This window comes from Macaca fascicularis, chromosome 17 (assembly GCF_037993035.2).
Source record: "Macaca fascicularis isolate 582-1 chromosome 17, T2T-MFA8v1.1".
Taxonomy (NCBI): domain Eukaryota; kingdom Metazoa; phylum Chordata; class Mammalia; order Primates; family Cercopithecidae; genus Macaca; species Macaca fascicularis.
The window spans coordinates 40,875,557-41,163,914 of NC_088391.1; the positions used below are offsets into that span (position 1 = coordinate 40,875,557).

A 288,358-nucleotide genomic window follows, 5' to 3' on the forward strand; every position below is an offset into this window, starting at 1 on the left:
TTTTTTTTTTTTAAGGCAGGGTCGTGCTCTGTCACCCATGCTTAAATGCAGTGAAATAATAATCTTGACCATCATGAGATTTCCAGATGAGAAGGATAAACTTGTCATAGGAATTAAAAAAAAAAAAGTCCAAGTGTCTATAAAATGCAGAATTTGAATAAATAGAGCATACTGAGTATATATAGGCCTTTAATGTAAAACACTATCAACTTTATGGAATTTTTTAATGTAATATAAATATCAGTTTGGTGAAAGAATGAGCAAATAAATTGATAAAACAACCTCCCATGGCACACCATTTAGTTACGATAGCAATAATTAAGCTAATATTTGTGGAACGTGGTCTGCGCAAAATATTTTTCATGAATTATCTCATTTAATTTTCATTTACACCATGAAAGAGACAGTAAGTTCATAATTTACACATAGATGAGTCTTAGGAGGGGAAATTAGACTTTTCTAGAAGCTGGGACTGTATATAATATTGTTTTTACATCTGCTAAATGTTTATCTAGGCTGAGTTTGAAAATTCTACCATTTGGTATTGGTTCTTATTAAATTCTTTAAATAAAACAACATAATACTTGAAGCATAAGACGTGCTAAGTGACTTCAATGGGTTTTAAAATGATGTTAAATGTTTAAAATAGTGATGTTAAACCTCAAGACCTGCATACTTCTTGGCTCTAACTAGCCATTTCACCTGGTCATATTTCCCAGATCTTGTTAAGAGTTGCCTACAACCAACATATCTTCTTTCTTGGTATTCACATAACACTTGAAGTTATATTTACACCTTAAATTATCCACTTGACATTTTATCGTCTTAAGTTTTCAACAGGAAGGACTCTTCTACATGTGCCTATTTTTAGTACAACCACAAGTAAAATACTGCAAATGGCTTAGATGAAATGTTCTTTATGAGATCAACCTCATATTGGAATATCTGTCACATGGGCACAGAGTAATGTTTGTTAAATTGAAGAGGATTGACAGTCACAAAGATGAAATAAACTGGGTAAATTAGTGCCTTTATAATTCCATCTGTGTCATAAAATCCAACATTGGAGAAGGGGGTTATGGCTCCAACACTTTCATTGCTGACTTAATGTTTAGTAAATGAGTTCTGTATCTTTTTCAAATTTTTACAAAAGCTCAAAATCAAATTATGAAAACTATTTACTTTCTGGTCATGCCATGCAGATTATCTCCTATAGCATCAATAAACTTGTAAACAGCTATACATTATTTATATCCTATATTACCTTCTATAATAAATCTCTTTTATATTCTCTGGTTTAAGTCCCCATTTTTCCTTAAATTGTCACTAAATCTTATAACTAGCGTCCAGAATTTTCTTCATCATAAGCTCTACACGTGGTCAAAAGTGATCTTTTAAAAACATAAACTCTCTGGTCTAAATGCTTACAAGTCCCATTACCTTTCAGATAAAATTGTAACCTCCAAGTATGGCACATAAGTTTATTCATTATTTGCTGTACACTTGTGTCTCCCAGCTCATTGTTAATCATCCTTTTTTAAAATTCTCTTCATCTCTTTAGCCAAGGAAAACTGCAATATCTGTGACTCTTCAACCATGACATTCTCACTCCCACATGTGCTTTGCCTACTGCTCCCCACTCAAATGCCCTTCCTTCCTCGCTGCCATTTTCTCTTGGCTAACTTTTCCTTTATTCAAGCTCATAACTTCCTCTGAGAAGGGTTCAAAATAGACCTCACCTCCTTTAGGGAACCTTCTCTGACTTTCCAAAATTGGGTTAGGTCCTGCTCACATAGTATCCAAAGAATAGGCATTTATCACATATGTTTTGAAACTGGTTTTCTTTTTTCTTTTTTTTTTCTTTTTTTTTTTTGAGATGGAGTCTGGCTCTGTCGCCCAGGCTGGAGTGCAGTGGCCAGATCTCAGCTCACTGCAAGCTCCGCCTTCCGGGTTTACCCCATTCTCCTGCCTCAGCCTCCCGAGTAGCTGGGACTACAGGCGCCCGCCACCTCGCCCGGCTAGTTTATTTTTTTGTATTTTTTAGTAGAGACGGGGTTTCACCGTGTTCGCCAGGATGGTCTCGATCTGCTGACCTCGTGATCCACCCGTCTCGGTCTCCCAAAGTGCTGGGATTACAGGCTTGAGCCACCGCGCCTGGCCGAAACTGGTTTTCTTATTGGCTTTTCACAGGATGATGTAAGTTCATTAAAAGACTTGTAATATCAGTACTAAAATATGTATGGGATAAATGACTGTATGACTGATTTTTAAAAAATCACCACGGTATTCTTACTTCTTGGCATCAGCGAGTTAAGTTTTAAAGTTCACTCAATTTTGTTTTATATCCTCAAAGGAAGACGTTCCTAGTTTAGGAGTCTATTTTACAAATGCTATTATATAAGGACAATTATATACAAAAAATGACATTTAAAAATGATTATAGGCTATGTATTTATGTATGTATTATCTGAAAATATACCTGATTTGTTATTAGAAGTAGAAATAACTTAAAAAAATACTGTGCTGGAACTTTTTAGCTCAGGAATCCAAACTGTTTTAATTGATTTTTTTTTCTGCTTTGAGTCTTCTTGCAGGCCCATCAATTCTTTACAATAAATATTTATTGACTACTTGCACATAAAGGTACAGTGCTAGGCAGAGAATGCCTAGATCAGCGATATGGCATTTTGTGGCAATTTTGACTGCTTTTTCTCAGTGAGCAAATTTACCATAGAGGGATGAAAATGCTCAGGTATTTCTGTCCCTGGCCTCCATGAACTGAGGCTGCCCAAGGATTTGAAGAACACCAGGTGGTTGATGCTGCCCTTTCATTACATTCTCCATTGTCTGCCAGGGATCAGGACCTCACAGGGTCCTCACCTCGGGAGGAGAGATTGGACCCTGAACCTGCAAAGGAGAGAGGCTTGCTTAATTTCCCCCTTTATAGTTGTCAATTTAGACATTTTCTGGGAGCACAAATTAGAATCCTTGTGAGAGATGTTACTGCAATCAAATCAACTTCATATACCACTCCTAAAAATTGCTTGTAGTGATGTTATTTCACAATAAAGTCATGCCTGGTGTTTTCCTAAAATACATGTAGAAAATCCAAAACACTACAAATTTACATTTTTTTGAATGCTTCAATACTACAAAACTGTTTTAAAGAATTTATTTTTTTCCTCTTCCAACCACCATTGATGAAAGCCTAACTGCCAGGAGAGCTTCTTTTTTTTTCTTTTTTTTTTTTTTAACAGGGTCAGGAAATCTACCCTAAGTAGTCAAATAACGTAAATTGTTTTTTCCCCTGTAGCTGAAATTGCTATGTTGGTTTTAAATTTCCCAATTCAAATTAATGAACAATTTTCTCTGTGGTGTAAGAGTGAATTTGGCAGTGCAAAGATCACAGCAATCTCTTCTTCATTAAATTGGGCAAAGAGAACTCACTGGTTCACAAACTGTTAAATGGATATTAGGGGTTTTAATGAATGGAACATTTATTTTTGTGCCAGCTCAACTAACAACATTGACATGATTAGCATACATTTTGGCAACTATTCTAGCACAAGGTGTCAGTAAAAAGGAGCTTTTATCTTTGAGTTTAATTTACTTTAGCTTTCCTTGTTATTAATGTTTTTAATGTGAATGAGATGTTTTTGTAAAGGAAATCCTGCCACAAGAAGTTATTCAGAAATACATATTTTTATTAATGTTACAGGCATTTCTCATGCCGGAGATAAAGTCCATTCCCCAAAACACATGAACCTTCTTCAGATTTGGAAATGAATCGAAAATTGTGCTATTTGTACTGATGATGAAATTATTGCACTTATGGAGGATTCTTAAAAAATAAATAGTGTTATTTTTATCTCATGAAGTTCCTTTCTTTACAAAAAAGAAATAAGAAATAAAATATGACTCTTAAGAGATGTTTCCTCCATTGCTCCATATCAGTTATAAATGAAAAGTTTTGGGGGTTAAATGATCTTAGTCTCTTAGCTCAGATGCCTCTCATACAAAAGGAATTTCTGATAAAAATATATTTAGTTTTTGTAACAAATGTTGCTGCCTCATATACTTATTATTTTATTTACCGAAATTCTCAAACTGAAGAAAAATAAGATAAATGAGTTAACTAATACAAATCTAAAAGAACTTGATTGTTTGCATTCAATTTCTTTTTTTGCAGAGTATTTTTGTTTTAAAAATTATCGCAAGTTATTGCAACACTGCTAACAGAGGATTTGTTATAAATATGTGGTAAAATGAAAATGCGTAATGATATTAAATCTATAATCAATTAATATGAATGTGCACATACATGGGTGCAAATTTTCATATGAACTTACATCAAATATTTAGGCATACTCTCTTTCTACTACATATATGTCTATAACTACACACGCATTTAATAATTTACCCAATGTTTAATTGAGTAATGAATTAGTTTAATATAAACTTTAATATAGCAGAATACTACAGTTTACTCACATTTAACCCTAAAAACAAACAAATGACAGGCACTTCAGTGAAATAACAAGCCCATGTTCAAATATAAAATGCTAAAAATGATAAAGAAATTATGAAAATATACCTTTAATTTGCAGACATATAAACACTTTTGGTACACAGTACAGATGCATGATGCCAAAAAGTAAAATGATCCAGTTTAAGCTAACACATTCCTTGTTTATACAGATTATTTTGCTATAGCTCTCATATAAAATAATATTTCCAGTTCACACAATGAATTGAAAGTGATAAATCACTGATGAAATAGCTTTCTTCATTGCAAGAGATTCAGTAAAAGCTAAATTATCAAAGAAATCTGCTGCAGGGCTTACAAATAAACTGTTGGACTTAATCCAAAACCAAAGAAAGGAAGGCAGAAATGGTAGCCAACAAACCTAAACAACAACAAAAAGATAAGTACAGTATAACTTTCATATAAAAGGCCCAACTAAAACAACCAGTAGTGCACACAAGCCTCTAGAAGAATTCACTTTTAATATGATTTCTATTTTCTTATGTGATGGAAGATTTTAAGCCTATAAAAGTCTAATATATAACCCAAGTATAAAGTACAACCAACAAGTTGTGAAAGCACTAAAATGTCATGAATGCCTATGAAGCAACTAAGGATTGAAGCATTTCTTTGCTTCTGGCTGTTTTTCTTGGGCATAAGATCTAGTTACATTTTCTGTAACGAAGAATGTATGTGTGTATATATATATATATATATATTTCCCCTGTAATAACAGCAAGTGCAGTGGTAAAGCAAACAGAAAGCAATTCGAGTACACAGAAAGTGGAATACTCTTCAGCAGATCGAATTTGTAACACAAGGCAATGTTTTTATCCTTGCTAAAAAGGAATTGCACTTCTTTTTAATGCCTTCTCTTTCAAACTATATATGCACTTTTGAGGTAATAAACATTCTGTTTACAAGTGCATTTCTTTTTTTTTCTTATATATTTAAATAGGGTGAAATTTAATTTACTTTAATTTCATATTTGTTTAATGTTAAAAACAATATATTTAAAATATACTCTTTCATTAATTTCATGTACAACTGTCAAGTACAATACCTCAGTTCCCTGCAAAGGAGCAGCTGATGCCCTCTTGTGGTGACAGGAATTTTTAGATAAAAATTTGTTCCTTTTTCTTACCTTACTCCCAGGTTTTATCAATCATCTGCTTGGTGTATGAAAGCTGCAAACCATGTCCAAGCTTTCTTTTTTTTTTTTTTTTTTTTTTAATAACAGTCCTATGGCTGTTAGTACTAATTTTCACTTAAAAATGCTGTACACATTTTATAACCTCTGAATTTAAATTTAAAAACCTGTAAACAGCTATTTACAATATAGAACAAGTTATAAATTAGTCGTCCTTCATTGTAACTGCCATCAACACGCTCCTTTTTTAGGCGATGAAGATCCAAAGTCAGTTAAAACATTTCTCCGTGTTATTCCACCATGAAATATCAAATATTAGAAATATCCATTGGCTTTCTCTCTCGCATGTGCAAGTCAATTTTTCCTTTCAGTGGAATCTGTACTTCCAAATTTTCATCTTCCCTGGGATGCTTTTTCCCTTTCCTTAAACAGATGTATATGCCCATCCCTGTGACCAGTGTGATGGAACCCAAGCTTATTACAGACAGAGCTACTAAGGTGGGCATACAGGACACAGATTCTACCTTCCTATGAGTCGGTTCTATTGAGATTTGTGGTTCTTTCTCCTCTATATTAATCTCTGGTTCTTTTCTTAAAAGACTCTCAATGTAACTCTCATTACTGACAGTGTCATTGACAAATAGGTTCACCATGACCGTGGAGTGAAGAGGCTCAGGATAACCATGATCACTCACTTTCACCAGTAAGCGATGGAGCCCATAATCTGTCTGCAGCAATGCCTCTTCCAAAGTAATGTTGCCAGTTTTGGGGTCAATCCTGAAGGACTCAGGCCTAGGGCCTCTTCTCCCTATGATGCTGTAAGCTATGACAGCATTCATGCCTGTGTCTTTGTCGACAGCATAGACTTCTGTAACTGGGGAGCCTGGGAGAGTAGAAGGCAGTACTAACAGATAAGACATATTAGACTGAGGAAATAAAACAAGAGGAGGGTTGTCATTGATATCTAGAAGGAGAATTGTGATTTTGGCTGTAGAGGAGAGGGCGGGTTCACCCCCATCAACAGCCTCAACCCACAAAGTATAGGAGCTTTGCTGTTCTCGGTCCAAAGAGACTTTAGCCCTCAGCATACCCTTTCCTGTATCTATGACAAAAATATCACTCTGGTTCACCACAGAGAGGGCGACCCAGCCATTCCGCCCAGCATCAGCATCTGTTACACTAATTACTCCAATCTCACCATAGCCTGGAAAGTTTTCAGGCACAAAAAAGCTGAAGTCCTTGTTGATAAACCGAGGACTGTTGTCATTTTTATCCAACACCGTGAGGGCCACAGTGGCTACTGATTCTCTGGGTGGCTTCCCACCGTCAACAGCTCTGACGGTGTATCTGTACCTTTCTTTCTCTTCTCGGTCCAGCTGAGTAGAAACTGTCAGAATTCCTGTGACACTGTCTAAGGAAAAATATGATGGAGCATCAGGTCCCAGAAAATATGAAACTTGGCCTCTTTCCCCACTGTCGGCATCTGTAGCATACAGCTTAGTCAAAAAGGCATTGGGTGAGTTGTTTTCTTCAATGGTTAGTTCTATTAAGGGTTGAAGGAAAATTGGAGCATTATCATTGTCATCTAAAAGTTGCACTTTAATTACTCTTTTGACATGAAATCCTTCAGAGTTCCAAGCCACCACAGCTACTTCATAGAACTGCTGTAGCTCATAGTCCATAGGTTTTGTGGTCTCTAGTAAATATTCATTATTGTATGGTTTGTAAGGTGATAACCTAAACGGGCCTTCACCATCCAGGTAGCAGTTAACCTTGTATTTACCTTCTGGATCTCTTATGGTGAAAAACGCAATGGGAGTGTTCACGGGTTCCAGTTCTTTCAGATAAACAACACCATCTATCTCGTTTGCTATGTAACGAGGGACAATCTCAGGGGGTCTGAAAATAACTTTGATAACGGACACAAGAGCAGTGATTACAGCAGGGATGCAGCCTGGTCCATTAGCAAGGATGGTGAGCTTGTGAGACTGCAGAACACTTCCCCCAATCTTATTGAAAAGTTTAATGACTCCAGTGTTTTCATCCAGGTGAAATAAATCCTTAGATGCTTGTGGAACTTTCTGACTGTAAGAATAAGTAATTTGAGCATTGGTCCCCAAGTCTTTATCCACAGCCTGGACAGCTGCAATTGGGGTGCCCACTGTAGCATTCCCATACACAGTGACATTGATTTGTGAGTCTGTGAAGAGAGGGCAATTGTCATTAATGTCACTTATGCCAATGGTGAGGGTGGCACTGCCCAAAAGTGGTGGAGATCCACCATCCTCAGCTATGATGATGCTCACATATTGGTCCTGGGTTTCCCTGTCCAAAGCACCCATGACAATTAGGTAGGGGGTGCGCTCCCCGTTCTCATTTTCCTCCACGTCCAGGGTGAACATACCATGGTAGTCCAGTAAGCGATAGGTCTGTACCCCATTAATGCCTACATCTGGGTCCACAGCAGGATGCTCTATGGCCAATCGGGTGTTTACAGGTGCATTTTCCGGGACCCACACCGAGATTTGGGAAACAGGGAACTGTGGGGCATTGTCATTGATGTCTCTTATGGCGATCTTCACCTTCACAAACCTGAAATATTCCTGAGGCAGGACAAGCACATCCAGCAGTAAAAGACAAGAGTCAGAAGAAGGAGAGGAGGAGATGGAAACGCTGCCGCCCCACGCGGTCCCTCCGCCCCCTTCAAGACACAGGGCCTCCCTGTCGATCTCCTGAGCTGAAGTGTGCAGCTCCCCAGAGCGGTTGTCTAGGGTCACGTACTGGCCACTCAGTCCCCGGGAGGCCAGGCTGAAAGAGAGAGGGGGGTTCCACTCAGCACCGGTGCGCTCTGGCAGCTGCGAATGCGGGTCCAGCCTCCCTGCAGACCGGGGCAGCAGCCGCAGGTCCTCGGCCAGGCTGCCGATGAGCACCCCCGCGGGCAGTCCCTCGTTCAGGCTGTACAGAAGCTCGGTGGCCCGGCTGTGACTCGCGAGGCAGCTGAAGGGTTCCACGAAGAGGAAAAACAGAAACAGATGCTGGCGTGGGGGGAGGGAAGAAAGCTCATTACACACACGGGGAAATAGGGGTCTGAGAGAGAAACTAGTGCCCCTGTGATCCTTGCTGTCCCCATCCCCGTTCCCAGAAGCAAAAACTCTAGTTAGAACCGGGGCGGAGAAGAACCCCGCTGCAAAGGGAGATCTGTGGGGCAATGTCGTCTCCAAAACTTAATTTTGCTGTTCACTTTCTGTCCCCTCCGCCCCCGCCTTCCCCCCCCCCTCAGTTTCCCCATCACCACCCTCATCCAGCTAACTTCAGAATCCCAAACCATAAAACATCCCCGGAAACACGCCAGAGTGGAGAGGATTCCGACCCAGAGACTGCGCAACGCGACAGGGAAACCCAGGGTAGGTGATGAGGAGGGAGGGGGCTGGTAGTAGAGAGCACTGAAAGGTGGGCAATTTATTTCTCCTTGAAGAGTCTGCCATTAGAGTGCTGGAACACGCAGTGTGTTACACTAGGAGAACCGTAAAAACAACCACAATCGCAATGATAATAATACGGAGAAACTACTAACACTCCTCCACCTCCAACACTTTAGGTCTTAGATCGGAAAGAGTGATTTGTATTTTAGCACACATCTGAAATCAAACCGAAAGGATCTGGATTTCCACCTCTTACCAAGCCGTCACTAATCCCCCCTCCCTTAGGGGGAAGCAAAGTAAACGCGGAAAACGGTTATGCAAAAACAATCTGTCAATTGCAGTAGGCATTCATAGTCAGACGCCAGCAGCAGGAAACGATCCCGAACCCCTGTATCTAAAGCAGATTGAGCGCACCCCTGATCCCTTCCACCTTATCTGGATACATTTCTTGCTTCAGAAACTTCCTCTCATGACCCAAGGACTTCCCTATTCCTTGTTAAAAGGAAGACACATTATCCCAAACTCCCTTCCCTCCCCGTGCCATCCTTCCTGTGAAGTTTACATGAAGGTAGAGGGTTTGAAAAACCATCCGAGTGGAAATTGCTTCATAATACTGCAACTTGTCGGGGTCGCGGGGCTCCTTGAGCTCCTAACCCTTACCGGCAGGTTCCTGTGGCTGGTGCTGCTCCTGGGACGATGTAGACGCCCCATATCCAGGCGCGGGTGCCAGGTCGCCGGGTACCAGCTCACTCCCAAGGCCCGCGAGCTGCGCGCATTCCCTCGGCCGCGCATTCCCTGGGAGGCTGCAGTCAGAGCGCTCTTGAAGGGAGGGCGACAGAAGACACTCCCTCTGGGTTCATGCAAATCGCTGGGGGAACTTCAGCCAATAGTCACTGGCTCTTCAATTAAGGACGGGGACTCAAAGAGGGCAGAAAGGCAAGGGGACAGAAGGGCACATTCATGGTCTCCTGTCCCGGTCGCAGGTAACTCCAGACCCTGCCAGAGGAGCTGGAATGGGGGAGCTGCTCCTGAAGACTGCGAAGAGGCACCCCCGGGTTGGGCACAGTAACGCTTGCCCACTAGCCTCCTTCCTTGCTGCACCAGTCAGATGCTAAGTCCACAGGTTGCTAGCAGGAGAAGGAGAATTAAAATAAATAAATAAGCTTGTATTTGTATATGGATGTAACAGAGAGAGGAAGTCACAGAGCAATCACAGGCGCCGTCCCAAAACGCCCGCTTTGCCACCACTTCCTCCTGGAGCCTCGGATCCAGCAGTGTTTGCACAGAGAAAGAAAACGCACTTTTCTCAGCGGAGGGAAGGAATCTCAACTTCTGTGTAACGAAGGGTGAACCAGAAAAGTAATATGAATTCAGTGAAGGTTTCGACATACCCCAATTTTGAATCTTTGCTGTGGGCAGTGGTAGAGCTTTTGCTAGTTTACTAGTTGGAGGCTCAAATGTCTCTGGGTGTCTGCCTTGTGATCTTATTTTAGAGACAGTAGTGGCTTCTGGATGCAGGGAAGAGCCAAGAGGAAAGTAGAAACAATTGTGCTGTAACACAAGTAGTTCTGCCTGCAAGTAATTTTTAACACATTTATCTAAGTGGTAAATTGGTGTGGGGAGGGGGAGGGATTCACTGAAGCCTAGGTAAAAAATTGGTTATTTTTCAAATTAGTCCTTCCTTCTTTCCCTCCCCTCTTCCCCTCTTCCTTCCTTCCTTCCTTCCTTCCTTCCTTCCTTCCTTCCTTCCTTCCTTCCTTCCTTCCTTCCTCCCTTCCTTCCTTCCTCCCTCCCTCCATCCCTCCCGCCCTCTCTCCCTCCCTCCCTGCCTCTCCCTTTCTCTCTCTCTTTCTTTATCCTAGATTGCCTACTGGAAAACTGGTCCTTGGTAAAGGAATTGTGGAACAATGTGTTGCCAAATGCTTGCATATCCCCTATGGCTTTGACACTGAATAGCTATGTAACATGGAATAATCCCATAACGCCTGGGCTTCTGTTTCCTCATTTATAAAATCAAGGCTAGTGGGTTACTCCAGTACATTAAGCCTCTGAAACACTTTTTGATCTGCAGGTTGCCATATAAGTAATGGAAAAGCCCATGATTCATCCTTTCCTTGAGAAGACATTTCTCTTCATCGCTAGGCTTCCAGATATCCTCTGCACGGTCCTAAACATAAAACCTCACATACTGATGACCAGTGACTGAGCCTAGAATGGAAAAAGATCTTTGATACCTGATTTCTATATGCTTTCTGTAGGAACTACTTCAATTTTCCTCTTCCACCAAATGCTACCTAGAATATAAATTACTTGGCTGAGTTAACTGTTTTGTTTCTGATCCTTCTTATTTTCTCCTCATTTCTACTAATCCTAAAGACAGAGTCCTAAATATGGACAACACACAACATCAAAACACCTGGTGGGTAACAGCTTGTTATTGTGCAAATGGGGCTGTACATGGAGTTCACAAGTCTCTCTATATACAAATTTGGCATATAATTGTTCAAATTATATTGGTCGGATTCACTGGCTGGTAAAATCAGTTCCTTCAAACTCTTTACAGTGAAAATGGAGCACTGATGACGTGGTTGAAGTGGTAAGCCTCAGCCCCCAACCACTGCCACCGCCCCCCCACCCCCGGCCCCCACTACATACACACACACTCTCAGAGGAACATGCACATCTGAGTTGAAGGTTGGTAAACAAACTGCAGTCAGGGAAGCATGATCCCTCTCCTTGTGCTTTTTAGCTGCTGGTTCTGCCCTACAGCTGAACTTTTGCCATAATTGGTAAATATTTACTTTGAGGTCTGTAGTTGAAACATACTTGACTCCCCAAATCAGTACCAAGCTGCTTCTGAAATGTGTTTAACTTACATCTTTACACAATACCCACAGCTTCCCGAAGTTGGAGGCCCACGGCCAGAGTTAGGCAATCTGTCAGCAGTCAGAGGACCTGCAATCTGAAACAATTCTCCATCTAGACAGAGCAGCAGAGTGGGCTGTTTATCCGCTCACAGGTCATGCCCTCTCCAACAAGTTAAGATCATCCACCGTGGAAACATAGGGAGCCATTTTCTTTATTTTTCCTTTGTTATAAGGACATTGCACAGGAGCCATTGTTTATGATTATAGTCCAAGTGAAGTGACATTTTCTCTTTGTAATTATATCTCAAGTCTTTCATTTTCCCTGGCCCCTTACTCTCCCTTTCCCTGCTTTGCAGTGGATGCTTGTAGTACAGATGCACTTCCTTTTAAAATGTTCCCCCAGCCCACACCAGCAGAATCTTCGTCTTCTGACCCTATCACCCAGCTGGTCTCTATGGAAAGGGTTATTACCATACCTCCCTTTATTAAGTTGAAAAGAAATTAAATATACCCATTTGGCCATAATTATTCTCTAGAGTGTTTCTAAAAAGCATAAACATGAGTTATAACAAAAGTTCTTCATGTAAGTGGAAACACAAGAATTGAACACATCTTGAAAAATAATGTTTGGAATGACACTAACAACCACATTTGCTTTAAGTGACTATGGTGATTGCAAAGTCCCTGCATGGAAGTTTGTCCTCAAGACTGGGAGATCTTGTCATAATATTGAACAATACCTTACACGCCACATTTCAAACCATTCACTGACCTACTTGTTATTATCTTTCCTCTCTGAAAATCTGAACAACGTTTTACACATGTTTACACCTGAATTGGGCTTAAATAAAATAAAAAGGACTAAATAGGCTTCGTTCTTCCCATGTATCCTTTCTCTGGGCATTGTGAAAGCATTTCCAAACTCTTATTCCTTATGATGCCAACCTGTGACCTACCTTCTGGTGTCACATATTTCTAACGATGACTCAGAAAGCTTCTATGCTATTAGTCCCTTGAAAATAATACTTAAGAACTTCTTAGACGTCTCAATTGCTCTGGGCCTGCTTCCCAGGTGTTTTGTAAAAATCGATCTAGAAGAACAGTTAGATTATATGCCTCGCAAGCCTATTTTTCCTATAGACAAGGAAAACAACAGGATAGATGGTGTACTGAGTTGAGCCAGAGGAGTGGATGACATTCTCTGGGTTGTTGCTAAGTTCTGTGTGACTTTAGACAAGTCATCAAACTTCTCTCTTTCAATTTCATAAAAAAAGACCCTGACACACTTCATGCACGTATATGCATGAAATGGCTTACCTCATATCTGGCATTAACAGACACTGCATGCTGATACACAGGTTATCTTGATTATTACTTATTGCATTCTATCACTAAAAGATACTATTTTTCATTTACTGCAAGCCTTCTGTTTGTAATTTTATTATCTCCACTATAAAGATATAAGCATGATTATAAGTATATATCAAGATACCATCTTTGCCTGGGCGTGGTGGCTCACACCTGTAATCCTAGCACTTTGGGAGGCTGAGGCGGGCGGATCGTCTGAGCTCAGGAGTTCGAGACCAGCCTGGGCAACATGGTAAAACCCCGTCTCTACTAAAAAATAAAAAAATAAAAAATTAGCCAGGCGTGGTGGTGGGCGCCTATAGTCCCAGCTACTTGGGAAACTGAGGCAGGAGAATGGTGTGAACCCGGGAGGTGGAGCTTGCAGTGAGCTGAGATCGCGCCACTACACTCCAGCCTGGGCTACAGAGCAAGACTCCGTCTCAAAAAAAAAAAAAAAAAGGTAAGAATAAAAGATACCATTGTTAAACTTTTTACGTTTTAAATCTTTTTAAAAATTTTTTTGAAGCACTATGCTTTACAGGTAATTTTATTTGTATTTCTCAATTAATTCTGCTTCCACTATTTAGATTAGTTTAACAGTATTGTGGTATACACAAAGTTTCATGTACTCTCTATATACACAGATATTTAAGCCATAACCATATACATGTTCTGGTTAATTCATAATTGCAAATAAATATAAGTTTAGAATATTACCTTTTTTTAAGGCCATTTCTTTTTTTTTTGTCTTGTTAATAGAATACTTAAAATTAGAAGTTCCTTTTGATGAATTAAAATATATGTATGTGTGTACACAAAATATGTCATTAATATATTGGTACCTATGTAAAAGTGTAAAATATACCACATCTAAATGTAACATATAATAAATATATATATACACAATGAAATATTATATCTCTATTCTGTTTTGATTCAATCATCAAGTTTAAGAGGATGATTACATCTGAAAAACCAATACAACATTTGAGAAATGATAGATTGGTTATCTAGTGTCAATTATGTTTCAAACATGCTACTAGGTGCTTGACATATGTAATTTAGTTAATACTCATAGCAGTTTTATAATATGGTTATTATTATACCAGCTTTATAGGCATACATAACATGCTTGTCCAGAGCCTGATCTGTGACCTTCAAAATATGTGATCTTTCTACTCTGGTATGCCTTTCTCATCTGAATGAGAAAATAAAGGGCCCACACACTTTTAAATGTATTTCTATTCAACAAACATTTATCACTCATTTAAAATTAAAAAACAAAACAAAACTGGAGGCACAGATGTGTTATATGATGCCTTTTTGAAGGAAAGGATTCTTTAGTCCATTACTACTTCCTAAATAGATACATACATGTGGACACAACTTGTCTAAGCTGTGTGGCTAACTTAAATCTTCTCCCAATGTATACATGTAAAATATATAATGTGTGCATAGCTGTGTGTATACTTGAAAGTACTGAAAAGCCTTGGGTGATTTTAGGGATCACCTAGTTAGCCCTCATTTTGCATGTTAGTTGACAGTAAGAAAGATGACTTATACCTGACTCAAATTATGAAAATATTCCCATTTCTTATAATAGTACTAGAATTTAACCTCACGATTACTCTGATATTAGAGGATAACTTATAAAACCAGTATATTTTTTAAACCATCTATGTTTAAGATCAAAAGCCTTGATCTTAAGAGTTACTCTAGGCCGGGCGCGGTGGCTCACGCCTGTAATCCCAGCACTTTGGGAGGCCGAGGCGGGCGGATCACAAGGTCAGGAGATCGAGACCACGGTGAAACCCCGTCTCTACTAAAAATACAAAAAAAAATTAGCCGGGCGCGGTTGTGGGCGCCTGTAGTCCCAGCTACTCGGGAGGCTGAGGCAGGAGAATGGCGTGAACCCGGGAGGCGGAGCTTGCAGTGAGCCGAGATCGCGCCACTGCACTCCAGCCTGGGCGACAGAGCGAGACTCCGTCTCAAAAAAAAAAAAAAAAAAAAAAAAAAAAGAGTTACTCTAAACTTTATTTTATTTTATTCCTTTGTTCAAATTTGCAAATATTTACAAATATTTTTAAGTAACTACTGAAGTACTAATTACTTTTTAAGTATATCACACAAAATTAAAAACTCCTACTTCATTTCCCTACACTATTCAGAAATTAATAGTGACACTAATAGGGTATCAACAGTGAGGCCTCTTGCTAAGAAAGCCGGACAGTTAGTAAATAAACATACATTTACACACTTGCATGAAGAGGGTGCAAATGAGTTAATTCACTATAAAACTTGTATTCTGAAACATTTAGTGCTGTACTGTGCAACTCATAAATAGGACCTTTGTAAGCATTATTCTGTCCTAATGACTACTTTATGCTTTAGAAAACTTTGTGTAAATAGATTTGACATTTCTCCTCTTTCCTTATATATTCCAATAGGAAAGAATAAGATAGGGTGGAAGGGTCCTTTCATTTCAGAACTCAATTAGCATCACTTTAACAGGGATAAAAATAACTGTATGAAGTCATTAGAAAACCCCAGGCCTAATTTTAGCTAACATTTTCAACTTTTCCTCCTTATCCTGAAAATAAATTTTAAAAGTCATTTTCAACTCATTTTAATTCCACATTCTTTCTTCTCACTTCTGGTAGAGGTGATAATGAGCAGTGAAATCATCAAAAGAAAGGTGGTGGGATTGAGGAGGGAAAGAAATGAATGGCATAGAAAATCCACAAAGTGGATCAGGAGTTGCCGAATAAAGAACAGTTAACTAAATGCGGTTTATTGATGATGCATATGACTTACTTCCTGGAGTCAGTCCCTGGGAGATTTGAAAGAAGGAAAAAATACAGGCTGTGCAAAGAATAAAGCAATCGTAAACCCTATGAATTAGCATAGAAATTAGGTCAGCGCCAAAACAAATCTATTGAAGGAGACAAAGAATTTTAAATTTTGTTTTAGGAGACCGATCATCTATTTCTTCAGATACCTATTTTTCATTCTCACAAATTTAAGTGTTACATTTGGGAAAGTTTAATGAAAATTTATGCTTAAGTAATGTTTTTATACAGATCAACAGATCTTTTGACTGGCTTGATAAAATCTCTTTTTATCTGACTCTGTGAGTCTAAAGTGCGATTGTTAGAAAACTGCATGACTGTTCTAATCTCAGCATGTGTGGCATATATCAAAGCATTGAGTGAGTATCATAGGGTCAGTAAAAGACTTTGTCAATGATGTACATAGTCAATATTTTCATGGTGAAAATAGGAAAAGCTACGATCACTAGCTACTTCTTTCTTGATATCTTTTTAGAAGGAGAGCAGAGTTTGCTGACCTCAATTTCATTTACTGCTAACAGCCAGCAATATTCAGCACCTAACTTTCACCAAGTGCATGGTGGACGTTACATTGAACATTCACAAAGTCTCTGCAAGTTAATGATGACCGCATTTTACAGATGAGGAATAGAAGGCTTTTAGAGGTTAAGTAGGTTGCTTGTGGTCACACAGCTTTGGAAGTGGCTAAGTTAGGAGGAACAAGGAAAATCTGAGTTAGTTTATTATAATGCTGGTGAGCCTTTTAAAAACAAATATAGGGGATAGTCTAACGTTAACTGAAACAAGAACATATGTTGAATAATGAATATGTACACATTATAAATAATGCATATAATCTGATAGTAACAGAACCATTTCAAAACTACCAAACATCTGGAAAAATTAAACAATTATAAACTTCAATAAAAATGTACATAAACTATATTTCTGAAACAATGAGTACTCTGTTTTTTTCCAAATTATTTGAATTATCAAGAAAAGAATGTGGGTTTTGTAACAGAATTTGTATAAGCAATTTAGAATTATATGGCAATAAAACATTTACTTGGAGAAAAGAATGCGCTTCTTGATAATGAAATTGTAAATATCCTAAAGGCCCACCATTTCTTAATTGTAGATAATATTAAAATTTGGTCCAGTTGATATCAAGTTTATTTAGAATACAGTAACAGCAGTTTTTTTTTGTGGATTGCTTCTCTTTATGAATACATTCTGCATTAACTAGATTTAAATGAAATATGAATAATAATTGGTTTTTAATGATAAAATTTTATTAAAACTTGTTTTAAATATTCATATGTTCTTTTAGAATTCAAATGTCAAACAAACATAGATAAGAATTTAGATTTTGTGCAATTTAACAGTCACGTAGGCAAAGGACAAAAAAAGCTAGAAGGAAAAAAGAGATTGGCAAATTTCCATGGAAAACAATATATTTTATGGTATTTTTCTTTAAATAAAAAGAATTAAAACTTTTAAAAATGTGCCATAAGCATGGCATATACTCCTGGCCAACATGGCATATATTCTATATAGGAGTAACTATTCTTATTCTAAATGTGGATATACATGGTGTGCTTTCTTAAAAAAAAATAATAATAAAGCACAATTACTGCCACTTTGTATTTCAATACCTCTCCAAAAAAAAATCCACATTTATTAGAGTCCTGCCAGAGCTTGTTAAACTATTCAGCAATGATTATAAAAGGCATTTTGCACATAATATACACCAGTCCTAAAGCTGAGAGACCTCAAGTATCCTTACTAGCTGTGAGTGTGACTATTTAAGCATTTCTGTAGGATTTCTGGATCCTGGTTGACTCAAGATGCCATCTCCACACAGCCATATAATATTTAAGAAAACCTCAATTAGGCTAGCCATGGATCCTTCAAATCTGCATCACTGCCACAGGCTCTCTAAGGTACTACACACAGTCTACAATAAACCTCCTTAATATCATAATCAAAGTATCAGTGAGCTTTTCAGCAAAAAAAGACAGGTTTTCACTTATCACTTAAAACCATTTATCACAAAATAGTAGAAATCTTGACTCAACATTATATTTTCCCTCCAATAGATTTTGGCAAATGAATGCCATATTTCTCAGAAGTTACCAGACACTAAAAAAGGGTTGTAACAACAGAGAAGGTGCCACGCTCTTCTTGTTATTGCTTTTCTTACAAGTCCTTTGCACATTCATCGTCCACTTTCCCTGACTTCAGTGACACTACACTTGATAGTGTTTTGTACCTTACATCTCTGTCCTATTTTTGTCTTTGCCGGGTTTTCTCGCTCCTTTTATCACTTTTTAACTATAGGTTTCTCCAAAGGTCTTTTCTGTTTTTTTCTATAATCACTCACTGGGGAGTCCTTTTATTGGAATTCTAGTCATCCAGGCCTTCCAATTGCACTCCCAATGCCTTCAAATTTTATGCATCCTCAAAATTTCCTGTAATTAGGAAACATCATCTACAGTTGAAAAGTTATTTTTCCCTAGGTGAAATCTCATCCCTAAGGATTTTTATTCCCTCTTCCACAAATGGCCTGTTCCCAGTCAGACAATCTACATATGACAATGCTTCTAGCATAAAACAGAAACATCCATACTTACAAACATTTTATCTACTTAAAGGTAGTTCACAAGTATATTTAGTTATACATCCAAATTATTATGAAACCAACTACTATTGCCAACTGTTGGTGGAAGGCAGAACTGAGGTACATGGCTTTGTTCTCACCATATTAATACATAGAGGACTGACTGTTCTTGGAACATAGCAGATGTAGAAGTTTGAAAAAAGCACACAGTGGAACAGTGCACTGTTGCCTGAGAAAAGTCAACTGCCTGAATCACAAGTGGCCTCAGAGAGTGGCATTAAAGTCATGAGATCTAATAACAGCTACCAGTTTTTGAGTATTCACTAGACTAACATATTTATGTGTATGTGTATGTATACGTATGTAAATATGTGTGTGTGTGTTGTATATAAATTCTTACAGATAGGTATCATTATTTGCAATTGAAAACTGGGGAAATTATAGCTTAAAGCATTATGTACCTTATCCAGGATCACACAGCCATCATTAACATCATATCAAGCATTACCTTAATTCAAGAACAATTACCCTGCATATATTAGGCTATACAGTCTATATGTTGAAAAACTGAATTTGGGAAAGGAGTGAGGATAGAGAGAATATTTTAAAATCTCAGGCATTAAGTCATATTGACCTAGCCTGACAATAAGCCCCAAATTTCCCATGAGAGTTTGTTTTCAGGCTGTTTTCCCATGGCATTGATTGGGCTCTTTTTTACTCTTAAAGTACTGTGGTTTAAACAATAAAATATGCGGTCAACTTCAATTATTCATATTAACAAGATTGGTTCAGAAAATCAATGAGCATGAAAATATAATGAAAATGTGTTACAAAGACTTCCATATTCATGTGGCATGGTCACTGCACTTTTTTCTGAAGATAGATCGTCGTGAGAAGCCAAAGAAGAACCAGGTGAATCAAACTGTGGAATGAATGAAATGTTTTTTCACAGCAGGCTGAAGCCTCGAAGGATTCAGCCAATGAAGATGGGATACATACAGCCATTTGGCTTTGATTCCCTCTGTGCTTCTCGGTGCTTCCATGCATACTTTCTCTGGGATGCTCTTCTTTTGGTTTCAGAAGCTGGTAAGTCTTTGCTGATTAACACATGATTTCTTTACAAACACAGAACCTTTCTCAGGGTGTGGGAAGCCTGAGGTCTCAAAACCATTCTCTTCTTCAAAGAGCTCTTTCGTGCTTCTGTTCTGATTGTGTATCAAATGAGAGGAAAAGACATTTTCCCTTATTTCCAAGGTACGAGAAGGCATTTCAGTGTAGCCTGTGGGTATGAACCAAGGAGACAGCATGGTACTTATGAGCCCAGGCTTTGTGATCACACAGATCTGGCTTCAAGTCCCCATTCTGCAATTTATTTACTAGTAGTGTTACCTTGAGCATTACTTAAAATTTTTAAGAATCAATTTATATCCCAATTACCCTGTTTTGATAGTTACACATTACATGCCTGTATAAAAACATCACATATACTGCATAAATATATGTACCTATTATGTACCTGTAATAATTATATACAAAAATTTTTTTAAAAAATTAAAATTTTATAGCATTTACCATTTACTAGAGAGTATCATAACATTATATGTGTTAAGTTACTTAATTTTTATAGCAGTTGTTGAGCTAGGTACTGTTATTGTCATTATTTTAATATGAGTCATACAGCAGCTATGTAACTTGATAAGCTTTCACAGCCAATAGTAGAGGAGCTGAGATGGGAAAGAAGGCAAGTTGCCTCCAGAACTCTCAGTCAACCATTTCCCTGCACTTTGTCCTGTTAAATAGGGTTAGAAGTACTTACCTACCTCAATGAATAGTGGTAGGTATTTAAATAAGTAAGTGTATTTAAAGTGTTTACCACAATTCTTGCCGCATAGTAAGGTTCAATAAATGCTAGCTGTAATAATCTTAATTATATTCTCCCCTTTCCTTCTCCTTCCAATCATTCATTTTCATTCAAAGTAAACCATGATTCTTTTTATTTTATGTACACTATATAATTATTGCTATTTCTGTACCTTTTCCAGTGAATTTTTCTTCAATTAAAAATTCTTGTATTGTGTGGATAGCTTTTCCAAAACATGATTTTTCTTCATAGTCTAGTGTATGTGACTTTATTCATTCCACTTTTTTGGTGCCTTTATCCACACTGAGTTTGATTTCTCTGGGTTTTTACTGAATTATTTTAAAAATCATCTCAGTTATGTTTTATTATAAGTTATAATAATTTTGCATGTCTTTACACATTGTTCTGTATCATTTTTAGACAGAACAGAATTTCCTCGTATCAGTTTATAATGTGGATATGAACATTTTACTTGTTTCATTATTTTATATAAATATATTTTCAGTGAGGCTTATTTTATCCACATCTTTGGAAATATTTATGATAATTTAGCATGAATTACTAAATATCGAATATATGTTTTAACTGGAATGCAAAATTTTAAGATTTTCTAGTATATGTAAAACAATAGTTCCAGAAATTCTAGTTATTTATAATAGCACTGTAAGTATATGAGGATACTCATTTCTTCAAAGATATCATTATTGGATAAAGGGTATTTTATTTATTTCCAATAAGATAGTTCCAAATAGCATTTATTTGATGGGAATATTAATAATTTTGAAAATGGGAAATTGCTTCCATGTTTTTGGAGGTGGATATTAATAGTTTTTCTTAGTGTTTTATGAATAATACTATAAATACACCATAAAATATGGGTGCCATGATTTTTATTCAAATATTTGATAAGTTTCTTGGATATTTACTGTATCTTGACTTGGATTTCCCCAATTAAATAACAAGCTCTTAATGGATAATGGTAAACACGGACCAAGCCTGTAGTCAATGTTCAATTAATAATTTTTAAATGGCTGAAAGCAATAATCTCTTAAATTTTAGTTAATTAAATACTATTAAAATATCCTTAACTCTCTCTAGCAGTATAGATGATAAATTTCCAGATATGGGAGACTCTGCCTGTTTAAGTAGTATTTGCCACAACACTATTTATTTCCTTTTAGTGCTTGTAATAATGAATATAAACATAAATGTTATTTGACTATGATATGTTATATTGTTCTCTAATGTGAACATAATCAATTTAATTAATATTCTTTTACCAGAAGTAAAATGTAATGTGATTAACTTTGTTTATTGAAAGAACATGAAAATGTTTTTCTCCAAATTAAATACATCAGAAACATTGTATTCTCATTTTTATTTCTGCTAAATGGATCTCCTACCATCCAGAGACTGTCGGTCCATGAGATCTGCTAATCCACTTTTTCTTCTTTCTTTGGTCAAATTGTTCCCTAAAGTTTAGCAAAATGAAAATAATGTAAAAATTCTTTGCTCCTCCAGAGAAAATGTTTTCTTTTTGTCTGCCTTGAAAATCTGTTCTTTTCATATTTGTCTCTTGCTTACAATGTGAGAGTTAGCAATAAATGAACAACTGAATGGAAACGAAGACCTCAGAGTTGTTTTCCCCGCGGAGTCAATGCCTTTGGGTAAACAGTGACTCTTTATTCTTCCTGTGGTTTGTGGTATATTTTCATTATCTGTAAAGTATAGAAAATAATACCTTTCTCTGATGTCATGCAGATTAAGTAAAAAGTGTGTCCGCAAAGAGCTTAAAATTTCAGAAACAAAAAATGTTCTTATTTCACTACCAGGGTTGTAGATGAATTCACATGGTCTTCAATGCCAAAGCTTGATAAGATAAAGCTGCTGTAATCAGCTTCATAGAACAATCCTGCAGTAATCTTTTGTACTCCAGTGTCGACCAGTCTTCACTATTGTCTCTTTCTACCTTTTCTCATTTCTTCCTGTTACCTAGTTTGCATTTCCTTATATATAATAGAAAAAAAAAGGTTCTAAAGGTCAAAGATATTATCAATAAATCAGCCACTGGGATATTGCTGTCAATATACAATATTTTATATGACAAAAATATTATATGCCTTATTCGAGCCATTTTATATTAAGGCAATATTTGAGACTTTTTTTTTTTAACTTGAGATGGTAGGCATTGCAGAAAGTGTGAACTCAGTGTATATTGTTGGACTTTATGACACATGAAATGTTTTAGAATTTAAAATCAATTAAGTAAAGGATATATAAACCAGTTTTATTAATAGGAATTACAAAGTTATGCTAATCTCTTAGTTCAATAAAATTTTGCTGACTACCATCCAACTAACTAGGTACTGTTATTATCCTAGTTATAGATGGGAAAATCAAGGCACAGATCTTATATTATTTTTATTATCTTAAAGGAATATCCGAGACTGGGTAACTTATAAAGAAAAGAGGTATATTTGGCCCATGTTTCTGTAGATTGTACAAGAAGCGTGGCACCAGCCTCAGCTTCTAGTGAAGGCTTCAGGCTGCTTCCATCTATGGTGGAAGGTGAAGGGGAGCCAGTGTGTGCAGCGATCACATGGCAAGAGAAGAAGCAAGAGAAAGCAAGAGGTACCAAGCTCTTTTTAACAATTAACTCTTGTGAGCAAGAGCAAGAACTCACTCATTACCCTGGGAAGTGACTCATGAGGAATCTTCCCTTAGGACCTAGAAATCTCCCCTTAGGCTCCACCTCCAACATGGGGATCAAATTTCAACAGGCAATTTGGGCGACCAACACCCAAACTATAGTACACAATGAGTACATTAGGCAAAGTTATAAATTAGTTCCAAACTCTCAGCAGTTTAACACAATCAAGATTTATTTCATACTCAGATGTTTATTGTTATTCTCCATATATTTTCACTCAAGGATCAGGCTGATCTCTTTCACCGCGTAATCTCTGCATGTTCTGGCACCCCTTCACCTTCCACCGGGAGTGGAAGGAACCTGAAACCCTCACGAATTGGATGCTGGTGTCATGCTTTTTATACAGCCTGCAGAACAATAAGCCATATGCACCCCTTTTCTTCATAAATTAAGAAAGACCATTGCTTGTGACTCCTCTTATCCAATTCTTAGCTTTCAGTGTCACTGTGGAAGGAAGGAGTAAACATGGAGAGCTCATAGCAGCTATGAAATGGCTTACCCAAACTGGGCACACATTGCTTCCACTCACAGCTTACTGGCCAGAACCCATCACATCCCTCCCATTCCTACTGTCTGTAAGAGATTAAAACATGTAGACCTCTCTTATACCCAGAAAGAAATACCGAATTAGATCTGAACACTTAGAATAATTTTAGAAGAAAGTTTAAGTAGCTCATCCAAAACCCAACAGCTGGTAAATGGTGGAACTGAGATTTAAATCCAGATAAACTGACTGCAGAGCCAGCATTGCAAACCATCTTTATATCATTAATATTCATTTAGAAAACATCTGATGTCATTTTATGGCCTCCATTTCTTGTTTCAAATTCTAAGCTTATGATTTTATTTTAGAGTCATTTATTCCAAATATCTATTGCGTTAAAATCCAATAAACACATGGCTTCTTGAGAAACAGTTTCACCCTTTTCTAATACACATCCATAAGTGAGTGCAGCTATTGAGCATGTTCTCAGGAAATATATATTTGTGTACAAATATATACACACATATTATAAATTGCATATGCATGTATTTTATGATATGTATTACACATATATCATATTATATATGTATTTACACAAACATATAGACATATTAACAACAAACAGCACTGACAGTGCTGTTTTTAAAATAATCATTTTAATTGCTCATTCTCTTCAGATTTTTAAATGTTACCTTACAAGGCTGCTAGCCAAAAAAAGGACAAAGTATTTTGGATGTTTTACCCATATTCTGAGATGATAAAAATTCTATTTCCTCAATCTGCCAAGCAAGCTTCATATTTTAGTAACTCTAAACATTAAAGAACTCTTTGTATAGGGTCTCACATAAATAGCAGATGGATTTCAGGTTGTCTACATTAAAATGCACATCTGCTCTGAACAAGATATAAATGTAAAATTTTGAGCTTTCTATTTATAGCTTTAGCCTAGTGAGGAAAAACAAACAAACAAACAAAAAAACCTAAAGCACGCATTAGATTTCAGAATAGCTTCTTGTTATTGTCTGCTCAATAGCAAATAATATGAGGATCATAAAGTCTTGAAGAAGACGTTGAATTTCTTCTGGGAATGGATAGAAGTGCTCTCTGGTGTGTTAAAATCATTTCAAAGGGTGCTTGCTGGAAAGAAAAACATTTTATTGCCAAAGAAATTTTAGTTATATGTGGATTTACAAACTTCTATGGACCTGCTAGAAATAGTAGATGCGACAGTGAAGTAAAGAAATCAAGACACTGAAGGTCTTGTGTTTTGTGCTTAGGTATTGGTGTCTGTCTTTTGATTTCGATTAGATTTTAGCTCATTTCAACAATTATTACACTATCAGCAAAATGTTGAAATATGTAATAACATATTACCTTTAATCTCTTATTGAATTACCATTCTGATAAATTTTCAATTTAAGATATTTTGAGGTTTTTATAACTAAATATGAAGATGTATGTTATACATGCTTTAAAGTTTAGTGAATAAGCAACAACAGAATTGAAGCAATGCAAAAATAAGGTCACAAAGGCATTTATTAATTCGATATTATGACAAATTTAGTTGTGACTTTAGAGAGCTTAATTTGCTTCTCACTGTGTTATTCCACAGGTTACAATATCGTTTAGTCATCTCAAAAAAGAAATACTTTTTTCTTGTGGAATTGGCCGGGCGCGGTGGCTCAAGCCTGTAATCCCAGCACTTTGGGAGGCCGAGACGGGCGAATCACGAGGTCAGGAGATGGAGACCATCCTGGCTAACATGGTGAAACCCCGTCTCTACTAAAAAATACAAAAAACTAGCCAGGCGAGGTGGCAGGCGCCTGTAGTCCCAGCTACTCGGGAGGCTGAGGCAGGAGAATGGCGTAAACCCGGGAGGCGGAGCTTGCAGTGAGCTGAGATCTGGCCACTGCACTCCAGCCTGGACGACAGAGCCAGACTCCTTCTCAAAAAAAAAAAAAAAAAAAAAAAAGACTATGACACTTGGACAATTACATACAATAGCCTTTCATTGCAAGAATACATTATAATTACAATGTTATACTTCTTTTTTTTGTAACAAAGCATTTTTAAGAGATTTAGAGCTCTGCAATCTTGATATTATTCCAGTATCTGCTACTACTGTATTTCTTCAGAGAAATAATTAGTAAAATATTGTGGCAAAACAATGTACTACAGTAGAAAGCCTTTCTACTTATAAGTCAACAATTAATGTATCACAATAGCTAGAAATAGATCTAAAATATTAATTTCATATTGAAATGTACCTCTACCTGATCACAGATTTCTATTTTTTTTTGAGTCTGTAGTAAGCTACTGTCATGTTCTATAGAATAATATTGGATTCTGAACTAATAGGAACAAGATAACAACAGAGAAGAAAACCAAGTTGTCAGGAGTGTGTTTCCTCTTGGCATGTTTGGATGATAGTAGGTAAGGAACTGGAAAATTTCTGGACGACTATGGTTCCTATTTTGTCTATTTTTTGAAAATTGGGAGAATATTTTTTAATGGGGAAAAGGTGACAAGGCATATATTTCTTGTTGAATTTCATGTCTTATTTGAGAAATAATTGTAAAAGGGCTTAGAGATACCCAGGAGAGAGGTTATAATTAGAGATGTGATAATTCTATACACACAGAAGTGGCAGGTGAAACCATGGACTTAGTAAAATCATCTAAGGAAAATGGCCAGAGGGATGAAAGAAAAAGTCAAAGGCAAAAATATGGATTATAATAACAAAGAAGAATCAGCCACAAAGGGCTAAGAGGCTGAGAAAGAGTAATCAGAGAGTTGGAATTTTAAAACCAAACTAGAGAAGACAAACGAAGTAAACATTTCAGTAGAGGGAGTAAAGTATAAATTAATAGTTCTTATATGTTAGACAATGTACTGAGTTCTTTACATACTTTATCTCGTGTCAAGTTCCCAATAATCTTTTGAAGTGATGTCATGTTCCAAATTTACAAATGAGGTAAATAAAGCAGAGAACAGCTAAATTTGCTTCCTGCTGCACATGTCCCTTAAGTACTAGAGATGAAGTTCAAACTCCGGTATGTCCGACTGCAGCTCACACTCTTAAATTCCCCTCTCTACCAGAACAGAAAAAGAGTTGATGATTTCTAATTGATTTTTATTTGACTACTTTTGACTTTGGACATTATCATTGAAAAAGAGATTATTAGATTTAGCAGCTAGTAACAATACATTTGGTATATTAGAATAAGAAATTCATTGAGTCTTGGGGAATTTATGAAAAAATATTTTATAAAACATAATGTGAAGGAAAGAAGGTTACAAATTTATAAACAATAATGATACCCAGCAATGATCTATATAATTACATAAACTGTGAACAATAATGAATATACTACTTAATATTTCAACATCAGTTTTTCCTTTGATAAAATGAACATAGTGCTTGAATTATTTTAGGTGAATAAATTAAGTGATATACACAAAATATCTTGTTACTATGAGTAGTGCATAATACAAGTTCCAATAAAAATAATATTTGCTATCTCTCAATCAAAATACGTGATTTGGCTGAGTTCTACTTTTGAAGAGTGAGACTAATAGAAACCAGATTGCAATATGCTAATGAATAGATGAGTTATCTGCTAATGGAAACCATGATTGTAGATTTTTAAAAAAATGTTTGACAATGAAAAGAATTGCATTAGGGATGCAGTTGAATGGGATGATGAAAGTTAAAGAAGCAAAATGTTTACAGACTAGAGAGAGAAAAAAACTAAAGATGAAAAAGTTGATAGAACAATACCTTTGAAGAGGCCTGATAAAATAAAATTGAAATACTTTAAAATCATTGAATTTGCATAATTCCCATGATAATTTGTTTATTTCCCCCTTCTTTTCAACTCTTTTTAATAACAGGTACTGGAGATCTTGATATAAAAGATCAGGTTAACTTTCAGAATATCTGAAACCAGGTCCACTCTCTCTGCTGCTGACTCATGATGCGACTATGGGCAAGTCATTCGGAGTCCCAGGGTTTAGTTTATTCATTTGGATAATAGGGCAGTTGGATTAGAGAATTCCTGAAATCCTTTGCTGTTGTTCAGACTAGTTTCGACTGACTAAAACAGGTTGTTTTTGAATTTGATACTTGTCATCTTTTTCTTTGTTCTTAACCCAACACTAGTCTCCAAATGTTTGGAGGAAAAAAACACACAAAACAACACAAGAAAACCTTTACACATCCTAAGGGTGGGTGAAATTGGATAGGGAGGAAAACTTTCAGTCTTTTGCCTAGGTGATTTCAGATGTTTATGGCCTAATTCTGTATATATATAATTATTTATAATATTTATGCAGAAATAGATATAAATATAATATAGTATAAATATAAATGTCAGAGCTTTTTCCTCCCTCCCGCTTTCTCTCCCTTTTTCTTTCTTTCTCCTTCCTTCCCTGCCTCCCTCTCTCTTCTTTCTCATTCTCTTTTCTTCTTTCTCTCTCACTTCCTTCCTTTTTTACACCCTTCCTTCATTTTTTTTCTTCCGTCTTTCCTTTCTTCCAAACCAGCAAGGCAAGTTATTTCCTTTACAGTGGTCTTGCTATTTCTGTTACTCATGGCTTAAGTGAGAAGTTCATTTAGACTAAAATAAAAGAAATATTTTCATATAGTAAATAATGAAAATATGCAATGTAAACCATATTAAATGAAGTTTGTTTAATAAATGCAAAGTATTAAACACTATAAAATCATCTACTTTTATGTTTCAATAATTTACAAACCTAAGATTTCCTTCTGCAGAAGATAGGAAAGTGAGTGTAAATTATCTTAATATTTCACCTTTTAAAATCAAATATTTATCCTTTAAAACCCAACATTAAACTCAGAATTATTTTATTTTAAAATCTACTAAACATCTTACCAATCTATGTGTATAAACATTTCTGGGAAAACTGGGTAAAGTTTAAACTTATTTAGGTTTCAGTTTCAAGAGACTATCATTCAGTTCAGTTTTTGATGATCAGCCACTGATTAAACATTTTCTGTGCCCGCTATATCTGCTACTAGCAAGGTTGCAAGATTTAAACTAAAAAAACACAAAAATGATGTCAAAATATGCCCTAAATCTAGCCAGGAAGCAGACAAAACCTAATGGAGACCACTAACTTCTATAATCTTTACTAAGGCAGTCATTAAGCAATTAAATGAAGTCAATGTCTTTCTGTATGAAGAAGACATTATCTAAAATTTCACTTACATCTGTAAATTCTGAGTAAATATAATTTATTTTCTTCGAAACTGCAATAAGTAAATAGATAAATTACTTTTATTCTGTATGTTCAAATGAGGTAGCTGAAGTGTTTTTTAGATGAAACACTTTAGGCAACTTCACGTATAGACATTAAATATCAATTTAATAATTTTACTTTAAAATTTGTCCATTTTTTTAAAGAACAGAATAGGTATTCTACAATAAATACATTGAAATATGTATTTCTTCTCAACTAATTCAGAAAACTTGAAGATCAACATCTTACATGATTTTACAGATCATTCCAGATCTAATTCTATGATTACTGCCTGTTGTATAAGCACATGTACTTATACCTCCATACTCACAGTCTGTACACACCTTTACACATATACACAGTAATATTCATATACATACATACACACACACACACACACACACAACAAATGCATCCACATGCGCATATACCCACATTTCTGGTTTACATTGTGAAAGCAAAATAAATGTCGGGACCTCAAACTCTCTAAGGCAGAGGTAGAATTCAATATGGGAACTACATCATACAAACCTGCCTCCCTCACAATTCATGTACTAGCAAATTCCTTGTGGGCCCCAAGATATTTACGCCAACACAGTCTGTTGAATTTCACCCTGACGATGTAAACTGATAACTTTTCTTCACAGGTATGGGGCAAAGGAGAGAACTGAAGTCATCCCTCTGCTCACCTGAGACAGATGTATATCTGATTGCTTCTTCTGCCTTATGTTTATTTTATCTTTCGTAAAAATGCAGATTCACTGAGCTAGATGAATGCATAAGTGACTATTCCTCTATTCCACTCTCACATGGGACTCAAAATAATGCAACCAATGGCTTGCCTCTTATCTACCCACACCTTTGTAAAATTTCTTCCTCTTTCCCCAATATCTGCCATTTCCCCTCTAAATATGGAAGCCCACAAAATCGTCTTTGGAGAAAGGTACAGACCTGTTTCCTGAGTATGCGTCCTCATCCTCGGCAAATAAAATTCTAAATTGATTGAGATTTGTCTCAGATACTTTTTGGTTTATGAGGTAATCATTTGTGGAAGAATAAGAAACAATACAAATTTTCCACAAAATTACTTTAGTGCATTTCCAGAAGACATTGTAAACCAAAAGTTTTCAGACATATGCTGATTTGGGAAAGACTTTTAAAGATACATTGCTTTTTAAATAAAAAAGTGGAAATCACAGTGCATTTTAGATCTCCTATCCCATCTGTTCCTTTATCAATTATTCCTTAGGAGAAAAGTCTTAACATAATAGTGATTTCTGTATTGTGCTGAGGAAAAGTAAGGTCTGTGGTATGGTGCTAATATGATACAGGTGAAATGTTTAATACCATAAGACTTTCATATCATTTCTTATCGCATTAACACAGGAACAGCATTCCTCTCTTGGCCACCTTAGTTTTCCCATTGCCTGCAACTGTTGGGGATTCATGAATATTTAAAAGTTGTGAAAATAAGCTCTTGTTGACTCTGAGTTATGGTTCAAGAGCTCAGGTTGAGGTGACTTTTTTTTTTTTTCTTACCGAAGTTAGATTCTCTCAAGGAAGATTCTATCACTTGCAATGGAGCACAATACCTGAGAGAAAATGGTTAGGCCTTTCCAGATACGTCTCAGAACACTGGAGCAGGGATCTATGATATTGTGCTGTTTCCTCCAGTTGACTACAGAGGGCCCATGAGCTGCAAGCAGAAACGTCACCATGTTAACGGCAAAAGAAGAGGCATATATATTCAGAGAGTTTTCTGTTTCTTCATTGCCAAGCTTCCTGCTGATTTTCTTGCAATTGAGGATGTAGCAATTTAACAGTTTACTATTGATCCCTCTGAAGCTGACAGATTTGCATAAATATTGTGCATAGGCACTAGTTCATTTCATGTGTTTGTCTATGTGATTTTGTATTATTTCTTGATTCCTTTTTGTTGAAGAAAAAAATAGCAGTAAATGAGTGTGGATTCCATTATGACTTCTAATTTGTAATTTTTTTCTTTTTGTGAAGCAGACAGAAAACATATCCATTCAATACATATAGAATGGGGCTGATAGTCCTCTAAAAGTAGAGATATAATATCTTACAAAGATATATTTTACTTTTGAATGGTTTGTTTAATTTAAATATGGCTTAGGTAAAATTATTATATATTATGTGGATTCAGCATAGCAATGGTTATTCAATCAGTTTTCATTTGTTCAATGAAATTTGTTCAATGATCACAAGCTTTTCACATTGTCCTAAACACACTAAGCACAATAAAATCAAGGTATTTGAACTTTATTAACTTGCATCCTTTCATCTTGGATAAATGTAAAGACTCATATTTGCTACTTTTACTATGAAAACAATTAAAGTGTTAATATGTTTTTTCTCCTGTAACTTACAGAGATTTAATCTTTTTTTTTTTTTTTTTTTTTGGATGGAGTCTTGCTCTGTCGCCTAGGCTGGAGTGCAGTGGTGAGATCTTGGCTCACTCCAAGGTCCACCTCTTGGGTTCATGCCATTCTCCTGCCTCAGCCTCTGGAGTAGCTGGGACTACAGGTGTCCACCACCATGCCCAGTTAATTTTTTGTATTTGTAGTAGAGCTGAGGTTTCACTGTGTTAGCCAGGATGGTCTCGATCTCCTGACCTCGTAATCCACCCACCTCAGCCTCCCAAAGTGCTGGGATTATAGGCCACTGCACCTGGCCAATTAGAGATTTAATTTTTAGCCAATTTAAATTTAATATTTAAGAAGTAAAAAATACTTCAACTTCTAATTATAGTCATTGTGTATCACGGGTCAATGGTAATTTAGTACTTATAATCTTAAAATACAAGATTATCATGAATTAATATGTTGTGTCCCTAACAAAACCTTCAATCAAGCTGACTTAAACATTTATAACACTTATCCCAAATAATAGAAAGCCTAGAGATAAGGTGGATTCTAGACATGACATGACTGGGGCCTCTGGTTCAACTTCTCCTTGATTTTCTTATCTGTATCCCCCCGCTTACATCAGCATTTTTAACTCCATTCTGATGTTGTTCCTGGTTATGTCAAAGCAAAAGCCTACACTAGACAAAGTTAAGCAGGCAAGAAAGACTTTATTTAAAGCTATTGCAGTAGGAAAGAGAGATCAGATCTGAGTTCAAACTTAACTGTGGTAAAACACAAGGGAGGAGGATTTTCAAAAACTAGGATATGGTATATCCAAGGTCATCTGTGTTTGCTAACTGACTTTGTCCAAAGTAGAACAAAGTTTCCTGTATCTTCATGACAGAAGATAGTTTTGCAACTCAGAGCAAGAAAACAACAGGAGTTAGCCTCCTCCTCTCCCATGGATATTGGGAGAGAGGGACTCAATCTCCCTTGTTGACTATATTTCCAAGAGATGGTTCATAGTCCTGTAGAAAGACAGTCCTGCTAGCAAAACTGGCAAAAGTCTTTTAAAAAGGTTTATATCTCAAAAGGGCTGAGAAAGGATTTATAATGACAAGTTTTCTAAAATAAGTGTTCTGAGAAAAGGGAGGTCAGGGCCTAGAGCACGGAGATCAGGGCTTAGAGCAGGAGCATGTCTAAAGTTAGGTCCAGCTGAAGGGAACACTAAGGCTGTCTTGATCACTTTTATCATGATTTCCAGTAGCAATTAGGCAGCTTGCTTTATTCGTTAACTCTCATAGGAGAGAGGGAAAAAAAACTATCTTTAATCCATTGATTATAAATTCTTCCTTATAGTCTATTTAGCAGACTCAGTCCACATGCTCACTTCTCAATGCCCATAAAGATTAACAGGACAATATCATGTGATAATTGGCTTATGCCTGGGTTGCTGAGTCAATCATTGGAAATAGGAATTTCATTATTGGTTTGTATTTACTCTGGAGTTGACAATGGCAAGAGTATTTGAATTACATTTGGGGTCCCTTTTGAAAAACAGAAGAGAGAAATGGATTCTGGGTAGGCAAGAATCATTGTCACTACATCTTCTTTTAAAGATGTTTTTCATTTATTTATCAATTTTAGTAGATCATGTGCTCTATTTTAAAGCACTAGGGTAGCACTTTAAAAACCATCTATTGCTAGTCACAAAAATCTATCTACTGCATGATTCTAATTCCACTTATAAGAGGTATGTAGAGTAACCAAATTCACAGAAACAGAAACTAGGGGCTGTGGGAGGGAGAAATGGGTAGTTGTTTAATGACTAGTAAGTTTCAGTTTCGCAAATGGAAAAGTTGTGAAATTTGTTGCACGCCACAATGTAAATATACTTAACAATAATGAACTGTGTACTTAGAAATTGTTAAGATGATAAATTTGTTATGCATTTTTCCTCAGTAAAAAAAAAAATAAAATCTATATAAAAATACCGAAGTAATTTGCAATGAATTAGTTTAACAGTTTCTATTATTGTCATCGTTCTATTTGTGAGGTTGTCTTTTAAATTCGTATGTTTATATTTTGCTCATAAGGAGATTTTAATTTTAATTTTTGTATCATAATAATATAAATTATAGTAAACCTTACTACACTGAATATGTTTTACACTTCTCTGGAAATAATATTGGAGTTACTTAGTTTATCTTCATTCTAAAATGCAGAAAATAGATGCAGATTATAGAAAATAGTGCACATTAAGGCACTACAGTGACACCCTTTAAACACACAAACTAAAAAGCAGAAAACTTATTCCCTTTACACTTCTAAAACACCTTTCCACACCTCTTACCCCACAATCATTCACATATATCTTATGCTACAATAGTAACTGCCTTTTGCTTCTGAATATTATAACATGGAAAAAAACCAAGGTTGTGATAAGAAAGTGATCAAAATTGGGCATGATATAAAGAGAGATACAATTTTACTATACAGCAATATTTTATGTACATATGATACCACAAGACAAAGTTTCAGAGGTTAATGTCCATGAGAAAGCTATTTTAGAACAAAGTATGCAACTTTTCTAATCATAATATATCTTCTAAGATAAATATGAAATGTTTCTTCATCAAGATAAGATTTATGAGTTCTGGCTTATGAGTTATTAGCACATTAATTTACTTTTTGAATTAAGAAGGACATATGCCAAATGGTTAAGAATTAGTAAAATTAGGTAATTATCATATTTTTTAACTTTTCTTTTTCTAGTATACAAACTTTTGAGTTACTTCAAGACTACTCAGAATATTCAGACATAGCCTATATAACTTCATTCAAATATGAAAAGCATACTTTTACCAGTAACGAATTAGTGCTTGACAATATAATTGGATTGTTTATTTCATATACTTAATATTTTTCTAAATATTAAATTAGAATTTTAAAAAGTGAAAGTTTAGTTAGATATTATTAATCCCACTTAATTACTAACATCGCTCAAATAGTTATATACTTTTGAATATCTGAAACTCAAGGAATAGACAAGGTGGGGGCCATGGAGAGAACTCAATGCCACTGGGATGTAACATTTTAACTTCATTTAGTATATTGATCAAGTTATCTAGGTCTTAATCCTTTTTATTTTTTTTTTAGGGAAAACAATTACTGATTTTAAGAAAGATGTTATACATCTATGGATATTACAGTTTTTTATAGGGGTGGGGCCAAGATGGCCAACTAGAAGCAATGGCAATCAGAACCAAAGACAAAAACCACATGATTATCTCAGGAGATGCAGAAAACGCCTTTGATAAAATTCAACATCCCTTCATGTTAAAAACTCTTAATAAACTAGGTATTGATGGAACAGATCTCAAAATAATAAGAGCTATTTATGACAGAGTCACAGCCAATATCATATTGAATGGGCAAAAGCTGGAAGCATTACCTTGGAGAACCAGTACAAGACAAGGAAGCCTTCTCTCACCACTCCTATTCAACATAATATTTGAAGTTCTGGCCAGGGCAATGAGGTAAGAGAAAGAAATAAAGGGTATTCAAATAGGAAGATAGGAAGTCAAATTGTCTCTGTTTGCAGATGACATGATTCTATATTTAGAAAACCCCATCATCTCAGCCCCAAAACTCTGTAAGCTGATAAGCAACTTTAGCAAAGTCTCAGGATACAAAATCAATGTGTAAAAATCACAAGCATTTCTTTAAAGCAAAAATAGATAAGCAGAGAGCCAAATAATGAATGAACTCCCACTCAGAATTGCTACAAAGAGAATAAACTACTAAGAATAAAGCTAACAAGGGATGTGAAAGACCTCTTCAAGGAGAACTACAATCCACTGCTTAAGGAAATAAGAGAGGATACAGAAAAATGCAAAAACATTCCATCCTCATGGATAGGAAGTCAATATTGTGAAAATGGCCATACTGCCCAAAGTAATTTATAGATTCAGTGCTATTCTAATCCAACTACTATTGACATTCTTCACAGAATTAGAAAAAAACTACTTTAAATTTCATATGGAATCAAAGAAGAACTCATATAGCCAAGACAATCCTAAGCAAAAACAACAAAGCTGGAGGCATCACATTATCTGATTTCAAACTATACTACAAGGTTATAGTAACCAGAACAGCATGGTACTGGTATCAAAACAGACCTATAGATCAAGGAACAGAATAGAGACCTCAGAAATAACACCACATATCTACAACCATGGGAAAACTGGTTAGCCATATGCAGAAGACTGAAACTGAATCCCTTCCTTACACCTTATACAAAAATCAACTCAAGATGGATTAAAGACTTAATTGTTTTTTATGGCTGCATAGTATTCCATGGTGTATATGTGCCACATTTTCTTAATCCAGTCTGTCACTGATGGACATTTGGGTTGATTCCAAGTCTTTGCTATTGTGCATAGTGCCGCAATAAACATACGTGTGCATGTGTCTTTATAGCAGCATGATTTATAATCCTTTGGGTATATACCCAGTAATGGGATGGCTGGGTCATATGGTACCTCTAGTTCCAGATCCTTGAGGAATCGCCATACTGTTTTCCATAATGGTTGAACTAGTTTACAATCCCACCAACAGTGTAAAAGTGTTCCTATTTCTCCACATCCTCTCCAGCACCTGTTGTTTCCTGACTTTTTAATGATCGCCATTCTAACTGGTGTGAGATGGTATCTCATTGTGGTTTTGATTTGCATTTCTCTGATGGCCAGTGATGATGAGCATTTTTTCATGTGACTGTTGGCTCTATGAATGTCTTCTTTGTGTCCTTTGTAGGGACATGGATGCAGCTGGAAACCATCATTCTTAGCAAACTATCACAAGAACAGAAAACCAAACACCGCATGTTCTCACTCATAGGTGGGAACTGAACAATGAGATCACTTGGACTCAGGAAGGGGAACATCACACACCGGGGCCTATCATGGGGAGGGGGAAGGGGGGAGGGATTGCATTGGGAGTTATACCTGATGTAAATGACGAGTTGATGGGTGCTGACGAGTTGATGGGTGCAGCACAGCAACATGGCACAAGTATACATATGTAACAAACCTGCATGTTATGCACATGTACCCTAGAACTTAAAGTATAATAATAATAAAAAATAAATAAATAAAAAAAGACTTAATTGTAAAACCCAAAACCATAAAAATCCTAGAATAAAACCTAGGCAATACCATTCACGACATATGCATGGGCAAAATCTTCATGATGAAAATGCCAAAAAAATTGCAACAAAAGCCAAAATTGACAAATGTGATCTAATTTAATTAAAGAGCTTCTGCACAGTAAAAGAAACTATCATCAGAGTGAACAGACAATCTACAGAATGAGGGAAAATCTTTGCAATCTAATCATCTGACAAAGGTCTAATATCCAGAATTTATAAGGAACTTAAACAAATTTACAATAAAAAACCAAACAACCCCATCAAAAAGTAAGCAAAGGATATGAACAGACACTTTTTAAAAGATGACATTTACGGGGCAACAAACATGAAAAAAAGTTCAACAGCGCTGATCATTAGAGAAATGCAAATTGAAACCACAATGAGATATTTCTCATGCCAGTCAAAATGATGATCATTAAAAATTCAAGAAACAATAGATGCTGGTGAGGTCGCAGAGAAATAGGAGTGCTTTTACACTGTTGGTGGGAGTATAAATTAGTTCAACAATTGTGGAAGACAATATGGGATTTAGAACCAGAAATACCATTTGACCTAGCAATCCCATTACTGGGTATATACCCAAAGGAAAATAAATCATTATACTATAAAGACACATCCACTTGGATGCTTATTGCAGCAATATTTACAAAAGCAAAGACATGGAACCAAACAAATTTCCATCAATAATGGACTGGATAAAGAAAATATGGTACATATACACCATGGAATACTAGGCAGCCATAAAAATGAATGAGACCATGTCCTTTGCAGGGACAGGAATGAAGCTGGGAACCATTATCCTCAGTAAACTAACACAGGAACAGAAAAAATAAACACTGCATATTCTCAATCATTAGTGGAAGCTGAACAAAGAGAACACATGGACACAGGGAGGGGAACAACACAAATGAGACCATGTCCTTTGCAGGGATCTGAATGAAGCTGGAAACCATCATCCTCAGCAAACTAACACAGGAACAGAAAACCAAACACAGCATGTTCTCACTCATTAGTGGGAGCTGAAGAATGAGAACACATGGACACAGGGAGGGGAACATCACACATCAGAGCCTGTTGGAGGGTGTGGGGTTGAGGAGAGGGAACTTAGATGATGGGTCAATAGTTGAATCAAACCACCATGACACATGTATACCTATGTAACAAACATGCACTTTCTGCACATGTATCCTGGAACATAAAGTAAAATCTTTAGAAGAATTACAAAAATAATATTTGCTATGTAAAAAAAGTTTAAGTATGATTTTATTATATAGTCTCTGGTAGAATTATTAACAATCAAGTTGTGAATTAGTTTACTTTCATAATTTGTAGAACTGAATTGAATTAGACTAATAGTAATTGTCCTTTAGGGATTGTCTTTTCTATGTATAAAATAAGTAAAGATTTTATAAATATATCTATCTTCCCATTGACATATTCTTGTTTTACCTTAATAAAGCAACAGCAATATAGTTTCATCCAACAAGAACTACCAGAGAACTGTTATATTTTTAAAAAGTTACATAAAATCAATATTTTTATTTCTTTTTATATAAAAATTCTGTATGTTATATAACCATTATTTTAAAAAGAAAACTTAAAAGCAACAGAAATGCTAAAAACTTTTAGATTGAATCTGTCCAAGTTTTAGGAATGATGAGAACCCAAATATTCAAAACCAACACTACTAGTGCCTTTGCTCTATGGGAATTTGCCTATCTAAAGCAAACAGCTGTGAAACTGAGCTATGATTTTGGCAGCTTCAAGCCAAAAAGAGGTAAGAGCCAAAAACCCAGGATTTGCATAAGGTAAAGAGTTTGATGACTTTCCCCACTTTAAGTTGGAACCCTGATCAGCTACAGCTTCATGGTAAAGGTAGATTGGAATTGTCAGGACCTCATCAATAAGATAAGTCCTGGTTTCTGGCACCTGAGCGGTCCAGCTACCTTAATATGTTATGATTGGACTAAAACGTTTCCTGGAATTGTAGTGCCCATAAGATCTCAAATAAAGCTAACAAAATTCCTCTCTGGAAAAATTTTCTGCTAGCCTAGACCCCAAATTATCCCATAAGTAAATTTTCACTCAGTGTTCAAGTATCCAAGCTATAGCTCCCAATAACTAGGAATACAAGAAAATAAAACACAATGAATGAAAACCAATAACACAATAGGTAAAAGAAATAGCAGTGTAGAAATGTGAGATGTTGATATTATAGACATGGATTATGAAATTAGCAGACTTAATATTTTCAAAGAGATAGGGAAAATCATGAAAATGTTTTCAGGCAGCAAGAAACTATAAAAAGTGAAATTCCAATTTGGAAACCAATCAAACTGATTTCCTAGAAGTGGAAAATACATTAACTAAAATGGCCAACTGCAGATCAGATACAACTAAATAAAATTCATTCAGAAACATTATTAAAGAATACAAGGAGAGAACTAAGGAAAACATAGAAGAAAAAATGGAGAAAGATATTATGAAAAGTCATATCTATTAGAGAAGACAGTAGAATTGGGTCTTCAATTAAAAAAAATAACTTGGAATACTTTGCCCAGTGAAGTATATATTTTAAATCAGAGCAAAAATCCCTTTTTAAACAAACAGAAACATAGAGTTTACCACCCAGAGAACTAAGCTAAAGGGAGCTATAAAAGATGCATGTCAAGCTAAAGCAAAATGATCCCTATTTGAAGGCTTGAAGGGTAAGAAGTAATGAAGAATAAAAACAACAGGATAAGTATATGGGAAGAAACACAACAAATTAACATTAACTATATGAAACTACTCAACAAACAAATAAACAATCGTTTTTTATTATACAATAGACGTTTACGTGCAGAAATAGTGACTAAATTGAGAGGAAATAAACTTTCAGTAGTTTGAAGTAATTATTTTGATGAGTAGGAGACCAAAGATTTTTATTAAAGTTAGATTTTGTGAAGTAGTGGATGCATGATGAAATCCAGTTGAGCGAATCCAAAAGATCTGATAGCATGCACCTTATCCAATATGCTTTGGCAATACAGGGAGATGTCTGGGCAGAGAGGTCGCTACACAAGTGTTTTCTTCTCTTATGGCCCAGTCTCTGGCTCGGAGTGCAAAAGTTCTATAATTGTGGTGTATGAATTGTTACCTCACACAGCTGGGAGTATTCATTGTATGAAAAATATCCATTCATTTTCCTCGCTTATGTTTTCTTAGAGGACAATTCTTTATAAATCTATAGATTCTAAAAGTTTATTATTATAAGTAAACCTTTAGACTGGGATTCCTGTTTAACATTACATAAATAAAGACTTACTCCTTGCAAATATCATTCTTACTTAGAGCTTCAGTTACCATGTTAATCAGGAAGTTAAACCAGTCACCTACCTTGTTTTCTTTTCCCCAAGAGCATCCTTTTAGTAATCTGGAAGAGCATGAATTAAAGGTTAGCTGTTTAACTCCTTCCATTTCATTATGGTAATCAAGGAAAAAATAGAAAGCAAGATAAATAAATTTGATATTGGTAGAAAGGACAAAATGAGATAATAAAAAATATTCAGTCAATCTTACAGAAGACAAGAATAGGGAAAGGCATAGAGCGGACAAAATATACAAAATAATATGGTAGAGTTAAATAGTTGTATTAAATATGCTGTAATTATATTTAATGTTAATATATAGCATACTCCAATTAAAAGATAATAATTATTTGGTTCAAAAATAAAATCCAGTCATGTGCTGTTTGCGAAATCTGTAATATACTAATGTAAAAAGCTTTAATTTAGTATTTACAATCAGAGAAACATGGAAATATTAACAGAAAACAGTTTTAATTACATTGATGACATTCAAAATACTCTTTATTATAAAAAGCATTACTAAAAATAAAAAGACTTCATCGTGATGAAAAGATTTGATTCACAAGGAAAGTTTAGTATTTTAATCTCAATAATGTTCTTAAATTACATTAAGAAACAAAAATAATTAAGTCCACAATCATAGTAGTTGATTTTAACGCCTCTCTATTAATAATTAGTGGAAAGAGTTAACAAAAATGTATAGCAGATCTGAGAAACATTTTAACAATTTTGACTCAATGGCCTATGTGGAACATTTCACCCAACAACTGCATAACATCCATTATGTGGAAGATAGAACACAATTACAAATATTAACCATGTATTAGTCTGTAAATGAAGTCTCAATAAACTTTAAACAATTCAAATCATACAGGGACATTCTTTGACCATAGTACATTAGTACTGAAATTAATAGCAAAAGATAACATCTTTGTGTGTGGGAGCTAAGATACTGTAAACCAAAAAGTGACTGAGGCAGACCTCAATGGATTACAGATTTATTTTGCCAAGATTGAGGACATACCCGGGAAAAAGATACACACATCGCAGTAGGATTTGTGGCCTGTACTTTTTCCAAAAGCGGGAAGAATTATAAAAAAAGGATGATGGGTAGGCAATAAGGCAAGTGATGACATTCTTGTGAATCTCTAATTAGAGCTCAATGGATCTACATTTTACCTGTGAAAAGAAGGGAGTGGGAGAAAGTCAATTATGCATTCATCTCACACCAATTTACACACAGTAAATCTACATTTTATATAAAATGAATTGAGCATGTGAAATTACAGCTGTTTGGGAACAAAAGGAAGGCAGTTTTGCATAACCCAGCTCCCAAGCTTAACTTTCTTTTTGGCATAGTGAGTTTGGGGTCCCGAGATTCTATTTTTCTTTCATGATCTGTAAATCTAAATGATTCATCTAAAACCTAGCCACTGAATTCTAAACGATCCTGCTGGGTAGAGGGTTGGAGGTAAGTTGGGTTGAAAAACAAAAAAGAAAAGAAAGAAGATTCAGTTTCATATGAGGCAAGAAAGCATAGACTGATCTTCAACTTATAAATTTATTTCCATCAAGACTCTGAAGGGAATGTAAAGATAGAGGAAAGAATTTTTAACCATGAAAAAGTTCATAAAATTAACCTTCCATGCACTCTTTCTTACTAAGGTACTGAAGAATGTACTACACAAAAATATGTTAAGAAACTAGTTAAGGTACAAAGCTGAGGTTCAAGAAATGATATAGTTGACTGAATAGAATAGAAACAAAGAATCCCAGAAATGAGAACGAATTGGAGCTAGAAGACTCCAGGAAAAATCCAAGAAAACAAACAAAGTAAGTGAATAAATACATGAATAAATGTGTGAATTAATGAATAAATTACAATTTAGACAATAACCATATTATACCAGATCAATGGTTATCAACCATGACCTCCAACCATATTACTACAGCCTGGGGAACTCAACGCTGGGGCATAACTAAAGAGCATTCGATTTAATTAATATGAGTGGGCTTGGTGGTGGACACAGTAGATTTGAAGAGAGGGTGTGCTTCAGGGGCAGAGGGCTGAGTTCATCATACTCCTCATTTTAGGGCCATCATTGTCATTCTTCCTTGCAAGATCTGGCTTCTAATTTTTAAATTTCCTTTGACCTTTTTGCCACACTTCCGATCCCACCAGAGGAAGCCAATTAATATGTTTGTTAGGTTTTGTGTCTGCAATGATTATGCAAAAATAGATATTATTTTGTATACATGTATTTTATTAATGGAAATGCCAATGGATGATATATCTTACTCTGATTCTTATTTCTTTTCCATGGAGTACTATGTTATAAGGTCACTCTATGTCTCTTTGTGTACACAGTTTATATGAAGCAGCTATGAATTATTATTTCTCATGATTTGGGGGCACTTCTGTTGATTTTCCATGATCACTTATATCTTTGCTTTTAAACATAAAAAGCAAAGGTTGTCTGGACCTCTCTCCTTGTGGTCTTCATCTGGGTTCTTCACATCGTGTCATCTCATGGTTCTCAGAGAACAAAAACAAAATCTGTAATGACTCTGAAGGAGTTAGCTAGGAAGTAAAACAATATAGTTTCTTTTCATGTTCTATTGTCAAAACAAGTGGAAATCCAGCCAGATTAATGAGGTAGGGAAACTGATTGAGCTTTTTTAATGGGAGAAGTAGTCAAGTAAGTCACATGGCAAAGGGGATGGACAAAGAGAGGCATGCTGCCATTGGGACCATCACTGTAACCGTCAGTCACAAAAGTAAAACAAACAAAAACCAAAACAGTGAATGGAGGAAAAATAAGAAAGTATTAAAATAGAGAATAATCATAGACCACTACACGGCTCTAAATGATATTTACACCATCATGATAATGTAAATACTATTTGTCAATAGGCATACAGAGAGTGTGGTAACCCTAGGAAGGTTACATACTTGACATGTAAATTATCAACAGATAGTTTAATAAAATCATCATTGTTGTCATCAATAAAATAAGGAAAAGTAGCATATATATTATATCCTAAAACTTGACATAAATACTCAAAGGATAACTTGAAGAGTTGAAAGTTGTTGCCTGTGGACAGTAGTTTGTTGGCTTGGAAATATGTGAGTCAGGAACTCCTGCTTTTCATTATGCACCTTTTGCCAGTGTTTAAAAGTGACCACAGAGTTATTATATTTGTAAGAGAAATCTGAACCAAATGAAACCCAACTGAATAAACAAACAAAAAATAACTGATTGTTTTCTCCTTAAAATGTCTCTGAATTGGCCTCACTAGAACAAATTTTTCAAACATCTAACTAAAGTAGTTAAGGAGATACAGAATAATACTAAAACGCTTAACATTCCATAAAGTAGGATTTGAAATCATTCTGTTACCAAACTCCAGGAAGAAACTATAATTACAAGGCTGAGGAATCTGCTTTCAAAAAAGCACAGTTTAAATAACTTATTTTAGTGAATGTCTGCTCCCTGGTTCAGAATTTGAGAGCACTCAGAAATTCAATCTGAAAGCTGGGCAGTTATATCTTCTGAGATGATGTCTACATTTGATAGCAGAACAGCCAGAGACTTAACAATCTTCCTGAATCTATTCCTAGACTGCAAGCACAACAATTTGACAGGAAATCTTTGTGGTTGTGGGTGAAGTGTGGGTTGGGGAAAGTGCGGATCATCAGTGGTGCTTTGCATCTTTCCAGAGTCCCAATAGACAAAGTGCTATAGTCAGGTTCAAGCCAGCAAAAAGCCCTAGTAACAGTTTATATTGTTTTGCATTTGTTTATATAGTATTTTGCATTTAGTTTGTATAAACTTATGTATTATAATTTTATCTTTTATGGATCGTTTCTCTTTTGAATTTCAGAGAACTAAGCATGCAGAAAAGGAATATCCTATTTCAATTCAGGAAAGCAATAGTGAAAGAGAGCCTTCATAATATGGGGGTTTGAGATGGAAGCTACACATATGAGCATGTTTTCAAGCCAAAAAATAAAGAGGGAATTTGTGTAGAAACTATTTTTGCATAGAGTGAAGTCAACAAAAGATATATTCAATTGTATATACTAGTTTTATCACATTTCTAGCAAATATACATAGGTAAAAATAATATAAGAATATGCCGCATCATGTTAACTTATGATTGTATCTTGGCTGTGGAGTTCTGGATTTCCTTCCCTACCCCTCTAATTATTTATATTTTCCATAGTGACCAAACTAATTTTTAGGACAAGAAAGAAAGATCTATATTATTTTTTTTAAAAAAAGGTTAAATAGAATGGTTAATATTTTGAAAAAATAGGGAAAGAAGCTCTAAGAAAAAATATTTGTACACAACTAGCTTATTAGAAAGATTCCATTTGGTAGCAAAAATAACAAAAGAAAACTCAGTATCTGCACAAAGTAGGCAACTAGCAAATGATTCCTTTTTCGGCTCCCTCCTCTTTTCATCCTCATGGCATTCTTGAGTACTATGATTATAACTCTATTTTTCATGTTTTTATTTCTGGCTTACATAGTTGGGTGTCTCCTTCTTTCTTTCTTTCTTTCTTTTTTTTTTTTTTTTTCTGTGTACACGTGCTTTTATTTCCATGAACCAAAATTTTGGGAATAGAATTTGCTGGGTCAAAGACTACACACACACAGTTTTTACTGAATAATAAGCAGATATAAATAATATTCATCACACTTATAGACAAAATAACAAAACAAATATCTATCTACTTCATCTAGTTTAAGAAATAAAACTTCACCTGCGCATTGAGGCCTCCTGGGTATCCCTTATATAATCCCTTTTCCTGTTTAGAAAGGAAACTTCTAAGTTGTTAAATTTGTAATTTTTTTTGTAGGCCCTTCACTTCCTAATAGTATTCTGACTAAACAAAACCTTGAAGACTGGGTGGCTTAACCTCTTTGGAGAGTGTGCAATTATTTGTTTAATATAACTTAAATATCATAGGTACCAAATACTGTGTAACTCATAATAATAAGGAATACTTTAAAAGTAAACGATAATAAGTTATTGCCATTTTAAGCCACTAAGTTTGGAGATGCATTACTATAGTGATATAGATATTAAATAAGTGGGATACTGCTAATAATTATATGCAAAATATGTATGATACTATATATTATAGGATGAGCTAGCTGATCACCCTACAAAATTTTTTAAAAATTAAATTTCGGGGAAAGTTGTTGCCTGCAATAACATGAAATATAGTAAATGTACCTAAAGATTTTTGTCCCACTTGTGCTTTAAAAGGATGGATAGGGCCCCATGTGGTGGCTCACGCCTGTAATCCCAGCACTTTGGGAGGCGGAGGCGAGTGGATCACCTGAGGTCAGGAGATCGAGACCAGCCTGACCAAAACGGAGAAACCCCGTCTCTACCAAGGATACAAAAATTACCCTGGCATGGTGGCATATGCCTGTAATCCCAGCTACTCGGGAGGCTGAGGCAGGAGAATCGCTTGAACCCCAGAGGTGGAGGTTGCGGTGAGCTGAGACTGCGCCATTGCATTCCAGCCTGGTCAACCGGAGCGAGTGAAACTCTGTCTCAAAAAAAAAATAAAAATAAAAATAAAAATAAAAAAGAAAGAAAGAAAAAGAAAAAAAGAAAAGGAAAGAAAAAAAAAGGATGGATAATCAGGTGGATATTGAAATCATGAGCTTGACACTGGCTGCATATACAGTTCTGCAGCACAAGAAAAAGGAGCCTAGGAAAGAATTAGCCAGTTTGTCAGGAGGATTGTTAGACTGGAAATAAATCTTTTTTTCTCATCTTTAGTCAAGCCAGAAAAATTTCAAAACCAGAGTACTGACAATAGCATAACTTCGAGGTAAAGATGAAGTCAAGGATACGGCTCCAACAACACGTTTGTTAAGTTCTTTAGAAGTGATAAGGTAATTTATAATGGAGGCTGTTGGGAAGGCAATAGGTCTCTTTGGAAAAAATATCATAAATCTGAACTAAAAGGTATTGATGCTGTTTTAAATAGTAAAATCAAACAAACAAACAAATGACTTCTAGGTCCCTGAATTTCTACACAGAGAAAGCAGGTTAGGAGGGCTTCCCTGTTGCTAAAGGGGTTCATTTTACAGTGCCCTATTCAGACATGACCAAGGAGGATGAGAAAAATGTGGAGCAGCCCTGGACCCGTTGAGCTCTAGTTTGAAGCAAAGCTCTTCCTGCCTATTCATAGATTCTTGAGAATAAATATTTGTTGTTCCCAGCCACTTAGAGTTGAGTGATTTGTTTTAGTCAGTAATAGCTGACTGACACAAAGGTCGTTGCATATGCTCAGAAATTGATGCAAGGTTCCATCACCACTTTGAAGGAGATTTAAAGTTAATGAAAGTTTCAGACACTAGCTTCCAGGCATTGCATATTTTCCTCTTCTAATTGAAAAATGAGTACTTAATAATATCATTGACTTAATATACAGCCTACGGGTGTCAAAATTTTAGAATGTGTAGTAAACATACCCAAGTTTTAGTGTCATTGAAACATTTAGAGAGCATGGTTCATTCTTTGTATGGCCTATGCTAAAAAGTAAAGGGGGGAATTTGGAAATACAAAAGCACATGTGATGCAAATAAAAATATTCTGCTATGGCTTATCACATAACGTAATAGTTCTCAGAATCTTGATATGATATTAAGCTTTATTTCCACAGTGGAAAGAATGCCTTAAAAATGTATGAAGCTCTATGTATTATGAAAAATGTCAATGTTAGAAATAAACATGAAATAAAAAAATAGAAAAATTAGAGTATTAATTGAAAAGCTATTTATAAAAGTAAATAGATAATTGAACAAAATAACTTTATTTTGAAAAATCTGTATTTTGAAAAATATTTTGAAAAATAACTGTATTTTGAAAAATCAGTGATACATGAGAGTTTGTGTTGGTAGAGCAATACTAATTATTAATAATATATGAATTATTAGCTATTTAAGGTAAGTTAGTATAAATTAGAAGTAGATTGTTATAAATTTAGAATGTTATATATGACCTCCAGGGTAATCATGAAGAAAATATCTAAAAAGTATGCATGAAAGAAAATGAGAAGAAATACAAAATGGCTCATTGTAAAAAATCAACTAAACAAAATCAAAGGTTGTAAAAGAGCATATAAAGGACAATAGGTCTTAAGACAACGAAAAACCCCAACAGAAAAATGACAAGAGTAAGTCGTTCCTTATTAGTCATTTCTGTAAATGCAAATGGATTAAATTCTCACATTGAAAGAAAGGGATTGGCATAATGCATACAAAAACCAAGATCCAACTGTAGGTGGTTTACAATAGACCAAGTTAAGGTTGAAAGACAGAAATAAATTGAAAGTGAAAGGATGAAAAAAAACTCTATGCATATAGTAACCAAAAGAAAGCATGGGTGGCTATATTATTCTTAGACAAAATAGACTTGAAGTTAAAAACTATTATGAGATAAAATATAAATTAAATAATAATTATATTAATAAATAATATACAATGTTTATGGTTTATATTATTTTAGCATCTTTATAATAAACTTTCTGTTTTATGTATCAAAAATTACATCTCTTCAGTTTTCATAGAAAAGTTATTGAACCAAGAGTAAGAGACGAAACTTAGTTTATATGCCAAAAATGAATGAAATTCAATTTTTCTCCTCAGCAAGAAAACAAATTCCCACTTTTTTACTATTATAATAAACATTGGACAGTCAAATTACTGAATGCCCATTTAAGGCAAAGTATTGTGAGAATATGTGAATGTTTTCATATCTTTTTAAATGTCATTTAAAAGAAGCTGAGAGAAAAGCGAGTAGATATTGAAATACCAAATATTATAAATATATTCTACAAATATAAATCCTGTTCATAAAAATTCACTAAAAGATTAAATGGAGTGGATAGAATTCAAGGAAACTTCCTGAGGTTCTCAGAAAATAGCATTGGTTTGTCAAAAGTAAATATATTGCTGATTTATGGTATTCATTTTTTCCCCAATGCCTAACATAATCACTTTTATTTCTAGGAAGTAAGTTTTAACTTCAGTCTCTAAAATCAGAATTATGTGTTCATTGTGCAATTGTGTGTTCCAATAAAACAAAACAAAACAAAACAAAACAAAAAAAAACCAAAAAAAACTACCTTTTTACCAACCTTCTTATCAATTCAGTTCTGTATCACAATCTGGGAAGCCATAGCTTCTCTGAAGTTCATCCTTGTCTCAGAATAGTGAGAAATTTGTTGTGAGAAACAAAGGCTTGATGTTCCACAGCATATTTCTACAACATTTCTACAACTTATTCACCTTGCATAACTGAAACTTTATACCCGTTGAGTATCTACTCTCAATTTCCCACACCCTCAGCCTCTGGCAACCACCATTCTACTCTCTGCTTCTCTGAGTTTTACTATTTAGATACCTCATATACGAACAATCATGCAGTATTTGTCCTTTTTGATTGGCTTATTTCACTTAGTATAATGTCCTCCAGGTTAATCTATGTAATCACATGTGGCAGAATTTCTTTATATTTAAAATAATATTCTATTACTAATGTACCATATTTAATTATTTATTCATTCACCGATCAATGGACATTTATATTGTTTCCATACATTGGCTATTGTGAAGGATACTGCACTGAATGTGAGACTGGGATCCTGATTTCATCTCTTTTGGATATATAACCAGAAGGGGATAATACTGCTCTTTTTCTTAGCAGCTTCAACATTTTACTTTCCCACAAACAGTGTTCGAGAGTTTCAATTTCTCCACATCTTTGCCAACACTTATCTTTTATAGTAGCCATCCTAGCAAGTGTGAGGTGATATTCCATTGTAGTTCTATTGTGCATTTTCCAGAGAAGTGATATTGAACATCTTTTTATATATCTGTTGGCCATTTGTATTCTTTGGATAAATGTATATTCAAGTACTTCTTACATTTTTTAAATGGGTTATTTTGCTATTGAGTTTTTTCTGTTCCTTGTGTATTTTGGATATTAACCTCTCATCAGATATGTAATTTGTAAATATCTTCTCCCATTCCCTAGGCTGCCTTCTCATTCTCTTGACTGTTTCCTTTTACTGTGCAAAAGGTTTTTAGTTTGATATGGTACCGCTTGCCTGTTTTTGCTTTTGTTGCCATGTTGAAATAGCCTGTATTGTTGTTTTGGATATGCAGGTGTCATATCTAAGAAACAATCATCAGGACCGATGACATGAAGTGTTTTCCCTCTGGTTTCTTCTAGGTGTTTTACAGTTTTTGGTCTTACATTTAAGTGTTTAATCCATTTTGAGGTGATTTTTGCGTATGGTATAAAAGGCTGGATTTCATTGCTTTGAATGAGGATATCAATTTCCCAATACTATTTGATGAAGAGACTATTATTTCCCCCTTGTGTATTCTTGAGCATATATGCATGATTTATTTCTGGACTATTTTGTTGTATTGGCCTGTGTGTCTATCTTTATGTTAGTACCCTACTGTATTAATTACTGTAGCTTTGTAATACATTTATAAATCAGGAAGTGTGATGTGGCCAACGTTATTTTCTTTCTCAAGACTGATTTCACTTTTTAACATCCTTTGAGCTCTATATGAATTTTAAGATTTCCTAAAAAATGCCTTTGGGATTTTGATATGGATTGCATTGAATCTATAGATAGCTTTGGGTAGTATGGGCATTTTAATAATATTAAGTCTTCCAATCCAGGAACTCAGGATATCTTTTCACTTACTTGTATCTTTGTTAATTTATTTTATCAATGTCTCGTAGCTTTCAGTACATAAGTATTTTCCCTCCTAAGTTTATTTCTAAGTATTTTATTCCTTTTGATGCTATTATATCTGGTTGTGTTTATTAATTTCCTTTTTAGATTATTTGTTGTTAGTGTATAAAAGCACAACTGAATGCATGGGCAAAGACTTCATGTCTAAAACACCAAAAGCAACGGCAGCAAAAGCCAAAATTGACAAATGGGATCTCATTAAACTAAAGAGCTTCTGCACAGCAAAAGAAACTACCATCAGAGTGAACAGGCAACCTACAGAATGGGAGAAAATTTTTGCAATCTACTCATCTGACAAAGGGCTAATATCCAGAACCTACAAAGAACTCAAACAAATTTACAAGAAAAAAACAAACAACCCCATCAAAAAGTGGGCAAAGGATATGAACAGACATTTCTCAAAAGAAGACATTCATACAGCCAACAGACACATGAAAAAATGCTCATCGTCACTGGCCATCAGAGAAATGCAAATCAAAACCACAATGAGATGCCATCTCACACCAGTTAGAATGGCAATCATTAAAAAGTCAGGAAACAACAGGTGCTGGAGAGGATGTGGAGAAATAGGAACACTTTTACACTGTTGGTGGGATTGTAAACTAGTTCAACCATTATGGAAAACAGTATGGCGATTCCTCAAGGATCTAGAACTAGATGTACCATATGACCCAGCCATCCCATTACTGGGTATATACCCAAAGGATTATAAATTATGCTGCTATAAAGACACATGCACACGTATGTTTATTGCAGCACTATTCACAATAGCAAAGACTTGGAATCAACCCAAATGTCCATCAGTGACAGATTGGATTAAGAAAATGTGGCACATATACACCATGGAATACTATGCAGCCATAAAAAAGGATGAGTTTGAGTCCTTTGTAGGGACTTGGATGCAGCTGGAATCCATCATTCTTAGCAAACTATCACAAGAATAGAAAACCAAACACCGTATGTTCTCACTCATAGGTGGGAACTGAACAATGAGATCACTCGGACTCAGGAAGGGGAACATCACACACCGGGGCCTATCATGGGGAGGGGGGAGGGGGGAGGGATTGCATTGGGAGTTATACCTGATGTAAATGACGAGTTGATGGGTGCAGCACAGCAACATGGCACAAGTATACATATGTAACAAACCTGCACGTTATGCACATGTACCCTACAACTTAAAGTATAATAATAATAAATAAATTTAAAAAAAAAGCACAACTGATTTTCATATGTTGATTTTTTTATCCTGAAATTAACTGAATTTGTTTATTAGTTATAATAGTGTGCACGCATGTGTGCGTGTGTGTGTATGTGACTTTAAGGGTTTTCTACAAGAGATCACATTATCTTCAAACAGAGATAATTTTGCTTCTTTCATTTTGATTTGGATGTCTTTCATTTCTTTTGCTTGCCTAATTGCTCTGGATAGGACTTTCAGTAACATGTTGAATAAAAATAGCAATAGTGGGCATCCTTGCTTTGTTCTAGATCTTACAGGAGAAGCTTTTAGTTTTTCATGATTGAATATAATGTTGATGGTGGACTTTTTAGATATAGCTTTTACTATGTTGAAGTATTTTTCTTTTATTTATATCTTATTGAGAATTCTTTATCATAAAAAAGTGAATTTTTCAAACACTGTTTCTGTATTATTGAGATCATCGTGTGGTTTGTATGCTTCATTTTGTTAATGCAGCGCATCACATTCGTGATTTAAGAATGTTGAACCACATTTTTATTCCAGGGATAAATCTCACTTAGTAATGGCTTATGGTCCTTTCAATATGCTGTTGAATTCGGTTTGCCAATATTTTTCTGAGGATCTTTGCACCTCTGTACATCAGAGATATGGACCTGTAGTTTTATTTCAGTCTGTGTTTTTGTTTGGCTTTGGTATTCAGGTAATGCTGGCCTTATAAGTTTGAAAATGTCCCCTCATCAGTTTTAGGAAGAGTTTGGTAAGGATTCCTATTGATTCTTTAAATATTTGGTAGAATTCACTAATGAAGCCATCTGATCCTGCATTTTTCCTTCTTGGAAAGTTTTTGATTACTGTTTCAATCTCTTTACTCAAAATGATTTTGTTCAGGTTTTCTATTCTTTCATGTACAGTCTTGTCAGGTTGTATATTTCTGAAAATGTATCCATTTCTCCTAGCTTATTTAATTTGTTGTCATGTAATTATTCACATTAGTATGATCCTTTTTTTCCTATGGCATCAGTTAAGTGAAATATTAATAATACTATTAATAAAAGTAATTCTCTTTCATTTCAGATTGTGGGTATTGCATTTCTATTTTTCCTTAAGTTAGCTAAATGTTTGTCAATATTGTTCATCTTTGAAAAAACCAACCATCGGTTTAGCTGATTTTTTTCTGTTGTTTTCCAATTCTCTGTTTTGTTTAAGTCTGCTCTAATATTTATTTCCTTCGTACTACTTACTTTGCCCTTAGTTTGTTTTTCTTTCTCCAGTTCTATTTAGTGTAAAGTTATATTTTTTATTCCTCTTTTTAAAAGTGTTTATCACTTCATAAACTGATTTCTAACTACCACTTTTACTGCCTGTCGTAGGTTTTGGTATGTTTTTGTTTTCATTTGTCTCAAGACATTTTCTAATTTCCCTTTTGATTTCTTCTGTTGTTTAAATGTGTGTGGTTTTTATTTTTATTTTATCACATATTTGTAGATTTTTCCATTTTCCTTCTGCCATTTATTTCTAGTTTTACTCCATTGGGATCAGAAAAGACTGTTCTGCATATGTCTATATATTTATCTGTTAGGTCCATTTGGTCTATATATTTTTTTTCAAGTCCACTGTTCTCTTTTTGATTTTCTGTCTGGATATTCTATCCATTATTGAAAGTGGGGTATTGAAGTCTCCCATTAATTTATTTCTGTTTATTTCCCCATACAGTTCTGTCAGCGTTAGCTTTATATATTTTGGTTCTCTGATGTTGAATGCATTTATGTTTATGATTGTTATATGAATCAGTCCTTTTAAGAGTATATAATGGCCCTTCTCCCTTGTGATAGTTTTTGACTTAAATTCTATTTGGTGCGATTTAGGTATAGCCTCCCCTGCTCTCTTTTGGTTACCATTTGGATGGAATATCTTTTTCTATCCTTTCATTTTCTTCAGCCTGTATATGTCCTTAACTCACTTAAATCTAATGTGAGTCTCTTATAGAAAGTATATAGTTGGATCTTATTTTAAAAATTTATTCAGTTACTTTATAACTGTAGATTGAGGAGTTTTGTTCTTTATATTTAAAGTAATAATTGGTAGAGAATAACTCATTATTGCCATTTTGTCAGTTTCTTTTTCTTTGTTTTGTCACTCTTGTAGTTCTTTCGACCTCTTTTCCTTTTGTTGTCTTCATTTGAGTTTTGCTGATTTCTTTGTATTGATATACTTTTATTCCTTGCTCTTTGTATTCTTCTTTTCTAAATTAACCATTTTATTTTCTATTATTATCATAAAAGGACAAGATCTCACTCTGTAACCTAGAGTGTAGTGACATGATCATAGAATACTGCAGCCTCAAATTCCTCACCTCAAGTGGTCCTCCCACCTCGACCTCCCAAATTGCTGGGATTCCACATGTAATAGCTCATGCCTTTATTTTCTTTCGTGTATTTTCTGTGGCTATTTTTCTTTGTGGTTACCATGGAGTTTATATAAAATGTTTTATAATTACAACAGTTTGTTTTAAGCTGATAACTTCAATCCTATATAAATCTTTACACTTTCCCCCTCTATCTTGTATATTATTGATGTCACAATTTATTTCTTTCATATTGTGAATCTATTAACATATTTTTATTGTTATAATTACTTTTTATACTTTTGCCTTTTCACTTTATACTGGATTCAAAATAGACAGACACACTTTTATTACAGCATTAGAGTATCCTGTATTCTTGCATATATTTACCATTTCCAGTAAGTTTATATATATGGTTTGTTTTTGTTTTTGTTTTTGTTTTGAGACGGAGTCTTGCCCTGTCGCCCAGGCTGGAGTGTAGCGGTGCGATCTCAGCTCACTGCAAGCTCCGCCTCCCGGATTCACGCCATTCTCCTGCCTCAACCTCCCAAGTAGCTGGGACTACAGGTGCCCGCCAACATGCCTGGCTAATTTTTTTGTATTTTTAGTAAAGACGGGGTTTCATCATGTTAAACAGGATGGTCTCGATCTCCTGACCTTGTGATCCGCCCGCCTCAGCCTCCCAAAGTACTGGGATTATAGGCCTGAGCCACCACGCCCGCCAAGTTTTATATTTTTGTATGCTTTCATAGTGCTGTTTAGTATCTTTTTGGTTAAAGTTGAAGAACTTTTGTTAACAATTCTGGTATGGCAGTGCTAGTGGTAATAAAACCCTTCATCTTTTGTTTGTCCAGAAAGTTTTCATCTCCTTCGTTTTCGAAGGACAGTTTTTGCTAGGCATAGTATTATTGGTTGGCAGTTTTTGTGGGGAGAAGGAAGGTCCAGGATTTTTAGTTTCACCATCTTGCTGATCTCACTCAGGTAATACATGTTTAGAAAGCGATTACAAATCAAAATGTATGGCATTGAAAACAAATGAAACCAATGAGAATAGAGAAGTTTCTTGATAGTGTAAGGATTAGTAGAAGGAATTGAAGAGATTTGGTCAGCTGAGAGGTGGAAGATGATAACTACCCTCAAATATAGTCATGTAGAAGAGGTTATAAATGCATTGTGTGTCATTTTACAGAGGAAATAGTAGCAAATGTAGAAAGTAGAACAATACTTGATGATTGGCCTTTTCTACCTCTCTAGTTTCCTCTGTAACATTTTCCCTCTTGTGCAATTTTCTTCAGTCACTTTGTCCCTCTTTTGGGTTTTTGAACGGAATTATCTGCCTCCCTTCTCAAAATTTATGCATTCCATTTTGCTCACTCTGACCTCTGAAGTAAAACAGTCTCTTCTTTTACTCCCTCTTCTTGGCATAACCTATTCCTATTCCTCCATCCTCTATTTAACTCCACTTCTCTCAGCTTATTCTCATATTTTGTTTAGACATGTTTTTGTTAGCTCTGGAGAGCATCACATTTCCCAGCTAAATATTAATAGCAACTTCTGCATTTACCTCAACTTATAATAATGTATTTGCATTATTACTTGGGTTTTTATATGTCTTCTTTATTAGACTGCAATTGTGGTAATTTCAATGTCTCTTCTCTATCAGACATTAAATAAAAACCTATAGCAGCAATGCATGGATATAGGGAAATCGTTTAACAGAAGTAAAATGTATTAAAGTATCCTGCTGTCCAGATGCAAAATGGGCTACTTTTAAATTACTGAGCTTGCAATCACTTGACATTTTTAACCAAAGGATGAATGGCCATCTGTTTGTAATAGGAATGTTCCAGAAGTGTTTATACAAATATTGAATAGGGATGTTGAAGGCCCCAAAGGTTCTTTTTGACCTTTTTATTCTATGACTTACCAATGAACTTTATAAAACAACTTTCTTGTAAGTTAGAACTGCCAGTATTCTACAAACAAACTCAGTAATTCTCTAATACCATAGGATGAGATCCACTGATTACTACCCATTAAATTCATGATCAATGTTTGGGTAGAACAGTGAGGTTGAAGCACTATTTTTTATTATTATTTTTTCTAGAAAAACTTATTTAAAGGCCTGCGTTACATCAATGAGGTATCAAATGGTAAGTCTGAGACAGATTAAAATTTATAACTCAAGAATCAAGAGGACTAGTGAGTTTATCAACTCTTCATTTTCTTAGAAGATGAGAAGAGTAAGTATATTACTTGGTATTCTGAATGATTGGAATTAAAATAATGTATTTATTTATTAATTGGAATTAAAATACGGGTCACCAACCCCCAGCCATGGACCAGTACCATCCCAGGGCCTATTAGGAACCAGGCCACACAACAGGAGGTGAGCAGTGGGTGAGCATTACTGCCTAAGGTCCACCTCCTGTCAGATCAGCTGTAGCTGTAGTGTCAGATTCTCATAGGAGCTCAAACCCTATTGTGAACCACACAAGGGAGAGATCTAGGTTGCCTGCTCTTTTTGAGAATCTAACTAAAGCCTGATGATCTGAGAGGCAACACTTTCATCCCCAAACCATCCCTCCACACCCTCATGGAAAAATTGTTTTCCACGAAACCAGTCACTGGTGCCAAAAAGTTTGGGACCACTGATGTAAAAGACTTAGCATTTTCCTAGTGAAATTGAAACTACTACGTTCAGAAAATTCTGCAATTTTTGGCCTAGGTACAGTGGCTCATGCCTGTGAGTCCAGCACTTTGGGAGGCGAAGGCAATTGGAATGATTGAGTCCTAGAGTTCGAGATCAGCCTGGGCAACATGTTGAAATCCTGTGTCTGTAAAAAACACAAGAATTATCTGGGTATGGTGACACATGTCTGTGGTCCCAGGCACTTGGGAGACTGAAGTGGGATCACTTGAGCCTGGGAGGCCAAGGCTGCAGTGAGCCATAATTGCGTCACTGCCCATCAGCCTGGGCAACAGAGTGAGACTCGAAAGACAGAGAGCCAGGAAGGAAGGAAGGAAGGAAGGAAGGAAGGAAGGAAGGAAGGAAGGAAGGAAGGAAGGAAGGGAGGGAGGGAGGGAGGGAGGGAGGGAGGGAGGGAGGGAGGGAGGGAGGAAGAAAGGGAGGGATTTTGTAATTTTGATTCACTTTGACTTCTGATATCAAATATTACATTTTATATGATGCCAGATGTGAGCATATGTAGTATTTTCTTCTCGTGAAGTAGACTCTTTAAGAATCTACATTTATTTATTTCAAATAACTTACAACTTACACACACAAAAAACTCTGTAAAGTTAGAGTGTTGTCATGCATCAGATACAATCATAAAAATACATTCAATTTCTAATGTCAGGGATGTGGTTATACTAGCATCTATAAACTAATGTTATTTTGAAATCTAACTTATGTTTAATTATGATATGCATTTGCCAGTATACCTACACATGATATATATAATTTTTTACAATTTAACATTTTTCATAGTGCTTACTAAGGGGAGGCACTGTTTAACCCCTTTTTAAATTATTAACTTAAGTCTTGATTTTTAAAAATGCCCTATAATAGAAGTAATTTTAATTTTCCATTTTACAGAAGAGGACATTAAGATAAAGAGATGTTTAGCCAATTGACTATGGCCACAGGTTGTAAGTAGTGTACCTGAGGTTTGAACCCAGGCAATCTGAGTGCAGATCCATGCATTTAACTATTATATGATAGTACATAAAATATCAACAGTACAGTGGGATCAAAAATGAAAAATAAAAGTCTCTTACTCACTTCCATCCTCATCTCTTTTACCACTTCTTAGAGGTATGCATAATTAGCTTTTAATGTCCATAACTGCTTTTGTTAGATATTACCCTAACTTTAAGTAAGGGGCATATCATTTATTGACAGATTTAAACAAACTCATGAGAAAATTTGAAAATATTACTTCTAATTCTCTTTTAGCTTCCATACCCATACTTCCTTTAGTTGTGTTTTGGTTATTTTAGTTCTTACCTTTGATCTTTTAAAAATACACTTAAATATTTAATTTTGATTCATCCACTTGAAATAATTTTCATCTAGATAACCCTCTTCTTACTTCATATTCTGTGAGACAAGATATTTTTGTATTATCAAATTTTATATTATTTATATTTTCATGGAGAAATGTACTTTTTTAAAAGTCAAAAACCAGTAAACGATTTTGTTAAATTTTGCTCATATATTATTATTTAACTTAGAACCAAGTATTGTGAAGGACATGTGACTTGATGCCATTAAAATCTGAGATCATTTTACCTTTTTTACTTGTAATTGCTCAGAATCATGCAATGATTTTTTTTGTTTTGCTTAAACGAAGACTGTGCTTTTGTCTTGCAGCTTTAAGTTTTACCATGTATTCTGTATTTTTATGTACTTTATTAAAAATGTGTATAATAGTCATCTAATTAATTATCCATACATGCCCTATAAGCATCAGATTTAATGTTTTATGTAAGCATTGAAACACAGTTTACAACATAGCTGATTCATTTAGCAATATCTGTATATATGTGCATAAATATATACAAATGAGCAGATCTTGATACTTAAAGGTTTTTATAGGTAAGCATAAGAATTTTTGTGTACACGATAATTAGCACTTACATAGTGTTATTTTATGTGTAGTAAATTTTTGAAGCATACTAGTTTGAAATGTATCAAAATTATTTAGGAAATATTTTTGGTTCTTTAGTTAATAAAGTCATTTTTGTGTCAACATTGATTTTTTAGCTTCCAAGAAATCTGAAATAATTTTACTGAGTAGCCCATTAGAAAACAAATGTAACAGTAAGTAATTTTAACATCTCCAAGTAATCCATATATATTTTCTCCATATATATTTTACTGTCAATAAAACCAGTAATTCTGAGACTTTTAAATAAACATGGTTCACTTAGCCTAGAATTTTAAGATATTATGGTTGCTAACTGTGGTTACCATTTAAATTTTCAGGAACTATTTTTAATGTATTTTTATATAGGATGCGATTATCTTATCTCCTTCTTATGTTGATGTTGAATGAGGTACTAAATATTATGACTAGTTGCTGAAAAGTTTTTCTTAATAGACGAGAACATAGACATTACTTGCTTGCAAAATTGTTCCTTTCCTACCCCACTTAAGGAATGGAACCAGAAGAAAAGGAGGAAGGGTGGGACATATAATTGCTAGGATGAAAACAACCTAAGGAAAAAACAACAGAAAAAGAAAAAGATATCTGCTGCACTAGCTTAAAGCTATTAACAACATGCACATTTTATTCATACGAAAGATTATATTTTCTCTGTAGTTTTTCTACAGTATAATGATGTTACCCAATATTTACATTTTAACATTGCTTTTATTGAATTTGACAAATTAAGATTTAAAATTTAAAAGTGACTGATACCGCAGTACAAAATATAGGATTGCATGATATAATGAAGCATTCTAGCAAAGGTTTTAAACTAATAAAGTGGTAAATTTTGCCTCAGAATTCACATGAAGGCATTTTTATATAATATTTTACTGTGACAATAATGTAACTATGCATTTAAATGTCATTAATGTATTAATTATTGTCTTAAATATATTAATTGTAATTAATGTATTTAAGTGTAATTAGCGAATTTTCACAAAAGAAAAAGTGTCAGCATTCACTGAATAATCAGAATGCCTTCACACTCATAATTTTTTTGGGGGTGAGGAATAACCTAAATGAACACTTACATCGTATACAGAATAACTCATACAATATCTAATATTTTACTGATCAATATGCCAACTCATATGTCTAATATTTTATTGGTTACATACTAATCACTGCAGAGCTGCCATTGCTTACACATGTTAAGTACTTTAATATAATTTATGCAGTCATGTAAAGTTTATGCAAAAATAACCTCTTTCATCAAGACTTGAATAAATATTTCTAAAAATGGATATGTTAATATACTAAATATCATCAGTTTTAAAATTCAAATCTCCTATATATCTATAACTTCATCCTAATCTGATGGTGCTTAGCATGGTGGATGTTTTTGGGTTTTGTTAAAGTTTTAAGTCAATATATGGGGTAGAAATAGAAAATATTAAGATTTTAAACTGTGTAAATCAGTTATTTTTTGTTAAAAAAATACATTTAGACTTTCTGTTCTATGCTCTCTGAGGTGATGGCCGCAGTTTCTCCAGAGCTTACAGTGTAGGACAAAAGTTCTTTCTAAAATAAGGCAGAAAGAGCTCAGATTAGCCAAGGCTCAGAGTACTACAGTATTAATATTTCCAGTATGAACCAGGAATTCTGTTTTATAGTTAATATAGCAACGATTAAATCTTAAATAAATTCTTCATGTTTTCATGGAAAGATGCAAATGGCTTTAATACCTTTTTTCGAAAAAGGCAAGGATACGCAAGTAATTATATGAGAACAAATGCGAACAGCTAAGTTTCATGTATGTTTACTTTGATAGCAAATACAGAAAATGCATATATTCCCAGTTTAGATGGAGATCATTATTTTCAATACTGGAAGTAAAAGTAATGTTTTCCATTGATTTTTAGCCTTTTTCCTAAAAACATTGTCTTGTTTGACAATAGTCAAACATTTATTGCCAGAGGGATAGCATGAAGATGAAGCACCCTGCATCCATCATAGAGTAACTCTGGTTTAGATAACATTAAAGCTCCCCGTAAAAAAGGAAGTCTAAATCTCTTATATATCGCACTTTCTTTGCTCTAATTTGAGTTTTATCATAAAGAAACTAGAGAGTTTAAGAACAAGAGAAGAAGAAAAGATGTTACCCATAAAAGAAATAAACACAATTAAATATAATCTTTTTAAAAAGCAGACAAAAGTATTTAGGTAGTTTATTTAAAATACAAATAGTTTTATTTATTGGAGTAAGATGGAAATCTTGATTTTCCTGATTTGGGGAAAACATTTGTTGGATTGGGGACAATTTCACAGGAACAGTCTTAAGCAAAGAGTAAAGAAAACCATACTTTGATATATATTTTTAATGTTAACATGAGTCTCACCGAGGGGGTGGATAATCAAACAAATTAAAGCTGAAGTGTTTTATTTTGCTCTTTGTCTTTCCCTGCTAGCATCTTTTGTCAGAGGAAAGTTAATATGTTATTTATGCCTGATGATACAATCGTCCCACTTAAAAGGCTTCAGTGGTTCCTCAATGCTTACAGAATAAGTAACTATGAAACTACAGAGCAAGACATTTCTAAATGTGACTCCAGTTTTCTTTTCAATATTATGCTCTTTGTATCACCAGTAAAACCGTATTCAGGGCACCAGATCACTCACGTCCTCTGAACTAAGCACCATTTGCCTGACTGAGCAGCATTTATTTGCCTGTCAGCTTTCAAGGCCCAGAACAAATACACCTGATTCCTACCCAGGTGAATTAATCACTCTCTGCTCTGTGAGGCCAAACCACATTACTGAAATCACCAGTATAACAAATTTGTACTCATTTAGAGGTATTTTTGTATTTGTTAGCACTACTAGTATGTAAGTTCCTAGATTGTTTATATACTGTTTTATTCATCTTCACAACTATGTTTCTTGGGAACAGTAGAAACTCTACGAACTCTCTTTTGAATAAATAGTGATGTTACAAATTATTTCCTTATTGTTCTCTATTCAAACAGACCATTAGTGTGTGGAGGTTTCTTTTTAACGGTGTGCTTAAATTTTTATGAGGACATTAATAAAAATCTACTAATGTGTAACATTAATAGCAAAAAAAAAATATAGGTTGCATATCCAACTCAATATTCTTTTTAAAGGAATACCTGTCAAATTTTGAAATTTAAGGTTAATTAAGGTATCAGAGAAATAAGAGATCTGATATACCCATTTTTCTTTTGTCTTTTGTTTGTTTCAATACATTTATTTGCTATAATACATGTTAGAGGTGTTTGTATAATCACTCTAGTTATGCTGCTACTACATGCATAAGTTAGAACAAGCTACTATATTGATTGCAAAAATATCAAATAACATATTAAAACAAAAATTGTAACACTTTTTTAATTCTTCTACAAGTATTTGCTTTAATTAGAAACACGAGAGACTTCATTCTTTTATAAAATCACTAGAGATATTCTGTAATGTAAAATAACATGAAAATTTATTTCCAATTAAATAGACATTTACAAAAATTAAAAATGTTTATAAATATGAGACTGAAGGTTTTATAAGCTCACATAGATGCATGTGGGTAAATCAAGAAAGAGCCTAGACACACACATGTGAACACGTACACACATATTGCATATTTATTTTTAAATTGTTAGCATAGAGGCAACCCCAAACACCAACAATGTACAAACTTTAACAGGTTTAAAGACGAGCACTTAGAAATTTTTAGTTATAGAAATGATTCATACAGTTTATATTTTATCTTCTAGAAAATTTATTTTCTTCTTTTACTTTTTTATAATTTGTAATAGGTATCCATGTTCCTATAAATTGTTTTTGTGTGTGTGTGTGTGTGTGTGTGTGTGTGTGTGTGTGTACATTTTAAGACAGAGTCTTAGTCTGTCACCAGACTGGAGTGCAGTGGCATGATCTCAGCTCACTGTAACCTCTGCCTCCCGGGACCAAGTGATTCTCCTGCCTCAGCCTCCTGCCTCAGCCTCCTAAGTAGCTGGGACTACAGGCACTCTCCACCACACCCAGTTAATTTTTGTATATTTAGTAGAGACGGGATTTCACCATGTTGGCCAGGATGGTCTCGATCTCTTGACCTCGTGATCCCCCCACCTTGGCCTCCCAAAGAAATTGTAAGTACATATTATTAATCAGCATGCAAATACTCATGACCAATATGTCGGACATTTTATGAAATACAATTTTTCCATTACCTAGTAATATTTTAATAAAAACTTTTATATTTAGGGAATTACTTATAACCACAGATACTATATTGCTTATGCCCATATTTTTAAAGCAATGATTTTGTGGCAATGCCTATCTGTCATGTCATTTTGCATGTAGTTTGCAGTTTTTAACTAGGGTTATACAAATACATTTTATTTAACCTTAAAACAATGTAGTTCTTGAAGAGTTATCAGCAAGAACAGAGCTCAGTACAGATACTTATTCAAAAGAAAAGCTTTTTTCCCTTATTTTACTCTTTTCTGTCTTTTAAAATATTAGTATTCTTTGGGAGTCCCTACCATTGTTTATAATTTTCTTTTTTCACATTCTTTTCCATGTAGAACTACCAGTCTCTGCATGTTGTCACATTTTATTGCAATCTATTTTTTTTCAAACACAAATCAAACCACGTCACTCCACTGTTCAGAATCTTTCAGTGTTTCCTCAAGGCCTACAGGATACCAACTCTATTTCTTTGCATGGGATGAAGGGCTCTTTTCAATCTGATCGCACCTGTCTTTCTAGCCTTATCGCCAAAAGTTTGTTCAGCATGTACTTTGTACTTCAGTTACACTGGGCTACTTGTGGGTCCCCATCAAGCCATGCAATTTCAAGTTTCTATGCTTGCCTGTTGTAATCTTAGAACACTCTATACTCTTCAAGATTCAATTCAAAATTCTACTTTTTTTTTTTTCTATGCTCTTTTAAGTCCCTGTGTGTATAGGTCAGTTGGCATCTACCTACCTTTATTTTATTAATAGTGATATATCTGATTTAGACTTAACTGAGAATTCCTATGCATCTTTGCAGCTGCTGCTCCTTAGACCAACGCTGCACTCAGTCAGTGTAGAAAGATAAAATGGCTGAGGTAAGCATTATCATGATTACCACGGGCAAGTTTGAGCATGATCATTTTAGAATATATGATGTTTGTTCACACTGCTTTTAAATCCCTTAGTTGTAATAAGATGATCTTTATACTGCCCCTAGAGCTTTGCATTTATGTTTGCAAGTTTACACATTTTTAACTGCTAAATCATCATGATTTTCTAACAATTGTGTTTTTGGGCTCAAATTCACTGTCAGGAGCAACAGAATGATATGGTATGTGTGTGTATATATATATATATTAAAAAAACACATATAATTACAAATATATATGTGTATGTGTATTATATAGGTATATATTCATATATATATACACATATGTCTTTCCAATAAACCTATGAGGGCTAGCTATATTCAGATAAATAAGCTACAAAAAATAATATTCAGAGTATAATAATACAGAGTCTGTAAATGTAGAAATTGACCAGCTGATTTAACCATAATGGAGGCAGTGCCAAGCAGATTTTAAAGATAGAAACAGATATAAATGAATATAACACATAGAGAATTGTTCACTTTTTCATACTTTTCACATATTAAAATTAACTGTATTATTGAAATGATACAGTCTCTTTAGATATTTTAATCCAAATGTTCCTCTTCAATATCTAGGGATTTCTCTTAGATTCATATTTTGAAAGTCAATATAAGTAGTATCTGTCTTGATAGATAGTAGTTAAGTAGTTAAGTTGCTCGGAGACAATTATGTAAAACACCCCCGATTTTATTTAAATTAGTAATTTTCAAATGGAGATGGTTTCATCTTCAAGGGGTCATTTGATAATGTCTGGCTGTTTTGGTTGTCACAGCTGGGAAGTGAGTGCTACTGACATCTAGTGGGTAGAGGTCAAGGGTGCTGTTAAATATCCAACAGTGCAGCTCCCACAACAAATTATTTGACCCAAAATGCTCATAGTATCGAGGTAAAGAACTCTTGCTTTAAGCAAATTGTTCTACTTATGTTCAGTCCCCATATGTAGAGAGCATTTAAGAGCATTCAAAGAAATTGCCCAAATTCCCATGTGACAATTAGGAAGACTCAAACTTTGTCATCATTTTATACATCAAAATCATTGAAAGGAACTTTCAGAGCATCCATGTAGGTAACAGTATTTTCCATTTCTTTCTAAACTTATTGACTTTTGGTATCTAATGATATTTTAATAATTATTTACATTTAATGATTCTTTACATTACATTAAACCCTTTCATGGGTACAATGACAGATGCAACAAATTAGGTATGCCTGGGTTCAGCAGGACAGATTTCCACAGAGGACCCAGAGCCTGTGCACTATGAACTTTTTCACTCTTTCCTGAAATTCATATTGTAAAAAGAGAAGAATAGAACTTGAACAGATAATCTAGCTTTCATGTTCTCTCTAGGCAACATTCTGACTAAATTATGCCACACAGGCAAAAAGAATATAAAGATATGCTTGGAAAAAGCATTTTCAACCTTCTTCAGTATCCAGTTCAACTTGATTGAAATAATTGAGTGCCTAAGTGCAAAGAAAGCCAGGATGGCTGACACCCTTAATTTGTTCTCAAAATAAGATATGGGATGAAAGGTATAAACTAAATGTTTTGTCACCATGAGACCAGACTATTCTGAGTAAACTCAGAAAAAGTTGCTCTACCAAAGTTGAGAACTTAAAAGTTGTTCTAACAAAATACGGTATTCAAAATATCTTTTGTGTCTTACTCTCAGTACATTTATCTTTAACTTCTTAACTAATTTATTAAATGGGCACTAGCCACAATTTTAAATCCCTTTGAGATAGATTCTGATTTACATATGTGTGCATATTTGTATGTGTATCAAAGACCATATATATAGATACAGTACATATATATTGGATATATATGTTTTACATATGTGTGTACATATACATCCACCTAAAATGACCACAAATACTTAGAAACTTTAATCTATGTAAAGAATAAGAATACAATAGGTGATGCTGAGCACTTTTGTTATAGTCATTAATTCCTTCAAGTGAAGCTATGATCTGAATAAGCATAGAGGTAAGCCTTGTGGTGTATATTGAGATAAATTTTCATTTGTTGATATATACTTTTTAACTAAAACTATAGAGATTATCTTATGACACTACACTAGAGATTTAATTAAAATATAGAGATTAACTTGTGACACTACTATAATAATTTAGTCTTCATTAAACAGGAGACTGTTGTATTTCAGTGAAAACAAATATTTTTAATCCCTAGTAGCTGTCTTCCAGGACAACATCATCTGTTATGATATATTGTCAACAAAATTATTTTAATATGAAGCTGAATAAGGTAGGCCTTATAATTGAGTTAGAAGTAAAATACAGTAAGAAAATGAAGTGATTATATCTTACTGGATTTCAAAGCAGACATGGTTAAAGAGACAGTTTTTCAGCTAGGTTTAGAAGGATTAGACAGATTTCCAAAAATAAAGTTATCAGGATACAGTTTAAGGCAACTTACTTTTTCTTATAATCAATTAATTTGATCTGTTGATAATATATTTTGTTTTCAACAACTTTTAATAAAAGTATATGATCCCAGTTTGTCATAAAGATTCTAATCTTATTACATGGGAGTAAATTTAGATAAAATATCATAGCTCCTATACTTTAGTTTTTAGAATATGCACCATTTATGTATCTAAATAAGTTGTTTATAGTAAAGTAATGATATAATAATTTCTAAAACAGACATTTTTAATTTTCATTTTGCATATTATAAGCATATATTTTACACTTTAGTGTTGTTAGTAAATTTATTTTTCTTGGCTTCTGCATGATCTCTGAGCACAATAAACATAGTCTTCCAAGGTTTTTTGTATATATGTATAGGTGGCAGTGCAAATGTAAGTGTAGAGTAGTCAATAAAGGTCAGGTCATGTAGGGTTGTATAATTAAATTTAAGAACCTAGATTTAACACTGAGAGAAGGTGGATCATGTCTAGAGCAGGGAGACAAAATGGGATGGTGCTATTAGGTAAGAGAAGGGGGAGTAATAGAAAGTAAGACAGAGATACTTGGACAGAGTATGCATAGGAAGTACAGCAAACCAAAGTTGTGATTGTGAGAGTGTAGAGAAATAGAAAACCAAAAGTGAAGGATGACGCCTGGTTTTAAGTTTTGAAAACTGGAGATTGAAGTTGGGCCCCTTCCAAAGATAATGGAAAAGAGCAGGGAAGAGGCAGAGGAATACTGAGTTCTACTTTTGACATGTTGAGGGTGAGATCTCTCTCTAGACAGTTAGTAAACACATAATTATTCAAGTTCATGAAAAATATCTGGGCTTGGAATATACAGGTACACATAATGAGCACACAGGTGACATTTGATGCAGCCGGAATAGATGTGAATGCAGGGGGAAAATGTCTGGTAGGAGAAGAGGAGAGCCTGGTGGAGAATCCTAAATACTACAAATCTTCAGAATATTTTCTTGCCAATCTGTTTTTGTTATTCCTTCCCAGGCATATATTCTCTACCAGGATGCTCAAGGTCAACACTATATTGCGTTTCTGGCACTAACTGATTCACCTCCTGTCTTCCATTCACAAGTACATACTTCCCATGTCCCCCAAAGTCACAGCAGATAATATGGGGCTTCTTTTACTAGTCTTTACTAAATTGTGTGCTGCTTTATGTGACCCTTCCCAAATAACAAAAATGCTTTCCTGAAATTATTATTCACCAAAGAAGTCCTAGGTGTGGAGATTTTATTCCCTGGAGAATGGTCACAGAAGGAATAATTCTGCTGGTGGCTCCTATTAACAACTCTCAAATTATACTATGATGGAATCTGGCCCTTGAGCTAGGCAACATAACCTGTTCTGCTAAGTGTCAAGAAATATTCTTTACCAGTTGCAAAATTGTGACAGAGAAAGTGAATACTGTTAAAATAGACAGATGCTTGCTACTCTACTCTCATTCATTGTTCCTTTTATTCCACTCACTGCATCACCTGCTTCTAGAGTCCCTCTGATCGATCTCATGGGATGCACTATCTCAGTAACATTGTCTGATGTCCACTTCACACTCTCAGATGGACACTCCTATTCTGTGTCTTCTTCCTTTCCATCTGTACTCTCTTGATTTGCAATATTCAGTATACCCCTAGTTTTAAATAGGCACTGTATGGTAATGACTTCCAAATATATAGCCCAAGCCTGCACCACCACCCTTCAACATACTCTACTCCTCCAAGTTCCTGACTCCCATATCCAACTGCTTTCTTTATACCACTAATTAATTATCTAGTAGGCATCTCAAACTGAGAATATCCAATACATTTTGTTCTGCCCCGCACTTATCTTCCCAGTATCAATAATGGCCCCACTATTTACCTTGTAGGTCAAACCATTATACTGACAGCATCCTTGACTTAGCTCTTTCCCTCTCAGGCCACATGGAACTGATCTGCCTTTACTGTTGCCTCAGGTTTCAAACTATACTCTAAATCTAACTAATTATTATCATTTCCACTGCTGCGATGCTAACCCAATTCTCCTTCGTCTCTTGCAAAAAATTGTTAACAGCCTTTAAATGGGTATAACCTCATCTCTCCACTATTTGCTTCCTAGCAACACAACTCAGTGCATTTCTTCTTCAGGGTCTTTGAATTCACCGTTCTATCTTCATGCATTATTTTCTCTCGCATCTTTGCATGGCTCATGCCCTTATTTAATTCAGGCTTCTGCTCAAATGACACCACCTCAGAACAGGCTTGAGTATTACCCTTTGTGAATTATCCTCACAATAATCATGTTTTTCTGCCCTACTTTTTATCACAGCATTGACATTTTAGTATGCATTTATATTTTTATTTGTTTATCATCTGCCTCCCTCACTAGTATTTAAGAGAACAGAGAGTTTTCCTTCTCTATTTCTGTATTCTAAGAACTTAAGCTACTAGTTAACTATAAATGCTCAGAATTATTAGTTGAACAAATATATGAATGAATGAATACGTAGAATGTTCAAAAAATTTAGAAATTCAAGTCTTTTGTATTTTACATGACTCTACTTTAAACCTATAAATTCTTTTGGGAGAAAGGTAGACAAAATATTTATAAATAAAAAGGAACAAAATCTAACAGCATTCTCTGATTAATTCTACTAATGAGCTCTCACATTTGCCTGTGAAAAGCCTGTTTCTCCTAACTGAGCATTCATGTTTTATCTCTTGCCCTTATGTTTTTTCTTAAGAGTCTTTAAAGAATGCAGCCAGACTGCTGTCTTCCAAACGGTTTTGTTTCCTCATGCTGAAAGTAGGACTTTTATATTTAGAAGCACAAACTCTCTCCTAATTATATACAACCTACTGTTCTAAATTTTGCATGCCACTTTGCAGTTTAGTGCTATGCGATTTACTTGGTACCAATTTTGGTGTCAAAATTTGACATTTAGATTGCTTTGGAAAATAATGGCAAAGTGGAGTTTGTATTGAATGAAGCTTAGCATCTGCTTTCTTGGCTTCTTTTTAACTGTTCTTTTATTTATGTGTAATGACCTACCTATAATATTATGGTGATGGGTCAAATATTCATCATGACTTATACATTCAAATATTTTTAATCCTTAGTAAGGTAATTTTGCTTTTTTTTCCCTCTGAACATCAAAGGACTGGAATGCAATATTCACAGCGTGCTAAACACCTATCATGAATTCAAATTTATTAAAAATATTTTAATACATGGAGAAAAACTGGTTGAAATGTAGGTATACTATGTTGATATCTTCTAGTGATCTGATGTTAGCCGGATTATTACAGTTTTGAATTTTAATTAACAAGGACATTTTCCTTAACTATAAAATGTACTTGCATTTTGTGGTCTTGTGTTAGGAGTCTCTCCTCTCTCTCTCTCTCTCGCTCTCTCTCTCTGTGTCTCTCTGTTTCTGTCTCTGCATGTCTCTCTCACTCTCTTTCACATCTAGATATATAGATGTGTATACCATGTATGTATATACAAATACATAATTGCATGCACATAATTATGTGTATAAATATTCAATAAATAACATTAAAAGCTCTTAGCAGGCTAAATTTAAAAGGAACAGAAATTTAAATTCTCTCTGCTTTGGTTAGTGCTTCTTCTATTTAATATTTCACAAAACTGAGTTTGTGGGTGCTAATGTTTGAATGCATCCCCCAAATCTCATTTGCTGGAAACTTAATTCCAATGCAAAAGTGCTGAAAGGTGTAATGTTTGAGAGACTATTTAAGGATGATTTAACATCCTTATTATGACAATGGGTTAGTTATTGCGAGAGTGGGTTTGTTATAAAAGTAAGTTCAGCCCCATCCTGCTCTCTTACTCTCACATACTCTTGCTCCAAAAATGTAAGATTTTTTGTTTTCTTTATAAATTAACTAGTGTGTGGTATTCTGTTATAATACCACAAAACATACTAAAACCATGGCTATATTTTAAACATCCTACATAACTTCTAAGGTAAAGCATTGTAATATGTTTTAATAAGACAAAAATAATAGTGTCGTTCAAAATTTCCCTTAGGGAGTTGCCAAATTTTGGCTACACTGCAAGCCAGTACGAAAAAGTGCAAACACATCAAATGATTTTATTGTGAATATTTTTGAAATTACTGTATTTACATTTTGCCTTTGAGCTATTTTTTCCCTTTATTATAAAATGAGAACAGTTGGTAGCATTTCCAAATGTTAGCCTAAGTGTAAAGATTCTCCCACTCCCTTTGGCTGTTTGACATTATCTTTAACTAGATATCACAAATGCATAATGGGAACTGCCCTTGGTACTTGACAAATAATACCACACATCTACAGCCATTTGATCTTTGACAAACCTGAGAGAAACAAGAAATGGGGAAAGGATTCCCTATTTAATAAATGGTGCGGGGAAAATTGGCTAGCCATAAGTAGAAAGCTGAAACTGGATCCTTTCCTTACTCCTTATACGAAAATTAATTCAAGATGGATTAGAGACTTAAATGTTAGACCTAATACCATAAAAATCCTAGAGGAAAACCTAGGTAGTATCATTCAGGACATAGGCATGGGCAAAGACTTCATGTCTAAAACACCAAAAGCAACGGCAGCAAAAGCCAAAATTGACAAATGGGATCTCATTAAACTAAAGAGCTTCTGCACAGCAAAAGACACTACCATCAGAGTGAACAGACAACCTACAGAATGGGAGAAAATTTTTGCAATCTACTCATCTGACAAAGGGCTAATATCCAGAACCTACAAAGAACTCAAACAAATTTACAAGAAAAAAACAACCCCATCAAAATTGGGCAAAGGATATGAACAGACATTTCTCAAAAGAAGACATTCATACAGCCAACAGACACATGAAAAAATGCTCATCATCACTGGCCATCAGAGAAATGCAAATCAAAACCACAATGAGATACCATCTCACACCAGTTAGAATGGCAATCATTAAAAAGTCAGGAAACAACAGGTGCTGGAGAGGATGTGGAGAAATAGGAACACTTTTACACTGTTGGTGGGATTGTAAACTAGTTCAACCATTATGGAAAACAGTATGGCGATTCCTCAAGGATCTAGAACTAGATGTACCATATGACCCAGCCATCCCATTTCTGGGTATATACCCAAAAGATTATAAATTATGCTGCTATAAAGACACATGCACACGTATGTTTATTGCAGCACTATTCACAATAGCAAAGACTTGGAATCAACCCAAATGTCCATCAGTGACAGACTGGATTAAGAAAATGTGGCACATATACACCATGGAATACTATGCAGCCATAAAAAAGGATGAGTTTGAGTCCTTTGTAGGGACTTGGATGCAGCTGGAATCCATCATTCTTAGCAAACTATCACAAGAACAGAAAACCAAACACCGCATGTTCTCACTCATAGGTGGGAACTGAACAATGAGATCACTCGGACTCAGGAAGGGGAACATCACACACCGGGGCCTATCATGGGGAGAGGGGAGGGGGGAGGGATGGCATTGGGAGTTATACCTGATGTAAATGACGAGTTGATGGGTGCAGCACAGCAACATGGCACAAGTATACATATGTAACAAACCTGCACGTTATGCACATGTACCCTACAACTTAAAGTATAATAATAATAAATAAATTAAAAAAAAAAAAAAAAAAAGAAAGATAAGAAAGGCCAAAACACTTGTACGTTTCAGAATACAGGCAAATACAATTTCTCTTGCCAAAAGTATTTGAATTTTATTTGATATTAAACTTATTTTCTGTTAATCTTCATTGTTTTTAACCTAAACCTTGTTTTTTCTGTTCATAGACTAAAAGTCAGAATTACAAATAACCATTGTCAATTTCACATTTTGTTTAAAGGATAATCTATTTTTCTATTTCAATAAAATATGTCAGTTTTTTTAACAGAAAAAAATATGATTACCTGATTATTTCTTAATGATTTAATTATTTGGCATATGTTCTCATCATATTCAAATATCTCTAAATTTTGTGCCATTTTATTTTGGAGAGAAGTGATTCTTAGGATAAATTATTTCCTTTTCTTATAAAAGCTTATTGATATAATTTGTCTAATGATAATTGGTAATGTTCATTTAGAAGAGCAAAACATAGCCACTGAAATTTCTCAAATTTTATGTTATGTGGGTGTTTTAAAACATGGGTAAATCCTATAAAAGCTAAAATGTATTTTTTTTTTTACACATGCCACACTTACCATACATTTTTTTAAAAATCTCACCTGTAATAGAGAACCCTAATTCTTTAGTTTGCTATTTTCATTGCAAAATTGTTATAAAACTATATTCTATATACTCTAAATCTTATTCTATAATTTTTTTCCATAATATATAAAGAAACCATTAAGTGAGCAAATGTAAACAAATTCCTCATGGCAAAATATGTTCATAGCTTGATTTAGTTTATTATTTTGTCTAATGATAAATCATACAATGTTCCACAGTATTTCTTAATTTTTTGACCATTTTGCTGCTCTATTCCAGTACAATGTTGCTCTATACCTCACTTATCCTTGGCCAACTTTTATTTTATATAAACTGCTGATCATTATTTTCAATTTAAACAAGAAAGCTGAAAAAGGAAGAATAAATGTCGCATCAGTCAATATATTTTGTTTTTGTTATTTTCTAGCAAAACCAGCTTAATCAATATTTTTACTGTGTTTCTATTTAAAATGGAGACTATATAAACTATAATGTTCTTATTCCATTGTTGAGAGCTTTTTCCTTTTCTTGTTTTTGGTTTTGTTTTATTTTGTAAGTACCAGAAATTCACTTGAAAGAATAAACAATCAAGAAATTATTCTATAAAACTATAAAGTCACATGGTTTATATCGCTTCAGACAAAACTTGGTCCAGTGGATAAAATCATTTCATCAGAGCTGTTTGTCTTTCCGATCTCCAGAATCAGAAGATTTATCTTGGTCTTCATCTGTGATGGCTTCATTCTGAGGCACACTGCCTATGAAGTGGGAAAAACGGCTTATGTGGTCCTTATTGTAACCCTCTGTACACAGCAGACCTTTGTACATGGTCCTTACCACTTAAAGTTTAGAAAAAAAAATTCAAAAAATATTTTTCACAATACCAGCACAAAAAATGTTTAGAAATGAATAATTCAGAAGCTATTATGTTAGAGAAATTTGTATTGGTAAATAAGCCATTGATCTGGAATGAAAAGCCTTTATGGTTCAAGCCTAAACTCAAATAATGAACTCCCAAACTTGCATGAAGAACTGCAAAGACCATGTAGCCAGAAGAATTCATGTTCCACAACACCTACTTCAGATATTACATTGAGGATATGGATAAAGAAAATCCTCCAAGATTTTGGAAGTAAAGGCCACATAAATGACCAAAGCCTACACAAGGATGCTTTTCCTAGAAAGCAGAATCAGTGTTCTCTCACGTTTATATGGCCGTTGGTTTTTATTTCATCCTCCCAGCAGGGTTCCAGCATTGCTGTGAGTGTGTGTGTCTCCAGTCTTTCCTCTACCAAGTGGAAGTGTCTGTTACTGTTATCTTGTCCCTAGCACACCATTAAACAGGTGATATGTAACTTCTTGTTTAGATCATAGATCATGAGAAAATGAGAAGTCACTATAAATCTGATGGAAAAGACTGCCTTTCACCCAGAGACTACAAATATTAAGCTGGATTTAGTGACTGGATGAAATTTTAGATTTTTTTTCCCTTGGAGAAAGATAAATATGATCTATGTGTGAGAAGACAGAAAAGTGATACTGGTAACTACACAAACAGACTTATCATTCATGGCTAGGACAAGGTAGGTGGGAACAGGCATTGAGTTTTCTGGTGTTCTCCTTCCCCCGCCTCAATGTTAACAGGCCTCAGAGTGCCCTGAAAACCTGGAAGATGACAGTGTCACTAAAAGAAAAGAGCCAGGATGCCTGAATGGCTGCTCAGTGTAGAGCCCTACCAACACACATCACACTGTGAGGTATGCAGGAAACAAACTTGTATGGTGTTAGGCCACTGAGATTTGGTACAGTTTGTTTGCTTGCTGTTTGTTTGTTTGTTTTACTAATTATCTAGAAACTCAAGGAAAATGGAAAGAGGAGATGCAACTAGGCGAATAAGTTCAAGAAAACATAATAAAAGAGTAGGTTTGCAACAATAAACCACACTTATTTCTTTGAAAAAGCTTATGAAATAGAGCCCATCTGGCATGATTGATTATTAAAGAAAGGAAAAGAACAAAGCATCAATACATAATATGACAAACAAATGGGTAATAGGGTGCACATTTGAAAAATTTTAAATATGATATAAATTTTTAGTTCAATCTATTGAAAACCTAGACAAAATGCAAGATTTTCTAGAAACTTTAAATAGCAAAATATTTAAAAAGAAAGACCTATCATAATAAAGACATTGAATCACTAATAACAAATCTGCCTACAAAAATGCAACAGGTTCAGATCATTTTAAAGCTAATGCTTAACAATTTCAAATTTTCTAGGATAGGAAATTTAAATCTCTAAATGATTCCTGGTAATATCGAAATATGCAGACTTCTCCAAAAACATTTTATCAGGCCACTGATGCTTTGAAACTGGAGTTGAATAATTTGTAAAGAAATTACAATTATAGAAGCTTGAATTATAAATTAACTATTAAGATATAAATGAACACATACTTATAAATTATCATATGTTTAATAATGTTTTAATGGTAATAAGTCTATAAATTTGATTTATCCCATTAACAGATTAAATAATTAAAATGTGAATATCTCAATATATGCATACAAGATTAATAAAATACAGCATATATTCCTGACAAAACACTTCTCATAAAACCAGGAATAGATGGAAGCTTTCTCACTTTGATAAAGTTGTAAAAATAAATAATTTGAAATATTTGAAACTAGATATCTAAGTTTGTGATTGAGTGCTATGGAAATATTTGTTAAAGCAGTGACAAAATAATAAGAGAAAAGAAAAGATTGAGATAACAAAAGATTAAAGTAACTTTATTATGCTGGTTATATGCATATAGTAAAAATATAAATATTTCATTTAGGTAAAACAAATCAATTTCAGCACTAAGAATAGGAGGACAGTCTGGAAAGGAATGAAAATCTTCAACTATACCTTTAACATCTTATTATTTAAAATTATGTCCACAATATGAAATCAAGTTGATGAGTTTATAACTGTCCATCTATCATCATTTTTATTTTCCATATTTTAAAACTTCACAATTAAAATTTTATGATTAAAATTTTAAAATGAGAAACTCATGCACATAGACTTTAAAAAAATTCTGTTACTCCTGTATTTGGATAATCAAAAAATATAGTCATGAACTACAAAAAAAAGTTAATGGGATTGTCGTATGGCATACTTACATTCTTTAAGTTTGTATTAATGAGTAATTGACTTTAATCTCACAAAGAGTGATAAAGATAGATTTATCCAGCTAACACACACTTGATGTTTGAGTAGGAGGGCTATTTGCTTTTGCCATATTACCTGATTGTTCTTCCAAAAACCTCTGTTCTGACATCTGAATCCTATGGAAAGGGAACCTGTGGGCTGCTTGAAAAATTAAATGACACATTTTAGTAAAAACTGTGGAGAGATTATGGTTTAAGTGTCGCTATTTTGGCACTTATGTAGGGAAGTCTACATATATATCTTTGAAAATGTAAGTACATTTAGACCAAAATAAAGATCTTCAGTTATTTAAAAATATACTAATACAAGGGAGTTTCTGTTGTAGCACTCGCAAGGAGATAAGACACCTCAGATAAACTTTGGACCTAGTTCCCCTACTCTCAATAAAAAGAAAACCCCCGAACAGTAACCTGTCCAAAGGCAGTGAAGAACAACCCAAAGCAGGCATAAACTGAAGGCCTGACTTTTTAAAAAGGGAACTTCACTGGGTGAGATCCACATGTGTGTGGCTCTAATACTCAAGAGTATTTTACCGCCTGTAGGATGCTGAGTGCTAGAAGGCAAGTAGTCAGTTATGGGTTTATTAAACTGAAGTGTCAGATGATGATGGTTACAGATGCCAAGCTAGAAACTGAGGTAGCAAAATCCTAGAAAGGAGGAAGCTATAAATAACAAAACTAAAACACCTGCACTAAAACATACCCATTACTAACATACCCCAAAATAAAAGGAAAAACAAAAACCTATTTCTTATAAGTCAAAGACAAAATCTACAGTAAAATTATACATAATAAATAAAAAAATTATGCAACAAACAATATTATATTAAATATGCAAAATATACTGCTGTATGATTGAGAAGAAACAAGTGTTCATAATGGTTAAAGACATTAGACACATTTTTGCAGAGTTTTATTTAACAAGTAGACAAAGTAAAAATAACTATAATATGTTACATAAGGTTCCTTTAGTGGATCTATTTTAGATGCTACACATTATATAGAGAGTATAAACATTTCCTAATTATCCTATCAATCTTTCCATTTCCATGTAGTAGGTCGAAAATCTGATAGAAAATCTGGTAGAAAGTGAAAGCGTGTAGGACACATTATTTTGTAATAATAGTGAAATTAGAAAATTACATCAAAAGAGAAACACAGCAAACAACCTCAAATTTAGAAGTAAAAATAAATGTGTTTAGAATAAAACAACTACAAAAAAGTAACAAACTTGCTTTTCAAGTTGGACTTCCCCAGAAACAGACTGAAACCAAAAACCAACACCATATAAACCATGTGACTTTATTCCCTCTTGAAGGGAATAAAAGGAAGGAGAAAAGAAAGGCTTGGTAGAAGGAGAATTTGGGCCTCGATGCAGTCTGGGAGTTAGGGTTCAGTAATATGTGTTTTAATAACTATCAGGTTATTCTGATGCACACTGAAATTTGAGAAAGGTTGCCCTAAGAAGCTGTCAAAGAATGTATACCACTGAGAATTTTTTATTGTTTCTACTTTTTGGCTCCGAAGAATGATTATGCTACAAGCATTCTTTTATCTGAAGTACACACATGTATGCATTTCTACTGGGTACCTACCCCAGGGGTAGAATGCTGAGTCATAGGTTATGAATATAATCAAGTTTACTAGATGAAAACAAAGAAGTTCCTAAAAGAGTCATGCTAATATATAGATCCATCAATAGCGTATGAGGGTTCTAGTAGTTGCATATTTTTGTCAATACTTTGCAGTATCAGTTTTAATTTAAGCCATTTTGAAGAATATATTGAGTATTTCATTGTGGTTTTAATTTAATTTCCCTGGTGACCAATTATTCTGAAATCATTTTCATATTTATTGGCAATTTCGATAGTTTCTTTGTGAAATACCAATTCAAGTTTCTTGCCCAACTGTCTATTGGATTGTTTAAATATTTCTTATTAATTAGTATGAGTTATTTCTATGCTCAGAATTGTAGTCTTATTGTGGAAATATATAATACAATTATGTGTTACAACTGTATGCCTTGCTGTTTCCCCTTCTTAATAGTAGCTTTTTGATTAAAAAATTTGTAATATACTATTACAGTGACAATACAGGTATGGAGCCAGCTGATTTTAATTTTCTTTTTGTTTATATTTTATTTTTTCTACAATGAACATATAAAACTTGTAAAATGGAAATTATATAAAAGCGAAATTTGCAGCATATGAAAAATGCACACCTTGACTTTATTTTTTATTTTAATTTTTATTTTAGGTTCAGGGTTACATACATGTACAGGTTTGTTATATAGGTAAATTCAGGTCATGGAAGTTTGATGTACAGATTGTTTCATCACCCAGGTACTAGGAATAGTACCTGATAGGTATTTGTTCTGTTCCTCTCCTTTCTCCCACCCTTGACCCTCAAGTAGGCCCTTGTGTCTGTTGTTCCCCTCCTTGTGTCCATGTGTTCTCGTTATTTTGCTCCCACTTATACATGGGAAGATGCAGTATTTGGTTTTCTGTTCCTGCATTAGTTTGCTAAGGATAATGGTCTCTAGCTCCATCTACATTGCTGCAAAGGACATGATCTTGTTCTTTTTTGTGGCTTCATACTATTCCATAGTGTGTATTTACCACGTTTTATTTATCCAGTGTACCATTTATGGGCATTTAGGTTAATTCCTTGTCCTTGCTATTGTGAATAGTGCTGAAATGAACATATGTGTGTGTCTTTATGTTAGAAAGATACTTATATTCCCTTAAGTATATACCTAATAATGGTATTGTTGTGTTGAATGGTAATTCTGTTTTAAGTTCTTTGAGGAATTGCCACACTGCTTTCCACACTAGCTGAACTAATTTACACTCCCATCAGCAGTGTATAAGTGTTTCCTTTTCTCTGCATCCTTGCCAGCATCTGGTATTTATTTTTTAATTTTTTTAGTAATAGCCATTTGGACTGGTGTGAGATGATACCTCATCATGGTTCTGATTTGCATTTCTCTAATGATTAGTGTCATTGAGCATTTTTTCATAGGCTTGTTGGCTGCATGTAGGTCTTCTTTTGAGAAGTGTCTGTTCATGTCCTTTGCACATTTTTTCATGGTTTTTTTTTTTTTTTTGGCTCGTAAATTTGTTTAAGTTCTTTAGAGATTCTGAATATTAATTAGACCCTTGTCAGAACTATAGTTTGTAAATATTTTCTCTCATTCTGTAGATGTCTATTTACTCTCTTGATAGTTTCTTTTACTGTGAACAAAATCCCATTTGTCAATATTTGCTTTTGTTGCAATTGCTTTTGGCATCTTTATCATGAAATCTTTGCACATTCCTATGTCCAGAATGACATTTCATAGGTTATCTTCCAGAATTTTTATAGTTTTAGGCTTTTCATTTAAGTCTTTAATTCATCTTGAGTTGATTTTTGATTATGGTGTAACGAAGGGGTCTAGTTTTAATCTTCAATAAATGGCTAGCAGGTTATCCCAGCACCACTTATTGAATGGGAATTCCTTTTCCCATTGCTTGTTTTTTGTCAGCTTTGTGAAAGATAAAATGGTTCTAGGTGTGCAGCATTATTCCTGGGCTCTTTATTCTGCTCCACTGGTGTTCATGTTTGTTTTAGTAGAAATATCATGCTGTTTTGTTTACTGTAGCCCTGTGGTATAGTTTGAAGTTGGTATAATTTGTAGTATAAGTTTGAAGTAGGGATGAAGCCTACTTGATTGTGGTGGATTAACTCTTCGATGTGCTACTAGATTTAGTTTTCTAGTATTTTGTTCAGAATTTTTTGCATCTATGTTCATCAAGAATATTGGCCGGAAGTAGTTGTTGTTATCTCCGGCAGGTTTGGTATCAGGATGTTACTAGCCTCATAGAATAGATTGGGAGGAGTCCCTCCTCCTCAACTTTTTGAAATAGTTTAAGTAGAAATGGTACCAGGTCTTTTTTTTTGTACAACTGGTAAAATTCAGCTTAGAATCTGTCTTGTCCTGCTCATTTTTTGGTTGGTACGCTATTTATTATGGATTCAATTTTGGAGCTCATTATTGATCTGTTCAGGGATTACATTTCTTCCTGGTTCAGTCTTGGTAGAATGCATGGGTCCAGGAATTTATTCATTTCTTCTGGCTTTTCTGTGTATAGAGGTGTTCATTGTTGTCTCTGGGGGTTATTTGTATTTCTGTAGGGTCAGTGGTAATATTCCCTTTTTCACTTCTAATTGTATTTATTTGAATCTTCTCTCTTTTTTCGACTTAAGGAACTTCTTGATTTCTGCCTTAATTTCATGATTTACCCAATAGTTATTCAAGAGCAGGTTGTTTAATCTTCATGTGATTTGTATGATTTTGAGAAATTTCCTTGTATTAAATTTTATTTTTATTCCACTGTAGTCAAGTGTGGTTGGTATGATTTCAGTTTTTTCTTTTATTTGATGCACATTGTTTTATGTTTGGTGATGTGGTTGAAATAATGTGGTTGATTTTACAGTATGTACCATGTAACAATGAGAATAATGTATATTCTATTGTTTTTGAAAGGCAAGTTCTATAGAAGTCTATTACGTTCATATGCTCCAGCGCTGAGTTCAGGTCTTGAATATCTTTGTAAATTTTCTGTCTTGATCATCTGTCTAATACTATCAGAGGGAGTGCCGAAGTCTCCCCCTATTATTGTTTGGGAATCTAAGTCTCTTTTTAGGTCTCTAAGATCTTGATTTATGATTATAGGTGCTCCTGTGTTGGGTTCATATATATTCAAGATAGTTAGGTCTTCTTGTTGAATTGAACCCTCTATCATTATGTAATTACCTTTGTCTCTTTTTATTTATTGGTTTAGTCTGTTTTGTCTAAAATTAGGATTGCAACCCTGCCTTTTTATGTTCTCTATTTGCTTGTAGATTTTTGTCTATCCCTTTATTTTGAGCCTATGGGTGTCATTGCATGTGACATGGGTGTCTTGAAGACACCATACAATTGGATGTTGCTTCTTTATTCAGCTTGCCACTCCATGCCTTTTAATTGGAGGCATTTACCCATTTACATTCAAAGTTAATATTGATAAGTGTGAATTTGTCCTGCCATCATGATATGAGCTGGTTATTATGCAGATTTTTTTTGGTGTGGCTACTTTATAGGGTCACTGGTCTGTGTACTTGAGTGTGTTTGACTGGTAATGTTCCATCCTTTCCATATGTAATACTCCTTTCAGGAACTCTTGTAAGGCAAGTCTCATAGTAACAAATTCCCTCAGCAGAAAAATGAATATTAAAAAAACGTGATACTTACTCTATACCGAATGTCCGAAATTCAGTACACAGACAACACAAATGCTGGCAAGGATGCAGAACAAAAGGAACTTTCATTCATTGATGGTGGGAATGCAACATGGTATAGCTATTTTGGAAGACAACTTAGCAGATTTTTACAAAGATAAACATATTCTTACTATATGATCCAGAAATCACTCTAGCTGATATTTACTCAAAGGAATTGAAAACGTGTTTACACAAAATCCTGCACATAATTGGTTATAACAGCTTTATTCATAATTGCTAAAACTTGGAAGCAACCAAGGTGCTCTGAAGCAGGTGAATAAACAAATAAACTGTGGTACATCTAGATAATAGAATATTATTTAGCACTAAAATTCTGGCTATTAAACCATAAAAAAATAGAGGAAAGTTAAATGTATATTATTAAGTGAAAGAAGCCAATTTGAAAATATTACACTCTATAGGTTTCCAAATATATAACAATTTGGGAATGTTAAAACTATGGAGACAGTAAAAAGATCAATCGTTTTCAGAGGTTGAGGAGAGGGAGGAGTGAATAGGCAGAGCACTGAGGATTTTTAGGGCAGTGAAAGTACTCAAACTACTCTGTATGATACCATAATGGCGGATCTGTGTGATTATAAATTTGCCCATTAACATAGAATGTACAACATCAATAAACTATAGAGAAATGTAAACTATAGATTCTGGGTAAGAAACTGGATTCTGGGTAAGAACAATATGTCTTTGTAGGTTCAGCCATTTTGAAAAATGTACCACTCTGGTGTGAGATATTGCTAAGTGAGGAGTCATGCATATGTAGGGGAGAATCTCTCTTCATTCAATTTTTATGTTAACCTAAAAGTGATTTAAATAATAACATCTATTAAAAATAAGTATTTTCATTGTGTGAAATAGTTGACCTATGTTGGGCATAAGTGATCAGCTTTGGCCTCATTCAAGAATGTGTCCAAGTAGCAAATACAGAAAATACGGTTGTTCTGAAGGACATAACACAAATATAAACTCCTGTATTTGTCGTTAAGGAAAGTTGACCTATTTAAGAGCCTTTTTAAATTGCAGTAATGTTTCAAACATCTTATCTAATGGTGCCATGTGATAGAAGCTATCATTATGAAGCTTATTTTCTAATAGATAAAGCTTAATGAGGACCATCTGTCCCTGAAAACAGTTACAGCTTTATGCCAGTCAACAGATAAGACCACCCTTCTGTTGTTTTTGTGATGTTCTTAATTTCTCATGCAGACCAAAGAACTAACCACCATTTTCATTATTATTTTGATGTTTTAATATACTTATGTTTTAGTACAACTGCTTTCTAAATATGAGAAAAGGAGCAATGCCAACCAGGAACCAGATAATATACAAGATTTAAAGAAAATATCTTGAATCATGAATTTTATTTCCAGTGACAATACAATACCAATTGTCATAATATTAGCTGATGGTGTCTTTTATTTGCAAGTGAAAAATGCCATAAACAGTTCTCATTTTCTCAGCTGAAAGTATTTTTATGGTTTTGGAAGATGTTCTATCATAGCAAAGATATTTTTCTAAAGCAGACATTTGGAAGAATAAAATTTAAAATTTTACCAATAGGAAGCAGATGTTTAGTGAATGAATAGACATATTTCTTCATCACTGCCCTTGAATGAGTATGTTATATCAATCAAAAGTATATTGAGCCTACAGGATAAACCTGATGTGTTGTAGAAAAGAGAAATAGAAGGTTTTATTACTTCTATGCATGTCACAATTCAAAATAAATATAAAAGTAAATTACGTATTATTTCTGTTGTGTTTGCCTTTATTTTTTCAGAACTATTTACTGGGTATCTATTACATTTCAGGCACTCTGCTACCCATCAGGACATGTTATCCAGATATCTCCTAAGCTAGATGAATGCAATTATTCAATTATATGAATTGTGATTTTATGATTTTGTACTTACACCCTACCTCTTTGATTTGACATGTAAATAGTAGTCTAGAATCTGTTCTTTCATTTCTGCCCTAGATTATTAACTTAGAATTTCTAAGGTACCATGTTTTATTGATTATACTTAATCTCTTCTGTAAGTTTATCCCCTGCGTATGACTTCTCTTATACACTATTTCAGATCCTCTAGATCTCAACCGTCTCCAGGCTTTTTGCCCTTTTGTTCCAAGTCAAGTGCATATCATGTTAATCAATTCTGTTTGAATTCTCATCAACTTCTATGGGTACAACCATTCTTGAGAAGGTACATGTCTTACATCATGCCCAGGACTTCCTACTGATGCTAAAGCTTTGGTTATCAGAGGTATCATTTGTGCACTACCTAGAAGTCCAATATATGGGGCAAACTTTTAACCAGTGGGACCAGTGGAACACTTTTGCTTTCGTTGCTTAGGAGATTTGGTCTTAGGCGATATCTGGAACTGCATTGGGATTTGTTTGCAATAGATATCTGGAACTGCACTGGAGTTTATTTGCATAGTTCTCAGAATGACTCCCTGAGATGCACTAGGTTGGACCCTTGAGTGTGAGCAACCAATCATGCTTCATATTAAGCAGTAGTCAGTTCAGCAATGGATACTTTATTGATATTTCTTCCTCCTCTGGTTCACTTCCCTTTTCTATCCTTTTGCTTCCCTGGTACTTTACTCCCTAGTAAAGCAATGGCATATTACTTTTGCCTCAGGGTCTGCTTTCTAGGAAACCCAGGTATAGATTTTCTTTCTTTCTGTAGATTCTGGCAAACAGATTTAAATATCTGGAATCTAATAAATTCCTCCTCTGTTCTTTGTCTCATGTAACCATCACCACAGGCCGAATTTCCATGAAGTCATTAAGTTCAGGGCCTTCACATGCACAGGCTCCTTATAAAGCCTCCTGCCTAATTTTATATTTGAATGTCCATGTTTTGTTAAAATATATCCATATCAAGCTGACCAATTGAATAACCTTAAGCCATGACAGAAACTGGCTCTCCACCCAGCTATCATGCTGTCACGTGACTTTCCACACCTTCCAGCTTCTGGAAAATTACCTGTCTGTGTCCTATGTAGGTTGTTAATGTCCTCAGTGTCACAGGCTTTTGGAATCCTGCTAGTCTCATTTTCCTCACAATGGGGAGACTTCATGGAGAGGTCCAAGTTGGTGTCAGGTCTGACAACACTTACAAACTGCTGCAGCAACACTTGGTTCCAGGGGCAGGTGCTCAGAGCAATGTGGGGCCAGAGTTTCAGATTCAGAGTTTCACAAACCCACGTGGTCCCTGGGCCTTGGGGTGCAGATGCACTCTCTGTTTCACGATTGCATGTGGGTTGCCCACAGAGTCAGGATCTGTGACTCTGAGGCAATGAAGCAGCTCCAAGAAGCTTGAACCCAGGGCCCTGAGTTGTAGCTGTGATTCTACGCCTGGGTGGCAGGGCACAGCATTGGCCCAAATCCAGGGAAGAGGAGGTGCTCTGCAGGTTTGGGCACAGGGTATAAGACATGACTGTAATTCAGGAAACAGAGCTCATAGAGCTCAGTGGCAAATTGGGTCCCATGAAATGACAGTCCATGTAGTCATGACTCTAGACCCTGCATGGGTTAGACTCAGCAGTGTCCTAGAGTCTGTAACGCCAGATGCTACAGCAGGCAGTAGCCCAGACGTCAGAACACAGCTGTTCTTTGAGCCTTTGGGGGCAGAAAACTGCACAGCCATTACCCTACTTCCCAGGAAAGTGTGTCTCAACAGCTTAGAATCTAGGGTGCTAGTACAGTTCCAGGAAAACAGGATAATAGACTTGTTTGGCCACGGAGCGGGGTGTCAGCTCAGTTACTGTGGGTAGCTCGACAGAGGGTACCTCATCAGCTCAGCCCTGGGATATGCAGCTGCTCAGCTAGACTAGGGTACCAATTCCCCAGGCAATGTGCTGCTTCAGCTCAGATCTGGGGGGCATGGCTATTCTGGGGAGTCTAGGTGCCTTTTCCTTGGGATGCAAGACACTGCTTCAGCTTAGGTGTAGGGGTGTGTTACCACTCCGGGCGGCCAAGATGTGTTTCCTGAGATGCAAGACAGGGCTTCAAGTTAGGTGCCATGAGGCATGGCCGCTATGACAGACAAGGTACTGTTTTTCCAGGAGGCAGAGAACTGCTTCAGCTTTAGCCCAAGGAGGCAATGGGAAGGGGTAGGAGGAACAGCTCCACCCACGTTTGGCCCCATGGGAATGGTGTAACAGCTTAGCTTGGGGATGTTGAGCCTCTGGGCTGGGGTGCTTCAGCAGGGCTTAGACTCAGGGATGAAGAGGAGCCATGGTTAATCAACCCCAGAGCAAGACACACTCCAGTGGTATTTCCACTTCCAAAATGGCATAGTGCAGTAGCAGCTCTGGCCACAGGGGTGGCAGGACCCAGTGTTGGCTCCTTCTCTGAGGAGCACAGCTGTGTGGACTCCAGGCAGCAACCTCAGCTGGGCTTAATGTCTGTGAGGACTGCAGGGGACCCCAGTGGAGAGACCTGTATTTGTCCAAGGTGTCAATGGGGGCTGCTGGGACCCTTTGCTCATCTCACTATGGGAAGAAGGACCTTCTGGTTCCTAGCTAATCCTGGTTTGGGGTGAGGGGTGGAGGCCCAGTGATTCCTTGCATTCTCTACGTGGCCATCCTGAGTTTCTGGGCTCACCAGGTTGTCTGTTACTCCTCTTATGAACTCCAGCACTTTATATCAGTTACTTTTTAAAAAAATGTAGGTTTTAAAATTGTCTTGGCTGTCTTTGTAAGGGTGATGAGTGCTCTGGACTTCTAGTCGGCCAATACTGGAAGTAATGTCTCAAATATTAACCTTGTCTTTTCTTTCCCTCTCACAGTTGACTATAACATTTATTCTTATCTCCAAGGGAGACAATCGTATGTCTATTCAGTTACTGAATAAGACTCAAGAATAGAGTTGATGTTTATTCTTCTCATTTCTATGGAGCTACTACATTCATATGCTGAATCTTGTAAATAAAATGATAAATGTAACAACCACCAAATAACCTACAGACCTGGTAGATAAATGAAAAAACAGTTACAAATACAAATAAGACATAGCATTCAATAAGTCAAGAAATACTGGAAGAAACTACAGTTATATTTTCTCTAATGGTCATCAGTGCAGAGCTAGGGTTTATAGCTCATTCCTCTGCCATACATATTCTTACATCTTTAATATTTGGTCATATCTAACATATCATTAGTATATTCCTTTTCCAAGTAGGGTGACATCAAACTTTTACCTTTAATTCTTGTCATCAGAGTCTTTTGGACTAATTTTAATTTTGTATATTTTTATTGGAGCAATCCTAATGAGTATAAGAATTGATATGTTGTGGTTTTTATCATTTATTAGAAGTCTTCCAAAAAACAAAGAAGAAATTTAAAATAGTTTTCAATTTTATCATCCTAGAACTCATTTCAGTATCGCTTACCAGTTATTTATCCATGCTAAAAATGACTGAAATAATAAGAAAGTAGACAAAGAATGGAATCAGCAGAGGGATCATAGAGAAGCAAAATAAAGCATTAAAATCTTTAAATTTTTTTTATTTTATTAAACCATTAAAATTCAGATTTTTAATTTTTCTGCTCATAACATCAATGAGAAAAATCATGACAAAAGGAGAAATTTCATAACCATTAGATGAGTACAAAGAGACTCATAGAAGTGTCCAGATTCTAATAACAATGGTGATATTAATTATATTTTACTAGTCCTCATATAATGCTATCTTAAAATAATTTTCTCAAATGGGTAAAAGACTGAGGGTTTTTTCTTTCTTCTAAGTCATTTTTCCTGAGAAATAAGAATGGGGAATAATGGGAGAAGAGTTTTCAGTATAATGTGAAATATTTTAACTATCCATTGCAATGATTCGAGAGGAAGATAAGCCAAAAACACACAGGATTTTTCAGTTGTGATCAGTGATTATAAAATCATTGCTATACTTCTTACCCTTTCACATGCCCTTTCCCCCCACAAAAATACTATTACACTGAATGGTTTTATGATTTTTTTTTAATGCTGAGGCTCTAGGGTGCAGAAAAACTCAGTCAAGTCTCCCTTCCCCAGTCCTCCTTTCTTTCTTGTCACTAGAGGGGAAAGAGGCATTTGTCTTGTTTCTAAGAAGAAAAACTTGTTTAATTCCAATATGAAAGCTTGCTTCTAGATTTAAAAGATTTCTCAACCCATGAAAAACAGCTGTGAAATAACTTTTAAAAACTTTTCTAAGTTTTCAAATACTGAAAGTTCTTGTTGTTTCTGTTTTTGTGATACAGAAAACTGTATTTGCTAAACATGGAGGATACAGCTTTTCCTTTCTCTGCTGAGAAGAATATGAGGAATTAGCATACATCTATTTCTTAAATTATTAATTTCTTTCCATGTCTTATAATTTTTGATATCTAGAAATGAAATGTGGTGATCTTATCTATAGACTGTACCTCATGTCCTGATATAATTATTAATAGAGTTCACTCTCATCATCAAAAGATATATAGTTTAATCAATAAATTGTGTGATCATCCTAATGTTAAAATGCTAGAATTTTCTAAAATGGGCATAGAAGTGCTAGTCTATCACCAGGCAGACTATCCTTATGATCACTTTAAGTAAAAGTAAATGTAAATCAGGCAAACTATTATGCTTATACAATCAGGATTACTGATACCTTCCTCGAGAAGTAGTATAATTACTTTCTTGCGTTCAGATATTTCTACACATGGTTGTAATAAAGAGCTAAAGATGTTTATTGTCTAAGTTGAGAGCAGCTGAATGGATTAAATTAGATAATTACCAGCTGTTACTCACTTCAGAAATTGGCTGGAACTCAGAAAAGAGCCACTTATAAGGCCTAAGAGAGTTGTAATGACATGGTTTGATACCCAGGTATCACAAAGTTGCAAGAAAAGCGAGATTTATCAAGTTAAGGAATTTGAATCTTAGAATAATATCCAACTTTTATGAGGTTTTGCATACCCCATCCCCAATATTCATACTCAGAATCATGAGATTTGGAGAACAATCATGATTTTGTGGGTTTAATAGTTGTTTGTAAATCGGATGGCCGGCCTTTCGAACCTTTATATAGACTTAAATATGTATCTATTTAAACACTCCATTAAAGACTTACATGATTGTTCCAAACTTCTGCTGCTGATAATATTTTCATATATCTGTCACTTAGAATTATATTTCTGTATTTCTACCACTGTTGAACTAGAAGTTCTGGTTATTTTTTAGTACTGCTGATTACAGAGATATGGGCAATTTTAATTTTTCCCATATAATTGGTTTATTCCTTTGATTTTTTTTCACTGTTTTTTTTTTTGCTGTCTTCACTTGTATAATGTGACATTTGTTGACTTTTTTGAGATGTAAGTGAACATATTGCTATTGATAAGGAAATGCTCAAGTGGTTCCATTTATAATGTCAGTAAGTTGTCTGTAATAAAGGATTTGTGGTTTATCACCGTGATTTATTAAAACAGTACACCACATATAACTACACTGAAAAACTGTGATTTGTAAATATGATATATTTTGAAAGAAAGTTTTAAAGTCTACCATTCCAGTATGGTTTAAATAGTGACTTTGTTCTCAATACATGATAAAAGAAATGTTCCAAGTGTGGAAGGCAGTACTATGTCACTCATATGTTCCCTCTGTTTAGTCTAGACCTGAAATTAATAAAGGCTTTAAATGTGGGAAATTTCAAAGAGTTCTTTTTAACTTTACAAATTGTGTTCTGTTTTCCAGAACCACAATTATTTGATTAAAATGACTTCAATTTAAGTCTGTATCAGGGCCAAATAATAAAATGTGAGATTTTGTCATTTACAAATGAAGACTTGACACAATGCTATTTTTGTTCACTGGGACATCCGTAAGCTGTTAAATAATGGGGTCAGTTCTCCTTTTAAAGGGCATGAAAGTTCAACTTTATGTGATGATCAGCTTCACATTTTTCTGTATTTAGTGTCTTGATTTTCCTTCAAGTAATTCACATTATTTCTCATATGACATCTTTTCATATAAAAGCATAATAATCTATACATTAGTACCAATTAATAGATAAAAGGACTTAGAGTAAACTAGTAAAGCACAGACTATGTCCAGCATAGTTGAGTTGAGGCTTTCTTACAATAAAAGCATTTTTATTTATATTGAGCCCCACATGTTATTTCTTCATGATAGCATATCATTTTGGCTTTGGTACCAATGTAACTACATATATTAAATCATTAACAAAAACAGCTGCTATCATCAGCGATTTCAATGTCAACATGCAAAATATAAACTAGATCTCTCCTTCCACATTTATTTTACAGACCAAACTGTCTCTCCTAAAACAAAAGCCGTAACCCAGGGCACATTAAGATTTGTCTCTAAATGTTGCTCCCCCTTTAGCTCTTCAAGGGAAGATAAACACAATTTGTAATGTTATAAAGAAGCAATTTATGGATTTTATGTTATGAATCTAATATTATATAATCCAAAGCTTCTCATGATTCAATAAAAACTTCTCTGTCCTAAGCAATCATTTCACAATATGTCCTCCTCCATTCAGACTTGTGCTTTGCATGTCAAGCATGTTGACTCAAGTGTTTGTTCATCATATACACTTCTTTATATCACAGTCCAGCTGGTATTGTACTTCCGCCACAAGGCATCCCTTCCTGACCATGCAGGTCTCATTACGCTGGCTATATTCTCCAGTTTTTGCCAGTATGTTCATGAAGCTCTTTTCAATTACCCAGCCTTCAAGAACCTCAGGAAGTATCCACATAATCTTGGAATTAATCTTAAAAAAACGGACACATAATCTTAATCATTGGATCAAGAGATCATATTTTTAATATGAAAATCCTCTTCCACTATTCTTGATCTTTACTTTTCTCCATAATGCTTAACATCAACCACCACATAATATATGTACTTGTTTACTCTTCTTCCCCTTCTACTAGAATGTGAACTCCACAAATGAGGAGACTTTTATTTATTGCTGCTTCCCTTGAGCCTATCATGGTGCCTGAAACAACTCCATAAACATTTGCTGATTTATTGAGTGAAGCACAATAGAATGTACTACAGTATTAGATGAAAGAAACACAGTTTAAAAATCAACAAAAAATAGATCACAAAGCATTTTATCTTCTGTTTTTTGTCATTCGTGATGTTTGTATCAATGTTGATAGAAAATTTTAATTGTTTTATTCACATATGTAAATTTAGAACCTACATTCCCTCTTTATACATAGGTTCTACATTATATGACTACAATCATATTTCAGCAGTTCTTCAAAAAATGATTTGCTATTCTCATCTTGTACCCTTTTGACTATTTAGTGAGATTATGTAAGCGAGAATAAATTGTTTAAATATTAATAAAATTGGTACTCAAATTTTATCATTTACTAAACATAAGTTGCTTTTGAGGGGCAGCTCTATTATTCTTAATTTTGTTTTGTTACGTGAGCTTCTGATCCTATGTTAATTTATGTACCAGTTCCTAGGGAATTATGACATAATTATGTTAATGTAATTGTTTTTAACTTTATTTAGGAACTCATGTGAAATATCCTCAATTTCATTTTATTGGCAAACTCCTAACACTCCTTTTAATAATTTATTGTTACTGTTTTTAGTATAAGAACATTTAAAAAAGGAAGTTCACAAACCTTAAGAAATATTATTTGAAGTGAACTTTAGAATTGACATACATCTTTCCTTTAAAAATGGAATATGCTGGTTGGGCACAGTGGCTCACACCTGTAATCCAGGCACTTTGGGAGGCTAAGGTGGGCAGATCAGCTGAGGTCGGGAGTTCGAGACCAGCCTCACCAACATGGAGAAACCCTGTCTCTACTAAAAATACAAAACTGGGCATGGTGGTGCATGCCTGTAATCTTAGCTACTTGGGAGGCTGAGGCGGTAGAATTGCTTGAACCCAGGAGGTGGAAGTTGCAGTGAGCCGAGCTCATGCCATTGAACTGCAGCCTGGGCAACAAGAATAAAACTCCGTCTCAAAAAAAGAAAAAAAAAAAATGAAATCTGCTAATCTTTACGTCAAGCAACTTCCAAATAACTTCACACAGTAATTAAAATTCTAGTTTCTTTCCTGTATTAATGTAGTCTATGAAACAAATACAGTTTAATCTTAGTCACATTACCATTAAGAGTTTCTTTAAAATGTTTCTTATTGTGATCCTTCCTATTAGATTTTGATCTGAAGATTATAAAATTAAAGAATGAGTAACTGGTTGTCTTTATGCATTTAAGAGAAAATTATGGTCATCCAACAGGCACATGCACAAACACACACACTCAGGGAAGTCAAATGCACTCAGAAACAAAACTGCAAAGTGTAATGTTAGTAATACTTAGATTACAGAATTATTTGAAATAAATAAAAACCAACAAGGTAAACAAGATGTTTTTGATTGCCACACTCTCCAACAAAATGGGAAAGTATGGTCTTGATCTTGTCAATTAATTTTGTGATTTAAGTATGTATTAATTGTGAGATAGGTAGTGAGTACTTCATTTTCATTTTTGATTCAATAAGAAAAACTCAAGTAAGCACATTTACTCACTTTACCAAGCACACCTAAGCAGTATCTGTGAAACAGTAGTCATCAATATTTGACTCAAAGGGAACCTCATTGGGTCAAATTTCAGGAGCAAGCATCACATGATTAGGAAAAACAGACTACTATGGTGAAATTTTATATCCATATTACAGTGCTTATTTCCATTTTCTTAGCATTAACATACAAAAAATCTCAAATGTCTGAAGCCAGAATGGAATAGTTGAAATATCTGTGAAATTTGAGAGAAACTATATAGTTTATATGTAATTTTATACATATATACTTTTTGGGGAGAATGTGAAAAAGATTAAGAAAACGAGAGAAAGAAGAGAATGAGTAAGACAGAATACAATAATAGAGAAAGAGAATATTCAGATTCAAGAAAATATTTTCAGTATTTTTGAGACTAGAAGATAAGAGAAAAGTCTAGGGGTACTGAATAGAGGTTATAACATTCTTAGAAAAAGAAGAAAAATTGGACCTAACAGATAACAGTAAAACATTTTGTTACTCCGCATTAGAATATAAGCTGCTTTAGAGAAGTCTTTTGTTCATTAACGTGTCCTGATTTGCAATAAATTATTGCTTTGCAATAAATATTTCTTTCTTTCTTTTAATTATTTTTATTTTATTTTTTCTTTTTTTTTGAGACAAAGTCTCGCTCTGTCGCCCAGGCTGGCGTGCAGTGGTGCGATCTCGGCTCACTGCAAGCTCCACCTCCTGGGTTCACGCCAGTCTCCTGCTTCAGCCTCGCCAGTAGCTGGGACTACAGGTGACTGCCAACACACCCGACTAATTTTTTGTAGTTTTAGCAGAGATAGGGTTTCACCGTGTTGCCCAGGATGGTCTCGATCTCCTGACCTCATGATCTGCCCACCTCGTGGGCATTACAGGAGTGCTGGGATTACAGGAGTAAGCCACCCGCGACCGGCCAATAAATATTTCTTGAATAAATTTATTGAATAAGTTCAAATAATAAATGAGGTTTTTAATAGATCCATTGAAATTAACTGCTAACTTAATTATGTAGATTGAATGATTTCACAGAAAAGAGAAATTATCTTGAGTTAATTTGGTATTTGAAATGAATTGGTAGATTTTAGGTTAGTAGATTTTCAGATAACTAGAAATATACAGTAAGGCATAGCTCTTTAATTTTTTTTTTTTTTTTTTTTTTTGAGACGGAGTCTCGCTCTGTCGCCCAGGCTGGAGTGCAGTGGCTGGATCTCAGCTCACTGCAAGCTCTGCCTCCCGGGTTCACGCCATTCTCCGGCCTCAGCCTCCCGAGTAGCTGGGACTACAGGCGCCCGCCACCGCGCCCGGCCAGTTTTTTGTATTTTTTAGTAGAGACGGGGTTTCACCGTGTTAGCCAGGATGGTCTCGATCTCCTGACCTTGTGATCCGCCCGTCTCGGCCTCCCAAAGTGCTGGGATTACAGGCTTGAGCCACCGCGCCCGGCCAGCTCTTTAATTTTTTAACACTATGTTAGTTTGTTAGGATTGCCATAACAAACTAACACAGACTAGGGTAGCTTAACTAACATAAATTATTTTTTTCACAGTTCTTGAAGTTAGAAGTCCAAGGTCCAAATGTTGGCAGGTTTGGTTTCTTCTGAGGCCTCTTTCCTTGGTTGACAGATGGCTATCTTCTCTTTGTTCCCTCACATGGTCTTTCCTTTGCATTTGTGAATTACTGGAGTCTTTGCGTTTCCAGATTTCCTCTTCTTATAGAAGCATTTGTCAGATTTATTAGGGCACATCCACATGACCGGATTTAACCTTCATTACTTCTTTAAAGGCTCTATCTCCAAATTCAGTTAAATTTTGAGGTATTAGGGGTTGGGACTTCAAAATATGAATTTTGGAGGAACACAATTCAGCCCATAACAAAGATATTTATGAAAGGATTGTCGTGTGCCACTCACTGTCCTAGGTTCTACAGACACACAAATAAAATATGCACTCTCTGACTCCACATAGCATACATCTCAAGAAAAATAAGAAGAAAAGAAAAACAGTCAAGACACACAAACAGTCATTTGCAATACAGGGAAAATGATATGCTAGAGAGTCAGCTATTCACAGGCCATGGGTGTCTAGTGAACCCTGAAGAGATACAGAGAAATGCCTGGAAGAGTGGTAACTTGGCTGAGCCTGAATGACAAATAAGAGCTAATCATAGGAAGAGAGAGAAATGCTTTCTAGTCACCAGTTACGACATTCACCAATATCTTGTTGTTTGAGACAGCCTAGTGTTCCTGTGGGGTAGTGGCACAGCCTTGCATGCTGAACTATAGAGATTCGATTTAATGACATTGGTAATTGGAGTCATGGAACGAGTCCATGCTGGAGTTATGTGAAGATATTTTATTGAGAAAGGTCATAGAAAGAAGCAAGAATTGGATGAGACCTCTCAAACTATGGAATGGTTTGCATAAGATTGATCTAAGAGACAGTGAAATATAGTTCTTTAATTCATATAAGACATAGTGAGTGTTTAACACAGTGCTACTGGTATGAAGTGAAGAGAATATACATCAAGAAGTAAATTAATAATATAATAATAATGGCTGAGATTTAATGAAGACTTTTAGTATTTTGAGTGTTTTGCATTTATTAATGCCTTTAATTTGCACAAACCTATATGACATATATTATTATTATTAATATATATTATTATTGCCATATTTATTTTATAGATAAAGAAAATGAGGCCCAGGGAGATTAAATTATTCACTGAAGGTCACAGCTAGTATACAACTTATCAATAGCCAAGACAAAATTAAACTTGGGAAATTTACCTCAGGTATCCATATATTAAACCACAATAATGCCTCTGGGCAGATAAGTTACATTAATAAGATAGACTCAACATTATTTGCTGACTGAAAAGATAAATATTTAAGAAGAAAGAAATTTAAGATAATTTCTAAGTTGCTGACTTGGGTGGAGGTTAGAGAGAAGACTGATTTCACTTAGAACAGATTAACTGTAAAATACCCATGAACCACCAACGTGAAGTTTCCAGGAAAGAATATACTCTGTTGCTAAGTATCTAGCAGATAAATCGAGCTAGAGACCTGGAAACCACAATTCTGAAGGCAGTAGCTGAAGCTAGGGCTTTGTCTGTTCCTCCACCCATGATAGTTTATGGTCTGAGAATGACAGGTGGTGAATGAGGCGTTCTGGTGTACATAGCCATTCTCTTGGTAGGATGCATTGGGCTGTAAATCTTAAATTGAATTGGCTTAAACAAGAAGAAAAAGAATTGCTCCAAATAAGAAGACCTTGACAATATTGGCAGTTTTCTAGATTGTTTCATTTTATGGCTCAACACTGTCATCAAGGACACTGGTTTTTTTTTTTTTTTTTTCTTTTTTATCTCTATGCTCTACCATCCTTAATTTGGCTCTGCCCTTAGGTTGGCTCTACTATTGTTACAAAATACTGCACCAGTTACAGATACCATTTTAAAATAAGGCAAAATAAGACAGAAAGATGTTCATATTTATGACCTATTTTTATTAATAAGATAATTTTCCCCAGAAGTATCCTAAGAGATGTGTTTTAAAGTCTCACTGAACAGAACCATAACCCATAGACACTCTTAAATCTATGGCAACCAGATAATGAAGCTACTGTGATTGGCTCAGCTCACTCAGGATCTACCTCCGTGTCAGTGGAGTGTGTGTGTGTGTGTGTGTGTGTGTGTGTGTGTGTGTGTGTGTGTGTTTGTATATATATATCCTGAATAGTGAAGGAGGCTGTGAATAGCTCAATTTTGGTAGCAGCTATACAGAATGGAATGAATGTTGCATAAGCAACAAATGTCTTTGCTACTGCTAAAAGGCAGACAAAACACAAAAAACAGACAAGGAAGACAGGAAAAGTGAAAAGAAAATGATAGAGAAGGGTACTCTCAGGCAATTCCTGAAAAAAAAAAACATTGCATTTTAATTTACATTGAAAAGATGAGACATTTTTTCTTCCTCTTCCCTCTTCCATCCTTTCCCCTCCCCTCTGCTCCCCACCATTCCTCTCCTCTCCTCTCCAGTGTTCTTTCTTTTCTTTTTCTTTTCCTTTCTTTGAAACTTTATGGTGAGGTAAAGTACAAAGAATGATATGATTAGGCTTTGTGTCTCCACCCAAATCTCATCTTAAATTGTAATCCCCAGGTGTTGAGGGGGATCCCTGTTGGGAAGTGATTGGATTATGGGGGCAGTTTCCCCCATGCTGCTCTTGTGATAGAGAGTTCTCACGAGATCTGATGGTTTTTTAAGGGGCTCTTTGCCCTTCTCATTTTTAGCTCACTCCCTCCTGCTGCCTTGTGAAGAAGGTACCTGTTTCACCTTCGACCATGATTGTTAAGTTTCTTGAGGCCTCCCTAGTCACGTGGAACTGTGAGCCAATTAAACCTTTGTTTATAAATTACCCAGTTTGGGGTAGCATCTTTATAGCAGTGTGAAAATGGATCAATGCAAAGAGAAAGCATGGTTTGTGCAAAGAATAGGAGATAAGGAGCCAAACATAAGTAAAGAATGTTCCTTTAAATATATTTCACTATGAAGGAAAATAAAATCAGATAACTCCTAGAAAAGACCTTGAAGTATTTAGGGAAATCAGTGAATATCTTAATAGTTCTCTAAACGCCAAAGTAGAATTTGTATGGTTAAAAATTCTGATTACAAAAATATATCTTTGATATTTGATATTCCCTCAAATTACAACAAAAAAGTACAATTAAAGAGTTGATACAAATGTTCTAGTTGTGTTTATGGATATGCTTATTAATAAGTATAACCATAATATTTCTTGGAAAATGTTTTTTTCTCTTATTAATACATGTTGGATACCATTTTATACCAGTGCATATAGATTTCTCTAGTTCCTTTTAATGAATGAATAATGTGCCTTCATTTAGCTATAGTGTTTGTTATATAATCAGATATTACATATGGATACTATTTTTAAATGCTTTAATAATATGCTCAATAGGGCAATCGTGCATTCATGAATACGTCTTCCCTAAGGGTTAATTTCTAAATATGGAATTATTACTCCAAAAATAACTTTTAACATTTTTAAAGATATTGTCAAATCTTTCTCCTTGACTGTATTTAATGTTGAGACTTAAACATTTTTCAGTGTCAAGGAGCAATAACATCTCCTTAATAAAATATTCCTTACTATCATCAGAAAGTATTAATCTTTATTTTCTCTTCCACAAAGTGCTATTTATGCCTTACAATAACATATTCTTCACTCAGCATTATAACAAAATCAGGTTAAACACAGGAATGTTTCTAATTGTATGAGGCATTATGTCTGGTCAATCATTTTTGTCTCTTTCAGCATCTCTCGTATTAGGAAGTATAAATATCCATTGAATTCACTTCAATAGGGAGCAAAAGTTAATAAAAACAAAATAATGGCAGAAAAAAGGAAACACATTGAGGAAGAATACATAGCATAATTTTGTTCTAATTTGATCATCTGAAGATGTTTTTAAAACACTTGAATATTGTACATTATATTTAAAATTTTCTTAATTTCTGAATAATCTTGTGATCCATCAGAAAATTCATGTTATAAAAATACCAAAATGTCCTGAATTATGCAAGTATAATCTTTGATCTTTTGATCATAATATGCTTAAAAGGAAAATAAATTAAGACCATAATTAGACACAAAGATATCCTTTTACAGAAAATGTATATGGATATTAAGCATTTGCACTATGAAGTATTTGTTAAAAATTGCTTCTTGTAAATATGTTCCACTTAAAGTTGGCATTCTCCTTTCATCCCCGTGACTGTGGGTTTGATTGCAACATGTCTTGATGAAGCCAATTTAAGGTTTAATAAAATCAACTCAGTTGAAAAGTGTAATCCAGAGAAATTACGTTTGTTTTCTATTCTTAGAGCAGGTTGACCAATGTCTACTTTCTTTCAGCCTGGGATGAGATCAGTATGGACCTTTCAAAATGCTTCACAGTGAAGCTTTTTGCTTTATGCTAATAAGTATACATCTTATAATTTAAAAGGGGAATTGTATCATTTCACAAAAATTTAATTGTCATACTAAAGTCAAAGTCAGCTTTGTTCAATTTTCTAAAATAAATCTTGAGTCATTGAGTCAAAGCTTCAGTTGGGACACCGAACTGCTGTTGCTGCATGGTTCAATTACACCATTGTAGCAAATGTACATGAATAAAACTTACTATGCAGGTACCCAGAACATGTATAGACTATACAAGTATCTCTTCTATTTGACATATTTCTGTATATTGCTTAGAATTCAAGTAACATGAGTAGGAACTGAAGAGGAAAGTGGCATACTATGTTTTTATATGACTCATTAACATATACCTTTAAATTTCTGTTCAAACTATGAGTTTATGTGAGTCTACCAGTCTTTTGCATTAATTACATATTGCCATTTACTCTTCTACAGGGTCTTTTTATACAATACTTCATAGTTGAAATTTGTTACCTAGGCTTCCGTAATGCAGCCTTTATGATCTTTAGCTTAATAAATATAAAATTAACAATTTATAATGAATTGGACCACGTGTCCATCTATGCACCAGTCTCTGTAGCTATGCAGTGATAAACCAGCTTGAGGTTACAAGCTCACCTCTGTGAAGTAAGTCCGCAAAAATCTGCATAGCAAAAGGTTGTTCTATTCAGGTATTATTGCTGAAAAAGGAGAAATAGATATTATGTCAAAAGAACAAATGCTTATATTATACTTTTTGAAACACAGTAATACTTTTTTTCCAAGATTATTTATTTTGTTCCTATTTGAAAGTTCAATTAAAAAATTAAATCTATTTCGTATATTTACATGGATAGGGAATAAATATTTCCTCAAATATGAAACTTTTGCTGTATATACACATATATTTATATAACATATGTATCTATCTACTTTTTGACCTTTCCTAGCAATTAATTCATATGTTTATGATTGAATCAGTCATGCATTACATCATTACATTATCAGTTATCTATAATATCCATTTATGGTATTGTCTGATAAAGGACCTTTGATTCTTTTGAGTGGAAAAGAACAAAACAAGATATAATCTAGAATTTAAGTAGCACTTGATATTCAACTGCAACTTACAATCTTTAGTTAGGTATTTTCTTCTTAACACCATTCGATCCAAAAGCACAATTTTGAAGACTAAAATTGTAGGCATTTTATTATCTTTATGAAATAATATTAAATATATTATTAAGACCTCATATTACATTAAGTAAATTAATTAATGAAAAGCAATTTATAAAGAATTTTCTCATTTTTTTCTCACTTAGTACTTATAATTACCCTAAGGGAATGCAAATGCATTTCTAAATGCAGTTTTTTAAAAACTGTATCTAAGATGAGTACAAGTGTGGTTGAAGAAACAAACTAAATAAAGCATAAGCTTCTGTCTGAATTAACAAAGAATTTTGGAATTCCAGGTATTTTTAACACTAGTTTCAATTATAGAATACCAAACCATATAAGCACTAGAAGACTATATCACAAGCCTTACTTATAGAAAGTAATTCAAAATCTACTTTGAGAACTTCATGATTTGTCTTAACTTTGAATTGATGACATTTCGTTAAAAATAACTTATTCACCCTATAGGTAATGCATAAATAACCCTATGTTTATAAAATTGCATTAGCATTTTCCCCCAAACTCCAGTACATTTCGAATGTGTATCAAGCGTGCTACCCTCTCCCCATATGATCCCCAGACCATATGGCCTTATTTAAGACTGAGATCATTTTTAGAACGCTATCAAATGCTCTTAAACATAGAAACCTATACTAGTTATTTTCAACTTGGGTCAGGGTGCCTTCAATATGAAAAATACACACTTCTTCCTGTGTGATGACATACAGGTAGAGTTTGGAGAAAAATAAATACATTTAATTTTTTTAGTTATTAATAAAGAAAACAGATACAGATGCCATCATCTCTCCATTTCTCATTAGACCGATATCCTGTCTTCCATTTCTTGTTTTCAACGATTTCTGGGCAAAGAAGCCTCTCCACTAGCATTGGGTTAGCACTAAAGCTACCAGAGTTAGAGAGAAGGTTAAGCCCTTCATCAAGTGAGGAAGCATGGGATTAACCTCTGGTAGAGATGTATTCTTAGAACTGGGTAGTGGGAGGAAGATGACAGACACTGGGGAGGTGGAAGATTAGAGCAAGAAAGCTGCCACCAGGGCACACTATAAAGGCCAGCACAGAATAGCATCCTTCCCACCATCCTCCTACCTCTCACAGAGACACATATTAAAATACAGTAATAACAGATGGAATTGAAATTTAAAATAGCAGTATTTCTTTCTTTCTGAGTCCTTAGCAAAGATACTTGAGGAAAACATGTTATGTCTATCAATACTCAATATTAGCAATTTGCTTTATTAAAAAAAAAAATCCCTCAATATTAGGGTTCTACAGTTGTAAAAAGCTTCTATTTTGTATCCAAACTATCAGTTGATATGGACTATTAAGCTCTTAAAAATATCATTCTATTATATGGCCACCACGGAAAATAAACATTTTCTTGCCCAACATCCTTTATCATTTCCTGGAGTCTCTAAATTCTGGATGACTTTACATATTAGTGGACAGGCAACATAGGAATTCTGAAAAGTGTCTGTTAAAAAGACAGGACAAGATCTTCTTCCCAACACCCTGCTGCTTGGAATTATATGTGATACTGAAGGCGTGGCAGCCATTTTGAACCACAACAAGGAAAAGGGTCATGCCTCAAATGACAGAGCAGAGAGGTGAAAGTAGCTTGTACATGTAATGACTTTGGAATAGCCTTATATCGGTCATAGACTGTCCAACCTCCAGACATTTTAAATGAGAGAACTTAACAAGCCTCTCTCTTGTTTAAGCCAATTATTTGGGTTTTCTCTTATATGCAGCCAAATCAAATCTTAATTAATAAACATCTAGAAATAGAGAACTACCTTTTTCTAAAAAAGCATGGCTGTGTAGAGGTCCTGTGCAAATTAAAGTTAATGAAGTATTAGTAACATATTTATTATGTTTCAAATTACATGTGTCTCTAAAACTTGAGAGGGTTGTAAAAAGGTTATTTTAACTCTGTTTCATTTTAAGTAACAATTATTTGAATTGCGAACTCATTTACACTATAAATTAGTTCTGTAAATAAAAGAGTAACTTAAATAGATGTAAACTTCAAGACATGGGGTAAGCCAACTGTCACCAAATTTGAATGAGCAAAAATTGGATATCATTAAGATTTTCTGAAACAATTATTTCCAAGCCGATTTTCTAAAAAAATTCATGATGAAATATAGAGTATGCAATTATTTTCCTGTGTCACCAAATGTGGTGTTCATAAGAATTATCACTCAAGTTCTTGGTGTGATTGCAAAACCTACTGCTTCTTCTATGATATTTTACAATAAATATATGAGTGGAATATATGTTTTCATGAGGATCCCTATTGTTGAGATTCTAACAGTTGGGTCAACAACTAAGGGAGAGAAACTGACTTTACATCAACAACATAACACTGAAATTCTTTTGAGAAATTGTATATATGACACTCATAGCAATTATAAATTTTAGTTTCTAAAAGGACTTAAAACATTTAACAGGAAGTTATACCATTGTGGGGAGGAGTAAAGTAGCTTCTATCCATTCATTTTTCAGAAATAGAAAATTTCTGAATGTATGTAGTTCATTCTAGAAAAGTAAATATTAAAATCATCTGAAATAATTGAGAAAATTATTTATGTTTCTTAACACTTAACTACACAACTCTAGATTAATATATGCATAGTTATATACCAAAGCTTCCATAAAAAGTTAATGAGAAAAGCAGTTTTGAACCTTATATGTAATGTGTTATGCTAAGGCAATTCTGAAAGTCAATAAGGTAAAATTAATAACACCATATTTAATATTTTTGTTATAATAACTTATGTTGAAATAGCATACACTTGAAGAAGGGGGTCTGTTTCCATAGTTTACTAGCTTTCACAAAGGAAGAAAATAGAAAAAGAAAGCAAAGCCAAAAAATAATATCTATTTATATAATGTATAGTAAATGTCCGCAGATACATGAGATTTTATTTTGAAAAGGACATCTCATATGAAATAGGTTTTAAAAATTTCCCAATATTATTATTAAATTTGTTTACAAACATTATTTTCTAATAAATATAAATGGATTAGTAATAAAGCTTCGGCTTTATTAATTCATACTAATAGGACAAATAGAACCACATACAATTGTAACAACAGAAGCAAAACATTTTGAGTAAACAAATGATTAACATAATACTTCTTTCAAGTCTTCCCTCTATAGTTCAAAAATAATATATGTATATTTAATCCTAATTAGCATGGAACTCAGAGATTTGTTTCTTTAATTATCTTACATTTTTATACTTTAGATGAAGAAATTGAAGATCTCATGATTATATAGGTTTCTTTCGTTGTACAAGAATGTTTCTCAATTTTTTTCACTAAATAAAATGTGTGACATGTAAGACAAGCATAACATGAGTTTTAAAAACTGCCATATAATATCATGGAGTTGATAATGGCTATATTTTTTAATGTTTATCAGGTTTTAGTTTTTATGGATAAAGCTCAAATGAACAGTCTTAGCGATTATTAGGATCCACTTATTGTAGATGCAAACCTATATTTTAAAGCAAAATATGTAACATAAAAGATGTTATGTTTTTAAATGCCTCTTTTTCTTTTAAAACATCTATGTATAACACTTTAGGAGAGAGATGCTCCTTAAAAGTAAATAGGAAAATACAAGATTTGAGTCTCTTAATGACATAAATAGATAAAAACACTTGAAACTTCAGGATAAGATTGCATTGTAGGGTCAGCTTTAAATTTTAACCACTTGTCTTAACATGTAGAAATAGAAAATTACATAATGCGAATAGATATAAACCTACAACTACATGCACAGGCTAGAGTTGGGAGCCTACAGGACCGAAAGAAACACGCTCTAGATTTGTTCAGGATAAAGGAGGTCAAAAAATTCACATGTGTGGGAGATGCCTGAAATAACTACATAAAACTAGGGACTGGGATGAGACTGTACCACCTGTGAAAGGAGATTCAACACAGCAGTTACTGAAAACTCTAAGGCCATACCGTAGATGCAATGTGTCTGTAAGTTAACGGTGGTGAAAAAAATAGAGACAGCTGAGGTCTAAGCCTCCATGACTGCTCTATATTGAAATTTATGGATCTGCTCTGTATCGAAATTTAGTCTGGGGCAAGAGCCCTGAACCACCACTTTAAGAAGAATTTCTAGATTAGTATTTCAAGAATCTAGGTTGAATTTCTACAGGACCACTAGGAAAGAAAGAGGAAAAACAGGCAGTGGAAAAAACAAAAATATTAATAACTGGTATCAAAGTGAGCCTACAAATGTCTAAGCTAAGGAGCATAGGCCTGGCATGGTGGCTTACACCTGTAATCTCAGTACTTCGGGATGCCAAGGTGGGCAGTTTGCTTGAGCCCAGGAATTGAAGAGCAGCCCAGGCAACATAGCAAAAACTCACCTCTACAAAAAATAGAAAACTTAGCCAGGCATGGTGGTGCGCGTCTGTAGTCCCAGCTACTCAGGAGGCTGAGGTGGGAGAATCACCTGACCCTGGGGATGTCAAGGCTGCAGTGAGTTGTGCTGCTCCAGCCAGGGCAACAGAGTGAAGCTCTGTCTCAGAGAGAGAAAAAAAAAAAAAAAAGCATAAAGAAAATTATTATTAAGAATTTTTGAAAAACAATCGGGAATTAAATGCATTCCCATTAAAACTAAAACAACTACATAATGATAATATATTGTATGCATAAAACATTTAGTATATAAAGAAGAATATGATATATAAAAATTATGAAAAAGTCCTTATGTATCAAGAACATATAGACATTCAAAACTAACCCATTAGAAATTGTGTTTGTATACTTTCATAGCTATACATATATATATGGCCTGTTCTGGGATTGCTGGATCATAAGGTAGTTCTATTAGTTTTTTTGAAGAACCTCCATATTGTTTATATCATTATATGTGTGTGTGTGTGTATATATATTTATATGCCTAATGACTTAAGTGGTATATACTCTAGACTGAACAGAATAAATAAAAGAATTAGAGGCTTAGAAGTTAGTATTAAAAATTGATTAAAAAGTGGCATAGAGGTAAACATATAAAGAATGCAAAAATAGAAAAAGTGATAATAAAATGTATAATCATCGTGAACTTTCTAGTATTAAGGAAATATGATACTTATAGTGAAAGCACTCCAAGTGTCATGCAGCATTAAGAAATGGTCTACTCTGAGAAACATCTAAATTAAATAACAGGACAATGCAAGAGAAAGCAAAATAAAATAAAACAAATTTAACATTCATTCTCGGCATGATGAGGACCTTAACTAACATAAAACTTCTGCAGTCTTGGTCATACAAAAAAATTAGCTAGCTAGCTAACTGTCTGTCTATCTCTATCTATCTATCTGTATTTGACAAAATATAACAATTTTTAAAATGAATCTCGGCTAAATAAAAAGAAAAGAGAAAGAGATAGTATCCCTACTCCTCAAAAGCAAACTGCAAGAGCTAGTACTATGAAATTTGGAGGAATTTTCAGACTCATAAATGGCTAAGAATTGAGGATTTGGTATTAAAAAAAAACAAAACTCATTTAGGATCAGATGAAGCTTAAGATGACAAGAGGAAGGAAGTAGGAATGGAGACTCCTCCTGCATGAAACCAGGATGTCACAACTGCACATTCAGTAAAAATGTGAGTCTAGTGAAACACCTCTCAGCTTCCACAGATGCAGGGAAATGTCAGGAAAGACACTTGTCTTCCAAGACACTGGGTTAAAAAAGTCTCACCTGAGACATTGAAATTGGGTGCACAGGTTAAAAACAGAATACATACTGTCCATGCAATGCAAAAACCTTCAATTGTTTCTGATATATTGGATAGAATAAAACACAAAATAATGCCTGAGGGACAATCTTACAATGACATTACACAATATTCCCACAAAATGCCTCCTCCCTTAAACAGAAAGATAAGCTCTTAAAGAAAAAAAAAAAAAAAGGCCTGCGGGAATAATCTTCACAAACATGATTGGCCAAATACAACAAATAATAAGCACTAAAATATAAAAACTAATTTAGTTTAGATTTATGGCAATCTATAAACAAAGATAATATTTAAATAATCTAAAATTTATCAAAAAGATTTAAAATGAATAAACACATAAACACTGATGGAACTGGAATATGTGGCAGAATGGAAATACAGCAAACAGTTTTTCAAAAGAACTTTGTAAGGTCTGACATCAGCAGGATGGCCAACTAGAAGTCCCTAGCTCTTTTCTCCCTCTCAAAGACAGCTAAAACAACAAGCAAATGACTACACCCTCTTCAATAAATGGTGCTAGGACAACTGGATAATCATATGCAGAATAATGAAAATGGACCCCTATCTCTCACTCTATAAAAAATCAACTCAAATGGATGAAATATTTAAATGTAAAACCTGAAGCTATAAAGCTACTAGAAAAGCTAGAGAAAATATTTCAGGTCATTGTTCTGGGCAAAGATTTTATAGAGAAAAATTCAAAAGATGAGGTTACAAAAGCAAAAATAGACAAATGGGATTATATCAAATTACAAAGCTTCTGCACAGCAAAGGCAACAATCAACAGAGTGAAGAGACAACTGAGACAACTAGAAGAATGGGAGATGTTTTCAAACTACTCATTTGACAAGTGATTAATATCCAGATTCTAAAAGGAACTCAAATAGCTCAACAGCAAAAAATAATAATTTGATTTAAAAATAAGAAAATGAGCTGAATAGATATCTCTCAAAAGAAAACATACAAATGGCTAATGGGTATATGAAAAAATGCTCAATTCACTAATCAGGGAAATGCAAATTAAGATCACAATGAAAAATCATCTTATTACAGTTGGAATGACTATTATCAAAAAGATGGAAAATACAAAATTCTGACAAGGATGTGGAGAAAGAAAAACTCTCATACACTGTTAGTGGGAATGTAAATTAGTATAGCTATTATGGAAAACAATATGGATGTTCCTCAAAAAACTAAAAACAGAACTTCCATATGATCCAGCAATCCCAGTACTGGGTACATATCCAAAGGAAAAGAAGTCAATGTGTCAAGAAGATACCTGTAATCCCATGTTCATTGCATCAGTGTTTACAATAGCCAAGAAATAGAAGCAACCTAAGTGTCCATCAAGAGACAAATGGATAAAGAAAATGTAGTACATATACACAATGTGATACTCTTCATTCATCAAATAGAATGAAATCCTGTAATTTACAGCAACATAAATGAGTTTGGAAGGCGTTATATTAAGTGAAATAAGCCAAGCACAAGAGGATAAACACAACAGGTTCTCACTCATATATGAAAGCTAAGAAAGTTGATCTCACAGAAGCAGAGAATAGAATAGTGGTTATTAGAGGCTGGGAAGAGTGGGAAAGAGGAGGAATAGTGAGAAATTGGTTAATTGATACAAAATTACAGCTAGAGAGAAGGAATAAATTCTAGCGTTCTATAGTATTGCACAGTGACTATAATTAACACTAATTTATTGTATATTTTCTAATAGCTAAGAGTGGATTTTGAATGTTTCCACCACAAAGAAACAATACATATTTGAGGTGATGAGTATGCTTACTACCTGATTTGATCATTATAAATTGTATACATATAATTATTATATATCTATTTAAAATAATGAAAGCATAAAATAAATAGAAATTCTATTGAAAAAATAAATTCAAGGAAAATAAAATTCAATGAATGGTTTGAGTTTAAATAGCAGGTGAGACGTAGTTAAAAAAAGTACTAATGAAGTGGAAGTTAGCACTAAGAGAGTTCCAGAATGCAGCATGCAGAGAGAAAGAAACACAGCATGTAAAAGAGGAGCGAAACATTGTGAAAGAAAGAATGAGAACAGCAGAGTTCCATTTAATTCAAATTATCAGAGAAAGGAATAGAAGAATTAAAAAAATTGAGACGATAATAACTAGGACTTCTAAAATTAAAGGAAGACACACATACTTAGATTGAATTGCTGAGTGGAAAAAAACAAATAAACAACAAGTATACAACTAGGCACACTGTACTGAAACTACAAAAACCCAATCTGACAGGGAGATAATCTTAAAAGCAACCAGAGAAAGAAGACAGCTCATCCAAAAAAAGGACAGATGGTATTTGATAGCAAGATTCTAATCAGCAACAAAAGCTTAAAAGACAATGGAGTGGTGACTTTCAGAAAAAATTAAGTGTCAAGTAATGTTTTTGTTTCTGGTTAACTATTACTCTGGAATAAGGGTTAAGTAAAAGTATTTTCACAACAAAAACTGAGAGAGGGTACCCAATGCCTCTTAATATAGGTGAGCTAATTATTCACTATTGCTACACCTCCAAGTCAGTCCTCCTGTAGACTTGACACAGAAGGTATATTTTGGTCTTTCTTTCTACCCGGTCTTCTCCTCCACTTTGCCGACACCGTGTTAAAACATGAATTTGACCACACGGTGCCACTACTTAAATTCATTAAACAGGTCTCAGCTGACTTCTGAGTAAATACAAACTCACAGCCGCAAAGACTTTCATAATTTGACAGCATACCTTTCTAATCTCCTATCCCATTCTGCCAGGATGTCCTGTGTACTACTTGTCAGTCTGGTGAAGTACAATTCAGACAATACTTTCTTTTGCCTTATTGTTTTTATACTTGTCATAGGCTCAGAAACGTCTTTCTTTAGGTAAAAAATTCTTTATTACTCCAGATGCAATTTAAACATCAGTTCCTGTGAGAGGCTTTCCTTCTTTCACAATCTTCTTACTCCCACACGGTTTATTTAGATTACATGGCTTTTCTGAAGTGCTCCAGGAACCTGTGTATTCCTTGGTTGACATGGGTCAAACCTGTAACATAACAGTTGGCCGACACTGTATGTCACAGTGCGTGACTGAGGGAGTAAAGGGGAAATTGGAACGGTCTCAGTGACACATTGGTCTCAGTTTGAACCAAAGCTCTGTTCATAACTGGGATTCTGACAAGAGGCGTGCCTGATGGTGCTTTGTTTGCTTGCAGAGCTAAGGAGCCTTCTGAAAGAATGCTTATCTTAAGTGAAAAAATTAGCAAATAAAATTGCTTAAGCATATAAACAGAAAGGCAAAAGCAAGAGGAGTATGATACCAGTAATTCATGTAGTTTTTAGTCTGGTGTTCTTGGCGGCCTATCTTTTACTAAGGACTCATCTTAACAGTGTCCTTGGAAGAAATAAGGAGCTGAAAGAAGGGTATTTGCTGAGTGAAAGAAGGGTATTTGCTGAGATTTCCACGAGAAACAATGAGGAAAGTGAAGTATTGCCTGACCACTTACTGACTGGAACAAACACGCGAGAGGGGAAATGGGAGAGAGGCAGTATTTCTGCTGAAGCCTAAAGTGAAGAGTGGATTTGTAGTGATGAAAATTTCAGGACGATATTATTTTGCTTAGAGTAGTAAGTTAACTACCAATGTGGCAACCATGATGGATCTAGCAATGGATCTAAACCATTGTTATCCAGGGGTTCTATGGAAAAGTATACAGACAAAGAGCAGGAGACACGGTGGTGACTTTAGGAGCTTCAGAAGATAGCATCTTTGCTTGTCACTAGTTGGCACTTGCTTTAAGGTTACGGTGGCTTCGGAGGACTCAGAAACAAAGTAATTGCTGCAGCCACTGTCACTGGAAAGTTCACAGCAAAAGCAAAAGAAGATGGCTCCTGTCACACTGCATCCGAGATGATTTATTTATTCTATTTAAAAACCACCAGAACTAAATGTGGATGATTTGATATCTGTCAATATCAAGGGGGGCCTGGGGTAAAAGCTGAAAATATGTAGTTACATTGTGTCTTCAACTACTTCTTTTTGGCTTTCTATTCTCAGTAAACTGTGTGGTCCAACCAAGGGGTGCATTAAACATTTTGGGTATAATTAAATCAGATTTAATGCATTTTTCTTAATTAGTAAAGCAACAGAGATTATTATTAAATTACTGCTGTATATTTCACTCATGATATTTTTCCTATTAAATATATTATAGGTATGTTTCTACAAAATAAATTTTAACAAATTATTTAGCATATTATGTCATTTATTTTACCGGTTATATGCTTTTAGACATTATGTTTGTTTAATTTTATTATTATTAAATATGCTGGGTAAACAGCTTCAAAATTAAATATCATCACATAGTTGTGATGATTTAATAATAAATTCATGGAGGAATGATAAATAATGATTTGTGAATAATTAAAAGCTAAGAAGAACATGGGAAGATAAATTGGGATTTATGATAAAATCTCACCATGCCAGGTGCCTGAAGATGTTATCTTCTGACGCTCCTAAAGTCACCACCGTGTCTCCTGCTCTTTGTCGCAGCACTTTAGGATGCCAAGGTCGGGGGGATCACTTGAAGTCAGGAGTTCGAGACCAGCCTGTCCAACATGGTAAAACCCTATCTCTACTAGAAATACAAAAAAAAAAAAAAAAAAAAAAAAAAAAGCCAGGTGTGGTGGCACCTGCCTGTATTCCCAGATACTCTAGAGGCTGAGTTGAGGGGACCTCTTGAACTCAGGAGGTGGAGATTGCAGTGAGCTGAGATCACACCATTGCACTTCAGTCTAGGTTGCAGAGCAGAGATTCCATCTCAAACAAACAAGCAAAGAAAAAACCTGATGATGATAATAAGCTATTTCAAGCCAAATAAAGAAAAGGATATGCCTCTGAGAAGTGATAATCAAGAATGGAAAGGGCTGGAACCAGGAAGCACTAATTCCTTTATAGACCTTTCCACCATTTGCCTTTTTAACTTTATGTTTTAATTTGATAAAACTAAAATTAAATAAAAGTGGAACAATGTGTAAGTGAACCATATATTCTAGAATTTTCCACTTTCTTATGGCACATATGAAGTATTTTACAAAATAAAATGAGATATGGTCTTGCCATGCCAGAGAGGAGTGGAACTAATGTCGCTATATTAGTGTTTTTGTGTCTGTTGAATTCTAGAACAAGATTGCAAATTATATTTAAGTTTTATAGCTTTGTTTTTGCTTTAAATTTACTGATGATAAGTTAAAAATCTTACTTCGTAAATGTGGTTATGAGAAATATAATTATTTCATTACATCATAAACAATAAAATTTTACATAGGCGAATCAAAATCTTTTCAATTGTATTTTTATATATTTGTATTTCTCCCTCCTCCCTGTCTCACTCTCACACATACCATCCATGTAGCTACTGGTTTGTTTGCTTATATATTTTCTGTGGTACTTTACTATGAAACAGAATATTGTGCACTGAGATTCAACTAGATGACAAAATAGAACAATACTGGTATTAATTCTACTGATTTAAAATCATTCAAAAATTTCTGAATGTTCTTTTTAAAAAAAATCAACAAAATATTATGCATGGGTGTATTCAAAACTATGACAAAAGATATTAAAATATTAAAAACTGACTGTTGCCTTAAAACCACCTAGACTACAATGCTCAAGCATGTAAGATTTTATATTTCCTATTGCTCCTTGTCCCCAAGCCCCTATTTCAATATTTCAAAGAAACCAGTGGGTTTTCTGTGGTGCTATAACACCTGATTATTATTCAATATAGGTTCCTAAAGAAATATGTTTTAAGGCTGGATGTGGTGGCTCACTCCTGTAATCCTAGCACTTTGGGAAGCCAAGGTGGGCGGATCATGAGGTCAGGAGTTGGAGGCCTGATCAACATGGTGAAACCCCGTCTCTACTAAAAATACAAAAATTAGCCAGGTGTGGTGGCAGGCGCCTGTAATCCCAGCTACTCGGGAGGCTGAGGCAGGAGAATTGCTTGAACCCGGGAGGTAGAGGTTGCAGTGAGCCGAGATCGTGCCATTGCACTCCAGCCTGGGTGACAGAGCAAGACTCTGTCTCAGGGGGAAAAAAAAAAAAAAAAAAATATATATATATATATATATATATATATATATATATATATATATACACACACACACACACACACACACATGTTTTAAAATACATTTTTTTTTGAAATTTGCATGTAAGCATCTTATGTTTACATTATTAGACCAATCTCTATTTCAAGTAAGAAAACAACCACAGCTGGGCATGGTGACTCATGCCTGTAATCCCAGCACTTTGGAAGGCCAAGGCAGGAGGATCACAAAGTCAGGAGTTCAAGACAAGCCTGGCCAACATGGTGAAACCTCATCTATACTAAGAATATAAAAATTAGCCAGGCATACTGGCGCATGCCTGTAGTCCCAGCTACTCAGGAGGCTGAGGCAGGAGAATCACTTGAACCTGGGGGGCGGGGTTGCAGTGAACTGAGCTTGGGCCACTGCACTCCAGCCTGGTGACAGAGCCAGACTTAGTCTCAAAAAAAAAAAAGAAAAAAAAAGAAAAAAAAAAGAAATAAAAGAAAGGAAAAGGAAAGAAAACAAAACAACCACAACCTTCAAAAGTGAAAAATACTTCAGGAAAACTCTTGATTATATTCCTGTCATTCAGTTGAATTTCTGTTTAAAAGATGCAACATTAGAAGTCTATGATTTATTCAAATATATAAAAAAAGTTAGTCAAGTTCTATTCTATACATATGGCTAGACATTACCCTGAATAATTACCCCAAAGGAATTTTTTAAAATAGTCTGTCAATAGTGAGTGATCAAAAAAACATCATTTCCAGGAGAGGTATATTAATCACATTATAAAGTATTTTTCACTGTCATCAAGATATTCTCACTGTCATCAAATATATTTTTTGATACATCGTTATTCTTGGATAAAAACAAAATAAAATCTGTATGGGGTGAACTATCTACTATACTTGTTTTACTAGTAAGTATTCTGAATGAGAAAAAAGATCTTCATAATTATTTATAATTTATTGTTAATTAATATAAAACAAAAGCTCACTTTGTTCCCTGTCCAGTGACTTCATTCCATGTTCATCTTATCTCACCATTGAGTAGTATTTAATCCTTCTGACCACACAGGGTGCTGAAAATTATTGCCTTTGCTTATTTCCAGAGACTATTCTCACTTAATTTCATTTGTCTCTCTGAAAATGATTTATATAGATAATTTTAAAATCTTAAATTTTCCATATAAAATTTCTCTATATAAAAATATTGCCTCACAAGGTATTTCTTGAGCAATTTCAATACCATTCAATATTATCTATGTTAGTAGAAAAAATTAAGAGCCTACCAGCAACACAAAATTAGAGAAAACAGATTTAAATCAACTTGAATGAATTTTTCCACTGCATGACTTCTCAGAAACATGGCAAAGGAACATTTTTAAGTGAAATAATAATCTGAGAGAAGTTAACTACATTTCAAATCATGAGTGAGCATGTTAATTTTATAAAGTCATCTTATAAACTTACAGACTAGTAAAAAATGTTAAAAGTAAACAAATTTTTAAAATCAAATAGAACATTTAAAAATATTCTACTGCTTTAGTAATCAACATAATTATTAAACTGACGGTATTAGATATCAACATCTGTCTATTAGATTAAAAAAAGAAACCATTCTAATAGAGGACAGGATTGCTTCCATACACTCATGCTTTCATGCAAGGCCGTAGAGTCTAACTAAATTGGTAGTTCTTTTTGGTTCAGTAATTTTCGAGTTTTAGTGTCTTAAACCATGCACTCTAATTGGGCAAATTACTCCTTTCTTAATTTATTATTATGAAGTTATCATGGTTATATAACAAAATTTAATTCTGAGGCTACTTACCAATTTTTTATTATTCTTAATTATAATACAAATTAAACAAATCTAGTGTTCAAAAACAAGTCTGGTTAAGTAAAATAGGACATAATATGACATAATACATTGTATGGAATACAATATATTAACGGCGATTATTTCGTAGAAGAAATATTTATAATCCATTGCAAGATTTAAAAAAAGCTATTTAAAGGAAAAAACACAGCACTGTCTAAATTTAACAGTATCTACATGTACACAAGTATGGAGAGAACAAAACACCCACATACATGCGATCACTAACAGTGATCTTCTTTGGGTGGAGAATTAATGGGTGATTTGCACTTTCTTCTTTGTGCATATTTGTGTATCTCAAACTCTCTATAATGGACATTAATTATTTGGTAATTCAGTAAAATGTATCCATAAATATTATACATTGTCATTGCCATGGTTTTCTTCTCAAATACTTTAAAAGGAAGTTTAAAAGGATTTGATTACCTTATACATATCTGGCACTCTACTAAGCACTGATGGTAAAATAATGAATGACACGATTTGCTGTATATACAATAAATATGTCTTGGTAGATGCTAAGTGAAAACTAATTGCAGGTGCTACTAGAACACAAATAAGTAGGCCTAAATCTAGCCAAAGAGCTCAGAAAAAATATTTCTGGGCAAAACATCTCTGTAATAAAATTAAAGGTTCAATCATAGTTCACAGTAATACAATACAGATAAATCATTCCAGGCTAAGTGAAAAACAAGGACAGACAAGGAGCCATGGATGGAGGTCGTGTAGAAATATGGGATGTTCCTTATTAAAAATTGAAAACAGAGAGACAGTGACTAATGGGGAATTAGACTGGAGAAATTCCTAAAATCAGAGTAATAGCGACTCATTTAACCTACACAAGAAATTTGAATTATAGTTATCGGTTATGGAAAACAACATTGTAGAGGCAGGAATTCTCATTTTAATGCTTTCTCAGCACCTGTGCCCTCTATTTATCCAACCTTATTTTATGGAGAAGGCTAAAATTTTAATCTACAGTTTATACTTCTCCCCTGAACTTTAGAACCATGTTTTTCAACTATCTAGCTAGCTAAAATATTGACACAAGTATGCTTCAAACATGTAAATTTATAAATTTGCAAAAGAATTGCCAATAGTTTTTTACCTGCCATCCTCCCATGACTGATCTCCATCTCAGTTAATGACATCTCTGTCCACCACATTCTTCAACTTAGGAATCCTTAGATTTCATTGTGACTCAAGCTATTCACCCGCTCTGTCTCCTCTGATTCCTCATCACTATTATTTATGCCTTCCTTAATTCTTGCCTAGGTACTACAAATGACATGTTAACTGGTCTCCATAACTCCAGTGTGTTCAATTCTATTTTATTTTCCAAATCAATACCCCATTACCTCTACAGTTCCAAGACTATTCCTGTCTTCAAATTGACTTTCAATAGGACACATTACTAGTGTTATTAATATTTGTATTATGCTTTTGCTTCTTTTTTTCTATCTTCATGCTAGTGTACTGCCTTTACATTTCCTAATTAGTTTTTACTTATCTCATTAGGTGTACCTGTGTCTTCTAGTAACATATAGAAAATGTAACATATATCAGTAACAATTTTTCTGGACCTTCTATTGCAATCATGCTCAAATCATATCTACATTTATGTTCTTTCTGAAATTAGACTTTATTTGATTTTCACATTTCTTGCCATAAGGTAATGTTTCATAAAGCACTTATTTCTGTTTCAGATTCATAACAGCAGGACAGGCATGGTGGCCCATGCCTGTAATCCCAGCACTTTGGGAGGCCAAGGCAGGTGGATCAGTTGAGGTTAGGTGCTCAAGACCAGCCTGGCCAACATGGCCAAACTCCGTCTCTACTGAAAATACAAATACAAAAATTAGCCAGGTCTGGTGGTGTGCCTGTAATACCAGCTACTCGGGAGGCTGAAGCGGAAGAATCACTTGAACCTGGGAGGCAGAGATTGCAGTGAGTCAAGGTACCTAGCACCACTGCACTCCAGCCTGGGTGATAGAGTAAGACTCCATCTCAAAAAAAAAAAAAAAAAAAAAAAAAAAAAAAAATTCATGAGAGCAGAGAACATGTATTCCCTGCTCACTTTTGTTTCTTAAATTCGTAACACTGTGGACTCCATCTCAAAAAAAAAAAAAAAATTCATGAGAGCAGAGAACATGTATTCCCTGCTCACTTTGCAGAGAACATGTATTCCCTGCTCACTTTTGTTTCTTAAATTCGTAACACTGTGGACTCCATCTCAAAGAAAAAAAGAAAAAAAAGAAAAAAAAATTCATGAGAGCAGAGAACATGTATTCCTTGCTCACTTTTGTTTTTTAAATTCGTAACACTGTGTCTGGTACATAGTAGATGCTAAATAACTATTTCTTGTATAACAAAACTATATTAGTTTTTTTTTTTTTAAATCACTCTTGATTAAAGAGCAAAATCTCCAAACCTAGTTGGTTTCATCAAGAGGCAGAACATGTGGGTTGATTTTGGTACCAATTTCTGTGAAGGCAATTTCATATTCACTACTACAATATAAAATAACTTAGGTCTAAAATTTCTCACCAATTATTCAGGTTTCACAAAATTTGCTTATTGCTAAGCTCCATCAATGTTTTATGTTTTTACACGAAGCCTAGTTTTCTAACAATCTGATGAGTTAGAAGGTACAAAAAAATTTATCTGTATTCTATCTCTCCTAAAAATGTGGGCCTCCTCTTCTTGTCCATTTGCTTAGTGATTCTTAGGCTCACAACATCGGAAGAGCAGTACCGCTGAGAGTAAAGATGGGAGCAGAATAACGGCAACAATATTTGTCTCAAAATAGACAAACATTGTAAATGAAAGTAATGAATAGGCAATGTTTTGTTTGCTTATAAAAACAGTTTATAGACTAAAGAAGAGAAAGATTATAGCTGGGGAAGGGATCAGTAATCATTCCAACTAGCTTCAGAAAAGTAAGTTTGATTTGTTTATTTGTATAGCACACTTTATCTATGAGTTTTTATGTCAGTTTTACCAACCTAGAATTTAGTGTAAATTGGTCTTAGTTTCTAACAGAATATTAATTCTATCATTTATTTATTCATTTTTCACTGATCACATATTTAGCAGCATACAGAAGCCAATATATGCAAGCCACTGAATAGAATATATTAGAGTGGTGAAACAAACAGACACGTTTCCTGTCTTCCAAGGAAATCGTGGTAACACAAACAATAAATGGATAAGCCAACGTTGAGAAGGACAAGTCCTCATCCAGGCCAAGAGGTCACAGATGAGTAAAGTCAATAATTTTAGAGGTATACAAAAGGATGGTGGGTCTATTATTGATTGAAAAGCACCTGCTTTTTTGCAGGTATGGCTGCTACTCTCTCTCTCTGTATATGTGTGTATATGCAGGATAGAGTGGCATATATATATATATACACATACACACATATATATATGAGAGTAGTATATGTATATATATACACATATATCTATATATCTATCAATTTATTCTTTGAAAAGTTACAGACCAGTGATGTGAGATTTTCTGTGTTTTAAGAAAAGCCGGAAGTAGAACTACTATATGGAATTTTCTATTTTTCAAATATCACCAGCAAATTTGAGTTTTTATAATGAGTGCTGTGCTAGCTAACATTGCTTGTGGCCTAAGAAACCTCATCCTATGGCCATATTTGTCACAAAGGTCTGCAACACTGGAAAAAAACTGCGGAAGCATAGAACACCATTGCAAATCAAGATACACATCTTTCGATAGAGAAACAGAATGCAGTACCAAGCGTACCTAATTAGAACAGGGTGGTTATTGCATGCCTCTTGAGAAGCTGTCTGTTATTCTGAGACCAGAAATGCAAACAAACAAACAATAAAACATCCAAACACATAAAGGAATGAGAAAGCAGTCTCAGAGAGGAAGCACTGGGAAAGAGTTTATGAACTGGTGAATGAAGGGGAGAGTTTTATGAGGAAAGGATCAAGCATAGAATGGGGACCAGATTTTAAATAAGATTGTGAGCCCTATTTGAAGCTGTGTGTTATTCTGAGTAGAGTGGGAAGTCATTGGAAGGCTAATGGTTATTACATACGTTTAAGGGGATGGTGGGAGAGGCTATAAGAAAAATTTATAACCAAATGTATTTAAAATGGAAACTCCCAAACACTTAAATTGAGCACTTATTCTTGAGCAATAAATGAAATTGTATAGAATTAGGGGTTATTACATCTCCCTTTGTGGTACACAAAATGTAGCTTCGGTCTCTTTTGCAGTCCTTCCAATATATATGATATTCACTGTCTCCAAGTGATGCATTGTCTTTTGTTTTCTTGTTTCTTCCACTTTGTCTAAGACAATCAGAGACTCTGAGAAGGTTGGGATCGAACCTTCTCAGGTTCAATCTTGCACTGGGATCAAAAGAAATAATGTGGGTAATTGGAGAATTTCATGTACTGTCAGAATATTGTCTTAGTACATGATGAAAAAATGCATGCTTAGTAAAAAAAATTAATGATTTTTAAGCTTAGTAAATAATAATGTTTTTTATGCTTGGTAAAAAATATTGATGTATCTTACAAAAAATGCTGTCTGCTTATAAGTGGGGCTGTTTATGTTTCTGAAGTTGTGATAGAGTTAAACTGAAATTGCCTAAAACATGCTTAGATAAGTTCTTTTGCAAGTATTAATAATATATATCACAGTAAAAGCCAGGATCAAAGGAAAATTTATAGACAAAAAATGTCACTGATACTTTAAAAAATTACAGAAAGAGATGTGTGTAAGCCTATTATACTAAAGGTTACTTATATTCTGCCTTTGACTCTTAATCTCTTCCATTTCCATTACTTCACCTATTTAGATGAAATGTTACAGATAATAAAGAAAATGCCTTTTTGTGTTAAATGCCAATATCTTTATTAACATATTTTCGTTCTACTTCTCAATGTAATCATTATACAGACATTTATTTAATTTGATTTTAGATACTTTGTATTTTCCATTAGCCTATATGTATTACTATTTCTAATGTTAGATCATGCTTTCTAATTCAGTATTCATTTAAAGTTTTATGTGCATTTTATTTTAGTCAGTTTTGTTGTCCCCTTGATCATATTCAAAGCATTAAATGTGTCACCACGAACACAAGATGACTTTATTTGTGAGATCTTTCAATGGTGCCCATTCAGAAATATTTACACATCACAGTGAAAGAAATGTTTTGATTGAAGTGGCAAATTACATTTTTCTGCAACACTTTGTAAGTGAAAGCACAGCTATAATGCCATTATATTACTATCAAGAGAGTTTAATATTTTAAAAATTCTCAAAAAGTTCTTGAAGATAAAATAACCTTTATGATACAATTTGAATATCACTAACCCTTTTGAAACATACTTGATGTCTCCCAATTACATATTTTTTAAAACATGAGAGAAATATTAAAGGTACCTATATTTCCATATAATAAATATTTCAATTGGTATGATGGCACCTGTAAAGAAAATTCTTAGATGGGCCTAAGCCTAATACCAATCACCTTCTTATCCTCTGGCTTTCTATACTCTGTAAAATTAAGACAGCTCCAGAAATTGCAAAGATACTAACTTTCCATTTGACCTACTCTGGGCTGAAAGATAGTGTGTGTTGTGAATTATCTTTTGAAACCACATAGGAAACGGCTCAGGAACTTCTCACAAAGTGGCTTACTCAACTTCAGCCAGAGCAGGGTTTCGGCCTCCATGTACTTAAAGAGAGGTTTCCCACAGCACACACACACACACACACACACACACACACACACACACAAACACTGCTCTAAAATATATTTTGGCAATACAGGAAATTTAAGTGCCAAATAGTCATATAAGACAGGAAATTACAAATTCTATTTAATCTCCACTTCTTTTTTTAAAGCTTAGTTTATATTTAGTATCTCTTAAAGTCAACTGCTTTCAGGAGGTTACAAGTTTTATAATTATTAAAAGTAAAACATGATTTTTATATACATATTAAATAAAAACTTGTCAAAAATTTTATGAAACCCATTTTGTATGTGTGTGTGTATGTGAGGGAAACATTAAGGAGTTAAAAACGATTTGAATGAGAATATGACATTCCAAAGTTTGTTTTCTCTACTAAACAAAATTCATTTGCATTGCTACAGATGAAACATTTGCATTGCTGTAAATTAATTTCTTATTCTACAGAATGGTAAAATAGCCTAATGAATCAGAATCAAAGGTACACACCTCCATAGTATTTAAAAATGCCCAAAATATCCAATGACCAGTCCCCAGAAGCTACTTAATAGATGCAGTAATCTTCGCTGCCCATTTACAATTCTTTGACATTAATTTTTCTTAATGGGAAGTATAAGTGAATCTCCCTTCCTGTCATGTAAAGTAAATACCTAAACATATATCAAATTAATATCTATTTTTCTATTTTGATATAATCTGTTGAAGACAGATAAATTATAAACATGTAATTTACAGGTTGATTGTATTTATGTTCATGTATCCTTTTTTCTAATATTATGAAGTTGAAAAACATTATCTTCTGATTTCTTTTAGGAGTTTTGCTTATTGTTTTAACAATTATGATTATGCCTTTTTAGTTTGTTTAAAAATGAATTAGAAATAACAAACTTTTTTATAACCTTTGTTTTTCTATGATTTCATATTCCTACTCTTCCTGCTATATTGAACACTCCAAGAGAAAAGGAAGCAAAGAATAGGTAGAAAAGATTCAGAGAACTGAGGGAGACATATCAGAGAACAGATAAACTGTTAAAGATTATTCTTCTTAAATATTCAATATACATATTTAGTGTTTTCTAACTTTAATGAAACCAAAGAAATAATATGTGCAAAAGATTAAATATAATGAAATAAGAATAACATTGTAAATGTTTTCAAAATGAGGAATTTCATGAATTAAGATATTTAAAAGATAGGGAAAACAAATTCAGAGGCTGGAACAACAAAACCTCGAGGTGGAGACTATAGTATTATTTATTCTAGGCCATCCTCTTCTGTATTTCTTTCATTCAGTGGACGAGTTATTCATCATGGTAATATTGCAGAACAGTGAAACCGAGACCTTTAACTCTTCAAGTGGGAAATGAAAATCAAAGGAAAAAACAAATAAAAATTTTAGACATAGTTTTCTAAGATATAACCTGAACTTTGGAGTAAAATATTTGTTCAAGTGAAATAAATTATTTCATTTTGCTATATAATATGAGATCCTAAGGCCCTGAAATGTATGTAACATTTACACAGCAATTGAGAATAGTTTACTTGCTATGGAATCTGGTGCTTGTTTTAAGAATGTGAATTATTTGTATAGGATAACACAGAGAATTAGTGCACTTAGACTATAAGGAGATTTCTTAAACAGGATTATTCACACTCCCGTTATTCATAATTTATGTATGCAAGATTGTTTCCGTATATTAAAGTGTACAGATGAAATACTTTTTGATTGGTTGACATTACAAAACTTAGTTCCTAAAAAAATTGGTGAAGCCCATTATATTTAATTTAAGCATATCTCAATAGATTATCATGACACTTCAAAAAGAGCTTCATGCCATCTTCATAAAGAGTAAGTTACAACTCAAATGATGAAACGTAACTGTATCTATCCTAGGAAAACTTTATGAGGTTAGAAATACAACATGGTCCTCAAAGTATAGTGCCATTAAAAGAAAAAAATGAAATAATTTTACTTTGTTATATAAATGAGAAAATCTGTTGTTGCCAAGTAATATTCAGTGTATGGACACTTAATAACTTCCAAAAAAGGAACATTTTCCTGAAAGTTATTTTTTAACTATTAAGTTTAAAAAAATGCATCTGATTTTTTCATATAACCATTATAATACATAGCAGTGTAGTATTCAGGTTAAATAAAGCTTATATATATAAAATATATATAACCAAAGTACATATGTACACATATATACACACATATAGACACATATGTACACAAACATATATACACACATATATATGTACTTTGGTTATATATATATATCATATATCAAACTCTTTTTAGTCCTATACTTTGGTTATATTATATATATAACCATATATATACTATATATATATACACACACTATATACTATATATGGTTATATATAAATAATCATATATACATTATATATAGTATTAACCGTATATATGATTATACAGATATATAACCAAAGTACTGGACTGAAAATGGTTTCAACTATAAGTAGATAACATATGCAACATTTCGATTCATATGAAGCAAATATGGACCACCAGTTAAAAATTTAAAATATCAGTCATCCAGCTGTCATTCTGGGTAAAGTAACTTCAAGATATCCTTAAGGACAAAGATTACTTTTTAAACAACCATGATTATTGTAAAATTTTTTATCTTTCCTGTTACAGAGTCTACTCATTTCTCAAGTTAGTAAATAAGAATCTCCCCTGAATGAACTCTTTTAAAAATAGTTTAGTGATTTCTGGAGTAGACCCAAAGAAATAAATAGACATACATTTTTATGTTTCTATTACTAGGCACTGGAAAATCAAAATACCTTGAGTACTTTGATTAATTAGTTTAAACTTCATGAATATCATGAGAAATTGCCATTTACTTCCCAATTCCAGATAAACAAACAGACAAAAAGTTGACAGACAAACCTTTCTCTTTAATTAATTTTCAGGTATATTGTGAAAGAATATGAAAGACTTGAAATGCTGATGCCCAGAATTCTTGCCTCAGTCATCCTACCTAGCTTTTGCCCTTTCGATATTTCCATGTAGTGAAAATCATCAGGAAATCTCCTAAACGATACTGGATGGAGTCAATATACAGCTTTGTTGCACAAGTTAAGACTCTGAATGTATTTCCACAAAGAAATAAGATAAAAAAACATAGTGAAATATTTTGAAAATAACCTTATAAATGTACTCTTTTATCAGTACAGAAAACATCAAAATTGAAACGTTAGAAATAATTATTAGTCTAACTTCAAACCAATTAGATTACAAAGCATAAATACATGTATAATTGTATTTTGTGTAGACTGTGCAGATTTTTTAAGCTAGCATGGAAATGAAATCTCTACTTTGGAAACAGGAGAGTTCTCTGATTCTCCTCACAGGATGTGGGATACGAATGAGGCTCACCTGTTCGGTTGCCCCACTGCTCAAACCCCTTCAGAGAGGGGGAGCATGCAGATGGGCAGGTGCAGCGGCCAGAGCAAGTGCTTTGAACACTCAGTGCTCAGCCCTGCTGTAGTGTCTGGGGATGGATGCCTGCAAACCCAGAGTTACGAAGCTCTTTTAGCTTTGCCATCTGAAGTGTTAATCAGCTCAATGGACCCTTTGCCTTATCACAAGAGCAGAGGGCCAGTGTGACAGCTTTCTGTATCCCGAGCTCTTGCCCAGTGTCCAGGAAGAAACAGATCACACGTGAGCCTGAAGGATGAGTGCTAGGTTTTATTAAGTGGTGGAGGTAGCTCTCAGCAAGGTGGATGGGGAACCAGAAGGTGGAGGGATGGGGCAGATAGTCTTCCTTTGAACTCCTGTCAACGTTCAGACACCTCTTTCCTCCTTCTCTGCTGAGCCGTCCTGCTTCTCTCTATACTCTGCTCCCCTGTAACTCTCAATGTTCAACCACTTGTCGGTGTGACCACTAAGGTCTTGGGTTTATATGGACACAGGACATGGGTTCTGGCAGGCAGGCCAGAGTGGTCTTGGAAAATTCAACATTCGGGCATGAAAACAGGAGTGCCTGTTCTCAGGTCTGCAGGCACAGGCCCAAGGAGGGAGGCCTTGACAGGGATCCTGCCTTTTTCTACCCAGTACTTCCCTGCCCTTTCTCATATCATTTCCCCCTGCTGAAGATGCACATCTAACTGCCATTAGAATATGAATGATGACCAGTCTTAGCTACTTCCTGCTGACAGGCGGCATTGTTTTCGGAGAAAATGGCAGTCAGATTCCTCCCAGAGGTCTACCTAAGGGTTCCTGGCAAAGGGGAGCCATCATCTGAGGCTTCAGTTGCCTGCCTGTTTGGAGTTTGATGGCCTTTAGTGTGAGAGAAGAAAACAAGTTTTATAACGTTAAGTATGCATGGGTTAAATGTGTATATTATACGTGGAAAGAATTTAGTACCAAAGATTACAGAAATAAGAAGTAAAGTATATTAATTATTCCCAAAACACTTTTGTGTCCCAAGGTATAGAACAGAACAAAGACAAGAACAGCAAGCAGAGACAAGACTGTAAAGAGGATATCCATCAAAGCTTATTAACATTTATCTTTTGTGATTTTTAGCTTGAGATCCCTGATCTCTTCACGTTGGTACTTTGGGTGCTCTTCTGGATTGACGGAGGTGACTCCATCAGCTTCCCAGGCCTTTGCTTGGGTATAATGAATCCAAGACTCTATTCCAGTGACGTACTGTAAAAGACCAAGGTGGCCACTTTAAGGATGTTCTGTAAAGTATTGTCTGGGCCTGTTTCTGCAGCTTCCTTGTGATATCAGGGCCTGCCTGAGTAATAAATTTATCCTTTAGGATTAGTTATTCCTCAACTGATTCAGGGGATAGAGGGGTGTACTTTACCAAGGCCTCTCTCAGCCTTTCCAAGAAGGCAGTGGGATTTTCATCAAATCCCTGGTCGACTGTGGATAATTTAGTACAATGAGAGGCTTGATCTTGGTCCTATGTAAGCTCTCCATATGTACATCTGAAAGTGTCATCTCTTTTGATCTCCCATCGTGTCATTGGGATCCCATTTAAAGTCATTCACTGGTACTGCTTCTCGTCCAGTTGGATAATATTTGTGCCCTTCCCTGACACTATATGTGATACAAAGCTCATCCCCAAATCTCTCTGCTGCTTGTAGAGCGGCATGTTTCTCAGTGTCCATCAGGATCTGATTCAAAAGTAACATAATGTCTCTCCAGGAGAGTTCAAATATTTGGGTGAAATTCTGGAAAGCCTCTGTAAATCTGTCAGGGTCATCTGAAAACTTGCTAAGATCCCCCTTAATTTGCTTTAAGTCCTGTGGAGTGAAGGGAACCTGGAACTCACTGGGCCCAAATTCACCAGGCATTTGTTGGAGAGGCAAGAGTGATACCCGGGCTTGTCTATGGCAAGGATTTCTAGGAGGGGGCAAGTGAGAGGCTGAAGCTGGATAGAGAAGTCGGGGTGGATCCTGAGAAGCAGAGCTGGATGGAGCTGGGTCCTCTGCTAGGGTGCCTCTGGGACTCATATCTTTAGTTCCCTGGGCTTGCCTCTTGCAGCCTTCCCTGAGATAATAAGCAGGATTGCTGGATCAATCTTACCCTGTTGGCCAAGTTCTGGATTGCCTCGAAAGGTATAGAAAGCCTGTACATATGGAGCCGCAGTCCATCTGTCCTCATATCCACAGAAAATTTCCAACTGCCAGATGTTATCAAAATGAACGGTTCCTTCCTGAGGCCAACCAAGTCCTTCATAATTTAGCCAAACCTTTGTGCAGACAGCTATAAGGCATTTTTCCTTCAGATTCTGAGGGTAAAAGCAGTCCCCATGGTTCAGGATATGCTCCAGAGGAGTATAAGCTGGGGATGGTGAAAAGAATTAGTTGCTTATTCTAAAAGACAGGAAATTTCCCTTCCCTCTTTCAGTGAAAACTTGGAGTGTTATGGAGGGAGAAAGCAAGCCTTCTCCCTTTCTTTTCCATCTTTTTATCCCTGAGTCCTGGCAACCTTGGCAGGCACCAACCATGAGTGCCAATGTCGCATCTACCCACGAAGCAGAGAAGGCTTAGAGAATGGGAGTTATCCGCACTCACCTACGCCTCCATCCTCCCCTGCCTTTGAGTTCCCTGGGTCTGATTCATACCAGGGAGCATGACCTTCTTCAATGGGGTTGGGGCTTTAGTCGGCAGGAATTTGTCCTGCACATTTACACTGTGCCCGTTGCCTGGCTTTGGATCTCTCAGATCTGGTTTTCCTTTTTAGGGCCTCAGCCTAAAGCTTGGAATTGAGTTTAGGAATTAAACGTATTTCAAGGGGCTGTTTGTATTTGTTTAGATTGTCTCAAATGGGACCTGCCAAATTTGCAGTTATCAACCAGCAGCGGCCGCTCCTCCATGACCTTCCCTATCAAGCCTGAGTGCTGGGGAGCGAAACCCTCTCACTTAGAAAGGGAAAAACGGAGAGAAAACAGTTTAATGGTGAAAGGGAAAGGTTCTGGGGGAAGGACCCCTTGCTCACTGTAAATGGGTCCCTTATATCCTTGTATTCTTCCCTCCACCCCCCAACCCCGCCCCGTTCGGGCTGCGCTGAACTCCTTGGCCAGAGGAGGTGGAGTTTCACTGTCTTGGTGGGCGGGAAGCGCCACCCATCTGACCCATCTGTGGTTCCTGGCAGTAGCGATGGTTTTTTCCTGCCCCTCATGGCTGTTGAGCGTTGCCTGCTCAGGTGCCCAAGCTGAGAGGGGAAGGGGTGGGGGCAGGGGGGCGTGTGCTGCTAGGTAGCGCCTGCATCTGTTGGGGTGGAGGTGGGGATGGCACCTCTGAGAAAAAACAGAAACCACATTGTTCTGATTTATACCTTTGATAGCTGAGCCAAAGCCATCCTTCTGTTTAATATTATAGCCACAGCCTGTAGCAAAACTCTTAGCAATGTAAAGGTAGAGATAGGAGCCATTTCAAACCCTGAGAGAAGACAAGACATCAAGTGAAGTCTGGGAGTCTCGACCAGTGCCCCTTACGGAAGTCCGGGATGGGGTTCAGTCTTGGGGCCTTCCAGCAAGAGATGCCTTTGGTTTCCCCAGGTTTTCACTCTGGTCCCATGCGGTGGTTAGACCCCCGTGAAGGGAAACAGAGTCTTTTTACCCATAGGAAAGAGAGAGCGGTGGAAGGGTCTTGGAAAAGAGGCAGATCCTACAGTTTCACATCTATACTCACCTTCTGAGGAACATCCTTAACAAGGCCCCAGCTGAAACAGGAGAGTTCCGTGATTCCCCTTGCAGGATATACGACAGGAGTGTGGCTTGCTTGGTTGGGTCACCCCACTTCTCAAACACATTGACGGAGGGGGAGCATGCAAATGGACAGGTGCAGAGGATGGGGCAAGTGCTGTGGACCCTCAGCCCCGTGGTAGTGTCTAGGGGAGGGTGCCTGCAACCCCAGTGCTACCAAGCTCTTTCAGCTTTGCCGTCTGCAGATGGCTTGAGTGTTAGCCAAGTCAATGGACCTTCTGCCTTATTTCAAGGGCAGAGGGCCAGTGTGACAGCTTTCTGCGTCCCGAGGTCTTGCTCAGTGTGCCGGAAGAATAAGATCACACGCGGACTTGAAGGCTGAGTGCAAGGTTTTATTGAGTGGTGGAGATGGCTCTCAGTGAGAAGGACAGGGAGCCAGAAGTTGGAGGGGCGGGGGAGATAATCTTCCCCTGAACTCCTCTGGACGTTCAGATGCCTCTTTCCTCCTTGTCTGGTGTACCACTCGGTTGCTCTCCGCGGCTCTCTGCCACTCTGTTCCTCTGCTCCTCTGGACGTTCAGCCACTTGTGTGTGTGTGACCTCTTGTGTTTATATGGGTACAGGATAGGGGTGTGGAGGGCCAGAGTGGTCTTGGAAAATGCAACATTTGGGTGTGGAAAAAGGGGTGCCTGTTCTCATTTACGTATGCAGGCATAGGTTTGAGAGTGGAGCACTCACTGCCAGAGACCCTGCGCTTCTCTATCCAGCACTTCCCTGCACCGCTCCCATGTCACTTTTAATAGAATTCTACAGAGAATATGTTGAAAAAGCTGCTCAATTAACATGTAACTTCACTTTTGACCCTAAACCTCTTAATAAAATGCAGTGTCCCATTTGGGATGTTCCTATTTTAAAAATAACTTCTGACAGCTAAGTTTTCATTATAGTAACTTTTTCATTATTGAAGAAAAGCAGTAGCAGCAAAAAACAAAACAAAACAAAAAAACAATCATGTTGGCAGCATAATGACATCTGGTAATAAATACATAACCAGACCACACTTCTTTGCTCCTTATTTTACTTTATTTAGAAGAAAACTCTGCCTCTTTGACTCTTTGTCTTTCCGGTCAATATAACATTATCCAAACGGGGAAACTGGTAGTTATTGTTAAAAGAAGACACTGTTTTAACTAACAATGAAAGACTATCATTTCTCACTTCAAGTTTACTCAGGATTAGGGAAAAGAGATCTGTAATATGGAATCATTGCTGATGGAAGATAGCATCCTTTTGCCTTCTTAACTTTGGGATATTCGATTTATGTATTTCTGATTAAACAGATGCATCATGAATTATGTCCAAGGACAATCCATGGATATTTTCAGCAATGAAAATACAAGGTTAATTTTTAAAATGATTTTATTGTTTTTGTTACAATTTCTGAATCCACTTTCCAAGTTAATTTTTGGAAAAGATGACTCTGGTATTTATTGTGAAATTCATTTCAGGTTTATTGATAATAAAAATTGCCTCACAGCTTTATGACCTCATTTTTGCATAAGTAGACATTTATTTCCTGGATACTCTCTGATAAGATTTGAGAGTGTATCTGAAGATTTGACAGTGTATCATTTAGGATAGGCTGAGTTATGCTGCAGTGACAAACAAACCTTAAATCTCAGTGGTTTTTTAGAATATAAGTTGATTTCTCAGTATGTGTCCTATGGAAGATGTCAGGTGGGCTCAGTTCATTGCCATCATTTGGTACCCAGACCAATACAATCTTCACCTTCATCTTGAAACATGTTTCTATGATCACAGCAGACAGAAGGGAAGGTTGCTAATTGCACACTGGCTGTTAATGTTTCCACAAAGAAATTTTATGTCATTTCTGCTTCCATTTTATATAAGCTCAAGGGAGCATATAAGTACATTTTCATCACATTTCCACATCAGACATCAGGAAATAAAAGTTTTATGGCAGATCAATGTCTACTAACAAGAGTGATCAGATATGTCACATCTTGGAAGAAAGAGAATGGTGAGGAACAATAGTGAAAACACTGTTCTCTTAACTTAATAAAGCTAATTTTTGAGTTTTCCAAAATTTATGAGTCCCCTTAAAAAATGGAATATACGTATAAGCTATATTACGAAATTCCATACCTAAATCTTTTCCACTTGAAATTTTCCTTCTCTATCTCCTATGCCACATTTTCCCAGTGGGAGTGATTCCTGACTTTTGACAAAGAGAACAGATGAATTAATTTATGTTGATTGTAAAACAACTGTACAGGTGCAAAAATCTCTGTTAAGAGGCAGTATTTGCAGTAATTGCAAATTTGGTCCCTTGGGTTAGACTTTCTAAATTCTCCTGAATGCCACTTACTTGCAATCTGACTTTTGACAAGGTATTAAAACTTTTGTTGGCTTGGTATTCTTTCTGCAAAATAAGCAATAAGACTCACTACAAATTAATACAGATAAACTCCTTGGAACAATTCATAACACGCCCTCAATTAATGACAGCCTTGTTGGTCTATTAAACCTTATGATTTAGAAACAACTCAGACTCCCACTTTTATCTGATATATACTTTTATTGGACTAAATATTAAAATCACTGTATTCTAAGTTTTGATGTATTTATTTCAGTATTTATCCCACATTTATTTCAGTATTTATCATTTATCATATACATTTCCCCCAAATAACTCATATGATACAAAAGATGCAGATTTTACAATTACTTTGTAAGCTTCAGTGTAAATAATTTCATATACTGAAAAGATGGACCACTTTTGCAAACTGTTGAATATGATGTGTCATCATTGAATTGAGTGAATAAAAATCAGAAAAATATACACAAAATAACATGCTTTATTCCATAAGTTAAGACTCTTACCAGGTATACTTTTCATTAAAAAAAATCTTATTTTATTTCCTGAATAACTGCAAAGAATCAAAATTTTGCATGTATCCTTTAGTTAAAACATTACTACGAATATTAAATAAATTATGGATACCTTAAAGGAGACAATAAACTTGCATTTTGTGACTTTTGACAACTATAATATTTTAGAAAATTCAAGATTATTCAATTAACAGTTCAACTTAATATATATATTAATTTTTAAGAAGATTTTTAGTATTTCCCAATAGTTAAAATGATATTGAGTATTAAAAAATAAATGGAAGTACTCATCCATCTTTTGAGGATAAATAACACTTCAGCAAATAATTGGGATGTAAATTGTCTACAGAAATAGAAACCATTGATGTTATTTATATATAATGAATATGCATTTCATTGCATCATATCCAGCACAAAAGAAGGCTTTTGTACTTTCACTTATGATCATTTGTTTTGTGAGCTACATATCGCTAATCTAAGTTTTCAGAGTTAAAAATATTAAACTCTAATAGTTACTCAATTTGAAAATCAAAATAAAAGGCTATTTATTAAAATATGTATTTAAATGCATTAAATTAGAACACTACTAAGAATGGGCCATAATTAGGTTCTTTAATTGCAAATAATTATGTTCATGAATGAGACAAAAAACAGTTGAATGACTAAATTTTAAGTGAAAGAGATGCTGTTGCTTGAAAAGTAACTTTAACACGAAACTGGGTAATTTTCAAAGTAAATAATGATACATTATATATTTTATAAAAATTCACATTGGAACTCTTTCACAAATTTATTATCATATATTAGTATGTAGCAATATGTTTAATGAAAATCATGTCTATTGACATTGATTTTCAATTATGTGCTCTAATTTGATTCCTTCATCACTTAAATTTATCATTATATGTATATAGAATGATTATAATTGTTAAAAAGGATGGTGAATTTCATTACATAAAATAAAATAATATCAATAATGCTTCTACAGATGTGCTTTTATATTTATTCTTCTTTTTGAGTCAGAGTCTCATTCTGTAGCCCAAGCTAGAGTACAGTGGAGGATCTTGGTTCACTGCAACCTTTGCCTCCTGGGTTCAAGTAATTCTCCTGCCTCAGCCACCGAGTAACTGGGACCACCAAGTAGTAGGTGTGCACCACGACACTCAGCTAATTTTTGTAGTTTTAGTAGTGACAGGGTTTCACCATGCTGCCCAGGCTGGTCTCGAACTTGTGGTCTCAAGTGATTGACCCATGTAGGCCTCCCAAAGTTCTGGGATTACAGGTGTGAACCACCACACTTGGACAGATGTGCTATTTTTATATTGTTTGTAATTGTTATTTTTGTTCCAGGCTATTATAATTTGATATTTAGGTATTTAAAAGTAAAGGAAGCCAAAAACAAAAAGCAAGAAGCAAATCAACCATACTACAATTTCTGAAAATTTTTATTTCAATTTTGTTAGGAATACTTCAAATCTTCTTTTCTGAATATTTTGAAATATACAATAAGTTATTGTTATCTGTAGTCACCTTACTGTGCTAAATATCCTGATTTGATCAATACATACTGTGTGCATGTGTTGAAATATCACATGTACCCCATACATATATACTATTATGTATCAGTAAAAAATACATTTTTTTAATTATACACAGAAAGAACAATTATCTGTCACAAACAATGCAAATGTATGGATCTTAACAACTACTTGTTGCATTTTAATGAAAATCTGGTTTAGAAAACGAAACTCAGTTTTATATTCCACTGAATAATTCAAAATTATAATAGTTTATTAAATATATGTGTGTACAAGCATTGTATATGTGTGTGTATATGTGTATATATGTGTACAATATTGGTAGTAATATGAAAACAGATTGATTTTCTTTTTTTTTAATTTTTGTGGAAAATGATAGAATGTTTCTTTAGTTCCATCTTAAATGTTCACTTTCAAATACTGTCTTTTATAGATACGTTGTTCTATTCTATTTTTGGTGATTTGATAAATTTTTTCCTGCAGATTTGAAAACTAAACTCTGTGATTTATAGTGTCTGAGAGATAGCTAAGATTTAGAATAATGTTTCAGAATTTAAATGTGAACTTGCATTTATTTAAAAAACATGAAACTAAAAAGTGCAATTTCTTTCTTTCTGTTTCCACAAAGAACTGTGGCAGAACAAAGTACTTATACTTCTAATAGTAGTTTTAAAAATATTAATGTGGCTGGGCACGGTGGCTCACACTTGTAATCCCAGCACTTTGGGAGGCCAAGGGGGGCGGATCACGAGGTCAGGAATTCGAGACCAGCCTGAGCAACGTGGTGAAACCCTGTCTCTACTACAGATACAAAAATTAGCCAAGCGTGGTGGTGGAGGCCTGTAATCCCAGCTACTCAGGAGGCTGAGGCAGGAGAATTGCTTAAACCCATGCGGCAGAGGTTGCAGTGAGTTGAGATCATGCCATTGCACTCCAACCTGGGCGACAGAGCGAGACTCCTTTTTAAATAAATAAATAAATAAAGTATGAATATGCCAATTTGATGTTGGCATTCCCTTTGTTATTTTTTTCTCCATGCTTTTAAAAAGGAAAGATAAAGTTCACAACTTACAATTTTGGATATGGGGACTTTTGTGGAAGTGCTCTGAAACCGTGATTTTTCATTGCTAAATCCAATACACTTAATAATGTGGAAACATTCTAAGAAATGTGTCAGGTGATTTTGTTGTGTAAACAGCATGGAATGTACTTCCACAAACCTAGACGGTGTGCCTTACGACACACCTTGGCTATATGGTGTAACCTATTGCTCATAGGCTATAAACCTGCACAACCTGCTACTGTATTGAATACTTTCAGTAATTGTAATACAGTGACAAGTATTTGTGTATCTAAGCATATATAAAAGTAAAAAAGGCACAGTAAAAATACAGCATTATAATCTTATGGGACCACTGTCCTACATGTGCCCATACGTGATATGACTGACACACATAAACGTGATCATTTATTGGTGCAAAACTAGCTGAGTTTGTTTATCTAAACGAATCACTATCATGGTCTTTGACCATGCAAAGGCATTTATACTGACTTCCATGCACGTAAAAGAGAAAAATTACTTTGTAACATAATGTAAAATTTAAGTTGGAATGTAATTCTTTATCCTTTATCAGCACTGTCCAATAAAAATTTCTGTGATGATGAAAATGTATGTCTCTGTTGAATACATGAAATATATCAAGTTCAATTGAAGAATTGATTTTTAAATCTTATTTGCTTTTAATTAATTTAGATTTTATAGCTAAACAGACACATGTGACTAATGCTTACCATATTAGATAATACAACTTTGGAGTTGTTACTCTGACTTTCATTAATTTTTATCTAAAATTTAAAAGAATGTTGTTTAGTATATGATCTTCTTATTAAATTAGCATGGTCAACAATTTGCTTTATAGTAACATAATTTTTACACAATTTAATTGACCTTACAGCAACAGTATAAGCAAGTGAGAATTTCTCCTTTTTTATTTTTATTTATTATTATTATTATTTTAAGTTTTTTTCTGGCCCTGTTCCTTTAATCATGAGAATTTCTAACTGAGATATTTCAGTTCATCATTTTTTTGGTGTCTCCAGACTTCTGTGACAATGAGCCATAGCAACAGTTAGCTACTCTGTTTCAGGCATTAAATTAGACACTTCTTGTTCAGGCCATTGACGATGACCTGGTCCAAGCTCAGAGAAAAATAACCTTGTTATCTTCTGTATAGAGAATTCTCTGGTTCCAATTGAATATCTGAAATAACTTGGGAATTGTGGGGAAGATGAAGTCTCAAAATTCAGTCGTTAGAGTATGAAAAATTCATCCCACAGTCTGTGTGTGGGAAGACAGGTGCAAACATTTGTTGCTCACACGTAAACAGTTTGATATAGAGATAATATTGCAAACATGAGTATTGGTACTCTATTTATTTCAATTACTGCGGAAGGAAATATGTTATATGGCCGTGTGTGACGACCTAACGATGCTCAAAAAGTTCTTTAGTATAGTTTTGAGTTAAAATATTGGTGCAGATATAGTGGAAACATAAGGTGCAATTAAAGAGTTGCAATTTTGCACGTCCTGAGAAATAAAGAAATCAGACAGATATAGTGTACAAAGGGGCAATGGCTGTATTAGAAATGAAGGTAAGACTTAAAACTATATTGAAGTGAATGGGGAAAACTAGAGCATAAATAAAATACTGAGAAATTACCATTAACTCAGTTGCACTTCCTACCAAGGTGGGAAAATTACTCCCAGAACAGCACGTTAAGAAAAGATTGAACTTCAAACTTGACCTTTTCATCTTCAAGTGGCTGCAAGACAGTTAAGAAGGGGCATAAAATTAAACACAATTATTACTTAGTGTGGATAATTTAATGTTTTTCTTGTTAAATGATTTTGTTTTAAGTGTAAAATGGACTTATCTAAAAATAGAAGAAAATTAGAAGAGGAAAGTAGAATCATGTGTTTAAGGTGGTCATGTTTGTGGAAACGAAACTCAGGCAAAAATACTTCAATTTTAGAAAGTTAAAAGTTATTTTTTTGGTATAATCAGGGCAAGGTTATTTTTAAATAAAGGTTAACATTTCAATTAATTGAAAAATTAAAAAAATGGATAAATAGCTAATTAAATATATATTTACCTTAAAAGCATGGATTTGAATTTGAAAACAGGCAGTTATAGTGAAAAACTGAGTATAAAAATAAAGAGTAAGCAGCAATTATTTAAATGAAAGTAAACCAAGAGCTCAGACAGATTCCAGACATGGAGGATTAATGGTTGGAAATATCATGGAATAAGTAGAAAGACTTATAATATACCGAAAAAGTAATTTTGATACCTTATCACTGATTGACCCAACTATAATTCTCTTTATTAGCAGATATGTAAAATAATTGAACGGTAGTTATATTTTGAAGTCAAGTACTCAAAACTCCTTGTATATGTGAACATTAGACAAAGAGTGAGTGGGAAATTCAAAATATGAATTTTGTTCCAAATTCAAGATTCTAAACATTTACAGGGTTTTGATAATTTAAAGCTCTGTGGAGATGAGCTTGAGAGAAATGAGCAGGGTGTTGAAACTGCCTAGCAATTAGATCTTCAAAGAAAATAGGGTTTGAGCTTGAGAGAAACAAGCAGGGTGTTGAAACTGTGTAGCAATTAGATCTTCAAAGAAAATAGGGTTTGCATAAGGCTATACACATTGTCTCAGGGAGTCTAAAACTGGTGTTCATAATACACTTTAGGAAATGTACAAATAATGTGGAAGGCTGATGCAAAAATGTTGCATGTATATTTTCCTTGGGCAAAACTCCAAAAAGTCTCAGAGGAGTTTTTGATTTAAAAATGAAGAACCACAATTTTACGCCACAGCTTGGGCCAACCCCTCAATTTGCCAGAGTGATAAAGATGAGTAGGATAGTCTTCAAATTTAAATGATAACATTGTTATAATAATTACTTTGGTAATAATTTTAGATTGTTCATGCAGTTTTCCAGTGGATTATAAAAAAGATTATTTTCCAGGATATATGATGGTCTTAAATTAACCAGGTGGGAGACGTGGGATCAGTGAACTAGAAAAATAATTGAAAAAACATGCCTATACATTTTTTGCGTATTTTCATGTGACTTGTCATTTTTCGTAGGTCTCTTTTTTCTTTATTTTTGAAAATAAAGTCTTATTGATGTTTTGCTTCTTTATTGAACATTGATAGCTGTCAGAGCAAAAGAAAAAACAGTTTAATTAAATCAATATTTTATATAACTTTCCTGTACTGTATAAATAAGTAATGGAGTTTGTATTTCTGACTACATATTGGGCATTTCTCAGATACAAAATGGTGATAAGGTCGGGATTGGCGGGATTCAATTTTCCTGTTGTGACCCTTCTGGCTGGAACAGAATCAAGTTAAAAGAGGATGCAGTGTTGAAGCCCGGCAAACCCAGCAGATGGCAATGAAAGTGACCTCCACTGAGGAACAACACACACTGGGGCCTACCATAGGTTTGTGGGGCAGGAGGAGAGAGAGAATCCAAAAAATAATGAATGGATACTAAGATTAATAATTGGGTATTGAAAAAATCGGCACAACAAACCCCTATGACACAAGTTTACCTATGTAACAAACACATGTAACCCTAAACTTACAATAAAAGTTAAAAAAAAAAAAGAAAGTGACCTCTAGTTGCTCTAATTGCTTATTAGCATAAAGACACTCTCACCAGTGCCATGACCATTTCCAAATGCCATGGCAGCACACCATAGTAATGGCCCAGAAATTACCTTTTATGGTTCCAGAAACTTCCTACCTTTTTTCCAAAAAGTTCTGAATAACTGACCACTTAATTAGCATATCATTAAAAGTGGGTATAAATCCAGCTAGCTAGCAGCCCACAGCACCAACTCTGAGCACACCTCTTATGCGTTAGCCCTGCTCTGCATGAAGCAGCTCTGGTTCAATAAAAGTTGCTTTCTCTCACCACTAACTCACCCTTGAATTATTTCCAGGGAAGAGCCAAGAATATTTCCAGACTAATCTCCAGTCTGGAGGTTACCTGCTCTGCATCAGTGAGATAATACTTACATTTAAAGCAACTTATTATATTTTATAATAATAATATTTAATCTTGTCTGCTTTGTTATAATTAATAACATCATCATTCTCCTAGTATTATAAGTCCTGTATCTATCTTATTGATTTCTTTTCCTTACTTGTTTTTTTCTTGGCCAAAATGTCCTCAGAACTCTCTCTCCTATTCATGTTTGTTTCATAAATAACTGTGTTTCTACATACCATCTTTGCCTTCCCATTCTCCCTGTTTCAATCAATCCTATGTCCCAGTACAAACTTATTTTGTAAACAAGAAAAGAATCAAGTGGTATAGCTCTTTGATGCCAGTTGATAACTTTGATTGCTACTGAAAATTAATGCCAATTGTTTGAATTTAAAATATTATATAATTTGGCTCTAACCTAGTCTTTTTAATTTAGCAATTCCTCTATACATCAGAATTCTAGTCATTATTGTATCATGTTCTAAAATATCAACTCCTCTACTTAATTATTTTTTACTTTGTCTTTGGAAGTCTGTGCTAAATAGGTTGAATATGATTAACCGCTATGTTATTATAACATACAGTTACAAAATTAAATATTTTCTAATTCTAGAGGGATTGCATGGCCTGGTTTAAGAGAATTGAATGATGTTGCCCTCAGCAAACATGAAAGAACAGATTCCTTTCCCCAGTACCACCAAAGGTGTTGCAATTTGATAATAACAAATCCAGTCAAACCAAAGTAAAACAAAAATTCTGCCTTGGCTAAAGAAAATTTATTAGCAGGGATGGAATTGGCTTGCAGAAGCAGTATAAAGCTCTTTCAAGAATACTTGATAGATCTTTGCTTTTGAAAACCAGCTTTCATGGCATGCCTTTACTTGTTTTCAAATTGCTGTGATGTTTATATGGTGCTTGTCAACGGTATGTTTTGCCCTTAAGAATGAGAAAATGTACAGATTTTGGAAAGCAGTATGTAACTGCTGCAGTGTCTCTTATTAGTTTCAGAAATGTCAATGCACAATGTAAGACAATATACCATATATTTAAATAAGGAAGCATGCTGATGAACTGTTATAAAAATTATATTTTAAAGATAGCTTGAAAACTGATTCTTATAAATGTGTACTTGTTGTTTATGTGTTTACTTTCTTCCCACAGATATATGTACAATATACTAATGCACATTAACTGCTTTTGAGTGACATATTTTCTCTGTTTCATGAACACTTTGGATTGGTGAATATGTTTTCTTTCCACTATATATTGCATACACTAAAATACATAAGCATACATTTTCATAGCAATTATTGCAATTTTAGTTTATTTATATTGAAGGCTGACATACTGACTTCATTATTTCCTAAGAAATTTTTTGTTGTGTTTTGTTTTGTTTTCTGTGCCTTGTAAAGCTGAGTGAACTATATGTTTTCTATTAAAGTTTTAACTCATACTGATGACTATCTTCTAATATCCTGAACAGCAAAAGTTACAAGTACTGAATTCTCATTCCAGCTCCATCACTTACCGGTATTTTGCTTTGAACTAATGACTGAGAACCTGTGCCAAATATTATACCAAATATTTTCCTTTTTCTATATTAAACAATACTAGGACACTTCTGCTCCCATGTTAAACAATACACAAGGCATAAAAATGCTTAGTTGCTTGCTCCAATAAATGCTTTCTCCTGAAAAATATCAATGAACCTTCTAAAGCAGCTTGCTTAATAAAAAATCTAAAAGCATTAAGTTCGACCTTGCATAGAAAAATATTAAGAACTATCCAAGTTTCAGTCATCTGAATTTACAAAGAATCAATATAGTAGGAAAGTATATACACAGGGTCAATATAGTAGGAAAGTAGCTTAAATATAAGTAAATTAAAAGATAATGGAAGTAGCACATTTAACCTACTTATAAATATCAATAACTTTAATCAAGTTTGCCAAGATACTTTAAAGAGTCCTGTTTAAGAGTCCTTGTTTTGTGAGATGAGGAAAAAGAGTAGATGTCAGTGTTTGCATTTTTCCGAAAATTTTATATCTGCAATTTCTTTTTACCGTGAAAAGGGGATAATCAAGTATATCTTATTGAAGAATTTTATTATATGTTCAGAAGTTAGATATAATTATTTTCTGGATAATGAGACTGCACATAAATAATATTTTTATTTCAAATATTTTTTCTCTTTAAGATAAATATTCAACCAATACTAATTAAGTATCTCTTTCCATGAACTAGTTTTAGGCTCACAGACAAGTAGCAAGTAGCAAATAAGTAGCAGAAAGCTCAAATTTAGGCAAAGCAGTAGAAGAATTGGGCTTTGACCTCACACACAGTAACAAGGCAGTCAAACGTCTTTCTAAAACCACCAAGCTCCTGCTGGTGATGGAACTGCTTTTCTGATCAACTGACTTCTTCAAGTATTGTACTGAGCTCTAACTCTACTTCATTACTTAACTCTTTAATCTGGTTTGGGAGTGTGGCATTTTCTTGGGTATTTCAGTGCAATTCCGAAAGAAATTTCTTGCAAAAACTCAATATTTTACACATCACTTACAAATTCCTTTCTAAATGAAAAGCAAACATTTTGACCCTTAAATGAATGAATGCTTTCCAAGACCAAAAGCCAAGCCTGTGTATTACCCCTGGGCTTAAGATTGAACTAGATTTCTTCTTCACTGCACGTTTAATCTAGAGTCATTTTTGTGAGAATAAGCTAAATTACAAACTTGTTATTCTCTCCATAGTAATTTTTGTTATTTTCCTGGGTAAATTACTGCCAAATCATTATGACTCATTGAAGAGCCCCAAGGTACGCATGGTACAGTATTTCACCAATTATTTCTGGATTTATCCCTGTAACAAAGATCAAAAATTGGAAAATAATACAAATTATTCTGCCTGACCTGACAGGTGCTCATTTAGGAATTCAGAATTTGATTCTGTTACACAAAGAGAAAAGCACAGTCTGTATAATTTTTTTTTAGTTGAAAACCTAATGCAATGAAATAAAACTGACTAATATTCATTATTATCAAACTTCTGGAAGGGTGGTTCTACATTAAAAATAAAAATAATTCAAATGTGTAATTCAGAGCAATATAAATCACAGTAGGGTGATTTTTATTTTATTTAGAAACTTACACTGAAGATTTCATCTAAATTCTAAAAGAATTTTGATATATTGATTTTAGAATTAAATAATCTTGGGCATTCCATGATAGAAGTTCTCCCAAAAGCTAAAATCTTCTAATACATAATCTTCGCTACTATACATAATGTGTTATCTTTCTCATTTTGATGTTATAAAAGTGTTATCCTGTGTTAGCTTTCTCATTTGGTATTAGAATAGCTATTATAATATAAAAAATATAAAAGTGTACATATTTTCAAGAAATTTCAAGATATTTTTCTATCTTTTGTCCAAATAGAAATGAAAATATTTAATGTTTATGCATTCCATCCTATATAATTTTCAGGTTTTGGAAGGAAGTTTGGGAGAAAAAAACAAGAGATTTTGAAGGATCTTGAAGGCATAAACTATGCTATCAATCAATTTCACATGATCCTAGTATTGTCACTCGGAAGATTTTATAGATCCACATTTTCATAAAATAAGAGTCAAGCTAGTCTGAATATAGCCCATTTTGTCTCTGTAAACACACATTTTTTAGCAATTGGTGATATTCTTTAAAACATCATTAAGTGGCATGAAAACAAAATTTAAATTTCTGAAGTTGATTTTACCTTGCAGAAATCTCCTGGGCTCAGAATCTTATCCAGTAAGAAGTATCAGATAAGAAGTATAAACCTAGGCAAGGCTTGGGGGCTCACACCTGTAATTGCAGCACTTTGGGGAGGCCAAGGCAGACGGATCACCTGAGGTTGAGAGTTTGAGACCTGCCTGACCAACATGGAGAAACCTTGTCTCTACTAAAAATACAAAAAAATTAGCCAGGCGTGGTGGCATGAGCCTGTAATCCCAGCTACTCCAGGAGGCTGAGGCAGGAGAATCACTTGAACCTGGGAGGAGGAGGTTGCAGTGAGCCAAGATCGCACCATTGCACTCCAGCCTGGGCAACAATAGCAAAACTCCATCTTAAAACAAAAAACAAAAAACAAACAAACAAAAAAAAAACGGTCTGTACCTAGAAAGACAAAATATGTTGCCACATTTAACATATCATTTTTTAAAATATTTTGAGGCATCTACAGTAGAGGTATTTTTGTTTTGTTTTTTAAGCTTTTCAGAAGAGACATAGAAATTACTAAGATTACTGTGTAGAAATATGAAAATAAAAATAGATGAATGTTAAATTGGAAACCAAAATATAATTCATTGCATACGTAAAAATCTGTTTTAACATTGTATATTCTGCTTCACAGATGTCCTTTTGAAATTTTAATGCTAATGGAGTTCACATTTCTGCCCACTGCAGCCCACATTTTAGTAACTGAGAGGGATGAAGGAACCTATAGAGCACCAAGAATGGAGGATTATTTGGGGTAACAATGAGAGAGTGCAAGGCTTTAGAGGCAGTGAGCATCTAGAAATTAAAAGATTGATGGGGATTGTTTAAGATTTGTAGGTGTCTCTGTTATACGATCTCCTTAAATGTTCAGGAAATAATTAGGCTTCAATATTTGATATATCTGCTGGGAACAGTGGTTCACATCTCTAATCCCAGCACTTTGGGAGGCTGAGGCAGGCGGATCACTTGAGGTCAGTAGTATGAGACCAACCTGGCCAACAGTGTGAAACCCCATCTCTATTAAAAATACAAAAATTAGCTGGGTGTGGTGGCATACACCTGTAGTCCCAGCTACTCCTGGGACTGAGGCCGGAGAATCTCTTGAACCTTGGTGGCAGAGATTGCAGCGAGCCGAGATAGCGCCACTGCACTCCCACATGGGTGACGGAGTGAGACTCCATCTCAAAAAAATGGATATCTCTTTTTTACTTGGGATTCTGTAAAAGCAACTCTCATCTGGGATTGAACTACATGGACATCATTTCATCCTTTTTTGAAAAATGTTCACCATAAAAGGTGTCCACATTATTGTCTTGTTAAGGCAGTAGTCTGTCCAGAAATAACAGGCCATTCTAGAGCTAAAAGTTTGTCAAGGTGTATTTGAATGTTGAGGTAAATGGGTAAAGTTTTAAGTGTACTATTTGTCTATATCCTTAGATTTTTCTGTATTAATTTGACTAACAGCTACTATAATAAATATTCCTACAATTTTAGAATCTTCAAACAGTTAATGTTTGTTATTTCTGTAATAGTCCAATATAGATGTTCCTAGCCAGTTTGTAATCCTATTACATGAATCAAAGCAGGAGATCTTCATTTTGTTTGTTTCATCATCCTTTACAATCTTGGATTCTTCTGCTTCTACCCAACTAACAGGGCAGGAGGCAGTAGAGAAGGATATCTGCTTTTTTTAAAAAAAAGCCCAACCTAGAAATGACACATCATTTCCATTCATGTTTTAATAATAACTCATCATGTAATCCTACTTGGATATAAGGAATACTAGGATGTATATACTTCTAGTTTTAGGCATTTTACATCAACAAATGCTCACCATGGCAAGGGTCAGCAATTTGTTGAAGGCAGTTGTCTATATCTGAAACAGTGCCATTTTCTACTTTTTATGAGACTTTTAAATGTAAATTTATTATAATGACCTAAGTTCAGTTGTTTTAATACACTTTCATGAAACTAGTATCAGAGTTTTGAAGAAAACATTTGATTTAATTCTTAGCTGTGGACCTAAATAATTTTGAACCTGTTGCACCAAATCACAGTGTCTGCTGGGGGTTCCCTTGTACAAGCTCTCGAAGCTCCTGGCAATTTGGCCAGAAGCCCTTCTTCAACCCCATTTTCTGAACTTGTCTACATAGAAACTGTATTTCATTTATTTAATTTTGCCTGTTCTTCAAACCATAATTTAATAAAGTAGAAACAATTTTATTAGAGAGACTTCTAATAACATATTTTATTGAAGTTTAAAATGCCCCATGTTTCAAATGTTCCCCAAGACCACCCTCAGGTTCAATGATTCACCAGATGGACTTGCAGCTGAGGCTTATTACAGAGAAGGAATTTATGACAGGATTAGCAAGGGAAAAAGACACGGGACAGGCAGTGTCTGTGGAAATCCATTCACAGGTTTCATTTGGCTTTCTTCTTCCCTCAGTGGGGCAAATTGAGCATGATCCTTTTTTTGGCAATCAAAAATGCAATAAAATGTGTGCAATGGTTCTTCCTAGGGAACCCGGTAGAGACTCAGCACCTGAGATTTTCTTAAGCTGGTCACACAGGCACTCTCTATCAGGATGTTCAAAATTACAAATTCTAAGAAGGAAAACAGTTATTTACCATGAATCTCATCATTGGTACAAACAGTCTACACACAGTGATTTACCCTTGATCAGTTAGGTAGCAGATGAAAGGCTAAGTTCCCAGAAGTCAGCCAAAGGCTGATCTCACAAGCAGACTCCTCTGAACATAACATTTTCAGATCTGCTACATTAACTCTTTTCTGCCCAACATCCAAAACATTAATATATTTTATCTTATTAAAAGGTTCATGATGACCCTCTAAAATTAAGATAATCTGCATAAACTTTAGGGAATTTGAAGTAAAAGAAACCTATATGTTCTGAGTTCCAAATACATATCAGACTCTTTACTAGGTACTTTAAATATATGAACTCAAAAAGTTAAGAAATGTGTTTATGGCCACATGCCTAATAAAGGATTAGAAGCTGAAACTGAAAACTTATATTGAACAATTCTGGACTACACTTTTGTGCTTTTTTAAAAAAGTACTTAGAAATGACTCTATTCTGTGCTGACAATGTAATAGACATTGGTAACATGTGGTTATTGAGCACTTGAAGTATGTCTAGTCCCAATTGAGATGTTCTATAAATGTGTAATACTTGCTTGATTTAGAAGATTTAATGTGGAAATAAAGAATGTAATAGGCCCCACTAAGATTTCTTAATTTTAGATATAATTTGAAATAATATTTTGGCTATTGTGATGGTCAATATTGAGTGTCAACTTGATTGGACTGAAGGATGCAAAGTATTGTTCCTGGGTATGTCTGTGAGGTTGTTGCCAAGGAGATTAACATTTGAGTCAGTGGACTGGGAGAGGCAGACCCCCCCTCAGTCTAGGTGGGCACCATCTAATCAACTGCCATCATGGCTAGGATAAAAGCCGGCAGAGGAACATGGAAGCACTAGACTGGCTTAGTCTTCCGGCCTCCATCTTTCTCCCATACGGGATGCATCCTGCCTCAAACATCGAATTCCACGTTCCTCAACTTTGGGACTCTTGGACCTTCAACCACAGACTGAAGGCTTCACTGTTGGCTTTCCTAATTTTGGGGTTTTGCAACTCAGACTGGCTTCCTTGTTCCTCAGTTTGCAGATGGTCTACTGTGGGACTTCACCTTGTGATCCTGTGAGTCAACACTCTACCCCACTTTATACATACATTTTTCCTGTTACTTCTATCCCTCTAGAGAACCGTAACTAATACAGCTATACTGGTTCAAATAAACTATGTTATTAAAATTAATTTTTATCTGTTTCTTTTTACTTTTTTTCAATATGACTATTATAAAGTTTAAAATTATATCAGTGGCTCACATTACATTTCTTTTGGACAGCACTGGTCTATACAGGACCTTGAGGACCAAAATCCTACATGTGATCTTTAAGGCTCAACCATAAGCAGTCTACGCAGAGTGTAGACATTGCCTGTCAGGCCTCATGGGAAAAAGTTATCCTCTGCACCCTAAATTTGGTGCACAGCCAGTGCATTTCAGTCTTTGGAGGATGCTGCAGCAAGGGCTCAGGCTCCCATGGCTGGTCACGCTCCTACATATATCATGCAAATATCAGCATTAAAAGTCTAGGCACCTCATTTGGAGGTTTCTAATTGGAGGTAAAGGAGAGGGCTTTACTAAGGTACTTGTAAGTCCCCTCTACAAGGATCTCCATATTTAGGGATGTTGACTAAGATGGCATGGTACTTTTCCCCTCCTAGCCCTTGCTTTTTTTTCCCCCCTTAGTCTCCTAGGTCCATAAATCATCCAGAGCCTTTTGTCCAGGGCTCCTCAGCATTGAGATGACGTCTCTCATCATCTGTAAGTCACCTGACTCTCACCTAATGCTAGGTCTGTTGGGAGAGAAAGGAGCAGGGGGAAGCTGGCACTCCATTTGTGTGTGCCTGTGTGTCATATATATATATATATATATATATATGACACACACATATACACATACCACTGCAGTTAGTGAATAAAGGCTTGATTGCTACTTTCATGTTGGCACATCATCCTAATTGACCATCCAGACCCCTAGCAGCACTAAGAGACCTCAATAACATTGGTCCCCTTCTGTCTTAGTCTGTTTCGGTTGCTAGAGCAAACTGTTACAGACTGGGTGGCTTATAAGCATCAGAAGTTTATTTTTCACAGTTCTGGAAGCTGGGAATTCCAAGATCAAGGTGGCAGTAGATAAAGTATCTGCTGAGGGCCTGCTTTGTGGTTCACACATGGTTGTCTTCTTGCTATGTCTTCACCTGGTGAAGGTTGTGTGATAGCTCTTTGGGGTCTCCTTTATAAAGACACTAATCCCACTCGTGAACCACTCATGAAGGCTTTTCTCATGACCTAATCAGCTCCCCAAGTCCCCACTTTTTAGTACTATCGTCTTAGGGGTTGGATTTCAACATATGCATTTTAGGGAGACACAAACATTCAGACCATTACCTTTCTTGTGGCAACTATAATTTGTTTTCTTTTATATATAAAACATTGGAACTGGGAAAGTTGAGTTGAAACTCTCTTCCTCTGGGCTTCTATATCACAATTCTGCACATCAGTATTTAGGTCAATTCATACTATTAATGTGTTTTGATTTCCTACCCTGTCACCAATATTAAAGCCACTTAAAGATAGCAGCTACATCTGATTTGATTTTTCCATCATGACACAAAGAATATTCATTTTAAATAGAAAAGTTCTCAAATAATTGTTAATTAAATGAAGAAATAAAGTTGTCTAAAGTAATACAGATGGTAAGTGGTAGATAGATATTTCACATGCTGGTTTTCTGATATCATGTTCAGGGCTTTTGCTGCTAAGATGGCCATCTAAATTTTGGATTTATGGTGTGTGAAGCATCAGGAAAAAACAGATAAGAACATGTAATTCTAAGTGATAAAATTTTTAAATATCCGTATTATTTTTCTACTTTTGCTGTAACAAATTACCATAAATCTAGTGGAATAAAAATGTGCAAATTTGTGATCATACAGTCCTGTAGGTCAGAAATTCAACAGAAGTCTCACTAGGCTAAAATCAAGGTGTTGGCATGGCTGTGTTTTTTTTCTAAAGACCCCATGTGAGAACCTGCTTACTTATTTTTTCCCCCAGCTTTCAGAGATCACCTATATTCTTAGGATGATGGCACCCTTCTTCCATTTTGCAATGATGTTTCACTTCTCTGACTGTTGTTTTTCATCACATGCTCTTCCCTCTGATACAACTGAGAAGGTTACCCACTTCTAAGGACCAATCTGATAATGTTAGTCCACTTTCTTAGCCTACATTAACCTCCCCTCCTTATCCTTAATCACCTAAATGTCTTTTGCCATTTACAGTAACATACTAACAGTTCAAGGAATTAGGATGTGCGTATCTTTGGGGGGCATTATGTTGCCTACCACAATACCTAAATGAGTAGTTCTCAAAATAAATTTGTTAATGTCCAAATTAATATTTCTCAAGATGTAGTACCCAGACCACCTTGGTTTACACCACCTTGGAACTTAATGAAACAGGAAATCTGAAAGTGGGTTCCCCAAAACTACTAGTTTACAAGTCCTCCAGATGTTTCTCATGAATAATAAAGTTTGAGAACTTTCTGAAACTATTCTTACACATAGCAAGCTTCTAGGAAGCAGCTCCATCTGGGTTTATGACAATCCAATTACCCTTCAATGGGAAGCATTACAGCTAGGCAGCAATTCTAGGAATCAGAGAAGGTCAATGCACAAGTGCTTATTAAGGCTGAATGCCTAAACAACCCTGTTATCATTAAATTTTCTGAGACATTTGAAAGCAATTTAAAAAGTCACCATCTTCAATAGCAGCTTAGAGAGTTCTTGTGGGTAGGCCTTCAAAGAAAAGAGAGATATAAATAACATATTTCATAAATTGCATTTCGAATCTAGTTCAAAATGATTTTCTAAAGTCACTGGGCTCAGGAATTATCACAGTTTGAAGAAGTCATTTTTCCTTTTAATTCAGCTTCATTTTCCACCCTATAACTAAGTCCTTAAATATTTATTATCATCCACACTAATACTAACCATAAGTAAATGGTGTATAGTGGATAGAAAGAAGTATATGACACAGTAACTGACATTGAACAATTGAAAATATCAAGTGGAAAACGTGACTAATACACAATAAATCCATTAACTAATAATATTGTACAGTATAAAATTATGTATGCCTTAGACAAAATGTTCACTTAGTAATATAATTAAAGTGGTTGTTATAACCTGAGCAGGTCTCAGAAGTATTTCCAGAATTCAATAACACTTGTATTTTTTGTTAGATATATGCTCAAGTTAAAAAGGTAAATAGTTCAAGATAATCTAGCTGATGTGTTAGATTTAGAACTCAATCAACTGACATCTTTAGTTTTTCATCTACTGTCATGATTTTTTAGATAAGTTTTGCAGGCCTACTTTTCCATAGAAAATCAACCCCTCACAGATAGGAGTTGGCCTGGTGTTATCAGCTTAGCCTTGGAGTTATTAGCGTCTGGTTTGCTTCTAACGGCTGGGCCATCATAGTCTCCTGTTGAACATAAACGATTTCATAATACACTAATATCAAACAAGGCAACTCTCTGACTGCACTGGATCAAGACAAAAACAGAAGTGCTTTATAATCATGTTTGAATACAGGGAGAAGAGCAATATCTAATACAAACCACAACAAAGACCAACCATCTTCCTATGCTCTATGGCTCTGAGTGGCATAATTTATAGAGTCTAAATTATTTTCATTTAGAAAAAGGGAAATAGTTTTACTTTGAATAAATTGAAAATTTCCTTAACTACGTATTCCTTAACATATGATATCTTTGTGAGTCAAAAATCTAAAATACCTTACTGAATTGTCACTGGTTATTTGGAGCCAAAACAGAGTTAGTCATAAAATGACAGTGTTTTCAAAGACTGTATTTCATAGTCGTTATTTTGTGAATAAGGCCTCTATGAAACAGCTCTTTAATCAATAGGTGGCATGGTCAGGTCACAGTCTAAAGACCATTTCTCAACTCAGTTGAAGCATGGCAATGTGAACCCATTGCTATGCTCAACACAAGTTTTAATATGCAGTACATTTTATTACACTGTCAAAGTAGATTTATGTTAAAATGTGCACACTCATTTCTTTAACAATTACTTATTAAAATACTGCAAATACAAAATATTTAAATAATGTTTTCCCATGTGTATGTATATATGTATATATGTAAATATTTATGTGCATACACACATATTTAACATCAGTTTACAAATCTATCTATTCTGCCTTTTAATACTGCAGAGAAATTTCCCAACTTAGTTATGAAGATAACTTAATCAGGTAATGTACAATAAGCACAGATGGCTTTTGAGACCATTTCAAATTTGGATCATTTATTTTGCTCAGTGATTTAAATGATTTTCCTTAGTTAATTGAATATAACTGAGGTAACACATTTTTACATCTTTATTAAAGTATTTTGATGCATTTTCTTGACACAAGATTGTTTTTCTTATACGATTTAACTAAATACAACTACCTATCAATCTATCCGCATGCATGCATATATATACATACATAACCATGTTCATATATTTGTATAAATGTATACACCTGTGCATAACATTCAACTTATAGTTCCTGTTGTGTAATGTTTCCATGAGCATAAATCATTTCCTTATTTATTCAATCTTAAAATGTTTTTCAGTGTTGTATATAAAATTCACAGATAATTGAACACAATAGCTCTCTCTTATTAGTAGTACTTGTCTGTTGCTTTGTCTATATATAATTCCTCTGTATTGCTTTGTCTATATATAATTCCTCTCTATTGAACAGTGGATCTCACCTTTGAGAGAACATTTCTCTCAATTTTATGCCAATAATATATTCCAGGAATTGGCTACCAATTTTATTATCTTGTTCACTTCATCCTGTTTATCCTCTGCTCTCTAGTGATAAAAGGGCAAATATGTGAGTCTAATATATTCTTTTTTTTTTCTTTTTTCTTTTTGAGATGGAGTCTCACTCTGCTCACTCTGGCTGGAGGTGCAGTGGCACAATCTTGGTTCACTACAACCTCCACCTTCTGTATTCAAGCAAGTCTACCGACTCAGCCTCCCCAGTAGCTGGAACTACAGGCGCATGCTACCACGCCCGGCTAATTTTTTGTATTTTCAGTAGAGGTGGGGTTTCATCATGTTTTGATCTCCTGAACTCGTGATCCACCCGCCTTGGCCTCCCAAAGTTCTGGGATTACAGGCGTGAGCCACCTCACCCGACCAAGTCTAATATATTCTGATTGTCACAGTGATGAACAAAGTTGAGAAAAGTAATCTGGGAAAATTAACCTGACATACTGAGAGGAATGAAAACAAACAATGCAGACAAAATTCTGGATTACAGAATAACATATAGCTCCCAATACACCAAAGGTGAGGTTGTACTGCTGCCATTTCTACAGTTCAGTTACAGAGGCAACTGTCTCCTTTATTCTTAGCTATATTGAGCCAGTTTTCTATCACAAGTAATTTTTGGGAAGAATTGATTTAAATTTCAAAGTCATCTATTAATTTTGAGGGGATTTAAATTGAAGCATATTAAGGAGACTATACCATGTGGAGAGTACTCTTCTAGGCATAACAGCACATAATTTTAATGCAAATTCCTCAGCATATCTGTATGATTGTGTGTGTTTGCATGTACAGGTGTACACACATTTATTTTTCATGGTTCGTAATAGGCAGGTACACATAAAATAGGCAGGAAGGCATAATAAATTTAGGGCTAAAAGACAGACTTTGCAAACAGGCTGTAGGGATTCAAAGAGGTGGCACAAATTAATGAAAAAACAGTAAGCCTGCATATCATACTGCACAGCAGGGACAAGGCAGTGACCAGAACATTCTGACTCTCAGAAGTCTTTGAGGTTGGCTAGCTAATAATATGTCCTAATAAGTGATTTAGATAGTGGAATGCTTATTGTTTGATTTGTATAACCTGAAAATCTCTAGATCTGATGAACAGAAGTCTGACTTGAATCATCACAATAGTTAAAACAGCTCCACAGTTACAGACTTGAGCTAGTTCACAGCTCAAGAGTACCTTGGATTAAGGATATACTCAGGCCCCTTGAGGAGGGCTCCTGCTATACAGCCAAAAGCTTATCTCTGTGTATCTCCCAAGCCTTCTACAAAGGGTTATATGACCATTTATTTACCAGGGTGACTAAGCATTTGAGAAAAGGACATGATCAGCATTTCGGGGTATTACTGGATTTATTACTTCAATTCAATAATTCCTGGAGACCCCAAACACAGCTGAGGTCCATAGTCTACTAGGGGCTTTTACAGGTTATGATATAAATGAAATTTTGGCTTGAGCCATTCTCACAGTGGACCCAATGGACTGAATTTTCTCTCTGAGTAGATCCTCGGTACAGAATGCTGATAGAAGTAGACTTATTCAGTAACATGCAGAATGGCCACATGGACTCCCTGACCTGTAAAGTGGGAAACTTGGTGTTGGAGTAAGTCAAATAGAACCACCAAAACTATCTCTCAAGTATAATAATGTTATAATAAAATAGATACCACATAGTACATTACTGGAGGAATTGCAGGGATTAGTGCCACCATTAGAAACTTGAAAGATGCAGGGGTAATGAATACTACTACATAGCCTTTCAACTTATAATTTGGTCTGTGCAGAAAACAGATGAATTTTAGATATTAGCAGTGCACTCTTGTAAACTTAATTGGGTCTTTATTCTAATTGCAATAGCTTTTTCAGCTGTGATTTCATTGCCAGAACCAATGAACACATCCAGTGGGACCTGGTATATGGCTATTAATCTGGAGAACATATTTTTTTTTTCTCAATACTTACTACTCAAAGATTATCAGTTGGGAGGCTAAGGCGGGTGGATCATCTGAGGTCAGGAGTTCAAGACCAGCCTGACCAATATGGTGAAAATCATCTCTACCAAAAATATAAAAATTATCTGGGCATGGTGGCATGTGCCTGTAGTCCCAGGTACTAGAGGCTGAGACAGGAGAATTGCTTGAACCTGGGAGGCGGAGGTTGCGATGAGCAGAGATAGTGCCAGCCTTGGCAACAGAAAGAGACTCCATCTCAAAAATACATAAATAAATAAATAAATAAATAAATAAATAAATAAATAAAAATAAAGATTATCAGAACTCATTTTCTTTAAGCAGCCAGGGCCAACCATACCACTTCTCTGACCCCTCAGGACTATTTTAAGTTTCCAACCTTGTTTCTCTATTCTAAAGGACATCGTGCTGCTCCATTGGTTTGATGATAACATGTTGTCTTGATATGGTGAGCAGAAAGTAGCACATATTCTAAAATCCTTTGTAAGACTCATGTACTCCAGAGAATGGGAAATAAATCCCACAGAAGTTTAGGGGATTGTTACCTACATGAAATCTTTCAGGGTCCCATTGTCCAGGACATGAGGATATATCTTTCAGTGTGGAAAGATAGGTTTTTGCATCTGGCACCTCTTACCACTAGGAAAAAAGACACAATGCTTACGGACACTTTTGCATATTGGTAGCTCCATATACCCCATTTTAGTGACCCATTTATCAAGTTACTTTCAAAGTTGCTAGTTTTGAACAGGACACCAAACAATAAAAATCTCTGCAAAAGACACTATGTTCCACAAAAGCTTCCTGCCACTTAGCCACATGGCCCAGAATATTCCATTTTTCATGAATTGTCTTTGGCAGAACAAGGATGCTGCTTAGAGCCTTGGGTTTGTTCTTAGAAGTGTATGGTAAAGTGGTGCCTAAACCAGCTTCTGGCTTTCTATAAGGGCCTAGGAAAGACAGCACACTTGACCATACAGCATGCGATTACCATGCAACCTGAGCTTCCTATAATGAGTCAGGTGTTCTATGACCTTCCAAACTTTAAAGGTGGATGTGCACAGCAATACTCCCTCATTGAATGGAAGTGATTACAAACAAGGTTGGGCTTGGGGAAGTCCTAAAGTTATGAGTAGGTTACATAACCTAGCTGGCCGATCTCAGTGCAGTTCAGTTGACTATTGAGGGCTAAATCTCCATGGCTCTTTCACATTTCTACATGGTCTCTAAATAAAAACAATAACTAGTTTTGTTCCACTCAATCTTTTAAAGAATGTTTGTGTAGCAAACAGCCTTAGAAGATATGGTGTCTCCCTATGGAGAAAATTAAAGGTCTAAGTGCAATCCAAAAGAGTAGAGATAATGTCTTTCTCCAGAGCAAAGAGCAGGCAGACTTACTGGCCATTATAAAGGATTTAGGTTTTCCAAACTTAGGATTTCTCAACTATAATACAACCTGTAACACGTACAGGCATAATGTAGCCCCCTTTGAATTACTCTGCGATAATTGGGGCTCAGGTAACAAGATACAGAAACGGATACTCTGGCTTCTGTTATCTGTGTGAGTAATAACTCTTCATCCTGGTCTAGTCATTTCATGTATCTCTCTAGCATCCATTAAATAGTGTAATAATAACTTGGTAATTTGCAAGTAGAGTAATACTTTAGATTCTTTTTTTTTTTTTTTTTTTTTTGAGGCAGTTTTGCTTTGGTCGACCAGGCAGGAGGGCAATGGTGTGATCTTGGTTCATCACAACCTCCGCCTCCTGGGTTCAAGTGATTCTCCTGCCTCAGCCTCCTGAGTGGCTGAGATTACAGGTGTCTGCCACCACACCCGACTAATTTTTGTGTTTTTAGTAGAGACGGGATTTCTCCATGTTGGTCAGGCTGATCTTGAACTCCTGACCTCAGGTAATCCACCTGCCGTGGCCTCCCAAAGTGCTGGTATTACAGGCGTGAGCCACCATGCCCGGCCATATTTTAGATTCTTTATAGTTATTGAAAGTTTCAGAAATGAGGACAAAGTGCTGATAGGTATATGGTTTTCTGGAAGAGAAAGAATGTGGTACTTGTGAGATGTTGTGGGGAATGTTAACATTCTCATCCAGAACTGTTAGCAAATGCTCTCATCCAAATGGTGAGTGGGAGGGGGTGCTAAAGATCCTTCACTCCCCTACCTATTAATGAATGTTTAGAGAATAAACGGTGAGAGTTAGAATTAAAACAAGCTGCCCCAGTGGTGCTTTGACTCTCCTTGAGACAGGAGGAGGGAGGTGTGTTATGATGACAACAGGGCAGCAAGTCCTTGCAGGCCTGGACTAAAGCCAACATGCCTGTAGTTAGCAAGTCAGGAAGTTCCCAAGGTTAGCAACAAGGATGTAGAACTCTAGGTGGATGTAAAACATTACAGGTGTGTCTGGTTGAGCAGTGCAGGTAGCTGTTCAAAACTAAAATGAAATGCAATACCTGGCTTATTAACAGAGAGCAGTTCTCTCCTTCCATACTCCTTTCCTCCCACTCCACCTTGATATCTGCTACTTTAAGGAGAAAGATCATTAGGGGTAAGTCTCAGGTTGACAGTTATTGAAATGTTTTCAGTTACACTAGCTATAATGATACCATGCCATGCAGAAGCATGTTTTTACTATTGTTTTTATTTGGAAATTATTTGTCGATAATGGTGTATACATGGATGTCAAGTTAGGTTTGTTATGTGTCAATATAGCTCAGCTGGAATTATTTTTTCCAAAATTCTCTTTCTCATGTGCTGCTTGCCTGGGATTGTCATGAGAGAAATATGTGCAATATTTGGAAGGTGAAAAATGAAACAGCCACCATGTTTATAGTGGGAAGTCAGTACAGGGCTAGACACTCTTGGAGCTCATGCAGGTTGTTATCTATCAACTGGCTCACGTTGTTGGTCTGTGGTAGCAGGTCCTCCAGCTTCTTCTGGGTCACTGTCTCCTGCTCCTTTGACTACTGGGACAGTTGAAAACGTACCATCTTCTCCTACAGGTTACTCATATATAGAAATTGGAAGCTTAGATATGGCAAGAGACTAACTTGGTTTCAATTTATTTTTGTTGGTTCTAGCTTGTCTTCATGGACTCCAGTTTTTCCTGAGTCTTCTCTGCCTTTTGATCATCTTCCTTCCTAACTGCCTGCACTCTGGATGCAGGTGCTTCCCAGTGCTGTACCAGACTCTGACTCAACAGAATTAATAAACTCCCTAACTACCACAATTATGTAAGATCAAAGCCACATAATAATTCTTTTATTTGACATCACTTCTGGTGGTTCTGATTCTCCGATAACATCACGTCTGATACAAATGGAGCCCCAGATGCAGTCCATGACTAAGATCTACCGTGGACCCCTGGACCAGCCTGCTAGCCCATGCTCCAATGTTAATGACATCGAAGGCACCCCTCCTGAGGAAATCTCAACTGCACGACCCCTACTACACCCCAGTTCAGCAGGAAGTAGTTAGAGTGGTTGTCGGCCAACCTTCCCAACAGCACTTGGGTTTTCCTGTTGAGAGGGAGCACTGAGAGACAGGACTAGCTGGATTTCCTAGGCCAACTAAAAATCCCCAAGCCTAGCTGGGAAGGTGACCGCTCTCATCTTTAAACACGGGGCTTGCAAATTAGCTCACACCCTGCCAGTCAGAGAACTCACTAAAATGCTAATTAGGCAAAAACAGGAGGTAAAGAAATAACCAATTATCTATTGCCTGAGAGCACAGCAGGAGGGACAAGGATCAGGATAGAAACCCAGGATTTCAAGCCAGCAATGGCTACCCTCTTTGGGTCCCCTCCCTTTGTGTGGGAGCTCTGTTTTCACTCTATTTCACTCTATTAAATCTTGTAACTGCAAAAAATAAAATAAAATAAAATATGTGATACTCAGGAGATACATTTTATTACTTGATAAATACATTAAAAGCCTCTTAGTAAGCTAGAAATGGAAAATGACTTTCTTAATTTGCTGAAGAGTGTTTCTATATTACCTCCACTATACATCGTATTTAACAATGAAAAGTTGAAAATGTTCATTGTGAGATCAAAAATAAAACAAGCATGCTTACTATTACCAGCTTTATTAATCATATTATTAGAAATCCTATCTGGTACAATAAAAAAGAAAATTTAAATTTTAAGAATTGAAAAAGATAAAAACTGATTCTTTTGAGATTACTTAATGTTTACATAGAAAATCTGAGATAATCTAGAGAGAAACTATTTTAGTTTAAAAGATAAATTTGTCAGGGAACTATATACAGAAACAATTAAAATACAATTATATTTTTATATGTTGAAAATGAAAATTAAAAAGTAAAATTTAAAGACTGTTAGCATTTATAGTAGTTTGAGAAAACTTCAATTACCTGGGAATAAGACTGATGAAAAATGTGCAAAATTTCTACCTTAAGTGAATACAAGGATTTTGTGGTATTTATGTATGGCAATGCATTAGCTTGCTTGTGCTGATATGATAAAATCCCACAGACTGAGCGGCTTAAACAATGAAATCTTTATTGTCTCACAGTTGTGGAGGCTAGAAGTTTAAGTTCAAGATTCATGGCTGGTTTCTGGTGAGGCTTCTCTTTCTGGCATGTGGATAACCACCCTCTCATTGTGCATCACATAATCTGTCCTCTGCTTTTCTAGAGAAAGAGAAAGAGAGAGAGAAGCCGAGAGAGAGAGAGAGAGAGAGAGAGAGAGAGAGAGAGAGAGAGAGATCTATCTGGTGTCTCTTCTTATAAGGCCACAAATACTATCTAACTAAGGCCCCACCTCAATGACCTCATTTAACCTTAACTACCTCACTAAAGGTCCCACCTTTAAATACAGTGACATTGAGGGTTAGGGCTTTAACATACAAATTTGAGGAAGGCTGTGGAAGAGTTCAGTTTATAACAGTGAGGGTTCATTCCTACACTATTCATAGTAGCCAAAAACATGAGATAACATAAAAAATCAGTAGTAAAATGAATACTTATATTGTGATTATTTTCTTAATATAGACTATGGGATACTATATGGCAATAAGAAAGTAAGAAGTTTTGCTACATATAATGCATGTGTGAACGAATGCTACCAGCCTCCTGTTAAAGAAGCCAGACACTAAATAGTAAATTTACATGTATGATTTCTTTTATATCATGTTCATAAACAGACAAACATACTCTAATATGATGATAGAAGTCAGTATATCAATAAACTTTGTAGGAGACACGGTAACTAAAATGAAATGAGATTACTGGGTATTACTGATGTTCTATTTCTTCATCTGTACTGTGATTACACAGGTGTGCTCACTAGGTAAACATTCATTTAGTTACACTATTAGTTATTTATTTTTTTATACCCATATTTGAAATGTATTTCAACAAAAAAGTCACTTTAAAATGAACAGGCTGGGCGTGGTGGCTCATGCCTTTAGTCCCAGCACCTTGGGAGGCTGAGGCAGGTGGATCACCTGCGGTCAGGAGTTCAAGACTAGCCTGGACTACATGACGAAACCCCATCTCTATGAAAAATACAAAAAATTAGCTGGGCACGGTGGCACTTGTAATTCCAACTACAAGGGAAGTTGACACAGGAGAATTGCTTGAGACAGAGGTTGCAGTGAGCCGAGATTGCGCCATTGCACTCCAGCCTGGGTGACACAGCGAGACTCTGTCTAAATAAATAAATAAATAAATAAATAAATAAATAAATAAATAACAGTAAAAATTAGGGAAATATCACTCACTTGAAAGCAACTAGTTCTGTTGTCATTGAAATTCTGGTTTCAACTGAGTCAAGTTAATAATAAAATAAAATCACTGCATGAAATTTAAAATATTAAGGAGCACCAAATTGAAAATAAAATAGAACCAAACATCAACAAGAAAAATTTTAGTGTACCATCCACTACTTTCTCTTTCAGGGGACACTTCTCAATACATTACCCTGGCATATGCACTTTCTTACAACTTTACAAAAAAAAAAAAGTTCACTGTCTCCAAACTATACTGCTGTATTCTGTTCCCCAAGAGATGCTTCACATTTTTACGTCGTCTTTTCATTATTGTTATTATTGAAAGTAGTCTTTCTCTCCATCTGTGTTTTAATGAAGTTATCTAATCTTCAAAACTCAGATACATAGCTTCATTCTCTCTGAAGCCTTCTGTCATCATCTCATCCAGAAGAGAGCATTCACAGATCTCTGTAATGCTTACTGGAGTGAGCTTGGTAGTACAAGTGTTTTTAATTTGTCTAGTATATATCATTTTACTATATATAAAACAAAAATGTTATATGTTGTTGAAGTCATTGTTGTTATTTACTGTCGTGGCTACATAGTAATAATTGGAATAAAAATCGCTTTTCTATTTAAGTTGTTAAGATGAATTAGTTACATTTTGAACATACAATAACTTTATAATTGAAACAGAAAATCCCCCAGGCAATGTCACAGAAAGTAGATACGTTTTAATTGAATGATTCCATGTGTTGACAACTTTATAATATGTAACAGCTACTTATGAATGGTCTAGGGGACCTTAGATCTCTGAGAAGAAAGGTTGTCAAAAGGATAAAAAATTAGAAATGGGAAAATACTGAGTGTAACTTGGCCACATAGATGTACATTTATTTCTGGAGCTTGCTCTGTTTTTGCTTAATGTTGAGATCAGGTAGTTCTGAATTTTCTGCCTTGTACATATGTCAAAAATAATGAAGTCAAATTTGCTTCTTGAGTCTTTTAAAGCATGTGCTAAATTTATTTTATTAGCTCACATACACTGTAAGATAGATCCAACGAAGTTTATGTAATGTTACATTAGTACACAAAATTGTCTAGTTCTACAGACTGGTTATGCTAATATATGAAAGAAATCAGCTTTTTAAAATAGCATGCCTAAGTTAAATGAATAAAGAGAATGGTTTTGTGATCTTTCCTTACCAAGTGAGAAGAAATAGGATATTTACTTACTTCCAAGTACATGAACACCAAATATACTTTTTATAAAAGCGTTTCATAAATGGATCAGAGAAAGAATCTAATGCTCTTAATAAATACTTTCAACTAATGAGGAAATTTCAAAACTGTTCAGTAATTTGTGCTCTGGGCTTCTCATGTGATGAAAGCTAAGTATTCTGGAAAGTAGAACACTGGGACTCTGACATTCCACCCTCACACTCTAAATAAAGCTCCTAAATGATAAATTGACATAATATTTCTCATGAAAGAAATATCAACTATTTTTTTAAAGTCATTTGGAGTTAAAAAAAAAAAAAGCATGCTCCTTTCTCTAATTTGTAATTTCTCATAAACTTTACAAAATTTGAAAAGTTATTTTATTTAATGTAATAAACAACTTCCTGCACACTCCATTTTCATCTTTATTGCCCATAACAATAGTAATGCAATATTGAGATGGACAATTTTTAGACTGATAAATATGGATAATATGGATTTTTTGCCAGGCACAGTGACTAACACTTGTAATCCCAGATCTTTGGGAAGTTGAGTCGAGAGGATCACTGAGGCCAGAAGGAGTTCAAGAACAGCCTGGGCAACATAGTGAGACCCTGTCTCTTCAGAAACATTTAAAACTTAGCCTGGTGTGGTGACTTGCGCCTGTAGTCCCAGCTACTCAGAAGACTGAGGCAGGAGGATTGCTTGAGCCCAAGAGTTCGAGGCTGCAGTGAGCTATGATCACCACACTGTATTTTAGCCCAGGTGACAGGGTGAGACTCCTTCTCTAAAAAATAAAAATTTATATAAATAAATACATTTAGATTATTTAAAACTGGTAGGGACAGTTTTCTGTCAGTGGAATCATTTTACTATGCACATTCTATGTGTTTTGTCTAATAATGCTGGCTACTTTTGTGCTCACAGAGTTGTATGTACAGACACGTGTGAAATAAAAGAAAACAATTCAATAATTAAATTTGTGTAGACTTTTTATTATTATACTTTAAGTTTTGTGTAGACATTTAGACATCAAATTTTATTTAAAGTTAGAGAAAACTTAGAGAAACAGCAGAGGAAGTGCATGTGTACTTATCAAGGAAAACTTCATTTAAATTCCAACTAAAGAAGAACCTAATTACCATTTAACAAGCTCTACACAAAACTCATAAAATAAAATATAGTTGAATAGAAGAGATAAGGAAAGGCAGGGTGTTATCTATGAATTTAACTTATGAACATAATGTTACCAGCAGGTTTTTGTTCTTAGAGTTCCCAAGATGGTGGCAGGCCACTCCCAGGATGAGTTGGGCCACTCCCAAGATGGCGGGAAGTCTTCTGTTCTCCGACCTGGGTTCTTGGCCTCACAGATTCCAAGGAATGGAACCTTGGGCCCTGCGGTGAATGTTATACCTCTGTTAGAAACCATGGGTTATGGAAGAGAACCATAGGACCCAGAGACTAGTGTTCAGTTCGATTGGGACGAACTTGGGCACTTAGCCACACAGTAACCATGGCAAGCCTCTAGCCTGATGGGGAGTGGCAATAAGTGCCTCACTGGATCAGAAGCCTAGTGGACACCCTGCTGGATCCAGCGGGATGGACGTCAGCGGCTGGTCTGCAAAGGTGGCGATCAGCAGTAGTGGATGGTGAGTGAACGCTCAGCTCAAGCTGGAACAAACACGGACCAGAAGAGTGTGCAGTTGCAAGATTTAATAGAGTGAAAACAGAGCCTCCCTACAGTGGAGCGGGGGGACCCCAAAGGGGTTACTGCTATCCGATCAAATGCCTGGGTTTATATGCCAATCATATTCCCTCCCCCTGTGCTCTTAGGTGATAGATGATTTGATTATTTCTTTACCCCCTGCTTTTAGCCTAATTGGTATTTTAGTGAGCTTTCTTTACTACCTGATTGGTTGGATGTGAGCTGAGTTACAATCCCCATGTTTAAAGGTGGGTGCAGTCACCTTCCCCAGCTAGGCTTAGGAATTCCTCGTTGGCCTAGGAAATCCAGGTAGTCCTGTCTCTCAATAGTGTAACCTTTGATAAAGAGGTAGACAATATTTTTAAAGACCTACTGTAGTGTACAACTTTAATGGGTTTGTTGACGAAAAGATTCAAAATCTGTAAAATATTTTAAGAGATTTATTCTGAGCAAAATATGAGTGACCACGTCCCATGACACAGCCCTCAGGAGGTCCTGAGAACATGTGCCCACAGTGGTCAGGGTACAGCTTAGTTTTATCTGTTTTAGGGAGGCATGAGACATCAATCAAATACATTTAAGCAGTACATTGGTTTGGTTCAGAAAGGAGGCACAGCTCAAAGACTTCTAGGCTATAGGTAAATTTAAACATTTTCTGGTTGACAAATGGCTGAGTTTATCTAAAGACCTGGGATTGATAGAAGGTAATGTTCAGGTTAAAGATAAAGGATTGTGGAGACCAAGTTTTATTGTGCAGAAGAAGCTCTCAGATAGCAGATTTCAGAGAGAGCATGTTGTAAATTGTTTCTTATTGGACTTAAAAGGGTGCCTGGCTGTTAATTGATTATCTCCTGGATCTGGAAAGAAAGGAAGGAAAACAAAGGGGGAAAGGGATTCTCTGTAGAATGTGGACTTCTTCCCCTCAAGAGACTTTGCGGGAAAATTTCAAGGTTTGTCAAGGAAGTATATTTTGGGGTTATTTTTTTTCTTGTCTCATAATATTATGCCAGAGTCAGATTGAAAAGTAATTCACAATATATAGGGTCAAATAAAACCCATCTGATGAGAATTTATGGTTTGTAGGGCATGGCTCCCTAGACCCCTTAGGTAAGAATTTGGGTAAGATAAAAAATCAGAGCTTTGTCCTCAGGTTATTCACACACAGGGACTATCAGGAAGTTGGAAGAGAAATAAGTGTGGGAGTAGGAAGAAGAGCCCCCCTCTTTTTTTTTTTTCCCTCTGACTCAGCCTCTTAATTGGGAGAGATGAGTTCTGGAGGCAAGCATTTGGCAGCTCCAGAGTACAGATGAAGAAAAATAAAGGTTGGCTGGGGGGAGTCGGGGGAGGGGAAGGGGAGGGCGGGGAGGGGGCGGGAGGAGAAGAAGAAGGAAAAGGCCTATGAGTTGACAAATTTGTCTTTAACCTTACTTCTCATCTAAGTGATTAACTCACCAAGAAGCAGGAATAAATTGACATTTACATAGTAGAAATGGCACTGGGTGCCTAAGTACATTTACACACCAAAATATCCTCAGGTTATAGCTGTCATTGTCTCAGTTCCCTCTATGAGACCCTCAGGGAATTGAATAATAAAACTAAATACCGTCAATGCACTACCCTTCAAACAAATAGAGTCTGGAGACAATCAAGGGAGGAAATAGATTCTACCTGCAAGGATAAAAGGGTATAGCAGGCCCATAATTACCTGTAGAGTAAGATAGCTTTAATGAGATTTGGGGTAATGATACATTAACACAAACACGTGTCTAGTTCTATAGACTGGTAATAAAGTCAACTTTTAAAATTAGCATAATTTGCTGGGCATGGTGGCTCACACCTGTAATCCCAGCACTTTGGGAGGCCAAGGTGGGCGGATCACCTGAGATCAGCAGTTCTAGACCAGCCAGGCCAACGTGGTGAAACTCGTCTCTTCTAAAAATACAAAAATTAGCTAGGAGTCGTGGCGAGCACTTGTTATCCCAGCTAATCAGGAGGCTGAAGCAGGAGAATCACTTGAACCCAGAAGGCAAGTTTGCAGTGGGCCAAGATCCTGCTACTGCACTCCAGCCTGGGCAACAGAAGCCAGACTCCATCTCAAAACACATACAGAGCATAACTATGTTAAATGAATAAAGGAAATGTCTGGTGATCTCATGGCAGAAAAAATCACTTAGGGACCTGTGAAAATATAGAGATATTATACTCACATTAGAGATCTGGTTACAATGCCAGTGATAAAAATGCATATCTTTTTTTCTTTCTAAATTGAAAAAAATAATATTAAAATAATTTTAAAATATTCTAGGTACATCGGACACACAACCAGGTGGCACAGATTGAGTTTTGTCTTTTCTGCTTATAAATTCATTGTTATTTTACAACTGAACAGAAAAATCTTATTGAAGGTGCTAGCCTTTACATGGTAATTAAACTGATTCACCGTTATGGTGATCCCATAGCTTTGATTTCATAAATGGACTACAGTAATTTAGATCAGAGATGGTCCAGATGAAAGCACGTATTATCCCATACTCTATGCTGCATGATCATTACTTTCTTTGCTACTATTCTGCTCTCTTCTATCTCTTTTTTTTCCACATTTGTTTGGCTCTGATCACACTCTCCACACTACCCAGGTCTTTCTCTCTCTTTTTATTCTCCTATGTTCTTTGGTAAATGGAAATTTTCCCAGTTTTCTTCACAATCTCCCAAGGAAATAAGAGACATCAGAAATGTAGTATCAGGAGTTTGAACAACAGATATTGCTAGATGAGTCTTTAAGAGAAACAAAAAGCCAAACAGATTTACTAAAACTGCTGTCTGTAGACCTAATGGAAACCTAGTAGAAGGCAATTAATTATTTCTTTTTTTTTTTTTTTTTTTTTTTTTGAGACGGAGTCTCGCTCTGTCGCCCAGGCTGGAGTGCAGTGGCGCGATCTCGGCTCACTGCAAGCTCCGCCTCCCGGGTTCACGCCATTCTCCTGCCTCAGCCTCCTGAGTAGCTGGGACTACAGGCGCCCGCCACCTCGCCCGGCTAATTTTTTGTATTTTTAGTAGAGACGGGGTTTCACCGTGGTCTCGATCTCCTGACCTTGTGATCCGCCCGCTTCGGCCTCCCAAAGTGCTGGGATTACAGGCGTGAGCCACCGCGCCCGGCTAATTAATTATTTCATAACAAATAACACCCTTCCTAATTCCCTAGTTACCCATGGTTTAGGACATTCATCTTAAATGTAATCTATTTAAAAGAATATGTCTCACTTTCACTAATAAAAATTCATGCAGATAATTAATTGAAAAAATAACCAATACACCAATTATAAAAATATAATATTGTTTATTTTTATGCCATGTGATGTATCAGTAAGGATAACTATGCAGCGGCCCTCTGGTTTCTGTGGCAGTAAGCAATCTGTATGCAGTCACCTTGTTAAAAAATAATTGGTTATTTTTATGATATATTATGCAATTTCCAGTGCAGGTTGATAACACAGAGATAGAATAAATGAATAATAATATTCATTTATTATAAAAATATTCACTGCCTAATAATTAAAAAGATTAAATAATAGATGTTAAAAAGGCATCAAATTGAAAATAAAAGAAACTGATATGACCTCTATTGTTTAAGTGGTTCTATTGAATAAAAGCATAACATGAGCATCACAGGCAATTGTTCCCAAGATCAGGTGTAAAATAAAAGGTAAAGTGAAATTTTAAAATCTTTTAACTTAAGTAAAAGTCTTCCACTTTTCTAAATATCTAAAATGCTTAGTTTTTAAAAGTACACCATTGACAAATTCCTCAGAAGTTATTTTCTCTGGAATAAATTTTAATTATCTAGGTCTGAAGTTAAAAGATAAGATTTAAACAAGTTTATGAGTGGAACAATTGAAAGTTGAAAACAAAATGTAAATATAATAAGACAGATTAAGGAAATTTAAAAAGAAAAAAATTTGATAAAAGTACTCAGAAAATGTTTTTCTCTTTTTTTTATGAAGAAGAGACTTTTCCATTCTTGAGTGTTACAATATTTAGATCTAAAAATATTTTTTTCTCATTAAATGTTATTTGATAGTTTTTTACGTAATTTTTTTCTACTTGTTTGTACATGTAAATTGGTGATTAATATACAAGTCCTAATTAGTTTACTATCTAATGAACGATAGTATATAGTCCAATGTTTAATGACATCTTACTTTGAAAGAATATATTACAAGTTTTTAGGAAATTTTCTTTATGCCGTATATTTAAGTAAACCACTAAAACATCAGTGACTTGGCAATCTTGAAAAATATGAAATGATGTGATACATCAATCATTCTTAGGAAAAACTAAATGAAAAGTTTACAGCTAGTGGACAATTTCATTATTAAACAAAAATATTTCAACAGTCAACATTGCAATAAACAATTATTATGCCGGGCGCGGTGGCTCACGCCTGTAATCCCAGCACTTTGGGAGGCCGAGGCGGGCGGATCACAAGGTCAGGAGATCGAGACCACGGTGAAACCCTGTCTCTACTAAAAATACAAAAAATTAGCCGGGCGCGGTTGTGGGCGCCTGTAGTCCCAGCTACTCGGGAGGCTGAGGCAGGAGAATGGCGTGAACCCGGGAGGCGGAGCTTGCAGTGAGCCGAGATCGCGCCACTGCACTCCAGCCTGGGCGACAGAGCAAGACTCCGTCTCAAAAAAAAAAAAAAAAAAAAAAAAAAAAACAATTATTATATGCTAAATATTTTAAATACATGCTGTGTGAGGGATGTTTTCCTAATTACATCACTACTGAAATTTCTCAGGTTGCAATATCTTATACATTAGTAGTAGTACTATATTTCATTTTATTTAAAATTTTAGTTGCCTTGCAGTTTAAGAAGCCCAAGTATCTTCTGACTAATGGGATTTAAACAATGAAATGAAATCCCTGACTCTAATGCTACTTTGCTTGAAATATTCTCTTTCAGATGATGGCTGAGTGCACCAACTCACTAGGTGCTATTTTTACTTCTGTGATTCCATGGTAACAAATTATCTTCATCTTACCCAGGGTTTCTCACATAAAATCCTCTAAAGTAAGGTTGATCTATAGGTAATAATATAGAACCAAGTAAAATGATTTATTTTTGAGAATGAATTAAAATTAAACAACATGCACTTTGCCCAGAACCTAGGTAGAAAAAAGAAATAACTCTAAGAGAAAGGTTCTAATAATAAATTTGGTTGGCTTGTATCTGGAGAAATTTCAATCCTTCATTTTATATAAACAACTACTTGTTGCCTATACAGTAAGTAAACATACTTTTTTTTTCAACATATTTGAATGATGTAGGTAAATTACGTTACATAAAGGCTATACATTAAAAAGTAGGAAAAAAATCTAAGTTTTGTACATGCCCCATATTTAGCATTTTTAGAATTACAGTACAATAAAATGTTTTATATGTAGACTTAACATGAAAATTCTTCAAGTTGAGTTCAAAATGAATTCAAATGTTTTATAACAATTGGACCCAGATTTTCTCTGTGAACTCAGTTTTATATCAAGATAAAGCAAAAAGACTATTCTTTATTTACACTATATTTAATTTTGCTTTAATGCTTATTTTATGATTTCAGAGAGTTGAGATAGTGATTTAAAACTTCTTTTTATGTCAGAAATATAAGATAAAGTTATAGTCTGTAATAGTATATTTTCACGTTTGTTATTTCTTTATATGTGTATACATAATTTACTAAATTATTTCTCTTTCTTTGCATGTATAGGCTATTTCAGTATTTTTCACTTACCAGTAAGATTCTGATGGCTATCTTCTTGAGTTTAACTTGAGATTATTATCGTAAGTTATTGTTCCTATTACAGTGAGATTCTAAGATGTGGATTATCAGGGTTAACTAACTTGACACTTAAAATATCCTTCCAGATAATGTTGTATCTATTTTCAGAGTTTAGAATACAGGCTATCTCACAAGTTTAGCAAAGCAAACAAGTTCACAGCAAAGTTTTCGTTCAATATGCTGAAGTCCAGCTGCTTCATCTGGCTGGGTGCTGTCCATTGTGATAAAACACAAAACAACCCAGATGAAGCAGGCTGTCACATTCCACCAGACTTACCCTTCAGGATTAAAATCCACTCATGTTTCATTCTGGCCACAGTTTAGATACTGAATGTTCTTTAGATGGCAGAAGGCTACTTTTCTGGATAAAATAATTATTAAAAATTATATCCTAACTATAATAAAGCTGGATTTTTTTTTGACTTTTCTAATTGTACTTGAGGCTAATCAGAAATATATTGGAGAAACTCGTTTGGCATTTTTCCTAGGAGGAATGATAACCATCCGAAAATGACGTAAACAGTGATATATTGACAACAACACACATGGCATGGATTAGAATTTGATCACTTACAAGCAATTCCTAGTAATAGCTTTATAGAAAAAAAAAACTTGATATTTGACATATTCAAAGAACTACATATTATAATAGCTTTTCAGAGGAAAAAAGCTTGCTTTTTAAAAACATGTTTTAATTTTTAAATACTTTTATATTTACAGAAGACTTGCATAGTGAGTACAAAGAGATTCCATATACCTTTCACCTAGCATCACTTAGTGTTAATACCTTATATAATTGTGGTACCTTTATTAGAACTAGGAAATTCACACTAAGTAAATTACACTGTTAAGTAAATGGCAGGCTTTTCTTAGAGTTCACTGATTTTCCCAATGTTCTTTGTCTTTTCTGGTATCAAACTCATGATACTGTGCTGCATTTAGTTGTCATGTTTCAGTCTCTTCCAATCTGTGACCATTTTTCCATTTTTCCTCATTTTTCACGACTTACACTTTTGAAGAACACTAGTCAGATACTTTTTCAGAAGTCCAACAATTTGTGTCTTTCGAATGTTTTCTCATAATTATACTGAGATTATGCATTTGGGGCTAGAAACCTGCAGAGGTGATGTGATCTTCACATAGCATCTTAACAGGAGGTACATTTACTTTATAAAAATAATACAGAATAACAAGGAAGAATATAGAAGATGATGAAATTAACATTGTGGGGCAAAATCGTCTTTCTTAAATATGATTATTACATTTGAAACCAAAAAATAACTGGAGTCAGACAATAAAATAATGAAGGAAAGAAGCTGAGTTATTTGTGCTGATGTATAATCCTGATCACTCACTTTAGGGGCTTTTATTTTTAAATATAATTCTGTTCCAATAGAAAGATTTTATAGTTTATAATAGAGACAGATAATTCAATCATATAAACATGACTTTGACTAAAATCATCATGAACATTTCAGAAAACAGTACTTCTTTACTGTTAATGTACAGTTATATTATAAATACTGAAAATAATTAGGGTAGTATCTATTAAAGGTTGACACATTGCATAACTACCTATGATACATTTTTCATAGGTAGTTACATACATATACATAAAGAATTTGAAAATTCTTTATGGTTTATTGCACAAAATATCTTCTGAGGGATAACAGTAGAAATCAGTTAACTGACTTGAAATTAATTAAATTCACAAATTAACCATTATACTTCACAGTGTGTAAAACCTACAGATTTCCAAAGTGTGATGTACATGCTGAGCTGGTGTTAACAGTCAACTCTACACACACATTTCTACTTGTTGAATTGAATGTTTACTAAGATTCTATCTTGTTGGTTCACACATGGCTTCATATAATTGAGTATGCTGTGGCATTACATAAATTAATTAAATATTATGTACACCTAAGATTTGCAGTGAAGGTGATAAGAATATAAGGAAGCCACTGAAAATAATTTCAAATTCAATGTGGATAAAAAAACTGTAAATGAGAAAATGCCTCATAAATACTTTAATAATTGTGTTATAAGAATAAGAAAATATATTTAAATTATAGATCTAACTTTTGTGGGGTTTTTTTTGTTTTGATATAACAAAAAAAAAAAAAAAACTGAGAAATCATTTGTGAGGAAAAAAAGATATGGAGAGCAATAAGTCCTTACCTCTATATTGAAAGATAGGTAAGTGAAAATACATTCAAGTAGTATAAGTTTAAATTGTAAAGAAATTGTTAAAAATTCTTGCCATGCTTAAACAAAAGTTAAATTTAGAGACATGCTTGAAATATTCTATTACTTAAATATCCTCTTCTTTATTTACCTGTTCACTCATTTAATAAATGTTTACTATTTATCTATTACATGACATTATTTTCAATATTAGAAAAACTTATATTAGCATAGCCAACATTCGTGTGAAATACAGTTTAATTTGGAAAATATTAAATAATATAGAAACAAGTCACATTAAGGTTATATAGAAATAACACAGAGTAACCAGTGAGAATATAATGAATGATGAAATTAACATTATGGGGTTAAAATGGTCTTTGTTAAATATGATTATTACATTTGAAACCAAAGAATAAGTGGGTTAGATAATACAATGATAAAGGAAAGTAGCTGAGAAAATAACAGAAGGAAAGGCTCTGACTAGGGAGAGAACTTGGATCGTTTATGGAACTGGAAGCAGAACTTTATGTGAGGAGTAGTGCTAAGGTGAAGACTGGAAGAGCAGTATCTACAGAGCAGTGCCTGTGGTGGCCAATGGGAAACCACTGAGATGGAGCCTGCCATGGGAGTCAAAGGGTAAATGGAGTGAGCAGTGCATATGGAAATAAATGGAAAAATAAATGGAAAACAAGATGAAATATCTTGTGGTGAAGAATGGAAAGCACCATGTGTGAGGCTCTGGTGAAGATTGGAAGAGCACTGTGAGTAGGTCATGCCCCTTCTTGTTAAAAATAATAAATTCACTTAAACTGAGCTTAAGAATTTCAGTGCATTAAAACATACTAAATGAGTGAAGCAGTAGACCAAAACTTACTAAAACTTATTAAACTTATTAACTTATAAAACATACTAATTAGAGTAATATGTGTAAACTTTTCAAAAACTGAGAGTCAGTAATAGGCAAACCAGTAGTCGTTTCTAGAATGCTCAAATCACTATTAAAAGCACAAGTGACCCAATAGAAAAAAAGGCAAAAACAAAACAAAACAAAACAAACAAAAAAAACAGGCACTTTACCAAGGAGAAAATACACATGGCCAAGAAATACATTTTTAAAAATTCAGTTTTGTTAATAATCAGGAAATAAAAATTTCAATGATATACCTCAAATACACATCAGATGGACAAAAAATGCAATGACTTCATATACTAAACTGTTTTGGGGATAGAGATACATCCTGAAATTCCTTGAACACTGCTAGTGAAAGTGTATTTGGAAAACAATTTTGCATTAGATAATAACAGCTGGTTATTCTCATTCAATGTAATCCAGCGATTTCATTCTTAGACATATAACCTGAAAAGAGTCTCATAATGGCCCGTGAAGAGATAGTTACAATAATACTCATGGCAGCGTTTCTTCTATTCCAAAATGCTGTAAATGTTTCTCAACATCAGATTGGAAAAAAGGAATTGTGGTCTAGTCATAAAGTAGAATAATTAAAGCAATGACAATTAATGAGTACTGCATACCACACTACATACCACTGCGTTTTACACATATTTCACAATATGTCAGTATAGGTGATTACAAACATAATTGAGGAAAAGAAGAAAATCACAAAAGAAAGTTTACAGATGAACACTTTCCTAAATGGCATTTTGAGGAACTCTAAGTAGGGACTCTCTTCCTGACAAAATAACCACAGTTGGTGAAAATTAAACACACAAACAAATAATGATGTATAGTCTCTGGAAACAGTAATATAGGCATACAACAAATGGAGAAATATATATTCAAGAGCATCTACTCACTCTCAGAAAGAACATAGCCACTTTCACTCTGCATGCCACCATCCCATCTCAGCATAACGGAGCCTCCACTCTGGACTGCTGTGTCTGTGGTCCATGCCTATGGTATCTTCCCAGGAGATGCAGGCTATCTGCTGTTCCCCACCCCAGCACTGAGAATGTAGATACGTTTTTTATCTACAGAACCCACACTGGTAGGTTGGAAGTTTCATCTCAGGCCTGGAAGATGGAACATACTGAGATGTTGATCGCCCTTGCCCCAACTTGCTTGCGTATCAGGGTTCCACACAAGAAGAGACAAGTTAGGAAAACTAGAAGCCACCACCTATGCCTCCACCCAACAACAAGCTCTTAAAGCAGGCGTGTCACTCCAAGAGAAGCAGGGGACTGTCCTCACCCCCAGCTCTGGAGCAGTGAAGCACAAATTTAGCACAGGATGACAGGTGAGCTGTAAGAACAGAGAGCTCTGGAGCTCTCTCCAGAGTAAATAAATTTATTTGTTAAGTGATTGACATGAGACTGATAGTTTCAAGAGAGCAAAAAGCTAAACTTTTTTTTACCAGTTTATATATGTTACAAAATGGCAGTTACTTTTGCACCAACCTAATTGGTGCAATGGAATTATATAGCCAAGAAGAACTTTCGTATGGTTAGAATAAACTTCAAAGATTGATCTAAGAAAGTACCCCTGAAAAGGAAACTTAATTTAATTTAATTGGATAATAACGTGTAGATGTATGCCCTAAGACATTGTCAAAAACAATAGAGAAGTCATCCAGCAATTGGTGAAGCCTAAGTTTGGTGTGTTGCCATGAGATGTCAACAAATTAACAGGGAAGTCAGAGAAAGAGTCAAAGACAGCCCTGCTAAAACCACTGTCATCACTGAGTGACTCACATGCTCAAGATTATACCCTGGAAGGAATGAGATGAGAGAAAGGAACAGAAAAAAAAATCAAAAAATAATGACTGAAAACTTTCAAAATTTGAAGAAAAAAATCTTAATTTTTAAATTTCTTCAAGAAAATCCAAGATTCTCAACAAACCCTTAGAAACAGAAAAGAAAATAAATTCACACCCTGACTCATCATAGTAAAATGCTAAGAGACAAAGATTTTCAAGAAAATCTTGAAAGCAGTAACTTGTTTTACTCATTAGGTACAAGGGAACTCCAATAAGATTAACAACTGACTTCTCATCAGAAAACATGGAGGCCAGAAGGGGTGCGATGACTTATCCAAAGTACTGAAAACAAAGAAACACACACAAAAGAGTCCAAAGGGACTCTTTGATCAAGCAAAATTTCATTCAGAAATGACCGTGAAATAAAGAAATAAAAACATTTCCAGACAAATAAAAACTCATAGATTTTATAGCTAGCAGGTAATACTCACAAGAAATACTAGAAAAAAGTTCCTTGGAATTAAGAATAATTTACCTGAGAGAGTAATTCAAACACATGTTAGAAATTAAGAGAACCAATAATGCTAATTACAAAAATTTAACACCTGGTAAAAATGCACCTTAATTTTCCTGTCTTAACTGATTTAAAAAGCAATTTTATATAACAATACATGTATAATTGCATTGTGGGGCCTATAGAATTAGAATATGCTTAGCAATAACAGGACAAAGGATGTGAGTAGGAGAAAAATTGCACTGAAGTAAAACTTAACACTAGATGGTAACTTGAATTCAGAAAAACAAATACAGGAAACCAGAAATGGTCAATTAGAAGGACAATATAAAAAATTCTGTTAATGTTTACTTGCCTTCCTTATTTTTTCCTTCTACCTTCTTCAAAAGATACAATATTATCTAAAGCTATAGTTATAACAGTATATTTTTGGGTTTCCACATATGTGTGTGTGTGTGTGTGTGTGTGTGTGTGTGTGTGTGTGTGTGTAAAACATGAATAACAATAGGACAAATGAGAAAAAGGAAATTACACTATATAGAACTAATGCTTCCATTTTTTGCTGGAATTAAACCAGTATACACTAAAGTCAGTTCTGATAAGTTAAATTATAAGTCCTAGAATAGTCTCTCTCTCTCTCTCTCTCTCTCTCTCACACACACACTATTATATATATTATACATATATATGACATACATATATATACAATGGAAAAGTCATTAAAGGAATCAAAAAACTATAGTAGAAAATACCTGCTTAGTTCTCAAGAAAGCAATAAAGGAAGGATATACAAGTAAACATAAGGAAAAATATAGGCAATAAAATTTAAAATAGAAAACTAAATCTAACTATATCATTACTAACACTAAATTAGAATCAATTAATACAATAAAAAAGCAAAGATCATTTTTTTTAAAAAGATCTATTCTATACTGTCTTCAGGAGAAACACTTGAGACTTAAAGGTACAAATAAGTTGAAGATATAAAGGTTTAAAAAGATAAATCATGCAAAAGCAGCTATGAGAAAATCGGAGTGGCTATATTAATACCTGATGAATTCAACTTCAAAACAAAAAGTGTTATTATAGATAAAGAGAAATAGTGACTGAAGGTTCAATCTATCAGAAAGATACCGTAATTATAATATACATTCTCCTAATAACCCAAACATGTATAAAGCAAAAAGTGGCAGAATTGAAGGTAGATATAGATAATGCAGCAATGATTTTGTTTGAAACATCAATACCTCGTGTTCACTAAAGGATAGAACAAGTAGGCAGAAGATCAATAAGAAAACAGAAGACTTGAACCAACACTATAAACCAAGTAGACCTAACAGAAATCTCTGTAACACTCCATCCAAAAGGAATGAAATGTACATTCCTCTCATGTGCACATGGGTCGTTCTGTAGTGTAGATCATATTGATAGGCCTTTAAACAAGTCTAAATAAATCTAAAAAGATTGGAATTATAAAAATGATGTCCTCTGAGAACAGTAGAGGAAAATGAAATAACAGAAGGAAATTTGAAAATTACAGAAATATATGGAAATTAAGCAACACACTCTTATATAATCAATGAGTCAGATATGAAATCACAAAGTAAATTAGAAATTACTTTGATATGAATTAACATACCAAGGCCTGTAGGGATTCATATAATTCAATGCATATAGGGAAATTTGTACTTTAACATGTATATTTAAAAAAGAAGAAAGATTTCAAATCAGGAATCCAACCATCCGCCTTAAGATACTAAAAAAAAAAAGAACAAACTAAATTTTAAAAAGCAGAGAAAGAATATAACAAAGACTAAAGTGGAAAGCTATAAAGTGCAGAACAGAGAAACAATAGAGGGAATCATGAAACTAAAAAGTAGTTTTTTAAAAGATTCAAAAAATTAGTAAACATTAGCTAGACTGACCAAGAAAGAGTAAGAAAGTTCAAATCATTAAAATCATAACTAAAAGAGGGCATATTATTATTAATCTTATAGAAATAAAAATAAAGGAATAGTATAAACAATGTATGCTAATAAATTATATAAGCTAGTTTCAATGAGATAACTCCTGAAAATACACAAGTTAATAAAACTGACTAGAAGTACTAAAAATTTTGAAGAGACCTCTATCAATAAAATAGACTGAATCTGTGATTTCTTAGATGTCCCTCAAATAAAGCTCAGGGACACATGATTTCCTTAATTGAAACTGATGAATTCTCCAAGAGCTAGAGTTATCATCTGGACCCACGTTTTCTTTTCTCTTAACTAGTTATCCAATCTTAGATAACAACAAAAAACTGTTATGAATAACATTATTTATAATAGGCAAAAACTGTAAACAACCCGAATGCCTGACATATGATGGATAAACAAATTGTGGAGTTTCCATGCAATGGAATATTATTTGTTTCTAAAAAGTGATGAAATGCTTATACACGCTACAATGCAAATGAAACTTGGAAACATCATGGTAAGTGAAATAAAAGAAAGCCACAAAAGACCACATATTGTGTGATATAATTTCTATAGAATTTCCTGAAGAGACAGCTCTATAGACAAGAAAAATTAAGAATAATATGATACTGATTGCGAGGCGATAGGGGGAAGAACATTGGGCGAAAATGGTGAGTGACTGTTAGTGAATATGGATGTTTTCTTGGGAGGATATCAAAATGTTGGGAGGATATGAAAATGTTCTAAAATTGATTGTGATCATGGCTGTACCACACAATGAATATATTAAAAACAATGGAATTTTACAATTTAAGTATACATTGTATTGTGATTGACTGAATTTTCTATGGTCCCAAAGGTCAGATGTTGAAATGGTAACTTCCACTGCGGTTTTATTTGGAACTTGGACCTCTAAGAAAGCAATTAGGGTTAAATGAGGTTGCTCTGATCTGACAGTATTAGTGCATTTATAAGAAGAGACATTAGGGAGCTCTCCAGCCCAAATGAGAAAGAAGAGGTCACATAAGCACAGAGCAAGAAGGCTGCAGTCTACACGTCTAGAGGAGAGGCCTGAGAAAGAAGCCAGCCTTGCCAGCAATTTGATCTTGGACATTCTAGCCTTGAGAACTGTGAAAATAAATTTCTGTTGTTTAAGTTACCCCATCTGTAGTATTTTATTATGGCAGCTGTAGCAGATAAGTGTGGTGTGTTAACTCAATAAAACTTTTTTTTTTCTTTTTTTTAATTTATTTATTATTATTATACTTTAAGTTGTAGGGTACATGTGCATAACGTGCAGGTTTGTTACATATGTATACTTGTGCCATGTTGGTGTGCTGCACCCATCAACTCGTCATTTACATCAGGTATAACTCCCAATGCAATCCCTCCCCCCTCCCCCCTCCCCATGATAGGCCCCGGTGTGTGATGTTCCCCTTCCTGAGTCCAAGTGATCTCATTGTTCAGTTCCCACCTATGAGTGAGAACATGCAGTGTTTGGTTTTCTGTTCTTGTGATAGTTTGCTAAGAATGATGGTTTCCAGCTGCATCCATGTCCCTACAAAGGACACAAACTCATCCTTTTTTATGGCTGCATAGTATTCCATGGTGTATATGTGCCACATTTTCTTAATCCAGTCTGTCACTGATGGACATTTGGGTTGATTCCAAGTCTTTGCTATTGTGAATAGTGCTGCAATAAACATACGTGTGCATGTGTCTTTATAGCAGCATAATTTATAATCCTTTGGGTATATACCCAGTAATGGGATGGCTGGGTCATATGGTACATCTAGTTCTACATCCTTGAGGAATCGCCATACAGTTTTCCATAATGGTTGAACTAGTTTACAATCCCACCAACAGTGTAAAAGTGTTCCTATTTCTCCAGATCCTCTCCAGCACCTGTTGTTTCCTGACTTTTTAATGATCGCCATTCTAACTGGTGTGAGATGGTATCTCATTGTGGTTTTGATTTGCATTTCTCTGATGGCCAGTGATGATGAGCATTTTTTCATGTGTCTGTTGGCTGTGTGAATGTCTTCTTTTGGGAAATGTCTGTTCATATCCTTTGCCCACTTTTTGATGGGGTTGTTTGTTTTTTTCTTGTAAATTTGTTTGAGTTCTTTGTAGGTTCTGGATATTAGCCCTTTGTCAGATGAGTAGATTGCAAAAATGTTCTCCCATTCTGTAGGTTGCCTGTTCACTCTGATGGTAGTTTCTTTTGCTGTGCAGAAGCTCTTTAGTTTAATGAGATCCCATTTGTCAATTTTGGCTTTTGCTGCCGTTGCTTTTAGTGTTTTAGACATGAAGTCTTTGCCCATGCCTATGTCCTGAATGGTACTACCTAGGTTTTCCTCTAGGATTTTTAACTTACAAGGGATGTAAAGGACCTCTTCAAGGAGAACTACAAACCACTGCTCAGTGAAATAAAAGAGGACACAAACAAATGGAAGAACATACCATGCTCATGGATAGGAAGAATCAATATCGTGAAAATGGCCATACTGCCCAAGGTAATTTATAGATTCAATGCCATACCCATCAAGCTACCAATGAGTTTCTTCACAGAATTGGAAAAAACTGCTTTAAAGTTCATATGGAACCAAAAAAGAGCCCGCATCTCCAAGACAATCCTAAGTCAAAAGAACAAAGCTGGAGGCATCACGCTACCTGACTTCAAACTATACTACAAGGCTACAGTAACCAAAACAGTATGGTACTGGTACCAAAACAGAGATATAGACCAATGGAACAGAACAGAGCCCTCAGAAATAATACCACACATCTACAGCCATCTGATCTTTGACAAACCCAAGAGAAACAAGAAATGGGGAAAGGATTCCCTATTTAATAAATGGTGCTGGGAAAATTGGCTAGCCATAAGTAGAAAGCTGAAACTGGATCCTTTCCTTACTCCTTATACGAAAATTAATTCAAGATGGATTAGAGACTTAAATGTTAGACCTAATACCATAAAAAACTTATTTTTTAAAAAATGAGCAAATAATTTGAATTGACATCTTTCCAAAAATGTTACACAATATGCAGTATACACGTGAAAAGAGAGTCAGTATCATTAGTCATTAGGTAAATACCAATGAAAACCATGAGATACCACTCACATCCACTAGAAATTGTATATCATATTCTCACAAAAATTGTATATGAATTTGTACAGCAGCATTATTCATAGTAGCCAAAAAGTGAAAATAATTCAACTATCCATCATTCAATGAATGGGTTAAAAAAATTTAATGTGTTGATAAGATGTAATATAATTTTCCACAAAAAGTAATAAAATGCTAATATATACAAAATGGATGAATCTTGCAAAAATTATGTTAAGTGGAAGAAGCTAGACCCAAAAGGACACATGTAGTATAATCCTATTTGTATGAAGTTTCCAAGATGGGAAAACTCATAGAGACAGAAAGTAGGTTCACGGTTGTCAGGATCTAAGGAAAAGTGGGAATGAAAAATGATTGCTCATGGACATGGCATTTCTTTTTGACATAATAAAAACATTCTAAAATTAGAGGTGCTGATATCAAAAATGCATACACTAAAATCCACTGAATTACGAATTTTAAAAGGGTGAATTTTATAAATTATAAATTATATTTCAATAAAGATGTTATGAAATCTCAAAACAAATTTAAAAAACTATTTTTTATTGCTATGAAGTTTCAAAATAGTCAGTGGGGTACACATAAGTGGTAGTAAAAGTAAAGAGAGCAAAGACATATTTGCCAGAAAGTTACGAGAAAGAATGTTTTCAAGAACAAGGAAAGGGTGTGTGATCAGTGAAGGACACAAGAGAGACTTCTGTAGCAACCATATTAAAATATCTACTTGCCTATCACATCTGGATGGCTAATCAGTATTCATTATTGCAGCTCTAATGAGAAATAATTTAGACTGTAAAAACAACAAGATCACATAGTTATTGAGACCCCAAAGTGACTCATCCATCTGCTGAGTTTTTTCTTACTGGGTAAGTCTTGTTTATTATTTATGTTAATAAATCAAATTTTCTACAGTGCATCATATTGGCTATTCTCTGTTCCTATCCACTCCCCTGTCTCGCCTACTCTACCATGTGCCCTGACAGATTTTTCCTTGTGGAGAGTGTATCCCCAGACTTTCTGGCATATTGGTTCCGGCTTATGTTTGGCCAATGGGAGTCATCGACAAGAGATCAGAGCATGGGAGGAGAGAAGACTTAGGATAATTACTCCTTTTGCTCCTTCTCTGCTGCTTCATAGTTGTTGCAGAAATTTTCTTTTGTCTACAACTCTTATCAGGTTGTCCTTCTTCCTAGGTTGCAGTTCTCAATAAAATTCTAGTAGTTTCCTTTACCTGTCCATGGGACCAACATATGATATTGTCTTTTTGCTGTTATTAGTCAGTGGGTGCCGCAATATGGCTTGTTGGTTCCCGTAGTCTTGCTCACAGTTCTGTAAATCGTTTCTTTATTTAAAAAATTGTAAAAAAAAAAAAAAAAAAAAAAAGCTGAATGTGTGGCTTGCTTTTGCTTGGTCCTTAATTGCTATGAGGTTAATCAAAACTTCTAAATGTCCATTCTGACCTTTATTAAATTTGACAGTTAATTCTGCACAATCAATGCAGAGGGTTGAGAAATAATCCATGTGTCATGTAGTAAAATTATGCATTATAAATAATTCACATTCCCCAAGTGAAGTATTGCTATTCTTCTTTTCTTCATATTAACAACACAATTGTGTAAATCTCTGCATTCTTTTCATTTTGAAAAAGTTTTATGCTTAAATGATAGGCATTATTTAGCTCCTGTAGCACTCTTGCTTCAATAGCTAAATCGACCAGAGTCTCTGAAATCTGATGATAGTTCTTGGCCCCAAATGGGTCTCTGGAAAGTGAAATTACTATCAGTCACAGATTTAACAACATCTATTTTTCCATCTGTGTCATCTCTGATTTCTTTGAGCAGTGCTTTCATGTTTTGTAGTCCTCCTTATAGAGATCTTTCACTTCCCTTGTTAGCTGTATTCCTAAGTATTTTATTTTTGTGTGTGGCAATTGTTAAAGAGATTGAATTCCTGATTTGGCTCTTGGCTTGACTGTTGTGGGGACATAGGAATGTTAGTGATCTTTGCACATTGATTTTGTATCCTGAGACTGCTGAAGTTGCTGATTAATGTAAAGAGCTTTTAGGCAGAGATTATGTGGTTTTGTAGATACAGGACCATGTTGTCTGCAACAGAGATAGTTTGACTTTCTCTCTTCCTATTCAGATGCCCTTTATTTCTTTCTCTTGTCTGATTGCTGGGGAGAGGACTTCCAATACTAAGTTGAATAGAAGTGGTAAGAGAGGGCATTCCTGTCTTGTGCAAGTTTTCAAGGGGAATGCTTCCAGCTTTTGCCCATTCAGTATAGTGTTGGCTGTGGGTTTATCATAGTGGCTCTTATTATTTTGAGGTATGTTTCTTCAAAACTTATTTTATTGAGAGTTTTTAACATGAAGAGATGTTGAATGTCATCAAAAGCTTTTTCTGCATCTATTGAGGTGGATAATCATGTGGTTTTTGTCTTTAATTCTGTTTATATGATGAATCACATGTATTGATTTGCATATGTTGAACCAATCTTGAGTCTCAGGGATAAAGCCTACTTTATCATGTTGGAAAAGCTTTTTAATGTGCTGCTGTATTCACTTTGCCAATATTTCACTGAGGATTTTTGCATCAATTTTCATAAAGGATATTGACTTGAAGTTTTATATTGTGCCTTTGACAGGTTTTGGTATCAGGATAATGCTGGCCTCATAGAATGAGTTACAGAGGAGTCCCTCCTCCTCCATTTTTTGGAATAGTTTCAGCAGGATTGATACCAGCTCTTCTTTGCATTCCATGCTTATGGAGAGGAAGAATCAATATCATTAAAATGGCCATACTCCCCAATGAAATGTGTAGTATTGATGCTATTCCTATTAAACTACCATTGACGTTCTTCACAGAACTAGAAAAAAAATTCTAAAATTTATGTGAAACCAAAAGAGAGACTGAATAGCCATGATAATACTCATCAGAAAGAACAAACCTAGAAGCATCATGTTTCCAGACTTCAAACTATACCATTGGGCTACAGTAACCAAAGCAGCATGGTGGTGGTACAAAAACAGACACATAGATCAATGGATCTCAAAACAGAGAACTTAGAAATAAGACCACACACCTACAACTATCTGACTTTTGGCACACCTGACAAAAACAAGCAATAGGAAGAAGATTGTCTATTCACTAAATAGTGCTGGGACAATTGGCTAACTATATGCAGAAGACTAAAACTGAATTGTTTCCTCACACCATATATAAAAATCAATTCAAAATGGATTAAATACCTAAATGTAAAACACAAAACTATAAAAGCCCTGAAAGACAACTTAGGCAATACTATTCTGGGCTTGGAATGGGCAAAGGTATCATGATGAAGACACCAAAAAGAATTGCAACAAAAACAAAAATTGACAAATGGGATCTAATTAAACTAAAGAACGTCTGCACAGCAAAGGAAACTATCAACGAAGTGAACAGATAATCTACAGAATGGGAGAAAATTTTTGCAAACTATGCATCTGACAAAAGTAATACCCAGCATCTATAAAAAAACTTTTAAAAATTACAAGAAAAAAACAAACAACCCGATTAAAAAGTGGGCAAAGAACATGAACAGACATTTTTCAAAAGAAGACATATTTGTGGCCAAGAAGCATATGAATAAAAGCTGAACATTTTTAATTATTAGAAAAATGCCAATCAAAATGACAATGAGATACCATCTCTCACCTGTCACAATGGCTATTACTAAAAAGTAAAAAAATTAACAAATGCTGGTGAGGTTGCAGAGAAAAAGAAATGTTTATATGTTGTTGGTGGGAGTATAATTAGTTCAACCATTGGGAAGACAGTGAGATGATTCCTCAAAGACCTAAATATAGAAGTGCCATTTGACCCAGAATTGCTGGGTATATACTCAAAGGAATAGAAGTCATTCTATTATAAAGACACATGCGTGTGCATATTCTCTGCAGCACTATTCACAATAGCAAAGACACGGAATCAACCTAAATGCCCAGCAATGGTACACTGGATAAAGAAAATATGGTATATATATACCATGGAATATTATGCAGCCACAAACAGAACAAGATCTTGTCCTTTGCAGGAACATGGATTGGGCTGGAAGCCATTATTCTTAGCAAACTAAAGCAGGGACAGAAAACCAAATACGACATGTTCTCACTTGTAAGTGGGAGCTAAATGATGAGAACACATGGATCCATAGAGGGGAACAATATGAAATGGGGCCTATTGGAAGCTGGAGGTTGGGAGGAGGGAAAACATCAGGAAAAATAACTAATGGGTACTGGCCTTAACATCTGAGTGACGAAAGAATCTGTACAACAAACCCCCATGACACAAATCTACCTATATAACAAACCTGAACATGTACCCCTGAACTTAAAATGATAGTTTAAAAAAATCATTTATTCTTTGGTGTTGCTATCACTTGGACAATAAAAACAGATTTGCAATACAATATACTGTAAGCAGTTAAACTCGCAAGGCAGAGAACTGTGCAGTACTCAGATGTAAGAACAATTAATGCCAGTTGTCAGAAAAAAGCAAACGTTGTCATAGAAAATAAAATACAAATTATAAATATATGTAGTATGAGAAATCTCTTCTACTCCCAGAAAAATTATCCATGGAACCAAAAATCACACTAGAATAGACGGATCTAGAAAGAAAGATAAGAGTACAGTAACCATGTTTATAAAAATGTATTATTACTTAAATACTGTATTATTATATTACGTATGGTGCACCATGCTTATACATAACTATTTTTGAATTATAATTACAAACAAGTGATTAGTATAAAATGAAATAATATTAAACATTATAAGTTACATATTCAATGCATATAATCCAATCTCAAAATATTTTGAAATAAAGGCCTATTGAATATAATTCAGAACTAATTAGAAGGTGGATGAAAGCACTGTTTTTTTCTAGAGTTCAGTATGCATTATGTTGGCAGCCAAACCAATAAAATGTAAAGACCATTATTCTGACAATTCTGGAATCTCATTATTTTTGATAAATAATCAAATTAATTCTTACGTGGGATATTAGGAAAGAGTTAACTAAGAAGTAACTTATAAAGAGTGACACATAAAACTTTTAGATACTTGTGTTTTTTAATTACACATATTCTGATTATCTCAACACTCCACTTATATATAGCTTTTGAGGTCTATGGATTAAAGGGGAATTTGGATTAATCACATTAAAGAAATAAACTAGATTTGGGGGTTATTATTTATAAATCTGTATCCGAAATTATCTGCTGAAGCTTAACTGAAAAGTCTTATAATTTTGTTCTGAGCAGTGTAGTTGATAATTGAGGTAAATGGCTGCTCAGTGCAGTCTCAAAGAATATGTTTTTGCTGTCTTGCAAGGTGTGTGGGATTAATATGATACATTTGAATTTAGATAATTACCTCAATTACCTATGTTCCAGAAGTGCATATATATTTATTTGTGAGTCATTTGGTAGTTATCAATAAGTTTTCAAAGATTCTAGAGCATATTTCTGTCAATATCTGATAATTACATATGCATTTTCAAAATGTACTACACGATCTTATGAAAAATGGTATCAGAATGTTAAATATATTTTTTAATTAAAAATGACAGTTAATAACATAATATGATCTTTTGTTTCAGTCAGCTCTGCATTGAGTTTTCTTTTAGTTTGTTCTTATACTATAGCCTTAAATGATACCCCCATGAGTGTAGCCTAAAAATACATTTATGAAATAATTTTAAGAATTTTTCAGACATTGTTCCATATTTAATGATGATATACTAGATCATCTAAAATTTAGAAGCCATTTCTCGACTTTATTTATAAAGTATGAATTCCATGACACATGGCTATTTTAGAACCCACAGCAAAATTTTCTTGATGAATTAGATGATCAAAACGACTTTTAAGTTTTATGAAAAAGGAACTTTGTATCACTTATTGATATGTCTTCAGTATTCTCAGCTACGTCTGTCAGAGAGTGGGTGTTTAAAAATAGTTTTTCAATGAAAGAATGAATACTTCTTCACATTTGCTAGATCATTCTATTAAAGCTACGTGCAAATTTTTTTCTGATTTGTTGTAAATAAAGATGAACAATGCAAAATACTATAATATAGGCAATTTTATTTTTGCCTATTTCATATCTCTCAGAGAACCAAGGACATAACTCTGATAGGCATAATGTCTACCATTAGAGTTCATTTTGCCTTCACAAATTTTTACCAATATACAAAATAAAAAATAAATTAAAAAGTTAATTCTTCATGAATATTATGTTTGGGGAAGTCGTCTGAGCAGAAATCTCTTAAAGTTTATTATCTTCGATAATATCTTTGTTATTATTATCTTTTATATTCCACAGAGAATGCAAACCGTAGTCATAACCTTGGCATATCACATTTCATAAAAAATCTATCTTGATTAATGCATAGCTAGCAACTAGCTGTTTCAATTAGAATATTGCAAATACAGCTTTAAAAAATAAATACAAATTCATTTTAAAGACATTGTCAGAGTGTTTATCTTGTGAGATTTACATTTCCAGAAAATGTAGTTCACTTAAAGAGAAATGAGATGTAGAAGTTAAAGTGAGTCTATGGTTTACATCTTTGTGTGTTGGGGCATCAGAATTGGTTTAGCACTGATTTGAGGATAATTGGATCAATGCAGAATGAAAAGAATCTTGACAAAAGAAAGCAAAATGAGTGGTGGATTCTTTAGCTTTAAATTAAGTTAGATCTTTGGTCCTATACTCAATTTTAATGTGATTGTTCAATCATATATGATGATTTAGATTGAAGGACTGAAGATATGAACACTTCCGTAGAGGAAGTATTTATGAAGAAGCTGAAAGGGAGGTGCAGCACGGATCATAAACCTTTCCAGTGTGTTATAGCAGAATAAACTCGCTTTCATCATAGATATTTATCACTTGCTTGTTTGGTAGTGTCAAATACCTATTTCTTTCTTTCTCTATTATCTCTCTTCTCCCCGATGATCTTCTGTCTTCATATTAATATTTTGCCCATAGCTCCTTACTTAATATATAAATATTTCTTTGAAAAAATAAAAAGAGCATTTGTAAGTTTTTGAATTGGACAACAATAAAACAACAACTTTAACTATTCCATTTACAATTTGTCTATTATCAATAGGTCTCATTGGAATATTCACAGAGTGGATAAAAGAGTAAGTACTTGATTAGGCATATTGGGAATTGCTAAACCAGAGAAGAGATGCTAAAATACATAATTCTGGTTCCTTTTTTTTCAGTTACTAGCTATGGCTCACCACATTCTGTATAAAATTTTACCTGAAAAAACACAAAATGGAAATGAAAAAGATAAATTAGTGAAGTTTTCATAATAGTAGATGTATTCAATTTAAATGAATGTTTTATTGTGAGATTATTTCTTACATTTTTAATATTAAGACTACATAGTGATAATTTGTTGTTTTTATATCCACGATGGCAAATATTTTTAAAGCTAACCCTATGTGTCCTATTGATATATGGGGGTATGTGCAAAATTTGACTTGCTTTTGAAATCCAAATTATCAAGAGCAATGTTTTCATTGATGAGCCTATTTTTTAGGCTAATTTAAAAATGATTTACAAATGCCCCTTTGTCCCACATATTGGATACTGATTATTCCTAATTTCTTTAGACTTAGAGCATCTGTTACAAATTAACAAAAATTACACTACAAAATTTTTCTGCACAAATTCACTTTTTAATCAGTGTATTTGACTTTTTGTTCCTAGGGTGCTCTATAGATATGTATCTCTTTATGATATTAACGGATTGGATATAAGTGTAAAAGAAAGCACCTTGACTTTAATAGTTGATTATTGCCTCATAAGAAAACGTCCACTAATGCTGCTACATCTTGGTCAGCGTCCAAGAATACTTCGATAAACTCCTTGTACTCTCTATCAGGTAATGCAAAACAAAGAAGTTAGGGTTTGAGAGATAATATCTCATGATTTTTCTATTATCTCTAGTATTCATTGTCATTTCCTTAGCCTTGTTTATATAAAATAAAGCATTTGGGTTTAATTTACTCATTCATTTGATTCAATGGTTTATTGAAGGCCTGACCTTTGTAAGCACAATCTAGGCAATGAGAATACAAGTTAACCAGGGAGAAAAGATCCCCATACTTCTGGTAAATGTTAGCATCATCATAATCCTATGATATTCTTAATTCCAGATTTAGCCTTAAAACAAATATCCTTGAGAGCTTATCACTGGCCAGACATTGTTTTAGTTCCTGGAGAATTAATAATGAACCTAACAGACTGCTCTTCTGCTATTGAAGTTTAGATTCTAGTAGGGAAGGGAATCAAGAGCGAATATATCAATAAATGCATGTCAGATGGGAGAAATTGAAATGAATAAATATTCAAGATAGAAAGTAAGAGTTGGGGTAAGACAAAACTTCTCTGATTAGTTAATACTTGAGTAGAAACTAGAATACTATGTCCAGTGAAAGAATTCAAAAATAACAACTTTTTTTCATTCCTCTTTGAAAATCAAAATTTTCACGCGATTACTTTAATTATGTTTAAATGAATTTATAAGAACACACTTTATAAGGGTGTGCTAGTGTTAAATTATTTTATATATTTTATGAAATGTTATTTTTTGATTATTTCACTGCATATAGTATTCTATTCAGTTTCTCCATTTTAAATAAAAAAGTATAGAGTATAAAAGTTTATAGAAACATTGAAAGAAAATATACACCTATATTTGGATATTTTACTTAACTATCTTGGCAATGGATAGATCAAACAACAGTAAGAATGTTACAGATTTGACCAACACAATGAATGTTGGAAATGTAAAAGATATTAACCAAAACAGTAGAGATCCAGTAATTGTCTTTTCAATCATATGTGAACCTTTACAAAAATTGACTTCATCCTATGCTCTAAAAGAAGGCTTACCAATTTTAAAGATAAGCGTTTTATAGTCAGCACTGTCTGACAATGATACTGTTACATTAGAAAGCTAGCCACAAACAAGATCAGCAAGAAACTTCCATGAATTTAGCAATGTAAAAGCACTGTTCTAAGTAACTGACAGGTCAAAAAAAATCAAAATAGATATTGGAAAATAGTACTTATTTTTAAAGTTATTATGTATCCAAACTTGTGTAATATAAATGAAATGAAACTCAGGTGGGAATATACAGGCTTCAATTTTATATTAGAAAAAAAGAGAGAAAGGCTGTTTAATGAGCTAAGCATCCAATTTTAAAAGTGAAATGATTAGAACTATAGAATAAACCCAAAGAAAACTGAAAGTAGACCTTAATAAAGAGGCACTGTCTCTGAAGCCAGATTGTCTACATGTGAATCTGTTATCCCCTTTCCTAGTGTTTTGACCTTGGGTAAGTAACTTAAGCTCTCCATTTTCCTCATTTATAATGTATAGGTGATAGTAATAGTACCCACCTCACAAAGCTGTGGTGAGGATCAAATGAGCAAATATACAAAGGATACAGGGTGTCAGGATTTTACTCAGTAATTTGTGGTTAGCCCTCATTATTAAAAGAGCAGAAATTAATTAAGTAGAGATAAAACAGGTCTTAAACAAAGTCAAAACTGATTATCTAAAAAGAGTAATAACATGGACATGCCCCTTTCAATCCTGATTAGGAAAATACAGAAATGGCCCAAATAAACAATCTTTACAAGAGCAGACAGGCCATGAGGAAGAAGCAACCACATATTACTCTTTCAATAGCTTTACTGTGAGGGGTAACATTAAAAAACAGGGCGGTGTCTGGAGACATGTTGGAGACAAGTAAGATTTTAAAAATTAGATTTTTTTAAATGATGGGCTAAGTTAAGGGAAGTTTGTATGCAGCTGGCAAAGATTCAGCTGAACAGGAACATGTTAAATCTCTTGAGAGCTCAAGAGAAGCAGCAACTCAAAGGACAGTACACAAATGTCATGAAAAATAAATTATTTATAAGTGAGGCTAAGTTTAAATAAAAAATATACAATGAGACTTTTTTCAAATTTTATTTTTTAAAGACAGCACTGATTTTGCTGGGGAAAGGAATCTTAATTTGGGAGCAATTGAATATTGAGAGCCAAATCTCTGCTAGGCACCCTGTTAAGAGGAATATCTCTTGTTAACAAGACAGGCACAACTGTTATTTGTTTAATTTATTTACAGTTTTGAGAGAATAAAAAGAAAAGCTTCAGTGAGAAATCAAAGGCAGAGACACTAGTTTAAGTGAAACCATAATCTTTGGACGCCCCCTACCCCAAGACTTTCATATTTGCCCTCTTGCCTGAAATAGTACTACTGCTAAGTTGTGTGCCGATATCTGCCTGGCTCACTCATGCACATCATGTCAGTCTCTTCTGCAGTGTCCTCTCCTCAGTGAAGCCATTTATTAACACACAGTCTAAATAGCACCCTCTTCATCCTTATTGTGACCCTACCTCATATTTCTCCCATAATTCTTACCACTTCCTTACATTGAATATTTTTCTATTTTTTTAAAATTTTTTCTGCCTCCCATTGCAAAGCGAAATTATTTGAGGAATTTTATTTTGTTTACTGCTGTATCTTCAAGACCTAAGATAGTACCTGACACTTGAAAAATTGCTAATGGAAGGAAGGAAGGAAGGAAGGAGGGAGGGGAAAGGGAGGAAGAAATGAATGAACAAATGAAGGCAGGCAAAGAATAAATGAATGCAGTTGATTTTGCCTTCAATCTAGGCATAGATTTTTGTTTTCCTTCACTTGCCACCCACACTGAACCTCAATCCTGATAATGCTACCTCTAAATACATTTGGATTTTTTCATTTCCATTACCCTGCTTCAATATACATCCATCTATTTTCCAGAGCTTAGTAATAGCCTCCTAAATTCTATTTCTTCCCTATTTCTTTGCTTTTACTTAGTCTCTTGAAATCTATTTACTTCCTAGAACTCAAGTCATGTTTTTAAAACATAAATCAAATATCATTACTTCTTATGACTTACCTTCTCTTAAAAGGAAAAATCCAGGTTGGGTGTAATGGCTCATGCTTGTAATCCCAGCACTTTGAGAGTCCCAGGTGGGCAGATCACTTGAGACCAGGAGTTTGAGACCTGCCTGGTCAACATGATGAAACCCTGTCTCTACTAAAAATACAAAAATTGGCCTGGCTTGTTGGTGATGCATGCCTGTAATCCCAGCTACTTGGGAGGCTGAGGCAAGAGAGATTCTTGAACCCAGGAGGCAGAGGTTGCAGTGATCCAAGATCGTGCCACTGCACTCCAGCCTGGCTAACAGAGCAAGACTTTTTCTCTAAATAAATAAATAAATAAATAAATAAATAAATAAAATAAAGTAAAATAAAATCCAAGTTTACTTAGAATACTCTAATTTTTTACTGAATCCTTCAAGAGTCTGTTGTATGATTTGACCCTTAACTTGTCATCTCCTACGTAATTTCCATACCCTTTACTCTTGGTCTCTCTTCACTGTAGCCATACTATTCTTCTGACATTCAATCTCCTTTTCATCTCAGAACACTTGGTTTTGATGTATTTTATTTCTAGCACTCCTTTCTTATATTTGTTGTGGAAGACTCATAATTCATGGCCCAGTTTAAATAACATTTATTCAGATCTATCTTTTCCTTACTATCCCACTCACCATATCTACAATTATTCCCTCTTCCAGCTCCCTGTTGACTTTCCTTATAGCACATGTATGGAAACACAGCTATCGTGGTCTTTTTTATTTAAATGGGTTTTAGTTTCTCTTCCTCTATAAAATGCAAAATTCATCAGGGCAGGGGCATAATGTTCACTCATTATTACATATATAGCACCTGGAATCATATTGGATATGTAATCATCAGGAACTTTGAAGTGTCAGAGATTTTACTCTCCTTGGAAGCTAACAAGTTAATTTGTCCCCCAGGCCATAGATGCTGGAAGGAGACATGATATTTCTGGCACAGAGACAAAGGACTTAATTACACACACCTTAACAGGCAGCATGTGCTTCTAGTGTGCCTTAATTCCCCACAACTCACCAGATATCCTTGAGACAGTGTGGAGCAGCCTAGGTGAACTGCATATATACAGTGGGTCTGTGTTACAGCTGAGAAATTCCTAATTTTGGAAATGACAGCATTTAAAGGGCTTCAATCAAACCTACTCAACCTTTGTCTTGGAGGGAAACATTTTCATTATTTTTCTAGACAGCAAACAAACATATTCTGTTCTCCTGAGTGAGACACTGTCCCCAATGGCAATGATGTTTTCTATGTAAAATCCTTTAAAGGACAGTCCAGAGCAAAATCTGGCAATGTCACTGTTCAAAAGACATGGAGAAATATGAGATCCATGCCAACAATAATGAGAATTCAATAAATATTACTCATTTGATTAAAAATCAACCTAACTATATGTCAGGGTAGGGGTGATAGTAAAAGTTTAGGTGAGTAGCGGGGAGTTCAGGCAAGCTGAAGGGATTTTGTGGGTGATCCTTTGTAAAGTAACTATACATGTGAGCTTGCCAATGTAATATTCTAAGGTGACAGGACAATAGGAATATACTAGTGAACAGTTCAGGCAGATATGTCTGGTGGAAAAGGTTCTGATTGTGGTATATTTCTCAGGTTTCTTTTCTTCCCCTGATACTACATTATTCTCCAATGCATTTCTTTGTATATGATAATTTTCACCAAGCTGATGATTCTATTACAGCAGGGATAATATTCTAACAGCATAAAAGTTTCAATGTCTAATTTCTCATAGTTCAATCTTTGTCAATTATTTCAATACTGCAGCATTTATTTTGCTCCCTATTCCTACCGAACATTGTCCAGAAAATGGTAATGAGATTTGGCTTTCCTTCTTCTTGGGTTCGCATATTCCTGTCTGGTTGAAAAGAAAGCTGCCTTTCTTTGAAAGCTTGAAAAAATAGCTTTTGTATATTACACAGGCCTGTAAATGAACAAGAATGTTATTGAATCTAAGTACTGCCTCATAATGTCTGTACTACTTTTTATGTCATTCAACTAAAAGCTCTCCTTGTCCAGTGAAGTATGAAATTTTGTATTCAGCCCATCACACTTGGTGACATATGCTCCTCTCTTAGTCAGTCAGTGAAGCTCTGTTAGGCCCAGGGCTTCAACTGTAAATAAGATATTATTTCTAGCCTAGCATATCTCACAGAGACCAATTTAAACAAATAATTGGAATAGGCTTAATTGCTTTACATTAAAATTATTGACATATTAGTGCCCATAGGTGTAATGGTCACAATGAGTAGGTACAGGCTTGGTACAGGAAATGCCCTTTGCACCTCAAAAAAGTGACATTTTATTTGCATATTGGGTGACGAAAAGGAATTCCCCAGGCAGAATAAGGGCAAGCAGGAGTAGGGCAGCAGGAGAACAAAAAACCTTTCAGTCAAAGGATATGTTGAAATGTAGGTGTCATTTGAGAACATGGATTCTGATTTATGTCATTAATGAGCTCTGTGGCCTCACTATCTCAATTTCCTTGTTTGTGGAATGAGGCTATTGAGATAGGTGATTACTAAAATCCAATTGCAGCGGTTTCACTCTTACCAAGTTCAGATACTGTTATTTTGTGTTCTGAAATGGTCCTGTCTTCATTTGCTTACTATTATGACAAGGTAACTGTTGATAGAACTCTGGCTTACTAAAGAAATTCCTTCTTAATGTATGGGCCATGATCGATAGTTGTTAATCTTTGCTTATAAAAACAGCATGATTTCACCATATCAAAACATTTGATAAATACTATTTTAATTTCCATTGTATATTTGAGATAATATACTTGAAATAAGTCAATCATCAACAAAGATTTAAGTTATGAGTGAGCTGAAACTGTCAGAGACAAACTGCTCTGTCAACATTTATTCAGAACCTTTTCCTTACTGCAAATATTCAATAAGAAAAAATGTATTCATTCCCTACCTATTAGTGCAGAATTAATACAGAAGATTTCAGATAATTATCTAAATTGTTGATAACTCAAGAGCATGAAAATTACTCAGACTGGTTATAAATAAAATTTATTTAGTCATCTTCTAACATTTTGATTTTTTTTTCAGCTAAGTCTTTTGCCATTTCATTAGCCATGCAATGTAGTATTCATTAAGGAAATTATAATGCAAAACACATAGAGAATCTATTGGCCTGAACACATTAGCAGGGGTCATATTAAAGGCAAGATGATGTGCTTTATAGTTCATCTTTTGTCCTATATATTTATTTTCCTTTTTATGTCATCTTGTTACAGAAAATCTCTCATTCAGATTGAAACCTTTATATGTAAAAAAAGATACGATGTTTCTAACAGTTTACTTAAGATTTGACTTAAATAGCTTTCATCTTGTAAACTCCTCTCGACCTTTCATTACTTTTAAGCTTGGAACTCTTAGTTTCCTTACTCAAAAATATTATTATTAGTATCAATGAATTGCCAGACAATTTTGATAGGAACATCACAACACTAAGGCATTTGCTTCATAGGTGCACATTTGTTAGCATCTTATATTATGTGCAGATAATTATAACCCATATTATTACCACAGATATATGTTAATGTCTAGTTATCACAAAGCAGAAATGTTAGCTGAGCATAAAAATTAATGTCAGGATGAAGGGGATTACGCTGGCAGCCCTCTTTTACTTTCCACTTCCCAGCTTAGCTGCAGGGATGATCAATGCTGCCATGGACTTAACACATCCAGGAACATGAATCTTACATTTTGTCTTATCAGGGTGGTGAAAACCAAAATTTAGGAGAACTTACTGGGAAAGGAGCAATCTCATTTACTTTTAGTCTTTATTCTGCCTCTTTTCTGCATTCTCACTGATGAAGCCAAATGTAATAAGTACTACATGAGCATTCAGGGCAAAAACACTAGAAGCAAAGTATGATCTTTTTCCTTGCCTTGTTTATTGCACATATATTTCCTCAGGAACTTTTCTGTGTGACAGCTGGATGATGGGTAAACAATAATCAGTATTTTGAGTCCAATGGCTCAAAAATTCATGTTGGTTGATATAGAATATTGTCAAGGATATAAAATCCTTAATACATCAATCAATTATAATGATTGATTGATGAACTGATCATAAATCCATTCACACTGGAGCTCTAAGATGTCAATTTAGGCAAAAATTTTAACATTTCTACATTAAATGCATGAATAACTATGTAATTTGAGCTTACGCTAAATGCAAATAAATTCAGAAAATATGTATTTTGCATAGCAGATTTATTAAAATAAAGTAAGAAAGAGTAATTACTTATTCCTTATATTTATATCAGACTTTATGATTTTCAGTATATTCTGACATAAAGAATCTTATTTCATCCTCAAAAAATATTATGAGGCTGGTAAGAGAGTGACAGTGTCTAAATTTTGCAGATGAAAAAACTGAAGCTAAAAGATTAAAGACATAGCAACTCAGTGAAAGGACTATTATTTAAAATCAATTAGTATTTATTGAGTGCTTACTACACACAAGGTTTTGTGTGAAGCACTGAGACTAAAGCAGTCAACCAAATAGAGAAAAATCCTTGTCCTGATAGAGCTTAAATTATTGGAGTAAAATACAGGAAATTAATAATATAATATCTGTCTTAGCTCAGGCTGCTATAACAAATTACCATAGACTGTCTGGCATAGACAACGAACATTTATTTCTCACAATTCTCAAGGCTGGAAGTTCAAGATCAAGGTGCCAGTCAATTAGCTTACCGATGAGGACCCCATTTCCAAATTGCAGTTAGTCAGCTTCTTGCTGTATCTTCAGATGGCCAAGAGAGGAAGCCCTAGCTCTTTCTAAGAATACTAATTCTATTGATATCATGGGGGCTGCATCTTCATGACCTAACCTAATTACATCTCTCAAACCTAATTACATCCCTCAAACTGCACCTACTAATACCATCCCATTGAGGATTACGATCTCAACATATGAATTTTGGGGAAATAAAAACATGCAATATAATATAATATAATATAATATAATATTTATACTGTTAATAATATACTGCTTATATTAGTAAGCTCCTATCCAACCCCCTTCATTCCTCATCTAAAACAAGAGTCAAGATTTAATCATTTTACTTCTTCACAGGAATATCTGTCTATATCAGCTATACCTCAGTAAGTAATAGTTTCAGATCTACATCTGCTTTCCCAATATTCAAGATGAGAGATAAGAACGTTTTTATCTTGCCCTCACCTAAGAGATCCTATTCTCAAACTTTTGATCTTCTATGTCTTACTTCATATTAATTTTCTGGAAATTATTATTTTCAATTTGTACCAAACTTTAAAGATTGTGATAATACATAAATGTTCAGTATGAATAGCCTCTCAAGTCCACCCTTCTCTTCATGATAAAAATTATACAAATCATTATTTTAAGAGAGAAACTGAGAAGTCAAATGTCTTGAAATCCAATTTAAGCTATATTGAAAAAACTGATTTCTTAAATAATATTTTATTATATATAATTAATTTGTACAAGTATAAACCCAAATCATTTCGAATGGAGAGTGCTATGGTTTGAATATGTCCCCCAAAATTCATGGGTTGCAAACTTGATCCCTAATGTATAACAGATAAGAGACGGGACCTTTAAGAGATGATTGGACCATGAAGGCTCTGCCCTCATTAATGGATGAACACCATTATTGTGGGAGTTGATTTGATGTTATAAGAGTGGGTTCCTTATAAAATAATGAGCTTGGATTATTTATCTTTCTCTTTCACCCTCTCTTGCCCTTCTGTCTTTTGCCATGGGATCATGCAGCAAGAAGTCTTGCAAAATGCTGGCCCCTTGATCTTGGTCTTCCCAGTCTCCAGAACTGTGAGAAAATAAATTTCTTCTTATTACAAATTACCTGGTCTGTGGTATTCTGTTATAGCAGGAAAAAACAGGTTGAGAGAGAAAGCAACAATGACGGTTAAGTTTGGCAATTTTTTTTTCTTTTTTCTTTTATGTGCACTTCTGCAAGTGTGTGTGTGCATGCGTATGTTTCAAAATTTTTGTGTTTCAGTTTATGAACTTGGTGACTTCTCTTTTTAAAAAATATGTTATATAATAACTGTCTCTTAATGATAACATGATAATTTCATGTACTAGTAACTCTAAATTACAGCCCTCACTATCTTCACTTGTGATGGAAATAAAAATATAGCCTGGGATGTCAAATCTATCATGAAAACTTTCAAATATATGGTCAATTAACACAGAAACTTTCAAATATACGGTCAACTTTAAGTTTTAATTACACATAAAAGATATTGTGTGTAATTGACATACTGCTATTCACACTCCTGTGCCTTTATTTATCTACTAAATAAACCTGTATTAAAAATCTAAACCTTTTTTCCAATGTATTTTTTTCTTCTAGGAAAGAAAGAGGAGTTCAAACTAAGATCCCGTTCACATAACAATATAAAAAAACATGTAACTATTCATTCTTCCATAGTAGCCTTTCGAACTTCTGTGTTTGGAAAATACTTTTCCAGAATTTGAGCATTACCTTCTTCTCTAGCATGCATTCTATCAAAGACAACTTCTTTAATTTGTAGTAACAGGATAATGTTTTCCTGAATTTGCTATTCATCAGAATATTGCATAATAGAAATGATACATGATAATCAGAGTTTCTAAATTACAGTTAGAATTCCATTCTATCCTATTTTCTTTGAAAAGGCATATGCATGCTTTTTTTTTTCCCTATTGATTTCATTCTCTCCAAGAAGACATAAAAGAAGTTGAAGTTATTATGTTTCACCTCTTTTAGCTGTTATGCTGGCTTCTTTTGCAACCAGAGAAATTTGGGTGATTGTGCCTTACTACAATTAGATGAATAAATAAGCATCTTTACTATCCTAAGGCTCCTCATAAAAGTTTGAAATAAAAACTGTAGTATACTCATTACTATAGTATTCAATGGAGAACTTCTGTAGAAAATATTACCAACATCTAATTAAGTAAAAATATAACCAAAAGAAGCAATGCACCAGTACTTCTCTGAAATTCAAGCAGTCGTTATAGTGAATACTGTCCATTGAATGTAATTTCTGTATAAACTAAGGTTTTACAATTGGTCACATGTTGTTTATTCATAAACAAGATGGAGACATCTCTTTCTCACTTAAACGTTCCATCTGATGCAGTAGGTATGTTTCTTCCATCCTGTGGATTTCTCCCTTTGTGGAGTGTCTCCCTCTTATGCATGATCTGAAGAGTTGCTAGCCTAATAAACCTGCAGTCTAACCAGCGTAGAAGAGAAAAGAGGTGGTAGAAGAAGATTCAACCTCTGTTTGTGGCCCTGACCCAGAAGTTGCCTATGTCACATTCGTTCACATTCCATTGGCTGGAACATCTCTCTATGGTCATAGCTAGCTAGAACAAAGGTCTGAAAATGTCGTAATTTCTTCTGTTTTCCCTCCTCCTCTGTCTTCTCTTCCTATTTTATCTTTTACTCTTTTACCGAGGAGAGGTGGCTGAAAAAAAATTAGAGTGTTTACTACAATGAAATAGAATGGAAAATAAATATTGGGAGATAATGAAACAATCACTACTGTAGTCTTATTAAAAGCGTATTAACTATTCTGTTCTGAAAAGCTGTGTATATTGAACTTCCAGTAAATTTTCAATTAACTAAAATAAATGGATGACAAAGGAAAATATAAATATAAATGGAGACACATAAATTTTCCAGTGTATGTGTTTAAGAGGAATCACTTGCATGTTATTTTCTGAAAACTGATATCCAGTTATTTAGATGATTTGATATTTGAAGTGTTTATTTTATTGGATTCTTCTCTAAGAAGTTCCTTCTTATTCCAAGATAATAGATATTATTCCATTCTTTTTTCTTCTTAGTTTGATATTTAAGTCATCAATCCATCTATAATTTATTTTAGAGTATAAATTATGTACCTGTTTTATGCTTTCTTCATATAGTGAGTAGCTTCTCTAAAATCTTCTATAGATTTATGGTTTCATTTCTGTCATATACATTTAATTGTCTTTTCTTTCATTCATTAAATACTTTTTTCATTAAATACTTATTAAGTACTGTTATATGTGGTGAGCATACAAGGGTTAAAATATCTGTTTTAAAAGCACAAACACTTTAGGGAGGTCAACTTTTAAAAATATCAGATAATGAAAACATAATTCAAGTATTTCTGTACTTCATGTTTTTATCAATTAGCTTACTTGCCTTTTCTTGTATATATAATTATTGCTATACCTTTGCAGAGCAAAATGAAGAATATATAGGACATTTACTTTCTTTTTGTTTTTCTTTTTAAATTTTTCTTGTTGATGTTTATTCTTTTGCATAAGATATTCATTTTCATAAAATATGAAAATAAATATTTAAAACTAAGATCTGAGTTATACTAAATTTTAGTTTAGTGGAGAATATTTACAGATTTTTAAAAGTTAAGTTTTTCCATTTGTAAACATGACATATCTCTTTATCTTGTTCACTTAAAATTGACAATAGTTTAGAAATTTTATACAAATGGTCTCATTTTTTAAAGTTAATTAATTGCTATCTAAAATCATTCCTATATTTTCTAGTCATTATTATGATGTGCCAAGACTATGTTATTTTTTAGAGACAGTCTTATATCAGGCAAATTTTATAAAGTCTTTTATTAGTTCTAATGATTTCTTAACTCAAATGGAATATTCTAACTAAGTGAGTAGATATCATATTGTGTTGGTCAACCATTTAGGTAATGCATTTTCTTTGAGACTTAGCAGTGCAAATGAAAGAAGATATAATGATTGTGTTTTTTATTGTGTTTCAGATGTTCAATTATGGCTTTCAGAATTTTCTAATATTTCTCCTATTAGTTTTGATAACTTATGGTTTCAAGTTGTTGTCTACTTTATTGAGTTTGTCAAATTTATAGGCAGAAATATTATCTTTCTGTTATTCTTTCGATGGCCATTGGACCTTTACAAATGCCTTCGATTATTTTCTAAGTTTTGGTAATTTGTATTTTCTCCATTTTCATTTTGATTAGTCAGCCTAAAGGTTCAAAAATTTTATTATTCTTTTTAATAAAGCCAGTTTAGTTTTGTTGATTTTCTCTATTGACTGTCCACTTTCTATTTAATTAATTTCTGCTCTTATTTTTTTTTGGGGGGGGAGGGGATGGAGTCTTGCTGTCATTGTCCAGGATGGAGTGCAATGGTTTGATCTCCACTCACTGCAACCTCTGCCTCCCGGGTTCAAGCAATTCTCCTGCCTCAACCTCCTGAGTATCTGCAATTACAGGCATCTGCTACCACGCCCAGCTAATTTTTTGTATTTTTAGTAGAGATGAGGTTTCACCATGTTGGCTAGGCTGGTCTTGAACTCCTGAACTCTGGTGATCTGCCCGCCTCAGCCTCCCAAAGTGCTGGGATTACAGGTGTGAGCCACTGTGCCCTGTCTCGTGTTTTTAATACTTTCTTTGTTTTATTCAGTTTGAGAATAATTTTCTCTTGCTTTTCTAAGATTTTTATGGGGGAGGCTTATATTACTGATTTTAGCCTTTTTTCTTATTTTCTAATATAAACATCTCAAAGTCATAAGTCTCCCTCTAGAAATGCTTTAGCTCCATCCCAGAGATTTTTATCAACAGATAGTCCTCAGATTACAATTGTTCTACTTAACAATTTTCCAACCCTACAATGGCAAGAAAAAAATATGCTTTCAGTAGATACTGTACTTCAAGTACCCATACAATCATTTTCTTTTCACTTTCACTATAGTATTCAATAAATTACATGAGATTTTGATAATTTATTATGAAATAGGCTTTGTGTTAAATGATTTTGTCCAACTGTGTGCTAATGTATATATTATAAGCATGTTTAATATAGGCTACACAAAGCTATGATGTTGAGTAGGTTATGTGTATTAAATGCATTCCAACTTACGATGGGTTTATCAGGGTATAAGCCCATCATAAGTCAAGGATCACTAAACTGAGTTTTAATAATCATGTGATACAAATATGTTCTTATTTCTGGATTTAAATCTTATTCATCTACATATTATTTATACAAACATTTTTATATTTCTGAACATATCAATACAGAATTTATATATTTCTATTGAGTATTAATATAATTCTACTGTGATTAGATAATAAATTATGTATATTTGATGTTGTTTACATTTATTGAGATTTGTTTCATGGCCTATCACATTGTCTTCATTGGTAATTATTCCATGTTCCTTTACAAATGTGTTTACATTTAGCATAATTATAGATATGGTTGTGAGATTTAGTTATAGCATCTTGAGAGCTGTTTTTAATTTATCTCATCACTTCTTTGTAATTTTTTCTCTTATCTTGCCATATTTATGCTATTTACTAGTATTCCACTTTGTCATTTATTTGTTTATTATAAATTTTTTTGGTTTTTGTTTTCTTAATGAATCCTCTAGGTTAGTGCTATCTATTAGATTATTTACTAGTATTCCATTTTATCATATATTTATTTATTATAAATATCTTTTTGGTTTTTGTTTTCTTAGTGAATTATCTAGGGTAGGGCTTTCTACTAGACCATTCAACGATGGTAGAAATGTTTCATATCACCTTTACCCAATTTAGTAGTCAGTAGCCACATGTGACCATTAAGCACATGTGCAACAAAGAAACTAAAATTATAATTTAATTTGTTAAATAATTTAAATTAAATTCACTTAGCTACATGTGGCTAATGGCTACCATATAAATTGTGCAGCTCTAGGAGATGCAATCACATCTTTTAACTTATTACAGTTTTCCACAAAATAATATCATAGCATTTGCATAGCATTTAAGATTACTGCAATAGTATAACTCCATTTTCTCATGTTACATTTTTTGTGCTGTTATTTTAATGTATTTTATTCTACATATCTTAAAATATATAATATATTGCTATTTTTTTGCTTTCAATATTCAGTTATCTGGCCGGCACGATGGCTCATGCCTGTAACTCCACCACGTTGGGAGGCCGAGTCAGGCAGATGACTTGAGGTCAGAAGTTCAAGACCAGCCTGGCCAACATGGTGAAACTCCTTCTTTACTAAAAATACAAAAAACAGCCAGGAGTGGTGGCACATGCCTATGATTCCAGCTACTCAGGAGGCTGACGTATGAGAATCGGTTGAACCTGGGAGGAGGAGGTTGCTGTGAGCAGAGATTGTGCCACTGCACTCCACCCTGGGTGACAAAGCGAGACTCTGTCTCAAAAAATATATATGTTCAATTATCTGTTATAGAAATTAATAAAAGAAAGGAAAACATTCTTTATATTCACAGATAAATGACATTTCTATTCTTAAAGAATGTTCTCTATTAATTTAAATTATAATTAGAAGTTTTCTTTTATTTTCACCCAATAATGTCAGCAGTGTGGTTTGGTACACATTACAGGTACAAGTAATATAGGTAGATTAGATTTTAGTATAGCCTTGGAAACCTGAAAAGGCTTAATACGTGGTTATTTAAGGAAAGAAGATTCTAGACAGTGGGCATATTTAGAAAGAATATTTAGGAGAAGAATGTCCTAGGCAGAGGAAAAATCTAAGTCCTTTAGCCAGGAGCGTGAGTGACCCTTTCAGGGAATAGAAAGGATGGCTGTTCTGCTAAAACCAAATGGATGAAGCAAAGTTAGGAGTGGAAGTCAAGGTACTGGGATCATTCAGGACCCTGTAGGCTTTTAAAAAACACTGGCTTTTATTCCGAGTAAAATAGGGAGCTGTTTCAGACATTTAAGAGCAGAGTGACATAAAACGATTTAAGTTTTAAAAGTACACATTTCTTGGAATAAACGATTCTTAGTAGAGGCCAGGAAACCATTAAGACAACAGACGTTTGTGGCATTGACAAAGGTGATGGCAGTAACATAGTGAGAAGTGGTTAGATTTTAGATATATGCTTCAGAATTTCCTGGTGGATTGTATGTGTCTTATGGAAATAGAGAGAAGTCACTGGAAGGATGGTATATCCATCAATTAGTTGGGTAAGTTAAGTCAGGTGTGCAGTTTGGGACATATTAAATTTGAGAAGTCTACTTATATCTTGGTAAAGTTATAAAGTAAATAAATATCTGGAGTTTGGGAGAGAGATGTGGTCTGATGGTGTGAATTTGAGGGTTCTCACCAAATAGAGGATATTTAGCTACTGGGATGAATTAGTTGCTGTGGAATTGAGTATAGATCAGAAAACCAAAAAATCAAAGGCTATTACCTATGGACACTCTAATATTAAAACATCTTGATGAAAAAGTGGGAAGCAGCAAAGAAGTTTGAGGAGAGACCAGGGAGTAAGAGGACAACCGCAAACTGCTGCTGGATCAAATGATGGCTGTCAGGTCAAGGACTGACAACGAACCGTTGGGTTTGGCAACAAAAGAGAGCATTGCTGAATTGGTGAAACTCATTAGAGCAATTACAGAGAAGTGGTAAGGGTGAAACCTGGACTTAAGAGAGAATAGAAGAGATAGCGTGCTTCATAAAAATGACAGCTATTTCTAAGAATTTTGCTCTATTGGGGAAGAGATTTGGCTCTGAAATTCAAACGTACTTGATGAGAAAGATGCTGTTAAGGTTGTTTTTAAGTAGTGAAAAACCTAAGTATTTTGAATATTTATGATAATGTTTCTACTGGGAGCAAAAGAAATGAAAAAAAAATTAGTAATTGTTGGAGATATGTCTTCAGGTAGTGAAGAAGGAATTTGATGAATTTGATTTAATGTACAAGTGGCATAATTTGGGGGAAGTTTAAAAGCCCACTCTTTAACTTCTGTCTTTAATTTGAATTCTGCATGTTTCATTGGGGTGGCATCTCAAGACAAAGATTTTCAATTGCTATTATCTCTCCCTGTTTGATTTCATCCCCAAAGGGTATTGTTGGCCCTTGGGGAATTTTCTTTTACTACTGATTCCCAAGAGATACTTTTTATATTTTATCACTGTTGTTTAAATCAGCTATCAGTATGTATATGAGGAGATGATTGGTCAAGAGATTGGGCTGATCCATTTGACTGGACCTAATAACTGTTGTTCACTGCCCCCTGTCCAAACAGGGCTCTGGTGGACCTTGCATTTTGTTCACACTGTGATGTGGGTGGATTGTTTTATTTTGTTTTGTTCTTATCTGACCTGAAATAGAAATAGGATAATAATCATCTACACAGGGCAATGTAGAAAAAATAAAATGAGCACATTAAGAAATTTCTCCTCATGCCTGTCATTAGCCTTAAATCAGCCTCATTTTAGGATAACTGCAACTTAAGTCACTAGCAATTTATCGGTCTTTTATGCTTATTTGGATTCTTCAACCTTCTTATAACTTCCGAGACACCTCTGGTGCTGTTATGGAGAGATCAGCCATAGCCTATGTTGTTTCATCATCTTGTTTCATTACAAATATTTTAATAATCAAAGAGGAATCTTTACATTCTTTACATTTTTAGCCATCACATTCAGATATTCATAATCAGTTATATTTTCCTTATTAAATATAAAAAAGCAAAATCTTATTGCAATTTAATTTGAATTTATAATAACAAATAATTCTTGAAATGCAATAACTTTACCCCATTTGTTTCATTCAGGGTGACACAAGTGCTGTTCAAATGCAAATGCACAGTCTTAAACCTTTGAGAAGTATGCAGCCACGCAGACAACCATTTCTACATGTGTTATAGTGAACATCTTTAATGAAAATGCTAGCTTTTTGGAGTACTGCAAATTCCTTTACTTGTAAAAATTCTTTGTTAAATTATAGTGCTTCTGAGGGATACAACTTTGAAATTATTTTCTTGGAACTTGAGCTCGGCTGAATGAGGAAGAATTGATTACTGAGTATAACTGTTCAAACTAGATTTTTGATGCTTTCATTTGGGTACTGTGAAACCAACCAAACAAACAAGAAGCTGTGAAGCAGTGTGACAAAAATAAGGGAAATGTGATGTGAGCCCCTCCACAATTCCTCCCTAGAGATGCACAGAAACACTTACAGTGTAGCCATCACAGCAATAAAACATTCTGCATTCCCTTTCTTACACTATGCCAGCCATTGTTGGAGGTGTTCCTCCACCATGGTAACTGTTGCCATGGAGACCACCAGCATTACTGATGGAACCTCCACCTGCCAAGCACCATTTCTCCAGTGTGACCCCTCTTAGAAGCTCACTTCTGAGGGAGGAGAAATTGCCTGGTCATCATTGTAAACTCTTTTAGGGAACTTTAAAGAGAATAGGACTAGATTATCCTGGAACCTAAGACCTTGATTCGTAGATTCCAGCTATTTTACATTTGTTTGTTATCAGGAGCTTTTTGATGTGTATTTTTAAATTCATATGTCCATGCTTCAGATAAGACCGAGTAAATCTCAGCTTCCTGGTGTCAGTTGAAGAATTATTTTTATTTACTTACCTTGTAAATCCGTATATTGGTTTGGAGTACCTAAGTGAAATGAACAACCAAATGATATTGGTTACATTAAAAACTTTCGAGAACTCTGCTTCTTAAACTCTCTATCCTTTGTGAGGTATCAGTTTTCTACATGCATCACAAACTAAAACTTCCATAAAATACAATGAAAAAAATGACCAGAAAAATGAAACAAATAAAAAGGCATAAAAAATATAAACCACATTTTCATTATAAGATTAAGTAGATATGAAATTACTCTGACAAGTTGTTCTAAAGTTTTTAAAAATGTTACTCTCAGTTACTGCACTATCTCCATTTAGACTGTTAAACATCAGTTTAGGGATGAAAACTGGCCCCCTGCCTTCATTTTGAGTAGTCCTAAAGTGTAAGTTTGCTCATCCATCAAGTGCATAAAATACTACCTATACCTCTTTATTCAGAGGGTCATGAGAGAGAATAAGTTAGAGAGAAATTCAAAGCCATTGATTTTAAGATAAATGTAAGAATTTATCTTTACATTTATTCAGTGGTTGATGTAATACCATGTAATGAGACCAAAACTGTTTTGAAACATAAACTAAAACAAAATGTTCAGAGAGTATACTGGTGCCTTTTGTTTGTATCTGTAAATAATCTTCAGTGTTTTTTTCCTCAAACTGTCAGATGTCACACTGGAATTCTGCCATCAACATGTGACACTCAGCCAGCTAGCGGTGACAATCCAAGGTGTTAACCACAAAGCTGGCCTGACTAGCATAAAAATGTTGGCTTCACAGTATGCTTTCTAAGAAGAAAGAACAGAATTATCCCAAATTGTTTTGGTATATCATCTAGAGTACACTGAATGGGAGGCAGGGAAATATAATTTTTAAGTGATTCCTGAAAGAAGGAAACAAATTTCTTTTCACATAAGAGGGAAAGAGAGCTGTTATTAATGAAAGACTAACACAGGAAAATGCTGAAATCATTTTTCATTCTGGATGAAAATGCACTTGAGAAAGCTTTGCAAATGAAACAAACCTTCAGAAAGCTGAAACAGGCTGGGCGTGGTGGCTCACGACGGTGATTCCATCACTTTAGGACCCTGAGACTGGTGCATCATTTGAGGTCAGGAGTTCGAGACAAGCCTGGCCAACATGGTGAAACCCTGCCTCTACTAAAAATACAAAAATTAGCCAGGTGTGGTGGTGCACACCTGTAATCCCAGCTACTTGGGAGGCTGAGGAATGAGAATCACTTGAATCTGGGAGTCGGAGGTTGCAGTGAGCCGATATCCTACCTCTGCACTCCAGCTTGGGCTCCAGAGTGACATTCCATCTTAAAAAAAAAAAAAAAAAAAAAAAAAAGCTGAAATATAGGTAGTGGTTTAATTAATTAATTAATTAACTTTTTTTGAGACAAAATCTTGCTTTGTGACCCAGGCTGGAGTACACTGGCATGATCATAGCTTGCTGTAGACTTGAACTCCTAGGCTCAAGTGATCCTGCCTCATCCTCCTGAGTAGCTGAGATAGTTCTGTGTCACCAGGCTGGGCTTAATTTTTGATATTCAAGTATTCTAAAATCAAAAAAAAGATAAAAATAGTTTTAAATAAACTTAATTGTTTTTGCAATTGAAAAAATTACCTAGAAATTCAAAAGATTTCCTTTAGCTTAAAATTTATATAAAGGCACCTAAAGTTGCATTAAATCAGAATTATAAATTGCTATATGAATCTTTTGATATGAAACTTAAAGGGGCCGGGCGCGGTGGCTCAAGCCTGTAATCCCAGCACTTTGGGAGGCCGAGGCGGGCGGATCACAAGGTCAGGAGATCGAGACCACAGTGAAACCCCGTCTCTACTAAAAATACAAAAAATTAGCCGGGTGCGGTGGCGGGCGCCTGTAGTCCCAGCTACTCAGGAGGCTGAGGCAGGAGAATGGCGGGAACCTGGGAGGCGGAGCTTGCAGTGAGCCGAGATCGCGCCACTGCACTCCAGCCTGGGCAACAGCGTGAGACTCCGTCTCAAAAAAAAAAAAAGAAACTTAAAGATTTTTTCTTAAATTCAATAAATTAAAATAAATTTTAGAAATTTTGGTGAAAATAATGAGGCATAAGTAAATAATTCAAAATTCCCTTTATTATTTTTAACTTTAAAATTTTAGATTCAAGAGGTACATGTGCTTGTTATATGGTGTATTACATACTGGTGAATATTGGCCTTCTAGTATCCCATTATCCAGATAATTAACATTGTACCCAATATGTAATTTTCAACCCTCTCCCCTCTCCCGCCCTTTTGGAGTTCCCAGTATCTATTTTCATTATCATGTCCATATGTAGACATTCTTTAGCTCCTACTTATAGCCCCAACTTATAAGTGAGAACATGTAGTATTTGGTTTTCTATTTTTGAGTTTGTTCACGTAGGTTAATGGTCTCCAGCTCTATCCATGTTGCTGCAAAGGACATAATTTTATTTTTTTTATGGCTGTGTAGTATTCATAGTGTGTGTATACACACATATATGCATATATACACATTGTATATATGTGTATGTGTGTATACATGTGATATCACATATGATATATATAGAGAGATATGACATTTTCTTTTTCTAGTTAACTGTTGATGGACACTTAGGTTGGTTCCATGACTTTGCTATTGTGAATAGTACTGCGATGAACATATGAGTACAGGCATCCTTTGATATAATGATGTCTTTGAGTAAATGATTTTCTTTTGAGTAAAAGGAGAAGAAATCATATCAAAAGGACACCTAGCATTTCTGGGTTGAATGGCAGATCTATTTTTATTCTTTGAGAAATCACTATACTATTTTCCATAAAAGTGGAACAAATTTACATTCCCACTAACAATGTATGAACGTTCCCTTTTCTCTGCATCCATGCCAACATCTATTGTTCTTTCGCTTTTTAGTAAAAGCCTTTCTGACTGGTGTAAGATGATAGCTCATTGTGCCTTTAATTTGTATTTCTCTGATGATTAGCAATGTTGAGCATCTTTTTTTAGTCTGTTTGTTGGCTGCTGCTTACATTTCTTCTTTAGAGAAATATCTATTTAGGTATTTTGTGCTGCTTTTAATGGAATTGCTTGCTTTTTTCTCGTTGAGTTGTTTTCCTTCCTTATAGATTCTGGATATTAGTCCTTTGTCAGAGGTATAATTTAGAAATATTTTCTCCCATTCTGTAGGTTGTTTATTCTGTTGATTATTTATTTTGCTGTGCAGAAGCTTTTTAGTTTAACTCCCAATTGCCTATTTTGTTTTTGTTGCATTTGCTTTTGGGGTTTAGGAATCATAAATTCCTTGCCATTTATTGAATAGGGTGTCCTTGACCCATTGTTTATTTTTTGTCAATTTTATTGCAGATCAGTTGGTTACAGGTAAATGGATACACAGATCAATGTAATTGAACAAAATTATTTTTAATCTGATGGAAAACCTGACATTTCTCATCAGGAATGAATGTGTCAAAATCAATATGTGCATGTTAATGAAGTAAAAGTGTTCAGAGAGAAAGTTTCACTGTTTTTATTAACATGGAATAAAGAACTGTCACATTGAAGCAAGTAGTCTTACATAAAATATAATATACATAAGAAAAATGGAGAGGAAAGATCTGATGATAATGAGAATAAGAGCATATATGGATGGAAAAGACAATGGAAGTTGTTCCCCAAAACACCACCAGGATGACTAAATCGTAGAAAAGTGAGCTTTATTGTGATATAGGTTTGCAAGCCTGGAAGAAAAACTTTCCACTGTGCACAATAGGCATTCTCTCTTTGAAGAATGGAAAGAAAATTTGGGTTTTATGTCTCACAGGACCTGTATCATATATTTTCAGAAGGTTTGGGGGGAAAGCTATACATATTTATGAGAGAAGCAGTGTGCATGCATAATGGATAAACATGTACGTAACATACATCTCATTTTCACTTTAGATTTGGTTTAGCAATGAAATGATGTGGAATATGGCTTTTTACATCAAAAGATGAACTATAAAATACAATGATGGTTTGTGTGCAGCCTCTATAAACTGGCTAACACTGGCTTAAGGTCCAAATTATTTATCAGGGAAGAATATTTGCGGGGTCAATTTTCTGTCAAATCAGAGTTTTAGTGGTCCGGGTTGTAAATCACAGTTACGATAATTTGTCTGATCTCTCCTATTGTTAGGGAGTTTAGTGAGAATTTAGAAATTTGCCATGTCTGCGAGGCCTTGAACCTTTGACCCATAGGTAACTTTTTTTTTAACCTTAGCATCTATCTTAGTTGATAAAGGTCTCCCATATTACAAGAAAATAACAGTACAAACATTTAAGAATTTTTTTTTTTCTAAGGACCAAATGTTTGTGTCTCCCCAAAATTTACATGTTGATATGCTAGCTCTTTAATGTGATGGTATCAGAAGATGGGAGCTTTGGGAGATAATTAGGTTATTAAAAATACAATCTTTCATTAAAGAGAATAGTGTGCTTGTAAAGGAGACCCAAGAGAGCTCCCCTATTCCTTGCCTTCTGCCATGTGGGAACACAGATAGAATACGGTCGTCTATGAACCAGGAAGCTGGCCCTTACCAGAACTCGACCACAATGGCATCCTGATCTTAAACTTCCAGCCTCCAAAATTGTGAGAATAAATTTCTGTTGTTAGAAGCCACGCAGTCTAAGGTATTTTGTTGTAGCAGCACAAATTGACTAAGATAATATTAAACTTCTACTTACGGTCTACTTTTAGCAACCCAAAACTCAAAAGCAATCTATTAAAACAGCGATTTTTAGTTGAACATTGTTTCTGTTCCTTCTGATATACCATTAATAGTTTGATTGGATGTTAATTCCTTTAACTTATATTTCATAAGCTAAAATAAGTTTAGTACAAAATTTTTTGCATGAATAAAGCAATGCTTATTGATAGCTTGCTTTCCGTAAGACTTGATATCAGCCCTTTCATTCTCAAATGTGAGATACTGCCACACTGGATAATGAAGAAAAAGGAGCTTTGAAATTCATTATTTCACACTATCAAAAGTTGCATTTAACTTCTGCATTAGCCCATGACTAATGCATCTGAGAAGGCCTTTATGTACTGGCGAGTTTAACGTTAGACTTTTTACTACCTGATATTTGTAGCTAAAAATTTTTTTCCAAGTAGAATTTTTTGGAGATATATATCAACTGATGGAAGTATGCCAAGTGGCTGACCTTCTGAAACTGTAAGACAGGCCTTAATAAAATATTAACAATATTGTTTAATTCAACACTAAATAAATTAATTATTTAAAATATTGAACTTTTAAATAAATAAATATATAGGTATATATATTATTATATTACATATAATACACTATATTTATATACTATTTATTATTGTATATGTAATAACAATTTCAAGCATTGCTCTTCAAATGAAACAAATGGACTTTTGAAAGCATTAAAAATGTATCATAAAGTTGAAATACATGTGTCAACATTATCGTAATGTAGTTTTAGGCATTTTAACATTTGACACAACACAAAACAGAAACAAGACTTAATGGAATAAGATTCTTTTTTTTTTTTTTTTTTTTGAGACGGAGTCTCGCTCTGTCGCCCAGGCTGGAGTGCAGTGGCCGGATCTCAGCTCACTGCAAGCTCCGCCTCCCGGGTTTACTCCATTCTCCTGCCTCAGCCTCCCAAGTAGCTGGGACTACAGGTGCCCGCCACCTCGCCCGGCTAGTTTTTTATGTATTTTTAGTAGAGACGGGGTTTCACCGTGTTAGCCAGGATGGTCTCGATCTCCTGACCTTGTGATCTGCCTGTCTCGGCCTCCCAAAGTGCTGGGATTACAGGCTTGAGCCACCGCGCCCGGCCGGAATAAGATTCTTTAGAATATCTTTCTAATCTGAGTTAAAGTCATCAAAGAAGATGCCCCTGGGTCTAATCTCTCAGTGTAACAGCATGTGAAAGATACTTTAATTCAGAATTTTATGAACTCCGGATGTTTAAAGTAAAATAACTAAATCATTGTTTTGCAATTTGTTATGTTATTTTTAATACAGAATTTACTTAAAATAAACGCATATAATCTTTAAAAGATGTAAAGTGTATTTCTAAGACCTTTCTATATCTTCTATCTTTAGAGAAATATTGAAAATGTGACTAACTGAAAAGTTTATTTTGTTTTCTATCTTTCCTTTTGTTTGTTTTGTTTAGCAGCTGCTTACTTTTCTTATGTTCTGCACAACTGTCAAGCAAAATGAGGTTTTTAGTTTTTTTATTATCAAGTCCACCTTCTAGATTTCTGTTGACCCATGTGTCAAAGTTTAGTATATTTTTTATCATTTGTATGAACAGAGCAAGTTTGATTTTGGCAATGAACCTGACAAAATGCCAAACATCATTTATTTATTCATAAAGAATGACTTTTCCTTCATTCATATTACTGTGTACCTGTCTCTAATCTCAGTTCTATAATTACATATATAAGGTGATTTATTTCATAACATTGAGTATATTTTCTTCTACTTCTTTCTGTAAAAAGAATAGCTTCCTGATTTGGGAAGGTAACTTTTTTTTGGCAGAAATACAAGATTCAGAAACATTCTATGTCACAACATTAATCATTCTTCAATTAAAAAATTAGTAATTTATTTTGTATGTTGTAGTTCATAATTGTTCATCGTCAGCCACTTCATACTTAAATTTCTGTTTGCTACGTGTATTAGGCCACTTTTGAATTGCTATAAAGAAAGAGCTGAGGCTGGGTAATTTATTTAAAAAAGAGGTTTAATTGGCTCATGGTTCTGCAGGCTGTACAGGAAGCATTGCACTAGCATCTGCTTGACTTCTGATAATGCCTCAGGGAGTTTTTGCTTTCAAGATAGAAGGCAAAGAGGAACAGGCATGTCACATAGCAACAGAGAGAGAGTAAGAGACAGAAGTGTAAACAACCAATCTGACATGAACTAATTACCATGGGGAGGGCACCAAACCATTCATGAGGGTTGGGCCCCTATGACTCAAACACCTCCCACCAGGCCCTACCTCCAACACTGGAGATTACATTTCCCCATAGAATTTGGAGAGGACAAACATCCAAACTATATTATTCCACCCTATCCCCCTGAATCTCATGTTCTTCTCACCTTGCAAAATACAATCATGCCTTCCCAACAGTCCCTGAAAGTCTTAACTCATCCCAGCATCGCTCAAAAGTACCTGACAGAGCAAAAGCGTCACCATGTTGGACAAGTCCCTCATTCTAAAGTTCACCTTAATAAAAAAACTGCCTAAATCCAAAGGGCAGTAGCCTAATGGCTAAGATCAGCATCACCATTAATCAAAAATAACATCTCCAACCAGAAATGTTCCAAACTCCTCCCCGACCAGAGACATGCTAGCCCCGAGATAAATGCCCCTCCAGCAGTGAAGATGCTAGCTCGAGACACCCCCCATCCAAGCCCCTCTCCAGGCCGGAAGGATGTCTGCCCCAAGACAACCTCCCCTCCTCCCAGAAAGATTCCAACCCCACCATAAATTTCTCCACACACATAAACATTCCAAGCTTCTGATAAACCCTCTCCCCCTAAAATTAATATATACTCTTAGTCTGTAAAAGAAAGTGCTCCTGACCAAAATCAGCCAGAAGCACCTCTCAGGTTTTATCTAAAGAAAACCTGTCTTTAATCGCCAGCTGCATTTCATGTTTATTTTCTCTTTCTTTAAGTCTTACAGTACAAAGTTCAAAGTCATCTGACAATCAAGTCAAGTTCCTTCTGCCTGTGAGCATGTAAAATAAAAAACAAGTTATTTACTTCCAAGATGCAATAGTGATAACATCTTGTTACAAGTATTGGGTAACCATTTCCATTCCAAAAGGGGATATTGGACAGAAGGAAGGGATAATAGGCCCTACACACGTCTGAAACCCAGCAGGGCAGACATTAAATGTTAAAGTTCCAGAATAATCTCCTTTGACTCCAAGTCCCACATCGAGGGCACACTGGTGTGAAGGGGAGGGCTCCCAAGGCCCATGGGCAGCTCTGCCTCTAAGGCTTTGCATGGTGCAGCCCCTGCCCTGGCCTGTTCTTATTGGTTGGAGTTGAGTGCCTGTGGTTTTTCCAGGCTTAGGGTGCAACTGCCAGTGGCTCTACCCTTCTTGGGTCTGGTGTGTAGTAGCTATCTTCCTCCAGCTCCACTAGCAGTATCCTGGTGGGGACTCTCTGTGGGGGCTCCAAACCCTCATTTTCCCTAGGCACTGCCCTGGAAAAAATTCTCTGTGGGAGCTCCATCCTTATGGCAGGCTTCTCCTCAGGCACCCAGGCTTTTCCATACTTCTTCTGAAATCTAGGGAGAAGCTGCCAAGGCTTCCTCACTTTCACATTCTGCACACCTTCAGGCGTAACACTGCATGAAAACTGCCAAGGCTTCCAGTGGCTTGGTTCTGTAAAGCAGCAGCCTGAGCTGTACCTGAGGACCTCTGAGCCATGGCTGGAGTTGGAGTGTCTGGAATGTGAGGAGCAGTGCACTGATGCTAAGCAGGCAGTGGTGCCCTGGGCCTGGCACTTGAAACCATTCTTTCTTCCTAGGCTTTTGGGCCTATGATGGGAAGGGCTGCGTCAATGACCTTTGATGAAAAACCTGAAATGCCTGTAGGTTTTTCTTTTCTTTCTTTTTTCTTTTTTTCTTTTTTTTTTTTTAATGCCATGTTCATAGCAGCTTTATTCGCAAAAAAAAAGAAAAAAAAGATAGAAACAACCAAAATGTTCATCAACTGATGACTGAATAAACACAATGCCATATATTCCTACTGTGATGGTTAATTCTCTTTTTTTTTATTATTATTATACTTTAAGTTCTAGGGTACATGTGCATAACATGCAGGTTTGTTACATATGTATACTTGTGCCATGTTGGTGTGCTGCACCCATTAACTCGTCAGCACCCATCAACTCGTCATTTACATCAGGTATAACTCCCAATGCAATCCCTACCCCCTCCCCCCTCCCCATGATAGGCCCCAGTGTATGATGTTCCCCTTCCCGAGTCCAAGTGATCTCATTGTTCAGTTCCCACCTATGACTGAGAACATGCGGTGTTTGGTTTGCTGTTCTTGCGATAGTTTGCTGAGAATGATGGTTTCCAGCTGCATCCATGTCCCTACAAAGGACACAAACTCATCGTTTTTTATGGCTGCATAGTATTCCATGGTGTATATGTGCCACATTTTCTTAATCCAGTCTGTCACTGATGGACATTTGGGTTGATTCCAAGTCCTTGCTATTGTGAATAGTGCCGCAATAAACATATGTGTGCATGTGTCTTTATAGCAGCATGATTTATAATCCTTTGGGTATATACCCAGTAATGGGATGGCTGGGTCATATGGTACATCTAGTTCTAGATCCTTGAGGAATCGCCATACTGTTTTCCATAACGGTTGACCTAGTTTACAATCCCACCAACAGTGTAAAAGTGTTCCTATTTCTCCACATCCTCTCCAGCACCTGTTGTTTCCTGACTTTTTAATGATTGCCATTCTAACTGGTGTGAGATGGTATCTCATTGTGGTTTTGATTTGCATTTCTCTGATGGCCAGTGATGATGAGCATTTTTTCACGTGTCTGTTGGCTATATGAAGTAGGAAGCTGAAACTGGATCCTTTCCTTAATCCTTATACGAAAATTAATTCAAGATGGATTAGAGACTTAAATGTTAGAACTAATACCATAAAAACCCTAGAAGAAAACCTAGGTAATACCATTCAGGACATAGGCATGGGCAAGGACTTCATGTCTAAAACACCAAAAGCAATGGCAACAAAAGTCAAAATTGACAAATGGGTTCTAATTAAACTAAAGAGCTTCTGCACAGCAAAAGAAACTACCATCAGAGTGAACAGGCAACCTACAGAATGGGAGAAAATTTTTGCAATCTACTCATCTGACAAAGGGCAAATATCCAGAACCTACAAAGAACTCGAACAAATTTAGAAGAAAAAAACAAACAACCCCATCAAAAAGTGGGCAGAGCATATGAACAGACAGTCCTCAAAAGAAGCCTGTAGGTTTTTCTCCGTTGTCTTAAGTGTTAGCACTTGGCTCCCTTTTAGTCATGCTAATTTCTCTAGCAAGTGGTTCCTGCACAGCCTGCCTGTGTTTCTCTCCTGAAAATGCTTTTTTTTTTTTTTTTTTTTTTTTAACTACCGCATAACTCTGCTGCAAAGTTTCTCAAACACTTAAGCTCTATTTCTCCTTTAAACATAAGTTCTAAGTTTAAGTCATTTATTTGCTGTCATATCTGATTGTGGCCTATTAGAAGTAACCAGATAACATCTTGAATGCTTTGCTGCTAAGAAATTTCTTTAGTCAGATACCCTAGGTCATCAATTTTAAGTTCAAACTTCCACAAGTTCCCTAGGGAACAAATACAATGCAGCCAAATTGTTTGCAAGGGCATAATGAGGGTGACCTTTATCCCAGTTCCCAATAACTTCCTTATTTCCATCTGACACCTCATCAGTCTAGCATTCACTGTCCATATTTCTGTCAGCATTTTGACCACAACCATGTATTTATTCACTAAGAACTTTCCCTCATCCTTCTGTTTTCTTCTGATCCCTCAAAATTCTTCCAACCTCTACCTGTTACCCAGTTCCAAAGCCACATCTACACCTTTAGGTATCTGTATAGCAACACTGAGCTTACTGGTAGCAATTTTCTGTATTAGGATACTTTATTGCTGTGAAGAAATATTTCAGGCTGGGTAATTTATAAGGAAAGAAGGTTTAATTGGCTTTTGGTTCTACAGGCTATACAGGAAGAATGGTGTCTGCATCTGCTCAGCTTCTGTTGAGTCCTCAGGGAGTTTTACTTATGGTAGAAGGAAGCAGGCCTCTCAAATGGCAAGAGAGGAGCAAGAGAGGGAGAGGGAGGTGCCAGGATACTTTTTAAACAACTAGATCTGGCATGAATTCATGCGGGAAGGACAAGCCATTCATGAAGGAATCTACCCCAATGGCCCAAACACCTCATAGCAGGCCTTCCCTCCAATATTGGGGATGACATTTCAACATGACATTTGAAGGGGACAGACATCCAAGCTATATCAGTACAATATGATGAAAATCATGATGTGGAAACATTTAAATGTATGCTTAACTATTGAAAAATGTATTACATATCAATTATATTGCCAAGTATTTAACTTGTTACTAGTACACTTCCCATTTTATTTAGCTTGGCATATTAATTTCCCTATTATCAAGATATTATGAAGTTCAGGGATTTATTATTAAGAGGTCATAAAGTAAGCATATTTGTTTTTGTTGCTGCTGTAACCAATTTTCACAAACTTTGTCACTTAAAGCAACATGCATTTATTTTATTACAGTTTCATAGGTAAGAAGCAGTGTTGCAGAGAGACTTGCCGGACTGTCCACTTAGAGTCTCACAAAATTGTGTTCCCTTCTGAAAGCCCTACTACCAAATCTGCTTTGTTTCTATTGTTGGCCAGATTCAGTTCCATGTGTAGTTGTGGAACTTATGTTCCATTTCCTTGATGATTGCCAGCTGGAGCCTTTCTTAGAATCTTAAGACATTTTTGCCGCATCCATTTTAAAATCAGTAATACTGGGTTGACTCTTTCTCACTCCAAATTTCTTCGACTTTTCTTTCTGCTACATCTCTCTGACTCCAGTCAAGAAAGTTATCTGCTTTTGAGAACCCATTTGATTAGTTTGGGCCAGCATGAGTGGTGGATAATCCAAGATAATCTCCTCATTTTAAAGTCTATTCATTTAATTATATTTTCCAAGATTCCAGGGATTAGCTATAGATTTTTTTCTGGAGTCATTCTACCTACCAGAATTAGTACATAACCTAGCTGGAATTTTATCTTGCTTTCTGATGAAAAAGCACTGGCCTCACTAGGAAGGGAATATTTTCTGAAAATGTAGGAGTCATCTACTTTTGCTCATTATCATGAAGAAATTAATCCTTCACCTTAAATTTCTGGAACTGAGAAGAGCAGCAATATTGCAAAATGACTTTGGGGCTAACTACATTTATCTACCTTTCACTCTCCTTGGCTCACTTTTGTGTTTCAAGCAAATTACCCTGGCACTGAGAAAGTACAAGAAGCCAATTGGACAAATATGAGGGAGGGAAAAAAGATGAAAATGGAAACAGAGACCAGATTTTATGATTTCTCACAACCTTTGATTTAGAATAAATTTTTTTTAGCTTAAGAGCATTATTTTCCCACTATGGATGAAGATAATTCACAATAGAGATAGTTACCAGTCTACGGCTGGTTTCACAGTCATAATCATTATACATAAATTTAGTAAAGGAGGGTTGGGTTTCAGGTTCCATTATCCCAGAATGCATATAATAAAGTAGTAGCCCCAAGATGGAAATTCATTTCAGTCATTTTTAAGTGCTATCCCTTACCAGCTATAGCTAAGATGAAGGTTAGTTTTTTCTGTTTAACTTCAAATCAGGTATACTTACTTTCTTTCCTTCGTTGGTCTCTTTTTTTTTCTGAGACATGGTCATAGAAAGAATGGCTTAATTATTATTTTATCAAAAAGAATATGAGGCCCAATGTTCAACAGATTAATAATTAGAATATGTGATACGGTTTGGATTTGTGTCCCCACCCAAATCTCATGTTGAATTGTAACCCCCAGTGTTGGGGGTTGGTGGGAGGTGATTGGATCATGGCGGTGAATTTCCCCCTTGCTATCCTTGTGATAGTGAGTTCTTATGAGATGTGGCTGTTTAAAAGTGTGTAGCACCTCCCCCTTCTCTCTCTTCCTCCTGCTCCAGCCATGTAAGTCCTGCCTCCTTCCTCTTTTCCTTCTGCCATGATTGTAAGTTTTCTGATGCCTCCCAGTCATGCTTCCTGTCAGCCTGTGGAACCCTCAGCAAATTAAACCTCTTCTCTGTATAAATTACTCAGCCTCAGGTAGTTCATTACAGCAATGTGAGAACAGACTAACACAATATTCTTTAGTAGAATCTTTTTAATCAATAGAAAAATATATTTTGTTTATTACATGTGTAAAACAAAACATATACACTATCTACCCTCTTATTACTAATATATGTAATGTTTATCTTTTACACATAGGAAATACTATAACAATGTTTGACAGAGACAAATTTCAATTTATAGCAGAGTTACTTTTTTTATGATTAAACTTTCAAATTTAGATGAACTTTAAAACTATTAAGATATAAAATGCAGCTTTCAATCTATAACATAATCACAAAGCCAGCACTAAAATACACATTGTCACATACAGAAATTAACTAGAGAAAAACTACACTTTTAAAAAGCTGTGTTTTTAATTGACAAAATATTGAACATATTTGTGGTGTACGATTTGATGTTTCAATACATGTATACATTTTGTAACTACCAAATCAAGATAATTAGCATATTCATCACCTTAAACATTTGAGACAAAATAACTTTTTTAAAAAAACCATATTGCAAAATTTCTGTTCCAAATCTAGCTATATCACTTTTGTAACATATGAATAATCTTAGTAATTCAATAAAAAGAAAGTATAAAAGAGATCTAAATTACTTTCAAATCCATGTATACATAGCAAAAATGTAGAAAATACACACTATTCAAACAGTAAGCATAAAAGAGCTAGAGTATATTGATGACAGACAAAATGAATTTTAAAATATGAAATTTTAGTTTAAAAAGAGAAAATTCTTAATGGTAAATGAATACATATTGAAGGATGATATAACATTTATAAATGCATATGCAACTAATTACAGAGTGCCAAAATTCTTGAAGTAAACCTCATAGAGTAGAAAAGAGAATTACAAATAATTATAAACTCATATTTCAGTAGCTTTATTTTGTAAGAAAAAGAACAAGAAAATGATGTATTTCTAAGAGCATAAAAGATTAGAGCAACATTTATAATAAACTGACCTAATTAACAACCATAAAATATTCTATCTAACAACTTCAGGATACATATTTGTTCAAGTGAGCATGGTCCATTAACAAATATAAACCACATGCTGTCATAAAATAAGTTCTATTACATTTGAAGGATTTATATTTTATGATATCTGACCACAATGGATTTGAATTACAAATTAATAACAGGAAGAAATTTAGGAAATCCACAGATATATGGAAATTAAAATATTTATTAAAAAAAACCATAGGTAAAAAATAGAAGAAATTAGAAAAATATGTTGAATTAAGTAGGTAAAGACAACTTGGAAACTTACAGCATTTAATGTTTTTATTATGAATAACAGTAACTTGAAGTCAATACTCTAAGCTTCATGATAAAAATTTGAAGAAGAACAAATTAAACCCTTAGATAAGCAGATAGAAGAAAGGAAACAGTAAAGATCAAGTTAGAAATGGATAAAAAAGGAAAAGCAGCAATCAATAAGACAAACACCAGTGAAACTCAAAATGGTTCTTTAAGAAATATCAATAAATTAAATCAAAGTTTGACTAAATGATCAGTTATTTTACTAATATCAGAATAAAAGCAAGGACCTCAGTACACAGCCAATGGCTATTAGTTGGTAAATAAATACGGTTAAAAAAAGCTTTTATGTTAATTGACATCGCAACAACGGCTTCAAGAAGAGAGAGAAGACATAAATAGTCCTATAACAATTGAATCAATTTAATTATTCAACTCAAAAGCACCCCACAAAGTAACATCTAGTTCTAACTGTATCACTGGTGAATTTTTCAAATCTTTTATATATGAATTTTTTCCAATCTTCCCTAATTACTATTTTCAAATATTAACGGAGAAAGAAGCTTCTCAGCTTAAGAGAAAAATGTTACCTTGATATCAAAGCCAGTGAATGACATCACACAAAAAGAAAATAGAGTCCAATATCTTTCATGAAGATGAAAAATCATTAACAAAATACTAGCCAATAAAATTCATTCATACGTACAAAAGAAAAATAGAATATAATCAAGTGGCATAGGGTAACATTTGGGGAGGAGAAATGTTCTAAAAGCTAATTTTGGTGTTGTTGCATCACCGTACACATTTGCAAAATACACAGGACTGTTTCCTTAGAATATATGGTTTTGGTTTTATATAAATTGAACTTTAATAAAAATCTTTATAACTACCTAATCAGTAATTATGATATTTTTAGTTATATGTTTTATGTATCTGTTGAGACCAGATCTTGCTCTGTCGCTCAGGCTGGAGTGCAGTGGGGTGATTATAGTTCACTACAGCCTTGCACTCCTAGGCACAAGCAATGGTCCCACCTTAGCCTCCCAAACAGCTAAGACGACAGGTGCATGCCACCATGCCAAGGTAATTTTTATTTATTTATTTATTTATTTATTGGTATAGATGAGGGTCTCACTATACTGCTCAGGCTGATCTCAAACTCCTGGCCTCAAGTGATCTTTCCCTCTTGGCGTCCCAAAGCACTGAGATTACAGGTGTGAGCCACAGTGCCCTGCTCTAATAATTTAAATAGTTTTGAACTTATCATTTTCTTGAGAATTGTGGTTAATACCCAGGATGCTTAATGTCATAATTTACCCAACCTTATAAAAGGTACAACTTGTATAAAATGGTAATATACACATTTGTCATTTAATGAAACAGATACTTCAGTTAAAAGAAATGATTTTTTTCAGCCAAAGCAAAATAAAAGATAGGCTGATAACAAGTGAATAACTTATAAGACACAGAAAGATTAAAAGTAAAAGAATGATGAGGTAGATTATAATATTTTTAGCAAATATTTCTTCTCCTTTCCCTTAAGCTTTATGATATTATACTTCTTATCTCTATGATGTTGATCGTGCCATATTAGTTGTCAATGCCATGTGCATGAATATAACTTTTGCTCCATCCAAGCAGTGCCTTTAAATACTTTTGATAAATTTAAGCACATTTCAGGCAAAGCAAGTTTTAAGCTATAATTATTAGAGACAAAAATAGGTAATTTACAATGATTAGAGTACCATTACACAGAAAGTCATAAAATTCTAGATTTGTAAAATCTAATAACATTGTTTCACTAGATATGAACACATTCAGCAAAGTTCAAATCTAGGCCTACTCTACATTCATAATGGACGATATTAGCACTCACCTTTCAATTAATGATTGAAAGAGCAGGAAAATTTAAGTAAGGATGTAAAAGTTGTCACAAATTTGATTAAGAATATTTATGTCGTTGATATAGATTAATAAAACAGAGCATTCAGCAATGAACAAATACATCTTTCTTTCATCTAGTCAAAGATCGTTTAATAAAATTGATTTTTTCTGGATCACAAAGTAGGACCTGGCATTTCTCAAAGGATGTACATAATTCAGAGTAGATTTTCTGACTACAGTTGATATCAATAGTACATAACTAACAAGAACAATGATAAGTAAATACTCAGTTTCAGTTAAGATATACACTCTTAAATAGCTCATTAGTCAAAGTAGAAATACAATGGAAATTAGAACATTTTAAAACTGAATAAAAATAAAAGATGCACAGACTTGGGAAATATGATTAAAACTGTTAATGGAATGGTTAGAGAGAAAATTATGATCTTAAGTGGATATATTAGAGGTAGGATGAATGAATATTCATCTCAAGATATTAGAACATAAATAGTATGTTAAACCAAAGAAATAAGAATAAAGAACATGCTGAAGATAAAAGCATAAAAAATGAAAAAATTAAACTATGTTGAAATAAACCAACAAAACTAGAAGCAGTTCTTTGAAACAGTAAAATGTTTGTACCGCTAATATAAGTAAAGGAAAAATATAGACAAAATATGCACTAACAGTGTTATGAAAAGAGGCGCTCATCATTACAAATCATTCAGATATTAAGAATATATTAAGGTATGCCATTAACAACTTTATGTCAACTAATTTGACAATGATTGAAATGGATAACTTACTGGAAACATACAAATTACCAAAAGTGACCAAATATGAAAGTAAAATCTAATCACTATTAGATATATTAATTGGATTTATAATGAATATATTTACCCATATAAACTTCTAGAATCAAAGAAATTTAATTACTGAAGAATCCAAAATATTCTAGGAAAAAAATTACAACAAAACTTTGAACAACTCTTCCAGATATTCAAAACAAAGAACACTACAAACTTGTTTAATGATGCCAGTATAAAACTTAACAATGAAGCATTATAATAGAAGGGAGATTACAGCACAATATCTCTCATTATTATAAATGCAAAAAAAAAAGATTAACCAAATCCAGTAATATATGAAAGTACAATACATCATATAAAGTTGGATTCATCCTTGAAGTGTAAAGTTGGTTTATATATAATTCGACACATTATTAATCCTATCACTTTGGGAGGCTGAGGTAGGAGGATTACTTGAGACTAAGAGTTTGAGACCAGCCTGGGCAACATAGTAAGATCCCCATCTCTTCCAAAACAATTAGCTACTCAATAGGCTGATATGGGAAGATTACTTGAGCCCAGGAACTTAAGGCTGCATGGGCTATGATGGGCTATTTAAGACTGCATGGGCTATGATGTTGCCACCACACTCCAGCCTGGGCAACAGAGCAAGAGTCTGTCTGAAAAAGAAAAAGTACATTCGATGCGCACGAGAGAGAGAGAGAGAGAGCGCGCGAGCGAGAGAGATCATATAAATATGTAGTGCCCCAAAATTAAAGCTCCAAAAGGTATCCATGTAAGATTCATAGAATCTGTGAATATTACTTGATACAGGAAAATAAATGATTAAGTTCAGGATTGTGAGAGAAGCAAACTGGATTATCTGGATGGGCCCTAAATCCAATGACATATACCTTGTAAGAGATAAGCAGAGAGAGATTTAAGAAAGAAACACAGAGAAATGTCATGTGAAGACGAAGGAGTTATAAAGCTAGAAGTCAAGGAATGCTAGGAACCACCCAAAGCTGTAAGAAGCAAGGAAGGATTCTCCTCTAGACTTTTTGAGGATATACAGTCCTAATGATACCTTGATGTCAGGAAACTTCTGGACCCTAGAATTATGAAATAATACACTTCTATTGTTTTAAGCCACCAAGTTTGTGATAATTTATTATGGAAGCTCTGGAAAGATAACAGTACAGAGTATCTTTGTAGACACAAAAACATTTGCTGATAAAATTTAGCACCCTTCTTTACAAAAATGGGAGCTGAGAAGACTAGAGAAAAAGTCACCCCCCTTTTCATGAGTACCTAAGAAAAACCCTTGACCATGCGATGTGTTTAATAATAAAATACTGAAAGTGTTTTCAAGACTAGTGTTAGTATAAATTGCCTATTATAACAATTATAATCCAACATTTTTATCCTACATTCAATTAGCTGTTCTAACCAGTGCAATAAGATAAAAAGTAAATGAGAATTGGAATGAAAGAAATAAATTATAAGCACTTGCTGTCAACATGATTGTGTATGTAGAAAGTCCAAAATAATTGACAGACATCTATTAAAATAGATAGATACACGGATATAGCAAGGTCAATATAAAACAATCAATTGCAATTTTATTTAACAGTAACTAGGAGAACATTCAATTTAAAAATAAAACTGATAAAATCACTTTGGAAAGGTTTTTTAACGGTATTCAGTAAAGTTGACCAAATAACGTAAGATCTAGTAATTCCACTCTTAGCTATATGTGCAAAAGAAATGCAAACATATATTTGCCAAAGATGCAATAATTATCACAGAAGCACTATTTTCAGTAGCCAAGAACTAGAAGTAAACTAAATTTCCATTATTACTTTAAAATGATGGTTAATTTATAAAATATAGTATCTGAAAGTAATCATAAATAATGGTCTATTGTTACATATAAAAATATGTATAATGTATAGGAAAAGGAGCCTCACATAGAGCAGTGAATATTGGTTGCTTTCATTCATAATATGTCCCAAAGCAAAAGTAATTTACAGTGATGAAAAACAGGATGATGCCTGTCTTGGGGTTGAGCAGAGAACAGGAGGGGACATCCGAAAGCTTCTGAGTTGCTGATAATACTCTTGATTTGTGTGTTGTTTAAATGAACTTTCACTTTGTGAAATTCCTGTGTCATAAAGGAATTAGAGCATATGATATTATGTGATCAATAAAAGCAGACATTAATTCTACAACTGCTAAAGATATATCACAAAAATTTAGAAAGTATGATAGACTAAGGGGAAGCTTTATGTTTGTTCACATTGTGCTACCACCTTGGGGTGTGGGCTGCGAGACTCGGGTAATAAAAAACTTTATACAAGCACAGAGAGAATGTGTGTCTCTAGATAGAGCCCAGGTGGTTCATAGAACCACAAGATTAAATGCCCTGGTGGGTTGTCACAGCACATTATAGCATTTCCACATAGCCTTGGTGGGGAAGAATAGTGGGAACAGCATGATTCTCTTATTCTGAAAAATCATTATGTTAAGAAAAGGTATTCGTTGTTACACAAGTGTATCGAATGCAATCAAGTCATTGGATTTCAGTAAGGTAATGCTTTTGTTAATTAGCTAGTCTTCACCATCCACATACTTTAAAATATGTTGCCGGGCGCAGTGGCTCACGCCTGTAATCCCAGCACTTTGGGAGGCCGAGGCGGGTGGATCACCTGAGGTCAGGAGTTCGAGACCAGCCTGACCAACATGGAGAAACCTCGTCTCTACTAAAAATACAAAATTAGCTGGGCGTGGTGGCGCATGCCTATAATCCCAGCTACTAGGGAGGCTGAGGCAGGAGAATTGCTTGAGCCTGGGAGGCAGAGGTTGTGGTGAGCCGAGATCGTGCCATTGCACTCCAGCCTGGGCAGCAAGAGTGAAACTCCGCCTCAAAAAAAAAAAAAAAAAAAAAATCATGTTGTACATAATAAATACATAAGATTTTATCTGCCAATTAAAAAAAAAATTGTCTAAACTTGTATTGTCAACAACCAGAAATTCCACAAACACCATGGGAAATCAATGTCTGTCTTGTCGACTATTTTAAATCTAGAGTCTGGCTCGGAGCATTGAATCAAGTAGAGAGCAGATCCCACCAATTTTCTGCTTCATATCTTATTGGCCTAACTAAGTTTGTCTAGAACTAATGGCTGCTCATAACAAGGGCATCTGGGTGTTTTTCTTCTCAGCCTAAGAACTTTCTCTAGTAGACAGTGCTTGCTGGGATAAACGCAGGCATATCCAAGAGGCAGAAAAAGATGACACCTCTGAGGTGACCCTCACTTATGGAATGGAATCAATGAATAAATGACTCAGCCTTCCATTAGCAATGGGCTCATTCTAAGACATGTTTTACATGTAAGCTCTGAGAGTCACTAATTAATAGAGCTTCAATTTCCCTCATTGGAAAATGGATCATTACCACACATCTTACAGTTTAGCTCACTTTTACTAGTTCATTATTTATATTTCTCAAGATCTCAATTAAACTATCTTGACTTAAGTCCTTGTCTCAGAAAATACTTTAAGAAGTGATCCAACTAAGGTAGTAGAAGATATGATGGCATTCAATCAGAGAAACTCTTTGCTATCATCCCACTTCTGATGCTATTATCATCGTAGTACTTCTGACACTGGAAGCAAGCATCAGCGTACCAGTTATAAACAGGGGGAAAAAAGAAGAGAGGGATGTGTACAATAACATAAAATGAGTATTTAAATAAGGGAAAATGAGACAGACTTCTTATATTGCCAATTGTGCTCAGGACTAAATAAGAAATTTACAGTGAATAAAATGGGGAGGTAAAGGAATGCATGACAAAGAAAGTTGCTTTAAAGTTTGTTTTTAAGGAATCCTCCCTGTTTTAGTTGTAACAATTTTTGTGTGACGTCTGTTTAAAATGTTTGCCAATAGAATGTTTAGTAATAATCAACAACTTTCCTTTTCTCTAGATTTGCTGTTTGTCTCTTTTTCCTGGAGGAATGAGAGAGGAGAAAAGAGAAAAAAATCTTTACATTTCAGCGGTTTTCTGAATCAGTACATTGTAATACTATTGTAGCAGATGTTAGCTAATTGCATATTGAGGTTATTAGTTTTAACTTGGATAATTCTAATTGTAATATTGCCATGGTAACGCTAGCAAAGGTGACATATTAACTTAATCATCATGATTGGCATCCAAATATGAATATTTAATCTAGGCATAGCTATGATTATGCAGGCTCCTAATTGCTTACGAAAATTAGTTTGGTGTTTCCTTAAATCTGACTGTGCAATCTGAAAATTACGTGGACTCCTTGAGAAAGTGATAGTGGTGGGGGATTAATTTTACTAAATCAAAAATTATGTTCCTTAAAAAGACAAAAAATGTTAATGATTGTGAGGAGTTGCTTAATCTTGTTGGAAAAGTGACTATTTTTAATAATCATTTATCTTTTCTTCTTACCATTTAACTGGTAGACTGAAAAAAGTAAACTGCTAAAGATTTTTTTTTGAAAATCATCAACATATTTTACTGAAATATGACAATTTCACTGGTTTCAAAATGTGCTAAACTTACAAGCTGTTGTTTGTCTCTCACAGAAGAACAACACAATTTTCTACATTTTAATTAATTAGTCTTGCATTTGGAGAAAACTAATTCAATGCTTAAAACAATTGATTCAATAAATTTAAATTTTATAAACAAAATCTATTAAAATGTATTTAATTCAACGTTTGATTATCATATTCTAGTAAGTTGAAATTTAAAATATGGTACATTTTTATTGCTATTTTATTACAGATAGAAGTTGAATGATACTCTGAGCAGTTAACTGCACAATATAATCTGGGAGAAATTTCAAAACCTGCTCCAATATCTGATCATTGGGACATATAATAGGTACAGAAATATATATATATATATAATATATATATATATATTTATACATGTTGAAATATTCATATTGTTCTACCAGCTCTCTATCTCAAAAAAAAAAAAAAATCAAACAGAAAAACCAGATTCCAATTTTTTTTTTTTTTTTTTTTTGAGACGGAGTCTCGCTCTGTCGCCCAGGCTGGAGTGCAGTGGCGCGATCTCGGCTCACTGCAAGCTCCGCCTCCCGGGTTCACTCCATTCTCCTGCCTCAGCCTCCCGAGTAGCTGGGACTACAGGCGCCCACAACCGCGCCCGGCTAATTTTTTGTATTTTTAGTAGAGACGGGGTTTCACCGTGGTCTCGATCTCCTGACCTTGTGATCCGCCCGCCTCGGCCTCCCAAAATGCTGGGATTACAGGCGTCCAATATTTTACTGTAGTGATGCAACTGACTATGAACTTAATGTCTAACATATCAAATAATATATTATTTGTTTTATATATTCTTATTTTTCATTTTGTTTAAGCCATTGTTGGAAAGATATTTTAGTTTTCTCTAAAATCTTCAATGTTTAGGTAGAAGGCAAATTAGTCATAAAATTTATCAAAACCGTATTAAAACTAGAGGTGTCAAATTATCAAGGCAAGAAGAGAACATGTTTAAATTTGTTGCTCTTTTATTTATTCTACTCTTCAATGTTGCTTTTTTTCCAGTTCTTTTCCTTTATTTGTTTTAATAATATAGACCAACTTTAAAAATATTTTAAAATTTTTATTCTGATATCTAAAGAAATCAAATAATAAATATTTGAGATTATACCCATATCAAATTGTTTTCACTGTCATTATCAGGTTTATTATACACAATTTTAAATCCTTTGTTCTTATATGTTCTCAATCTTGAATTTTGCTCCCCAACAATTTTCTAGATTGGATTTATAAGTATTTATTTCATAAAATTCTTGTTTCATTGAATTGTTTCAATTTTCAGTACTTAACATATCTGTGACTTTTCAGAACTCACATAATGACAACTTATGGGGATACAAACTAGTTCTAAATATATACATATATTTGAAATAAACCACAAAAATGTGTGTCAATATAAATATTTTATTTTACTATGGAACTTGGTAAGAAACTTTATTCCTGGTATGTGGGATTTCTTCGGTTTTAGATTTGATAGATTTTCTTTTATTATATCTGCACTTTTTTAAATGAACTACAGTGTGGAAGCCTCAATGCTGCTAAATAGAAATAGTATGGACTTTTAACGCCTAAATGCAAATTATTAACCATATGAATTTGAACATTTTAACCTTCCTGAAGCTCAATGTTGTTGGAAGTTATGATATATAGGGATAATAGACTTTAAGCAGTGCCTGACCCTGCATGTGTGTGTATGTTTGTGTATATATATGCATTCTATATACATTGTATATGTGTATATAATATACTTTGACACATAGCTGTATATATGCACTGTATGTAAATACATGACTGTTATATATAAGTGTACATATAGATATACATAAAGTTATATGTTGCTTAAGGAGGATACATTCTGATAGATTCATCTTTAGGTGGTTTGGTCATTGTGTAAACATCATAGAGTATACTTATCACAAAGCTGTTTGATACAGCCTACTACACATCTAAGCTAGATGGCATAGCCTCTTGCTCTTAGGCTACAAACCTGTTTAGCATGTCACTGCACTGAATACTGTAGGCATTTGTAACATGTTGGTAAGTAGTTGTGTATCTGAGCATATCTATACATACAAAGGTACAATAAAATTATAGTATAAAATATTTTTTTAAATGGTAAACCTGTATAGGATGCTTACCATGAAAGGAGTTGGACTGGAAGTTGCTCTGAGTGAGTCAGTGAGTGAGTGGTGAGTGAATCTGAAGGCCCAGGATACTACTGTCCAGTACTGTAGACTTTATTAACATTATACACTTAGGCTACACTAATTTTACTTAAAAATTATTTCATCGATGATAAATTAACCTTAGCTTACTGTAACATTTTTACTTTATAAACTTTTTTAAAATTTTTTGACTCTATTCTAATAACATTGCCTAAAACACAAACATTGTATAACTGTACAATTTTTTAAAAAAATTTCCTTATTCTATAAGCTTTTTGTATTTTTATTTATTTATTTTTTTACTCTTTAAACTTTTCCTTTTCAATCTAAGACATAAACACATGTATTAGCCTAGGCCTATGTAGGGTCAGGATCATCAGTATCACTGCCTTCCACCACCACGTCTTGTCCCACTGATAGGTCTTCAGGGGCAATAACACACTGTTATCTACTGTGATAACAATGCCTTCCTCTGGAACTCCTCCTGAAGAACCTGGACCTGCCTCAAGCTTCTCTTGGGAGATATCAACTCTTTTTAGAAATATGTCTATGGTAGTTTGTCAGTTTAATTGTTTTTATCATACATTTGCCTGCAAGTAGATAATACACCAAGAACATTCCTTTCTATTAGTGAAAACCTTTCAGAATTAAGGCTCATGCTTTCAAATCTTTCAAGGAGCTTGCTGAGGTCTGTGAAAGCTTCTACTAAACCCTTCACTGTGAATTTTCTTTCGAACTCTAATGTTTCTTCTCTTGCAATTTCATTTTTTTCTTGACTTTTCTTCAGTGATTTGTTTCTATTCCAGTTCTACCTCCTTAGTTAATTCCTCAGGAACCACCTTAGGAAACTCCTTGATGTCATCCTCAGGCACACTCAAGTTGAAATTATTTGCCATTTCAACCACAGCCTTGGTGATTTTTTGTAATCTCCTTATATTTGGCAAATCCTTTGTACTCGTGGACAAACATCTCGAATGTCTTCTTCCAGATGCCATTAGTAAACTCCTTGATGACATCACCCCAAGCACAAGTAAGGTTCCTGATGCAGTGATAGATGTTGTAGTCTTTTCAGAATTGCTTCAGTATCTTCTTCCTCAGTGGCAGCTACAGTCTGAGAAAAGATCCTCCTGAGGTTGTAGGCCTTAAAACAGCTGCTACAACTCCTTGTTCCACAGATTGGATCAAATAGGTGATGTCTGGTGGGGAGAACCACCACTTTGATATTGCAATGAAGATCACCGATGAAAGGAGGTTGTACGGGAGCAACATCAACAATAAGTGAAATATTAAAAGGTAAATTTTTTTCCAAATGGCACTTCTCCATTTGGTTGGCATAGCAATTCAGGAGGGCATCTTGGAAAAGAAACTCATTCATCTATGATTTTTTTAAAAAATTTTTTATTACACTTTAAGTTCTAGGGTACATGTGCACAATGTGCAGGTTTGCTACATAGGTATACATGTGCCATGTTGGTTTGCTGCACCCATCAACTCGTCATTTACATTAGGTATTTCTCTTAATGTTATCCCTCTCCCAGCTGCCCCCACCCTCTGACATGCCCTGATGTGTGATGTTCCCTGCCCTGTGTCCATGTGTTCTCATTGTTCAGTTCCCACCTATGAGTGAGAACATGTGGTGTTTGGTTTTCCATCTTTGTGATAGTTTGCTAAGAATGATGGTTTCCAGTTTCATCCATGTCCTTGCAAAGGGCATGAACTCATCTTTTTTTTTATGGCCACATAGTATTCCATGCTGTATATGAGCCACATTTTCTTAATCCAGTCTATCATTGATGGACATTGGGGTTGGTTTCAAGTCTTTGCTATTGTGAACAGTGCCACAATAAACATACATGTGCATGTGTCTTTATAGTAGCATGATTTATAATACTTTGGGTATATACTCAGTAATGGGATGGCTGGGTCAAATGGTATTTCTAGTTCTAGATCCTTGAGGAATTGCCATACTGTCTTCCACAATGGTTGAACTAGTTTACACTCCTACCAACAGTGTAAAAGTGTTCCTGTTTCTCCACATCCTCTCCAGCATCTGTTGTTTCCTGACTTTTTAATGATCAGCCTTCTAACTGGCATGAGATGGTATCTCACTGAGTCTTTGATTTACATTTCTCTGATGACCAGTGATGATTAGCATTTTTTTATGTGTCTATTGGCTGCATAAATGTCTTCTTTTGAGAAGTGTCTGTTTGTGTCCTTTGCCCACTTTTTGATGGAGTTGTTTTTTTCTTGAAAATTTGTTTGAGATCTTTGTAGATTCTGGACATTAGCCCTTTGTCAGATAGGTAGATTGCAAAATTTTTCTCCCATTCTGTAGGTTGCCTGTTCACTCTGATGGTAATTTCTTTTGCTGTGCGGAAGCTCTTTAGTTTAATTAGATCCCATTTGCCTATTTTAGCTTCTGTTGCCATTGCTTTTGGTGTTTTAGTCATGAAGTCCTTGCCCATGCCTATGTCCTGAATGGTATTTCCTAGGTTTTCCTCTAGTAATTTTATGGTTTTAGGTCCGACATTTAAGTCTTTAATCTACCTTGAATTAATTTTTGTATAAGGTGTAAGGAAGGGATCCAGTTTCAGCTTTCTACATATGGCTAGGCAATTTTCCAAGCACCATTTATTAAATAGGGAATCCCCTCCCCATTGCTTGTTTTTGTCAGGTTTGTCAAAGATCAGATGGTTGTAAATGTGTGGTGTTATTTCTGAGGCCTCTGTTCTGTTCCATTGGTATATATATATATATATATATATCTGTTTTGGTACCAGTACCATGCTGTTTTGGTTATTGTAGCCTTGTAGTATAGCTTGAAGTCAGGTAGCCTGATGCCTCCAGATTTGTTCTTTTTGCTTAGTATTGTCTTGGCAATGCAGGCTCTTCTTCAGTTCCATATGAACTTTAAAGTAGTTTTTTCCAGTTCTGTGAAGAAAGTAATTGGTAATTTGATGGGGATTGCATTGAATCTATAAATTACCTTGGGCAGTATGGCCATTTTCATGGTATTGATTCTTCCTATCCACGAGCATGGAATGTTCTTCCATTTGTTTGAGTCCTCTTTTATTTCATTGAGCAGTGGTTTGTAGTTCTCCTTGAAGAGGTCCTTCAAGTCCCTTCTAAGTTGAATTCCTAGGTATTTTATTCTCTTTGTAGCAATTGTGAATGAAAGTTCACTCATGATTTGGCTCTCTGTTTGTCTGTTATTGGTGTATAGGAACGCTCGTGATTTTTGCACATGGATTTTGTATCCTGAGACTTTGCTGAAGTTGCTTATCAGCTTAAGGAGATTTTGGGCTGAGACAATGGCATTTTCTAAATATACAATCATGTCATCTGCAAACAGGGACAATTTGACTTCCTCTTTTCCTAATTGAATACCCTATATTTCTTTCTCTTGCCTGATTGCCCTGGCCAGAATTTCCAACACTATGTTGAATAAGAGTGGTGAGAGAGGGCATTCTTGTCTTGTGCCAGTTTTGAAAGGAAATACTTCCAGTTTCTGCCCATTCAGTATGATATTGGCTGTGGATTTGTCATAAATAGCCCTTATTATTTTGAGATATGTTTCGTCAACATGTAGTTTATTGAGAGTTTTTACCATGAAGGGCTGTTGAATTTTGTCGAAGGCCTTTTCTGCATCTATTGAGATAATCATGTGGTTTTTGTCATTGGTTTTATTTATGTGATGGATTATGTTTATTGACTTGCATATGTTGAACCAGCCTTGCATCCCACGGATGCAGGTGACTTGATTGTGTTGGATAAGCTTTTTGATGTGCTGCTGGATTCAGTTTGCCAGTATTTTATTGAAGATTTTCACATCAGTGTTCATCATGGATATTGGTCTAACATTATCTTGTTTTGTTGTGTCTCTGCCAGGCTTTGATATCAGGATGATGTTGCCCTCATAAAATGAGTTAGGGAGGATTCCCTCTTTCTCTATTGATTGGAATGCTTTCAAAAGGTATGGTACCAGCTCCCCTTTGTACCTCTGGTAGAGTTTGGCTGTGAATCCATCTGGTCCTGGACTTGTTTTGGTTGGTGGGCTATTAATCATTGCCTCAATTTCAGAGCCTGTTATTTGTCTATTCAGGGATTCAACGTCTTCATGGTTTAGTCAAGGGAGGGTGTATGTGTCCAGTAATTTTTCCAATTTTTCTAGATTTTTTAGTTTATTTACATAGATGTGTTTATAATATTCTCTGATGGTCGTTTATATTTCTGCGGGATCATTGGTGATATCCCCTTTATCATTTTTTATTGCATCTATTTGATTCTTCTCTCTTTTCTTCTTTATTACTCTTGCTAGCAGGCTATCAATTTTGTTGATCTTTTCAAAAACCCAGCTCTTGGATTCATTGAGTTTTTGAGAGTTTTTCTGTGTCTCTATCTCTTTCAGTTCTGTTCTGTTCTTAGTTATTTCTTGCCTTCTGCTAGCTTTTGAATGTGTTTGCTATTGCTCTTCCGGTTCTTTTAACTGTGATGTTAGGGTGTAGATTTTAGATCTTTCCTCCTTTCTCTTGTGGGCATTTAGTGCTATAAGTTTTGCTCTACATACTGCTTTAAATGTGTTCTAGTGATTCTGGACTTTGTGTCTTTGTTCTCATTGGTTTCAAAGAACATCTTTATTTCTGCCTTCATTTTGTTGTTTACCCAGTAGTAATTCAGGAGCAGGTTGTTCAGTTTCCATGTAGTTGTGTGGTTTTGAGTGAGTTTCTTAATACTGAGTTCTAATTTGATTGTGCTGTGGTCTGAGAGACAGTTTGTTGTGATTTCTGTTCTTTTACATTTGTTGAGGAGTGCTTTACTTCCAATATGTGGTCAATTTTAGAATAAGTGTGATGTGGTGCTGAGAAGAATATATATTCTGTTGCTTTGGAGTGGAGAGTTCTGTAGATGTCTATTAGATCTGCTTGGTGCAGAGCTGAGTTCAAATCCTGGATATCTTTGTTAACCTTCTGTCTTGGTGATCTGTCTAATATTGACAGTGGGATGTTAAAGTCTCCCATTTTAATTGTGTGGGAGTCTAAGTCTCTTTGTAGGTCTCTAAGGACTTGCTTTATGAATCTGGGTGCTCCTGTATTGGGTGCATATATACTTAGGATAGTAAGCTGTTCTTGTTGAATTGATCCCTTTACAATTATGTAATGGCCTTCTTTGTCTCTTTTGATCTTTGTTGGTTAAAGTCTGTTTTATCGGAGACTAGGATTGCAACCCCTGCTTTTTTTACTTTCCATTTGCTTGGTAGATCTTCCTCCATCCCTTTATTTTAAGGCTACATGAGTCTCTGCATGTGAGATCGTCCTCCTGAATACAGCACACTAATGGGTCTTGACTCGTTATCCAATTTGCCAGTCTGTGTCTTTTAATTGGGGCATTTAGCCCATTTACATTAAAGCTTAATATTGTTATGTGTGAATTTGATCCTGTCATTATGATGTTAGTTGGTTATTTTGCCCATTACTTGATGCAGTTTGTTCCTAGCATCAATGATCTTTACAATTTGGCATGTTTTTGCAGTGGCTGGTAATGTTTGATTCTTTCCATGTTTAGTGCTTCCTTCAGAGGCTCTTGTAAGGCAGGCCTGGTGGTGGCAAAATCTGTCAGCATTTGCTTGTCTGTAAAGGATTTTATTTCCCCTTCACTTATGAAGCTTAGTTTGGCTGGATATGAAATTCTGGGTTGAAAATAATTTTCTTTAAGAATGTTGAATATTGGTTCCCACTCTCTTCTGGCTTGTAGGGTTTCTGCAGAGAGATCTGCTGTTAGTCTGATGGACTTCCCTTTGTGAGTAACCTGAGCTTTCTCTCTGGCTGCCCTTAACATTTTTTCCTTCATTTCAACCTTGGTGAATCTGACAATTATGTGTCTTGGGGTTGCTCTTCTTGAGGAGTATCTCTGTGGTGTTCTCTGTATTTCCTGGATTTGAATGTTGGCCTGCCTTGCTAGGTTGGGGAAGTTCTCCTGGATAATATCCTGTAGAGTGTTTTCCAACTAGGTTCCATTCTCACCATCACTTTTAGGTGCACCTATCAAATGTAGATTTGGTCTTTCCACATAGTCCCAATTTCTTGGAGGCTTTGTTCATTTCTTTTTACCCTTTTTTTCCTAACCTTGTCTTCTCACTTTATTTTATTAAGTTGGCCTTCAATCACTGATACCCTTTCTTCCACTTGATTGAATAGGCTATTGAAGCTTATGCATGTGTCACGAAGTTCTCATGTCATGGTTTTCAGCTCCGTCAGGTCATTTAAGGTCTTCTCTATACTGTTTATTCTAGTTAGCCATTCATCTAACCTTTTTTTCAAGGTTTTTAGTTTCCTTGTGATGGGTTTGAATATGCTCCTTTAGCTCAGAGAAGTTTGTTATTACTGACCTTCTGAAGCCTACGTCTGTCAACTTGTCAAAGTCATTCTTCGTCCAGCTTTGTTCCATTGCTGGCAAGGAGCTGTGATCCTTTGGAGGAGAAGAGGCGCTCTGGTTTTTAGAATTTAATTTTCAGCTTTTCTGTTCTGGTTTCTCCCCATCTTTGTGGTTCTATCTACCTTTGGTCTTTGATGTTGGTGACCTACAGATGGGGTTTTTGGTAGATGTCCCTTTTGTTGATGTTGATGCTATTCCTTTCTGTTTGTTAGCTTTCCTTCTAATAGTCAGGTTCCTCAGCTGCAGGTCTGTTGGACTTTCCTGGAGGTCCACTACAGACCCTGTTTGCCTGGGTATCACTAGTGGAGGCTGTAGAACAGCAAATATTGCTGCCTGATCCTTCCTCTGGAAGCTTCATCCCAGAAGGTCACCCACCTATATGAGGTGTCTTTCAGCCCCTACTAGGAGGTGTCTCCCAGTCAGGCAACACGGGGGTCAGGGACCCACTTGAGGAGGCAGTCTGTCCATTCTGAGAGCTCCAATGCCGTGTTGGGAGAACCACTGTTCTCTTCAGAGCTGTCAGAGAGGGATGTTTAAGTCTGCAGAAGGTGTCTGCTGCCTTTTGTTCAGCTTTGCCCTGCCCACAGAAGTGGAGTCTATAGAGGCAGTAGGCATTGCTTAGCTGTGATGGGCTCCACCCAGTTCGAGTTTCCTGGCCACTTTGTTTACCTACTCAAGCCTTAGCAATGTGGGTGCCCCTCCCCCACCCAGGCTGCCACATCGCAGTTCGATCTCAGACTGCTGCGCTAGCAGTGAGCAAGGCTCCATGGGCATGGGACCTGCTGATCCAGGCAAAGGAGAGAATTTCCTTGTCTCCTGGTTGCTAAGACCTTGGGAAAAGTGCGGTATTTGGGTAGCAGTGTCCCGTTTTTTCAGGTACAGTCTCTCACGGCTTCCCTTGGCTAGGAAAGGGAAATCCCCAGACCCCTTGCACTTCCCAGGTGAGGCAACATGCTGCCCTTCTTCAGCTCACCTTCTGTGGGCTGCACCCACTGTCCAACCGGTCCCAATGAGATGAAGCAGGTACCTCAGTTGGAAGTGACAGAAATCACCTGTCTTCTGTGTCGATCAAGCTGGGAGCTGCAGATCGGAGCTCTTCCTATTCAGCCATCTTGGAATGGATCCCCAGTAATCCATGATTTCTTATTGCTGCTATAGTACACTGACGGTGTGTTCTTATTGATATGCTTGAAGGCCCTGGGCTTCCCACTGTGCCAGAGCACAAAGGGCTTCAATTTGTGTCCTGCAACATTTCCCTCAAACAAGACTGTTATCTTGTCTTTAAAGTCTTGAAACCTGGCATTGACTTGGACTGTTTACAGGTGAAAGTCCTTTCAGGCATTTGTTTCCAGAATAGGGAGCTCTCATCACATACTAGAAGATCTACTCTGGCTAGTAATTTTCCTTCACAATCAGTTTATCTAGTCTCCAAAAGTTCTTCAGCTACCTTCACATCAGCACTTGCAGACTCACCACACAATTTTATATTATGTAGTAAATAGCGGTTCTTGAATTCTTTGAACCACTCAGAGCTGGAAGTAAATTCAGCATAGTAATTGGGATGAGTATTTTCTTCAACATAGGAAAAGTTTTCTTTTGGCCATGATCATCATGGTGCTGAAAGGGACACACTTCTTTGTCTGGTCTTCAACCGGGGACATTAGAAGTTTCTCCATATCTAATGTAGGACCTTCTGAAATTTTTGATAATCCCCTTGTTCTAGTTTTTCACGATCATTGCTATGGTGGAGTGGGACATGTCTGACTGGCGAGTAATAACTATCACTTCATAGTCTTTAATCATTTTAAATTTTGTGTCCAAGTCAGTTACTCAACTTGACCTCTTACTGGCAACATTAACAGTGGATTTTTTATGTTTAGGGGCCCTGATAAACAAAACTACAGAAGAGTAAATCAAGCACAAGAGAAAAATGAGGTAATCCAGCGATGAGATAAACATGAGATGTATAAGGCTGCTGCTGGGGTAACACAACACACATTTTTACAATGAAGTTTTTAAAAGTAGTGCCATTGTGGTGGCTCACGCCTGTAATCCTGGCACTTTGAGGCCTAGATCGGTGGATCACTTGAGGTCAGGAGTTCAAGACCAGCCTGACCAATATGTTAAAACCCCATCTCTACTAAAAATACAAAAATATTAGCCAGTTGTGGTAGCATGTGCCTGTAGTCCCAGATACTTGGGAGGCTGAGACAGGAGAATTGTTTGGCCCTGGGAGGCAGAGGTTGCAGTGAGCTGAGATTGTGTCACTGCACTTCAGCCTGGGTGACAAAGTGAGACTCTGTCTCAAAAGAAAAAAAAGTAGTACACTCTAATATAATGATAAAGAGTATATGATAATGAATACATAATCCAGTAACATAGTCACTTATTATCAAGTATTATGTACTGTACATGATCATATGTGTTACATTTTGTTTTTGTTTTTGAGACAGGGTCTCACTCTGTTGCCCAGGCTGAGAGTGCAGTGGCATAATCATAGCTCACTGCAGCCTCGATCTCCTGGACTTAAGCAATCCTCCTACCTTTGCCTATCTCCCAAGTAGTTGAGACTACAGGCATGTGCCACCAGGCCCGGCTAATGTTTAAATAGTTTTTATAGAGATGAGGTTTTGCTAGGTTTCCTAGGCTGGTCTCAAACCCCTAGCCTCAAGTAATCCTCCAGCCCTGAACTATCAAAGTGCTGGTATGAAGGCATGAGTCACTGTACCTGGCCTGTGAAGTAGGTTTTTGTGTGGCAACAAAGGAGGTTTGTTTACACTATCATCAACACAAACAAACAGATGAGTAATATGTTGCACTAGGAAGTTAGCACCGTTCCTAAGTGATTGGAAATTTTCAGCTCCATTATTATCTTATGCAGTCCGACATTGACCAAGATGTCATTTTGTGGCATATAACATATGTGTGTGCATGTATGTGTATGTGTGTGTATATTTACAAGATATAGTGTAAGTCTTTTAATATATGGTAAAGACTGTTAAGTACTACACTGCATCATTACATTGGGGAGATCACATAGCTTAAGATTTGTTGTGTTACATTATGATGTATCACTCTGTTCAGCTTAACAGTGACAATCGAATTCAAATCTGGGCATCCTCTCTTTGCCTTATAGTGGTGAGAGGAGATTTTGGAGATTTATTTTAGTCTTTTACCCTGGATACTGCAGCCCAAACTTCTCTTTTCCTGGCTGTCTAAAGGGTATCTAGGCCAATGCATATTCCTACTTTCCACAAACTATTAACAATGAGGCATTTTTTTTTGATATGAAAAAAATGAATTGTGAAATATTTGATTTCTTGAAGCTTGGTGGTTTGAATGGAAGGGAGGAAGAGAGGCAAGTGTCTTGTAGCATGATCCTGGAGATTCAGGCAAAATCCTTTCTCCATTCTTGGCAATATTTGTGTCCACATTTTCATTTCCTTCATTAAATTCCTCATCATTTTCCAAGACAGCATTAAAACTAGTTCAAAACTAACTTTACAGAATTAAGTCTTAAACATTTAACAGTCTATTTTTTTCAGAATGTTTGTGAGAATTTTTGATCTTTTGAAAAAACTCTGGATGTTTTCTTCAATAGGCCCTATATTTTATTTCATTCTTATTGGTATTAATACATTTTCTGTCAGTTATTATTTTTCCCATTTTCTTGTATTTCTTCTTTTAAGTTTTTCTTTTCTCATTATAGCATCTATTACATATATTTTTTTGCAGGAAATATAAATCAGGTATTTTTCCCCTTTCCCTTCTACTGCAGAAAAACTCATACTTTATATGAAGATAAGAATATGGCAAGAGAAAAGATCATGATTAAAGTTTCTTTATTTTTATTAAAGAAAATATTTTATAATGTACCCATAATTGAAGGCTATGTCTTTATATAATATAGGGTTTACCTGGAACATGGTCACTTTCTAAATATAATTTTTTTCTAAGGTTTGTAAATACATTAAGGCATACATGATTTGCATTTTGCAGAGTAAAGAAAGAACTTTTTTTTTCAGTTTCCAAAGGAACCATTGAGTATGTTTAACTTGAAGTGGTTAACAAGGCATTCCTATATCACAACTGCTCCAAAGTCTTCATCCTGCTTTTGTATTATTTTCAGATTCTGAAGAACATAGAAACATATTTTGAGTGTTTATTATTTTATACCAATATAATTTTATTACATATTTGTGTATAATACTGCATTCTCTACATACTCCTCAAGTTATGCAAAGCTGTGGCCAGTGAAACATGGAAAACAAAAATATAAAAATATTTTTAAAAGGGCAAAGAAATCATCACAGATAAATCAGAGTATATAATTTTTCTGGAGAAAAATGCATTTTATATTACTATCTTTTCCTGGCCATCTAATGTTTTTAGGTAATCAAATGCTGAGCTTCAACGAATTGGACAGGGGTAGAGCTTTGTTAAGAATGGATATAAAACTTAATGGTAGAGGAGAACTGGTGTGAAGGGTTTGAAGATGTTTACCAAATATTAGCATTCACTCATGTGTTCTGCCATGTGAAAACAAGGGAACAACAACAACAACAACAAAAAACGTGTTTCCAGACTGCCTGTTAGCTAGTATTCTATGTGGCAATTAGTTTCTACAAATTGGGTGCACTTATATAAGATTTATGTGGTGGAAGTGAATCACAGCCCAATTTTCTGTGATTATTTTTTTTCTGGCAGTTAAACTTGTGATGATATAAAGTTTTGCATCAAAAATATTTCAGTGTCTAGTCTCCAGTTTTGTGGCTGTCTTAGATTCCTGATTTTTGAATTGTTTATTGTTGTATTGGTGATTATGGGGTTTTAAATATTCATCTTTATAATTTTATAATGAATTCACACAAGATACATTCTGAATTGGAGACAGATTTCTTATTAACATGTCATACTAGATAATAAGTTTACTGGTTTCCTCTTTGTGCCATTGCTTACCCCTAGCATGATGCAATGGAGTCAGTGAAAACCTTTCCTACCCCAGTATCTAGACCCTCCACAGGTGAAGGGTAAAGAAATATTATTTGTCCCTCCTTACAAAGGAAGAGGAGGCAGCTGTCCCCTCTCTTCCTAAACGGATCTCCTTGGAAGTTTATTTCTGCTATGTTTTGAATGTTGCTTCAGGAGTTCCAGTCTAAAGACATTTTTTTTTTTTTTTTTTTTTTTTTTTTGGAGACAGAGTCTCGCTATGTCGCCCAGGGTGGAGTGCAGTGGCCGGATCTCAGCTCACTGCAAGCTCCGCCTCCCGGGTTTTTACGCCATTCTCCTGCCTCAGCCTCCCGAGTAGCCGGGACTACAGGCGCCCACCACCTCGCCCGGCTAGTTTTTTGTATTTTTTAGTAGAGACGGGGTTTCACCGTGTTAGCCAGGATGGTCTCGAACTCCTGACCTCGTGATCCGCCCGTCTCGGCCTCCCAAAGTGCTGGGATTACAGGCTTGAGCCACCGCGCCCGGCCGACATTTTTTTTCCCTCTAGCTCATACAATGATTTTTATAATCCCATAGTCTCCTATATTAAATTCTGACTAAAATATCTAGAGTGGTTTTGGGTTTTTCACTAAACTAGATTTTTTTTTTGTTTGTTTCTTAATAAAACAAATTAAATTTATTGTAGCAACATGTCTCACCATGTTGCCCAGGCTGATCTCCAACTCCTGGGCTCAAGCAATCTTCCTGCCTTAGCCTCCCAAAGCGCTGGGATTACAGACGTGAGCCACCACACCTGGCCTAACTTGCATGTTTTTGAGTGGTGACATTTGGTCTCCTAAGAGCTTCAATCTTTCTTTTCCTGTTTCTGTCTCTCTTTCTAATGGAGTGAGGCTTTACTTTGAGTTACATTTAAACCCAGAGAGGTGGAGAACCAGGACAGGACCCAAAGAAGAGAGAACATTGAACTCAATTGCCATCAACATACTTCAGGAGAGCTCTAGGTTAAAGGGATAGAGAACAGGAGACCTGAAGATTTTATTGGTCATCTACCTATCTTTAAAAAATGGGGAAGAGGGCAGAATGATATGGGAGCAGTATTTGTCAATGAATGCTTTGATTTTTGCTTAAGCATTCAAGTTCACATATGCATGGAACCAGAGCATGGCACAGAGACCAGGAAAATGGAACCTTCCTGCAAATGATTTCCCCTGCACTACCAAATGTGAATGGACTGATTATTGATTTTTTAATATTGCTTATAATATTGGAGTTTGCTTCTTTAAAAATTTATGATTTATCATTTTTTCTCCCCCTTTCTCCTCTCATTCTTTTCTTCAAGCTAAGTGTGATTAGACGGCTTCTTTTATTGTTTTTCTGAGTATAAAAAAATAGGATAGAATGCTTAGAAAATACAAAATGTGTCAGCAAAAGAATTTTAAAAATTGACCAGGAATGTAACATCCAAATGAAAACTACCATGAATCTTTGGTATTCATTGTCTTTCCTTTGACTTTTTTTCTCCTAACTTTTCTGTATGCCAAACATGCACAAGCATGCAAAATTATTGTTGTAAAATTAAATTTGTATACTGAATTTTTAACTTAATAACATATCATAAGCATTTTCTTATATCATTTTCTTCAAACATATGTTTTCTAACAGCTAAATAATATTCAACTTTTTGTAATGAATATTACCTATCTAATAGTTTTCTCAGAGAAGAATATTTAGGCTCATTTTTTCTTCATAAAAATAGGATAGCAGATTTTATAGTACATAAAATTCTGATCTCATCTCTAAATGTTCCCTTAGGAAAATCTTTCAAGTTGAATTACCAAATTAAAATGTATACAATTTAAAATATTTAATTTGTAGTGTTAAATTTTCTTCAGAAATGTCATAATATTTTACATAAATGGCTAAGAAAAATAGTACAGTATAAAAGCATGCATTTCATAAAATCCTCCAGAATCATGGGCATTATAATTCTTTATTAATATAGTGAATTTATATGTGAAAATGTTGTTACATAGTTTTATTATTTCATATTATCTGGATTATTAGTGCAGTTAAATTTTATGAATTTAAATTTTGTCTCTGAGATTTGACTATTTCAATCATATGCCCATTTTTATTGGTATTTTTTTCTTATTCCTTTAAAATACTGTTGTTCTTTATATAGTCAGGTTATTTAAGTTGATATTTTTATACATGTGAAAATATTTCTCCTGATTTCTACTTCAATTTTCTTATATAATTATTGGTATACAGGCTATTTTAATTTTTATTATATGCTGTCTATCAGTTTTATTTATAACTTCTAAATTTACTTTAATATAAACATTTAAAATTGAACAAGAGATAAACATTTGCTTATCTATTCAACTAGCATATTCGAGGTTTTACTTACCTTTTAAATCCATCTAGCGTTTATTTTATTATTTGTTGACAGGTAAATGACCTACTCTTAGCATTATGTTTTGAATATTTTATTCCTTGTTCAAGGTTTTAAAATTTGAGCTGTCTGAAATTTTTTTCTCATATAGTTTCCTGTTTATCTATGATTCCACTGACATATTGCCATTTTAAATTTTGTTCTTCAAACAATATGTTTTGAATGGTTATCTTTACAAGCTCTTATTTCCCTTCTTTTACCCCCCATTTTGTTTTTATCAAATGTCTATGCTATAAAAAGACATTTAAATTCATATTGCATTTGAGAATTTGCATTAAAATCAGAATTTGATATTGTGTTAATTACCAATTTTATGATAAAATACTTTGCATCCAATAAGATTATTTTGTTATTTCTCATACTGGAAATAATTGGATTGTTCTTCCATCCCCACCCCTCTTCCTTTTTTATCTGTAAATATATTGGACTCTGATCTATTGTCAAACCAACAATTTCATGTTTTCATTAAGAGTAACTGTTGATGAAATGCTGATTTACAGGCTTACATCTTGACAGCTAGTTTTGTCTCCATTAATAAAGGCAACATGCTTCAGATATCTGTAAGTATTTTAAATCATAAAACAGAAGATTATACGTAGACCTGAGAATTCTGAGTTGACCAAAGCAGAAAGAATTAAGATTCTAACCACTTTGTGATAAAATTGAATGCATTAAAGAAGAGCAATAGGATCTCAGGATAGCCAAGAGTACCGGAAAATCCAGTCTAAAAGCTGCTTTGCCAGAAATCCTATCTTAATCACATCATCGTTCTGCTCCATCAGGAATTATTGTGGCTACTGTTGGGCCTCAACTTCCTTCTCCTCAGTTTCCACAAAAAAATATTTCATTCAATCACTTACCCATTCATTTTTTCATTAAATATTTATGAAACTCTACTATTCGAAACATAGAAGATACATTATATGAGACAAAGTCCTAACTTTATATTGAGTATTCGGAGAACTTTTCTGTGAGGAGAACAAAACCAAAATGTCATGGAGAAAGAACATTCATAACTGAGGGGAAAGCAGTACAAAGCTCTAGGGCAGAAACACATTGAGAGCGTTTACCTAACAGAAAGAAGACCAGTGTTAATAGAATATACTTAGAGACGGCGAACATGACATGAGAAAAGGTGAAAGAGGAGAAAGATATCACATCATATCATATTATGTAAGTTTTAGGGGAGGGATTGTAGGTTTCCAAACCCAGAAGTGACAAGATCTAAATTATGGTCTCCTAAATGTCGTCAGCCTTACTAGATAAGGTCTCTTATTTTAGTAATACATATTTTTAATGTTCCCTTACTACCTGCCAAGCAATTCATAAATTTCATAATCTATGCACAAGTATGATTTCCAAAATAAATTAATACAGTGCCTCTGCTGCTAAATAAGGAAGGAATGAAATTTAAAATAATACATATCCAAATGTGAAAATAATTTCATGAAATCACTAGTCAGCTGCTTGCATTTACCTATATTAATCTGTCCAAATTTAAGAGAGCCAAGGAGATTAGGTACCACTACATTAAAGAATTAATGAAAAATAGAATAAGCAGAGTTGTGGGTGCTAGGATGAGCAAGAACAGGCTAAAGTGATTTTTATATAAAAAGTGAAAGGTAGAAATTTGTGGGGGGATATGAACAATCGAGATAGAAATAACATTATAAGGTAAAATATAATATTTTGAAATAAAAAAAGATTTGTCTTGCAAATGAGTAGTATAATTCTGTTCAACAAAATTAAGGTTGTTGAAGCAGAAATAATTTGGCAAAGGTTTATTGGAAGCCAAATGTAAGGATCAACCTGAGAAGACACCAACAAAATTGAGCATGCTCCAAAGTCTGTTACAAGTTGGAATGCTTTTATAGGAAATTTTAGGAGAAAAGAGGGGGACTCATTTCAGAGGTTTTTTTGTTTGTTTGTTTGTTTGTTTTCATTTGAGAATACAATACAGAGGCTACAATCATTGGCTTCAGATGACAACATATGGGCTAAAATGTTTTACCTGCAAGAAAATTAGTAAAACTTGTTGATTCAGAAATATATCAGTGTCCTTTTCAATATCAGTGGTTATATATTAGTCAGTACATCAACAGTTCGAGGAACTCATAGTAAGATTCCAGGGACTCATTCACAATAAGACTCTTACTTGGGGACAGGATATAAACCATGAATCATAAGACCTTCCCCAGGCAATTATTTTGGAAGTCTGACAGATGTGACCTGTAGATCAGTTTCAAAACATATTTATATGTTGTCATTTATCAGGTATATGTTTTGCAAATACAGTTGGCCTCTGCATCTGCAGATGCTGAACCTGTCATTTCATACACAGAACTTGAGCATCATTGAGTTTGGTGTTCTTGGGGATCATGGAACCAATCTCCTACAGTTATAGAAAAACAACTGTGTTTTCTCCCAGTTTGTGGCTTCTCATACTTTCTTATTTTCTCAACAGCCTCATTTACAAAACAGATAATCTTAAGTTGAGTAAAGTCGAACTTTCCCATTTTTCTTTAATGGATTGCACTTTGGGGATTGTATCTGAAACTCACCCTCAAATCAAGTCACTTAGGTTTTGTTTCCTCTGTTATCTTCTAGAATTTTTACAGTTTTGTGTTTTACATTAGGGTCTATGATCCTATTTTGATTAACGTTTTGTGAAAGGAGTAAGGTCAGGTCCTAGATTTCTTTGTGTGTGTGTGTGTGTGTGTGTGTGTGTGTGAGAGAGAGAGAGAGAGAGAGAGAGTGCGTGCGTGCGTAACAGTGGACGTTATGTTGTTCCATCAGTGTTTAAAAGATTATACTCTCTCCATTTAATTGTCTTTGCTCCTTTTTCAGTAATCAGTGGACTATATTTGTGTGGATATATTTCTGTCTTCCAGTTTTTTTCTGAGGATCTATTTGTCCATTATTTTATCAACTCCCACTGACTTGAATACTGCAGCTTTACAGTAAGACTTGAAATTGCATGGTGTCAATTCTCTAACATTTTTTTTCTCCTTTAATACTGTGTTGGCTATTCTGGGATTTTTCGTTTTTTTAAAACTTTAAAATCTTTATGTCAATATGTTAAAAAAATAGTAATTTGCTGAAATTTTGACTGGCGTTTCACTGAATCTACAGATCAATTTGAAAAGAACTGACATCTAAACAAGATTGAGTCTTCCTATCCAAGAACATGGTCTATTTCTCTATTAATTTAGATTTTATTTTCTTACTTTCATTAGAGTTTTGGGTTTTCATATATATTTTAAGGTATTTTGTTAGATTTATTCCTAAGTAATTGATTATTTGTGCTAATGTAAATGGTGTGGTACTTTAAATTTTAAACTCCAATAAGATTGTAATTGACTATTGTATATTAATTTTGTGTTTTATAAACTTGTTATAATTGCTTATTAGATCCAGGAGATTCTTTTTGATCATGCCTTTGGAATATTCTATATAGAATATTCTATTGTCTTCTATTAATAAAGACAGTTTTATTTCTTACTTCCTAATGTGTCTGTTTTTGGTCTTATTGCATTAGCTAGGATGTCCAGCATAATGTTAAACAAGAATGGTAAGGCAGGAGCTTTGCCTTGTTCCTGATCTTGCTGGGAAAACATCTAGATTCTCTTCAGTAAATATATTACTTTAGGTTTGTTTGCAGATGTTCTTTATAATATTAAGAAAATGTCTTTCTTCCTACTTTGCTAAGAGTTGTAATTACCAATGTTTGTTACATTTGGTCAAATACTTGCTCTGTATCAATTGATATGATCATATAATGATTATTTTTCTTTAGCTACTGACATGAATCATGTTGATTTCTGAATGTTGAACCAACCATGCATATGAATATAAATCCAATTTTGCTATGGCATATGATTATTTTTAAACATGGTTAGGTTTGATTTACTAATATTTTGTTCATAATTTAGCATCGATGTTCATGAGAGAAATTGATCCATAGTTTTCTTGTAATGTATTTATCTGGTTTTGGTGTTAGTGTAATGCCAGTCATATAAAATGAGTTAGAAAATGTTCTGTTTCTATTTTCTGGAAGAGATTGTAAATAATTGGTATCATTTTTATAAGATTATTCTTTATTTGTATAAATTTATGGGATACAAGTGTAATTTTGTTACATGGATAAATGGCATAGTGAAGTCAAGGCTCTCAGGGTGTCAAACCGAATATCATACACTGTACCCATTAAATTATTTCTCATTATCCACTCCCATCCTTTTCCCCTCCCTTCTGAGGCTCCACTGTCTGTCATTCCACATGCTACATCCATGTGTACACATTATTTAGCTCCGACTTATAAGTGAGAATATTATTTGTCTTTTTGTGTCTGAGTTGTTTTACTTAAGATAATGGCCTCTAGTTCCTTCCATGTTGCTGCAAAAGACATAATTTCATTCTTTTTTACGGCTGCATAGTATTCCATTATATATGTGTACTACTTTTTATTTATCCAATCATCGATTGATGGACACTCAAGTTGATTCCATATCTCTGCTATTGTGAATAGTTATGTGCTAAACCTACAAGTGCAGGTATCTTTTTAAAATAATGATGTCTTTTATTTGGGTATATACCTAGTAGTAGGATTGCTGGATCAAATGGTAGTTCTATTTTTAGTTTTTTGGGAAATCTCCACATTGTTTTCCATAAAGATTAGACTAATTTATATTTCTACCAACAGTATATAAGCATTCTCTTTTCTCCACATTCTCACCGATTGTTAATGTTTGACATTTTAATATTAATTCTGACTGGTATATGATGATACCTCCTTGTTGTTTTAATTTGCATGTCTCTAATGTTAAGCACTATTTTTTAATATGTCTGTTGGCCATTTGTATGTCTTCTTTTGAAAAACATGTATTCGTATCATTTGCTCAGTTGTGGCAGGGAGAAAGGACTGGGAGAGGTTGCATAAAAGATACAAAGTTACCATTAGACAAAAATAATACCTTTTGGTTCTCTATTATACAGTAAGGTAGAACATAATCTAGTGTACATTTTAAGATACCCAGAAGAGTAGATTTTGAATGTTAACAGTATAAAGAAATAATAAGTGTTCAAAGTAATAGAGGTAGCAATTATTCTGATTTGATCATTATACATGCATTGAAATATGTATAGTCATGTGTTAATTACAAATGAATAATTAAAAATAAAATCAAAAACTTTTAGTTTCATTAATTTTTCCTCCTGTTTTCTTGCTTCAAGTTTATTTTGGCTATTATATTTCAATTTATTCTCTTCTGCTGCTTGAGGTGAATGTTGCTCTTCTTTTTCTAGTTTATTAAGGTGTAAGGTTACATTATTGATTTTGATTTTTCTTCTTTTCTAAACATGCATTTAATGCTATAAAATTTATTTCAAAATTACCTTTCTGAATTCCACAAATGTTAAGTTGTATTCTTGTTTGTATTTAGTTCAAACTATTTTTAATTTTTCTTGAAATTTCTTCTTTGACTCACACATTATATAAAAGTGTATTGTTCAATATTACAATATTTTTGAATTTTCCAAATGCCCATCAGTTACTGATTTCTCATTTAATTATATTGTCATCTGAGAGCATACTTAAATTCTTAATATTCTTTTGATTCTCTGTGGTATGTTTTATGACCCGAGATGTGGCCTATTGTCGTGAATGTTTCATGTGACCTTAACAAGAATATGTATTCTGCAGTTGCATGAAGGAAATGTTAATTAGAGCTAGTTGATTGATGTTGATTTTTACTTCAACTACATCCTTAATGATTTTCTACCTGTTGGATCTGTCAATTACTAATAGATATCTTGAAGTCTCTAAATATAATGATAGATTTTTTATTTCTCCTTGTGATTCTTTTGGTTTTTTGCTTCACTTATTTCAATGCTTTATTTTTAGAGACACTTTATAGATTGGCTCATCTTGGAAAATTGACCCTTTTATCATTATGTAATACCCTTCTTTATCCCTGATGATTTCCTTGCTCTGCTGTCTCCTTTTCTGAAATATAGGTTGAGTATACCTTATCAAAATATTTAGGACTGGAAGTGTTTTGGATTTTAGATGACTTTGGATTTTGGAATATTTGCATATACATAATGAGATATATTGGGAATGACAACCAAGTCTAAACGTGAAACTCATTTTATACTTTGTATAAACTTGATACACATAGCCTAAGGTAATTTTAGATAACATTTTAAATTATTTTGTCAAAGAAAAAAAGTTTTAATTGTGGTCCATCACATGAGGTCAGGTGTGGAACTTTTTACTTCTGACATCATGTTTGCTTTCAAAAATTTCAGATTTGGGAGTATTTCAGATTTTGAATTTGGGGATTAGGGATGCTCAAGCTACGTAGCTACAACAGTTTTATTTTATTGTGTGTAGTCATGGTGTATTTTTCTCCATCCCTTTGCTTTACATCTATCGGGTGTACTTATTTTTTAAATTTTATATACACTATCTATTTGGGTCTTTGATCACTCTGTGGTCAGTCTCAATCTTTCAATTGGTGTATACAGAACATTCACATTTAAAGTGATTATCAGACGAAATCAGGCGCATTCAGCATGTATACATATGTAACAAACCTGCACGTTGTGCACATGTACCCTAGAACTTAAACTATAACAAAAAAATTATTTTGACCTATATTTGAACATAAAAAAAATGCAGATTCACTGAGCAAGACAAAGGCATGAATGACTGTTTTTCCCTAGCACCTCTCTTACATGAAAATTGTGTACTTCTCAATATACCACCATTTCCCCTTTAAATTTGGAGCCCTGAAAATCATCTTTGGAGAAAGGCATTAGACCTGACTCCTGACCACACCACCTTAACTTTGACAAATAAACCTCCTAAAATGAAAAATAAATAAATAAATAAATAAAGCAATTATCAATGTAGTTGAATTATTATCTACTATATTTATAGATGTTTTCTATTCATTACACTTATCCTTTATTAATCTCATTTTTCTATTTTCTCTGGTTTTTGTTGAGCATTTTACATGATATCATTTGTTCTCTTCTCTTGATATATCAAGTAGTTCATTAAAAAAAAAAAAAATTGTGGTTGCCCTAGGGTTTGTAGTATTAATTTACACTAATCTGAGTCTACTTTCAAAAAGCACTGTTCCACTTCACATGCGGTCAAAGTGTCTTCTACCAGGCTTTTATTAATTTTACTTATTCATATATGAAAAATGTTCAATATTGCAAGCCTGCAGTTATCTATTAGATCTGTTAAGGAAAAAAATAAAATATTTTGCTACAGTTTTATTTATTACCTATTTAAAGTCCTTTCTTTCTTTACAAGTTTCTGGCTTACATGAATTTCCATCCATGTCTTTTAAAAAAAATCTTGACCGGGTGTGGTGGCTCACACCTATAATCCCAGCACTTTGGGAGGCTGAGGCAGGCAGATCACCCGAGGTCAGAAGTTCAAGACCAGCCTGGCCAACATGGAGAAACCCTGTCTCTACTAAAAATTAAAAAAATTTGCCAGACGTGGTGGCACACATCTGTAATCCCAGTTACTCAGGAGGTTGAGACAGGATTATCACTTGAACCTGGAGGCAGAGGTTGCAATGAGCCAAGGCTACACCACTGCACTCCAGCCTGGGTGACACTCTGTCTCGAAAAAAAAAATATATATATATTTTCTTATTTCTTACAAGGCACATCCACTGGTGACAAATTACCTATATTTTTATTTACCTGAAAAAATATTTATTTCTCTTTCATTTTTGAAAGATACTTTTTCTGGATACAGTAATATAGTAGATTGGTGCTTTTCACCCCAACTCTTTAAATATTTTACTCCATTCTCTTCTTTGCATGATTTTTGAAAAGAATTCTACTGTAATTCTCATCCTTAATCCTGTAAAGGTTTCTGGAAAAAAGGTAAGAGGCTTCATTGTTGATTTGTTTTCCCTTCTCTGTCTTCTTTAAAGATTGTCTCTTTGGCTTTTGTTTTCTGTAAATTTTGATATGTCTAGGCAGATTTTTTTTTTTTTTTTTTTTTTTGGTATGTATTCTGCTTGGTATTTTCTGACTTCTGACTTTCGTGGGTGTGCAGTTTGGTGCCTGTAAGCAATTTTGGAAAATTTCTAGCTATTATTTTTTTTCAAATATTTTGTGTAATTCCATCATGTGTATGCTACAACTTTTGTAGTATGTTACAACTTTTGTAGTATGTTACAACTTTTGTAGTTGTCTCTTTTTGGATATTCTGTTCCAAATTTTTTTTTTTTTTTTTTTGAGACGGAGTCCCGCTCTGTCGCCCAGGCTGGAGTGCAGTGGCTGGATCTCAGCTCACTGCAAGCTCCGCCTCCCGAGTTTACGCCATTCTCCTGCCTCAGCCTCCCGAGTAGCTGGGACTACAGGCGCCCGCCACCTCGCCCGGCTAGTTTTTTGTTTTTTTTTTTTTTTTTTTTTTTTTAGTAGAGACGGGGTTTCACCGTGTTAGCCAGGATGGTCTCGATTTCCTGACCTCGTGATCCGCCCGTCTCGGCCTCCCAAAGTGCTGGGATTACAGGCTTGAGCCACCGTGCCCGGCCGAATTTTTATTCTTTATTCTCTTTGCATTCAGTTGAGAAGTTTTTGACCTATCTTCAAGCTCACTGATTTTCCTTTCAACTGTGTCCACTCTGTTTGTGTGCCCATCAAAGCATTCTTTATATGTTACAGTTTTTAATTTTTAAATCTCTCTTTGATATTTTTTCTTAAAGTTGCCATCTCTTTTCACGTACTACCCATCTTTTCTTGTATATTGTCCACTTTTTCCATCAGGGCTTTTAGCATATTATATATTAAAATTCCAGTCTGATAATTCGAAAATCTATGCCTTATTTGATTTTGCCTCTAATGCTTGCCGTGTGTCTTCAGATTGTCTTGTTACCTTGCCTTTCAGGATACTTGGTCATTTTTTTGTTGCAAGCCATACATGATGTATTGGGTAATAGGGACTGAAGTAAATACGCATTTAGTGTAAGATTTTATGTTTATCTGGCTGAGTTAAGCAGGCCTTCATGTTTATTGTAATTGTAAATATCAGAGACTTAAATTTCCTCTATTGTTTTTGCTTGTATGTCCCCTGCTGTCTTTGGATTGGACTAGACATCCTCTCTTACATGGAATCTGTGTCTTGCAGTTCTCTCACTTGTGAGCCGCCATTTCATTCAGTAGCCCAGCATTGGCTATAGCAGTGAGCTTCTGCTCCCTGCAAGGTATATTTCTCTGTATCCACCTGCTTCAGCAGTTTTTAATATAGCACGTTGCCCTGTGTTTTAATTTGCGAATGCATCCAAGAAGAGTTGTCACTCCACTTGTTGAGGTTTTGTCTTGTAATGAGAGCAAGAGTAGTGATCTTTGTATATTGGAGCTCTTCGCATCTTGGAGCTGAAATGAGAAGTGTCCACATGCACATATATTTTTAAATGGATCAGTCTATCAATCACTATTGTAAGTTTCTAGACACTTAAAAGTATTTTTAAAATAAAGTCATCCCAAAATTGAATAATATCTTTCTCAACTGGTGTCTTTAATCTTAATTTTAGTTGATTTTGCTAAATATACATACTAAAAATTCTAACAAAGTTAATTTTTGTATTGACAGGTCTAATGATCGTTTCTTCATTTTGAATACATACTATTTATTTTATTGCAATATATGGGGAGGACATCTAGTTTTACAAAGATATCTGAAGGGTATAATCATTACTATTTTAATAGATATAATTTAACTGATTTATTAAAATATTTACAATATCTGAAAAAAGAGAATAAAGTTCACTATGGTCTGGATGTGTTCCCCAAAATGTATGTGTTAAAAACTTAAATTCCAGTGCAACAGTGATAGGAGATGGGGCCTTCTGAGAGGTGTTTAGGTCTCAAGGACTCTGCCTTAATTAATAAATTAATACTGCCATACAAACGGAAAGGGGCTTCCAGGAGTGGGTCTTCTCTTCTGCCACGTGAGGACGTGGCATTCCTCCTCTCCTGGAAGATGCAGGGTTCAAGCTGCCATCTTGGAAGCAGAAGAACAGTGTCTAATCTGTCTGTCCCTTGATTTTGTTTTTCTCAGCCTCCAGAATTGTGAGAAATAAATTTCTGTCCTTTGTAACTTATCCATTCTGTGGTATTTTGTGATAGCCATACAAAACTGATGAGTATAAAGCCTATTAAAATGATTTTCTTCAGATAATCCTTTTCTATGTGGGATAATATATTTAAATTCATCTTGTTACTACACAGTTGAGGAATGACCTATTAACCAAGCTATTCTTTTTAATTCCATTGAAACGCTCTATTGATTTGTAAAGTTCTTCTCTGAGATTTTTGACACCTAAATATTGGTCTATAAACAACACAGGAAATTTCTAAAATGCTTATGCTCTTTTATTTTTTCTTTCTCAATACTGGCTATAAACATATGCTATGAATTGTCTACAACTGGTGTTCTCTGAGCTGTAATGGAAAATAAGTACTTTCTAAGGAAATATTTTAAGATATAAATATTAACAAATATTTTTACTTATTGATGGTAATGTTGAATATACTACTCATAATTATTTTTCTTACCATAAGAACTTTACATAAGTAGTTTTAACACTAATTGCTTTGTTTTTTGTTATCCATTTATTAAATATAGAACAATTATTGTCTGTTAGCTAGAACTAACGTAAGAAATAAAATAGATACATTTGCTCTCCTCATTGAGCTTACTTTCCATCAGAGTAAATAAATTACATGACACTTCAGAAATTATGTCCTATCGAGAAAGATTAAAAAGATGAGGAAGACGGAAGACGCAAGGCGAGTCACAGCAGACAGAACAACTGACCGAAGCTTTGAAAAAAGAAGAGGGAGGGATTATTTAAAAGGAAGTATCTAAAGGAAGGATACCTCAGGAGGAAAAAAAAGTCAAGCCCAAAAGCTTCAAGGTGACCTACTGAGTTCAAAGACAGCGACGTAAGTAACAGTTTGAATGATGTCTACCAGATGAAGTCAGAGAGGATTTCTGAAGTTTCAGCTAAAATCTTGTGCTTGACCTTTACTATAAGTAAGGTGAAGAGGATTATGAACAGAAAGAAGAGTGACAGGTCTGGGCATTAGTTTACAGATAATTACTGTGTTGAGAATAGATTATAGCATGGAGGTGGCAAGGGTAGAAGTAGAAATACTAATTATGAGTCTACTAAAATTGTCAGGGTACGAGTTTGTGGTGACTTAAACCACTGTGATAGCAGTGGAGTAAGAAGTGGTCAGATTCTGAATACATATATATACATACACATATACATATACATATACATATGTATTTTAAGCCATGAGGCTGTATGAGAAGACTAAATGAGTAATTATACAAAGAGAGAAGAGAAGAGAAAAAAGTTCTGGGTCTTGGGCAGCCAAAGAGCATGGGCAACATTTTAAGATAATTTATCTGTCAAAGAGAGGAGAAAAATGTGACAGAAGCTATATGGAAAAGTGACTTCAAGACACATCTTTTAAAAGATGGATGTAATAACAAGACATTTGCAAATGGATTTGTTCTTTACCTGCTGGCAGTGGAAATTTTTCTTGATTGCTTTTAATTATACAGCCGATTTGTAACATTTTCACTTCATGAATTTTTTTTTTTTTTTTTTTGAAGAGTGGTATTGCCAGTGGAAATTTTACTTAGAATTTTTTTTTTTTTTTTTTGGCCCTTTATCCCTTTATACTCATAGTTTCTTTTTCTTTTTTCTTTCTTTTTTTTTTTTTTTTTTAGACAGAGTCTCGCTCTGTCACCAGACTGGAGTGCAGTGGCGCGATCTCGGCTCACTGCAAACTCCGCCTCCCGGGTTCAAGCAATTCTCCTGCCTCGGCTTCTCGAGTAGCTGGGTTCAAGCGATTCTCCTGGCTCAGTCTCTCAAATAGCTCGGACTACAATCGTGTGCCACCATGCCCAGCTAATTTTTGTATTTTTAGTAGAGACGGGGTTTCACCATGTTGGCCAGGATGATCTCAATCTCTTGACCTCATGATCCACCCACCTCGGCCTCCCAAAGTGCTGGGATTACAGGCGTGAACCACCGCACCCGGCCTCATAGCCTCTTACAGGAATGGTTTTATTATTTTCATGGTAGTGTGTGGTTTTCTTAGTTTTTAATAATCTGTACTATGAAGTAAAAACAAAAATGGGAGGTTACATACTAAATAAAAGACATTATAAACATCACATTGACAACAGTACAAACTTTAAATTTAATACAAACTTTACATTTATTCTCTAAAATGTGATATATCTTTTTCAGTTTACTAGCAGTGTTTCTTGGCAACCTCTTTAATACTGAAGATGTCTGCTTCAATAGAAAAACAAAACTGTGTCGCCACAGGGTAATCCTTAATTTATTAACAATATTAAGCAACTCAATTTCAATGTTCAATTGAGTATTATTGATACTTTTAAACTTGTTTTACCTTGTGAAATAATTACTAAAGTTGAATATTAATATGTATTTAGAATTACAATAAATGTAACAGATATAAAAGTACATTTATACAGGTATGTTTTGTTGGTGTATCACTGGCATGTGGATTGACATGATTAGTGTACTGCTGTCAGCAATAAAATATTTTACAATCATGATTAATTCTTGTTTTATTTTGAATACAGCAAAATACAAAAACTCTCCTTGATTTACACCAGAGTTACATTTATGTAAAATTAAGTGATATCAAAACAATTTGCCCATAATATTTGGTGTATTAAAACTACACACACAAAAAAAAACACTTTTGGCTTTATGTAAAATACACTTGTGCTCTTATCTAGATAAATAAAAACACATTGTGCAAAGTATGTTAATTTCTGGAAGGACAATATTTTCCTGTGTAGAACTGATCTCTGTGATCTAACACTGCTGCCTCTCATTTACTAACTTTTACTGGTGAACCCCAATCATTGTGTAAACTGCCTTTACAAATTTCCAAAATGCCCCTCTAGTGTGAAGCATTTCAAATCAAAACCACTGACTCATTCTTTGTCTCCTACAATTAGTTCTCTGAATACCATCATGAAAAATTATACAAAAAGCAACTCTCCTTATTTGTTAATCTACCTAAAATATGTTAACAGTGTCTCATTATTCTTAAGATAAACATTTAACTCCTCAAATCTATGAACTGGTCTGGACCCCACAAATGCTGTAGCCTTTCATGCTTGTTCCCTCTGGCTGTATTTGCTCAATTTCAAAATCTCTTATCTCCCAAGTAAAATTCTACCAGATGGCCTCTGCATATGCTAGTTCTGCTGGAAGGGTCTCTGCTGCTTCTTTTACATAGACAACTCCTACTCATCTTTGAGTTTTTAGTTTAATTATTATTTTCCTGGAAAGGCTTTCCTGAACTCAGTGCCTTGATAATTTCCCTAATTTATATTGTATCATGATTCCACATTCCTCTTATTTATAGCACTGTTCACTAGTTATCTACTTATATTTCTATGATGCATTTCTTGATTATTGTATTTCATAACAAGTTTGGAGTGACCACATCTGTTATTATTTATCCAAGACTTGACATATTATCTAACACCATGTACTTTTCAAAAATAAATATACATTGATAAGCTAGAAAAATCATGATGAAAGAAGGCACGTAACAATTCAAGAGACTGAGTCATAAAAGAAGACAAAAAGTATCACCGATTAAAATATATATATATAAAAGTCATTCCTGATATAAAGAAGATGCTGTGTGGAGGAGTAGAAATCAAGACATTTTGATGTAAGAGCAAATAATCAAATATAGCACGAGTGATGATGTAGGGATTTGGAGACTGAAAAGCTTACAGGTTTGTGATAAGAAACCATGAATAGCTTTAATGAAGGGATAATATCACATTATAAGTCAGAAATGTCACTCCAACTGTAAGAAATCAACTGAAAAGCAGCATGTCTAGATATAGAGAAATAATTTATCCATCTACTAGAATAGTCCAAGACAGTAAATTGAGGCTGACACTAAAAGGTTTTCACTAAGTTTTGGGGGATGGTGCAGATCTTAGGATGGTTACCTGCAAGTTGAATTTTTGACTTTCAGTGCTTCTTTTCCTTTTATGTCTTATAAGAGAGGTAAATATTCATATTCACTAAAAATATCACATTGTTAGTCCAAGTCATTCTACACAGGGAATTATAAACTCAATTTTGAGTTTCATATTTATGTGAAAAACTTATAATAAGACCCTGACACAAAAGAAAAGCAATCAAATTATCTTTCAACTGAAGCATATAAACTGGAAATGAAGGGTACATAGCAAGATCTTGTTCCATGTAGCATATAAAAAAGTTATTTAGAGAAAATTAAATTGAAGTATATTCAGTATAATGTTAATTGATATAGAAAATGTCAACTCAAGTTGCTCATAATAGTTAGAGATGAGCAAATGATTCAAAGTAATTTGGGTTATGATGATATTGATCACTCTAATTTTTTTCACTTCAATTCACTTTACGCTGTGTCCTTGGGAATGCAATAAAATAATAATAAAAAGAAGTAATTTAAAACATACTTAATCAAGTCTTTATTTTAGGTGTTCTGGATTTCTTTTGACCTATTAGAAGGAAATATACTTATCATAACCTTTTAAAAGTTAACAGAGGTACTACTTCCAATTCTGCAAAAAGAGGTAATTTTTATATGCTGATCTACCTTCAGCTTTTCTTTTTCTTAATGAAAATTATAACACGTAATGCATAAAAAGTAAAAATAAAGACATTCTATATATATATACATGTATTATATGTTAAATCTATATGATAGACATCAAGGTTAGCCTGCATACTAATATGTTCATTAAGTTCAACATTTCATACTGATCCTAACATATTCTTCAAGGTACTGACAAAAAGACAAAAAATTCCATCAAGACAAAAATGCCTGAAAATGAGTCTTTTAGTCAAGCTGTAGGAAAAAATAATAATGATTAAATTACTTTACACTTTAGTAAAGTTATAGTAGCTGACCCATAAAGGCAGCATGCAAAATGAGTGAGTTAAAAATATATCTGTTGTTGAACATTTGCTACTGCAGCACAGCTAACTAATAGACTCAGTGAGAGGTGGTGTAAAGGGAGGGAGTAGAGAGTGTATTTCAGGCAGAAGAAAAGGAAAATACCAAAACTCAAGGTTATGAGACATTTAATGTGTGAAGAACTTTAAAAGGCAATTAAGATAGATACAAATCTAGTACAAAAGTTGGTGTTGATTAAGGAGCATTTGCCTGAAGTGGTAAGTAGTAGTAATTGCTTAACTATTTCAAAAATTTTTTGAAATAAGAAACACTGTATCAAAAGTTTTGAAGTAAATAAAATAGCCAGATTACATAGTGCTAGGTAAATAATTTCCAAGAAGGAGACAAATACAGACAGGCTATTACAGTAATCTAGATGGACGTAAAGGAGAAAATCAACCATCAAAATAGAGAAAAATTCACAGATTTAAGGGAGTAGAGCATTTAGAAACTACATGCCTCGGTATTTGAGGTGAAATAAGTAAAGGAGAAAGGAGTCAAGGATGATGTAAATCCTTGACTCTCAGATTTCTGTTAGATAAATGTTGTCATCTAAAAAACAATGGAGAGAAATGGAAGGACAGTTTTGAAGGTGGAAGGGCAAAGGTTATGAGTTCAGTATTAAATGGGTTAGTTTTGTGCCACGTGTATGTCCATAGTGAGATAATTTTTATGTATGGTCTGAAACTGACGAGAAAGATATGCGAGCAAATATATAGTTAGAATCTATTAGCCCATGAACGATAAAAGGCATGAATGCAACATGCTAGAGAGTGCAAGTAGAGGAGAAGAAAACAATAGCATTAAGGACATGATTCTTACAACATGAGCATTTGAGAAAAGGCAGAGTAAAACCTTCTGTGGAAAAAACAAAAAGTGTCTGATCCTCAAGTGTAAAATGAGAAAATTACAGTATTATAGTAGTTAAGTAAATAACTAAGCAAATGGTATATTCAGTGCCTCAAAATGATATTGAAATATCAAATATAATAGGGGAAATAAAAGGGCCATTGCTTTTTATTATAAAATAAGATTTATATAAGTGATGCAGAGCAAAAGTATGGGTGGGTATAGAAGTAGGAAATTAAGACTAGAGGACTGTGATTCATAAAATATTTCAATAAAATTGGCTCTAAAGAGAAGTTGAATAACAGAATGGTGTAATAAATGGGATTTGGCTGTTTTGTTATTGTTTTGAAAACGATTTGATGCTAATAAGGAGCAAACAGAGACAAAGAAGTTGAAAATGTAAGAGACTACAAGGGAAATTAATGGATATCACTAAGCAAATCAAGGAGATAAAATGCAAAGCACAGAGAAAGGAGCTTAGAGTGGACGGACGTGTGCAGAAATGAGGAAAAGCACCTTCCAGGGAAGAAAGACAGGTTAACCTATAGGTCTAATGAAAGACTAATGTGAAGTAGAAGTAATTGGCTAAGTTGCGGAGGTGAGGATGTCCAAGAAGGCTTTATATTTTCCCTCAGCTTGACCGATCTTTAGGCAGATTTCTTCCTATGTGCCCTGGACCTCCATTTTCTCTGGGCATTTACTCGAGAAAACTTTTTATTCTAAATTCTTTCTCTTACCTCTTTGGGACTGAAGGCTTCTCCAAGCCTCTTGCCAGTTTTACATACTAGGAAAGTCTTTCTCAAGAACCTGGGAGCCACCACTTTGCCCCAGTCTCTCATTCTCCGTGAAAAGGTAGGAGCCTAGCTTCAGGGAACACCATTTAGCAAATCAGATGGCCCAATCACATTCACGAATCTCATGCCTGATGTTCTTCAGTATTTTCCTCTACCTCATCCCAATGCTTAGCGACCTTCATGCCTTTTGTTTCTGCAGAGTTAACTTCAATTCTCTCCTCTATTTTAACAGGCTTAAATCAAGTTTTCCTAGCCTGTTTAACTCTCTCTGACCTGTTTTTTCTTTGACAGTTTAATCAGGAAACTAGAAGATGCAGATAAAAAAACTGACTGAGACTACCTTCGTGGAATATTAGAAAAAAAATACTCCTAAGGAAACAAAGAAATCTAAGTGATGAAAACAATTGGAGTTATACAGATTTATTATAGCACTTATGTCTACAGTTTTATCATACATTAAACATTATAATATCTATCACAGATATGAAGAAGTCAGGTAGCTGGATTTATCTAGGATTGGTAAGTTGCATTTCAGAGGAGACAAAATAAAAATAGTAAATAAATTAGAGAGTTTTAACAAGATAACGGTTAAAGTAATGGGCCCTGGTAATTCTGTCGAAGGAATGAAAATAGGAAAGCTATGTTAGTGAGAGAGATATTAAAGCAAATACATCTGTATTGGATCTCGGAATACTGGAATCTTCTGCAACTGAAGTAATTGAGTAAGAATGCTGGTAAGATAGAAGGTTTGTTCCTCCCAAGTCTAAAAATGCTATGATTTTTTTTTTTTAGAAAAACTCTTAAATCTGGTTGCTATTTTCAAACCCTTCATGACTCCTTAACTCTCTATGCTGTTGAGCTGTGTTTTTTATGGTTTATTTTGTTGTGTGTGTTTTTGATTACTAAACAAGATGTTCTATGACTCAAGCAGTTTTACTCCTAGTTAATTGTTCCCTTGGACAATTTCATTGCTGCCCTAATCCTGTTTATTGCAATATCATGTACAAATTTAGCAATATCTTCTGGTAGCTCAGCACACTGCTGTCTTTCAGTTATTACTTCTTCTATTTATTTAGAGAAAAAATATATATATATATTTTTGGCTCTTGCTGGAGTTTCCTAAATCTTTGCTTGATTTTTTCTTATAGTGATGTGGTAATTTTTCTTTCTTTTTGTTTCCTTTCTTTTTTTTTAATTTTTTTTTTTTTAACTTTTTTGAGACAGAGTCCCGCTCTGTTGCCCAGGCTGGAGTGCAGTGGCATGATCTTAGCTCACTTCAACTTCTGCCTCCTAGGTTCAAGCAATTCTCGTGCTTGACCTCCCAAGTAGCTGGGACTGCAGGCATGTGCCATCATGGCCGGTAATTTTTTTGTATTTTTAGTAGAGACAGAGTTTTACCATGTTGCCCAGGTTGGTCTCAAGCTTCTGAGTTCAGGCAATCTGCCCTCCATGGCCTCTCAAAGTGCTAGGATTACAGGTATGAGCCACTGCTCCTGGTGATGCTGTGGTAATTTTTAAACAGGACACAAATAGGCAATTTTTATAAGCTTCATCAGTGCTGTCAATGGTCTTGTTACTGTTGTTTATATTTTGCTTGTTTATTTATTTGTTTTCTGTGATTTTGTAGCCAGTAGTGATGAAGAAAATTTACTTCTTCAATCCGGTAAATGTACCAAATTGTTTTTGTTTCATCCACCATTGATGTGCACGTAGGTTGATTCCACGTCTTTGCTATTGTAAGTAGCGCTGTGATGACCATATGAGTGCAAGTCTTTTTGGTGGAATGATTTGTTTTCTTTGAGGATATACCCAGTAATGAGATTGCTGGGTTGAATGGTAATTCCATTTTAAGTTATTTGAGAAATCTCCAAATTGCTTTCCACAGTGGCTGAACTAATTTGCATTCCCACCAACAGTGTATGATAAATAAAAAATTAAGCATTCCCTTTTCTCCACAGCCTGGCCAACATTCGTTGTTTATTGACTTTTTAATAGTAGCCACTCTGACTTATGTGAGATGGTATCACATCATGGTTTTAATTTGAATTTCTCTGATAATTAGTGATCATAAGCGCTTTTTCACATGTCTGTTGGCCATGTGTATGGCCATTTTGAGAAGTGTCTGTTCACGTCTTTTGCCCAAACACCATGAAATACTATGCAGCCAGAAAAATGAATAAAATGCAGCAACACAGATGCAGTTAGAGGCCATTTTCCTAAGCAAATTAACACAGGAGCAGAAAACCAAATATAGTATGATCCCACTTATAAATAGGAGCTAAACATTGAGTATTATTCATGGACATAAAGATGAGGGACTACTATAGTGGTAGGAGAAGAGAGGTGGGGTTGAAAAACTGTTGGACACTATTCCCAGTACCTGGTGATGGGATTATTTATACCACAGACCTCGATATCATGCAATATACTCAGGTACCAACTTGCACATATACGTCCTGAATCTGAAATACAAGTTAAAAAAGAGAAAAATGATTTAAGAAAATAACCTCTGACATGCAAAAAAAAAAAAAAAAAAGAAGAAGAAAGAAAATCCATAATCTAGTAAATGTAAAGAACTCAAAGTTTCAACAAGGAATACAGTCTGTCCTCCACATTTGTGGGTTCCACATCCATGAATTCAATAAACTGTGAATCAAAAATATTTGGAAAGAAATAAAAATATGACGATAAAAATAATACCATACAAATAATACAAATTTGAAAATACAACTATTTCCATAGTGTTTACCTTGTACTAATTCTTATCAGAAATCTAGAGATGATTTAAAGTATGCAGGAGGATATGCATAGGTTATACGCAAATATTACACTGTTTTGTATGAGACTTGAGCATCTGCAGATTTTATGTGTGGGGGTCATGGAAACAATCCCTTATGCCTACTGAAGAATGACTGTATTGTTGTATTTTTTCAGTGAAAATCTGCCATATACGCTTATACCAAAATAACTGTGGGATGTGGGAGTGAGCAAGCAGCAGTTTGGTTTGATAACCCAGAAGGCTGCTCTCAAAAGTCTTAGTCAATTTCACAGCAAAGACAGGACAATGACAATTATTTATTGGCAAAATTTGCAAGCTCAGATTTAGCTTTTCAAATTGAAGGCACAATATAAATCTAAGGAATTAAACACTGTCTCATAATAACTCACACATGCAAATCTCACCTCTGATCATACACCTAAACCAGGGAAAAGTGTAACATCTGGGCAAGGTAGAGTTTTTAAACCTCTAACCTCCTCAGAATAGTAAGTTTGATAAAATCTCTCAGCAATTAGAACTAGCCATTTAGTTTGCAAGGCTCAACGCAAAATAAAAATCATGGATTTTTTTATTAGTAATGTATGGTAAAATGTGACAATAAAGATACCAAAATCGTAAGCTTTTTTCTCATTTTCTACAAACTTTAAATTTGTTACATTTTTAAGTTCGCTAACTAATGTTATTCTAAGTAAAGAAAAAGTAAAATTTTACTTTATTGCCATAAAGTTTGCTGTTCGTCTTTACATTGTATAATGTCAGTTTCAAAATGCAAATATAAGAACATTTCTTTCGGTTATGGAATCAAGGAAATTACACTATTTCTATTTTGTAGCTCATGTATGCATATGTATTTTGTTATTACTAGAAGAGTGAAAATTCTGCAAGAAATTAACTCAACTGTCTTACTTTGTGCTGTATCCACTCACTACCAACACTCCACAGAAAGGCAAAGATAGGACAATAGGAAAGGATTGTCCTATCTTTGCCTTTCCTTCTCTATCATTTTCAGTGTAATTCACTGGCTAATACAGGAAAGTAACATAAGTAAGAAAGTTTATATCATTTCTTAATTGTTTGTGTTTCTTAGAACATCTTTGCCTTCTTTCTGCATTCAAAGAAAGTTGTGTTTCAAATCGAAAGTGTGTCGTCTCAGGGCTGTCGGGCTGTCAGCATTCCCATCCTCCATGTTCAGACATAGGCATAACTCTCTTACTCTGAATACTACTCATTTTGACTCTCACTGAACTCCCAAGCATTCTGGTTCCACTGGAATTATGTGCTCATGGGGCATTGAAAACATTGTAGGTAAATGGATGGTAATTAATAATGGTAGAACATCGTATTATGCTTATCTCTCTACCAACATGAATTCTCCATCACCCCTTTGGGTTTCACTTACAAAATCCAAGTTCAAAGATAAAAGTATTCAGAATTTCAAGATGACAAAACAAATAATTAAACAAATCCCAGTCCCTCTGAATGTGTGGCCACGTGCATGCCTATAAAGCCCCTTTGCTAGAGGCAGTTAATAAAAGGCTGCCTGATGAGTTAGAGACAAAGTTCCCTACTGGAGACCGCCAGTGATCAGAAGTGCATTCTCTGGTATCTTCTTTCTTTTGCTGTTCTAAAACCTGCTCAGGATCTTTGTCTTTACCTGGGAAGCTAACCCAGGTTATTTGACAACCTGAATCCTTGCCTCCATACTCTCACATAGCTTGTATCCTTCCCATCCTACAGGTCCTAACTCCATTATCACCTCCTTAGTGAGGTGCCTCAATAAAGAAACTGACTTCTCCCCTATTATCTTTATTTTTATCAAAATTGTACAATTGTTCACCACAACCCAATGTTAGAACACTTCAGTTACCCCAAAACTTTGCCTGGCAATCATGAATCTACCCTCCCACACACCCTCAACCTTATACTGCCTTTGATCTTTCTTTCCATCACTGTAAATTTGCCATTTTTGGACAATGTAAATAATTTGAATTAAACAACGTATAGTTTTTTGCATCTGACTTCTTTCACTTAGCCCAATTTTGAGGTTTATTTATGCTGCAGAATGTATCAGTTGTTGCTCTTTTTTTGAATTGTTTTATCATTTTATTTTATTTTATTTTATTTTATTTTATTTTATTTTATTTTATTTTCTAAGTCCCGGCATATGTGCAGGATATGCAGGTTTGTTGCTTAGGTAAACGAGTGCCTTGAGGTTTGCTATCACCTATCAACCCATCACCTACGTATTAAGTCCAGCATACATCAGCTCTTTTTCCTAATGTTCCTCCCCTGGTGCACTCTCTCAACAGGTCCCAGTGTGTGTTATTCCCCTCCCGGTTTCCAGGTGTTCTCATTGTTCAGCTACTGCTTATAAATAAGAACCTGTAGTGCTTGGTTTTCTGTTCCTGTGTTCGTTTGCTGAGGATAATGGCTTCCAGCTTCATCCATGTCCCTGCAAAGGACATGATCTCACTCCTTTTTATGGCTCCATAGTATTCTATCATGTAGATGTACCACATTTTCTTTAACCAGTCTGTCATTGATGGGCATTTGGGTTGATTCCATGTCTTTGCTATTGTGAATTGTGCTGCAATGAACATGTGTGCATGTATCTTTATTATAGAATGATTTATATTCCTTTGGGTATAGACCTGGTAATGGAATTGCTGGGTCACATGGTATTTCTGGTTCTAAATCTTTGAGGAATCATCACACTTTCTTCCACAATGGTTGAACTAACTGACATTCCCACCAAGAGTGTAAAAGAATTCCTATTTCTCTGCAACCTCACCAGCATCTGTTGTCTCTTGACATTTTGACTTAAACTCCTTTATTTAAAACAAAACATTTATTTAAAACAAAACGTTATTTAAAACAAAACATTTTGCACAGGAACAGTTTCAACTATTGTTTCCCTTTTGCAGCTACTTCAGGTTTTATACTTTATCTTAGCCAAAGGCTGAGAAGCAATACTTAATCTTTTTAATCCTATATGGTAAGACAGGGCTAACCATTCACAGGCATGCTTTTTACTTCTTTTCCTCTTACGCCCCCTTCCTCTTCCTGTTTCCTTTTCTGTCCTCTTCTCTCATCCTCCTTTCTTCCCCTCGATTCTCCTTTCAACTCCACTTTTTGTAAATCTTATTTCCTCCTCTCCTTTTTTCCCTTCTCCCCGCCTTTTTAAAAAGAGTACCCACCATATCATACTTGATGATATGTTTTAAGGAAAGAGAGCCTAATGAATTCCATCAACTAAAATAATGATGGAGGACCTTTCTGAAATTCAGTCTTAATTTTGTAAGCATGCTCTTTATTTTTTTTATTTTTATTTTTTATTATACTTTAAGTTCTGGGGTACATGTGCAGAACATGCAGTTTTATTACATGGGTATACACGTGCCATGTGGTTTGCTGCACCCATCAACCCATCACCTACATTAGGTATTTCTCCTAATGCTATCCCTCCGCTAGCCCCTACCCCCTGACAGGCCCCAGTGTGTGATATCCCCCTCCCTGTGTCTATGTGTTCTGGTGCTCTACACGTTCAGAGAAGCTTCTCTAGTAACAAACTACAGAAATGATCCCTGAAAGTGTAGTCTTGTCTCTTGACATTTTAACAATCGCCATTCTGACTGGCACAAAATGGTATCTCACTGTGGTTTTGATTTGCCTTGTTGTAATAATCAGTGGCATTGATCGTTTTTTCCATATGTTTGTTGGTCATATGTATATCTTTTCTTGAAAATTGTCTATCCATGTTTTCTCCTCACTTTTTAATGGGGTTGTTTCTTTCTTGTAAATTTGCGTAAGTTCCTTGTAGATTCTGGATATTACACCTTTGTCAGATAGACAGCAAAGCTTTTCTCCCATTCTATAGGTTGTCCATTCACTCTGATGATAGTTTCTTGTGCTGTGAAGAAGTTTTTTAGCTTAATTAGATCCTATTTGTCAATGTTTGCTTTTGCTGCAATTGCTTTTGGAGATTTCACCATAAAATCTTTGCCCATGCTTATGTCCTGAATGATATTGCCTAGATTTTCGTCTAGGGTTGTTACAGTTTGGGACTTTACATTTAAGTCTTTAACACATATTGAGTTAATTTTTTTGTATAGGTGCAGGGAAGGGGTTCAGTTTCAATTTTCTGCATATGGATAACCAGTTCTCCCAGCCCCATTTGTTAAATGGGAAATCTTTTCACCATTGCTTGTTTTTGTCAGGTTTGTAGAAGATCAGATGGTTGCAGATGTGTGGTTTTATTTCTGAGTTCTTTATTCTGCTTCTTTGGTCTATATGCCTGTTTTATACCAGTACCATGCTATTTTGGTTACCGTAATCTTATACTGTAGTTTAAAGTCAGGTAGTGTGATGCCAAAAAGGAACTTTGGACAATCCTGAGCAAAAGAACAAAACTGGAGGCATCAGTTGTTGCTTTTTGTTGCTGAAAAGTATATCCTTATATGGATATACCATTGTTGTTTATCCATTCATTCATTCATTTTTTTGTTTGGCATCTGGATTTTTTTCCAGTTTTTGGATATAAAAATGCTGTTATAAATACTGTGCACATACCTGTGTGAGTATGGTTTTTTACTTTCGAGTAAATTCCTAGTAGTGTAACTGTTGTGTCAAATGGTAAATTTATGTTTAACATTTAAGAACTTGCCAAAATGTTTCCCAAAGCAACAACACCATTTTATATTCTCACCAATAATATATGATAGCCCTGATTTCTCTACATCCTTGAAAACACATTATTACCTGTCTCTGATTATAGCCATGTAGCGGCATATAGTGACATCTCATTGGAGTTTTAATTTGCATTTCTCTAAAAATGTTGAATGTTTTAATGTGTTTGTTAGCTATTTTTTGGTAACATATCTATTTAAGATTTTCCTATTTTAAAACTGAGTTGTTTTCATAGTTTCAATGTTATGAAATTCTTCGTACATTCTGATTAAGTTCTTTATCAGATATTATTTGAAAATACTTTTCCCCAACGTGGCCTGTCTTTTCATTTTCTTAATGGAGTCTTTTGAATAATATTTATTTTGATAATTTCAAATTTATCATTTTTGATGGAACATGCTTTTGATGTCATATGTTAGAGTTTGTGGCCTAATTTATGGTCACAAAATATTCTCCTGTATTGTCTTGTGTATGTTTTAGGTCTATGTTTCATTATTTATTATGATATGGGTTAAAAGTATAAATTCGGCCTGTTTTAATGTGAACGCAATTTGTTTAAAAGACTATTTTCCACAGTTCATTATTTTGAAACATTTGTAGAAAAATCAATAAAAGCAATGGTTTATTTCTGGATCTCAATTCTATTACATTGATCTATATGTCTGTCTTTATGCCAGTACCACACACTACATTAATTACTATAGTTTCATAGTAAGTTTTGAAATCAAGACGTTTAAGTCCTCCAGCTTTGTTCTTCTTTCACAATATTGTTTTTTGCTATTCTAAGTGCGTTAGATTTCTATATAAATATGAGCATCAACTTGGCAGATTTTACAAGGAGACTGAGGAGACTGCTGGATTTTTGTAGGAAGGGGAAAAAATTAAAATTAAATATGAAAATTGTCATCTTGATAATATTGTGTCTTCCAATTTGGGAATATGGAACATGGAATGTTTCTCCATTCATTTAAATATTATTTAATTTCAGCAATGTTTTGTGGTTCTGATTGACTTCTGTTAAATTTATGCATTTTTCTTTCCTTTTTGGAGCTACTGTGAATGGAGTTGCTTCCCACATTTTTTTGTTTGTTTGTTTGTTTGTTTTTGCTGTTTTCTTGTTACTAGATTATAGAAATACAATTTATTTTCATACTAATTTTGAATCTTTCAGTCTTACCAAACTTGTTTTTTGGTACTAATAGTTATTTCTGGATTCCTTGATATAATATTTTCTTCATATATTATCAAGTTATCTGGGAATAAAGAAAGTTTTAATTATTTAATTTATGCCTTATTGTACAAAGTAGAGTCTCCAGGACACTGTTGAATAGAAGTGGTAAAAGAAGACATTCTTTCCTTGTTCTTGATCTCAGAGAGAATGTATCCTGTTTTTCATCATTATATATAATGTTTGCTGTGAGGTTTTTGTAAATGCTATTTATCGGAATTATAAATTTTTCTGCTTTTTCTAGTTTGTTAATTTGTTTTACTTATATGAATATTTGATTTAGTCTATTTTTATGCCTTAATTAAGATGATTATGCAGTTTATTTTCTGTACCCTTTGTATTAACATGGCTATTACATTGATTGATTCTCAGGTTATAAAAGAATCGGTACTCCTTGGATACATTCTACTTGTACTTGACATATAATTATTTTGTATATGGTCTTGAATTTGGTTTGGTAGTATAACATTAATGTTTATGTGTTTATGTGCATAAAGGATATTGATGTTCATTTATGTGTTCCTGTGATGTCTATGTCCAAGTATCAAGGTATGAGATAGGAATTGTTCCCTTCTCCTGTATTCTCTGAAATAAATGGAGGATTATTATTATTTGATTTGTGAATATTTGAGAGAATTCACACGTCAAGTCATCTGAGCATTTCTCGTAAACCTGGACTCATCAAATTTTATGCCCCAACTCATTTAGCTCTTCCACTTAAATTTTATTAAACTCACAGGCCTTTTCTTGTCTAATTTCTACTTGCCTTTCAAGTCTCAGCTTAAAAGGCATACCCTTGTAAGAAAATGATTTAAAACACTTTGCAGTATTACAGAATAGTTTTTCCTTATTTTCTAATGATGCTCTGAATGTGTATGCATAAGTATCATTTAGTTTTATATTTATCTGGTAACTTAATGAAATCTGAAAAATTGTAGAGTATGTTTGTGTTTATATTGCATTTTAACAGTTTCATCAAGAACTATTATTTAATTCCTCCACAAACTACATTTAATTGTGATCTGTTTGAGATTTTTTTAATGACTTTGGATTCTTATTTTCTTGATTAATTTAGAATTCACTCCCTTGTATTTATAGGTGACATTTGTCCTACAGCTCAGCAGCCAAGTTTACCAGAAACAAATCAGTGGTCTAACAAAGCAGGCATCTTACGAAGAGGATATTAGTAAGTGCTTTTTGTAGGATATGGGGTTGCATTAGAAGATTTTGGGATGATCCAAGGAACCAGGTATTTCAGGATTGAGTGCAGGTAAGAAGCAGCGGTAATGTCCTATTAAGTATTGTCCAGAAAATAAAAATTTACATCTGTCATAGTTAAACAAGCAAGAAAGAATTTATCAGAAACCATTGCAATTTGGGTTAATACTATTGCATTAGAAGACAGGGCGAGAACTCCATTCCACTGAAACAAAAGATGGAAGGATATTTTTAATGCTGAGGTGATCTATCTAAAAGTACTGGAGGACATTAGGCAGGAAATTGGTCAAGGTGATTAGGCCACCAGTGTTTGCTAATTAGTGAAATTAGGCTTTTACTCTCCAACAGGGACAGGGAGATAGAGGTGCTATCTTTCTTAATTGCTCTCATATCCTTAAGAAAGACACTTCAGGGTCAGAGCACTGGTAAGAGACTAAGAGAAGATTTACATCTCAATGGTGCAGAAAAAGAATATAAAATAGCAAATTTTCTGAAGAAATGCTCTGAGAAAAGTGAGCTCAGGGACCTATAGTGAGAAAGAAGTCTGTCTAAACTGTAGTCAAGCTGAGCGAAACCTTAAGGGAATCTGGGTCAGTGTATTAATCACTGTTTTCTAGAAGGATGAATACAAAAGAGCAAGACTAAAACTGTGATTTGTTAAAAAGCAGTAGGCACTCATGGAAGCCTGGAAATGAGGCTATTTGGCCTTTTTTGTTCCTTGAACAGTGTTTTTTATTTGTACTCAGAAGTGATTACAGATAAATTTTGTTTGATTGTTTATTTGTTTTCCTCAGCATTATAGAGTGACCTCATCTGATATTGGGTATTTGTGAAATTATTGATGTTCAGTGGAACATCTAACAGTTACTATGCCAGCTATCATATCTGTTTATTTCTGTCTCTACCTTGATATTTTTGTGTTTGCTTTTATTTTTGGAAGGAAGAAAGATGTATTTTTGCAGATTTGGAAAAGAATATATATATATATATATATCCATATATATATTCATATATATATCCATATATATATTCATATATATATCCATATATATATTCATATATATATCCATATATATATTCATATATATATCCATATATATATTCATATATATATGTATTCTTCCTAATCAGTCATCATATCCAATTGGCTCTACCTTCAAATTATGTATATACAAATTATATATACCAAAATCTATCTATATATATACATTTCTTCTGTATTTTGTATAGATTATCTGTTACTTGATGATATTCTGAATTCCCCCTATAGAAACCAAATAGAACTAAAATTTCATAAATCTCTCCTATAAAAACCATAATTTAGAGTATAGTGTTTGATAATTTCTTCTACTTTTCTATTGTTGTTAGTGTTTTCTCATTTCTTTCCTAAATTGCTTTTAGAATTTAACATTATCATCACAATCAACATTTAATCCAGAACTAGAGTAATATAATTCACAAAGTATTTAAATATAGTTGTAATCCTTTTCTCATTTCAAATGAGTTAGTAACGTTTCTCATTTTTACTTATGTTTATCAGACATTTATTTTTAATAAACAATGCTGCACATAATTTTTTAAATGTTTTTATTCTCTCAGGGAATTAAGGAATATAACTCAGGTAACTGACCACATCTATTGACTCACCTATAAAATACTGAGATAACATAATCTTGATAAGAAAAAAGAAGACATACTGCATATATTTTGCTTCGCTTTGAATATATCATGCATTACAGATAATGGCTCTGACAAGCAACATATTTATACCTGTAAGTCTAGTAAACATTTCTATCCTAACTAGGACTTCTAAAACTGATTATAATCCTAATCTTCCTCACTCACTTAGCAAAAATTATAATACAAGTCAATATAAAATCAGATCTCAACTCTCATTTCCTTGGAAATGCGCTGCCCTGCCTTATGGCTTCAAAAGCAATCTATGAGATTCCTAAATTTGTATCTGCAGCCTGGTCAATTCCCATCAACTCTAGATCATACATAAAATTTACTTGGATGTCTAATTGACAACTCAAAGTCAATATGCCCATTAATGTAATGGATTCCTGATTGTCATGCTTCCCCCAAAATCATTAACTCCTCTAGATTTTTCTGAGTTAATAGCAGTTCCATTTTCCAGTCACTCAGGCAATGATTTGAGTCATCCTTAACACCTTCTTTTAAATCACATTCTTTTCTTAATCAGCCATCATATCTAATTGGCTCTATCTTCAAATTATATTCAGAATTCAACCAAAAGAATTCTGCTACTATCCTGTTGAAGTCACTATCATTTCTTTCCTGGACTAGAACTAAAGCCTTCCAACAGGTCAACTGGATTCTGACAGTACAACAGCACATGTTGACTGCATCTTGCTGTGCTCTGTTTAAACACTCCAGGGACTGCCAGTTTCCCTCAGTATAAAAGACAAAATGAGAAAGCTTATGTGATCTAAATAACATTGCCCCTCTGGACCCTCATCTCCTGCTTTGACTGCGCCCACTCGCTCTGGTACAGCTTCATTGTTTTCCTTCCTGTGATTATGTTCACAGCTCAGGATCTTTGACCAGGCTGTTCTTTCTGCCTAGACTTCTCATCAGCGAGATACCCTCCAGTCTTGCTCCTTTGCCTTATTGAAGCTTTTGGGAAAATGTTACCTTAACACTGACATGTTCCCTGAGTATATATTTTAAAGTTTAACCCCCCGTTTTACTCAGGGTTTTACTAAGAGACAGAAACAATAGACTATATATAGAGAAAGATGAAAAATAATCTATTAGGAGAATGGGCTCACTTGATGAAGGAGGCTGAAAAAGTCTCAGGACAGGCTGTCTGCAAAGCAGAAAAACCAGGAAAGCTGGTAACATGGCTCAGCCCAGGACCAAAGGCCTTAGAATAAAGCAGTCAATATTAAACTTTCAGTCCAAAGCTGAAGGCCTGGGAGCCTAGGGGGCCACTGGTGTGAGTCCCAGAGCCCAAAGGCTGGAGTTCTCACATCCAAGGGTGTTAATCACAACTATGCCAAGGTTCCAGCCCATGATGAGGTCTGAAAGGAGTGGGTGGATGGGTGACAAGTAGCTGAAAGGACACTTAGGGGGATGTAGGCAGGTGAAATGTAGTTTTATTCAGCAGCTCTCTCATTAGCAGTCTTTCACACTGTCCGCCTTTATCTTGGCTGTCTGCTCTGGCTCCTCCCAGCAGCTGGCTCTGTGGATCCCGCTGCCCCCACACCCACAGCTGCACTCTGTGGTCTGCAAGTACAGGGTCAGCAGCTTAACCCTTTCCCTCTAGGCACAAACCAAGTCCTGGCCTCCCACCTGCCCACCTTTGAGGTAACCGGGTTTCCCTTACAGGGATCAGTAGTGTGACTCTCTCTCCCTAGGCACAAGACAGAGAGCCATGCCCTGGCTCCACCCTGTGTGTCTGTAAGACAGACAACTCTGGCTTTCTCTCTTTCTCTGGGCACATGTGTGAGCCCTGTGCACAGTATCAGCACAGCAGCTATACCTTTTACAAACAACAGTGGCTCCTAGCCAAGTATGAGCTTACACAAACAAGTAGAGGTTACACAAACAAGGTTATATAACATCATGCACCTGCACTCCAAACTCACTGAGTCACTTTGGCCGGGATGTTTACTTTGGCCTATGCCTGACCAAAACACATCTGTGTACCTTACAAAGGGCGAGAGAGGAAGGGCATTGCAGCTCTGGGAGAGAGGGGGCAAAACTTTACCCTTCCCCTACCTTTTTGTTTCATCCTGCCTCCCAGCTGATTGGATTGTGCCCGCTATCATGGTAGGCAGATCTTCCCTACTCAACCCACTGATTCACACACCAATCTCCTTCAGATGTACGCTCACAGACACACCTGGAGCATCCCAATCATTCTTACCAAACAGCCAACCACTTGGGTTTCCCTTGCAGCAGAAGAGGATGGGTTCAGTGTCTCTTAAACACTGAGAATAATTAATACTGTACCTGGATATCCTATCTGGATAGCCTTTAATCCAGCCATGTTGACACCTAAATCAACCATCACACTTCTGTACAGCTGAACTCTCCATTAACTCTTCTTGCTTTATTTATTTCCATGATACATATCAAGTTCTAACACTTAATATAATTTAAGTAATGGTTTGCTTTTCTTCTTCCACTAGAATGTAAGTTCCATGAGGAGAAAAGTTTTATTTATTTATTTATTTTTTCTGCTGAATCACCATCCTAACAGAGTCGGGCACAAAATAGCTGGTACATATAAGTTAACTGAATTCAAAGGGGATTAAATATAATTCTTAAAATTCTCTATAGAATATTCTTTTGATAGTATTCCATGAGTCTGAATAAAACACTTCTCTAGCTAGCAGTCTATCATTCTGGATAAAATAAACTGTGTGTCAGTAAAAATTCAAAACTCTAAATGTTGTACAACAGTGGTTTATTTCTAACTTATGATCAAATTGTTGCAGGACTTTTCCTTAGTTCAGCTAAAGGAGGAGTTCTTGTCCGTCCCACCGTCACGAAAATTTAGGCTCACAGATTGTTTAAAGGGTGTGGAAAGCAGGGTTTTATTGGATGAAAAGGGTAATAAAAGGGAAAACAGGGACTCTTGCAAGGCCAGAGTCCCGCAGCTAGAGCGCTTCCTGCCAGCCATTCAAATCCCAGGTTCCACCTAGAAAAAAGAGGGGCCCGGCTCCTCCTTGCTGCGAAGGGCATGAACTTCCCGAGGCACCACCACAGTGGGCAGGCGGGTTAGAGTTTCTCCAGGGACCCCCTCCCACCTGGTTGTCTCTTTCCTTCTTCTGAAGAAGTACATGTAACTGCCTGTAGATTAAGGATAAGGACAAAGACAGATCTTAACTGCTTCCTGCTGACAGGGGCACTGTTTTGGGGAAACAGCAGTGAGAGCTCCCTCAGAAGCCTATCCAGAAGAAGGGGCCATCATCAGAGGCTCTGGTTGCATGACTGTTTGGAATCTGATGGCCTGAAGGCAAGAACAGACAAACCTGGCTATTAGAAAACATGTATCAAAATGAAACAAGGGGAGGGTTAAGGACAGCTCAAAAATTCTGAGGTCCTTTACCAGTTTGCACAGAGAGAAAGAGGCCAAAAGCTCGACTGGTTAAAAACAAAACAAAACAAAACAAAAAACTTTACCCTTTTGCCGGCATGTTGGGCTTCTGGGTTCCCTTGCCTGGAGCCCAGTCCTGAGCCAAGCAGTTTAAGGTTTGGGAAATTAACTCTTTCCAGTTTGGAGGATGCATCTGAGGGGAATGTCCTGTAGTACAGACACACAATTACGTATCAGTGAAGCGAGAACTGGGCAATGAAATGAAAAAGCAAGCATTTTTAAAAGGATTCCCAAGGGTTTAGGATGCATTCGAAAGGGGTACAGACTGAAGATGAATGGCTATGCATCTAGAAAGAGATAAGCAGGCGTCCCTGGTTCCCTTCTCTTCCTAGCAGATACCAGGGCACATGAGGGCTTGCATCTCCGAGTCCTGGTGACCTTGGCAGGTGCCACCATGAGTGCCAAAATGGCTTGCACTCATGAAGCAGGGAGGGCCTAGAGAATAGGAATTATCTGCTCTCACCTATGCCTCTCTCCCCATGACTGTTGGTATCCTTGGAGTTCCCTAGACCTCATTTATGCCATGGATATTAATGTGGCCTTTATTTATGAAACAGAAGCTCAGGGTTGGCTTAATTGGCAGGAATCAGTCACGCACACCTGCGCTGTGCCTTTTAACTTCCATTATCATCTTCCTCTGGATTCCTCAGATCCAGTTTTCTTGCCTAGTGCTTTGACTCAACGCTTGGAATTGAGTCCTGGACAAAAATGTGTCTCAGGGGAGTTGCATGAACTCCTTATCATAAGCCGAATACTAAGTGAAAACTGTGGAACTGAGTCCTCCTTCAACAAGGGAAGGGAAAGGATGTCTTGTGACACACCCAGATAACTGGTAGCTATAGTTATGCTTGCTATGATTTAGGTGCATAGTGCTTGGCTTTGGTTAGCTTTCTTGGTCTTACCTTCCCCAAAAAGAAACTTTGCGTGATGGGCATCCTATTTAGTCCCATCACCTGGCAGGATTTGCAGGATAATTGCTCAGAACTAGGATATTGATCCCGATTTTTACATTACCCATCCCTCTTGTTCTTTCTAAGCTGCAGCTGGAGATTGCTGGTTGGTTCACAGGAACAAGCAGGATTAGTCTAAAATGTAGGCAAAAATTTAAAAACAACTAGTGAGTTCAGAATTTAATAACAAACATACTTTCTGAAACAAGATCTCTCTCTTTCCAGTCCTCATGTTTGTTGAAAAATCATCATGGGACTGAGTGGTTTGCAAAATAGACTTTAGTTTTACACTTGGCCTGATTATTTGCATAAAGTGCAGCAAGTATAATTATTTTTGCATAAGTTTTTTGGATTGGCTTTGATGGAACTTTCTTCCCCAAGGAATCTCAGATAAGAGCTTTTACAGCCGAGCTCAGCCATGGGTTAATCCTCAGATACCTGTGAGTTGAGTGATCCTTTCCTCTTAAGGTTCCATAATAAACTTGGAGCTCCTAGATGTGTTAGAAAGTGACATTCTTTACTGACCACAGATCAGAAACCCTGTACAGGGACTCTGTAGACAAAGGTATGAGGACAGTTTCCCCACTGGGCTTTTCCTGGCTCTGCAAGTCGAAATTGACTCTTTAAAGGGAAGCATACGCTTCCAGTCAACGCCTTGGTAAAATAACCAGTTTCTCCAAGTGTGTCCTATTGCAAAAGAAAAATGGATTCTCATTGCACTGATGCAAACGACTATATTGCGATAAGTTAAAATTACTCACAGTTTCCAAATTCTAGAGGAACCAGGCAGAGACAAACAAAGATGCTTTAAATTTTGTTCATAGTATACCGTATCCAATTATTACAGGCTGTAAACAATTCAAAATATGTTTCCTTGACTCTGAAAAACCAAACAAGGATCAGCAATGTTCCAAGCAAAAGTCAAAAAGGTTGCTTCAGCTTTCTGAGTTCAGTCTATTTAGTTCATTCTTGTTTTGCTTGATATTCATGAGCATTTCGGCTCTTCATGAGTCCTGTACATTTTCCTTCATTCCAATGCACAATCTCTGCTTGATATTCATGAGCATTTCAGCTCTTCATGAGTCCTGTACATTTTCCTTCATTCCAATGCACAATCTCTGCTTGATATTCATGAGCATTTCGGCTCTTCATGAGTCCTGTACATTTTCCTTCATTCCAATGCACAATCTCTAAAGTACAGAGATTATCAGAAGCACGTATTTGAGAGCACCTGTTAAAATTCTATAGCTCATTTTAAACCATCTTTGAAAGGGATTAAAACAAGACAATTGTCTGTGAATAGCAAAATGTTCAGGGTAGTTATGGTTAGAAACACAATTGACAAGGAACTTTGGTTTTCTCTGTGGTTTACAATAACTTAATATAGCAACCTTAATTGTGATAGCACACACTCAGACGTTAGAATTTTAGAAATCCCATACAATTTTTGAACATATATTAGCATTCATCAATATACAACCTAAAGAAGACTGAACATTATTTTGACAATCCCATGCACCTAAACATGTCAAATAATCCTGTTTGCCTCTCTTGTCTGGACACTTCATGGGGCCTTCTGAAGTATTAAAAAAGACAGGTGCCAGGAAAGACAAATTTGAAACTGAAGTTTGATTTTGAGAAGGCTGTTAAATGTTTGAGGTTTAAAACACTTGATGTTATGTAATAGAATTCCAGATTACCATAAATTATTTATTTTGCCAAAATGAAGACTCAGAAATTTTAAAGAAGCACAAACCTTTTATAACCCTTTACAACTTTTGCCAAAGAGCAGATTACCACCTCAGGAAAACCTTGTTATGCTTCTATTTCAATGCCCAATTTACAGAAAAACCACATACTATCCTTTTCTGAATTTAGTCAATATGTTCACACAGAGAACCTCTTCTACAAGATTAATTTCCACAATTCTTCCACCACTTCTTTGAACCTTCAGCTATCTCATTTAACTCTGAACAATCCTTTAACCCTAGGCAAAAGTTTACATTTCAAGGCCTTCTTATAACCTTTAACTAAAAAACACATTTTACTGTTCTTACACACCTTGCATGAAAATTTACTTCTAGTAGTTTCAATTAACTTCTAGCAATTTTTAACTTTAACGTAAAACTTGGTAAGTTGCTTTAACTGAGTGCTAAGTACATCCAAGATTACCTTCTTAATTAAGGGTATGGTTAGTTCCATATGTCCCTGGGCCTTACCAGTTGTGAAGCCAGCAAGTCAAATGGTTCTCAAAACCCAAAAAGCAGTTTATAACCTCAAAACACTTAGCAAACCTTGCATCTGACCTGCTTTGGCAATCCCATGCACCTAAACCTATCAGATAATCCTGTCCCCTTTCGGGCTGTTTTTATTTCTTTAAGATTAAAGTCATGTGAACTGAAAGGTACCACAGCTTTTACCTCCCCTTAAAAAAAGAAAAAAAAAAAAAAAATTGATCCAGGCACTTGTCTTTCTTTAGGTCAAATTAATTAGAGCTATTTTTATAGACATCACACACAGTATACACATAGGCAGAAAAAAACCCAGCCCCTGGATGGGGCGCTTTAGGAGACAGGGCTAGGATATGGAACCTCAGGGCTCATCCCTTCAGGCAAGATTGCTAAACAAAGCCTTGCCAAGCAGTTACCAGCCAAGCCCTCAGGATGTAAAGCAAGATAGCGGCTTGATTTCACAACCAAAAGTTTGCAGAGAATACAGCGATAGTTGGGGGTGTTTGGCGCCGGGCGCGGGGTGGGGTGGGAGGGGGTGTGCGGGGCGGGGTGGGGGGCGCTAGCCTAGTAAACATCTTCTAAAAGAAAAAAAGAAATCATTGGCTTTAATTTATTTCTTTATTCTGTTTATATGCTTTCAGATTTGATTTGCTCCTTGTTATTTCATCTCTTTAACTTTTTTTTTGATATATAAAATGTAACATTTCTGCATTCATCTTCTCTATTATTTTGGTATTTGGAGATTATCAATCTTTTACTAAGCATCTTTTATCTTATCTTCGCTAAATAATAAACAGTATTCTATTGTGGGCACAAATTTTAATTCATTATTAAAATAGCTAATCCTTTACTATTAACGATAAAAACTATATAGTAATTAAAAATATTGCTGCTATTCAAATAATCTAGCTATGACTCACTTATTCGCAAATAGAACACTAGTGAAATGGTAATAAAAATAATATGGCAGATTTTAGATACAAGCGGGAAAGCATATGGGATATAAATATTGAATACATGTTTTAGAAACAAACAAGTTGAGTTTTATGCTGAGATTCATAGCCTGGAATTTTTGTGCTCAAAGCTACTTCAATCAGAATTGGGGGTTCTTTTGGGATTCACACACTGAGGGAATCTGGTTTCACAGCTGTTTGGACAGTATTTCTTTTAAACTGTTTTCTTGAATTAGATAAAGCTATGACCTTATGTCATGCATTTTTTTAATGTGGGAAACAAAGCCACAATGAAAAATATTTAAATTCACAAATTTTGAATCTTTCAATTCTGAACTAAGTGGCTTAACCACTTCGAGTAATCATGGATAAATTACCCAAATTATTTAAACTTCAGTTTTTCTGTCTATAATTAGGGATGCATTACAATTTGAGTAAAAATTTAATACATTAATAAATGAAAAATGTTTCACAGAGTCCCTGGAATATAAGAAACTTTCCATAAATATTTACTATCTTATTATACAACCTAAACAACGTAAAGCCTGTGATTGCTTTTCATGATGTGTTTTGCTAAAATTTCCCATTCTTAAATTCATACGATCTATTCATAATAGTTGGAGAAGACAATCAATGTAAAAATGTACATGAGAGCTAAATGCTGAGAGTATGTACTGAGAAGAAGTGAGTCATCTTCTCAGCGGGATACTGAGATTGGGATACTGTACAAAATTTCAGAATACAGACTGATTTGAAATTATTTTTGAGATTTATTTTACGTTTAATAACTACACAAATTTGTTTAGAAAATGCATCTACTGGCTGGGTGCGGTGGCTCACGCCTTTAATTCCAGCACTTTGGAAGGCTGAGGCAGGCAGATCACAAGGTCAGGAGTTTGAGACCAGCCTGGCCAACATGGTGAAACCCTGTTTCTACTAAAACTACAAAAACAAATTAGCCATGCATGGTGGCAGGCACCTGTAAACCCAGCTACTCGGGAGGCTGAGGCAGGAGAATCATTTGAAACCAGAAGGTGGAGGTTGCGGTATGCCAAGATCATGCCACTGCATGCCAGCCTGGACAAAACAGTGAAACACTGTCTCAAAAAAAAAAAAAAATGCATCTACTGTGAAGGCACTAAAAAATCATAAATCAAATCATAAATAAATGACCTACTGCTCATAGGATGGAAAATAGAGCTTCACTGACAAAATCATGAAGATAGTGCAGGCCAGTTCAGAGTCTTAGGGCCACTCAAAAGCTGTTTCCTGACAGCTGTGTAGTTTAACAGTACATTTTTTACAATACTCATACCATTAACTACACGGGGAATTGCATGGGGAAATGTGTGATTTTAGTCATCATCAAATTGTATGACATTTTGTGTGGTAAGAAGTATGGATTTGGCAAATAGCTGGAAACTGAATTCTAGGTTACAAAGTGACATTTTCAACATCAAATTGAGAGTTATTTATAAGATTTGATATTTACAGGTATGGAAATACTGAATTCAACTAACTTTTTTTTTTTAAAGGAAAACAAGGCAAAATTTAAAGAACAGTGCTTTCATCGGTGAGGTGACTCTCTGAAATCCTGTTGAAAGAAACAAATCAGGAATATGTACTGCTACCTGCTACCACGAGAGAAAATGACTTTAAAAAGGAAACTAAAATATGGAGAGATGTCAAAGAGGAACCAAGTTTAAAAGATTCAAATTTAGCTAACATTACTATTATTAGGTGCTTAATGAGTTCTTGGAATAGTTAAATTTTAATAGATTAGCAAATAAAAGTGAGAAAGCAAGGTCATGCAATCAGAAAATAGAGGCTTCAGAATATAGAGGCAGCATATATAGATTATTATTGAAAAAAGTGATAATAGCAAGAAAACCTTCATTTTCTATTATTTAGCAGACTGTTATTCAAACAAACATTACACTGAAAATAACTAAAACTAAATTGCATCAAAAGTCACAATTGACAAATGGGATCTAATTAAACTAAACAGCTTCTGCACAACAAAAGAAACTATCATCAGAGTGAGCAGGCAACCTACAGAAGAGTCTTAAATGAAAGTTACCAAGTGCTAAGGGAAAATATTTTTAAAATTCTAAGAATTCTGTATAGAAAACTATAAAATGTATTTGTAATAAATTTAAAAGATTAAAAATGGAGATGTATATACAATGTTCAATGATTAGAAAACAGATATTGTCAAAATGCCAGTTTTCTTTACATTGATGGAGTCAATGAAATTCCAATCCTAGTTAGCATCACAACATGCTGTAAAAGGAAGGTTAATCATTTTTTTATTAACAAGGAAATTGAAATCATAATGACCTAGACTGGTAATTAATTGAAATTAGAGAAATCTCATCTACTGTGTTGAAAATGTAACTTGTACTAAGCAGTTTGATAAATAACCTTTCATTAGCTACTGAATTTCAAGGGCCTACCTTCTGACACACAAACTCTGGTGTCTAGAGAAACTCTCGAAGGAACATGTATTCCAGGAGAAATTTAGCAGAATATTTGTAGCAGCTGTGTTGGTAATTAAAAAAATAATAATTCACAGGTAAATCAATGATGGAATCCACATTAACTTCACGAGCATACGACCTGTGCAGACTTTCAGGGTTCCACACTTCAGTATCCTCTACTGGGTTTAACGCTCTGCTGTTACCATCTTAAAATTTTTAATACTTTCGAACTAGGGGATTCATACTGTCATTTTGAACAGGACTTCACAAATTATATAGCCAGTCCTGGTAGAACTGAAAAATAATTGATATGTGTATGCAATTGATTATTACAGCAATGAAATTAAATGAAGCACAGCATTGTGCATCAACTCGGATGTAGCTCAGAAATTAATACACCCAGTATGATTCCATTTGTATAAACTTGAAAAGCATATACTATTTTTTTCAAGAATTATATATATATGGAGATAATTTTATCAGATGAGTTAGTATACTGATTATATATAAGGAGAAGAAAAGAACCTGTAATCTACACGAGAGTCTTCTAAGATCTTGGTACAATTTTTTAAAACCAATGTTACTATTAAGTAGGTTTTTATTGATTCTCCATATGTGGTTTTTACACTCTTGTTTATGTATGATTTATTGCAAAAAAAATAAAATGAGATAAATGCAAAATATGTGTTGATCAGAATTAAATGACATCCATCCTTGAATATGGGGAACAGTGGCTTCCAACTTTATGTTTGAGTGAAAGGAAAGTTAAACTGAAAGAGGAGTAAAAATTCAAGACAGAAGAAGCACGTTTTAAGAGGGTTCATTTAAGTTTTACACAGATTCCCAACAGATTCCCTAGAACTGGATTCTTCAATTAGTATACTGTATTTTAAGTGATGGATTGGGAAAGTATTTATAACAGTAATTTGGGGAGAACTGATGTCAAAGAAACATTTTTTTCTTTTTGTATTTTTTAGGCCTTCAGGATTAGAAAATTTCAGGAAACTTTAGATAAAGGACAAAAGACCATTTTAAAAAAGTCAATATAGAGCATATTTGTCAATATGATTTGGGCTTATGTTTGCCAGTTTTATTCTTCCTGTAGCAAAAGGATAGAGAAATTCATTCTACTCCTAATGGGTATTGAAATTGCCAAAGTGGACCAACTAATGAAATATTTGAAGACATTCTAGTAAAGTGAGCATTCTAGCAAAGGGGGCTATTAGTAGCTATGCAACCCATAATTAGATTTTTTTCTATACCTCAGTTTCTCCCAGGATGTAACTGTTTGCCTGGAAACAATGTCCTGATAACCAGGCTAATGACAATGCATGCAAACTAGAGACTCCCACAGTGTCTACTACCTCAGGAGAAGATGCTACGTAGTTTAAAGCTGCATTCAATTTTTCATACCACAGGAGTACTGTTTATTGTGCTGGCTAAATAAGTATGAGAAAAATGTGTGTTTATCAGAAAAAACACCATGATGATTAAAACTATTGCTCATCATTCTAGCTACAGGGCCTCTATGATTAACAGCCTCAATCATCCTAACTTCTTATAATTGCCTATATGGTAGCAAAAAGACTGCATTACCAGTTCTCAAGCTGCATATTATCCTAGAGCACTATTGGGGATAACTGACCAAAAAGATATAGACCTTGAAAAGACCTGACTTAAAAAGTAGTCATTTTATAAATTGAGTTCACTAGTGTAACATCTTTAATGAAAATATTTTAGGTCAAAATCCTCCAGAGAGAAGCAGGCAACAAATTAAAAACAACGTATTTTAACAACTCCTGCTAGGATACCCCAATAGTAAATTGTGCTGCTCTGGTGTTGGATAAATCATTGTTTTCCTTTAAAAGCTGTCGCACAATTTTCAAAATTATCCCTTGAAAGTTACATTTGCATTTACTTGACAGTGGCATTTATAATATGTGAACACCTTGAGCAAAATTTTCTGTCTGCTAACTTAGTAATTTACCTTTTAGAAACTTTGTTTCACATCAGATATTTAAATGCATTTTGCCATTCATTATAGCATCATGTCCAGAGGCATATCCTTTTCTGGAATGTGTCAAGCATCTCGGCAATCTTCCTTTAACTTGAACAATACTCCAGTACATTATAACATAGTATGATTTGGGGGATGTCAACATCATTTCTGCCTGTATATATCTTCTCCTTCCAACTTGTTGTAAAATACTAAATGTACTTCTGTTTTTAGACCTTGAAAGGTCTACCGTGAAACTGAAAACAGAAATTAAGTGCATTATCTGGAAGGTCGTCTTGTAAACAAAACTGTTACCCCAACAAACTGCAAGTAAATTCCCTTTTTATGCTTTGGATATTCCAACTGAATTTGAACAGGGATGATTATATTCACTTACTTGACAATTAGTGTTTAAAAATTGAGTGGACTTTTTGTTATTATACTTTAAGTTCTGGGGTACATATGCAGAACGTGCAGGTTTGTTACATAGGTATACATGTGCCATGGTGGTTTGTTGCACCCATCAAACTGTCACCTACATTAGGTATTTCTCCTAATGCTATCCCTCCTCTAGACCCCCACTCCCAAGCAGGCCCCAGTAGGTGATGTTCCCCACCCTGTTTCCTTGTGTTCTAATCATTCAACTCCCACTTACGAGTGAGAACATGTGGTGTTTGGTTTTCTGTTCCTGTGTTAGTTTGCTGAGAATGATGGTTTCCAGGTTCATACATGTCCCTACAAAGGACATGAACTTATCTTTTTTTGTGGCTGCATAGTATTCCATGGTGTATATGTGTCACATTTTCTTAATCCAGTCTATCATTGATGGACATTTGGGTTGGTTCCAAGTCCTTGCTATTGTGAATGGCGCCACAATAAACATACGTGTGCATGTTTCTTTATAGTAGAATGATTTCTAATTCTTTGTGTGTATACCCAGTAATGGGATTGCTGGGTCAATTGGTTTTTCTAGTTCTAGATCCTTGAGGAATCGCCACACTGTATTCCACAGTGCTTGAACTAATTTACACTCCCACCAACAGTTTAAAAGTGTTCTTATTTCTCCACATCCTCTCCAGCATCTGTTGTTTCCTGCCTTTTCGGAGATCGTCATTCTAACTGGCATGAGATGATATCTCATTGTGGTTTTGATTTGCATTCTCTAATGACCAGTGATAATGATCGTTTTTTAATATATCTATTGGCTGCATAAATGTCTGCTTTTGAGAAGTGTCTGTTCATATCCTTTGCCCACTTTTTGATGTTTTTTTTTTTTCTTGTAAATTTGTTTAAGTTACTTGTAGATTCTGGCTATTAGCCCTTTGTCAGATGGATAGATTGCAAAAATTTTCTCCCATTCTGTAGGATGTCCGTTCACTCTGATTATAGTTTTATTATTATTATTATTATTATTATTATTATTATTATTGGCTGTGCGGAAGAGTTTAATTAGATTCCATTTGTCAATTTTGGCTTTTGTTGTCATTGCTTTTGGTGTTTGGGACATGAAGTCTTTGCCCATGCCTATGTCCTGAATGGTATTGCCTAGGTTTTCTTCTAGGATTTTAATGGTTTCAGGTCTTACGTTTTAGTCTTTACTCCACTTTGAGTTAATTTTTGTATAAGGTGTAAGGAAGGGGTCCAGTTTCAGTTTTCTGCTTTAGCGAGACATTTTCCAGAAAACCAGTGCCCTTCTGAGGTTGAATTTCCTTAAATCTAAAGGGGTGAGGGAGAATGAGATGCTGTGATGAGAATGCATTTGTCTAAAGAATACGTCATAAAGCAGGAACCCTTAAAAAAAGACAAATATCTTATTTCTGTAACTAAGCAATACAATAAACTCCTAAAGTTTACTAAGCACCATAAAATTATTATTAATTAACATTTACTCATCCCTCTCTTATGAAGTTACCTCAATTAAGGGATGAAACAGCATGTTTACTACATATAATGTTATATTTTAAAAAATCTAATTGCTCAACAGATTAATTAATGAGATATAAACATATGTTTATCATTATAATTTTAAAACCCTGTAACAATTCAATATTTCTTAAAATTTTATTTTTCTATAATTTACAGTTTTATGTTTAATTATCAGTATATAATAAATATTTGCAGCAGTGGATGTACTCTGCTGGCTACAGATTTGATTGTAAGTGTCAACCTATTCATTCAGAACACTCAGTTCCCAGGATCGATGTGATCGATTCAGGATTAAACGCATTACCCAAGTGAGGAGAAACAAGGGCCCGTGTGAGACTTTCAGGATATTGAGAAAGAGTCAATCTTGCTTCAGGAATTGCTAGCCTCTAAGTAAAAAAGCCTGAGACTAAAAGATGATTTTTTTTAAAATTTTTCTTATTGCATTCATATATACACACACACACACACACACACACGCACACATACACACATGGAACTGTATAGGAGCAGAGTTTTGTATGCTACTGAAATTTAAAATTTAGTAGGCATTAATTTGAATTCGATTATTATAAGTTTGGAATGTTAAATGTAACCTACCTGGAAATTAGAATTAGATTATTATAAGTTTGAAATGTTAAAGGTAATCTACCCGGTAGCTTGTTACTGGATACTTGTTGTCAGGTAGATAACACTCCAAACTTATACTAATCCAGTTCTAATTAATGCCAGCTAAATTTCAATAGCATACAAAACCCTGCTCCTATACAGTTCTGGTTTCCCCTCCCACCTTTATATTGACAAAAATTACATTTTTATCTATTCTGTGCTCAGTAACATAGACTGATAATTATGAATTTATCTTTTAAATCCTGTAGGAAATAAACTGTGCCTTATAGAGAACTATACAAACTGTGCTTTATAGAGAAATATACTTTTGATTGCCTTGACTTTTTTATTATTTAAGTGGCAAGAACTTGATATCAAGGTCTAAGTGCTAAACTGGAAAAACTGCTCAATTGGTTATTTTCATTTTATGAGTAATAATGCATGCTTGGAGCATATGTGGATGCTAAAAAGTTATTATTTCTAAGCCAAATTTAAGGTTTTTTTTTATTTTAGAAACATGTTTTGAAGATTACCTGTATATACATACAGTATAAATACATAATATATGATAATTATAATTGTCTATTATTTTTATTAAATATAAACCGGGAATGTGTCTCTAGTTTCAGTTAATTTCAGTTTAGTAGCATGAATATGTATTAAAGAGATTACATAATATTTTCCAACCTGACTTACATTTTCAGATGACTTACTAAATCACCAAATATTAATTTAATGCCTATTTCACACGTCCTGAGGCCTGTATCTATTCAGATCCACTCTTCTATTGTTGCGCATCCCAGATTGGCTGCATTTACCCAAAGACGTTCTGTTTTCACATGAGGCCTGACACATTCACCAGAACTATGTCCCTCGGGTTACATATTAAGAAGCATAACACAGGCGGGGCATGTAGGTTCATGCCTGTAATCCCAGCACTTTGGGAGGCCGAGGCGTGCAGATGACGAGGTCAAGAGATTGAGACCATCCTGGCTAACACGGTGAAACCCCGTTTCTACTAAAAATACAAAAATTAGCTGGGCGTTGTGCGGCGCACCTGTAGTCCCAGCTACTCGGGAGGCTGAGGGAGAAGAATTGCTTGAACCCAGGGGGCAGACTTTGTAGTGAGCGGAGATCGCAATACTGCACTCCAGCCTGGCGACAGAGTGAGGCTCTGTCTCCAAAAGAAAAAAAAAAAAAGCGTAACACTGAGATTGCAGATAAGGCAAGACATGATGAAGATTAAGTCATTGAAGTAAGGTTTTCTCCAGATGGGGGTGGTTGATGTGTGGAAATTTTCCATTTGCAAGAAAATTGGAAAGCAGAGGAAATGAGTATTTCTCCCGATCCTTTTTTCACTTTACTGGGATCTAAATGACGCCTGTTTCTGCTGGACAGGCCCATCAGAGTTTCAGCTCCTGCTAGGTGTAAATGTCATCTAAGCTCCAATTCAAGATAGCATTGCTGAATTTTATAGGAACTATTTTGCTGAAGAGTTTGGATCAATAGCATACAGAATAAAATACTAAGAACTAGAAACAAAAAGTACAGATAAAACTTACGGGGAGTTTGGAAGTAGTGAGGGGATAAAAATTGGGTGGTGGGTGGCTTGAATAATAGGGCTGATATGGTCCGGCTGTGTCTCCACCCAAATTTCATCATCAATTGTAACTCCCACAATTCCCAAATGTCATGGGAGGAACCCAGTGGGAGGTAATTGAATTATGGGAGTGGATCTTTATTGCACTGTTCTCATAATGGTGAATGAGTCTCACAAGGTCTGATGGTTTTAAAAACGGGAGTTTATCTGCACAAGCTCTCTTTTTGCCTGCTGCCATCAAATGATGCTCTTTCTTGCCTTCTGCCATGATTGTGAGGCCTCCCCAGCCACGTGGAACTGTGAGTCCAATTAAACCTCTTTCTTTTGTAAATTAGCCAGTCTTGGCTATGTCTTTATCAGTAGTGGGGCACTTTTGAAAAGATATCCAAAAATGTGGAAGTAACTTTGGAACTGGTTAACAGGCAGAGGCTGGAACAGTTTGGAGGACTCAGAAGAAGATTAGAAAATTTGGGAAAGTTTGGAACCCCCTAGAGTCTTGTTGAATGGCTTTGACCAAAATGCTGATAATGATATGGACAATTAAACTCTGGCTGAGGTGGTCTCAGAAGGAGATGAGGAACTTGTTGAGAACTGGAGCAAAGGTGACTCTTGTTGTGTTTTAGCAAAGAGACTGGCTGCATTTGCCCCTGCTCCAGAGATGTGTGGAACTTTGAACTTGAGAAAGATGATTTAGGGTATCTTGCAGAAGAAATTTCTAAGCAGGAAAGCATCCAAGAGGTGACTTGAGTGCTATTAAAGGAATTCAGTTTTATAAGGGAAGCAGAGCATAAAAGTTTGGAAAATTTGCAGCCTGACACTGCAATAGAAAATAAATTTCTATTTTTTGAGGAGAAATTCAAGTTGGCGGCAGAAATTTGCGTGAAGTACCAAGGAGCCGAATATTAATCCCCAAAACAATGGGGAAAATGTCTCCAGGGCGTGTCAGTGGTCTTCATGGCAGTCCATCTCATCACAGGTCTGGAAGCTTGGGAGGAAATAGTGGCTTTGTGCACCAGGCCCAGTATTCCCGTGCTGTGTGCAGTCTAGGGAAGTAGTTCTCTGTGTCTCAGCTGTTCCAGCCATGGCTGTAAGGGTCCTACATAGATTTCAGAGGATGTGTGGGAATGCCTGAATGTCCAGGCAGAAGTTTGCTGCAGAGGCAGGGCTCTCATGGAGGACCTCTGCAAGGGCAGTGTGTTAGGGAAATGTGGGGTTGAGCCCCCACACAGAATTTCTACTGGTGCCCTGCTTAGTGAAGTTGTGAGAAGAGGGTCACCATCCTCCAGACCCCATAATGGCAGATCCAGTGATAGGTTGCACCATGCGACTGGAAAAGCCACAGACACTCAGGGCCAGTCTGTGAAAGCAGCCAGGAAGGAGGCTGTACTTTGCAAAGCCACGGGGCAGAGCTGCTCAAGACCATGGGAACCCCTATTGCATCAACATGACCTGGCTGTGAGACATGGAATCAAAGGAGAAAATTTTGAAGCTTTAAGACTTGACTTCCCTGCTGGGTTTCAGACTTGCATGGGACCTATAGCTCCTTTGTTTTTCCCAATTTCTCCCATTTGGAATGGCTATATTTACCCAATGCCTATACTCCCATTGTATCTAGGAAGAAACTAACTTACTTTTGATTTTACAGGCTCATAGGTGGAAGGGACTTGCCTTGTCTGAGATGAGAGGTTGGACTGTGGACTTTTGAGTTAATGCTTTGGGTTAAGACTTTGGGGAACTGTTAGGAAGGCATGATTGGTTTTGAAATGTGAGGACATGAGATTTGGGGTGGAATAATATAATTTGGCTGTGTCCCCACCCAAATCTCATCTTGATTTGTAACTCCCACAATTCCTAAATGTAATGGGAAGAATCCAGTGGGAGGTGACAGAATTATGGTGGTGGGTCTGTCCTGTGCTGCTCTCGTGATAGTGAATGATTCTCATGAGATCTGATGGTTTTAAAAACGAGATTTTCTTTACACAAGCTCTCTTTTTTTCCTGCTGCCATCATAAAATATGACTTGCTCCTCCTTCCCTTCTGCCATGATTGTGAGGCCTCCCGAGCCACGTGGAACGGTGAGTACAATTACACCTCTTTTTTTTTTGTCAATTACCCCATCTCATGTATGTCTTTAGCAGTGTAAAGATGGACTAATAATACAAGGGCCAAGAGAAAAATATAGGACAGAAAAAATAATACATTGTATTTTGATAGAGATGATCCAGTGAAGAGAGAAAAACCAATAATTTCTATAAAATAAGCAAAATTTCTGGAGGAAATGTTCTTGAATATTCAAGGGTAAAAACAATTTACTGCAATGGAGGGATTAGTCTTGGCCAAGGGTCTTAACAGTGTAAGCCCTAGAGTACTAGGAGGGGAAACAGAGCATATGCACACTGATATGGGTAGGTGAGTGATCAAACTAAAAATTGTCTTTTGGATTTCCTTTCTATTCTCTCAGCGGGAAAGATATACGAATACTAAGATTGCAGATAAGGTGAGACATGATAAAGGTTTGAGGGAAAAGGATAAGGTATAAGGTAATCATCAATGTAAGTAAACAAGTGAAAAGATTCAATAAACACAACACACTTGCCTGGCAGATTTAAGGGTCATTGAAGTTGTAGTCAAGCCAGCAAGCAAAATTGTGTGTCATATGAAGAATTAGAAACTCTGGCCAGGCACAGTAGCTTATGCCTGTAATCCCAGCATTTTGGGAGGCCAAGGCAGGAGAGTCACTTAAGGCCAGGAGTTTAAGACCAGTTTGGGCAACATGGTGAGACTCTGTTTGTATAAAAAATTTTAAAATTAGCCAGAGATGGTAGCACATACTAGTAGTCAAAGATACTCAAGAGCCTGACATGGCAGGATCCCTTGAGCCTTGGAGTCTGAGGTTACAGTGAGCTACGATCGCACCACTGCACTCCAGCATAGATGGCAGAGCAAGACCCAATTCCTAAAACGAAAAAAAATAAGCAAGATAGTGGAGTAGATAATATAAGACATTGCCCTCAAAATAACAAATATGTAATTATCCATGAATGATAATAATCTTGGGAGAAATAAAAGGTCCATTTAAGAACTGACCGCAAAACCAAGAAGCAAAAAAGCCCAGAATCACTGCATAGAAATGGTGGTTGGAAAGACTGGCAGACATGAGATGTCTGGGAATGCCTAGGAACAAAGAAAAAGTATGGAGGTTATCAATATCCACCACATGGAGACAGCCACTGAAGTCCACAGGGGCCTGCTTAATAGAGGACATCATCAGCTTTTGCCACTGAGGTAACCAACAGCCATCCTCATTGCAAACCACCAGGAAACAGAGATGCTGCTGCTTCCCACCACCCTCCCATGAAGAAGACACTGTCGTGCCACCTTTCCCAACGCTGCCCCCATACCCTGAAGCCATGGTTGCTCCATGCATGGCCACACCCCAGACCCAGGCTTCATGGCTGCTCCACATTTGCCCATGTTCTAGGACCCCACTCTGTGGTCACATCACACGTGTTCACACCTCAGACACAGAAGTCACTGCTGCTCTAGTGTAGCCCCGCCCTCAATCTTGGAGCCCTGGTTACAGGACTTTATTCCTGTGTACACTTGCACAAGGCATGCTGGCTCCACAGGTGCTACATGAGTGCTCACATCTCTGATATCAGAGCCACTGCCACAGCAAGCTAGCCTCTCAAAACCTGACTCACACTCATATAGCATCTTGCATATCCACGATCCAGATCCCAGCTCCATGGCTGCTGGCATGCTGTGCCCACTTGTGGAACACCAGAGTCACTGCTGCTGCAAGTTAGAATACATCAGAGACCTTGGAGCTTCTGTAGCTCTGGGTATGCCCATGTTCCAGAACACAGCCTCTTGGTTGCTCCACAAGCACCATGCCTTGGACATCATTACCAAAGTGGCAACGAGGAGACCTGTGCCCCAGGCACTGGTACCACCACCAGACTCTGGAGCCTTGGTCCATCCCCGTGTGCCTGTGCTTCAGACCTCGGCTCTCTGGCCACTTCACTGGCACCATGAATCAGACAATGATGGTGCTGCTGCCACTGCAAACATGCCCAAAAGTTGGTTTCAGTGCTAAAAGGGAGCCTCTTGGTCATGACTTTTCCAGTGGGAGAAAAAGATAATCAGGAGCACAAAACCTCAGCTGCCTTTGCTGCCACTAGGGATACCTAAACTCTTTGCTGCTGAGGATCCCTGCAGTCTTAGCCAACAGTGACCTCAGCTGACAGAACTGCATAAGAACTATGCTGCTGTATCCTCACTGGAACCTAAACTACACTGCTTACAGCCAGCACTCTCAAACCCACCCATAGGGGAGGATCTTTGCCCACTGAAAATAGTATGTAAAGTCTGGGAGAAGTGACTGCTCTATCATATGCACAACATCAAGGCAAGGCAACAAAAACTATGAAAAACTAAGGGAATATACCACCAAAAGAACACAACGATTTCCTGGTAAATGACCCCCACCCCAAAACTGAAACCTTCAAATTGTCTTACAAAAAGTTTAAAATAATTATTTTCAGGAAGCTCAATGAACTCAAGAGGGCATAGGAAAACAATTTAATGAAATCAAGAAAATAAGAAACAATCAACATGAAAAAATTAACAGATTAATTTTTTTTTTTTAAAAAAGAACCAAACAAATTTTGGAGTTGAAAATAATGAACTAAATGAAAAATGTAATAAAGACTGTCATCAATGAAATTAATCAACCAGAAGAAAGAATCTTTGAATTCAAAGACAATTTATTTAAAAATATATAATAAAAGGAGAAAGAAAAAATAAAGAAAATAAAAAGGGGTAAAGACACCCTATGAGATATATGCGACAGCATCAAGAAAGCTAACTTTCACATCGTGAGAAGCAAAAGAAAGAGGAAAGGGAATGAAAGCTTCTTTAAAAAATAGTAAGTAAAATATTTCAAATCTGGGGAATGATATAAATATACAGATACAGAAAGCTAACATGTTTCTAATCATAATCAAGTCAATGAAGACTACACTGAGGCATATTATAATTAAACTATCAAAAATTAAAGACAAAGAATTTTGAATGCAACAGAGAAAAATGATTCTTCCATATATATATTATAATCATAATGTTACCAGATGATTTCTCAGCAGAAATTTTTCAAAGCAAAGGCAGATAAGGTTGAGACATTCAAAGTGCTAAAAGAAAAAAAAAAAACTGCCAACCGATAATATCACAAACTCTATTCATAGCTGTTGTGCAGAAATGAGAGAGAGATAAAGACTTTTCTAGACAATAAAAGCTCCGGGAGCTTACCCTACTAGACTTGCCTTTATGAAAAATGCTAAAGGGAGATCTTCAAGCTGAAACAAAAGGAAGCTAATTAATAACATGAAAACATAAAAGTATAAGCTCAGTGGTAATAGTAAGTACACAGTCAAATTTTGGAATACTTTAATATTGAAATACTAGTGTATAAATCACTTGTGTCTCCAGTATAAAGGTTAAAATATAGAACAATTAAAAATTACTGTAGCTGCAATAACTTCTTAGTGGATAAACAACATAAAAATTTATAAATTGTGACATAAAATGTATGTTGGGGAGTAAAAGATTAGAGTTTTTATATATGATCAAACTTAACAGCCTAAAATAGCCTATTACATCTACAAATGATTTATGTAAGCCTTATGGTAAACCAAAAAGCAAAAATCTATCTATCTATTGTTATAAACCCCCCCCAAAAAAAAATCTTTTGTAGATAAAAGATAAAGACAAAGAAATAAAACATATTACAGAAACTCATTAAACCATAAAGGAAGACACAGAGAGAAAGGAACAAAAGATCAACAAAACAATCAGAAAACTATAAACAAAATAGCAGTAGTAAGGACTCACCTATAAATAATTGTCATTAATGTAAAAGGGTTTAAATTCTTCAATCAAAAGACAGAGTGGCCAATGGTAAGAACAAACAACAACAACAAAAAAAACAAGCCTCAATTATATATGCCCTATGAAGGATCCATGATTCACTTCAGCTTTAGTGACGCAGCTAGACTAAAACTGAAGGGTTGGAAAATAGATATACTTTATAAAAATGTAACCTCTAAAAGAACAGGGGTAGTTATATTTATCAGACAAACTAAGCTTTAATTCAAAAATAGTAGAAAGAGGCATAAAGGGTAATGTTATAATAATAAAGAGTCAATTCATTAGCAGGATATAACAATTATAAAATATTTGCACCCAACTTCAGAGTACCTAATTATATGAAACAAATCTTAATAGATTACAAACGAGAGATAGACAATAATGCAATAACAGTTGGGAATTTCAGTACCCCACTTTTAACAGTGGCTAAAACAGCCATCAAGGAAACAGTGGACTTGGACTACACTTTAAAACAAATTGATCTAAAAGGTATAAACCAACCATTTCATCCAACAGCAGCAGAAAACAAATTCTTCCTAAATACATATAAAATATTCACCAGAATGAATCATCTATTAGACCACAAAATCAGCTTTAAGAAATTTAAGAAGATTGAAATCATATCAAGTATCTTTTTTGACCACAATAGTATTAAACTGGAAATCAATAACAGGATAAATTTTTTTTTTTTTTTTTTTTTTTGTTTGTTGTTGTTGTTGTTGTTGTTGAGACAGAGTCTTGCTTTGTCGCCCAGCCTGGAGTGCAGTGGCCGGATCTCAGCTCACTGCAAGCTCCGCCTCCCGGGTTCACGCCATTCTCCTGCCTCAGCCTCCTGAGTAGCTGGGACTACAGGCGCCCGCCACCTCGCCCGGCTAGGTTTTTGTATTTTTTAGTAGAGACAGGGTTTCACCGTGTTAGCCAGGATAGTCTCGATCTCCTGACCTTGTGATCCGCCCGTCTCGGCCTCCCAAAGTGCTGGGATTACAGGCTTGAGCCACCGCGCCCGGCCAACAGGGTAAATTTTGAAAAAATCACAAATATGTTGATATTAAACATATTCCTGAACAAAAAATCATCACAGAATAAATCAAAAATGAAATCAAAAAATATTTTTAGACAAATGAAAATGGGAACACAACATATTAAACCCATAGGATACAGCAAAAACAGCCCTAGGAGGGAAGATGATAGCACTAGGTCCTTATATCAAAACATGAAAAAAGATGTCAAATAAAAAACTTAAAATTTTACTTCAAGAGACCAAAAAAGAACAAA

The 288,358-nt window shown here is 34.9% G+C and overlaps 1 protein-coding gene and 1 pseudogene across 1 annotated transcript; both read right to left on the reverse strand.

Annotated features, from left to right (window-relative positions):
- Positions 1–5,786: 5,786 nt before the first annotated feature.
- PCDH20 (protocadherin 20) lies at positions 5,787–9,894 on the reverse strand. Its single transcript, XM_005585952.5, has 2 exons — positions 9,758–9,894; positions 5,787–8,710 (listed from the first exon to the last, which is right to left on the reverse strand). Exons 1-2 carry the CDS (start codon positions 9,887–9,889, stop codon positions 5,984–5,986), a joined length of 2,859 nt encoding a protein of 952 aa, XP_005586009.3. The 5' UTR covers positions 9,890–9,894; the 3' UTR covers positions 5,787–5,983.
- Positions 9,895–259,669: 249,775 nt separating this feature from the next.
- On the reverse strand, positions 259,670–259,750 carry LOC123569929 (small nucleolar RNA U3; annotated as a pseudogene).
- Positions 259,751–288,358: the final 28,608 nt, after the last annotated feature.

Bases quoted from the DNA above. Each gene is read 5' to 3' on its own strand.
- PCDH20 (XM_005585952.5), bottom strand. From the start codon at position 9,889: ATGCGCGGCCGAGGGAATGCGCGCAGCTCGCGGGCCTTGGGAGTGAGC. The intron at 8,711-9,757 runs GTAAGGGTTAGG...CCCCCACGCCAG, and splicing joins CCAGCCACAGGAACCTGCCG to CATCTGTTTCTGTTTTTCCT.